This window comes from Syngnathus acus, chromosome 2 (genome assembly GCF_901709675.1).
Source record: "Syngnathus acus chromosome 2, fSynAcu1.2, whole genome shotgun sequence".
Classification (NCBI taxonomy): domain Eukaryota; kingdom Metazoa; phylum Chordata; class Actinopteri; order Syngnathiformes; family Syngnathidae; genus Syngnathus; species Syngnathus acus.
In genome coordinates this window covers 8,046,467-8,329,192 of record NC_051088.1, presented here as the reverse complement: position 1 = coordinate 8,329,192, position 282,726 = coordinate 8,046,467, and the positions used below count along the sequence as shown (strand labels likewise).

The window sequence follows — 282,726 nt, the reverse complement described above, 5'->3', positions numbered from 1 at the left end:
GCCAATTTAACTGCTTTTCAAGCCTTCTTGTTGGAGCTTGTTGCTAATGTATGGCAGAAGATGTTTCGGGAGTCTGTGCAAGGGCCCACAGCAAGACAACAAACTAGCGGAAGTCACATGTTGCAAAAGCGTGCACCCACAGATGTTGGGAAGAAGCTTTCACAACAATCGCTCTTGGCTTTTATTGCGAAAAAGTACCAAACTAATAGAAGGGTGCTTTGACTGATTTACATTGTTTCACACTCAAAATGAGCCACGCAATAGCACGTTCAGTTTTTAAACACAAACATAGATTTGGCTTTCAGTCCAAATAGCGTGTTTGAGAAATTGGACACCAATTAAAGCCAATCATTACCTAACTCAACTTGAATGAATTTCGGAGGGGAAAAACAACCGGAGGATGTACGGACAAGTGTCGGCAACATGTCTGGCACATGTCGCCGTTATTATTGATCTCCATTAGTGTGCTTAAAGGAGCACATCCTTGGAGTCTCACTTAGTCTGAAAGTGCACAAACACACTCCATGTGACCACAATTCTGCACACTTCTCAGCCAATAGCCTATTCGGGTGTTACCATAGCAACATAGCTTCAGCAACACACACGCAAACACAAGCCCAGTGACCCAATGAAGACTCCACCTCACAAATTAGCTTTTATTTTGGAGCACAACAGTGTTTGTGGCCATTTCCACCCATGTTTGTGAACGTGCGGGTTTAATTCCGTTTTGCAACAGCGTGGAGGGATGGGGGGTGGGGGCATGATTGGAGGTGGGGGGCCTTTATGAGCCAGAGGAGGCGACTGTAATTTCCTCCCATCCTCCGCCAGTTCCGCTGAAATAACAGAGTAGAGGAAGCCGAGCTCTCCCGGGAGGAGACGCAAACACACGCATGCACACACAGCTTGCTAATCAGCCGGCCACCCTGGGCTCACCCGCACACACACGCACACACACAGACGTGCACACATAAAAGTGAACAAACACCACATTTAGAGCGAGGGCCATAGTTTTAAAGTTCCGCCGGAAAGTTTCTGTCTTTTATGGACCCAGTTTTGCAGACGAGGCAGCATTTAATACATCCATTAAAGACCGTTCAACACCTGATGATCACATATAAGGCTAAGGAGGAGGGAAAAGCTTGGCAATCAACAGCCTATCAATCACTCAAGTGGGAACACATGACGTTACACATATAATTTCATCACTAACTGTCAAGCGTTTGTGTGCCAACATGACAAAGAGCTCCAGTCCCCGCTGACGCTGCAATTATACTTGCACGAGGCCTGAGCAGGCAGGTGGAACGTCTTCCCACCAGCTGCACCTTTTTTCTTTCTTTTTTTTTTACGAACGCTGCCTATAGCGAAGTGAGATCACTTAAAGTTCAGCTGTCAAACTTTCAAAATAAATGTCTACATGAGGTAATTTGTGTCAGTAGGCAGGCGTATAGTGTGTGAAAGGGAGGGAGAGAGGGATGTGTGTGGCGGAGGGGGCGTCGGGCAGTGCTGGCTGCCATGCCCTGAGGGGAGTCAGAGGGGAGGGGGAGTGACGCCGTAGAGGCCATACAAGCCCCACTGCCTTCCCTCCGCCGTCTCACCCTCGCCGCCCTCGCGTGAAACTGCTGACATTCTTAGCCTGCGTGTGCGTGCAAGTGGGAGTCTGTGTGAGTGTGTGCGTGTGTGTGTCTGTGTGTGTGTTCTTGTGTGTGTGCGTGTGTGTGTGTGCGTGAGTGAGTGTGCGTGTGTGTGTGTCTGTGTGAGTGTGTGTATGTGTGTGTGTCTGTGTGCGTGCATGCACGCTGTGCACGTGGGTGTCCTGAGGCGTCATGGCGGTATTCACACGCCGGGTTAAACTTCAGGCTTCGCCGCCAGACGAGGAAACGAGGACCATAACAACAACAAGCTTCGGGCCTTCGTATCCCCGCTTACGTCAATAGCAACGTTTCACTCCATCACGTCTGCAAATTGAGGTTGAAGAATACGTGCCCAGACAAGCCAAAAAGTCAATCAACGATAACCCTGCGCTTGAGCGTAAACACATGCAAACATGCTGAAATGATCAAATTCCCGGAAAAAAAGAAATCAGACAGCATCTGTTTTCTCGTCCCTTCCCTCCTTCAGGTAACTGGCTGGGGCCGAACTCTGCTTTTGGGTAGAGCTCTTGCGAAAATGTCGCCAGTTTACCTGTATCACTTAAACCCCTCCGTCTTATCTAACGCGCCCTCGCCTTGCGTGTCTGACACACAATAATCAGCGGTAGCCACACTCAGTCGCTCGCTAAGCTTCTTACACCCTTCCCTCAAGATTAGGGCTCGGGGGCACGCCGTGCTGATGAAAACACACACATGCAGACCCACGACTCAGCGCACCTGTGTGAACAGATCTGCCGTGCGTGCCTGTGATCTTGCGCAAAGCCGACACACGCACAGAAAGCCGATGCCTTAATCGGGACACATCTGCGGGGCCTCCGGGTTTGGCGCGCGAGGGCCCCCAGTCAAGGCCCGGGGGCCGGACAGCTTGTCCGCCAGGTGACTGGAGAGTGACCGACAGCAAACGCCAAACGCGCCCGCACGCACAAAGCCCGACAGCTCATTGTCTCTGGATAAATGGCCGTTTGATGCTCGGCGTCTGACTGGCTGGAAGTGCATTCGGTATTCACGCTGAGAGAAAATTACTGTCAAATCTGTCACAGTGTGCCTGTAGGGTCTTCAGCGGAAAGGTTATAAACAAAGGCAGCGCTCCCCAAGCACGCTTACCCATCATGCATCTGTGCGACAACACAAACACGACTATGAAATATCTGTTGCTGCTTTCTGACACAAACTAGATCGTCCGTGGTATTTAGTCGTGTTTATTAGTAACACTCTGATTTCTTTCACAATTCCAAGCTATGTCGTCATACTTTTTGGCACCTTTTTGTGGGTGGAACGAGACACGCGGCTGGCCAACGATTGGTTGACAGAAAGGACATTTTTGGGCTGAATTCTCTACACCCAATCTAGCTGATCTTTGTCAGCCCCAAACAGAGACAAACGAAAACAAAAACGTTGACAGGAGATGAAATATCCTTACCACGGGAGAGGAGATTCGACAACCTGGACAATCACAGATTGGAGGATGCACCTGTAAGATTCCTTTAGACATGAGTGTCTTGAGACTTTTCCCTGCAACACAAACAAATGAGATGCTCCGAGTGAGTAGAAAAGTACGTACCTGAACACACCACAGTAGTCATACATGATAAGTTAACAACCCTACTTTTAATATTCTTTTCGATCGCCAATAAAGACATGTCATGCTATTCATAAGAAAGATTTCTTTTTTTTTCCTTGTGCATGCGCGCCTGGGTGTGGGGTAGAAATATCATCACTTTTCAACCTCACATCTGAAAAAAGTCTGTTCAAAACATTTTGAGTCAACTCAACTTTTTAAACAAGTTTGGGTACCCACTCCCCAAAAAATGAAAAAAATAAAGATTCATGGAAATTATTGAAATAAAAAGTTTATTCAACAGCTGGAATGTTCATATTAGCACTTTTATGAGTAAAATAATCATGAGACCACACCCCCTGATTGGGTATCCCTGCACTACCGTATGTATTTAAAAATCAAACTTGTAGACAGCCATTACACAACAAATCTATTCATGATGACAGTATCCAACAATTTCAAAAAGGCGTAACCTATTTCTGAGATTGGAGTGTAACACTGCAGATTTTGTGCACAGCTAAATATGCACACTTTAGATAAATTCTGTTCATAGAAATAGTACATTTTCAAATCTCCCTTGGTTGATGGTGTTCCCATAAAAGTATTCCAAATATTTTAAGCCACACATCCACTTCAGTATCCAGGCAGCGTTGGGTAAACCCTTTAAAAAAAAAAAAAAAAAATCAAAAACAAAGCCTTTCATAGCCACTAAAGTTGTTTCATTGACAGTTATGCAAATGTTACCATGAGGAAGTACTCACGTCAGCGCTCTTAATTTGTGGGAGTGGGGGCAAAACAATTATTGAAGCGGACCGGCACCCCTAAAGGTGAGCGCACCACGGTTTGGGAATCCCTGCCTAAAACGTGGATGAACGCAAGCAGCTCTAGACTGAACATAATAAAAAGTAGAAAATAATGAAACTGCTTGAATGACACTACCACAATATTTACAAGAGGAAGAAAGTCGGCTAATGTAGTCGTGCTGTTTTCCCACTTCAGCCCCGATAAAGAGCACTGATGTTGACTCTTGCTCTTGTAAAGTGGAAGAACTTTACCTTAACTGCATGTAAGAACTCCACTCAGCGAAACAAAAGTGAGCCTCTTAATGTATCCGCTCCCGTGCGATGATGCCGCGGCTTACCTTTGTGTCGAATACTCCGCTTCCAGTCTTTGGCTGTCTCCCGGCCACTGACAAACTGGAACTCGTTGGGAGTAAGCCACTCGCCCCTATATTTAATGGAGGGTCCTTTGCTGCCTTGACATAGTTTGTTAATGTAAAGCAAAGCCTTGTTTTCCCCGCACTCCACCTCGATGCACGGCTCGCCGTTGTCAAAGAAGGGCTGGAAGTCCGGGATGGAGGAGAACCTCTCCAGCATCAAGTCGTCCGTGGCGTGCTGGAGGTGCTGGTGATGCAGCGTCGAGTCGTGGAGCCCCAAATACGCGCGGTGGTGGGCCAAAATGTGCTCGTAAGGCGGCGGGTGCGGGGTCACCACGGGGATCGCGGCGGCATTTAAAGGGGCCAAGTATTCGGACTGGTTAAAGGCGGCCAGAGCCATGTCGTCGCCGTCCAGGCGCTCCTTCTTGATGGCAGGCATGCTGCTGTTGTGCGCCGCTGCAAGTCGGGAACAAGTGCGGGAAAAGTGGACGTCCGATCCGAGCTACTGAGCGCGCTCGCCGCCTGTGGGTCGGCCCGAGCCGCACTTGGAGACGCGCCGCTTGGTTTTACGCAGGGCGCGCGTATGAGACAGCGGTCTGCTGGAGTTGCCGGATAGATTCCCATTCAGCAGTGTGACGCTCGCAGCGGCGGCAGCGCTCTCCGCCAGCCCCACAGCTTCCTACAGCTTCCAACCTCCCACATGCACCCACACACACTCTCTGCTAATACCTGACATGCTGCGCGCGCCGGGCGCGGACATGATGCTGCATACGGGGATCATTAACGCACGCAGCCCCCCTACCCCCGCCTCTTTTTTTTTTGTAATGATTTATTGCCTTGGCTTAGGCTGGAAATTATTTCTGCGGTGTCACTCGTGTTTCGTTTTTGCACACTAAAGCGTGTATCTGTACATTAAACCAATTCTCTCGATATATATTTAGGAACTTAAAGTTTAGGGGGTTGTTTTTTTCACGCCATCGTGTGTTTGCGTACGCGCGTATGTGCGTGCGTACGAATGTGTGCGTGCGTGTGTGCGTGCTCGTGTGTTTGTGTGTGCGTACGTGTGTGTGTGCGTGTGTGTGCGCGCGCGCGTGTTTGAGTGGAGTCAGGCTGAAGTTCACAGACGCAGACCAAACAAGATTTGCACTCACCGCCGCGTCTCAACTTGGCCCATTTAAACCGCGGAGGCTTGGCAGCAGCCAGCAGCAAAGAGGGGGCCCGCGACAGACGACGCCATTTAGACTCAAATAAAGGACCACGTTTTAGTCGTGAGCATGGGACAAGTTTGATTTACACTTGCATATGGATGTAAATCACCTTCATGACACGATGCATACTCATACATCTGAAAACTGCAATTGGATACTATACCTTCCTTTTTTTTGCAACAACAGCATCCCCCCAAATATAAGATTTCAGTCTGATTTGCTCCATTTTAAATGCAATTATTTTCTAATAATAAGACTGAGTGGACTTTGCTCATCCAAGACATGGATCATGTGTCCAACTGTCTTTATGCAGGTATATAAAGAAAAGCTACTTGTATGTAGATGCCAATTCACAACAATTCTAACCAGTATCCAACCACAGTTTTTAGGGACCAAGCCCACAAACTCATTACATGATGTTACAATAGTAACTTCATCAGGTACTTGGCACAGAACAGCCTCAAGATGACAGCAAAACAAGTTATTTGTCTAAATGATTATGATATGCGTATATAATTGATTATCAGTTATTAGTGTTCTTCCACAGACCATATTAGGTATGGGACAAGAGCTGACTTACATTACAGCTACAATTATGTATGTAAACAAACACTGTGCAGCTCAGCCTCTTGCTCGCGAACATCATGGCTGGTTCATTTTAAATCATTCTTTATGCCTTTTGTTCCCTTACTGTGCTGAACGTGAACAGAACCGTGACCTTAAAACTGATTCATTCCCTGGGATAGATTTTTTATGTCTTTTAAGAATCCAGACATTCAATCCCAGGTACATATTTTTATGTCTTTTACGTCTTTTCATGTGGGATGATAAAGAATGGCGGGCATTAAATGAATTCAAAAAATAAGGTACCTACCTAACTGTGGTGGTGTGGTGGTGACACCCTTGCTTCATACTAATTTCAGCAAGTATTACTCACATAGTTGTCATTGTACTGAGTGCAAAAGTGTTATCGAGCTCAGATGAAACGCAAGTGCGGGACACATGCTTTTTGAATCATCGAGTCCATAATTGAATTGCATGATCAGGCTAAAACGGCCAACTAAAAACATTCCGTTTCATCTGTGTTCCTCAGCCAGTCGTATGTCTCAGGTCAAAAGCAGGTGGAACTGGAGAATAGTTCAGAAGAAACGGATGCTCAGATGTGTACTTGTGCTGCTGGAAGCATGCTGCCTGAACCTGGGAAGCACATTTGGTGAAAGCACCTTCTTGTGCAGGCACGTTGCCCTGAGCTCCTGGAGCTCGTAAGCAGCTCCACATCTGACCCCCATCAGTGGAGAACCACCCAGGTGGATTCCCCACTGACACATGGAATAGCCATTGGAGCAGCAGAGGTGGGGTCCAAAGTGCTGTGTGTCCGGGGCCCATAAATCAGGCCAAACGGCCTCTGACACACACTCACGCACACACAGACTCACGCACACACAGACACACAGACACACACACACACACACACAGGAAGGAGGCACGCCGCACCGCAGGCGGACGAGTTGCTCGGGAGGGCCAGAGACCACAGAGCGGCCAGATCTGGTAGAAGGCCCGCAGCCAGAACCGGGCAGGCATAACCGCTGCAGACATTAACAAAAACACATGCTTGCTAACCACAGCAAAGAAGAAGACGGACAAGTCTCCTTTCGGAACTCGTAGGCTGTGACGTGTCGAGCCAAAGGTGGGAAGAGATCAGAAAGAGACACAAATCAGAGCGCATGCGGCTTTAAGAATGAAAGCAGATATATTTGGAAATAAACAATAATGTCACTTGCCCCATTTATGAGCGCACCGAACAGTAGCACTGACATAAATCGCAACTTGCTGACATTTATGGTGTGTGTGTTTTGAAGCAGTCATTTCTAGGAAGAGGAAGACTTAAAGATGAGAAGCTTTCAGCTTCTATCAAACCAACCTTTACCCAAATGTCAAAGTATCGTCACGGAAACTTTAGTTGAGGAGGCGGCCCTGTCAGGAGAGCCGTGTTGAAAGCAGTCTGAAAAGGGAGCCCCCATGCCCACTCGCGCACACCCACTTCACGTCCTGAGTTGTGACTCATCCTAGAGGGGTTCCCCGAACCTTTACAATGTCAACGCCTCAACTTTCACATCTTCAGCCATCGTTTCAACTCATTGCAGACTTTTCCATCACTCTTTCTGCAGTTTGACATGAGGGGAAAACTTTGCTTAACCTTCACCTCTGTGAGAAGTAAAAATGAAAAAAAAAAAAAATCTCAGCTTTTACAACAGCGTGGAAGGAATACCCAAGGCTGCAACGGTGTTCAGCACAGTGTAAACTCTGCCACGGACAAGTATTTGTCGATCTTTTCGGCAGTGCATTACAACTATTATACTACAATAAGTAGGGCATTTTCCATTGCAGCTCAAATTTGCTGGATTTAGTGTACCAATGCAAGCAGACTGCAACGGCAAATTCTCAATCTACGTACATCTCCATCCAAATCGCATTCTATCTGTTAGCACATCTAGGGTGTTTTGCACTGTGTTAGCATTGTGCTAGTAAACGTTCCTAAGGTTTTAAACACATTTTAAACACACTTTGTGCTTTTCTTTTTGATTTCTGTTTATTTTGACAATAAACCACATCTAGGAGTTTTTTGTGTCTGCCACCTGTTCTCATCAGCACAAATTCTTGTGTCTATCAATCAGCTACCCCAGCCACTCGTGTCTTGTCCAGATAGTCCACATTGTCTCGTCAGTTGACTTGTGTGTACTTCTTTGGTTTCTTTCTGTCTCTGTTGGATTGTTGCTTTTCTTGCTTGTCTCTATTATTGTCTGTAGTCCTGTCCTCTAGTCATGTCAAGTCCTGTCCTAGTGTTTGTCTGGACTTCTGTCAATGATTTTGGTCCATCTTGGCTGTTTGAATTTAAATACAATTTCTGGAGCGCACTCGCCTGGCCTCCCTATGCTTGGGTTCTCAACCAGAAAAAAACATGAAACTCGAAACCTCTTTTTTTTTTTAACAGCTGGGGAGTATTCCAGAAAGCAGGTACAACATACCCTGAGTCTATCCCTGAACTCTGAGTTGACGTACTCTGAGATGGGAGACTGAGTATTCGGTTCCAGAAAAGCTGATCTGAGTTAGTTCAATCAACTCTGAGTATGTTAACTTGGAGTTCCGCGCGTGCACAACCACTATAAGAAGCCATCATCAATGGAGCCCCCGATACCATGAGTCACCATGACAACTGAGGTAAAACAGATCACCTTATTTTACCACGATGGAGTTGGAGGTCCTTATGCAGGCCTACGGTGAGTACGAACATATTTTTCACCGCAAATCTAATACGGCTGCAGCAGCGAAGGAGGCGAAAGACATCATGGGAGGAAATTGCTGCCCGAGTCAATGCCTAAGTTTGAATGTACTATTCCATTGATGTAACATTTAACCATGAGATCGTAGCATAGCCTATATTTATGAATTTAAGTAGGAATGAAATCTGATTTTCATCTAGGTGTCACGTCTCGTCACCGGGTGCTTTATTATGTCTAGGTTACCATGGTTTCTGTTCACGTCGCCCCTCCCCTCCTGTGTTGCCTCACAATCAATGTAGTCACAGTCACCTGCCTCTTGTTACCTGTAGTGTATTTAAGTCCTGTCTGCCCTGCACTCCCTGTCGGATCATTGATGTCCTTTGTCTCTCGTCTCGTCTGTCGTTCTTGTCTTTTTGTTCAGTTCTACTCGTCCCTAGTCGAGCTTCTTGTAGTCTGTCTTTTGAGTTCTCCAATAAACCCTGGTCCAAGCTGCATTTGGTCGCCCTGCTCCATTCGTTCTGTGACACTAGGTGTAATCCAACAGGAGAAAAAATGACTTGGAAGCAGCTCAAAATGAAACATAAAAACATGAGTCAAAAAGGTAAGGCATGTTTTGCTAGGCTGTGATTGTGCCTCACTTTGATTTTAATTTAATTATTTTAAATGGATTTAGACCATTAAACAGTCAATATTTATTTAAACTAAAATATTAATTCAGTGTCTACTTTGAATAATTTAACAAAACTTTAACTTTAACAAAATGTTTTCCAATGTCCTCAATTAATTCTACACTTTGTGGATTAACACTTGACACAAATGAAATGTGTTGCTAGAATATAATTTTATTTTTACCATACAATCACATGGCACGGCTGAGAAAATCCATGCAATTCATTTGATCTGTGTTGCTGAGTTTGTATTTGTTGTGGCGTTTTCTAATGAATTATGGCTGATGATCACTTGTCAGTTGATTTATAACATGGGTGTTGGAAGAGCAATTGGAACGAAAAAAGATTGCATGCGCTCCCATGCAATTATAGTCTCCTATGGAGTGCTTTTTAAAGAACTCTTTAAACAATGATTTCGCCTTAGCAAAATGGTATCATAGGACTAAAGTCTACAAGTGACCATACAAAGAAAAAGTGTCTTGTTTACAGGTCCATTGCGTTTCCTGTTCGTCCGTCGGCGACCCCCTCAGCCGCGGCCCCCGCCTCTGCGCCGCCGTTACTGGCAGCGGCGCGGAGCCGCAACGCTGCCGGCGGGGGAGAGAGGTAATAAATAACCCGGGGAGAGGAGAGGAAAGGAGACCGGCGGAGACCGGCGGGCGGTGCACAGTCTGACCTGACAAATACTCACTGGAAAACCATCAGAGGGCTGGAGCCCACCCCGGGCGCTTGGAGCCACTCCTTCAGACATGAGCTGCAAAATATATAGCTGGCTAGGCCGGAAAAAGACAGAAGCGTCGCCATGCCCCCCGCCCCCGCGCCATCCCCCCCACCCCCGTCTACACACACACCCAGAGACGGGGCGAGAGTAATTAACTATTTAAAGCACTGAATCAATTCTCAACTCTTGAGGAAAAAAAAAAATGCTGATTCGTTTAAATGCAAGTAGCCCAAAACAGATGATAAACTTTTTTTCTTTGTATGAGTTTGGGTTAGACCCATAATTTTATTCTGTATAGTTAACCAACATGCTTTTTTTGTCCCATACCAGAATAAGGTATAATTGCTCATCCTGTGATGCTCTCATTTGTTTTGATTTTATATCTCAGGCAAATATAAACAAAATTGACTTCAAATCTTTTATGTTACAGACTATAAAATACTGTCAAACGTATTCCTTTCAATAATTTAATCTATAAATCTTTTCATCAGTGTTAAGGATAAAATCTTGTGTTATAAGATGTATTTGTAACAATTTCATTGACAAATATTAAATAACGAGCTGTTCTATTGATCCAATGCCGGGACGATCTTGTCATATAAACAACAGACATATTTCCAACAAAACAGCTCTGTAAGTGTCGGAACAGCAAAGTTCTGAATTTGAGAGTTGGCGAACAGGGTAACACTAGACCAGTGATGTGGATGTAAGGGGACGCGGCGATGGAGAGGGTTGGGGAGGGGGGGGTCATGGTGTCGTGCCGGCGCCCTGAGCCTCCCCCGGTGGATCTGAGGGGTCAGGCGGCTGTCTGTGATCCCACACAGCGTCCTTTTCCACACGGGATTTATTTTCTTGCTGGATGGGCAGGCAGGCGGCCCATGAGGATTCTCATTTTAGACCAGCAGTCTGTAGCTGTCAACGCCAGTCGACAGAGGCGAGCGGACACCCGACCCCGGGTATCCTCCCTCAACACCCCCCTTTTGACTCCCTGTTTTTATTCCTTGATCACACATGCACATAGCACATAGCACATGGACCGCCCAAGCACACAAACAGGCACATATTTACGTACATGTATGTACTCAGAGTCTTATTTAATTGTGATGTTGCATCCTACATGATAGTTTATTGAATGTTTACTTTTAAACAGTAATAATGCTACATTATAGTCCATAATAAAGCTGTCCAGTCAGGTCTCTGTAGCTCAAAAAAAAAAAAAATGCAGCACGTCTCCTCCCCTGCGCTGTTAATAATTTGTGCTGTAAAAGATAGCATGCCTCTCTGAGTTTGTGGGAGTTATTGGCACAGTATTCCCCACCATATTTGTGCGAGGCAGTGATAGAAACATAAATTATTCCTTATCTCTTCTACAATCCATTTTTCAAAGGGTTCATCTCATGTTTGAGGGGTAGCATCGGCAACAGCCACAGTCCAGGTAGCGGGCTAATTCAAGAGATGCAAGGTGGTGATTTCAAACCCTAGAATGAGAACATGACCCATTGGTTACAACTGCACATATATGATCTTTAAAGCACTTTGTTACGGCGACAGCTGTTGGGAAAGCGCCATATAAATAAAGATGTAATGTATTGTTTTGTACTAAATGAAGCACATGGAGCATAACAAAACAAAGGTGAACAAATGTTGTGACGTCCTAAAGATCCAAACAGAAAAAAGATTCTTATCAAATCAGTTCTGAGCCACATTGTACTTTGGCAGCAAATTTATTTCGACATGGAAACCCCCTTTTGGTGTGAGAATATAGAAATATTTTCAGCCTAATCGCTGAATTATGATTATGGATCGAGCCAACAAAATTCAAAATGGCCATCATCTCTCATCCTCTTTGAATCGTAATCACGTTTGTAAACAGTTCGATCTTGCTAGTTATCATTCTAGTTTTATCAGCATTGTGTTGTTTCCATAGCACCCGGCAAGCTAAAGTGAAAATGTCTGGCACGCACTGAAGACCAAGGACTTCATCCAAAGGTGGATGAAGTCCTTGTTGAATCACAGGCCACTTTTGCCCAACAAGGCCACTTTGGTGCTTTGCTGAGGTCAAGAGGTTCTCTCTCAGTGGAAAGAACAGGAAAAGGTTTTCAATTGAAAAGTCAAATAATAGCTAAGTCTGGCTGCTCCACAAAACTTGTCCGTAGCAGTACGCAATTTAGATACACACAGTGCGGTCTGATCTGCATAGACAAAATGACAAATGATAAATATCAAACCCTCCGCTTCAGGGCATTAACGTTTCCATGCGAAGAATAAACCCGAGCTCTCTCCTGGCTATTATTGATTTTTTTTTTTCTCTGTGTGATGTGAAACCAGCAATCCGCACTCAGGCTGGCAATAGCTTGAAACGGCAGCCGAGACGTCGATGAGTCGCCAACACATTTCAATTAGCCAGCCGCCCTGGACGATCTCTCCCCTGGGGCAAAGAGCAGGAAGGGTGGGGCGCACTAAGCCCGGGTCCACATATGGTTCTGTGCTCACTCAAATCAATCAGATAAGGCACTGAAGGGCAGTTTATATAGGCTGCAGCCAACTGACTGATCTAGTTGTAGCTTGTGTCTGTCACAGGGCAAACTAGACACTCGTTTATGTGTTGATTGACACAGGCGGCGCAATGGTCACATGGTTAAACGCTCACTAGCTCTTGCAAATTCTTGCTCAAGCACGTCATACCAATATTTCTCCCAAAATTGTAGCACATCCGTGGTAGAAACCTCTAACGTAGAAACACTATTTGCCTTTACAAGACAGAGTTTACCACCATTTTTTGACTTGTTCTTTTGTACGAACAACAATGGTACAGAATGGTGAGAAGAAGTCATCTAGGCATTAATCCGGCTACAGTTGGCGTATCAGAATGATATGGAATCCAAAGAAGTTTAAGAAAAAGAAAAGGCTAGCATAACTGTTATCAGCTGCAAAAAAAAAATATTGTTCAATTTTATTTGGGCAAATGACGTGTGAGACGCATTATACGAAAATTCAGCCAACTCGCTGCTCCTGTATTTGTGCATGTTAAAAGCACAAGCTAGCTTCCTAATTGGCTGTTGTTCCTTAACACGTCTGTCCCGTGGCTCGATCATAAACATGTTTAAAATTTAATGTGGTCAGCCCGACGGGTTGCCGGGCTGATCAGTAAATAGAAATCTCTCTCAATGCAGCCCAAACTACAAGATAATTGCTTGGGCAAATTTTTGTTTTTTAGAAACATTCCACAATTGAGCCTGTAGTGACTTTGATTAGAAAATACTCTTTTCAAAAGAGGAATAGAGGAGGAGGACTTAGAATACATAAACTCTACTGGAGACGTATTTGGGGGAACCTCCAAAAAAATTCCAGCCCATATCAGCCCTTGTTGAATGAAGCGGTTTTGCACTCTGAAGGTTTACCTTCCAATTTCTTCAGCATTCTAGATGGCTAAATGTTAGCGTTAGTAACTTTACAAATTAGCTTTTCGGGTCCCACAAAATTGTATATAACTAGAGTCAGATGTTCTAAGGAGGAAAAACAAACTGTTGTTGACTACCATTTCAGAAGATCTACTTCACTATTGTCAGTGTAATTACTCCTGTGTCAGCCAGCTATCTATTTACTTCACCGTAGGGCAATCGACAAAAAAAACATACACAAAAATGGGAAAATTTTGTGTGTGTGTGATTCTTTTGAATCAATTTGGGACAGTCTTAGCATGTTATGTGTTGTGACATCATCGGCTTTTAAATGCAGCCTCCAAAAGATGCAGTCTCCAAATTGGGACAAAATCCAAACACTTTGTCAATGATTATGGATTTTATTACTTAAATGTTTTGCAATTTCTTGAGTTCAGTGGTGGATGAAATTAATCTGGATTCAAACAGATCCTAAATCTTAAAGGCACAACCACATGATGCCGTCGGCCTTGTTTCATTTTCTGACAGCTTTCACTAACAACAGGTTGGCGCAGCCATCGTGTGTGCATGAGTTGCATGCATGCAAGCATGCGTGTGTGTACGTGCTGCTCATTGCCCATTGAGGGGCCAGGGGGTTTGAGGCTGGAGCCACGGGGACCACAGCGACAACCCGCCGTGCCCCATAGAGCCCTTCTGGCCTTTTGCTCCTCGCCTGGCCGGCAGCCAGGCGAAGAGCAGGCAGACCACAGGCTCCACCCTGTGCACATACACACACCACCTTGGTGGGTCGATACAGCTCTCTTTGCCTTTCATCTGACCATAGCTTTGTAGGAGCCGCACTTCCTGGAGCAAACCCAACACAGCGCCCCCTCCTAGTGTGTTTGTGTGGGTGGGTGGGTGGGTGGACGGATGTGTACTTTCCTCTATATTCCTGTGCTTGTGAATGACAATGTTCGATTCCAGCAGCTCAGAGATGCAAACTGGAAAGATTGTAAAGGCTAACAAGCCAAAAGAAAAATTAATGCTTGTTTTCCAACCCTTCCTTTTCCTCTCCCTGTCACAAAATACCCAGCCTTATTTGGGAATGAAGCTTCATTCTTCATTTTAAATACCTTAAAATGAAAGCTATGGCTTCGCTGACGGTGTAGGGGTGCACTCGTCTGACTTATGTGCAGGCCGTTTAAGATCGATTCCTGTTCATTGGCGGTTTGCATGTGTGTTTGTCTCTATGTGTGCCCTGCAACTGGCTGGTGACCAGTTCAGGGTGTAGTCTGCCTTTCGCCCGATGTCAGCTGGGATATGCTCAAGCAACACCTGCAGCACCTGCACAGGATAAGCGGTATTGAAACTGGATGGATGAATGAAAAATAAAATCTCTCATGTCTCATATTTTTCTTTAGATGTCAAACCCAAATGTTTTCAGTTAACCGCAAAAGTAGCTTTACTGTTCCAATACTTTTGGAGTGAGGTGTACATACAAGACGTGCCTGAAAAGTTTGAGCACTGTTTTCTCCAAAAAGAAATTTTTCAAATCAAGTTTTTGCCCTTGCAAAGGCCCCTGGTGTCAAACGCACTTTCCCAGCCTTCTCGCCCATGCCTTCATGCACTCTTGGGAAGACTCTTCCGGGATCCTCCGCAGCATCATCGTCACGGCCATTTTGAGGTCATCCACATCTTCAAAAAGTGTCTCCTTGATGAGCCCTTTGAGGTTGAGGAAGTGGGAAAAAATCACATGGAGCCAGGTCAGGCATGCAGGCAGGTTGATCCGGGACTGTGTTGTGCAAGGAACTGTCAGAGGCTCAGGGCACTGTGAACTGAAGCAGGAAGGAGCTGCCCTGCTGCAACTCTCATCACTTCTCGCACAATAAACAAAGCCAACGCGACAGGATCGCTTTGTGAAGCTGCTGCTTGATCTTCTGGCCCACAATGAAGGGGAAAACTCGTCATTTGACGTTTGAGTTTCTTTTGTGACACCAGTCCTACAACTTTTATGACACACCTCACAGATGTTCTATCCTGATTGGTTTGGACTTGCAGCACAGCTTTAATTCCCGATCGTTGTATGTTTTACGTATGAGTAGGAATGTGGTACAATGAGCTTGTGGGTTATTGTGTCTAAATAATAAAGCTTGTGGGGTTGATCACTTGTAGTCATTTGGATGATTTCTCTATTGTTGCTTCTGTTAAGCAATATTTAGTGAGAATTCTGTTTTAATTTGGTAGGTTTTTACTTCCATTTTGCTCTCACCCCTGCATACTTGATTGGAAAAACAAATCAGTTGTACAGTTCATTAAGTTTGGATGATGGTGTTTGGACTCTGGAAAGCATTCTTCTGTATATACATAAATGATTTAAATGAAAAATTATCTTGCGAAAGTCCATAAAATGGGAGTTCGACCAGGATAATGGACAAACTCTGAGGTAGAACTGACTCATGGGATTTAATTGACATATCTCCAGAAGTGTAACCTGCATGTAAAAAGTAAACACATGAACCAATCCTAAATTGATCACTCCACAGAAATGGTTTTTTTTAACGTTCAAAAGGGGTACAAGGACATTTGCTCAGTCCAGTAGTGCAACATTAAGCACCGCCGTTTTCAGGTGCGAGTTAAGGACACTTGGCTGTTCCCTGCGGTCAGACGGAGGGAGGAGACGAGTTTAGAGGGTTGGAGGTGGGGAAGGGGTCCAGGAAGGCACTTGGCAGCAAGATGAAGAGATGAAGATCAAACGGGCCAGCGAGAGGGTGATTAATGCAAAAGGAACATGCAGGATGAAAGCAAGGCAATAAATCAGCCGTTGGGCCTCTGTGCTAATTGTAATTGAAATTAATTAGTTTGGAGCATGGTGTACGGAACTGCAACTAGTCCAAAGGATGTGAAGCGTCGGGTATGGCAATTCCTAGTCAAGGTCAATGCATCATCTAGCATATACAGTATAAGTGGAAGCCATCAAATACAAGATGCAGAATAAACTCAAACTTGACATTCACTGAGTATTTGTGGGTGGGAGCAGGTCACTGTTTACTTGGTATGTTTTTTGAAGACTCATTTCTCTTAAAAGGGCAATTTTGAGTATGGAGGAGCTTAACCAGCCAACAAAGACTCTCAGACTGCCTGTGCTTGTTGTGGTCTAACCTGTCACTAAGTCAATGCCTTCGTAGATGCAGAGAGTCATACATTAACTTGCAGTCCATCCCTCATGAGCAAGCAGCAAGCTGCCTATTCATTAACCCAGCAGCTCACCAGCTAATTGGCACATGCATAGACCTGCCTGCGTACGTGCGTTTACCTGAAGTGAAGGGCAGCCAAACAACACGGACCTGAAGATGACGAATAATATTATTTTGGGGTTTTCAACGTTATACGTCAAGTTACTCCTCTTGTATTTTGCTGCATGTCTTCCCATTGAGCTCAGTTCTGCCCGGCATGTTCAAGTCAGAATGTGATACGACGCAAACTTTTCCTCCCTTTAAAAACTCCCTTTCAAAAATAATCACTGAAAAATTTGCAATATAGCAAGGGACATGAAAGATGAATGGTGGCGTAGCAGGGGTTCACTCTATAGCCATAGCTGTCACAAAACAGCATCCTCAGATACGAGGGATACGTGTTGTGTTGAGGACCCAGTGGATTTTTTCACAACTTGACTCTCTGTGGGATTCAGTCCCCAAGTTCAGATCTAATAAATTGCCCCCATGAGACTGCGAATAGCAGCCTTGCTGCAGCAAAATAACATCCGCTGCTGTTCGTACACAAAGAATACCTCGAAAATCGCCTTCATGGAGAACCCTTAGCAAAGTACGGCACACGGCCGCATCTGGCCCGCCCACAGTCTCTGACCAACTCAGTCGTAAAATATATGGTGCTTGTATTTTGAAAATGTTGTCTTTATTTTATGTGCACACGTGTGGAAAAAAATGAATTGACCACCCCTGCTTTAGATTATAGTACTTTATACTACTACCAGCACAGTGGGTGCAAACTATAAATCGCACTCTTATACAGTACATATTGTGATCGGCAAGCATTTCTATGGTGAGAATGACGGGAGGGAAAAAACTGTTTTGAAGTTATCTTTGCCATTTTCATTTGCAGACGGTTCTGAGTTTACAACCATCCCGACATGTGTTTCTAAATTGTAAACAGCGCAATGACATATTAGTGTGTCCTACTCACTGCTATACTCATTGTTTTGCCTTTACTTTTTTGTAATTATGGACTCAAATTGTTTTTCATACAAACAAAAATCCCGATGCTACCACAACGTTGGTATACCTTGGTGTACCTTGACATGCGAGTTTAATTTATTCCTTCACCGAGCTCACGACTTCATTTATTCCTATGCTGAATCAGTTTTTCCCGTTGAAAGTAAATGGTGCTAATCCATTCCAGCTCCCCCAAACCACAATTTTTTTGTGACATGTTTTTAATTAGAAATAGCATTGTATTGAATTAAAACACTAAAAGAAGTTCCAAAAACTGTTTGCCTGAGCTGTATGGGAGGGAGATTGAGGCTAGTGATTGTACTTAGGAACATGGCATGTTCCGTGAACCTCTGGATGGGAGTTTTGGCAATAGCGACTTGCAAGTATATTCATCTTGCAAATAAAGCAAAAAAAAAATTTCAACCAAGTGAGCTGTGGTGCTGGTCTAGGTCCTTCTATAGCTTTGAAGGTTTTGTACAATTTTCTACAAATTTCTGCTGCGGCGTGGGGCCTTTGTCCTAGCTGTCGGGGCTGTTTGCTCGTACACACTCTCTGTTAGGACCTGGGGCTTTTCTCTGATTGCACACTCCCTCCACCGCAAGCACAGCTCCCCTCCCCAACCCCCAACGCCGTCCTTCCCCTCCGTCAGGAATCTATATTTCATAAGCGAGCTGTGGAGCTCCAGCGCCCAATTATCAGCAGATAAGGCGCAGGAAGCCCTGGAGCGCCGGCACGGCTATTTAGACGGGCGGCGGGCGGGATGGGGGAGGGAGGAGGGCGGCAGAGCGAAAAGGCAGGCAGGCAGGGACTCAACCCCCCCAGGGGTGCGTCGCCCTCACCACGCTATTTTTTCCCTCCCTTCCCCCCCCGCCTCTCCCTCATTGACAGACCCCGCCATCCCCTCCATCTCCCCCCACCCCTCACCGCAAACCTCGCTTCCCTCCCCCCATCAGAGGCAGGGTTCAATTAGTGCCGGCGGCGGCAAGCACCCGCAGCCCCGCTAAGCCTGCGAGCTGAAGCGTCTATCAGCACACACCAACAACACGCAAGGCTGACTTCATCCAGCGCGCTTGCGTCACAACTGACTTGCAAAAGCTCTCAAGTGAGCGCAACAAGGCTAGCTATAGATTCGACTTCGTCATTTTTTGCTCTGCGGTTTTATCCCGTGGTTATTTTAATTGAACTTAGATAGAGATGGAGTCTGCAATCATAGCAGGGCGTAATTTAATTGTCGACTATGACCATATGCGGTGCTGAGCCGTCGCCTCATCCCAGCGGGCTTAAAACTTGACGTGCCTCTCACGTTTTCAGAGTCCGATGGAAAAACAAACGGCGAGCAGCGCCGCTGAGCAAGGTCAAGCAGGGGTCAGGCACAGCTCATGGATATACGAGACAGATATCGATTCACGGGGACAGGCCGCAAGCATGCGTACACACACTTTCTTTCCCCTCCTCTTTTTCCTCTGCAGTCACAGGGCAGGCGTCAGCCAATAGATCAGCCAGGGGCAGGAAATGGCCCAGGTCAGAGGGGACAGCAGTACGTGCGTGTGTGCGTGCATGCGTGCGTATGATGAAAAGACTAACAGCCCGCTGAAAGCCGCTCTCAGACAGAGCCGTTCAGGACCTTCTGGCTTTGTCAATTCACCTCGAATCAGCAAAGAAAAATCGCCCCGGCTGAGCACTGATGGTTTCTATTTTACTGCCCCTGCGTGTCTTACATCTCCACACACACGAGTCAGCCACTATCGGCAGGATTTAGTGTTGGCCAGAGCCATGCAAGTCACTGTTTGTGAGTGCATCTATCCGGTAAGATGCTGTGATAACGTAGGAGGGGTGCGCACTCTTGATGCCGTGGCACGGGGATAAGATGGAGGTGAGGCTTTGGCCGGCTCTGGAGGACCGACGGCTCAGCTGGAGTCCTGGACGTACAGCGTCAGCCGGAGCACAGGGCGTCGTGTGTGTGCATGTGCCATGTATGATTGCTGTGCATGACTGAGTCTGTATAGGCCTGTGTGCACGCGCATGTGCCCAAATGTGTGTGCATACCGTATATGTGAGAGAAAGTCAGAGGGCAGTGAAGCGGAGGAGGCCAGGCGACGCTTCCAGGCATAGAAAGCAGGCCATCTCCCACTATGGACGCGTTCAAAGAGGAAAGGGGGGCGGCTGAGGGCTGAAAGAAGTGAAGCGGCCGAGGATTGCAGCCTAGAAGAGTTCATTTGCATGAGATAAGCTTTTCTATTCCGGTCACACCAAATAATAAGTGCATATCACAGCAAGTCTAATGGGGAAGTCATGTAAGTGTTCAACGGTGGTTTTGTAACGCTGAGGAATGGCCAAGGTGACACAATCTGTTTCCAGAAGAGCCGAAACACAGGTTGTTCGGACTTCAAAGCATTAGGGAAGGCTTTGAATGCCACTTTGCTAACTTCACCCGCAGTGTTTAGTATTTATTGGGGGATTTTCGTTTTTCACAGTCCTGCTTTCTTATCTTCTCCAGTGAGGGTATTGCATCAAGTCAAATACCAAACATATGACCTGCAAAAGACGATTCGTGAGTGTGCTCCCCCCATATCGCGGCGCCCCTACAATATCCAAGATTTATGGGGTGCGGTATCATACTTATTGGTCTGTCTCAGAAATCCCTCCCCAAAGCATGGAAATTTCTCATTTATACCAATCATTTTGGGAGTTTTTTTTAATAGTGAATACTGGAACAGCCAGCATGAGGAATTTTATTTTATTGTATTTCATTTTTATCTATCTATATTAGGCGATTGAGAACAAATTACTTTCTGTAATGCTAAGCTGTCTCCAGACAGCAGACTAAATAAGGACAAAATGAAAGCAAAAAAAACAAACAAACAAACAAGGAGAGGAGAGGAGAGCCACAGCCACCACATTCCCCTGCAGCCATTTTTGAACATCGACATGAAGCGATACAATGCGGAAACAAAAGCTGCTGTTGGCCACAGCTCACAAGCAGACAAACACTCTTACTCAATGGGCGGTTCATAATATGGTTGAGTTTCCTACATTTTGTAGGTCCCTGAATGCAGCGTACGCATGAGCGGTTGAGAGCGCCAGTCGCCATGGAAACCAAGGCCAGATTTCAAGGCTAGATTCGAAGGCCGCTTGAGTTTGCAGACTGGCGTGCGGTCGAGGTGCCACAGAAGTTACGTTATGTGGCCTTGAAATTTATCTTTGGAGGACGCAGCTTTGGATTCAGCTACGGACAAGCTTGGAGCTACACTTGGGACGAATGAGCAGGTTTGCTGTTGAATCCTAATAAACTCTCTGGAAAGAAGCAGCATCTCAGGGCCTCTGTCAGGATGCTACAATATTTATAATCATGCTAGCACTGTATTTGATGATGAACTATACAGTGGACATGGAGGGAATATCGACTGGAACTGATTTGGCATCGAAGTCTGATCTTGAGGAGAAAAACTGGTACTTGAGAGACCATGTCTGACACAGTATGCTTGCATCATGCAACCGCCACGTTTTTTGTGCATCTTGGTTGAATTCCACACAGAACAACCTGAAGTTTTTCATGTACTGTATATGTAAGTTTGTTGGTGTGTTTTTTCTTCATTAGTCTCACCAGACAAATAAGCTGAAGACAAACGACAAGCTCAGAGCAAGCGCAAAAGAGTTGGCGAAAGCAAACTTCCCCAGTTGACACTCCAATTCCACGGCGAGAATCCTCCGGCAGCTAACGTCAGACATCTGGTTTAATTTAGCTCGCAGCGCCTTGACGCGTTTCCTGTGCTGCTGCTTCACGCAGGGCCAGCCGGCCACGATGCAGCTCTTCCAACGCCACCAAAGCCGAAACCTGGAGACCATCCATTGCGTGACTTAGAGACCCATGCACAAACACATAACAAACCACATGAAAGACAAATTTGAAAATCACGTCTAGTTTGGCTAAAAAGCTTGACGATCAACATGAGAGGACGATGATGTCATATTTGTGATCTTTTGACTTCGCTCCGAAAGCTAAATGAGAAAACAGCAATGGCAAATAAAGATTTAGAATACCTGACAGTAAATCCAAGCAAATGGAGGATTTCAGGCCAAAATTTGGCATATTCGCAAAACGAGGCCTTGTAGCGCTACAGAAGAGCCCAGCAAGCTCACAGGTCACACACGGGATTATGGGTAGCAAAAGTGGTAACGAGGGTGTCAAAGCATAGAAAGAGCAAAAGCACTGCAATGAAGAGGAAGACACAGTGACAGGAAAGAGTGTTTGAAAAGGATTTCCTGTATTGGAACGACTCCCTCACATGCACAGTACCCAGAACAATCTTTGGGTTGACACAAACCCGCTTAATGATGCACTAAAACACCAAGAAACGTTTTTGGGAAGTCCCATTTTTTAGAATACAAAAATGTCTTGCAGATTGGGACGATTTGAAAGACCACAAGGGAACCATTCAGAAATAGAGACATCCGAAAATCGGGACTTTGATCGCAGGAGGGAAAATGCTCAATTGTGGCCCAATTGTCATTATGTGTGCGCGCGCCACTTTCGTCTTGGTCTGTGTGTTGAATGTGTTGTGTTTCCAGCCACAGTTTTGATACGTCTTCCAGCAAGCGTATGCGCCTCCATTTGCACAAAGTTTAAATTCCAAGAACAAAAGTTCATTTCAAGCATTAAATCACACTTAAGATTTCCATTTCCATACTAGTACACACACACACACCTTATCGTATTTTTAGCGTACTGTTTCCTATCTAGCCGAGGCTCCATTTTTTCCAATCTGTCTGGTGTGAGTGTGAACAAGGACGAATGAAAGTTTAAGGAGGCGGTATCGATTTGTGTGAAGGTCAGGGTCATCGCTATCGAAAAATCAACAAACAGCCGCCAGCACCCTCCTTAGCTAAGCCACTCACCTTTTGACCTGGTCAGCTGTTACCATGGCGAATGACCCTGAACGGCAGGACCTATATTTTTGCCCCATTTCAGCGCTACGCAATGATGGCGGCACAGCCGCCGCTTAAACATCTTAGTGAACACCCGCTATATGCATGCTGAGGGATACAGACTGAACCCAGCTACAAACAGTGATAAAAAAAATAAAAATTACAATTGCCTATATTCATAGTGCGAACCAGGAATGGGTAACTTAAATGATGGAAGGGGCCACAATCTCTCGACATGGACTACTCTTCTTCATCAAATATGACATGAATGTCCTTTTAAAGGCATTGCCTGTTGTGAATCATCACACTGGGCCGTAATGAACATCACCCGTACGTCACCACTATGCAACCGTCCAACTCATCCCCATGAGACCTGTGGCTCACCCACTCTTTCCATCACGCCTGCCTCCAACTCACCCCTTCATCCCTTGCTCCCGCTCATGCCGCTCCCTGCGAGGCGGGCAGGCTGTGCGGTGAGCGAAGCAAGCCTCTGGCAGTGTGTTCCTATCCTGCAGGAGCCCTCAGGTTCCAACCTGTCAATATCTCGGGAAAGAATCTTGGCTCTGCTGTGGCTCAGTTAACTTCCTCACCCACCGCAAACGCAGATGTGGGGGGGAGGGGGGTGGGGGAGGTTCCTGTCCCTCTGCCAGCCCAGAGGCAAGCGCCGTCCGTCACCCTCAGCCTATCGCCGCCGCCCCCTCCGCGGTCCCTCTGCAAACACACTGCGTGCGCGGCCATAAAGGCCAGCATTCTGGCAGCCACAGCGAGCAATATGGCAGCTGAAGGCAGTTTTTCTGCTTGCTGACGTCTTAGATGTTTTGGATGGCGGTCACGTCGAAGCTCGCCGAGGGTAAAAGGGAGGGGGGAGGGGTTGGAGGGAAAAGCTAGTGTCCTCAAAATTAGAGAGAGAGAGAGAGAGAGAGAGAGAGAGAGAGAGAAGGCGAAAATGGAAGACATTTTGAAATGATGTAAGTTGGGTGACAGAAAGTTGGTCTGTCTACTACACGCACATATGCCTCATCCCAACGTGTGACAGCATGTCTGTGTGTGCACGCTCACACACACACACACACACGCACACGCACGCACACACACACACACACACACACACACACACACACACACACACACACACACACACACACACACACAGTTCCTGACTGCGAGGCACCGCGGCTGTCTGCTTGGAGCTCAGGTTACTGCCAACCGGCGGGACAGACTTTATGGAAGCCTGCTCCCACACCCACTCTGCCCGTCCACAAGGCTCCGGAGGAGGTATCGGGTTGCTAGTTCAGCGCCGGACAGGCTTTGTGCTGGCGGCAGCTTGTGATCTTAGTCCTGTGTGCGTGTGTGTGTGTGTGTGTGTGTGTGTGTGTGTGTGTGTGTGTGTGTGTGTGTGTGTGTGTGTGTGTGTGTGTGTGTGTGTGTGTGTGTGTGTGTGCGCGTGTGTGCGTGCGTGTGCATGTGTGTGTGTGTTTTATCTCCCACTCTTTGAGGTTAGCAGCGTACAAAGCTGCCGTCTCCTCCAGGTATGTAGGTGTGATTTACAGTGCAGACGCCTCAGCACACACGCAACCGCTTCCTCCACCACACAACGGCAGGAATATTCCAGCCTGTGCGCTCTCTCTGCCTCTAATAAAGCATGATGAGGATCTTGATGCCGCTTCATCATCTTTGCTTTGAACTCTGGGCTCCACTAATTGATCCGAGTCTGCAGACCTCAGAGCCCTAATATTCCATTAGGATTTCTGTCATATATTCACGCCGGGCCATTCAGCAAGCAATTTATAGACCAGGAGTTGAATTTCTGGGGGAAAATTCACATTTTCACTGTTTTTGTGCTCAGGCCAAGCCCCTAACTAAGGGCTAAAAGATTCATTTCGTGGCATCTCGGTGCCAAGGAACTAAGGTGAAGTGAAGGGAGGCAATCGGCCTGTCTAATAAGACAAATAATACTTTGCTGGCGTCCCGTGGCATCTGTGGACAATTGAAAATTGTTGTAGAGGGGACAGTTTTACCCAACTGACTTTTTTGTATAGGATAGAGACCTGCCAACCACTGTCCAGGGAAGCCTGAAATTAGATTTGCAAATCAGATATCCGCACTAAATTGTAATTGGGCACTGAGACATGCATTGTAAATCCAGCCTGGGCAGTGTAACAAACGGAGCTGCAGGCATGATGGAGGCCCGTGTCAATGTTCATGGCCCCGAGTGTCTCTCTTTGGAGTTGTTGGCCCGGCAGAGTCGGGGAAACTGGGACGACACACAATTGCCAGTTCTTTACATCCTGTGACGGCATGAGGGAGCAGCAGTCCAGACGTGCCACCCAGAGGAAGCTCATTCAAGCCACAGTGATGTCATTCTTTCAGTCACGACCCAAAGCTTGTGAGCGTGACAGAGTGGAACATAAATTTTCTGCTAAATGGAGATTTTCACCCTCAGTCCATGCCAGGGAAGTTGGCATTTCCGCCTTTTTCAGAGGAGAGCTGGTAATCCCGACTTTTAGGTGATACACTGCCCCCTATTGATTGGAAAAGTGTTTGAAATTGTGAGCCTTACAGCTCGCGCTTTCATAATTGAGTAGATTCGAAAGGTTTGAAGCTTCCAAAAGACGTCATCCCAACTGAAATGGTGTTGCAATAATAAAAATGAGGTGAATCTATAATTAAGACAATCTTCTTCTCCAAGCCCACATTTGTCAGAAATTACACGAACACTTTATTAATCTGATTTTTCTGCCTGCATGCTAAAGAGACAAGTGAGCTCTGACATGAAAAGTGACCTATTTGCAGGGAAGGGGCACTCCAAAGGTCAACATTGAGGAGTCCTGCTATATGCAAAGACCTTGCGATGCTTCTCCGACTGGCTGGCTCGCTAGCGTGGCATGGAACGGCACTCATGCATAATGCATGGGGACATCTGCCACCCCTGAATTATAGATCTGTGCCGTCCAAGCATATGGGAAAACCCCAGCGAGCGCTAATGGCCAACTCCCCGTGACAAAATATGGGTTAGAGACACGTGAACGATAGTCGGGTCGTGCAACCTTTCAGTCATGTGACTGCGAGATGGACTGTAAATGTGATTATTTACATGCGAGCCGACACACGTAATATGTATGTGTGTCGGCACTGCTGCGAATCTCCAGTAAATGAGCTCAAGGGATTCCAATGTGTTGGGGACGTACAGTGGATCCTTCCTTGCTAACAGTCCCACAGAAAAGCCACAGTCCTTTCCACGCTGCGTAAAATAGAATATTCCATGTTAGTTCTTCCACACAAGGAACAATCGGCCCTTTTCTTTCTTAACCAAATTGAATTTAGTAAGTTGATGTAGCTTGAAAGGATCCTCCAAAAGCCGTTGCCTAACAAGCAATGGCTGAATCTTTGAGTCTTTCATGCAGGCTTCCTCCACTGAAGTGCAGACTGCTTGAATATTCTATATGGCCCCCTTTAAAGAAGCATGGCGAAATAAAGGGGGGGGGGGGGCATTGTTGCCGTGCATTTTTTTTCTGCAGCCCAGCTGAGCAGGAGGCCCGGTCTAGAGGGGACCACTACGATCACTGCCTTTCACTGCAGGATTATCCTCTTATCAGCGCCGTAAAAGCCTCTCTTAAGAAGCAGTGGTAATTAGCCCATCTTTAATTAACGAGCGCCTGGTTCCAAAGCCACCCACGGCCCACGCCGGCTCCCGTTTGGAAGGCAGTCAGCCCAGCATCAAGACCAGCCGACTTAATCTTGTTTTTGTCTGAGTAAGAAAGAGTCAACGCGTACAAAGAGGGCAAAGTTCATCTTGGGGCGGTCACACCAGACAGAGGCTTCCCCCGTGTTTCAAAAGGGTCTCCTACCAGCCTTGTACGCTCCACATTGCTATGCGGAAGAAGCCCAGAGCATGTGTTGAGCTTCCAGGGTATGGATGGATTAGTGCAGTCAAATGATGCCTGGAACCATGTGAAGACGAGGGCCAAAGGTCAACATAAAGTCTGTGACATGGTGCCAGAGAAAGCCAAAATATTGGGTTAGTCCAAGGAAAACTACCTGTTTTTTAAAGGATGTTTTTTTTTTTGCGATTTAAAACAGCTCCGTGTCATATTAGCCATTGCAAAGCGCACATTATATTCTGCTGAGACAATGGTGAGTCCGGATTTTGTTACCATGATGACATTATTAATTATTATTATCTAGTCGAAATAAAGCAAGTATGAACTATGAAGCGCTCACAAGGTAGCTAGAGCTCTTCTGACCAAATTACTTTTATTGGATTTGTTTTACACAGAGGGTGGCATGGTGGGGCAACGGGTTGCACGTCACCTGCCTGCGTGGGTTTCCTCCGGCTACTCCGGTTTCCTCCTACATTCCAAAGACATGCAAGGGTATTCTGAATTGTCTTTAGGTGCGATTGTGAGTGTGAATGCTTGCTTGTCTATGTTTGCCCTGTGATTGGCTGGCAACCAGTTCACTTTTGCCCAAAGTCAGCTGGCTCCAGCACGCCCGCGACCCTCATGAGGATAAACGGTTTGGATAATGGATAGATGACACATGGACATATTTGAAGTGGAAAAGACTCTGGTGGTATCTGAGTAATTTGTATTGGATTAGCCAGTGTTTCTGTGTCATTTCTGTCATTGACCGAGCCCAATATTTTTATATGTATATTAATTGAAGTTTAGAGCAATCCGTTTTATTTTGGTAAGCGGTTGCTTACTGTTGCCATTTCCGATAGCTTGTAACTTATCGTAAAGAACTTTAATTTGGGTCTTCTATGATGTCATACATTTTGAGTGCATCTATTGGTCCTCTGCTCTAGCCAAGAAGGAGCTCTGAATGAAGCTGCAGATTAGTTTCTTATGCAAGCCTCTAGCTAGCGACATGCCGACTGCCTAGCTGCCATATGCTTCTCACATGTGATTAAAAGGGAGAGTGGTTGACGTCTGTAATGTTTCCATGCTTTGCATTACAGTGGGACTGAGTTTATTTCATACCTATCTAAGAGTTAGCTCCAGTGATCCCACCATTTGCTATTGAGTGATACGCTAAGGATGGAAATTCTTCTTTTATTTTAAAACTTGCTAGGTGACATTAATAAGCCGCCATATGAAGGGCCAAAGCCCACTGTCGCACAAGCTCGTCACGCTGCCTGTCCACGGGATCCACCTGGTCAGTAAACAACACCCGATTCCAACAAATCTGAGTCTTTCTTGCCATTTTGCAGCGAGTCCTGATAATGTCGGTTCATGTACTTTTACAGACAATTTAGAAGGTTTGAAATGGTTACTTATCCACTTTGACATCAAAACAACACCCCTGAACAGATTGTGTTTCGCCAAAGAGGTTCAGCTGTAAGGAATCTTAGCGCTACCTACAGTGGTGGAGGTGTAATTATTTCAACCAGTCAGTGCATCATCCTCCCGTGCATGTATGCTGGAACAATACAAGTAACATAATTTGAGGTATAGTGGCAGCTCATCTAAACTTTGCATATAAACAGATAATGATAGAAACCCCAACACAACATGTCACATTTCATTTCTGCATGACTGGTGCACTAATTGTCGCATGCTAATAGAATCCAAGCGCACAAGGTCACGAGAAGGAGAAAACAGGGACAACGTGATGGCTCAAGACAAAAAAGTGCTAAAGGGAGAGCAGGACGCAGAGCTGGCCCGGACCTGGCACAGACGAGAAGGGGGGCGGGAAGGCGGCCCCAGCATGCATACATTAGCAGTGCTTAGGCGCACTAATTGCTTCTCACTTAGACAAATCTCCTGCAAATCACGACTGCGCCGCCAGCACTGCCCAGGCCCCCCGGGAAGTAGAGACGGCAGGCAGGCGGGCGGGCGGGCGGGAGGACGGAGCGGGAGGCTGTGGGAGGAAGGGGAGGAGGAGGAGGAGGGGGGGGGCGCAGTGGCGAGTGGAGCGTGTGTTGTAGAGGCGCCTCAGAGCAGGATGGAGGAGGAAGAGGAGGAGGGAGGATGCTCCCATGGGAATGAGAGAGAGAGAGAGAGAGAGAGAGAGAGAGAGAGAGAGAGAGAGAGAGAGAGAGAGAGAGAGAGAGAGAGAGAGAGAGAGATCCTACTCTAGTCTTGTCTTTCTCTCTCTATCCTTAGTCAAAGCTAGGTACTACCCTCCCCAAACTTCTTCCACCCGTCCTACAGAAGCCAGCCCCCCCCCTCCATATCCCCCTCCTCTCTGATCTCACCCCTCCTCCCTCTCGCTCTCTCGCCCAACAGAAAAGTGTAGGAAAGATGAAACTCTACAGGGTGGGGGTGAGAGGGGGGTGTTGATGGGGGACGCGGGAGAAAATCAATAAGACAGATGGATAGCCGGATAACAGGGTCCGGCATGCTTCAGCGGTGAGGCAATCCAGAGGGTGCCCACACAACTTCCACACAGACGGCGGCGCAGACAAAAACAGGACGTGGGGAAGAGCGTGGTGATCAGCCTCAGGAAAACGGCGTCATCCGCAACACACACACACACAAGCACGCACACACACACACACAAGCACGCACACACACACACACACACACACACACACACACATGCAATGGAGAGATTTAAGCACTAAAATCAGAAAGTAGAGCTCCACATAGGATGCAATGTCAAAAGGCCTGATACACATGCTTTTACACACGACAAGGACAAAATGGCTAACTTTGTTCTGATGGTCTACAGCACAGGTGTCAAACTCAAGGCCCGGGGGCCAGATACGGCCCGCCACATCATTTTATGTGGCCCGCAAAGACAAATTGTGCATCAAATTCGTGTCATTACTAGAATTGCAAATTGTCTTCACTTTTAATAATATTTCTATTTTTTAAATATCTGACCAGTTTTGACTCGTCTGATTTGAAAACGAGTTATTTGTCAGTTTGTTTTGTAGCTTTTATTGTATATAATATGAGGTGCTCATACAATTATTTGGGTTGACAGTCATAATGGCCGTTCGGAAGAAGCTATGACTACAATGCGGCCCGCCAAAAAAAGGAGTTTGACACCCCTGGTCTACAGGGTGACCAACACCACACAGCACACGACCATGTTGCAAACTGGTTTATTTCCATCCCTTTATTCCACAAAGGTCATTTTTGACTGTGTAGAAAATTTACACACGCACAAAGGTATCAGTATGATTCATCTACTAGTTTTGGTAACATGTCAGGAAATGTGGCAGAAATGTTGATCATTCTTTTCTAAATTAAAACCAGATGATTGCAAATGGGGCGACATGGTGGTGGACTGGTTAGCACGTCCGCTTCACAGTTCAGAGGCTGCAGGTTCGATTCGAACTCCGGCCCTCCCTGTGTGGAGTTTGCCTGTTCTCCCCGTGCCTGCGTGGGTTTTCTCCGGGTACTCTGGTTTCATTCCATATCCCGAAAAATAACATGCATGGCAGGACGATTTACCACTCCAAATTCTCCGTAGACCTAAATGGCTGTGAATGATTGTTTGTTTCTGTCCCTCTGTCCATCTGTCCGTCCCTCACCGCCTCGCTCATTCACTACCAGTGCTATTTACTGTTTCCTCGGTTCTCTTCATGCCATGCAGAGGGTAAGAACAACATTTGAGTCTGGCGCCATCAAGCGACCACAAACCTACAGCGCACCTCAAGGCTACAATGACATAATTTCCCTGCTGCTGACTATGCTGTTTGAACAGAGCTCCGCTTTCCTCCCAATCCCAAAACCATGAACGGTAGACCGAGTGAACACTCAAAATTGTTCGTAGGTGTGATTATGAGTGTAATCTGAGGTGAGGTAGTCTATATAGGTGTAACCATCTTACCGCCCAAAGACCACTGGGATAGGCTCCAGGACGCAAGTGAACATTGTGAGGATAAATGGTTCCGAAAATGAATGAATGAATGGATGGATGGATGCATGGATGGATGGATGGATGGATGGATGGATGGATGGATGGATGGATGGATGGATGGATGGATGGATGGATGGATGGATGCTTGAACAGACAGTATTATGAACAGCAATTTACTTGCATTTAGCCCTTACAATATATATCCATCTGTCCGTCCATCTGTTCGAACTCAGGTTAGGGCTTTGAAGTTGCATTTCAAATTAAACTTATGGTTTAAAACTAGGGTTAAAATTAAAGTCGGTTTTTAAAAATAGGGTTAGGGTTAAAAGGTAACGTTTAATGGTTGTAAATCCTTAGTTGCAGACAAAGCAAATTGGACCAGCAAAGCTTTTGTCTGAAATCCTCAGAACAAGCCGTTTTGGTGTGGTCTCTTTAAATGCAAATAAGATGATTCACTCCCCACTCGCTCCATGTCGCAAGATGTGCGCCTCGATTCCCGGTCAGACATATCTGTAGTTTTCTTGCCCTGCAAACTTTTTAATTGATTAAAACAGTGTTTCCCTGTGCCGTGAGAGATGTTCAGCTGTGCCGTGGGAAATTGTCCAACATTAAATACCGAGCGCATTGTAAACAGGATCGGCAAACCACAGGTCTGTTAGCGCAAGGCCTGGTCAGCCACTTGCTAATCGTGCATGCGTGGAGAATCGGAGAATCGTGACATTTCATGTTGTGGCATCGGCACATACTCAGTTTATGTGTGTGTTGCTGTTAGTGTTGGCTCGTGAGTGAACGATTTGTTCAAAAGAACGATTTTGTTTTCAGTGAACGAGAGTGAACGAATCACTTTCTAAAGTGATTCGTTCTTTTTTCAGTTCAGATGACTTCAACCAGTAGGTGCCGGTAATGCGCATTGAAGCTGGTGCCACCACGCCGTAAATCAAAACGAAGAAGAAAATGACGTAACTTCCCGTTCACGAACGAGTCGTGAATTGCATTTCCCGTTCACCAAATGAACGGAGTGAACGAGTCAGTGAGTGAGTGATTTGCATTTCCAGTTCATCGCGTGAACGGATCAGTGAAGGAACGAATCCTGACTTTCTCGTTCGCGAACGAGTTCATGGGTGAACTGCCTTCCTTCCCGTGCATCAACGGGTCACTCAGTGAATGTGTTGCGTCTCCCTCCTGGCGTGAACTATGTAAGCCAGAATGTCGATTTACGATTTGCCAAGGAAAGAAAGTACCACTCACTGAAACACCACTTCTTTTATGCGCGTTTTCTCCAAGCTAACGGCTAACTTTATTGCATGAAGGGATGCGCCGTTGTGCAACAACGGGGAGATTATGCTTCTCTTTGGGTAATCTTGATTTTATAACACGTGTAGTAGTTTTTAAATAACGTGTATGCATATATAAGCCTAAATATTGTTATCCAATATATCTACTGCAATTTCACATTGAATTGCTGGTTTGAAATTTACTTTCATTATTAGTATTATTTTAATAAACATTTATGTTAAAACTTGTCTGGTGTTTTATTCCTTGTTTTTATATTCGCCAAATAAAACATAAAAATCAGACATTTGGTTAACTGCTTTATATGACAACATGTGTAGGTACACCTCATGGACACTTCAATAGGTACACTACACGAGGTAAAAAAAAAAGAATAAATAAATAAAGGGTTAATTGCACAATAAAAGCATGTACAAGGATTCTCTTGCACCTGGGATCGAACCAAGACCTTACCGAGCAAGAGCCCGTGTCACTAACCAGTCGGCTGTTTCGACATGACAGGCTGTGGTCGAATGCACTGTTTTGTACTAGTGATGTGCATCACAGGCCAATAGGGAAAAAGCTTAAGTGAAATTGAAAAGTGCCACACCCGCCCTCACCCCCACCTCCTGATTGCCTGTTTGAGCTGTGACGTCACTTGGACACTCCATTAAGTAGGCCGCCATTTTCAAGTGTACCTAATAACAGGCCACTTTATTAGGGAAATATCATGGTCAAAGGTGCCAGGTGTCAAGCTCTTGTCCTCAGGGCCGCGTTCCAACATGTTTTCCAAGTGACCCTTGTTAAGCGCACCTGCGTGAAAAGTTTTTGGTCACTTTCACGTTCCGCAGGAGCTAAAACTTTTCACGCAGGTGCGCTTAACGAGGGTCACTTGGAAAACATGTTGGAACGCGGCCCCGAGGACTAGAGCTTGACACCTGTGACCTTTGACCATGATATTTCCCTAATAAAGTGGCCTGTTATTAGGTACACTTGAAAATGCCGGTGTACCTAATGGAGTGTCCTTGTGATTCCCTCGTTAAGTGCACCTGCGTGAAAAGTTTTAGCTCCTGCGGAACGTGAAAGTGACCAAAAACTTTTCACGCAGGTGCGCTTAACGAGGGTCACTTGGAAAACATGTTGGAACGCGGCCCCGAGGACTAGAGCTTGACATCTGTGACCTTTGACCATGATATTTCCCTAATAAAGTGGCCTGTTATTAGGTACACTTGAAAATGCCGGTGTACCTAATGGAGTGTCCTTGTGATTCCCTCGTTAAGTGCACCTGCGTGAAAAGTTTTAGCTCCTGCGGAGCGTGAAAGTGACCAAAAACGTTTCACGCAGGTGCGCTTAACGAGGGTCACTTGGAAAACATGGAACGCGGCCCCGAGGACTAGAGCTTGACACCTGTGACCTTTGACCATGATATTTCCCTAATAAAGTGGCCTGTTATTAGGTACACTTGAAAATGGCGGTGTACCTAATGGAGTGTCCTTGTGATTCCCTCGTTAAGTGCACCTGCGTGAAAAGTTTTAGCTCCTGCGGAGCGTGAAAGTGACCAAAAACTTTTCACGCAGGTGCGCTTAACGAGGGTCACTTGGAAAACATGTTGGAACGCGGCCCCGAGGACTAGAGCTGGACACCTGTGACCTTTGACCATGATATTTCCCTAATAACGTGGCCTGTTATTAGGTACACTTGAAAATGGCGGCGTACCTAATGGAGTGTCCAAGTGACGTCACAGCTCAAACAGCCAATCAGGAGGTGAGGGCGGGTGTGGCACTTTTCACTTTCACTTAAGCTTTTTCCCTATTGGCCTGTGATGCACATCACTAGTACAAAACAGTGCATTTGACCATAGCCTGTCATGTCGAAACAGCCGACTGGTTAGTGACACGGGCTCTTGCTCGGTAAGGTCTTGGTTCGATCCCAGGTGCAAGAGAATCCTTGTACATGCCTTTATTGTGCAATTAACCCTTTATTTATTTATTCTTTTTTTTTTTACCCCGTGTAGTGTACCTATTGAAGTGTCCATGAGGTGTACCTACACATGTTGTCATATAAAGCAGTTAACCAAATGTCAGATTTTTATGTTTTATTTGGCGAATATGAAAACAAGGAATAAAACACCAGACATGTTTTAACATAAATGTTTATTAAAATAATAATAATAATGAAAGTAAATTTCAAACTAGTTTACAATGCGCTCGGTATTTAATGTTGGACAATTTCCCACGGCACAGCTGAACATCTCTCACGGAACACCGCACACTGTTTGGGAAACACTGCCTTAAAGCATCCAAACATCGCATGACAGCTGATGCTGAGCTCCCATCAGGCAATGGTAACATTGTAGTTCAACATCGTCCACTAGAGGGCTGTGTACACCAAATTTTAAATCCATTATCAATGCAGTTAGGTACAGAAGGCATGGTCAAACTTTTACTGTCAAGAGCCACATTTCAGTTTTAAAAGAAATGGTTGGGGTGCGTAATTTGAAGATGAGGTTAAATATAATTTGAATTTTAAAATATGAATGTAAATTATGTACAATAATTTGTTATAAGATACACGTACTAAAAATTCCAATGGCACACGAGTTAGGAACATTAATTAAATCATTTTCCGAACCACTTATCCTCAAGAGGGTCTAGTTTGGGGGACACCCTGATCTGGTTTGCCAGCTAATCGCAGGGCACACAGAGACGTACACCCCTGATCATAGTTGCAGTCACAACTATATAAGAATGCAACACATATGTAAGAATGTATCACATAAGAACAAAGAAAGTGGAACTGAAGGAAAACGGGTTGCAAGTTAGTTTAATGGACAACTATAGCTTCTGTGGCAGCATACTTTACGGTGTGTATGCGTGTGTCTCTGTTCTTTGTTGTCAGCAGAGCATATGCCGCAAGGCCTCGTTGTGTTTCCTCAACAGCTGCTAAATCCATTAAATCTGCAGCCAGCCAGCCACCGGAGGGGAAGGCTTACAGGGAGAGGGGATGCAGGAGCTGTCTGGTAGTGGTAGTGGTGGTGGCGGTGGGGGGTGGGGGGTTAGCTTGGGGATAAACCATCAATTGAAACACCTCCTAGCACCTCCAGGCTGCTCCAGAGCAATGAACATACTGCCAAAAGTTGACGCATCATGCAAAATGTGATGTATTGTGATTTCAATCACATTGGGTTCTTTGGGCAAACAAGTTAAGAAATAATACATTCACTGCAAAACAAAAGTTAGTTAAAGCAAATATAATGTTACTTTAAATGTTTTGCACATTGCTATTTCATTGGTACATCCTTTGTTTCCAACCTTAGTCTGGCACCTCACCTCCAGCAGATTGTTTGTGTTTGCACATTCTGGACCACAGTCATGCTTTTGTTTCAATTCAATAAAGAAAAAGACAATTCAAGCAATTTTCTCTTGTAAGGTGAAAGCACCTGGATGCTAGGGGTAATGGAATGGGTGAAAACAATGAGAAAATGCCAGAGGGTAACAGCTCGGAGCAACTTTTTTTTTGTTTGATTGACTGAAGAAAACTATGAACTTTTCATTTTAGGAACAATAAAGTTAGGTAATAAAATTTCAATTATGAACTATGAACTTAAGTTCTTTTAAAAAAAAATTAACTGAACTTTGAACTAGTTGGTGTAGAAAATGAACTTTCTGAACAGTGCTCACATTCCATGGTCATTTTTTCACTGAAGAAAGTCATGTATTTTTTGGTCTTTTTTTTTTTTTTTTTTTTTACTCCACTCCTTTTGTTCAGGTTAAGGTTTACTATACATTGTCTTTTTTTCCATAGAAAAAGATCCTTACTATACATGCGTGGTCTTTTTTTCATCCTAAAAAAAGCTTTAATATACATGGTCCTTTTTCATTTAAAATAAGTTTTACTATACATGGACTTTTTCCATAAAAAATGCCTTACTATACATGGTCTTTTTTTTTCCAATAAAAAAAGCCTTTCTATACATGGTCTTTTTTTTTTCTTCATAAAAAAGCCTTACAGTACATGGTCTTGTACTGCTCTAGTCTCAATTGTGAATGCTTGTCTATGGTGTATGTGTCCTGGGTCGGCTGACAACCATGCAGTTTCTAACACTCATGAGGATCCACAGTGAGCTGAGCCTATTCCAATTGAATTTGGATGGGAGGCAGGGTATCCATCACCAGTTAGAAATTCTACAATGTAGCTCAAGGGTGCTTAAAAGGGCTAAAAAAAATTCAAATATCTTCTTTTGGTGCCCACAAGAACTTTTCAATGTGGTGGATTTATCAGGCAGCATTGCACGCACACTGTCCTCCATGGCCTCACATTGGAGCTAAATTACAACTTGGAGGTAAAGAGGGAAAAAACAATGGCCAATCCATCTGAGTCAAGAAAGAGCGGACAGCCTCTCGGTGCAGCGGCTAAATGTTTCGGCAATGCCATCTATCACACCTGCGCAGCCATTACACAAACAAGCTAGGGAGGGGGGCTCATTGTGCCTTCGGCAGCCCCCCACTGCCATGCCATGCCTATCCCCAGGTGTGTCAGCAGTATTATTGCAAAATGGTGGCTAACTGACAGGCCGCAGACTGAGTGAGCTGGGGAAATTGTGGAGGGGGAGAAGATGTACAGGCTCTGATTGATTTATGACAAGCGGCCTTTATGAAGCTCCCACAGCAGGTATGACACCCAAAGTATGATGGGAGACTGTGGGACTGAAGGCAACCAATGGCATAGACGGTTAAGCCCCGAAAGGTGTCTGACTCCTTGCACAGCTGCACACTCAAATAAAACCCAATAGAAGTTGATCAACTATTCTGACTCCACACAAAGATAATGCTCAGTTTACAACAGTTGATACATTTTAACATTTGAGTGAGAACTAATTTCATACACCGCTGGTGTACATGGTGCAGGAGCCTCTGTGCACAAACATTCAGGAGGACACTCCGCCTCATTGAACGTGAACTCTCTGCCAGCTGCATGTTTTATGACAAGGCATTAAAGAGGAGCCTGCAAGTCTCGCCCACTGCCAACAAGCCAACCTGCTACGCTTTATTGAACTAAGCCTGTCTGCTTCGTTTGCAGTCTCTTCCCTCCAAAATCAACCAGCAGAAAGAAAGAGGAGAAAGACGAGGAGGAGGAGGAAGAGGAGGAGGAGTGGAAGGAGGAGGAGTGCGTGGGAGTTCGTGAGGTCTGCTGGGTGAGGAATGCACAAAGCGGGCTAGTGACCACACTCGGTTGACATACGGGTGAGGACACAGGCTAGGATGGGAATGCAAGATATTATTTAACGTATGGGAATTGTAGACCAGGTCCCAACACATAGCAGGCATTCTCGCAAACACACGCACAGGTATACACAAGTGAACAATGTTACATGGCAATAGAATGACTGTCATGGCAAATGAAAATGGCTGGGTAGTTATCAAACAAATGTATCTGAGAAGTGAGAAAGAGATCAAATAAGGACAGGAAGAGCAGAAGGGAAGGCAAGAACTGAAGGGCAAAGCTGGAAGCTCCTAAAGAAGGAGTTGCAGGAAGACAAAGAATAGGACCAGCAAAGAAACTTCTGGCTCAATTCTGGGCCAAAAGTTGTTTACTTTTAAGACATGACGTATGTTTCCATGGCTACAATAGAACAGACACAGATTTAAAAGGGAATGGGCTCCAGAGTGCAAGCTAACAATTTAAGTATTTTACCGTCCTGCAACTTCCCCTGTGTAGTTATCACTTTACAGGAAACATCACGTCAAACCTTTACTTGAAATATAAATGCTCATTTCCTCCTAGCAGGGCTGCTGAAATGCACAAACTAGCCCCATTCCAGGAAAAAAGGCACATTATTGTGTTTTAGTGTCCCTGCAATTTGTATTTGTTGAATTACCTTGACTTGCGAGCATCACATTTCCACAGAGGCACTCACTTAACAAAGCGACGGTTTACATAACCACTACGTTCCCGAGTTTGCAAAAGCAGCTGCTCCAATCTTGGTGGGAGACAGTCTAAATAGGCCGACCTGGAAATCAGCAGTGAGCCTCTCTAAAGCGTGTTGTGTTGTTATCTAGCTCAGAAAAACAGCAGAGGCACGTTTCCTCTGTGTCAACACCACGGTTTGAGAAACATGGCGGCTGCAACCTGCTGAAAGAACACAGCGGCCTTTCCGAGTAGCACACTCTGTGGGAAAGACGGCGGGATGATACTGCGGTTCAGACACAACTCGTACATTTTGTCTGTGTGTTTGAGTTGATGTATCCCTGCACGACCGCCGGAGGGGTACACACAGCGTCATTCATGAGAGGGATTTGACTTGACACGAGTCACAGTCGCTCCATCCCCAACGTGGAAGAGGAGGAGGGGAGATGAATTATTCAACCAGCCAGCGCTTGGCCCTGACGTTGTGTTGTCTAATCATGGGGAACTGAGGCGGCGGCGGCGGTAACAGCAAGCAGCACCTCCTCACTGCGAGGACAGAACAGCCAGCCTCCATTTGCTTGAGGAAAGGCATTTCAGAGCAGGAGTACAGTCAGAGCCAAAAAAAGGCTGCCATGGCGGCGGGTAGCATTAGATTGCAGGTTCATCACTCCCCGTCGTGATATCGAGAAAGTTTCTTTCAGCTTAGCACGGCTTAGACGTTGTTATGCCACTGCGGCGTAATATCCAGCTCGCAGATTTGCTACCTGCTGTCGAGAGCTCATTTTCAAAAGCTCAGGCCTTGTGAAGGAAGGCGAAAACGAGACATTCTTGATCCGCATTCCAATAAGTTCCCCACGGAGCAAAGAATTTAATATTCAGATGTTAAATGGGGTATAATCAGAAGAGACTCTGTGAAAGAATCGTCAAGAAACTTCAATTTGTTACGCTCCAAATAGTTTCATTGTACAGTGGTGACTTAATTACTTGACTCTGTTCTGTGACCAAGCTGATAAATGAATTGAAATGTTGTCAATCTGTTCCAGCCCCTCCAACAAAACACCCCTAAAATGTTTTTAATGAACAGAAATACAAAAAACAAATACGTAAACATAATGAAATATAACACACCAGTCATATAGTGGAACTATGCCACACGCACACACACAGTAGGGGTGCCTTAAGGGGTACTATGGCGCCTATAGTGTTTTTTGACTTTAAGTCAACCCCAACATTTCTTTACAGTCATCAGAATCAGATTTATTGACCAAGTTTGTGCATGCCAAACAGGGAATTTGAAATTGGAGAATTAATGTGATTGGCAAACCCTCCTTGTCATCCAAAGTCAGTCATAAGATCCAACTCATAGTAGAAAATATCGATATTGTTGTTACCCTCACTAGTAATATGTCACCAATTCAAATTCGAGTCATAAATTGTGGTGTAACTTAGAAGTTTATTTTAATTCCACAAATTTTTCAAAAAAATTACAAAATACTCAAATGGAGAGAACACAGGACTCACAATTTGTCTTATTCTTTCTACTTTTTGTTTACATTGTGTCATCCCATGGCGACTACTCATATATACAATAAGCTTCAAGATACCAGTATATATAGAAATCTCGGCAGTCAGAACGGACATTCTGCTGCTGCCGCTTTGAAACGAGAAGCTAAACCATTGACAACACTGGACACCAAAGGTTTGGAGACACAAAAACAGGGCGGGAAAGGCAAAGGACGCTTGGGAAAGGACGGGAGGATGAAGAGTGCGTCAGTAAGAGAAGGTCAGAAGACTTTCCGCTTGCAAAACATAAAAATAGTGCTCCGAGGAACTATGACATGGTCATTTAAATGCGAGTACAGTTTCTTCATTTGGCAAAAAGAAAATCATAAAAAACGAATAAGCCACAGTTTTGTTGAAATCCATGACAAGTCAAACAGTCTTCGTGCATCGAGTTGTCAAACTTGAAGCGCACAATAGTGTGAGACACACACGCACGCACACAATCACACACGATCATAAGCACACACACAATCATACGCACACGTACGCTTCCTGATGGTCGCATGTTGGCAGAGCACAGTGAACATGACGGGAGAGGATGCCACCGTTAAAAGTCCTACGGGGCTCCTGTGATGTATAAAATTCACGTAGCATAAAAAAAAGAGACTTCTGGCACTGTCCAAATTGTTGAGAAAAAGGTCATTTTATATTAGTTGATGTATTGGGCTTAAATGACAATGGTGGGAGAGGATAAAAATAAATGTCAGTGCAAATGTCCGTTGTAGTTGTCGTCATGGATGAATTGAAGCTTCAAGTGTTTCAAGTCTCAAGGTCAACATGCCGCGTTGACACATTCTGAAAAAGCTGGTGTGTGTGTGTGTGTGATGAGTGGGTGTGACAGGTTTTGGGTCGGGGCGGGGACCATCACATGGGCTACTTGGGACTAAATCTAACACGGCAATGTCAGACCAAGGTCACAATTCAAATGGCTCAAATCATAAGAAGAAGAATAATGCCATGGTGCTCCCCTCTGAAACAAGGGATAATGCATCAACACAACTGCAGCGGAGGTTGAAACAACTGGTTTGTCCACACCTAGTAATAATAATAATAATTATAATCGTATATGTTTATATATACTATTTACAAATTCCAAAAAAGGAAAAAAAACCTCCATGCGGTCGCTCTTTTTAAAATGATTAAAAAAAAACAACAACAACGTATTAAAATAAATGTTGAATTTAAGATAGCACTTGTTATTTTCCATAAGCGGCCACATTGTTTTTTGGATAAGCACAGTGTGTCTTCTTGTTCTAGCACCTACACAAAGATGTCAGGGAAGCTTGTCATGCAGGAGTCTTCAGAATGTTGTGTCACGTTTACTGGCTATATACCAAAGAAATGTCTTGGGGGGATAAAAATATAAAGCATAGGATCCACTTGGCCTTTTTGCATTCTTCAGCTTCCTGCCAGCTCCCTGAACACGTTACAACTGCTTGTCACTCTCTTTCTTCAGTCGGCTGAAGGACAAAAATAAAAGGCATGAGACGTGTGAGACAGAGTGATTGTGCAGAAAAGAATCTACGATTGCTGCTGGCCTGACCTGTAGTAGTCCTCCTGGCCGGGCAGCGGACCTCCGTGCATGTGATGGTGGCCGTGGAGCCACTGCTGCTCCATGGCCAGCCTCTGGAGCTCGGCCGACTGGGCGTGCATGGCCTGCAGCTGGTGGGCTGCCGACATGGGCGGGGGCAGGTCCCGCGGATACGGAGCTCCTGCGCGCAACAAACATTTCAACATCCTGATTGATGAATTGGCTACATGCGAGCCTTACTTAGGTTTGCAAAATTGCAGGAAATGGTTTTTTTTTTTTTGATGAAAGGTGCATTTGTTTAGTTTTGAAGGAGTTTTTGATTGTACCGTAATGAGGGGTTAAGAGTTGCCTACCGAAGACCGGGTGGCGTAGCATCTCGTGTTCGTGCGGCGGCTGTCCAAGGAGTGGGTTGGGGATGGCGCCGGGCGGGTATGGGAAGCGAGCCAGGTGCGGTCCGGCTGCCAGGGGATCTACGGCCAGGGGGTGGGCCCCCGAACCTGGCGGACACACAAGACATTCACCACCACCTGCTGGGTGTCAGAGCCTTACGTTCAAGGTAACATGGGAATTCAACATACAAAGTCACAAATTGTTAATCATTGCCATTACTTTGTTTTGCCTCTTATTGTTACTGTACAGAAAAGCAGTGCAAAGTGGAGCTAAAACATTCTAGTATGACAACAAAATCATTTCATCAGCTCAAAACATTGTCTTCATCCGTATTTATTTGAAGGCAACTAAAAAATAAATGATTAAACCAATATGTTCCATACAACGCCTTAGGTCTAAGCACTATCATTATCACTGGTCGTGATTTTCAAAGGAAGCATTATGACTGCTTGGAATACGAATTTTTCTCATTTTGTTTGTAAATCACAAACTATGATAATTTGTTTATACTTTTTGAACCGGGCAGACTTTGAAATAAGTCATAATAAAAGAGGCCAATGAAAATATGAGTGATCTAAATTTTATCGGAAACAATGTCAATGTCATGACTATAATAGCCAACATTAAAATACAGTAAATCTTGCTAGAACATGAATTAACCCATGCATTGAGAAGATGTCGTGAGGAATATTTTACATTGCAAATCGGTGTCAAATGAGGAGACCTGGGACCTTTACGGGGATCTAAATTTGACCTCAAAACTCCAAACTCCAGTTGGATGTTTTTGAAGCTTTTGAGGAATGAAATATCTGTTGTGAATTTTGCCGAAGTCATGGAGCTGGAGAACAGCGAGTTGTGCACAAAGTTAATGAAACAGTCAACGGATGAAGTTGTGCATTTAAAGGTTTAGGCCAAAAGAAAAAGCTGAATATACTTTGAGAATGGGGTGTAATGTTTGTGTATAAGCAGGACTTTATTTTACCTTGGTGAAGGGGGTCTTGCTGGTGCAGGTGCAGATGGGAGTGGATGTGCGAGTGCTGGTGGTGGTGCGGCGTGACGTTGAACATCTGGAGCCTGGCGATGGGGTCATTGGCCACGGTGGCCATCCTCTCGGCGTGGAGTCTCTCCGCCGCCAGCCTCTCCGGGTAGCTCATGTCCGGCCGCAGCTGTAGGTTTTGGGCCAGCCGCTCACGCTCCAACGGGTTCAAGCCCGGGTGGAAAGAGGCGAAAGGGTGAGGGCCGGCCATGGGAGGCAACGTGATGGCCCCGTGCCGGGCAAAGTGCTCCATGGGGTTTGTGGAAGGGTGGAGCGTGTCCATTTCGGGAGGTTTGACCTCAAAACCGGGCTTCATCCTTTCCCGCAGCTCCCGCTCGCGAATCTCCCGCTCGCGCATCTCCCGCTCGCGCAACTCGCGCTCCCGCATGGCCGGGTCGGCGTTGTAGAGGCCGGGCATGTGGTAGGCCAGCAGTGGGTCTGCGGGGTTGAGGGACACAAAGAAGGGGTGGTTTCGATTGGTGGGGGACATGACGTGAGGGCGGGCGTATTCGCTCAGGGTGCGCAGGGCAGGGGTGTCGGGCCCGATGTACGGAGGCACGGCTGCAATAGTGGTGGGGGGTCCGTCAAAGGGGGGACGCATGTGGGCGGGCCCGGCCATCTGCGGTTCGCCCATTCTGCTCTCGTGGGCCGAAGAGGAGGCTTTCTGTGAGGCGAGAGCATCCGTGTTTCGAAAGCGTTCGCAAGGAAATGGCCCCAAAGTAAAACAAGCACGCCAACTCACCGCTGCTCGCTCGGCCTCCTTTTCTCGTTCCCGCTCTCTCTCCCGTTCCCTTTCCTTCTCTTTCTCGCGCTCCTTCTCTTCCCGCACTTTCTGCTCTGCTTCTCTCTTGGCCTTCTCCACAGCTTCCTCTCGTTTCTTGGCCAGTTTGGACGAGGCCAAAGGAGTGAAGTAGAAATCGGTCCTAGCGCATGAGTTGTAACCGCGGTCCAGATGCTTGTAGAACCTGTGTTCAAAAACAAAAGGAAATAAAATCAAGATTAGGAGCAGCGACAGAACTAGCCCACCTCAATCCCCGCTGGTCAATCCATAACGTTGATTGTTTTGTTTTGTTCATCAAGTTTACCAAAATACAAATAAACAGCTTTACTTGCATTCAAATAAAATATTCCACTCTGAACGATTGCGTCTATTCGCATTCATTTGCCTGGCTGTTTCAGAAGCACTCAAGGGCAAAAAATACAAAATAACATTCCAACGGAATTTATCTCCCTGCTCCTCTTACATAATTTCTAGCCAGCAGCCAATTGTGGCTCGAAATGACTGAGGTTGAAGAACAGTAAATTCTGAAGACTAACTGCTGTCGCACACGTTCCGAGTCATTGCCAAAGTAAGACGAAAAAATCTGAGCTTGTGCGATGGAACCATATCGTATCAAAATTTGCACTGGAGTGGAGAGGAAAGCATACCGTGCAGACTGGCTGGCATGGCTTGCCGTGTTTACGACGGTGGGCTCGGGGGAAGGACTTCTCTGTGGGGGCGGGGGGCTCTCTGGCTCTTCCGTCTCGTCCAGCGGCTCCTCTTTGATGTGAACGGGCGGGATCCCTGTGCCCAAGCCGCCACAAGCGACGGACGCAGGGAGCGGCATGGAGATGGAGGAGGGTGGGACGGAGGAAGACACAGGTTGCAAGCCCGGCATAGAGTTTGATGAGGAAGCGGAGGGGCCAGTTGGAGGTAGAACTGTGCTGTAAGGATGAGGGGAGAACGGCAGCTGTGGCGGCCCATTGGGGTGCAACGCCCCCACAGAGGGCGGCAGTGGAGGAGCTGAAGAAGGCTGGTGGCTGGATGATGGAGGGAGGCTTTGGGACTGGGTGAGAACCGGAGGCTGCGCTGGGGGAGGCTGAAGCTGCTGCCCCTGAGGCATGAGCTGAAGCGGAGGCGGGTGCGCCGACGGAGGGTGGTGGGTGGATAGCGAGCTGAGGGGCTTGAGGGCGGGAGGCGGAGGCAGGTTGGAAGGCATCTGCGGGAATGGAGGTGCCGACACGTGCGGCGCGTGTTTGTGGGACTGTGGGGTGGGGATCTGGGAGATAGGTGTGGTCGGTGGGGGCTTGATGTGAGGCATTGACATTGGGGCAGGTGGAAGTGGCTGCTCCCGGGGAGGCTGTCCTCCGCTGTGAGAAGACGACTGAGAGGGTGGGGTGTGCGGCCTTGGCTGCGACTGGCCTGAGATTGGCGGGGGCGGGACCTGAGACTGACTGACAGGGAAGCCTTGGGCAGGCAGCGAGTGAGGGTGAGGCATGTGCGGGGGGCCGGGCTGCAGCGGATGCGGCATGGGGCTGTGATGCGAGCCGGGTAATGACGGCGGTGGCACCGGGGGACCTGGAGGCGGGGCTTGAGTCAGCGGTGAATGCGGAGAGGGGAGCCTTTGAGGATGGAGGGAGGCTCCCGACTGGATGAGAGCCATGGGGCCCGCTTGAGGTGGCAGAGAGGCTGAGGCCGCCGTAGGGGAGACCTGTGGGGGCAGTGAAGGGGCCGAGGCTGCGGGAGGAGGCGGCGGCGGTGCAGGGGGAGCAGCTGATGAGGTGCTTGGCTGACACTGGATGACCGGAGGGTGCTGGCTCTGCAAGAGCTGCTGTTGCTGGGCAGAAGAGTCCGAGTCACTCTCATTGTCGCGGGGACTGGGGATGCTCGGAGAAGAGCTACGGTTGTCCTGGTCAATGTCCTTAGGATCGCTGCTGAGCTCCTCATTGATACTGCGTCCATCGGAGCTCTCGCCCTCGCCCTCACCTTCTCCCTCACACTCGGAGGGGGAGTCTGGTCGACTCAGCTCCTGAGGAGGAGGAAATAAAGAATCATGAGCCCCAGAGGTTCATGCACATACGGATGAGACAAACAACTAGCGCAACTCACTTGTGTTTTGGACTTTTTGGCACAGGCCCGCTCGGGTTCCTCTGTGTCCGAAGCTCCCTTCTCTCTCTGCCGTTTGGCACTCTTCATGGGTGAGGGAGCCTCTTCTTTAATCTTCTGTTGGGGCCGCAGATGGACAGGCATGATTAAATATTCAAGAAACAAGTTGAAGGCAGGCTGCTCCGCATTTACCTTGCTGGGCTTCTTCATGGTGTCCGTCTTGCTGTCGGTGCTGTCAGTACTTGCAGCACTGGGCGAAGTACGTCCGCTTGAGCGCAGATCCTCATTGATAGGCGAGGCTCGGCCATCGGGACTGGCTGTTTGCTTCTTACGACCACTACGTAGCGTTGACATCTATTGACAACAAGCGGATCATATGAACCTCATGTCGGAGAGCTAAAATGAATAACACTTTCAGACAAAGCATGTTAAGTTGGCTTAAGATGACGCACCGAGCCTCGGTTCCGTCTGGTCCTCATGCTATGCTTGCCGCTGAGCCCATCCTCTTCCTCTTTGACAGGTTTGAACATAAATGGCGGTGGGTCCACAGGCTTCTCGATGGGAGGCAGCTCTCCGTACTTCTTGAAGTGAATGCGGCAGTCTGTGCACAGCAAGATGTTCTCTCTTCCTCCGTGGTGCCAGTCCTTGGAAGCTGAAGGAGTGGGGGAAAAAAAGAAAACAGCAGCGTGAAGCATAAACAAGACAAAGACGTGACAAATTGTCTGTAATGACAATACTAATGAGATCTGTAAAGCTGCGGCGATGGACTTAGTGGCAACCCTCATTGTGGCAGCGTTAATCTGCGTGCGATCAAACGGGAGCCAGCTGCGAGTCGAGAGGCGATGGATAATGAGGTGGTGAGCGATTGAGCTTTGGCCTCATGTCGGATTTGATCAAATTAGTCTCAACTTCATCTGATGCCCATCTGTCTTACAGCGCGGCGGTAAGCGGTGCGAAGCCGACGCCTTCCCGGCAAGTACCAATAAATGAATGACGGCGGCGGCTTACTTGTCGTGAAGCAGTGGCGGCAGGCGTAGCCCTTCAGCTCCTGTTCACTGTCCTCGCTGTCAAAGTCATCTTCACTGGCTGAACTGAGGTCCACTGGAAGACAAGAGGATAGCACACATTGTATACCTATCACTGGCGCATACAAGGTCTGTGGCCACACACCCGCGTGTGTGCCTGTTAGAGGGTCTAAAATACGTACAAAATTCACTAGAGGGTGGACGGGAAGGCGTATTGACAGGAGTCGAAGCCGTTCGTGTCTTGATGCGCCGAAAAACAGGTTGGCGGCGATGTCTGCGATGGGCTCGACAGCTGGCCGCCTCTGGGGTCTTCTTCCAATAGTAGTAGAAGGTAATCAGCTCACCCTGAAATAAAGCACAAGTAGCGTCAAGATGGCAAACAAAACAAAACAAACAACACTTATGTATGAAGAATACAGAATTGTCAATGTGAGGAACCGCAGCAGTTCAGTCCATGCCGGGATTTGTGGCTGGCTTGGGCATGTTTGTGCCGTGGCCCTGTCTGTCCACGGATTAGCCGAGAAGGTTGAGTGAATGCGAGCATATTAGGATCAGTGCGCTGCTGGCTGCCAGCACTTTGAATGGGAACAAAAGAACATGTCAGGCAGCGCTTTGGAGCTACAAATAGGGAGTGAAATGGCTCCTCGCCCCTTCACTGGAAAAGTCAATTGAACTTTAATCAAACATTCGGCCGGGCCATCTCGCAAGCAAATAAATCCAGCCTGCAGAAAGGTCCGTCAGGAACTCAATACCCAAATGAAACATTAACACTTGCAATCATGGATAATAAAGCACCGCCTGTATATATTAACTGCAGATCGTAAAACAAGCATGTTGCCTGTGCGTCTCGAGCTTTTTTCCCACTTGACTCAAGACGCCCCCTCCCACAATTACAAATTCATGGAGCCGTTGTTTGGTTGCAGGCTGAATTGTAAGTCCACAAATGTTTTTCCATTTGCCATCTAAAATAACAGCAATGTTCCAAAGGTTTAATGCCGACCGAATGAGGAAACATTTGCAATTTGCAAATGCATTGATTCTTGGGTGCATCAATAGCTTGTCTCTCTTAGTATAGCATATTTTATCTATTAAAAACAGGCAGTCAAAAAATGTTTACTATAAGAATGAAGAAAACAAATGCATCTAAATTCCTTTTTTTATGAAATGTGAAAGTCGTGAAATGTACTACTACTACTACTACTACTACTACTACTACTACTACTACTACTACTGAGAGCAAGTTGATGTCTTGTTTACTGTGAGAATGCATTGGGGGGGGAGATTGGTCAGTGGCTGCTCATTAAATGCCGTTCCATGTTATGAGTAGCAGACGCGAGAGAGTGAATTCATGCTTTCTCAACGGCTGCTTTGATTGGCAGAAAATGATTACTCGCTTAGTGGACTTAGGCTAGTTTAATAAGATCTCCCCTCACGGCAGCTGAATTTATACTTAACAATGCCAAGAGGACTTTCTTTTCTCAGGCACGTTGCAAACACTTGCTGCTGCTCTGTTTACAAGAAAGTAGAGGCTCTAAAGTTCTCCTAGCTCAAAGCTACTTTTTGCAAGCTGGATCTGGAATAGATGAATGGATGGAAATGGAAAGACAAGGCTGCTTGAAATGAATGTTGAGCTGTACGACAAAACCTACTTGTCTATTTATCCCTCCTCTTTGGCCAGCATTGCATTTGTGCATGTGGTAACCAAGTAGAAACAAGTTAGCAGTGATTTTCTAGGCTCCTTTAACTTCAGTATGGCCAGCTGCATGGGGCAGACAGGGCTCAGGTGCTAAGTGAGGGAAGGAAGGCAGGCGTCCTGATGTGACATCTGATTGAAATGTGCAGATCAAAAGTGTCGAGCGGCGGCGTGCGCACGCGCCATAACGACTCTTCTCGGCGGTGCCTTTCTGCCTCCTTGCTGGAGGCCGACAGCTACACGGCTTCAACAACAGCTTGGCAAACAAAGGGGCAAGGTCACGCTGCTTCATCATTCACACCGTGTCGAGTACTATTGCACTGGGCATGAACTTGAGCCCTTGAATGGGAATTAACAGCTGGCCAGATTGAAAGGCTGCTGGATACTAAATGTGTGTATGCTAAAATAGTGTAACAGACATCTTTTTCAGGCGACAAAAACATTACATTGGTATATGGGTAAGCGGAAAGAATAGCAATCCAGAGTGGCCTTGGCTTGCTGGGCTATAATTCCCCACGCCCGTCCACTAAATAAGACCAGCACGATACAGAGTGTGCTGCCACTCGGCAGAACATGAAATAGTGACAACATAAGCTCGGCATTATGAGGCCTTTTACAGCGCTTCCCATCTGCAGGAGCTTTCTGGTCGGTGGATTATCCTACATAGAAAGGGCTTACTCGTCTAACACGACACTCAGAGCTTCCATTCCATTCGTTTATTGCCACTTAAAATGGTTGCCTTCAAATAAACAGATGTGTGACATATTTAAGGAGTACGGGATTCAAGTGTGCCAATGTTTCCACTCCGTAAAGACAGGGCTGAGAAACTGAGCAAGGGCTTGGATTGCAAATGGAATAGGAGTGATGGGGATGACTCACACAAAAAGTATTTAAAGAAGCATTTGCATCAAGGGGTGAATCACACCATGTTAAATGACGCTGACATAAAAAAACCCTCTTGTTTTTGACCATTAGACTTGATGAGGTTCCATTCATCTATAGGCTGATTGCCGGTCGCAAGGCCAAGTGGGAATGCTCGAAGGTTCCGAGCGCACGGACACGACTGAGGGCGACGGCTAAATTTGTGCATTTACACCCTCGTCGCTGCTTCGGCTAAGGCCTGAACAGATGGTTTCTGTTTTTCCTGGCAGATTTGTGACAGAGCCACAAAAGGCCCCTGCTTTGACAGGAAGCCAAACGGTTAAGGCCGCTACTGGCAGGAGCACGGGAAGAAAGAGCAAACAGAAAAGCGCACAGGGAGGGGGAGGGCCGCCGAGTGTGTGGGACAGCCGAGAAGGAGGAGGAGTAAAAAGCCAGCAGTGGATAACAATGGATAATCAAGCACACAATCCGACCACAACCTTTTCCAAAACGGCGCTCGGAAAATAAAAAATCTTTGCACTAAATGTCGGGATCTGAGCGCGCAGACAAAACGCCTTCACCACTATTTCTGGATTACGGTGACTGATGGCGAGCTGTGTAAACATCATTAGTGCAGGCGAAACTGGCACTCTTCCTGCTTTACTGACGTGGCACCAAGCACTACAGTTGACTTTGTTTCACCAAGGTGAGAGTCCAAGAAATATTTCCGGATGTGGTAATAGTTGTAGCAGCTAGGTAAACGTGATCTAAAATACTGTATCATGGCAATAAATACATTTTTTATATAGATAGGGGAGGTTTTACTGGACTCCACTTTTAAACCTGCATTTGGTACAAAAAGGGAAGATTGTTAAAATGAGGTACAACAACATTTGTGTGCTTTTTGCCATTTCAGAGAACGGAACTTTGAAATAGTGTGTACCACAAACAACTAAATCAAGCTATAGTTCCACAAATATATATGTGCTTTCTTGTCCGATTAATTGTGGTCGTACCGGGCTATGCCTTACTGCTTCTCTGAACTGAAACCCTATTGATTAATTTGCAGGCCATCTGGGCCGTGACATTATCAGAGCCAATACGTACTATAGAAAAGCGGGTGTGTAGAATGTGCATTAAGAAGTACCAACAGGTGTTTAGGCACTGTATAAGTACTGTTCCTTCTGTTTGTAGCTCAAATTCCCATAGTTGTCATCCCAAAAACACGCTTGGTAGGCCCCCCAAATTGTCCCTAGGTGTGAGTGCGAATGGTTGTTGGTCTCTGTGTGCCCTGCGATTGGCTGGCAACCAGTTCAGGGTGTCCCCCGCCTACTGCCCGATGACTGCTGGGATAGGCTTCAGCACGCCCGCGACCCTCGTGGGGACAAAGCGGTATAGAAAATGGATGGATAGTATCATGATTCAAAAGTGCCTGCAGCACACTCGTACAAATAATTTAACTATTAACTAAAATACTGTAGCCAGGTTTTGTACTTGAGTTTAAGCCTCGTAGTTTTCAGAGGGTATCAAGTGAATAGCAAAAGACCTTGGTTGGCAGAGCAGCGTGCATGTGAAAGGCGGTTAAATAGACAAGCCTTCCCCGCTGTGCGGAGCTTTTCAGCGGGAGAATGACTGAATAAGCTCTGCTTTCATAGGTCAGGGATGCACAAGCTGAAGAATCAGCACTCGTGTTTTTCCTGCTGTAAGCGCTTTTCCCAATGAAAGCAGATTGGATGACAACAAGAGTCTTTTTTTTTTATTTTGCTGCAGGCTTGAGCCTGTTGTGCTGATAAGCCTGTTCCCTAAAAACACAACATGAAGGCGAGTAAAGAACGCAATTATAAAGGGAACTATAGCTGTCTTTCAGGCAGAAAAAGGGGCTTTTGCCTAGCCCCTGCCTGCTTTTGCCTCTTGTCAGTTAATAGAACATCAATACGATCACGGGCGAAAGCTACCAGCCCACAGCCATTCCACTGCCCGGATGAGTTAGATCATTTGCACAACACGGATGTCGTTCTGTGCCACTTGTGACAGCTGCCGCTAACTGGCCCGGGCGTCTGTCGTTTGTAGCTGCTTTAATTAGGGTTTCAACCCAAGTATTTATAAATCAAGCTCATGCCCAAGGTTCTGGCTGCTGATCTAAGGACTTGACAATTAATTTCATTTGACGTTTGAACAGATTGGACGAGGGCAAACATCTGCTTTGAGGTTGAGTCGAGAACAGTTTTTTCCTGTTGGACATTTTGTTAATGACACGACCCCAAGGGCTGCAGTGCTCTCTTTTCTTTGAAGAAATAGCAATTCCACACTTTCTGGCCTACCTGAGCACCAATAAGGTGACGCTCAGAATCTTTTTTTTTTTAATGGTTCACTGTTTAGACCACTGGGGCTCTAAGATTGCAACATAACAGTCAACCAACAGACTCAAGGCTATTACAAAATATAAGAATGAAAGAAATGCAAAGTGACAATTTGGAATTAATATAATAATCTCAAATCGTGTATTGTTGTGTTGAAGCTGTGCAAGTCACAATATTTAATTGACAACCACCTGTCTGAACTCAGGTATTGGTATCTAATTCTCCACATACAATATCCGATCCATCACCTCATTGACTATATTAAAAGAAGGGATTTGTTGAATTCAACAGTTTACATATTTGTTCATGTATAGTAACATGCATACTAAACATGGAACGCTGACATGTCAGTCTTTGGTGATAATGATTCGACATTTGAATGTTTCTATTTGAATTTGTCCACCGAGCTGAACAGCAAACGGAACTTAAATTCATTGATATTGCTGATGTTCCCCTACTCCTGTCATTTTTATCTCCAAAAATGACACTTATTTCGATCTGCTGTTTCTGCATGTTGACTTATTTAAACTTATCTAAACACTGGCATGTTCCCTCTGACGTCCACTCCGGACTGAAGGAAATGGTGGCAGCAAGGCCGGTCAGACGACACACCCACTTCCCCCTCTGGGCCTTTTTGTGATTTTATATGATGCATTCCTGAGTGTTAGTCAGGCCTGGTGTGTTTACACAGCGCCGGGTGCTCTGCCCTCAGCCCAGACTGTTTGAGCCACACTAAACATTCTGCGCCGGCTTGGCTAACAGTGTTTAACAGTAGGAACAGACAGAGTAGCGGACCCCTAAAGCCTCCGAGGGTCTTGATGCTCTGCACTAAAGCTCAATCTTGTCTAAAGTAAAACAACATGATGCAATGTTTTTGTTTTGTCTCGCAGTAACACAAATGTATGTGCGCAAATAGTGGCAACATCCAGAATTACTGTTGGGCTCGTGTTTTAGAGGTAGAAGGAAATAAGAGCTTTCCTACGGGTATTAAATGGCACTCGCTTCGATCAGCATAAGTTCAGTCATAAGCAGTTTGCCTCTGTGTGCGACAAGTCAGGCTGCTCAAAGTCGACCGTGAGCTAACGCCCAGCCTTCTAAGCTTTCACTGCTCGCTGTTACACTACACTGCTCTGTCATTTTCTCCCTTTTTTTTTTCTTTTTTAAATGCGTTTAAAGGGCAGTTTATTTTCCATTTGCACAGGGAAAATTAATCTTCCCCTGCCGTGTGGCGGTGGCAGACCTCGAACCTGGAGGAGGTCTATTACTTCTCCTGCCAAGATGACTCCCCTCCAGGTTTATAGCCAATCAACTGGACCAGGCATGTATTTTAGAAATCATTTAACAAGGTTTCGGTGACAAATTGTATTCATTCAAGAAATCCAAACTGCGCTTTGATAACTAAAAAATGTGGCGTTAAAGCAAAAATGTAAGACTAACAGCAATAAATTCCTATAAATACGTTACATACTTACATATACATTTTCTATGAATAATCTGGCCCATTTTACTGAATTGAAAATGAACTGTGGCTTGAGAGCAAACAAATTTGCCAACCCTAGAAGATCCCACTGAACAGTTCTTGGGGCAAAGATACAACATAGGTATGAGACATAGAGATGGCATTGTCAGTTCCCAGCTGAGAAGAAAATGAACAGTGTAAGAATGCCCCACACTTTTGATTTTGTTCCTCACAGGAACAACAAAGTTTGCCTGACTAGGAGTCTAAAGTTATGAAAAGTAATAATCGCCCCCAACACCAAGTCAAAAGAGTACAAGCTTGGAGCAACATGAGCATTCACATATCATATAGTAAACAAAATCAAGTACTTTAAAGAATAAACCCAAAAGGACAATGTTTGCGTGTGAGAGGCCATGTTTTGTTTTTATCGTAGTCGCACTTATACGTGTTAATTGTGCTCTGCTTTAGATTTGACCCAGTTGTGCCATTATACTGGTGACACAGTCAGTCTGGGATGATTAACACGCTGTAGGTTGAGTGCACACGATTGCGCATCTCCCCAGACAGTGGACAGCAACAAAACTACTTTTTGGATTTGTTGCCTTCAAATAGCTTTTTCATAAGAATGAACTCTTAAGTCCTTAATTCTGGTGAGTCTAATTGGTTATTTGACAAAGTTATGGATACAAGCTACAAATAACACTTAATATATTACGACAAACATTACTGCATAAAAATAATTATAGAAAAAAATGATCATTTAAGAGGAAGTTGGGAAAAAAGAGTACTCGCTTGTGCAGCCATTAGAATTCAATGGAACCTGGAACTACCTGCTTTTAAAGTACCAGTCAGAGGTCTCTAAAATACTGCACTGAAAAAACTCCCCCAATGTAATGTGATTAGATTCCCAATTTAACCCATTAAAGCTTTCCACTTACAGGTGGTACATGTTTGCTCTTTAGCCATGACAAATGCAATAAACGCAGTGACGCATACCACAGCTGCACAACTTGCTAATGCAGATTAATTTCATTTCAAACTTTTAATCTTTTCATGGGGGTGGCGGGTGTATCACATTTTCTACCGTGTCCTTATAAAATATTTTTGGCCAGCACTTTTAATAATTTTTTTATGGTGGGGGCAGTGTTACTTGTTCAATCACCCAGATAGTAACATAAAACTTGGAAAAAGTAAGTTGAAAAAGGAGAAGAAAATAAGTAACTGTACCGTTTCTTTGTTAGGCAGGAGCTCCTTCCGGATCCTGAAGAAGTTTTTGCCGAACTGTCTCAAGCCTTTAATGAAGCGTTTCTGCAAATTTTACAAACAAGACCACTATTAGTATTTATGATTCAACACTGCAAGATGCATTGTTTCATTTCACTCAAAATGTGGCCCAACAACCAGCATATAAATAGAAAGCTTGCAGAAGCGATTTAAATTGTGGTGCCAGAAAACATAGTCGTGTCAGAATAAAAGTCAGGAAATGACAAGTAGGGCAAAAGAGATTATGTGCGGGGCAGATGTAAAACAAGACACAGAGGACATGTTGATCACAAAAGTGAAGTTCAAAGACGACACCAAAACTTCCTCCCCAAAATAAACCTGACACACGACCAGTTCCCCCGCCCCCCTCTTTCTTTTTTTTTTTTTTTTTTAAACATTTGAGATAGACAAACAGACCTTGATGAAATTGACAGATGACAGAAGGCGACACTTAAGATGTTTTGGCAAGGTCTGCAAAGCGAACGTCAGCTGAATAAGAAATGTTTACAAAAAAACAACTGCCCAAATACATCTCTTCTCCTTTAAGAGGCACAAACTGCAAGCCATAAAAAGCAGAGGCTGAAAACATTCATAACCAGTGAAGCAGACAAGCACCAGATTTACTTTCTTGTTCCAGAGGCGAGCCCCCCGTTTCCACCAAGTAACTCCAGCTAAAAGCAGGCAAAAGTCCGGACGGACAAGCGCAAACCTCTAAATCCAGCCGAGGGAAAAGAAAGAATCAAGGGATAAATCCACAACTTGCGATGGTATAGCGCTATTTTCCCCTCTTGTTTTTTTGGTTTACAAGCAAGAAATAGCTTGTCACACTCGCTCTTCCACTACAAAGGGGAAGGCTTTACATGTGATCTTTCTGCAAGAGAGCCTCTGGTTTGCAGCAGGGGGGAAAACCTGGAGTGGAACTGCGTACTGCCAATCTGTGTCGGGAAAAGCCATCATTCCAAGATGTTCAGACTTCACACCATGTCTTGCACACCGCTCACAAATACCCATGCCATTAGATATAGTGTCATTTTACATGATGTTGACGCACATATAGAAGGAAGGCAACAATCCCGAGCAGGATGATATGCGACGTGTGGAGGGCACAGGTCTCGGACATGGAAGGAGGACACAAGCAAGAGGGAAAACCTGACACAGAATTTTCCAAAGTCTTAGCAGTTCATTTTCCATGAAGCGTACTGTATGTTATGTAACCAACACACTGTTTACCGGCTGGCGTGGGGAACAAAAGCCAAGTTTACAAGACATAAAATCTGCTACAAACAACAACATCTCTCTTTTAGGAAAGAATGTCATCATTCATAAAAAGGCAAAAGATAGAGACATCTCTAAGTTGAATGTGTTCATTTCGTTCAAGCAAACAAGCAAGGAGTCTGTACGTGTAGCAAGAAAGGAAAAGGTAAATAACAAAACAGCCCACCCCCCACAAAAAACATTGCAGGACTGAGGTGGAGGCATAATTTGCACCAAACACACTGAAGGTTGGGTATCTGATTAACCAGCAGATGGCGCCATCTCCAACTGACATACTCAGGCCAAGCTTTATTGCCTCCAACCACACCCCGAGGGCTGAGGTTAGCAACACAAAAGTACAACCAACTCGTGCTGACATTTGGCCATTGAGTATGACAAATAAAGGCAAAAGAATATTGACCATTTGTCGACGAAAACCTTAAGGATTTTAAACATGCAATGGCGAAATAGAAAATAGTGACTAAGGAATAGAGAATTCCCTGCGATTTGAATATCCTATCGAAAAGAATTCCTTGATATTTCAATAGCCTACTAGGAATAAGTTTTGATGTATTTCCATGTAACGCCTCCTATAGCCTTGAGGTTCAATTCGGTTTCTATGTCTGTCCTAATTATGTCACCTTAATTATGTTCCCAACTATATAATTTACACAATCTGTCATGGGCTCCCCCCTGCTCCTCTTCACTTCAATTTTCTTTCTCTTGCTGGCTCCCTCCTCCCTCTCTACATGTCGGCTCCACTTTAAGACTCCATTTCAGCTCACTGCTTTCCAGCCCAGCTAATAAATCATCCACCAATCTGCTCCCTGAATCACTCTGCCCCTGCTCCTATTGCTCCAGCCCTCCGTTGCTGGGCAACACAGTACCGGAGGAGGGGTTTGCTGGAGACGGAGAATGAGGGAGAGGAAGAGGGAGGGAGGGGGGTTAAGGCTGGGAGTGCTACCAAATGGCCAGCCGCTGTGCAGAAACAGGTCCGCCCCAAGTTTCCCCTCTCCATTGTGAGGTGGAGAGGGAACATAAAAAAAAACCTCAATAAGTCTTTGTTGCATGTGCGCACTTCCTGGTTTTTAGTTCATTGCTGGAAGTTGCAAAACTGGTTTGGATAACGTGTACATAATCATCACTAAGCTGTATCACGATTGCATTACATTATGACTGCTATTTTGTGAGAACACTATTGCAAGTCCGGCCTTGCCCAACAAAACCCCTTTCATGCATTATGGATCCATTATAGCCGACTTGTTAAACGCCAAGCTTGCTGAGCTGGAAGTGTATAAACCTAGGGAGCCAGGGGGCGATGGTGCACGGCCACCCAAAGCCAAGAAGCACCGCTATTTTTAATATGATTGGCTCTTATATGACAAGAAGTCCCAACATGACCACAATTTTACCCTTTCGTCAAATAAATGCCTTTTAGTTGGTTAAGATATTTCATATGTAGTTTTCAGAGTGAACATTGTTTGTCTCCTTGGTATGGCTCAGATTGTGCACAAGTGGTGGTGGCATGATACCAAAATATTGACTTCAATACTACATGGGCATGAAGTACCTCGATGCCTGTAGTGAAACGATACCATGATAAAAATTCAAAACATCAGTACAAAAGGGACTACTAGCTCACAGCCAAAGTCATTTATGTCCCCTAAAAATCATGAGAGGGTACTGGTACCTATACCGTACATACATGTACACATAGAGCTCCCTCTGTAGACCACACAAAAATCACCTCATTTAAAGTCTGCCTCCCACCTCAGCACTGTTGGCAGCCAGCTCGGGGCATCCATCAGCTGAAGACACAGGCGGAGATAAGCCGTGGCACAATGCGGCTGGCTGAGGAATATAGACCTACAGCCCTACCGCAGTCATAGATCTCTGACACAGCCACAGACTGCTGCAACTGCTATTTTGTTTACATGGCAGCGCCTGTTGTTGGCATTATTGGCAAGCATCAAGTGAGCTTTCATTGTATTTTGCTTACAACAGCAACATTTTGGTGTGATGGCAAAACAAAGGAAATGTTTCAAAACATTAACAACTCCTTCACTCCCAAAGACATATACGTCTTTTCAGACGCTGCACGCACGTTCAATGCCAGGTACTTGCTTGTATTTTTTTCAAGACTTAAAAAAAGGGTCTGACAATGGTGGGTACTGAATGATTTTTCATTATGGCAAGATGTCCATTCCAGCAACAATGCAGGTTGTTTTCTTTGACATGCAATATGCATGACGATGTCAAGGAGCCTTATTCTAGGACATACAAGCAATTGTTATTTTTTTAAATTTTCAAGTACTTCTCTAATAAGCTTGAACGATTCATTGATTCCATTAGTTCCATTTGATAAAACACAATTTGCTAGTAATTGCATAGGCTACAATTTGACTGGTCTGCTGAGTCGCAATGCCTTCTGGCGAGTTTTTAAATTAGAAAGATGTTATGTCACAAGAGGGTTAAAATAGTTTTGGAATTTAGTTCATTTTCAGTTTTGTCTGATTTTGTTTGATTGATTAATTGCTAATTAATACAAATGGATTAATCTATTGAATATTTTGTCAATTAACTGGACGATAATCTCAATACCTCAATTCAAAAACAGGACAATAGTACAGAATTGTTATTTAATTTTTGATTTAGTTCATGTTTAATGTTGATCACTGTTTTCCAAAGTACACTCAAATGTTTTGATTCAATACAAAGATAATCAGTCTGCTTTCATGGAGAATGACAGCAATCAGAGAATACTTACTGTTAAACTGAAATTCTTAGATTTGGACCATTTTAAATCAAAATAGGTATCTAAACCATTAATGGGTTATCCAAATTCATTGTGGATTAATTTAATAATCAATTAGTTTTTAATTAATTGATTAATCATAGCACCTTTAGTTTTAATTGAATTTCAGAGCGGTTCTTTTTATGTTTAATTATTTTTTCCAGAAATACATGCACTTTAGTGCTGAAAGCAGATGTCGCATTTGCGCTGATGGAGCCACCTATCTAATTATCCTAAAGGTTCAAGCCACAACATCTTTTGAACACGCCCATGTCCTGTTTCGATGTCTGGAAGAGATAAAGGCCCTGTTAAGCTTTTGATGCCTCAATTGACTGGGAATACAGTGTGAAAATGGCTGGTGGTAGCCCACCAATTGTCCACGGTGCCTGATAATGTAATTTTTAGTTAGAATAATGGTAGAACATCAATCTATTCAAATCTACTCATGATGACATATACTCTGTGCAGGAATGACGGTCAGATATGTGGAGGTCCAGGATTATGTGTCAGCAGCTGCTGCCTGAGAGAAGTGTGAGGGCAAGGCAAGTCAAAGTGGAGGAGGGGAGGGAGGCTGACAAGTGACCTTGGAGACAGGCCACTGCTATCATTCCAGCGGCACCCGCTGTCACTAGTATTCACATCTCTCATAAGTACAGAGGAGGGGGGTGGGGAGGAAGAGCAGGGAAGGATAACCAAGCTCAACCTGGAGGAGAAGCCATGGAAAAGGAAGGCACGGCCGGTGATAAATAAATGAGGAGATGCCGTGGGCTAAACTGAAATTGACGTGTGTCCCTCGAGCTCACGAGGCTGAAAAGGCACAACTGGTGAGCAGATCGCCAGGACCTACTGGATATCCAACTGCCCTCAAGTTGCTGTATAAATGGCCTGTCTCCATACGACACGCAGATACTACAAGTGCAGGCGATTAGCACCCGATGGAGTGTCAACATTCCTGCGTGTTTCCATCGCAGTTTATCCTGGTGCCTGTCTGCAAGTGTGAAAGCGTAACAAGAACTCCTAACTGGGCCAACATAAGGATGGCTGACTGAAATACCTGCTGTCAGCTTGGCTTTTTAAAAATGTGCCCATCGTGCTCAATTAGGCACAAAAGAATACTGCTTCGCTCGCACTGCATCTGAGCCACGAGACACAAAACTAAAGAAAAGGAGGCCAAGCTTAAAAAAAAAACGGAGAAAAGAGGAGGGACAAGACCCCACAGAAGCAATGCGGTGAATGTGCTTCACTAAAAGAACAAAGAAGGGGGGACTATTTAGGTGCGGCATGTTGTCCCTTTGCTTCCTATCCGCCATTTTCTTATTCCATTCCTTCAACAGCTGTCTCAAAAAGCACATCTAAATTCAAATAGGTGATAGGATTACCAGCTCTGAGCCTGTACCCTTTCCAGCCAGCTACCCTAAAGATTTATTCTGTGGGTGATAAACCGGATGCAGCTGCTCTTAAGGGTGGGAGGAGCTGGGAAGTGCTTTGCCTGATGTCTGGGGACTAGGGCCAAAAGCACCACTTCAACTTGATCTCAACAGCGCCCTCCACAGGCATGAACTGGTCTTTGTCAGCTGCTCAACATGCAATGCAACAATAACATGCAACAGTGAGAACAAGCTGAAGAGACAAGCATCCCTTCAAGAATTCACTTTAAGCATCGCAAGCATGTGTTGCCAAATGGCCGCTGTGCTTCTCTTACCACTTCATCCTCGGACCAGCACTTCTCTATCAACTTTGGCACTGGTTTCTTCACCAGGCGCTGGAGAGCTTTGCCGGCATCATAGCTGCTCTCGTGAAGCTGTGGGAAACAGGTAAAAAAAAAAAAAAAATGTTTTAAAATATGCAATTAAATGTAGCAGACTTTTATTATGAAGAGTGTAAAATTTTAAGACCCTGCTCGCTTACAAATTTATTACATCCTGTCATTATTTTTAATCATCAATTTTTTTTTCTTGATCTAAAAAAAGGTTTCTGGGAGTACCTTTTTCTCCCGAGTTGTTTGCTTTATTTATGGTATTTCCTGTGTCTTTTGCAATTTAAGTCCCAGTGGAAGCATTCCTCTCATCTGTTTGTGTGTGTGTGTGTGTGTGTCTTTTATTGCGTTCCGACATTATTACAGACTACAAAGTATATATCAAAGAATGGAAAGTCTCAGAAACCTCAGCTTGATCATGAAAGGAAAAGCCGAGATGCCAAACAACACAGAGACAAAGGAAGTCGCAATGCAGCTTTGAGCCTGGTGTCACGTTAAATTGACTGAAAAATAGACATTAGTAAGGCTATTCCTTGGAGGAAAAAATATGTACAACTCATTGGAATTGCAAATCCTCAGAGGAAGGTTGACAGACAATGAATGACCAGCCGGCTTCGTTAATGCGCCGGTTTATAGAGTTGGAATACAAATGCCCTGTTTATGACTCCCCTCATCTCCTCCATAGGATTTTATACCTCTAGATTTAAATTCAGAGTGACAGACACATCTCTCATTACAGCTGAGGTGTTAAGAAGCCCCCGAGGGAGAGTTTACTACACGAGGGCTGCTCTACTGGCTCGGGGGCCGTATTATTACCATCACTGGAGCACATCTGCAATGAGTAGACCCGTGGTGATTCAAACTTTACGACGGCCTTTTTCACTACCTACATGAAACCCAGTATTTAGAATGATTGTCCTTACAGTGTTGAGTGCGTTTAATGTAGTGTCATCTCGAGAGGCTGCAAGACATCCATCCTCTGTTGAGCCTCCGTCACACATCCCTGCAAAGGCAGCCATGCTCCTGTGGATGAGGCAAATGGTCAATATGAATGAAGCGTTGCAATGTCCCTTGAGCGACAAATATTGTCTCTCAGGGGCTAGTGAAAATAAATCATAATAAAGTGCAATCAAATGAAATTTGATTTGTGTAACTTAAAAAAATATATAAGAATTTTACATTGTATAATCAAACACCCTCGGGTGACCCTGAGGAATGAGACTCAGGCTCACCTCGCAGCTCTGAGGTACATAAGAAGGTCACAGTCGTTGACCCCCGGCATCCAGACCAGCTCCTCGTTCTCCGTCACGGCCTGGCCACCAGAGGAGGGGAAAGGCTGCAGCTCTGGAAGCTTGGCCTAATTAGGAGAAGAACAGATGGTGTCACACTACAAATAGCAGGCAGGCTTGAAGAAAATATCAGCTTTCCAACCCGTCATCAACATTTCAGTCTGCGTGCCTGATCGAGGGCGGCGGCGTACAAGAGGACGGCGGGCACAATGAGACGCAGATGCGGCAACTTTATTAAGTGGGTCCTTCTGTGCACCAAGCATAATAATATCATTATAATATAACAGAATATTACTACTCTTCAGGAGGCAGATATTACTATAGTATTTTTTTTATTATTTCAAATTGATCGATTGTGTTAAATGATAAAATCACCAAAGCTCAAAACAACTCAAACCATGGCCAAATGATGTATTTTTGTTGAAATGACAAGAATTTGCCACCCCTCCACAAGCATCCCAAGATTTTAAGAGATATTTCTATTAATTTTCTATTTCTTTTGTTTGAATGTATTCATAATCCGAATTTGGAGGAGGAATCTATGTCTAACACTATTTGAAATAATTCTGTTAATTTCAAGCATCTCCTGGGCTCAGCAGACAGTGCCAAGAAATGTTGGTCGGCTCCTACCATCTGGATTTCTGGATTGTCCCGTTTCTGCTGCTTAGTGGGAGGATTTTTTTCTTTTCTCTTTTTTTCCATAGGGAGCAATCGTAATAAACAAAATGTTTTACCTTATTTGCACTCGCAGTCAAATGTCTTACAGGTATATTTTGCACTAAATAGGTTATAGCCTATCACTTACATTGAATGTTGTTGAATAGGCTATGCCGGATATTTTCTATGCCTTTTAATTAGATTCACTGAAAGTATATTTTAGCTGTATAATGCCCGAGATATTAAACTTTTGACATTTTCCAATGGAAAGGTAGCTTACGCACTTTTGTCAGGTGCAATGACTTACTTGGTGACTGGGGCCCACCCGGATTTCCCCCTGAGTGCTGTTGAGCCGCCTGAGGAGACAAAAGAGAGCCGATTGAAACGACATACAGGATCTACTTGGAAGCCTTTCAGTTAGCTGAAAGAACGCAGCATGCATTGTACTTGATGAATAAGTCTGTGCTTTACTGCGAAACTCAAACCACTCTTAAATGTGCCAACACAATGAGAAGGACCACAACACATTTGTAGGCTTGATATTGGGAATGCATCCATAAAACCGAGTCTGGGGTTCGGATGGGGGGGGGGGGTTCTACAAGGGCCTCTGCAACGGCTGCTGGTACAAATGTCGGTAGCCATAGCAACTGCACTTTAATAATAGTGTTCCGAATCTCCAGCTGCAGTGGATTAAAGAAAATGACTAGCTTTTCCTTTTGAAAAGCCTTTTCCTTCGGTTGCCTAGGTAACAGCGCTGATTTTCAGAGAGCCGTGCGCAGGGCAGCCCAGAATGTGTCAGTGTGATTTGCACCCCGAGAAGCTCGCACTCCATCATCGGGGCTTGGCTGAAACATGAGAGGCCTGCTAGTGTCTTTACGGTACTGCTGCATGCAAGCTTTAGATCCAGCAGACAGATTCTTATTTGATCCAAAATTCTTTTCAGCAGGCCTGCTGTTCCTCACAGTGACAAACAGGACAGTGAATTGAACCTGTAAGCGAGACATGCTGTCAGCAGCTTAGGACATTCCTTCTACAGCAATTTCAGGACTGTCTGCTGCTTGGTGTGTGCAAAAATATTTTCTAAATGATTTTTATGACAAACCAGACACTTTACCACCAGATACTTCCGATAGCCTACTGTAGAGCAGCGATTTCTAACAAGTGTGCCCCGGCACATTAGTGTGCTATGAGAGATCATCAGGTGTGCCATGGAAAATTATGCAATGTCAACTATTTTGACAAAAATATAGATATTTTTTTCTTAGATTAAGTGGGGTTTTCATCCACTTATTTTTATTTGATATTTTCAAAACAAATAAAACTGAATGGAAACGCTTGAGAGTTGCAAAAAAAAAAATCTAAAATTCACAAAAACACTTTTTTGTGCTTGGAGGGGGTGGATTTTTCACAAAAGGAAAATGCAAACTTTGGCTCTGGAACCAGGTATTGTGAATAAACAAGAGGAGCAGATACCACATTGCACGTTTTGACCAGATGTTGCATTACACATAAAAATTGTAATCACAAAAAAATAGTGACGGACAATTAAGGTTTAGGCCCTAAATCCGTCAGGGGTGTCAAACTCATTTTTTTCGCGGGCCGCATTGTAGTCATAGCTTCTTTCGGAGGGCCATTATGACTGTCAACCCAAATAAATGTATGAGCACCTCATATTATATACAGTAAAAGCTTCTAAACAAACTGACAACTCGTTTTCAAATCAGACGAGTAAAAACTGGTCAAATATTTAAAAAAGAAGATATTATTAAAAGTGAAGACAATTTGCAATTCTAGTAATGACACAAATTTGATGCACAATTTGTCTTCGCGGGCCACATAAAATGATGTGGCGGGCCGTATCTGGCCCCCGGGCCTTGAGTTTGACACCTGTGGTTTAGGGGAATGAAGAAATTGAAATATTTCTGATTTTTTTTCTTCCTCTTCTTTTTTCCAATCTCTTTTTTATGACGGCTCAGTATGGGGTGAATGCTGGCACAATTGAGTATTCTTCGAAACACTGAAAGGTCAGTCTGTCACGTTTGTTGTCACTCGGGCGAGTTTATTGTTTCAGAGAGACGCTCTCATATGACATCACTCATGGCATAGTCTCATCTCCTTTCAGTATTGGCAAAATGACAACAAATGGAAATGGGCATAAATTGCATGTATGTTTAGCACATTTTCACTAAACTGGCTTAAGAATTCTGAAGCATTTGGATGGAAACATCATTATTGTGTGGCATGTTAGAGCGTTACAAAGTGCACAAAAAATAAAGTGTGAGTTTTTCAGGTAAGGATCGGTTCCGGGCTTTTGGGGGTGATTAAAAGGTGATTGGGGGATAGTAATCCACAACTAGGATGGGGTTCACTGTATTAGTATGGAATTAGATGGCTTGAACTAGCACTGGGTACATCTCCTACACACATTTTTCATTAATTCATAAATTATTAATAGCATTTTTAATTGATTTTTTTTTTTACTTTACAGGTCACATTAGGTGATGCACAAACTGGTTGCATTGTTGAAATAAACAAGATCCAATGGCATTAATTTTTTTCTTAAAATACACTGCATTGAGCCGCAATCTAATAAACTACGTACGTGGAACAAGCTCAGCTGTTAATGACAGGCGTTTCAAATCCAAACATGACATTGTGTGTACGCGTAATCAAGCGCAGCCCCGCCCCCTTGATCAATTTCACCCAATAGCGGCGCGACTGTGTGGCACACTGACATAATTGCAGCGCAGTAAAAACAAGAGAAGAGCCAATTCGAATGGTTTTGACAGGCGCCACGCGTGGATGATGTCGAGCTTTGTGTGCAGCCTGCTGAGCGCCATGAAAACCGATTGTAAACAGGAGCTGCAAAATGGAACTACACTACCCTCCGCGGCATGTTAGACCGTCGCGTAAACGCATGCATGCCCCCCTACCTGCCTGCGCGAGCGAGCGAGCGAGCGAGCAACAAACACGTTATCACAGGTGTGATTCTACGGTAGCGCGAGCAAGAACGCACAATGACAACGAAGCAAACGGACAACAGATTTTCTTTTTCTTTTTTTAAAAGCGGAGTCTACATTAGCAGGGCTGCTGAGAGCTCGAGGAGAGCGCGCACCTACCTCCGCGGGCTGAACAAGTCGTCCATGTCGGACATGGAGCCCTCTTTAGCGGGTGACACTGCGTGTGTGCAACGCTACCACGCTCGCACCTATATGTGCGTGGGAGCTCAAAATGGAGAGGCACGCACTGAGTTTGTGCCGTGACCTCCGCAGCCTGCGAGCGCCAGCACGTACGCACGCACGCACGCAAGCAAGAACGGCGCCGCCAGCTCGCCTCGCTGTTTACGGGGACGCCACTGAGCATGTGCCGCGACCTCGCAGCGGCGGACGGCCAACCAGAGGCGCAGACACGCGTACGCACGAGACGGAAATCGGTGCCCCTCTCCACCCACGAACCCCCAGTCCCCCCACCCCGTGTGCATGCACCATTATAAACACGGGTGCAATTGCGAGGCTGCAGAAGCGCCGCTCGGAATACCAAGCATGTGGAGCAGAGGAAGTGAAGGGAGGGGAGAGAAGATGATTGAGGCAGAACAAGAACGAACAAAGCTCGGAGAGCGGGTGCCTCCAATTGGCAACCCTCACAGAGCGAACAACCGTCGGTGCAACACGTGACAAGCTCCAAAATGTGAATGAATGATACTCGACTGTAATAACAAACACGGACGCCTCTACATTAGCAGCAAGGAGGGCAGTGTCCAGCATGACCAGCAGATGGGGCCATTTTTCTCTACTGAAGAACAACCTCTGTTCACGAACAAAAAGGTTCACAAACAAAATGTTTATGACAGTCACAGCATCCATGCAGACGGCTCAGAAAAGTCTAAAACCTTATTTGCTCCATCTTTGGTTCTTTGCCCCCCTGGAAACATGGCTCCCAAGAAAGTGAAAAAGGATTATGCTCCATTCAGCTCCTCCTAAAAAATTACTGTGCGCACTGTATTTATCCACATAATGGCAGGAGCATTTATTATCCCGACTGCCAGCAAAATGATGTGTTATTTGAAGAAAAGCGTCTGGTTGAGTGAGAGATTTATTTGTACAAATAGTAGACCTGGAGTGGTGTAGTTAGTTCTATATTTTATTTGGGTTTATTGAACATTGTTTCCATGCCCCCCCCCCAGGCCCTGTGTGCAATTTGTGAATGTTACATATTGGAAGTGAAACAACAGCACTGTTTATTTGAAAAAAATAATAAATGCATTTGGACTTCTTTGAATTAGCGTGTGACATTAAATACTCTCCTACTGCTCTATAATCAATCAATCAATCAATCAATAAATAAATAATATATCCATCCATCCATTTTCTGTACCGCTTAGTCCCCACGGGGGTCGCGGGTGCGCTGGAGCCTATCCCAGCGTCATCGGGCAGTAGGCGGGGGACACCCTGAACCGGTTGCCAGCCAATCGCAGGGCACACAGAGACAAACAACCATTCGCACTCGCACTCACACCTAGGGACAATTTGGAGTGCTCAATCAGCCTACCATGTTTTTGGGATGTGGGAGGAAACCGGAGTGCCCGGAGAAAACCCACGCGGGCCCGGGGAGAACATGCAAACTCCACACAGGGAGGTGCGAGGTGGAATCGAACCCGCACCCTCCTAACTGTGAGGCGGACGTGCTACCCAGTGCGCCACCGAGCCACCTACGGATTTGCCACCCAGTGCAGACAAATGACATGGGCCGGGTCAAATTTGATCTTAGTCTATGATCCGGGGAGCTAAGAAATGGATGGCTGTCATTTGGACAGCCCTAATTTAAACCATACCGACTTTTTTCATTGTAACGCCTAGAAGAATTGGAATCGGGAAACTTTTGCAATGGCCAACTCTAGCTGTCATCCATATTTTAATACATAGTGAAGGATTATGAACCTACAAAAATTAGTAAATCATATCTATTCTGCTTCATTGTAGCCATTTGCTATTTCAAGGGTGGTTATTAATAGGGAAAAGGAAAGCTCCTCACCTGGTCTCGGGGTTATATCCAAGGATATAGAAAAAGGAGTCAATACGGGCTTTGAACTCCCTGGCAGCAAAAATGTCGGAGAAATGTGAAATGTTGCATTTCCCCCTGAGGAAAAGCATAGAAACATTATCAGATAACATTGCAGAGGATAGACACTGCATACAGATAGTATATTATGTATATGTAAATATGTATATACGCGCGCACGCACACACGCACACGCACACGCACACACACACACACACACACACACACACACAAAGTGGTGAATACAACAACTATTCAAAATTAAAAAAAAAAAAAATCATAAATTGTCTGAATTGTCTGAACCGTTTTATCCTCAAGGGTTGCAGGTGTGCTGCTGGTGCCTATCCCAGCAGCCAATGGGCAATATGTACTGAACTGGTTTTAATTTTTTTTAAATATCGAAGGAAAAAAATCAAAAACAATCTGCGAATCTGCGTGTGCTGAACCGTGAGTTTGCGGGAGGTCTCGTGTGTTTTAAAGCCTGCCTAATTCAAAGCAAATCAGCCAGTCTTGGGATGTACTGTACCCAAGTAAATAAATTAGCAGTGGAACACCGCGACCAGACTAGCGAAACACTGTGTGCGATGACGTCTTCCTCCTTGCACCAACATCTTGGTACTATTTGTGCAACGACACCCACCCCAGTGTCTGACCACAGACAACACGGGCATAATTGTGAAGATAAGCTGTCTCGCACAGACATCAATCACACACCGCCTCCATGAAGAAAATTAAAGGGCACTGCATCTTTAGAGATCTGCTGCAATAGAGCGTCCCACTGGAATGCCATCCCATTTATATAAAGTGAAATCAAAGAGTGCTCTATGTAGGACAAGTCGCAGCTAATTTGCCCTGAAATCAGTGGTTTCTAGAAGACGTGCACACACAGATGGTTTTACTTAAGGGGGAAAAAAAGAAGTGGGAGGGGGGTGGATGATTGGACAGAATGAACACACAACATCATATTTAAAACCAAGGAATTCATCTTTTCATGAAGGCATTACTTTTCCCATTCAGAATGAAAAGACACAGCTAGTGTCCGTTTGCATTGCTGTGTGTGGAGACAAAGACGCAGAATAACCGGGGTTCATCGTCTGTGTTTATTATTCAGTATGAATGCGTGGACGCTTCGCCAACACGTATTGCAAACTGCATGATATGTGACTGCTTCATACAATGAATACCAAATCCGAAGTCCTAGATTACTTTCTGCCGTCGTTTCACAATGCCAAACCATTGTGATTTATCTTGAACGTTGCCATTGTAATTTGTAGTCATGTTTAGTTCAAAACGCAGTCCAAAGTTGTTTTGGGAATTGCATTTGCGGCAGTTTCAATTTTTTCAGGAGATAACATTGAGTATGCGAGTGGGGCAATCATGCCGAGATACGGGAGCGTTTGCGCGTACCTGAGAGCAGCAGCATGATAAGTGTCCACATAGTCAGAGATGAAGAGCTCTCGACTCCTGACCACTGGGTCTGTGATAACCAGCTCACGTCCGGAGTCTAGGGAAGAAAAAAAAAACATGGAGAATGTTATCTGCTCAGCATGGAGAGGCAAACATGTCACGTATATTTAATTAACATAATCAGCAAAATCTTTCTATATATTGCGAGTTGTAAGTGCATTTAGAGAGGTCAATAATATGCCCCATAATTCAATAAAGCCAATAAAGTTCGTCCCCCTGAAGAAAGGTCATCATATGCAGTCCTTAAATGAGCCCTGGTGCTGAAGACACATCAGCAGTATAGAGACTGACTTTGATGAATGAGCTGAGTTGTTGTGCCATGCTGAGACCACTGTAGTACGACCTTATGACATTAATCCTAATCATCCATCGTCCCCACTGCAAGGACGCAGTGTGGACGGACGGCATAACGCCATGTTGATACGTCTAACCTGCTGTGGATGACTCCAAAATATGAGTTTGGTTGCTGGCGAGCCTTGCCTTTGACCCCGTTTACTCTGAACTATGCTGGTTGGTCCATTTCACCTCAGCTCTGGGACAGTTTAGTATATTTAGAGGTGTTTGCATTCTGGAGGGTAAACTGAGAGCAGCGCAGTCACCGGGGTGACGCTAATAGGATTTGTCAACAGGTGAGCAGCTTGTAAAAAGGTGTTGACATTAGCTTCTTTTTAAAACACTGAGTTGAAATAGAAACGCTCAGAGGGGCAAGTAATACAAACTAGAATGGCTGGTGAGTATAAATTGAACAGGGATTTGAAAAAAGCCACACATTCTTATTATTATTTATATATATACTTATATTATTCTATTAGAGGGGGGTGTTTATTTTTTTAAGATTGTTTGTTTGACCGCTCATGTACAGAGATTAAATCATCTGGCTTTTTGTGCCTAGGGCCTCAGTTGGTCCATCCTTGTCACCCTTTTGTTGAGAATGTTGAAAACAGGGATTGTATTTGCTCCTGGTCAAGTCGATCACAGTGAGAGTGACTGGTGTTGCGGCGCGTGTGTACGCTCAAGGGCCACATGGCACTGCAGGTTATTAACACTTGACAGCACTGTTGTGTGGCCTGAAGGAGTGTTACCAGGGGAACAGTGGAGCACCACTGATTTAGCTCCTCTGCCCAGGACACTGGGCCATGCTTTCTCTTTGAAATATAACCTGCAGCTCCTTCCTGTAACCCTTGGACATCTGGAGAACAGAGGCGCGTGTGTGTGTGTGTGTTGGAGGGATACTAGTGTAACAGTGTGTAGGCTCACCATTCTCATTGTTGCGATCCTGCACCAGGTGCTGGTAGACAGAGTCGGGCACTTCTGATTGGCGATAGTACCATTTCACATTCATCAGCAGATGGTCCCGTTTACTCTGCAACACAGAGAGAGAAAACATTTTGTTTGATCATAGCGTCACCGTCTGACCCTCTGTCAACATTGATGCTGTGGATTGAGTCGGGTTCCCACAGGCTGATGCTGACGTGGCAAGCAGGGAGACTTCAATCAATTGAAAAGGGGTTGCAAGTCATTTAAAGCTTTGCTCAAGGATGATAGGGTGGAAAAGTTATTGTCAGAAGCAAGTGGGCTTCATTTTACCCTCAATGAACAAAGTAATGATTTGTGTGAGCAATTCTTACATCATTTTGTGAATTTAAGACCAATGGACTACCACCTACTGGTCTTGTTATAAAGTGCAGTTGATAAAACTCTTGTACTTCCTTAAAGAACCAGCAGGTGGAGGCACAGCGGTGAGAAGAGCGCCTCACATCATTGCCAGTCAAAAGAAAAGGAGGAGGGAGGGTGGGGAGAAATTGCGGTGAGGCATGAAAAGGGTAAAATACTGTTTCCATTTCATGTTATGATTTTTTTTACTGTTATTATTGTGCCTTCACATAAACTCAAGTGAGCATCACTGTCGTTTTGACGGAACATTTACAGACACTGCTGGGCTGTGACACTATCTGGTGTGCATTAAACAACCACTTATCAGCACCAGAGAAAAGAAGGAAATGAGTGAAATGTGAGTGTCCCCTTTCTGTCTTATCCTATCTGTATGGAGGGGAACATGAGGTCAGAGTTAAGATATTTCGAGTACATTGTTCAGTTATGTCACTGGGGAGGAGGCAGAGCCGAGCAAATCGCCCTCAAGCCCACCTCTGCTTTTCCCATTCCACCCCAACTCCCTCCTTCCCCACTTAATCGTTCTCATTCCAGTCCTCCACTCCATTTTCTTCTCCTCAACCTTGAGCAGGGTGGAGGAAGCGAGCCTGGACGTGTTAAACAGCAGCTGCTGTGCACTCAGTCAGCTGCATTGACTCCTCTGGGTGACTGTCAGTATTCACACATAACCAACCACACACTTGGACTCGACAGAGCGCTACACTAATGGACTGAGACAGAACCTCAGCCGAGTGTGAAGATATCTGCGCAGTGACGTCATGAGCTCCCCCCGTCCAGCAGTTTGCCCACCCACCCGATTTCCTCCGTGTCTATCGACTTTATAGGCATGATTGCCTTTTGGACGTTAGAACGGGCACAGAAAAAACAAGCCGTTATCCAGTGCTTATACATAATGAATACGAGTGTGAACGCTCCCCGTTTGCTTGGTGAACATTTCATTTTATGCCTGAAAAAGCACCAGATGTGGGTACGTAAACAGAAAGGTGCATGTTAAAAAAACAATTTGAAGAGGAGCATTGCAAAGACAAGGGTAAAATGTTTCCCCTTGCCATGAAGTGTCCAAAATAGATATCCAAGATAGCTGTTTGGAAGCTCAGAGTGGCGTTAAGCCCTCTTGGGCAACAGTGGAGGAGAGATGAAGAGGAGAGAGTGCCACATATGGAGTGGATGTGGGAGAGAAGCATGGCTTTCAATTATCACAATACTATAAAGTATGTGGCGATAAAAACGTGGAGTGTAAATTAAAGGGGGTGTTGAACAGCTAAGAGTCCTGATAAAAATATTACTTGGATTGACCCGGATTTTATTGCATCCATTACAGAAAACAGAGAAAAGAAAAAAAGTGCCGCCATGAACTACAAGGAGCGCTTCCCGGTCGACTGCGGAGCAAATCAAAGCTCCGTATGACGACGGCGGCCATCTCGGTACGTCCCGCCAGAGGCTAAACATGGCGCTGCCCTGCCTCCTCCTGAGCCCTCAACCCTGGGAATGCTGCTCACAAGCCGAGGGGCCTAAAAACAAAGCCAGTGCTGAGAGGTAGAAATGAAAAAAGGTAAAGAAAGAGGCGTAGGCGGAGACTTGGATTAAGGTGGGGGGGGGGGGGGGCAGACTTATAAATACAAGTGTCCCTCTGCTTTACTGAAAGTCTCAAGGGTACAAGGCGAGCCCTTCATTGAGTGTGGAGATATAAATCTGAGAGTCATGCTTTAGGCTTGAACACAATGGCGCTCCCCCCTCCCTTTACGGGCTCATCTTGGCCTGTGGCATTCTTGGCCACGCTCAGAAAGCCAGCAAAGGAGGGAGGGATGTAACGCTTACACACAGAAATACTTTGGAAATATTCCCCTAAGACAAATACAAAGTTGATCTTTATGAATAAAGAAGCTGATGGAGGCTTTCATGTGGTGCTCCGAAACAAGACGGTCATTATGCGAGTCAGTTAATTCTCCCTCTTGCTGGCTTCAGTGTGCCTGGCCCCTTGAATCCATCATGGGTGAGCAGTTCTCTTTGTGTGGCTGCATGTGTGTGCAGTCACCGCTATAGCTGGGGCCCCAGTCTACGCACATCACAATGCAAAGCTAAGACGGAAGAAGGAAAATACACGTGTTATTTAAGGGCGTGTCCTAAGAAAAAAAAAGGGGGAGGGGGGGCACAAGAGTGAGATTAATTCCATGTTTCCACTCATAGTCTGAAATCAATAGAGTGCTTTTCATTGCAGAGCCAGCAGAGAGGCTAATACTCTTCCGTGTAGGTCTTTACCTAACATCTGTTCACGGCAGCCTTTCCAATAAAGTTATTGCTGAGCAAGCAAGCGAGGGTGGGAGGGAACATTGTGACGACCTGTAACCTGCAAACCTCGTGCCCGCCATTCCTGCTGCACACTGTCACACGAGCGCTTTGCTTTTAAACAAAACCAGAGCCTCTTGCTCCCACACGCCAGGCCCCCAGTGCACCTCATTAACAGGAAACCTCTGTTTATTTTCTCTGCTTTTCAAACACTCTCTTCTTCCTCTGTTAACTCTGTTAGTGACCCGCCTGCCCGACCGACCGACCGCCCGCCTCCTCCATCGGTGACATCAGCAAGCAGGATCTATGACTTCCTTCAGGAACTGGCAGCCAAAGGTAAAGAAGAAAAGACAGATCTGCAACACATGCAGATAAACGGACAGCAGCCGCTCATCGTTAGCGAGGAATGTCTAGCTGTTCGCTTTAGTTCGAAGCTTAGTGAGGCAGCACCCCCGGGGGCAGGGGTGGGCCGCAGCATAGTCAATCAGTGCTGGTAGCCGTGTGACATTGACAGGCAGAGACTCAAAATGGCACAGAGGACAAGCTTTTGGGGGCGGGTACGTAGGAAGGAGTGTTTTAGCTCCCTTGCCGCAAGGGGAGAGCCAATACGGCCCAAGAACAAAAGGCTGATTGTGGAATTTGGAGGCAGAGATGAGATCAGGGAGGACTAATCTTCCACTCTAACATGATAAGATTAGGGGAGGGGAGGGGGGGCTCACACATGCACTTGTAACAACACACACAAATATGGTGGAAGCCTATTGGAAAGGATTTCCACTTCTTCTTGATTTTACGTCTCGCTCTCCTCTATTTACTCCCTCTTTTTTGTGAGGCAGAGAGATGTGCCAGCACACCAGCACTCAATAAGCATTTCCATCTGGACGACACACACTTCCAAACAGTATTTTATTGTGTGCGTGAACGTAAACCGGAGAGGTAGACGGGATCTGCTGTGCTCATGCAACCTTCAACATCTCGATGATTGACAAAGGAGAGAGGCTTAGAAAGAAATGCCAGCTTGCAGTGAGCGAACACACGCGTGCACGGATACACACACACAAATAACAGGCTTTCAGGATAAGCATCACTTTTCCTCTCCCAAGCCCGCAGTAGACGAAGGCAGGCTGAAACTGCGTGTCAGAGGTAAAAGAAAGCACCTCTAAATCAGGTTGTCAAAGGCAGCAGCAGCAGGATTCCTTGCACCCCCACTCAGTATGGGCTTCACATCGTGCACTCGGCCACTGGGACGAAGGAAGGACAACCGGGCCCTCGAGCGTCTTCAGTACATTTAATAAACACTAAACAAATGCTGATTACAATGTTTGGGAAGGGTAACTGCGCACAGTCTGCTTTGCCTGGCTCGCAAAAAGAGCAAATATAGTCTCGGCGTGTGTGGGAAGGGTAGATGGGGGCGGGGGTGAGTCCCAGCTGTGGTGGCGGTTCTGGCGGAACCTTTGCTCCTAGCCTGCACAGGGGCGCCTCTCCCCCTGCATCCCTTTGGCTTGACCTGTTTGGCTATCGAATGGGTGAGCTCCGCTTTGAACGCGCCGGGCCCATCTGTCAGCACAGCTCCACATTAGATGAATGCTTCAAAGTGGGCAAATTTGCTCTCCCCTTATCTGTGTGTGTGTGTGTGTGTGTTTTGGTTTGTCTTTGAACGGCAGCGCCCATGCCAACCTTACATTCAAAAACAACTATGGAAGGAACAGGCAGGTATGAATCAGTTTCCCACACATCTATAGATACATAGTGTTTTCTTCCATTCCTGCAGCTTGACAGTGTACAGTATAATAAGAATCCCTCGATGCCATGCTAGCTCAAGGCTGCGGGTAGCAAACAAATGACATCACTTGCTAATCTGACAGACTGACTTAATCCTCCTTTCCGCCAAATGGCAGCATTCAGTTCAGTTTTTTTACAGTCGGCATTTTGGAGTTTGTACTTGGAACTTTAGCGAGTCAAATAAACCACGTGGGAGGGGAAACAAAAATGATTTATTAGGAGTTGAAACATCTGTAACATTGTGTAATGTGTGTTGCACATTGGCTTTTTTCTACTTGTAGTCATATTATAGTTTCTATAAATAATGTCTACATAAATATAGACTTTAGAGTCTCACACGTATACGATATCGGAGGTCCGGTTTGAATGTATGGGCCAAAAAGGGGCCCTTTGTGGGCAGGCCCACACACTCTTTTAAAGTGATTTAAAGTGTTTCAAAAAAGTCCCAGAGGGAACGACTATATCCATGGCAAAAAATAATACGAAAACGGATGATGTTGACCATACTACCCTGCCCCCACTGAGCACAGGGGTGAGGACGGAGCTCACTAACCTTGAGTCCAACAAAAATATTTGTCTTTGACTCCAGCAAAATGTTCACGACAAATGTTATTCGACGCAAAGGGAGAGAGGATTTAAAAAACAACACAATCACTCATAATGATGATTATCTTCAGAAGAGCAAGACAAAGCACCGACGAGTGATTTAGTCCTCACACAAAAAGAACAAGGCTATTGACGAGAATGCAGATCCAAGTGAGACTTCAAACGCGGGCTGTGTGAGGACAGATGGAGGCAGTTAGGGGAGCTCATATCTGGTGCTCAGATCATAATACTGACTTTATTTCTCAAGCCCTGCCGCTCAGCCAGACACAGAGTTACAGCCTGCCAGAAAACATTGTCATTTCTGCCTACAGCCTTTCATTTAGAGGCTTCAAAGCAAACTCACTTTGATACCTGCCTTTCTGCATGTATGTGTGCGTGCATGCAAGCCTGGGATCTACAATTGGGACCAGAGACTTGCCTGGTCTCAAGGCAATACCAATGAGTCAGACCCCCACCCGCCACCCCCACGCAAAAAAATAAAAATAAAAAGAGAGGAAGGCCGACATTTTATAAACAACACACGTTTTGGTGCTGCCAAGTGGCTCAACGTGTTTTAGTTTCCTGCAATCCATTGTTTTAGCGTTGCCTAATTAGCATAATAGCATAGCCTGAAAAGCTAATGAGACGTCTCACTTGTACTGTACTGTCTGGACAAATGAGGTGGGGGGAGGGCACAGAGTCACGTCAGGAGGATATGAATATCAGGCTTTGTGTAGATGTGTGTGGACATAATGGACACTTGCCCGGCTGACTAATCCAAACCTCGGGTGTGTGCGTGCGTGCGTGCACGTGTGTTTAGCCTTCTGGGCAGAGCATGGCAGAAAAAGAGTTGTGGGCTGACTGTGAGCAGTAATGGAAGACAGGAAATGAGAAAGCTTGCTGAAGCCTGCGCTAATTGACACCGCCCTACCCGATTTAGCGCACGCACACACATACATGCACGCTATAAACACATACTGTGCACTTAGGTTTCCCACTAAAGCTGCTTGCTACATCAACAAAGGTGCAAATTGCATACAATTTGGAGAATTATCAATTTTCAGCCATTTTCAAATTAGAGTTGCTCAATTCGCCAACCATTTTAGAGCATATTGATGGCTCTTTCAAGAGCCACACTCATAATATTGTCTTCTGTGACAAACCCTTTGTTTCATCCAAAACACCGGTTTCTAACCAAAAACCTTTGTGGACCGCCTTAAATCTATCTGTGCAACTTTGTGCGTGCTCATCAAGCTAATATGAATATTTGTCATTCATCGAATATGCAGCAGTACTTATTTGCGCATGCACGCTCAGATGTCTGTGAAGGAGCAAACGCGCCCAGTTGAATGGTGATGCATGGCTGGCACTTTATGAAGTGAGAGGGAAGGCATGCAAAACAAAAACACATCTTCAAGCCTAAAACCGGACAGACCGCATCTCACGTGGCTTAGAACAGCTAAAGCAGTAGCGATTGTATTGTTTTATCCGGCTTCTGTCGATATCCATCTCTCTGCCTCCCTCCCGATCTGCGCGCCTGAAGGTGACCTTGCCTATCAGTCCGTCTCCGCCGATGACACCTGTCCTTATCAATAATACGTCATGTACGCTGCCAAGCACTGAGCAGTAGGTGGTCCATCACGCATGTTCGCTTTGCGCAATATTATGCAAATACATGCATGCAAATGGACAATCTGCATGCAATGATAACATCAGCATAGATGCAAATTAAGTAGTGCATGTGTGTGTGTGTGTGTACTGTTATGTCCCTACAGCCACGGCACACAAATTCAAACAGCTACTCAGGGCAAATGAAATACTGTCGAGTAGCATGAAAACAACACGCACATGCTCGCGCACGCACACACACACACACACACACACACACACACACACACACACACACACACACACACACACACACACACACGCACGCACAAAGCATTGAGCAGCCTCCTGCTGTGCTGCAACAAGAGATTTATTGTAGACAAGCCAGCTGCAATAACAAGGCACGGCCAGTGCTCAAAAGATGTGAAACACATGATTCTCAGTCTAGACTGACACACAAAAAAAAAAAAACAGTTGCCTTCTTGTCACATCATTATGGGCGTGACATTAGAAATACAATATGTGACCAGCAAAGTGCTAAAATTATCATATTGACTGTTTATTTTCTATTGCAAAAGTCACATGCAAGGAAGAATGACAAATGGGGTGACATCGTTGCAGATAAGGGTGACACCCAAAATGGGCAGTGTAAACGACCGATGTCAAACGAAATCCCACAAGCGGCTCTGTAATAATAGTAAAACTATTCTTGCACTATTTTTCAACTATTAAATCTTTAACGAAATGAAAGACGACCAATGCCACAAAGCTTAGTGCATTGTGGCGAGAAGGGATTGTGATTAATCAATTCCACATTTAACACCAATAATGTGAATTAAATAAACTATTAGCCATTACTATTATCCAGTCAAAAGTAAGTCGGGGAAATATAATCACAACTAGTAGCCTAAAAATTGTCATCAATTTGCATATGTTTGAAATTTTATCTAGAGTTCCCTAATACTGTAAAGTGTTCCGAAAATTGCCGTTGAATGTACTTGAGTGCAGTCACGTTGAAAAGTGTTTCACAAGCTGTCTTTAAATCAAAAATAATACTATGCTTGGTTTGACTTGGATAAAAGTGGCTCACGACTTCATGACCATGGGAGACCAATTGAAATGAAAATCCAGGTGTACGTTATTAGCTTACTTTATATCAGGCTCACTGTATTAAAATAAAAAGTGGGGAAAAGATATATATATACCTTGAGAGAACAATATATAACATAGTTCCGTCAAGAACCAAAGACAAAGAGGTTGAACAACACACTTCAGGCCAGACAATACAAGAAGTGTGCGTAAATCAAAAGGCAGATTTGGAGCACCCATACACAGTGACGATGACTGCATTTGTTTTGTCAGGTAGGGGAGGTAAAGCATTTTAGTGTCAATGGGGGAATTACTCGCCTCAGCTCACTCTGTCAGGGAAGAGAGAGGATGGCTGTTTATCTGCAGTGAGAAGGAGGCAAAAAAAGGGGGGGAAAAAAGAAAGAAAGGAAGGAATGAAAAGACAAGAAGAGCTGTTGCTGTAATGGTGTTTTTCTTTATGTCTGTGTCTGTGTCCACAATGTCAGCGCTGTGTGTTGTATCAGAGGCCGGGTCAGTAATTAGCTGTGAAAGCGTGCTTGAGGCAAGAAAACAGAAGATGAACAAGCATATCAAACACACGGAGACACTTATTATAAGGGGGGAAAAAAACAAAAAAACAGCATCACCTCACATAAAGTGGCTGATGCATGTGCTTTGGAGGGGACTTCCAAGCAGCCGCAAAGGAAGCGTCCATTTACAGCAGTGAGTTGTTCCCTGTCACATCCTGCCTCCCAGCTTTGAAAGGAGACACGGGTTCACCGGATCACGCAGAAGCCTGTAAAGCAACCACCGAGAACCAAACACCAGCCGGATGAAGGATGAAAAAAGAGCTACGAGCTATATGTCGTGCGTGTGTGAACTTAGGTGGCTCATTTCCTTTTTTCAGAGGCTATCCTTGGCTGCTGGCCGATAAGGTGATTTGACATTGCGTGCTAGTAATAGTTTGGCTGCGTAAAAGAAATTTGCCTGCAGAATCCAATGGGGTGGGCGGGGCTATCGACGGCTCTCTGAACATCATTTCCCTGGCAGCCTATACGTTAGCGCTGTCCATGCACGCCCGCCCCCGTGGCAGGTCGGGACCAATGGGGAAGCGGCAGCCAAACAAACAAATCCTCCGAGCCCTCCCGCGGCGATGGGATGGAGGAGAATGCTCAAAATGTGCCGCTTCAGCTGGTGATTGACACAAAGCCTCTTGTTTACCGGCGCTACAGAGATTTGCATACGTTTACCATATCCCTCCCTGTGCCCCCTCTGGTCTCCTCATGCGTAGCCCCCCTCAATCCCCGCATGAAGTGGATATTACCCCACCCTGCTGCTATGATATTGATCAGCCTTCTCCCTCCTTTCTCTCTTCTCTTCATAACCCACTGCATTGATTTCCCCCTCTCCCTCCAAGGCCGCTAGCTAGGAGTGATTACACACGCGGCTCACGCTCACGCACGCCCACACACAAACGCTGCTGCTCAGGCGCGCGTGCACATGCGCGCGACAATCTTTGGTGAGGTATTTGGAGCTGTGCTTTACTCTGGAGGCTATGAAGCTAAGTGGCTGTTGCAGCAGCCTGTGAAAACACAGTTTCTTTTCATTCCAGGTATGCAGCGACTTCAAGCTTAGCATTACATATAAGCATAATAAATACCCTGTTAGCATAGCATGTTGACATGCTGGCATACAGCCAAATGGGCTCTTGTGTTTTTCTTTTTTTTTTTTTATGAAGCTGGTGCTAAAGATGGCTGTGGTGGGACTTGACAGGTGGGCTTCAGACACCTTGTGATTCTTTGCAGAGCCACGCTGAGCAGATACACGCTCCTTATATGGGTGTGCAGTGCAGCACTCACCAACCAGCTCAAACCAAGCATCCAGCCCTCTCCAGTCAAGCTAGTTATGTGGAGCAGCAAACGAGCAAATGTCACAGGCATAAAGGCAAAAGAAAGACAAAGGATTTCAACAGCCTGTGTAAACTGGGTACCCATTGAGGGAGATTTGACATGCTTCAATGACCTAATCTGTGCCAGCAGCCTATTGCAGAGCTAAATAAACTACCCACCAGAAACGGGGGAACGTACTAAAGGGGGAAAAAAAAAAACCAGTCTCTTGGTTGTATGGTTTGGCATAAGGTGGTTTAGCATTCTTACTAAAGACATTTAATTGGTGTTTTAATGACGCTGGAGTACATTCGAAAATGCTCAATTTGTCCTGGGACAATTTTTTCCCCGCATGGTATAATGCATTGCTGCATCTCAACCCACATTAGCACATACAGTAAACATGCGGTTTGCAGTTTTAGCAGTACAACTTAGTGTGGGCAAGATCATCTCTTGCTTGGCATTTTATTACAGCAGCAAAATATTTGCACCTAATTATGGCCAGTTGCTGTTGTAATCCTGACAGCCATTTTACAATGCGCATAGCTATTATTTCCATTCCCTTAAGGATAACACACACCGCTGCCATTAGATTTAATATTAAGGTGCGCACCGGGTAAGTGCTTGAGGTAAGAAAAGTCCATGCAAAACGGGTTGAGCAAAGTCAATGTGTGAGCTGAATCAATAGCGGTCGTCAATGTTTTCCTCCTGTGCCTTTCGCTGTTGAATTAGCACCTTTACTGCTTGTGATGTAACGTCTTAGAGCAGCTCAAAGTGATTATTTTAATTATCTTATCTGACAATAAAAACAATCCATCTCTAATTAAGCTATAGTGCCTCAAACTAAGGGTCTTACAAAGGAAGCGGACACAAATATCATACGAAGCAGACAACAAACACGTCATTTATCAAATTGGTCACACAAAAAAAGTCCAATTCAGCACAGTCAAAAGCGGGGAAAACATAAAACTGTCATCTACAGTCACCACTAGGTTACACAATAAAAACATACAAGCTATGAATACCCATGCAGGGGGCCTGGAATGACAGAACACCCCCTATACAAAAAGCACTAGTAGACCACATCAATCACTTTGGCTACTCCTTTACAATCACATGATATACTAGATAAATCAAGCCAATCAGTAATACCTGATGTAAGGACTTTTAAAGCCTCCATGCCGAGCCACTGCAAGTAAATGGTCCACTCTACTCAAAATGCCTTGAAGCAAAAGATTCATCACGCAGACCAGACAGCAGAAGAGAGGGATAAAAGGGACGTCTGGGGAAGCCATGTGGAATAAGGTCAAGAATGCCATAAGGTATGGAAAGCGCAAACCATGTGAAACCCACAAACCGTTATTCAGCCTACAAACAGGTCATGTAGCTAAACAGATTAAAGCTAACCGAGAGCTCACAGTCAACTTCAGCGAAGTGAAAGACCGATGTCATTGAATAAAAACGAAGCAAATTGACAGCTGTTTGAAAAGGCTATTTTGTGTTGTCATCGAGCAAATTTAACAATAGGCAAAATGCTGCATTTTTACCTCCCTCTGTTCTGTACAAAAGCCGTAAGTGCCTGTTGGAACAAAGGCATCCCTGTCTACAAACAAGCTGTTGAGTACATTCTTTTATGAGCGTGACAGGAACAGAAATGAGTGCAGCTACAGAGAAGATAGCAAAGCTCGTCCCTTTGATGCCAGAAAATGTATTCTCTATCTTACAAAGATTTAATGTTACTTAACAGCAGCAATCAACTGGTACTTGTGTCAAAATCCACCAACATGTTTAGTTCACAATTGGAAAGGCTTTTTTTTTTTATTACAAGAATTTTAATCATGTTTACAAAAATGTACCTGTACAGCTAACAATATTATGATGGCAACCATTTTGTACTTTGATACCCTTGACAACATGTATTTTTTTTTTGGATCAGATTTAACTCGATGGACCGACTCATTCTGAAAATGAGTGAGACTCAAAATGTGCACATATGAGGAGGACATGTGATACTCTTGATGAAGATCATCCACAGGCAGTGAAGCGACCGACGGGCAAACACAATTTAGACTGAACCTTAAAAAGCACACAATCGCAAACACTGCGGGTGAAAATACAACGCCCTCAACTGAGAACATAGAATCCTTTGTATCCAAGGAAATTCCATTCTATATTTGGTGAATCCCCAAAAGAGACGAGTGGCAAATATGAAGGTTGCAGTCTTTGAAATGTTGCCAAGTGTCATGGGTGTCTGTTGAGGATATTGCCGCATTTTATGAACTAAAGAGCCATATTTGAGTGTCAAGCTTCAGGATTCAGCGCTTGTCGTTGCCGGTTTATCGCTTATTGGCCAGCCGCAGCGTATAAATCTTTATGACATATCAGATAAAAGCGTTGCTTGAATACACTGTGTAGACTGTGCGAGGCATGAAAAGGAGACTTTTAAAGAGATTTCAAACGGACTGCTATTACTTTCATGATCAAGGCACCATGTGAGTCAGCTGCTTTAGATCAACAAGCATTCAGAGGTGCCGAGGACACAAAATAGCTGCGAGTCAAGCTGTAGCACATGTATAGAATGTCAAGAGCGTGCTCTGGGGAGCCGCCAGAGATGCTGGTGCTTCGGATGCCGGCCGGCCGGCCTGGTTCACGACTACCAAGTGTGGACATTCCTCAGAGCTCACAGCAATCTCTGAAATTTCCTCTTATCCAGTCTGCCGTTTCCTTCCTTTGCTCTTTCTACGTGTTCTTCAATGGGGGTTGAGAAAAAAGTGTGTGTGTGTGTGGGGGGGGGGGGGGCTAGTCTGAATGCGATACCACAGTAAATCTTTGTTTCCACAGCTCTTGCCACCTTCTCTTCTGTTGTATCTCAGTCTTTTTTATTGGCACGACACACACTGGGCAAGCTGCAAATTACTCTGAGTTGAGCTGAAAACCCGCAGAGGAGGAGGAGATGGGTTGTGAATGCAGAGGAGAGGAAGAGTGGAATGGAGAAATGTGAAGTGGGTGAAGACAAGGACGTGGTGTAAAATTAGCTGACTGTTTTTAGAGCAGAGGCCAATCCAATTAAAGCTTGACCAATCCACGCAAATGTGTTTAGTGTCTGGTTACTACACGCAGCTTTTGGTGGCCATGCAAGGATAAGAGACCATCCAAAGAATACAATAGAATGAAGCCAAAATTTAAAAAAAAAAAAAAAAAAAAGGACAGTAAATTAATTTACAGCTGTATAAGGAATCCGATTGAGAACTCACAAACACGTAGCTATGTCTGTGGTGGAGGAAGATATGACAGCACATGAAAAACGATTTTGGCTCGAGCGTTGCAAAAACACATAAGGGTTATAACGACAGTAAAATTGCTGCTCGGGGTAGGAAAAAAGTCACAAGAAACTAATTTTGGAGTTTGTTTTTGCTGCCTCGGTTGACACGTGCAGAACTCCAAGATGGTGGTTGTGTTCTTGTTTCATACGCATGTACCTTTGTTTGTTAGCACACAAAGAACATCCATCCACATCGGACGTGTCAACAATACATCGTGGGACAGTCACACGTCTGACGTGGAAAGAAGCGGTGCCAATTGTCGTCATCCTATCAACATCTTGACATGTTTACTACTTGATAAATATGCAATGTAAATGATAGGGCTAAAGAAAACTAGAAGGTGCCAGCACAAGCAGGAACCTTCACAACTGAATAATTTAGCAGCGGTGGCTATTGATTCGGCTTTTTAAAAAGCCTTATGAAATGCCCACTGGCCTCAAAGAGACCGACCCCCACTTGGAAGGAAGGCAACACCGCAACCATATTTGGAAAAGGCAATCACCACGCTAATACTCTGAAAATGAGTGCAACTTGTTTCCATAGCAGCACTTAACACAAATGGAGGGCAGTAAGGGTAAAAACAAATTGCGAGAAGATGTAATAAGAACAATGTGTTTTATTCTCAAGCACCTTTTTAATCTACTGTGGCTGAGCTGTGTTGCTCATCTCAACCTTGCCATTTGTATCGCTTTATTTATTCATCACGGTGCTCTTGTGAGCAATCAATCAACAATCTTCTTCCCAAAGAGGCAGAGCCTGTAGCTGTCTAAGCGATACAATACGCGGGTTGCTTCATTGGATGTGGAAAAGGCACCGGGCTTGCAGCATGTGTGTGCTTTGGCACATGATGCCGAGAAACATCGCCTCCGCTAAATGACCCGGTGTTATTACAAGAGCACCATTAATGGCTTCATCTCAATGAAATATCAAGAGGAAAAAGCATGCACAACTGGTGCATTGCTTACCTCACACAGGGGCATTAATCATAAGTGTCATAATGGAGAAAGTCTCGGCTCGTGGAAAATAACATGCTTTGCTCCCAGGGCCTAGTCACAGCTAATAAAAGGGGGACTGTTTGTCAAAGAGTTGATTATAAAGGGAGAAAAAAAAACTTGAAGCGTTAACCTGCCGTAGCCTTTGACAGGTAACGGCTACAACCATTTTTTCATCCAGTTTTCCTTTTGAAGTTAAGCGACAACGAGTGGTCGGTAGCTGTTGCCGTACGCTTGTATTGCTTTAAGGCTGCTGCCGCCGCTGCTCAGCGGAGAACATTAAAGGCAGAATGCTTCAATCAAACAGCTTGCAGCAGGCTCAGCTGGCTGGCCATGTCTACATAGGCGAGATGCCCTTGTCAAAGCTGCTTCCTCTCAGAGAGTGCGGCTACAAGCAGACATTTGAAGACAGCTCTGCATACACACACACACACGAGTGAGAAAGGCAGAAGCTCCAAATGTGAAATGTAGCAGCTCACTTACAGCAGCTGAGTGGACCGGGGAATTAAAAGAGAAGCTTGACGATTCTCGCTCTCTCTCGCACAGAGACGATTGCACTTAATGACTGTGGCGCCCCTTCCTCAAGAGAAGGCAGCGGCTGCTGTTCCACTTGATAAATATTAACAAGAAGTACGACTGATGGCGGTGCTCACTGATCCATAATTGCGTTTCAAAATGTTCAGTGGGCGATGGTGGGAGATAAAAAACAGGGAACGCAGCCCTCGGGAGTGACAAGTGATGCCTGTCAAGTGAATCCCTTGCCATCGTGTCAATGGAAGAGAATATTTGGTGAAAGAAATGCAATGACAATGCGACATTTTGCCTTTCATGCGACATGCATCGCAGGGCACTTCAAACAAAGACAAAATGGATCCGTAAAGGTTGCGATAAGACGACTGCACTGAGTCATACATAGAGGCCGCAGTTTCCAACCTAATTAACAAAAGGACATCATCGCTTCGCTAATCAACAGCGCTTTGAATTCCATTATGGCAACAATTAAATGTTTGCATCTTCATCAAACATGAAGATAAAGATGTAAAAACACAGGATTGTGCAATCATCTGTGCGTAGAGGAAGTGCTTTGCTTTTATAGCCACACAAAACTAATCACAAACACACGGATGTCGCAATTTACTCTGAAAGTTGTCCAATGAAATGACTATTCAAAATGATTTTAGGAATAACTTTTTCAATACCTTACATTTGCTAGGAGATACTTTAAATTGATATCAATCATATCCCATCCTATTAAAAACATTTAATTGTAAACAAAAATAAATTCAATCGAGTCATTGATGATTAATAGTCCAGTTATTCACCAAAGACTAATATAAACAGATAATGTAAGACGGTTATGTACACACGCTTAGAGTGAAACCAATGTGGCCAGTGAGGTCAACTTTCAGGACTAGTTTCAACCAACAGCATGTGGCACAATCTTACGTTTTTTTTTAAATCATTTCTTTATTTACAATCTATATTTGATCAATTTAATGTTCTCAGCCTTCTGGGGTGTTTGGACATGTTCAGACTTGTCATGCTACTAATCTAAAGTGTAGTCGCCTGATTTAATCATGCATATGCACACAGCCCATACGAAGACAATAAGTCAGAACGCTGAACAATGCGACACCTTATCTTCCAGTTGAGCATCCTTCTCCCTCTACCTCAATTGTCTCCTCAGTCTCCATTTCTCTCTCTCAATCTCATCTGTCTCTTCCTACCCCCCCATACACACACCTTCCTCGCTCCTCTTTATCTACCGTCACTCATCTACCTCCTCCCATCCAATGTTCTAGTCATTGTGTCCACGTCCTCAGCACTCATTGACCCCCACCCCCAGCACCTCCTCTGCTTGTATCTAACCTAATTTGCTGTTATTGGCCAAGTCAGCTGCGTTCAATCCTGGCTGCCCCCCCTTGTCCCTTCCCCACATCCTTTCTCCCAGCATCCTTGTACCCCGCCCTCTCTATCTTATGAAGCGATTGCAGTGTTTCTCCCTCCAGGAACAGGGGAAGTATGCCAATGCATACGCCCACACACAGCCTCTCTTCCCCTGTTTAATTACACAAGCATGTTTGGTACAATTGTTGTTACCAGCAATCCAATTTTCACCATCGCAGCGTGGAGGGTCTATGTGTATGTGTGTTGACAGTTACACCATATTTGCACATTCAAAAGTGTTTTGTGCAAAAAAAAAAAAAAAAAAGGCTGTGGTACTTGGGGTTTCTTACTTGAGGGCGTTAATGTGCATTACTGTCCTTGAGGAGATATTGAGTGCTTCTCGTCCTCTATCGCAACACCGTTATTAATCATCAGCAACGTAAAAGGGGGATATTTTTGCTTATTATATTCTCTCAATGGACATTTTAAATTGCACTCAGGTCAGCTAGTTTAGACTGAATAAATAGTGCCTCTGCTGGTTGCAGCCAAGTATTGCACTTGTCTCAAATGCTTCAAGATGCAATTATAACCAATTCCACACATCCAACATTACTATGATGAATTAATGAATTGATCAATTACTAAACCCATCAAATTAAGTTAATATACATTAGGGCTGTAAGTAATTATTATTTTAATAATAGATTATCCGTTAAATATTGTGTCAATTAATCACTGAGTCGTACAAAAAAAATACATGTTTAAATCAAAAAGGACTTCATTTAAAATCAACAGTCCAGAAAAATAACAAATAAATTCAGATAGTTTTAACTTTAAAAAAGGAATCTAAATGATTCATAGATTATCAGAAAATAATGACTGATTAATTTCATAATTATAGTTGCTGCCAATTAATCAATTAATTGTTGCACTTCTAATATGCATAGATAACACGGTATTTCAATTTCTTCTACCTTCCTAATTGATGAATGAGATAAATAAGATGTCCTCCAACTCGAGGCTGCTCTTTCCGTGCAGACATTTTAGTAGGAAGAGCGTAAAATGAGGGCTGTACAAATTGATCAATGTGTCAAAGAGCTTGCTGTTAGCACTGCAGTGGCAGCCGGTGACTAAACAAACAAGGGAAGATGATTGCCCTACGTTGCAGGATTTATATTTGGATATGCTTCTGTTGGCAGTCTGCTCTGCTTGTGTTTAAGTGTGTGAGTAACATGGAATGACAAGCCAGTGAATCATATCAAAGTAGAAAATATCCCCCGAGTGAAAAAGAAAAGGGACAGGCTTCAATCCACAAGACAGCAAGCCAGAGAGTGATGGCTGCTTTCGGCATTTCTACACACTAATTGGATTCACAGGTCATTAGCTAAAATACACGCGTGGGACCGTTCCAGGATTGGATGGAGAGATGTGGAAAGGCAGAGGGCAAGGGATACTGATAAGGTTGTTTAGTTTGGGGGGTAATAAAACGTCCTTCTCCTCGACTGCGCCTTCAAAGCTCAGCCTCGCGCAGAAGGGGTGCGGCCATGTCAATCAATGCTTAGCGCTGCTTGAAAAGAATTGGAAGCCAGAGAGAGATGCGGGAGGAATGACAAGATGGGAAATAAATTGCGTTGATGCCTTTGAGAGCTCATCTCCAAGTAGCTTGCGGTCTACTCTTTTCAATATGTGGTGGCAAAAGGTGGAAATACAAACATTTCAAGTACAACATGTGAGCGAACCCTTGAGAAAATTGTCTGGCCCGCTTTTGTGCTCAGGGGTACATTTTAGCTTTGAAAGTGAGAATGTACAATTACTACTTAAATGATCTAATATTATCCTCCGAAGACTATTTTATTTGGCCGAGTAAACAGAGATTTTTCAAAGCCCTTTTGTAGTCAGCCTTTTGTGATTTGGAGCCAGCGGGGCAGACCTAAAAAAATAAAAAATAAAACACTTTTGGAAAAGCCAGCGTGGCTTCTTGTTGTAGCAAGATATGGTCAGCTCAGACAGATAAATGCATGCAGATGGCTGTTCATTAATTACAGGTGGACATGGGGGGGGGGGTCATGAGACACACATGTAAAGCGAGCCAGAGAGTGAGAGATCCGTCAGCTGGAGGAGTCGTTTTTTTTTCTTCTTTTTCTAGACAATAATTTCTGTCGCGTCTAGGTTTCCGCTGGCACTCTTGGTCAAGGTAGTGAACTGTACCATGGACTTTTGAGGGCCAAACTGCTCTGTGGCCAGGATTAGGGTCTTTAAAGAAAAAGAAAAAAAAAAAAAAAAAACATCCACAAACTGACCTTCAGTCATAAATGTTCACACATAGCACATATGAATACGTAACACACACGGACGCACATCCATAGCAATACGTTTGCAAAGCCGGTGTGTGTGCGTGTGTGAGTGTGTGTGTGTGTGTGTGTGTGTGTGCGTGCGTGCATGTGTGTGTGTGCGTGTGTATGCGCATGGCCTCTCAGCTGACCTCTCATCATCACCCTGGCTTTTGCTAGCCATTATTTGGCTCCCCTGGGGGTGAGCCAACACTAAACAAGGCCTCAATGGTGTGTTGAAACAACCAATCTACTAAAAGACAACTAAAGCTCACCGACAGAAGCAAGTGTACAAGCCGCCGCCGCCGCCTTTGGAGACGGAACGCAGCTTTGTCCGTTACATTGAATGAGAAGGAGTCGTCGGCTGACAAGAAATTGACCAAGCATGATTTTAACAGACAAAGAAGCCACTATTTGGCAAAAGGGTCAAGTGGGCAGTTTAATTGGAAACAAAATTCAATGAGAATTAGAGGTCCCAAATTAATTTAGTCAATACACTGACAAACACTGACGCAAAGTTCAACTGGTTTACACAGTTTGCACAAGTCAACATGCAGCCTCTCCTTGGATTTTGGTAATGACACCACGCTCCAGCACCTCGGAGCCTAAGCGCGAGCACACAAAAACAAGACAGACAGGAGGCAATTAAACTACTCACCAGTTTGAACTCTTGAATGCTACAAATGAAGTAAGGAGTGTTGGGCCGGCGACTCTCAATGTACACACAATCTGTAAGAAAACATACAAGTGTGTTAGCGTGAAGAAGTTCCCATTTCCCGAGGCATTTATACTTTGATGCAGCCAAGCTCAGTCAGAAATTATTTGGAGTGTTGTTACCTCGGTTGAAAAGACATTTTTTTTCCCCCCTCACTGAGGCAAATTCAATTGGAATGCGGGTAATAGGATTAAGGACTTTTGGAGCACTACGAGGTTGCTATTCCAAAGCAAACATTACGCCCAAGGGGAATTATGCCATTGTTCCACTCCATTTATAAATCAGGGCACAATCCTGGAGTTAACCCTGACCTCCACCCCCACCCGCCTAGTGTAACCTGGTTTGGCAAAAGTTTTACATTGTAGATATATCCGGTGGGTCCGCTTTACTTAAAGAAGGGAATCCAATTGCTTTGCCAAATGAAACAACCCTCACAAATGTAAAAAGCAGTTCTATCAAAAAGTGTTGCAAGGAGGTGGGCTAGCGGGCGGGCTTGGTGGTGTAGCCGGGTCATGAACCGCAGCCGCCCCTCCCCTCCATGGAACAAAAACATTCACACCGCAGCCGACAAAATACAGCAAGCCACTTGAGAAAAGAACAGAGAAGAATCAATTGAGGAGGGGGGGCTAATGGCTGCTGCTCCACCTGGTGTAGTCTTTGCACCGCACAAAAATGTGCTCAAGTCAAAAAGCAGATGTCTTTATTATGGATGGGATGTCACTACATATGACTCATAGATTAATTATTTGTTTTCTCAATCTAAATGTTTTGTGCTCCACCACCGTTGAACTGGACAAAAGCTAGTTGCGCTCCACTGCAGGTCTGTATTAATCTACCGCAACATCATCATGTCCTCCTTTAGACATCTTTTCAACAAAATGAGATGTCGTTCCATGATGAATCTAATCCTAATTCATAGCAAGATTCTGACTGTAAACAAAGACAATTTGACTATAGGGCACGCTATTTGTTCCCTGGCCTTAAGATTGCATCCACACACCCATGCGTGAGGCAAAATTTTAATAGGCTACAGTCAGTCACATTGTACTCGTGTCATTAAAACATGCTGCTCCGAGCTCCCTGTCAAAAAAAGGTGTGCGGCAAGCATTTTCTCTGACATGCGATCTCTGTTATTTATATGTTTGTGTCAACTGAGTTATTGATCTGGCTGTGGTTTATCTTACTGCTTGCAAAAGGAAAGGAAGGAGGTGGCAAAAGATATTTAATGGCCTTTACAGCCAAGAGCCCATTTGTAGAGGTGCGCCTGTCTATATATAAGAGCTCTTGTGACATCACTGGCTTTGTTTTCAGGCTGTGCGTGCGTACGTGCATGTGTGTGTGTGTGTGTTTGTAACCCCAGGGTGGGCTTGTTATCTGCTAAGGGGTGAATGAGCTGTTTGGAAGTGGGGGGTGGTGGGGGAGGGGGCAGTTATCGCCCTGGCTGGCTCTGAGCGATGCATTATATCTCTCTCAATGCCGCTGTCGTCTTCCCCCAAAAGCTCTCTCCTTTTGCTCCCATTTCTTCACCATCACAGGAAGTCATTTACAAGATAGCATGAATGAAAATATCCATCAGTACTCCCGTGCGATCTGTGAGTGACACAGTGTCTGAGCATGTTGAGAGAGGCGGCCAAACGAGCAAGATGGAGGGAGGGCGGGAGGGGAGAGACGCAGCGACTCGGAGAGCGGAGAACAAAAGAGACTAATCTGAGTGAGTGACATGTAAGTGAGGAGTCAAATCGGGGGAATTAGGGGTTAGTGTCCCTTCACCCCATCCGCACATTTATTTAGAGGGACCAGATCAGATGTCTCGCGATGAGATCACATCAACAGACACAAACAACAGACACAGAGTGGAGAAGATGGGGAAACTGCCATGGTGGTGGAGTAGTTACGATCTGATTCATTCACAGCGTTTGAGCCCAGTTTGAATGTCAAAAGCGTCTTGTAAATTCATTCCCTCTGCGACCTCCAAAACATGTTTGTCCTATTTCAACATAGATGAAAGAAAAAAAAAAAAGAAGCTTTTTTTCCACACATCTGTGCTATAAGCAGAAAAGGAAGGAAGGGGGCATTGGGTTTGAGCTGTGGTGGGTGGGAGTCTACGCATGAGGGGGAGGGCTTGCTTGGTCTTTCTCTTTAATTTTGGGGGTTGAAGTGTGTGCTGGAGACGGACGGGGGAACCACAGCAGGGACTTTGTAGTCAAGTGCTCAGGAGCCATTCGTTTGGATTCTTTCACTTGCCTCCACCCTACAATAAAACTGCTGACTAGCACACCATTCGACATTAACAAAGTTGTGTTTTTCAAAACGGGGAGATATATAATCACGGGAGAACAGAAAACTGGTCAGTGCTTCTCTAATCACATTGTCACTCCTGCCTGAGATCAGATGTCAGGATATTCGATGCATTATTTGCCGCACATGCAAGAATTTCTTCTGCCTGGCTCATTGTTCAGCCAGGCTTTCGCTTATGGCTGCCAAGCGTGGCTAATCTAAAACACACCTCGTCTCAGCTAAAGAGCTGTGTCCAACTCTCTCTGTTACAGAGCAAATAAGATGCTGTTTAATTTGCTGCAACGTTCCAGGAGAGGGGAAGGGACGGGGAGGGGCGAGACAAGATTAGGTTTCTTGTAGCGAGGCAACACCAACAGAAAAGCTGCAATGAAATAAATAATAATAAAAGACAGGTGTAACAGTAACATGTCAATACTTATTGAACGTATGCAATGAACAACATATTTAGGATTAAAAAATGGTGTTGGGTCTAGTCTGTCCTTTTTCCAGAAGTCAACTGCCTAAATAATTCATCACAATATCAAAAACAGAAGCTGGAGCTTGGCGGTTACCCAGGCTATGATAGCACTTGTGATTTGAAAAGCACCAAATGATATTTGGTCCATTTTCTTCCCGCACATTTGGTCTTGGTTCACATTGTGAGGTCTTAAAGCTCAATTTGGATTTTTGGGCGGAATTTTTGTGTGTGTAAGCATTCACGTTTACATATTCAATGTGACGGTGACATTTGCCTGCAGTGTGAACTTAGCCTTAGCATTGACACTGGCTAGTGTTTCCAAACGCATCGAGTGTGAACACCCTATAAAGATGAGGAATGTTTCGATGCTTAATAGAAAATGGTGTGACAATGGCACATAAAAACAGCACATGGGACAAAAGTGTATCTGGGAATACAATGTCTGCCAACTAATGTTCAAATGTCTATCCCCCTAGAGTGCACTGATCCCAAAATTAAATTGCAAAAGGAATGCAATAAAGGGAACCACAGGGGTGTAAGGGGACCCACAGGCAAAAAAAAAAAAAAAATCCAGTGAGGAAGACAGACTGATGAGGAAGACTATGCAGGAAGGTTTCCTGGAAAAAAAGAAAAAAAATTACAGCTTCCAAATGTTAGATTTAGTGTACATAAGGAGAGCAGTGTCTGTTGTTGCCATGGTGAATCACCTGCTTTAGTAATAAATAATATGGGTCTGGCTGTGCTGTAGCAAATTCACATTCAGCCATTTGAACCAAGTTGATCTCTGTTAAGAAACGCTTTATCTTCTCTGCTGTCTTGTATTCACGCTGTTCTTTAAATTGTATTCATTCATATTGTGCAAAGTGGCGGTTAAAAACTGAAAAGAGTATTACAGTTAAAATATTAATTAAAGAAAATACTGTTCCAATTTATATAAACCGCTTGTACAATCTTTTATTTGCCCTGTTCATCACGTTAATGGAGATTAAAGTGGTGCCCAAGGGTGAGTAAAATAAATAAACAAATCAATCAATCAATCAATCAATCAATCAATCAATCAATCAATCAATCAATCAATCAATCTCATCGTTGATTTGTGGTTGTCAGCAACACCATGAATCAAAATCTTCACCGAAACACCGAGCATGTTTTTGTTCACATGACAAATATTTCGTCTGGACAGCAGGCAGAAACCCAGCAAAAAGGATGTGTTTCTAAACTCCATGGCTGCCACTTCCTGCTGGGTTAGCCCAACGGGGTGGCTTGGCACGTAATGAAGGCCTGGCCTGGAGGGGCACAGACACTTGATTTCTCAACTCTCTCCCTCAGCACCTGCCCAACAGTTCTGCCTTGTCCGGACTGGAAAAGCAGTGGGAAATACCTAGCAGGCCAAATTGTCAGCCCCCTTGCCTACAGCTGACTGAGCTCCTTAGGGAGAACAGAGGCTCTTTGACACCCCCCCCCCCCCCTTTTTCCGCTCAGCAAACCCACACTTTCTCATTTAGCGGGCGGCAGGTGGTTGAGTTTCACTAAAAAGCTCTTCCCCCCCCCGCCCCCCGAGTCTACAGCATGGGGAGACGTGGGAGAGAAGACCAAGCTTTTAAAAATAGATCTATGTAGTTTAGGGACAAGCTACACACTGTTTTGTTTCAATACAAGATGACTTGAAGGGCTTGGCCCCCTTGTTAGCCCGACTGAAAAAAGAAAAAGCGAGCTAATCAACAGCTTGACTCGAGATGTGCTGCGCATATCTGGCTCGAAGCCCAAACGGTGTCCTAGCTACTGAAAAAGTGGCCCTTCACATACTGAACCACACACTACTGGCTTTTCAAGAGGAATCCATACTCAGGAGTAAATATTTTATCGATTGTTTGGTCAGCACTATAAAAAGATCCAAATATCTTGTTTCTGTTAGAATTACATTGCGCAATGTCCAATTAGGGTACAACAAAACAATAACAATGGAATGTTGCCATTTTAGGTCTATTAAATTCAAAAAAAATTTTTACATACATACATGAAGTGATTAAGATGATGTTGATAAATTACAAGTCGTGAAACAAAAACGACTCCACTCACATAATCTTCATGTCTTACATTCCTAATAGATGTAACTCATTGGTGGCACATGCTGTTCGTTACCGCTAACAGTTGGTCCTGAGTAGAAGCGAGAAAAGGAGGGGTAGGAAGGGAAGGGAGGCCTGCTTATACAGCACCGTGTGTCAAACACACTCGTGGCGCACAGCTTAATGTGTGTGCACATGACACATGGAGCGACACACACGGAGACAGACACTCCTGACTTGCATAGCAGTTGCGGCAAAAAGCGCCAGCTGTCCGTCCACCTCAACAACTCGCCGAAACAGCCGCGTACACACACAAGGTGCTTTGCTTCTGGTGAGCTTGCAATCTCACTGACACAAACAAAGGTGCTGCTACTACACTAATCTGACTCTCTCTGGGGGGATTTTCCAAAATCAAATCCATTGTCTTCATCCGAGCCAAAGCAAGTCCACCTAGCACCGCTGTGGCAGCCATGTTGTGTGACATACACGCGAGGGGGAGGAAGAAGTGCCGAATGAGATGGGGAGGGCAGGTGGTTTCCATTAGTGCTCGCCATTTTTAACAAAGCGGCCGAAAGGGAGTGAGTTTGGAAGGAAGGAGGCATGCTATGGCGGCCTGCCACCTGCAGCACCAAACAGTTCCGCTATACGTGTGTGTTTGTGTGTGTGTGTCACCACACCAGGCGGGTGTGTGTCAGAGATAGGACAGCACCAGTGTGACCGTTTCAAAAGAAACGCATTGTCCATACTATGTGATGTCGGGTACTTGTGAATTTTCACAACTGGTCATTAGCTTTCTGTGTGCTTTTTTTGTTTTTGCACCTGTGTGCCTCTGTGTACTACAGTACTGTATCACTAATCTCCCTCATGGCTGTTTCTATAATCTCCAGAGAGGATCAATAAACTGATTTTTTTTTTTTTTGCAGCTGCTGGAGGTGCCTATAGGAGATGGGGCTAAGCCACAGGGCACAGATTGATTAGGTCTGTCTGCTTGCACAGAATGGGACTTGGATACAACCAGCACAGGACACCTCCTCGTGCACACCTCCATCGTTTTAAACTGCGGCTAACACCTAGCGGCAGACCGCACATCTTCCACCCTTTAACATGCAGTCAGCTCTAAGCCGCCCGAACCCATCTCACAGGGATAGAGAGGCTAAGCTGTGCTGGTGGCTGGAGATTGGGACTATTTGGGACTAAAACTATTTCAATACGAGCTCACCTTATGCGATGACACAAATGTGTACTTGTAGGCCCAGTGATAAGGAAGCAATTAAAACCCCATTTGGGGTTGTTTCGTGTATAGCCATTTTTGTTTTGTTCCTCTCATCCAAGTCCCTCTCCTACCCGGGTAGGAGGCGGTGCAAATCCCTCACCAAGGGTGGTCAGTTTTACATATTGTGTGTCACTAGACGGCTATAAAGGGATTTAACATTTAGTGAAGCATAATCCATCGCAGGCTTTGTGCCTGCCTAAGCTGCGCACATCAAATCTGATTGCAAGAAGGCTGCTAGCGAGCAGGAGGAGGAAAACACACTGCACTCACACACGGGGCTTATCACTTGAACAATAAGCAAAGGAGACAGCAGGAGGTCAGTTACCGAGGTGGAAGATCTTCTGTGTTGACAATAGGTGGTAAATTGCATACTAGTGTAGCGGCTCATCCCTGATCGAACACAGCCGAGCAACTGGAGTGTGGAGGAGCCAGGGGAGGGAGGGAGGGAGTGAGGGGAGGGGGCAAGGTTGTGACAACCAGGCAGCTCTCGACCTGTCAAACTAATTGAAGAAGAAGAAGACAGGAAACATAAATATTCCCCATCAAGCGGGCACCGGCTCCGCTGTTCGCTCAGATGTGGAAATATAAATATTCGTCAGGGCTAATCCACTGAGACGCTCGACTTTGTTTATGTGCCTTTTGAATGTTTCATTGATGTGACTGACTGCTTACGGTTTTTTTCTTTGTCAATCTCCTTTACCCGCCCCCACCATCCACATGGTTGAATTATGAGACAAAGCCTTGGTGCGCTGTCTATTAAACGTGTGTGTGGGGGGGGGGGGGGGGGGGGGGGGGCTTCGGTGGAGCCTGTGCCGATTATTAGACAGAGACGAGAAAAGAGAGCAATGGCCGGATTTGGTTTCAGCGAGTGTGCTTGCTGGTTTAAGGATCTGTATTGATAACAGAGGAGAGAGCATTCAGCTAACAGTCATCAGGGCGGGCCGTTTTACAGCATTAGTGTCATCCCTTTTGCAGCTCATGGGCGGACTGTGCGATTGCGCGGCAACGTGATAACGAGGACTGTCTAACACAAGGCTTTAAGTTGCTTTATCTTTCTGTTTAATATACAAACAACCCACCACTTGACCTTTTGCTTGCAGTTAAATAGGCACGACACAACAGATATGAGACAAGGGAAATTTCTAGCACAACAAACACGTGAGCGAGCAACTGCTTCAACAGGAACATTAAGGGAGACTTTTAACTGGTTGGTGATTTTGCCCAATCTATTCAACATTAAAACACCTTTTGGTCTGGGGAGAGGAAGGCAGACTTTCCAGTGAGTTCAATCACGTTTGTATAAAGTCATTATTGTGACCGCCGCCACTATCACATCTATTGAAGTACCACTTTGCTTTATTGACTCAGCCTGAGACAAAAAGCACAGAGAGGGTCAACTTGGAATTGATTGCATGATGCACTGGCCTTTAGCCTGAGGTAGTCGTTGCAATCTGGAAGGAGCAAATTGTAAAGGGCACACATTTATTAGTTGGTTTTTCCAAAGCGAGTGTATCAACAACAATGGGGGGGGGGTAGTCGAAAGAAACCACAGCGCATTGTTACTCGGGGTGTGTGAGATGATCTTTCTAATGGGACTTTGATGAATGGGGACTGACTGGGCTTACTGCATTTGCCCGGCTGTTAATTAGATTAGACGGGACAAGGACTTACCTCCTGGTCTGTAAACAACATCGTCTTCCGTGATGAAGGACGTGATTTCTCCGTTCTCTGTGCGCTCGTAGCGGGACTTCTTCTTGGGCATCTTCTTCTTGCCCTTCTTGCCGGCCTCCTCGGCCGTGCCGCTGCCTCCGCCCGTGCTGCCGTTGTCGTTGTCCTCGTCCTCGCTGTGTTCGCTCTCTGCATAGTTCTTGGCGCCGCCCTCCAGCGTGCAACTGCGCCTGGGCCTGGAGCTCTCGCTCTCGCCCCGTTCCCCGTCTTGCCGGCGGGACTTCCCGGACTCCCTCTTGTCCCTGTCCCGATCTCTGTCTCTGTCCCGCTCTTTCTCCCGCTCCTTTTCTTTGTCAGCCGTCATGATCCGCCACGTGCCTTCCTCAGTCCTCTCACGGCTGGGCCTCCGTGAAAGGTAGACTGTGAGCCTGGGCTTCAGTCTTCTGAATTTACTGGTCAAATCCAGGGAAAATTTGGCCACACCAACAACCCCAGTGTTTCAGAAAAGCTGGAGAGAAAGGGGGGGGGTGGGGGGGAGGAGGTAGAAGAAAACAAGAGTGAGCATCATCTTTGCTGGACAGAGGTTAATAGTTTGTTCATGGGCAATACAAGATTGCTCCAAGAGGCTGGGCGGCTGGGGAGGCTAGCAACGGTAATTGTTGGCAGCATCCTCCGCAATCATTAACACTTATGAGAGCAGCTTTATCAAACGGCCAGAACCTTCTAGCTTCCTGCTAAACCACTTGCCGTCTCTCGACAAGGCATTACGATGTGTACACAGTAAAAGGATGTTGAAAAGAAAGTCAGAACATATTAAATGGAGGTCATGGCTGAATAACTAAAACAAAACACGGAGGATGAGGCTAGCAGCCAATAAATGTGTCAGGGGTGCTTTTCAGTATAAACAGCACAAGAGCGAACGGCATGGAGCTCACTGACAGTTTGCTGGCCAGCTTCTCTGCAAACCATCTGTAATGACACCGGACCGACTCTTGTTTGCTATGTACGTGTGTGTACTCTACTGGACCGCGCCTCCATCCAAGTCCTTCGCCACAAGCACCGCTGTGTTAATGTCAAATGACAGGTCTGGAGGGAAGAATGCAGCAATCGAGCGGGTAAGGATATGGGGCATTTCCAGCTATTCCAAAAATGTCCTTTTTGGTAGCATAATGAAAGCCTCCGAGTGGGCAAAGTTGAAGAAGCCCGTTGTGCGCACAAAATTCTTACTACACTCGAAAGCAGCATCAACACTTAACGCCCGCGTTGCCCTGGCTAACTCCACAGCAACAAATTACCAGGAAATAGTCATTACATTGCCACGCGGATAAGGCAAGCTGTGTTACCATGGCTGAGGTAGCAGAGTGGAGTCGGGAACGGCAGCAATCTGTGAGGAAGCCAGCATTTACGGCAGGACTTACAAAATGTGAAACATACGCACACACACAGTACATACACAAGAGAGGTGTTTGGTGACGACCATGCTCCTAAGCAGCGGGTGCTGTCACTTTGTGAGCAGACACCAACTGACAGGGCAGCTGCTCCTGTTGTCGGCTCGCTCGCAAACACCGAGCTTGATTAAACCGCAGCCTCGTCACAGCCCCATTAATCACCTAATGATGAGTTACCACGGCGACCGCTGGGCTGCCAAGCCTGTTGTACGCACGGGGGACACATTAATGCGCCCACGATATTCAAGAGCTCGGGAGAGTTCCGTGCGTGTGCGAGGCACCTTCGAAACTACCCCTGGGCCCCCCTGAAGTGTCCATATCCAGAAGCTTGTCTTGTGAGGTGTGAGGAACATGAAAACACTGATGACTGCTGTATTTGATAGCACAGCTCTAATCCTGGAGGCCGTCAGAATCAGCGCGTGAGCTAAGCACCTCTTCTCTCTAATTAGAAACATAAGCCTCTTTCTATGAAACCGACAACGGAACGATTTGAAGGCTAGGTCATTCCACTTTGAAGTTGCGGACTCACTAAATATCTTTACAATCTAGTTTTCATCTGGATTGACTTTGAAACAATCCAAGTTTTACGGAGCTCATGGCATCCTCGATGAAGGAAAACTGTTTAGTTCGCAGTATTTCGAAAGGTGCTTTAAAAGCATTGCTCATCAGAAGCTGGAGTGTGAAGTCGCTCAAAAAGAGCAGTTTGAAGCAGGCCGCGGCCGAGGTGAGTCGCTCTCAAGTCGTACGGTTGAAAGAGCAGGAGGGAGACACGGAGCAAACGGTGACGCCGGGCGAGGAAGCTCTATGCCCACTCGCCGAGAAACAAAGTGCTTTGTGGGAAGCGGCGGCGTGGAGGGGGGGGCAGGTGAGTCTTGGAGCTATTACACATCAATCACGGGGCCGGGACCCTTTGAAAGATACCAGCTGTCTTAATGGAAAAGAGGGGCGGGGGGGGGGGGGGGGGGGGGGGTTAAGAGAGGGTCCCCTCCCCAGCCAACGATGCCTAATCCACCATTTACATTAGTGCAATAAAGTCAAGGGGGTAGCAGCCAGCCGGGCACGGGCTCAAATACATTTCTCTCTTCCCCGATTCTTTTCAGATGTGACCTTTGCCCTGAGACAGTCTGCGGCTCGATTAAAACATCACCCCCCCCACACACACACACAATGGCCACACATGAGGTTCCTGTTACAAAACACTGCCACCCATCCTCCAGCTTCTCCCGCCCGCCTGCGCATCCTTGAAACAAAGCCATGTTTTATTCATTTACTCGCTGTCATTAACTCATTTTGATGATATCTTTACCAAAGCCTGTCTAAGCCTGAGCAATATTGTCAGCGCTCGTTTTTAGCTTGAGTAACCTTTTAGAGAAATGTAAAAATGGTTGCAATGCACTTGGTTGCGGGAGCAAATGTCTACCATCCTTCTGGAATATTCATTTGCACAACTATGAAGTAGCAAAATGTGATTGGCAAGGATTTAGGGGCAGCTTTGCAAAGGGATAGAACACAATACTCCCGTGAATAGAGATTAGAGAGGAACAATGCTAGCGTGAAGATACTCGGGGGTTATTAACAATGGGGGTAGCTCCAATTAATCCCGATCAACCGAGCAGATCCTCGGCAGTGAGCGGATCCTGGCTGGAATGTTGTGGAAATGCAGCGGGTTTTTGTCAGCTCCAATCCATTACTCAGTGAGTGCGATATAATCTGAGCCGTCATCCGAGCCACCGAGAGACAAGCGCACAATAAAAGGCTCAGCTGGAGGTACAGTGTAGGGCACTTCACCGGGGATTCATTGTGGGCCTTGCACTCAGCGCCTTTGTCTTACCTTGTGTAATCACATCTCGCTTTATTCTCAAGAGGCCCTTGTTTTAGTTTGCTACGAAATTTGCCTGCGATTGTTCAGCCTAATTTTCATGGATCGACACGAGGCGTGGAGCATTATAACAACGCACATGGCATCGGCTATGGAAGCGTCTCGAAGCAGCAATTTTGCCTCCCTCTTACGCTGACATCAGAACATTCAATGAGAGATTCTCCAAACCTTTTCAAAAATTCTTTTAAATGGCTCCCCATAAGCACCCTAATCAGTGCTACGGCCACTTTTCAAAATGTTATTCTTCTGCGTATCTCTAAATGTTTCATCACACAGAAAAAAAGAAAGCGAAACTCAATCGTGGTGATAAATGAAATAGTGATGAAAAAAGTAACCTCTTACGAGAGGAAACGAAGCAAAGAAGGAGTCTACCTGTACAACGATTAATACGAGACTATTCATAAAGCGCGCCTTATCTGTGTGTGTGTGAAATGTGATACATGTGTTGCAATATATTAGAGAAGTAACTGCAGTCGAGTGCTTTCCACCTCACGTTGATAAGGATCAGACTGTGTGCACCACAGGGTTTAAGCTGCTCTTCCATCTCTCCAAGAAGACTAAACCCTTTTCTACTTACTGGGGTGTGTGTGCGTGTGTTTGCCACGAGTTCGCCAATGGAGAGTGGCTGGCACAATGGTGCTGTCCCAAGATGTCCATTATGCCAGCAGCCCCAATCGTGGTTGTCGCTTTTTCATGCGTGAGGCCAGTCAAGTAGCTCAGGGAGTTTTCATGAGGAATCATATTTTCAGGAGGCTCCGGAGGGAAATGCCAAGGTTGCAGGCATGCTAACCACTCCCCCTTTTTTCTCAATGAGACACTCTCGAGAGCAGTGAAGGGCCTCTCTGCCAGGGCCATTGATAAGAGAAAAGCGGAGAATGTGAGGCATGTGGTGGCGAGTGGCGTTATCATGAATGTGACTCTTAATTGAGTTTCTCTCTGGTTCTTTGGGATGGCCGTTCGGCAAGGACGTTTCTTTTTCAAAGACGTAACGAGGGTCGTGCGATGTACAGTGATACAGGGGACACATGCAAAATGTGCTTAACTCATTCACAGCCAACCCAGTTAATATCTTTGACGTCTATAACCGTCAATCGCACTGAATGAGTTAAGTGTAGTGAATCAAACAGTGGACATAAATATGTACAGTACCATAAATAAACACAAGTGTAATCTGGAATATTGCTCAAGGTGGAATAGAAAATGTCAATGTGAAATTTAATCAATCAGGTGGAGGTGAAAAAGTATTTTGGTTTTGTTGTCTGTCAGTGGAGGTTTTAATATTGCAACACTCACACACAAGCCACTTCTTGATATTGAGCAATCAAACAGCCCAGCTTTTCTCTCTCCGATCCGATTGTCTTTTTAATGATCTTATCCATGAGTTCAAGTACAACTGGTCGCCTAAATGGGCGTGGTGAGGAGGGGAAGGAATGTATTCATGAGGCTGCCCTACATCCTCCAGCTAGCACCCAGAGTGACGTGACAGATGAGACAGCTCGGAGGCTTGAGACTGGCAGCACTGAAGGGTGTCTTGGCTAATATCGCCTAGAAACAAAATTAGTAGGTCAGTGCATTAAAGCATTCCCAAACAGATATTAGCGAGCTACAATGAGGGGAAATTTTGCACACAATCGTTGAGCAGATGGTTGGGAGTGGCCGAGGGACAAACGCCCTATTCAGCAGCACCATAGGATGATATTACCTCTAATTAGAGAAGTCTGTTTTCAGAACCCAACCGACCGTAACCCTTTCAAAACAATACAAGAAAAGATCCATCTTCCAAACATGTTCATTGGCTGATAGCCTTTATGTTAGCGCAACAGCATTGTCGCAACCAGAGATATGACTCACAAATCACGGCGGACGAGACACAGCAAGACGCTGTCAGCCAACCTTCCCGGTTTGACAGTTTGCTTGCGCAATGAAAAGAATGGCTCCCTAAAGCAGTGGGTGGGGGGAGCGCAATATTCACTGGGTTCAGCTTCGACACCCACCATCTCAGCCGTGGTGGCCGCTGATCCCCGACAATGAGGAGTGTGCCCTCTGAAATGCTCATGAGGAGAAAATCATGAATCTCCTCATTGTGACCGCAGCGTGCAAATAGTCCCCATTTATAAAGCCCGGCTATCAACTCGGTGGCGAGGTATACTCTCTTTTTCCGGATGTGCTTTTACTTCCTCATTGCACACACATAAAAAAAAAATAGTCTGGGAAGTGGCCAAGAGTGATGAAAACACTGCTGGAACAAGCAGGATCTGAGCTCAGTGCTTCATATCCTTTGAGGAGAGCTCATAAAACATGTAGCCTTCACGACTGGGCCTCTTACAGGAGCAGTGCCGTTTTAGTACTAAGCCACAAAGACACAGGCCACCTACATACATATAGGTAGGCTAGTTCATTTAAAAAAAAAAATGTTTGAAGGAGGCACGGCATGCGTGATTTACAACCTGCAGCGCAAGCGAATGTTTAGCTCTTCACTTGAAAACACACAGAAGCTGTAACAGGCAATTATTTTTCTAAAACATGACCAGAGGGAGCCAAGAACAATCAGCTTCGCAGTGCAACACTACAGCGTGCAGATCATCGACAGATTAGACTCGAGCCCTTTGAGTGCGATATTGAGACTCAGTTGATCTGATGGCACATGTCTTGTTTCTCTCCGAGCACACACACACACACGAGGCATGTTTATGGTTAAGATTACTCATTACATCCTCTACTGTACACAGTCCAACGAGGCTACAACACAGCTGACTTCAGTCCTGACGCTTTCAAAAAGTGGCGGCAGAGCATGAGAGAGGCTGTGAATAAGCCTCAGATATTTCTGGAATGTTAATGTTGGGCTTTGACCACAGCAGTCTTTTCTTCTGGCTTCTCTTTCTCTCACTGGACCATAAATGACAGCTAATAAATGACAGCGAAAACGTTCAGTAACCTTGAACATTTTCGCAAAGATTTTCAGTCCTGCCTTAGCGCTGAAGCAATTTACACAACATTCGATGTACAAAATACTTTGGAACCTCTGAATTTGAATGCCCCCACCCCAAGCCCTTCTATCGCTGCCAGTGCTGAAATAAATTATCTATTTACATTTTTTATTTATGGGGTGCTTTCAAAATCAGAACAATTCGGAGGTTGATTAGTGACTCGAATTGAACGTCAGAGCTTCAACTGTAATGTCGAGCTAGTGTCATGTTTAGCGCACGTCACGGCTACGCTTATGGACAGAAAATGTGCTTCAACTACTTCTGCCATCTCCGAGGGCAAAAGCTACGGTCAATGTTCAAACAGTTTCCTCGCTGCATCTGCAAGCGTACAAAAAGCCACAGAGAGCACATTCACTACAGTGGCGCATTCATCTTTGTTGACACACGTTTCAATCTTAAAATGTGTAGGCCATTGACGCACATAGACACGCACGCGCAAACATGACTGTATTTGCAGTGCGGGGTCAGCCTGTGCGTTGGGCTCGTAAATGGCCGGAGTGTAATGCACCTTGACCTTCTGTCTTTCTTTCAGATGCACCTAACGTACATTGCTGTCGCTCCTCATATATCACAGGGGCAAATGGCGCCCTTCACCCTGCTCCCTCCTGAAAAGCTGAGGGGGGGGTGTTCAATTGACAGGCCCACCGCTTTCCTCACTGAGCACAAGAGGGGAGGGGTAGTTCAGTGAGGGCAAAAGCTGCAATGAATAATTATGCCTCATAATATGACCCGCTCTTATTTCCTTACCATCAAATGATAATTAATGTGAGGGACAAGGGGGCACTAAAGAGTCTGCCTTTCGCTTTCTCAAACAAAGGGTCCAAACCCTTCCTTTCTGCTCGCTATCAAAGCCAACACAGTTTATCTCTCTAAAAACATGCTCTTAGCTTATTTATGATGCCGGTGGTTCTGCTGGAGCGAAAGAAAGCACGACGTTCTTCTTCAGTCAGCAAAACTGGCTGGATCACTTTACGCAGCAGTTCCCCGCTTCCATCTCCTCGCTTGCTACTCAGCAGGGCAAACCAAGCACGAGTAGGAAATGCCTCCTAATTGATGTGTCCGTGGAAATCTGAGCAGCTGGAAACACAAGCAACAGGACACGGGCCTGCCTTGATATCATTTTTGTTTCCTTTAAATATGTGTGCGGACAATCGGTGATGAGCCAATCCTGATCTAAAACGTTTTCACACTAAGAGCTTTACTGATCTTGGCGCTCATTTGTGCAGGCTGAAAAGGGGCTGCTGGTATCCAGGAATGGGAAGTGCTTCAAGAACTGCGTCATGTTTACCCAGCTATTTCCTACACGGATATCTAAGATGTTAATGCACACCACTCACAGGGCTGGTTGGAAGCTGCATGGAAGCTTCAGTGAAATGGAATAAGAGCCGCGGTGTGACCCAAAAGAGGGAAACATGAAAGGTGAAAGTAGTTGCAATCGTGCAATGAGTAAACAGGAAGGCTGAATCCAGACAAGCCCGAGCCCCGTTAACCTTCATCGTGATCCAGTCCAAAGATGCTAAAAGATTACACACCACCATAACAACCTCTTACCAATGATGAACTCCATTTTTATGGAAAAATAAACAACGTGAGACAAAAGCCCAGAGGGCGAGCGGTGCAAACGGCGCAAATCCAAGGAAGTGAAGGGCAAATGCTGTTCCACCTCTAGTTCAAGTGACATGTGCCATAACAGTATCCGTGTATATTAACCTGTGCGAGACACACACACACACACACGTACACAAAGGGCATGTATTTCATGGAGGATTCAAGAATGAAACACACACACTAATAACCTTGAGCTGGAGTATCTACTAATGCTGTGGCCTTATGGGAAAGTATGGGCTCTAAATAGACGGTCCATTTCTCAGCACTAGTATGTAATAGCTCTATTTCAGCCCCCCAATGTTGTCATTAATTATTTATCCTAGCAGAGTGGCAGATCACGCCAAGGTGAGAACCATTACAAAATCCAAATCATGAGTCTACCCTTCACGCCGCACACAACAATGGGCTGTTTTTAAAAGGGCTTATCTACAAGTGTTCCTTTAATCAGCACACGGTAGAACTGTAGAAATCCCTCAACGACCCGGTCCCAGAGGAATACCTTTCTGTGAAGCCTTATCAGGAAAGGGATCTCCTTCAGCAACAACATACGAGCGTTTGAGGATGAAAAGCCCGGCTGGTACTACAACTCCTCCCTCGTTATGATGTCCCCTCCAATGATCTCTGAACAAAGGCCCCCGTTTGGACGAGGAGTTACTATGTTGTGTATCCTATTGCTTTCAATCCTCTTTGTTAGCTTTGTTATGCTAGCAAGATAAGCCTCTGTGGTGGGGTGGCGGGGTGCACCGGAGCAAGTGGTGTATTGCGCGAACACCAAGAGGCGGGGTGGGGGCCTGGGGGGACCGTGGCCAGTCCAGATCCCCAGGACACAGGTGTCCGGTCTCGCCATGACTCACACTAACCCTGAGAAGCGCATGTTTGCAAACTGCACTCCTCATGAGTGGGTGTTAACATGATCTTTAGACTTGTTCCGAAAAACTGGAGTAAAATAACAGACCTCTACTCATTTGCCCGACTAATCAATTGCTAGTCCTGCATAGATAAGCACACTGGAGTCTGTCGAATGGGTATTTTCAAAAAACTGTCAAGTCATTCACATTTCCTGTTTATAATAACTGCCAGCAAGCAGCACCATTGTGCCTTTTTCTTGTTGAACTAATCAGCTGATGAGTCAAGCTGGTTGGATGCAGCTATTGTTATTCAGCCTTAGTTCACACCCCGCAGTGGAATCTCACGCCAGATCAGGGTTTTATCACTTCAAACTGTCCCATGTCAAGATGAAGTCAAGTGTGGCGCTTGGTGGAACATGGCCACACATCACTGCCCCAACGCTAGACGTTGGCCTTCAGAAAGGCATGTGGGCAAACTGGCCTGCTTCAGAGCTGGTCTTTGTCTAGCAAATGTAGTCATTCCACACGGTCATAGTCGTGTTACTGTTGGCCGGCTTTGTCATTTATGCAACTAGAGTCGCTCACTAAATCAAATCTGGAAAAACACTTCAAGTTGTATTGTCTAAAGGTGAGAACAGTCAACCCCCACGCTTTCGCACTTGAGGAAACGCAAATTCTCCCATTCGCATTTTTTTGTGTCAGAACGTAACCCACATTTATCAGCACTTCCCCTTCCCCTACCAGGGACTCACAATCTTCTATCTGAAGTTACAGTTGTTAAACACGACTCTCAGCTAGCTAGCAAACACAAGTCTATCTCGATCTTCTCACAGTTAACACACGCGCCAGCAACAGCAATGAGTTCATAAAACACACTTGAACAATGAGCACTCAAATGAACAGAACAGCATATGGTTCCCTAAAGCCTCTCCTCCTACAGTAAGATAAAACATCAACACACAAAGGAACCGAGTTGCTGCAATATATATTTATCTCTAAATAGTCCATTCCACCTCTCGCCAAACGCAATTTTGTTGCATTGTTTATACTGGTAGCCCGGTACTTGGAGAACAAGAATTTAAAAACCAGCTTCCTCTAGAATGTAGATTGTTTTCATTTTTTTCTAACATGCTACTTGAAGTGAGGAAGTGGAGACTGTGGGAGGCCATGACTTCACTCCATGGAAAAAGCAATGCAGAGACTGGTGAGAGAATGTGTCATTTGCTCTATGATGGTTCTGGGATTGAACTATTTTTGAAAACATTGCCATTTCATGTGTGATTATTTTTTTCAAGATTATCTTCACCTGTATATTGTAACAATCACAATCAGTAATTGAATCTGCATTACAATAAAGAGTATCATCATTGTTTTGGTCTTACGGCTTATGCTAGAATAAAGGCAAATGAACCATGAATTAATATGAAGGGCGGTTTAACTACTTTGATGAGAGTTGTTGACACTTTGACAAGCAGTCTTTTAAGCGTTTGTGACGAAGACTTGAAATTTTACCAAACAAGAGTGGTGTAAACGTAATTCAGTATGTCACATAATCAGTCAATCAGATTCCAACAATAATGCTAACAAATCTGTTTCATGAAACAATATGTAAACATGTCGACTGCACTTGTTAAACACTGAACTCATCCAGCCACTATGTCAATAAATGAAGAAAATATAAAAAAAAATGAAAAAGCCAACTAAAATGAAGCTGTTTTCATTTCTTTCAAGTTGCAGCCTGCAATTGTATTAGATCGCAATGTCAATTTGAATTTGATTAATTGCTCAGCCCTCTCCTGTACAGTACAGCAAGGTTTAAAAACTAAGTGTTAAAAGTGTTTAAGGAGTATTTGTTTACAGGCTAAACGTTTAATATTGGTAATTATTAACTATCTCCCACAACAAATGGCATCATCTTGGCGGCGGTGGTGGTGGTGGTGTGGGGGGGGGGGGGGGGGGGGGGGGGTCATTTATTTGCAGAAATCACAGCCTGGCTCTGTCTCTATCCCCAAGTAATAGGGGAGGGTGGGGGACTTCATTATATTCAGAAGCTTGTAAATGTGCTGCAAGCATGGGCAAAAACAAAACAAAAAGATTGTTAAAAAAAAAACGATAGAAAAGATGTAAGATCCCTAGATAAATGCATAAACATGAACAGAAACGAAAGACAGCAAATGCCTCTGGAGAGCAGATGAGTGGCAGAGTATTAGCCAGACACAGCGTCATTGTCTACTGTTTAGACTGGAGAGGTCATGCTCCAATAAGCACAATCAAACCATGTGAGCATCTGTTGCCTTTAACTCTCCCCTCTCTTTGTTTTATGGCGCACGGTCACAGTGAATGATTTACTCAAGCGCTCCCATTTTCCGCGTGTGGTTTACATGTTTTAAACGCGCATGTCTAGGCAAAGCTTGGCTATTTCCTTTTTCAAAAGCTATAGCCACCAACGGAAACACGCTGGTGGTATCGACATAGTGATTTCAAATCTTTTCACTTCTTGTTTACATATTTGGATTGTGCAGTCACCGCTTCCTGAAAATTGCTCACCCCCTCCCCCAAAACGCACTCTCGCTCTCTCTGCTTGACAATCAACCCAATTAGATGAGCTTGTGAATGAACGCTAGCAATGCTGTAAGCACTCTTGCATACACACACACACATCAAGAAAAGCCATTAGCCTGTCTTTTTAGCATTAGAAGAAAAAAACATTCGATGATTTGCCGGTTCAGAGAGAGATCAGCCCCTGACATGCAGCCTGGGGCAGCTCAGAGTGTCTACCTCATTATTTTTGCAGGAACAAGGCCACTGGTGATCCCTGTAAGGTGCTCTCATTATGACCGGGTCCACGGAACAGACTGCTATATGCCTTAATCATTCATTATTAGTGGTTAGAATATTGGCAGCCATCCAATTGATACAGTTCCATGACTCTAGCAAATCATTACTTTGAGATAGCGTTAACTGTTTTGCACCATTTCAGTTTAATTTGGGCAGCTAAAAGCACTAACTGACGTCCTGATATGAAGAAGTTGAGCATGATTGTTTATAGCGGTTATGCAGCATAATTGCCGGTTAATTGTTATTGTTAGCACTACAGTGTCCAATTAGCCAGTTAGTAGGAATGTGTAACAAAAACAAACCAAATCAAACTAACATTTAAAAATTTACCGCCCTTGAATATATTGCACCACATGTATTGAGATACCATTTTTTTAACTTCACGGAGATTTAAAATAAGCGTTACCTCACCCTGCTTAATGTAAACAAAAGTGCCTTAAAATAGCATTTGTCGCTTATGTGTTAAGTCTTATTTCCTTTTGCCTGTCATTTTGCTTAAGTGGAAAATAGAGGTAGTTCGGATGGAGTCTATCACTCCCACACAGCAACTGAATGTTGGATTTTTTGCGGGTACAAGTTGACAAGTGCAAATGAGTGACAAAGCCATTCATTGCGGCTTTGAGAAGAGTCTTCCAGATGTGATAGTCTGAAATGCTCCAGCACTTCCTCCATAAATAGAAAGGAGGCTGCCGTCGTGTTTTCCAATTTACGTTGCCAGGGTGACAAATGAAAAGCAAAATCACCCTCACGCCTAATCAAATGAGTGAGTGACAACAAGTCAATCTTTTCTCAGTGTGGTCAAGCAATATATTTGTAACGGGTAACGGGTAGTGTGTGTGTGTGTGTGTGTGTGTGTGTGTGTGTGTGTGTGTGTGTGTGTGTGTGTGTGTGTGTGTGTGTACGCACGTGTATCACGACTAAGGCAATGAGAGACTCACAGCAGTATGCGGATAATGTGCCAATAATCTGGCTCGGCGCAGCTGTTAAGTCCACCGCCAATAAAGACGGGTATCAAAAGAACCTTTTCGAAGGAGAGGTTAAATTACCAGTCCAGCAGACAAAGTCTAGACTGCGCACTTCAAACAAACACACTCCGTCCTGGAACGGCTACAAGCTAGTAAAGACAAAACTGTAATTGGACATTGATCTGTTGAAATCTTGGGATGAATAACTCATTTTAAGAGCAGCCAGGAGAAAGTGTGGGCCATTCAGAGAGTTTTGTAATGATGGAAGAAATGACATCTCGTAATATGAGATTGAGAGCAAATGTGTGTGCGTGCTCTGAAAGGCTACATCCATTTTGTTTCCATCCCTAAGAGGTTACTTGTCATTTCCAAAAGACATCGCTAAATGAAAACAGCAATTAGCTTGCTTTTGATTATCTCCTTTTAAAAAAAAAGTCCCCCTTCCCTCAAGACAAAATAGAGCGACATCATTTCTATCAGCTTGGTTAAACACAAGCAAGATCAATGGCTAAATGTATCAGCAAATATTACCATTCGTTGCCTGGCGAGTAATCATTACGGGATGGCACAGATGCATTATTCATGGACTAATGTATAATTCAGAGTTAACAGCAGATTCTATGCATAAATAAAGCGGTGATACATTTAAACGCATTAAATGTTTACTCGCTAAAATAGGATACGGATGCTCAGCGTGGACGCTTGCTTCCTCGCTGCGCTTACTTGATGATCATATTTTGTAACAATTGCTCACGAATCAGGAGGTAGGTACAGGAAAGTGGAGAGTGTGGATAGGAAAAACATGTTTGTCGGAGAACCTCCCGAAGGGCGACTGCATGCTTCTTTGAGGGATTAAATTGCGGACAATTGAGAGCGCTCCATAAAAACACACATTAAAGTCTTAACGATAGCTGCTTTAGTGCCCTGACAATGAATATGCTGTTGCTTTATCTCTCATGATTGTAAAGTCAAGCCTGAGTGTTGACACCACAGAGCTGCTGTCAGATGGGATGTCAATAGGCAGGGACAAGGAGGCTCCGTACGACGGTGTTCAGGTAGCGCAGGTAGCCCCGTGGGGATCGCCATTCCACTTTATGACCGCGTACTGGCTTTAACAGAGCCAGATGTCTCTCTCTCGCTCCTTCTCGCTCGCTCGCTCCCACACACACACACACACACACACACACACTTAACATGTGTGAAAGTGCCCTCCGATGAGCTGAGCTGCTTCAAGGATGTGCACACACAGAGGGGAGGAAAGAAGATAGGACCTGTTTTCAATTATGCCAATTTCTCACTCATTCGTGGCTCAGGGGGTTTATGTTAATTAAACATATCGGCCTTTCCACTGTGCATACAACAAATTAGATGGAATTTTTTATGAACAATCAAAGCACAACGCCACTTCTTCATCATGCTCGAGTTCTGTATTCACCCGGCAGAAAGTAATGCCTCCTTAGCGCCCTTTCATGTGTGCTCCATCAAATATATGGCAAGTATGGACTTGGCTCACTGGAGAACCGCAACCTGCGAGGATTTACCATTGTGGTTTCAGTTCTTGCCAAAATAACTGTGGTTAGTATTTGCTTCACAACAGAGCAGCTCTATGTTGCAGCAAAACACTACTCACATCCGTAAAAAGGCTTTACATTAACTCGCCAGCCCAGTTGAAATGGATCGTTCACATGTATAGCCAATGAATAAGAATGCTAGTTCAGCATTGACGTAAGTGGCAATTGTTATTTTTATTATCAATTATATCATGCACTGATGCACACCTTAACTGGACCCGTCTTTGGAGCTGCTATCGCTTTCAAATGTTTGTAACTGTCACGTAAACAAACGACCAAAATGACAGCAATTCTTCATCTGTTTTGTTCAGTTCCAAACAGTGGCGTGTAAAAGCCCTGAGTCCCTCATACAAGCATGTCTGGCTGCTTGTAGGGGGATGGCAATGATGGCAACAATGGCATGGAAGCCAAGGCTTCTCATTGATTTTCTGCCTCTCTTTATGACGAGGCAGCTCGCGCAAATCCTGCATTGTTGAGGTCAAAAGTGGGAGGGTGACAGGGGGTTATGTGTGTGTGTGTGTGTGTGTGTGTGTGTGTGTGTGTGTGTGTGTGTGTGTGTGTGTAAAACCAAGCAGCATTCACACAGCCAAACAGACGGTAGTAATTAAGAGATATTTATCTAACCAGTATATTACAAATGGTTTTAATTGTTCTGTTTTTTCCCCCGTGAGGCAAAGCATTTTTTTTCTCATTCACATCAACGACTACTGTAACAATTGGGTCATTTATATGTAATTGAAATATAGCCATCCAAGGTATTAACAAAATGAAGAAAAAAAATGTAGATCCCAGAGGACCTTGGATATTAGAAAGAAAATGAGAGGCATGTCACCATTGCATCATTTACAACTCTTTCCTCCAATTCTTTGTGTATTACATCATTCGCGTTGAGAAAAAAAAAATGAAGACAACCTCTAGATATTTTTCTTCTTCTTCTTGTACCTGCCAGCAGCTGCCATCGTCCTGTCACAGGAAGGAAAAAGGGCCAGCGAACACAGTGTGGTGCAATCCCAGCAGGGCCATTGTGTGAACACATTCAATAATATTTTTCCAGTTCTCTGTCAAACATTCATCTGCCTCTAAGCGGCCCGTCTCCCCCTCTTTCTCTCCTGTCCATGCTCGGAAACAGCCTCTTTGATACAGATGTCAGATTCCTCAGAGGTGACATTCAAACATGTGCCAGTGTGTGAGTCGAATGTTTACCAGCTCCCTGCTATAAGTGCTGTTTGTGCAGAGCTGACTCACTCTGCTACTTCACCTCCCTTACTTTACACGAACACCCACCGCACCGAGAGGATTCGGACCGGGATCAAAGGGCACACCAGTGCTACATTTCAAACATAACATTAGAAAGTAATATAAGCGCTATAATGGTGTGGTTTTGCTCCTGCTATATTCTTAACAGGGAAGACCACTTCCTGTTTCAACCTGTCTGCAAATTGTAAGGAGGGAATGCATCTGCTCTATGAGCCCATTCACACAACTATGAACAGAACAGAAGGGAGCCAATCTCCTGATTAAACATTTCATTTGCTCACCTACAGAAGTGTGAATAGTTAAATAAAGCACAAGAGTGTTTGGAAAACACTCATTCAAGTATAAAGTTTTTTTTTTTTTGCAGCAAAAACAAATTGAGAGGCGGAGCAAAATTTTTTAATTGGGATTGGATAAAACAGGAACAAAGCGATCTGTGGTAACATCGTATCACTTGTGATACGGCCACTGTGCGTAAATTCTGAATAAATCAGATAATCCCAGCTATCGTGTCGAGTAGTTGCGCCATATTGACGATATGGAAAGAAAGTCTGATGAAACAATGTCAATGTGACGCGGTTCTAAGTCAGCCTCAGTCGAATGTTTAACCAGAACTGCACCTGGTGTTTATACAATGCCACACAGCTACATTCCTCTACGACTTTTATAACACAGGCTGCCCTTTACTAGTCAGACCGTTTTTGAGCGCTTAAACGTCCTTTACATTCAAATAACATGTCGTTATCTACAAAGCGAGCCCACACTGCCTCTCCTAACACCAGGAGATTAATCACATCTGAATCATTAAACGAGAGGTCGCTCGTCTTCATCGGTAGTGTGTGTGTGTGGGGGGGGGGGGGATACAAGAAGCCAGGCAGGCACGTTAGAGATTAGCGTCTCATAATTAGCAATGCAACATCTGAGTTGGGCGAAACATTCGACGAGGGGGGAAGAAATTGTTTTTACAATGGCAGCGAGTGGAGGCAATCACTACCCAGCTTGTTTTGAGTTCTTTCTTCTTTGTGCTTATGTGGCCACAAGCCCTGCTTGCGGCTACGGCATCTGACTGCTGTCACATGAATCCTCACTATGACCAATTTTGACTCCACTGCGTTCACACACAAACTTCTCGTTCTCATAGACTGGAAAACATTAGATAAGCTTCCTTTCAGACAAATAATTTGGTCTGCTTTCAAATCCTCATCTGCCCCCCTTAATACACACATCCCACCAACTAAGCGCCCACCCCCCAGCAACAGGCACAACCCCTCTTCTTTTCACCCCCACAGTGAGAGCTGCATGTGCTGGGGCCAGAGTTCATAGCCTCCGGGGTGCTGAAGGGGGAAGTCAAGTTAATCTGGTGGCCCTTCAACAGTTTTCAAATGGTACACACCATTTACAGACACAGTCCTTTCCCTCCCATAACAGTCACCAACTTTCTATTATGACAGTTGCAATCCCACAGCTAAATCGGTTAAACTTGGGGAAATCCCGCTCTAGTATTGGAACAGTGGAAAGAGATACTTACTTGTGGTTTCCCCCCCCTTGCAAAAGCATCCTCTGATCAGAACAGCAGCCAAGTTTTACAACAACTGAAACCAACTTTCATTTTACTCACAACAGATCAGGTCACACACGCACTCGCTGCACCCGTAATAAAGACAACAACTTAGGTGCGCAATTTAAATGCCACCTGGATTTAGTCATCAGATAGTTCTCATTCCACACACACGCTGGCGGCCCACCTCCTTCCTTCCCTAACACACACACACACACACACACACACACACACACACACACACACACACACACACAACCAACGTTCAACTACTCACCCGCCAGTCTGCTGATTCTTGAAGAGTCTCGGTGCAAACAAGTTCTTTAAATCCTCGCCCGGGATGACCCAACCAACTCGCCGCACCAAATCCAGACACACGCACAAAGCAGACTTTTTTTTTTTTTTTTTTTATCCCTTACATTAATAAACCCCCACTGGCCGCAAGCAAAGGGAGCTGAGGCGAGCGGCACTTGTTTCAACAAAAGGCAGCTTCACCTCGCTCCTAGGTCCGAAGGCAACGAGGCGAGCTGGGCTGAGACGAGCGAGAGCGGGGTTCGGCGGCACCTCCTCCCCCCCAGCCCGGTTCGAAGTATTCCTACTCGCTCTTTCATCGACGACGAGAAGGGGGCGGGGGGGAACAAAAAGTAACCCGTAGCTGCTGGTTGCTTGGGGGGCGAGAGGAAAGCGGTGAGTTCGCCGTTTACAGGCTCCGCTTCCTTTTTTTTCCACACACACTCTCACATGCACACACGCCCCCCCCCTCCTTCTCCCTCCTCTTGTGCTTCACTTCTTTATGCGCGCGTGTGCACACACACACAGTCCTTATACTCACCCCCCCCCCCCCCTTCCTCCCCCCTCAGCTGTTCAACAGACGCATACACATGGCTGACCTAGTCTTCGCTTAGACACAATCACCTTTCAACTCAACACGAGACACAAAAAGAGAGTGGAGCGGATTTAAAATAATTCTCATGGGCAAGACGGTGGTAAGTGGTGGGTTGATTGAGGGGTTTTAGGCACCGCGCATGCGCGTTTGCATAAATGGCAAGTACGGTGGCCCACAAGCGAAGGTTTGTGGAGGTCACGCCTGTGTTTTACGCCAGGAATTTGTATGGCAGCACTATTGAATTCAAATTCATTTGTCTCAAATATTGAAACCAAGAAATGTAGCCGGCCCATACACGTTAGTGAGTCAAGAGTTTTCATTGTTAATTTTACGTTTCAAAGTTGAAACGGATATTCGTGGTATCAAAAACTGTAGGATTTTTTTTTTTAAATCTTGCGAACTGAGATACCCTCTGCATCTCTTGAATGCAATTAATTCAGGCAGGCTGGACCCACAGGCTGGTTCACTCTGTAGTTGGTCCTGGGCCACATGTGGCTCGCGGGACGCAAAGTGAATAGCTTTGCTGTATGGAGTAACAAAATCATCACAGAACATGCCCGGGGGAAAAAAATATGTTTAGCCTTTATTGTTCCACCATGGGATGTTTTTAATGCTGCTGTAATGTTTGACAAACTTCCAGGCAATCATATTGTGAAATCACACCACCAGAAGATAAAGAGTGATAGATACACTGTGAGTTGTAAACTCCTGATTTGGTTAGTAGATCAAGAAGCTACAGAAGCCACTAAAGGAGAAAAAAATATATAGATATTAAATATTTTGATCAAAGGCTCTAAATTAACCATAGGTGTGGAGGTGAGTGACAATAAATGTTTGCATATCCACTATGTGCCCTGCAATTAACTTGTGATTAATTCAGGGTTCCCCTTTCACTCACACAAAGTCAGCTGGGATAGGCTCTACTTACGTGTGACCCTCGTGAGGATGAGCAGAAAATGGTTGGATGAGATCATCTTGAAACAATATTTTGTCATCATGCATAAGCTGATGTTGATTGACTAGACAATGGCCAAATAAAGGCACGCACAGGTAATGTTCAAAATTGTATTTTTAATTCTATTTTGCATTTCACTAAGGAGTGAATTATGTGGTCCGCTATGTAGAAATAAGATAAAGAAGACTAGGGAGTAGGGAATGAGTGAACGATTGTGAACACAGCGCTCGTCAACACTCTGATCACATCACCTCTCAATTTGACACCACTCAAACCAAAATATGTTGAAACCAAATCGTGGAGCAGATTTAAAATAATAACCAAGGGCAAGACAATGGCAGTTTGATTGATGGCGCAAGAGGAGGGGGACGACATTGGCACCGTACATGCATGTTTGCATAGGCTGGTCAACGAGATCTGCTTTGCGGGATTTGAAGTGAAACACTTCAGAAATATATTTTTTCATATAGACGATATACGGTCAATTTAAGTACAATGAATAAATACATAAATAAATCCCCGGCTGACCTGGCCTATCAGTTTGTTTTAAAAATAAAATGTGCACAAATGTTCCCCCACCCCTGTTTGAGTGGGAAGATACGCCGGCAGCGAGAAGCAAATGGATGCTGTTCAGGCTTGGAGAGCTCATTTGCATTTTGGGATAATGAATTAATTAGTTACCCTGCCCATTAAAAAATGGGCAGGGAGAATCACGTGATTAGTCCATTTACAATATTACAAATGGTCCCATTGTAACAATTACAGAGCGTCAAATGTATTCACGGGGATTTTAGTGCTAAAATGACAATTTGCTTTGTCTCCACAAAAACAGCTCAATCCAATCCAGCCCTACCCAAGTGTTGGTAAAACAGCAGGGCTGCGCTAAGTTATGAAACAACAGCAGTATTTCCATTTCATTGAGCAGGTGGTTTGACACATTTTCATTGTCTAAAACACGATATTGGATCACTGTCAGAATCCAATTAACCAAAGCAAATAGTCAGCGCGATGGGCTCTTTTTGCACAGAAGCCAAACATGAGCAGGAGAGACAGGCAGTGGGGATCAATAGAAATTGAGTTGAAGGTGGTGTGTTCTCATGTGTGCGTGTGTGAGTGGATGTGTGTGCATTGGGGGGGGATCCTTCATTGTCCTACAAAGCATGTGTGCCGTCTCCTTTTCAATAGAGGCAAGGGGGCGGGGGTGGTGATGGTTTCTCCTATATGCAACCTCTTCCAGCTCTACCCGCCGCTCTGGTGGTAAGTCATACTTCCCTTCTACATTCTACATATTTCATTCATTTGGAAAAACACCACTTACGGTTCTCAAATGAAACAGGCCATGTTTTGTTTAACAGAGATCAAGCGCTTTTGGAACTTGTAGTCGAGCCAATGCAATTGAACACCTCCTGTACATACATTTGGAAAATGTCCTCTCATCTATCCATCCTTTCTGTGCACCACTTTCCCAGGTTAGGGTTGCAGGCAACGCGGCCTGTCCCAGGTGACTTAGTGTCAAAAACGGACTCCACCTTGGACTGGTCTAGAGTCAAGCACAGGACAAATGTGAAGACAGAAAAGGTTTACACTCAACCCACGCTGTCTGCATGGAGTCAGGTGAATGAACCCGTCACAATCATGACACAAACGTATTTCATTTCAGTAATAATAATGCTGTTGACAGTTGTTCTTTTTTTCACCTATTTTAAATAAGAAAGATTATTAAATTAATTAAAGCTCAAATTTAAATAAAACCAAAATTTAAAAAAAATTTATCAATTTAATTAAAGCTAAAAATTAAATAAGAGGGAAAGAAAATCTGGTAGCTTTGGTCAAATTTGACCATTTCTTTTGCTTTGCACTCTTTGAGTCACTTCCTAACAAAGAACCACACGTTCTCTATGCTTCTCTGTTGGGCTCAATTCCATAGTTGAATCACTGCAAGCACAGACAGGATGTTGTTACACAATGACACACCATCTAATAAAATCTCTCTCTTCACAGCAGCACTTACACTAAGCTAATCTAAAGCGCGACGCTACCCAACATTGGGTGGTGCCGGCTCATCTTTACATTGGCCCGGGAGAGGAGAAGGAGCGGCAAAAAATCCTACGACACGGCTTTGCTGAGCAAAGCTGGATATGGGCTGACGGGCGCCAGTGCCCCTCCCGTGGTGGATGAGATCCCATTATCGGGCCCACGAGAACTCCACCTCCAGGATTTCACAGCTCCTCTGTTTATCACAAGGCTCTGTCAAGTTGGGCACCATTAACCGATAATGAAAGGAGACAACCGGTGCAGTTACAAGCGAAGCAGTCCCACATTCTACAGGCCTAAGCATGTATCTGAGAAGCTGACTGTGTCTATTCATTTCTATTCAATTTTCAAACAATCCATCACAATCCCTTTTTGCCTCCCATGAGCACCTCCTCCTACACTACTTTCGATCCAGGCGGCACCAAAAAATGCTCAACATGATTACATCATGTTTTTAACATTTGGTTGCTCCACAATTCTCCAAATTGAGCTGGTGCCTGTATCGCCATATCACCGTTGATAAAACATATTGGAACATAAGCTATCGATAAGATACCGTCATATCTCCGTTGATGAAACATATTGAAACATGAGCTACTCTGATTTATTCAGTTACTGATCAAAGTCCAAAAATGCATTCCCCTCCGACCTCGGTTACATTACTTCATAGTAAGCTGTCCCCACTTGCACTCATTAAAAATAAATACTTAACAAAAGCTGTGGCGGGCACAATCAACACACACAGGCACACGCACTGTTTGCTTTAGCCTGATCGCACAACAACCCACTCAGAGGCAAAGCAAGACCTCAGAAACACAAATAAGTGAGCCCGTAGTCGAAACAAGAGGGGGGGGGGGGAAAAAAACAGACATGGATGAGTGAGCCAAGCTTGAGAGAAACCTCAGAGGCCCCGGCCTCTTAAGTACTCCTATCTTGTAACTTCATTTAATACATTCACCAGGGATGAGCCGACAAGTTAGGGAGGTGGGGGGGGTTGCTTTGCCTAAAAAGGAACAGACTTGTAAACTGAGCGCAAGGTTTGCTTTATGGCGGAAGGTGGTGCACTTGAGGAGGACTTTAACACATGACTAAATCTTTGCAGTGTAACAATGACGCCGGAACATAATACGTATGCGAGGGCAATTTCACTATTGGACAGAGTGACTTGCTTACATTAGAAAGTTAAAGAGAACTGTTCCAGATGGAGCTTTTAAAGCAGACTATCTCAACCGCACATATTCTACCCATAAAGAACAAAGGCCGTGTGACTGCTTCAACTTACGGTTTTCAATCCGTCCTCGGCAAGCATTTTTAAAAAGGCCCTGTTAGTCCTTGTGGATCGAGAATTAAATGAGGAAAATAGGATCTTACGCCACTAATTAAAACACTGATCGCCTCAGGGTAGTTGAGAAAAGGGGAAGCAGTTAAAACAAAAAAACGCTTTCCAATCTCCTTGAAACTCAAGGAAATTACACAACTAACTATGGCAGTGTCGTGGGCATGGATATGTGAGTATGTCCTAGTGGTCTTATCGAGGGGGAGACAAAAGACTGAGCGATAATCAAGATGTCCACTGGAAGGCATCCGGAGAGACAGCGTATAACCATGACAGAACGTTAATTTACGAGCATTAGCAGTGAAATGGCAAGTAAAGCCAAGGAACGGTATTTCCCTTCAGGCGATCAGCGCCAGGTCTCGGCTCACACACGTATCTTGTTTACAAAGCTATTCACACTCCCATTTGGCAGCCTTGCAAACACTAAGGGAAAGAAAGACACTCGCAGGATACATATGTCTCGTCTGTGCCGAGTTACTCACGAGAGGGAAAGTCGATCACAAGAGCCATTTTGGTGAATGTGAATGATGGTAAGTCTTATTCCATACGGATGCAGTTCAGAAGAGGGACGACTCACGTTTGTACTTTTTTTCCCTCCTACGTCGCCAGTCGTAAACATCATCTTACATGGACACGACAGTCAACCTAACATAACAAAACACAAATGAAAACTGTGCTTTACATTGAAATATTTTACTATCGGCGAATTGTTATTGTTTTGGAAAAAAAATCAACTGCCGTAAATGCTATAAGAATATGCCATGGGTGTTCTGGAACGTATGATTTACGTATCCCCCCGCAATGGTGGTGGGATATAGTGTACTACATATTGAAATGTTTTGGATCAAAGTTTGTGGGACAGTTGTGGTTTAAACTATCAATTTAGGCAATTCTCAACATTTCGGGAGAGTGTTTTTTTTTTTTTTTTACATTCACACCAACAAGGGAGCGGCCAATACCGCAAAAAAAGGGGATCACTTCCTTTAGCGAATTTCAACACAATAACTAAATATAGAGTGCACATAAAAGCTAGTTAGGCTACACACCGTTGTTCGAATGCTGGGTTTTTGTACTATTAATAAAAGACCAACTAAATAATAATAACTAAATGCTTTTAGAATCTGCATTGCAATACTGTACCCACGTAAAACACCATAACATCAAATAACTTGAAGATGAATACTTTATAAAACCTTTCAGATACTTTTGTTCACAGAGCGTCTTTACACATCCTGCTTTTTCCACAGGCTTTCTATGTTCTCACATGGACAGTCCGTGTGTCTGATTCTGCAAGCAACACTGGACCCCATTCATTGGAATAAAAAGGAGCAGTTCAGGTCACCAAGTCTACACACACAACAGTCTGTAAGGAATGGACTGTGTATTTCAGAGAGCGAGCGAGAGAGAGAGAGAGAGAAATCCTTTTGTGGACTATATAAAACAACCAAACAATACATGGGCCTGACACTTAACCAGGAGTGGATTAGTGCTGGCTGAAACGGTGTTGGGGTGTCACGTGAGCGGAGCAATCTAGTGCAAGATCAGGGAAGCAACAAAGAAAAAGGGCGGTTGTGTAGTGTGCTTCCTGCATGGTGCAAGCTCATCCTGCTCAGTTTGCTAGTGAGCCTCTCTATACTGCCACCCTATGGACAAAGAGTACACCTGCAGCCTAGTGTCAGCGCAAAGAAAAAGAAAGAGAATGGAAAAAAAGGGCAGGGGTGTGTAGAGATTACCTACCAATCACAACATTACGACCACTTGTCCAATATGAGATCCCATCCAACTACTCTCCCTTCGCAAAGATAATGTTTATCTTTGATTGACACTGGCAGAAGAATGTTCCACGAATTTTGTTTTGTGGTCGGCGTTTGCAATGAAAGATGTCTTACGACTTGGCTACAAAACTATATTACGAGCTTTCAGTATCACGTAGGACAGTTCTACACCACCAAATAGTTCAACTACAATAATTGACATTTAGCCAAATTAAACCCTTTTTAACCATTTTAATCAGAAATGAACATTACTCTGTCTATAAAGCCAAAACATCTGTTAGATATATTGTGCTTGCTTGCTTGCTTGCTTGCTTGCTTGCTTGCTTGCTTCCTTCCATCCATCCATCCATCCATCCATCCATCCATCCATCCATCCATCCATCCATCCATCCATCCATCCATCCATCCATCCATCCATCCATCCATCGGGGGTCACGGGCGTGCTGGAACCTATCCCAGCGGTCATCGGGCAGTAGGCGGGGGACACCCTGAACTGGTTGCCAGCCAATCGCAGGGCACACAGAGACAAACAACCATACACACTCACAATCACACCTAAGGACAATTTCGAGTCGTTTTTAGAATGTGGGCGTGAACCCACGCAGGCACGATGAGAACATGCAATCTCATAATGTTCTTGCTGGTCAAAGTGTAACAGTATACTTGAATGACTCCCAAGCCAACAGTACTTATTTCAAAATCAATTATTCCATGCCAGTCATACTCAGCTGCTCATAGCATGTGATTCGGCTCTAGAGTTTACAGATAGTGGTAAGTGGAATATGCACGGCTTTTATAGGTTAGAGGAACAGGATTTCAAATCATTCAAGACCCTTTTACTAGCTCATGTGACACCCCCCTCCCACCCCCCCACCACCACCACCACCATCTGGCATGACAAATAACAGACAGAAGTAATCTGGAAGGCGAGCGTGCAGTCAGTGTGTCAGCAAGGAGAAACTAATGTGTTATTCGGAGTGACGGCACAAAGGCAGCTCTCTTTGAAGCCCGCGTTACCAGATAAAACTATTTTTCGCAGGAGCGATCATGTAAAATTTGTCTGAGCAGACAGTTTGGATATCAGTGCCGAGGTCAAGAGGAGCCACTTAGCTGTGCTTTGGCCCTCCAACCCCTGCAGTGTTCAAAATAACCACTCCGCTGTGGGAGAACAAACCCCCTCACCCAAAAAAAATTGCCAGGCAGCAGCTCTGCGAGAAAAGACAAATCTATTCCCTCGGGAGTGCTTTTTTCCAAGCTGCAAAACAGAGGGAAGGGTGAAAGGTATGACATTGCAAAGCTTGTTCATTAGCCAGACTACAGTGAACCCCAAGCTTATTTGTAGTCCACCATTAACCCATTTTATTTTCTGTGGAACAGTCAGCTATTTGCTAGAACTTTACTTATTTGCTGCTCTCACATAATTCTGTGCTAGTACTTAACACACCAAGAAATGTAGAAAACCAAGAAAGTTAATGATTAAGTGTTCATCTTTAGTCTTGAAATGTGTTTTCAAATTCAAAGCACATTATGTTCACCATCATTTGTGATAAGCCTCCTTTTATGACTTACACTTTGGACTAAATAAATGCATCTATGCATTATACACACACAAACACGCACACACACACACACACACACACACACACACACACACACACACTAGAGATATCCTGCAGGTATGTTTTAACATTATGTGGTGAAGCGGAAACTGCAAATTGCTTGTGCGGATGAACATATTTTGCATAATGCATGAAGAATCTAACATTTACTGTGTGTTTGTGTGTGTGCGTGCGCAAGAAAGGGGGAAAGAGAGTTTGAGAGAGATAGATGGGGAAGATAGAGTAACAGTGTTGAGGCACGCAGTAACCTAACATGCTGCATGCTAACAGTCAATGTAATAGGAGCAGCGGGGAATAGACAGAAGAGGCTTGGCGCAGCGTGAGCTCCTTAAATCAGCACACAGAATATAGAGGACGGATGGAGGAGAAAGATGGATGCCACGGGAAGTGAGGGAGAGTCTCATGAACACATCAGCAGCAGGAGGGCAAGAACTAAACTCATTAAGTCGCTCGCTACTTGGCTATGCTCGAGTCCAGTGTTTAACATTTAACGAGCGAACATTAAATAAATCTTACCACTGAAGAAAAGTGCCACAAGTGTAAGGAGTTTGTCCATATTAGTGTTGTCACAAATGAATCATTTTGTAGTCGATTATCCCATTGATTACTCGGGGAATCGGTATCAGTAGAGGTGCTTTTCGAGTATGTGTTAAGCCAACCAAATAAGCATTATTATTTTTTTGGTTTGATTATTTTTAAATGGCCAGGGCAAGAACGAAATATCACTGGACATAAAACCTTAACATGAAATGCTCATGACAAAGACACCCGCTGTGAGTGACAGGGCCTGGCACAGTGTGTGTAAGGCTATGAAATATGAGTTAATCCATTCAGACACAAAGCTTGAGCCAGTACATTTCCATTGATCGTGAAGGCAGCAGCAGAAGTGGCAGGGAGAAAATAAGAGATGATGATGATGATGACGGGGAGTAACATGGATGAGAGCATCAAGGACAGGTAGAGAAAGGTAACAAAAGGTCCACCGGGCAAGAATAGGAACATTTCTTTGGGGAGGCGCAGTGTTAGTCAGCGCTCTAGCGTGTCATGAGGTGTTGTTGACTAACCTTGACTGCATTCACCTCCAAGCTCACCGGCTCTCAACAAGTATTGACAAAACGACAATCTGCAAGAGAAACACTGACGGGAAACGGACACACAGAGGACAGGGGGAGGGACAGGCGGGAAAATACATGAATGATGCAAAAAATGGCACAAACCAGGTGCCAACGGCTCGTTGTACGAGGAGGGCGGCCATTTTTGGAAGCACACTGCATGGACACGGACGTGCAAATCATAAATAAGAGAAATCACGGTTAACATCATCGAGGAAGACAATTTATTCAGAACCGGTGATCATTTCCCACGACTCAATAAGTGCACATCTCGGCATTCAGCCGCTACAAACAGAATGAAAACACACACATGCACGCACACCCCTGAACACCCCCTCACTATTATCCCTTGAGCCCTCTCTTCTGCGCCTCACTCGACAAGAGCTTGGAAATAAAAACATCACAGCACTGCCTGCCTCGCAGCACCTGTTCAATAACGTTGACATTTCACATTCGGCATCCGCAAGCTGAGACGTTGTCTGCATTCAAACCAAAGACACGCATCAATCTGCAACATTTCAATGCATGCAGTTTCACATTGCACAGACAGAAGACACATCTGCGTGGAAGGATGCACAGTAATTGTCTCGATTAACCCTCTCATCGAACTGCCGATCATTAAGATGCATGCATTGAGAAATCCTGCGTTATGATAATAACCTGCCATCAATGCTCTGCAAATCAACCGATTCCCTCCAATGGAAGACAAGCAACCCCAATATTTATATAGTAACTATTTTCACCTGTGCTCATGAATATTAGTAGATTCATGCTTGACATTTTATCTTTGCTGTGGTTCCTCTTATCCAATTATTTATTGACTGCAAAGCTTGACGAAAACAAGGCCGAAATCCCTGGATATTTGCAAGTGCAAAATGCTCCTGCTTGATATTATTCATGCTCTACTTCTGATGCAACACGTCTCCTGAAATACACTCCCAACGAATAGTCCTCTCGCTTTTAAATTTGCAAGTATGCCTGGGAATAAAAAAAAAAATCACGCTTCTCTCTGCAATCTCTGCAGCACATGCCAAGTGTGAATTGGACTGATATTTGACAGAGCCGAAGAGAAAAAAAACAACACAAGTACGAACAACCATGAGAAGCATTTCGGATGTTGGCACTGACTCGAAATGGGCATGCAATTTGCAAATTGACGAATCACAGACAATCAAAACTAGAGACACACATATCAAATAAAAAAAAAAGAAATTGTGAGAGACTAACATCTATTTCAATGCCAGTGGTAGGGGGAGTTGGAGTAGCGTGGATGGGCAAGTAGTTCAACTTCACATCGATGACATCATCTTTAGGCAGCAAAATAGTTAAAACACTATCAATAGGGCCTCTGCTGGTACACTTCATTTTACATTACCCTTAAAAACAAAAGGCTCACTGATAACTTGATCATCCCTGACATTTAACAAAATCTGATTCTTGTGAGAAAAAGAAATACTTTAAGGGCATACGGCCTTGTTCAGTGTCATCAAAGTGATCTTGTTTCATCCTAGTTGCCAAAACCAATGGGCTGAAAATGGACCCACAATAGATCATCTTTCAAGACAAGGTGTTAAAACACAGATGAGCTATGCTAGCTTTTGGCAAACATTCACAGCCTCTTTTGCCACACATTCACGGCCTCTTTTGCCACTGACCATGTTTTTTGTTGACTCCACTTAGTTGAGCTAGAAGCTAATTTGTTACTTAGCTACTTTTCCATCTAACCATTCCACGTATGTGCCCACAGTGGCCTGTGATTGAATTAGCCACTTAATGAATTATTAAGTGACTGTTGTTCACTCTGCGGTCATGAAACGTCAGAATTTGATGAAGTGGTAAAGTTGAGCCGGCCAGAAAATGGATGGCCGCTTAAAAGGCTACTTTCTTTGCTTTCAGGTAACTAATGTTATTGTTAAATGGATGCTTGACAATGTCAACTATCATTGAGAATACTTCTAGCCGGAAGCTTTTTTTTCTCCCTCATACGTCTACTTTAAATGCATCACAAGACTGTTGTACTTCTATTCCTGTTGTGATAATTACTACCTGAAGGGGAAAGAAGAAATTTGCCTCCATGGTGCCAAGGTTTGATGGTCACCAGGTGCAACCTAACTTGGACGGCTGAGCAGAGACATCTGTTTGATGGCATTAAAAACGCCAGCGCCCTGCCATAACTACAGATTAAACGGTAGTAAATCCGAGGATTAGAACCGTATATGAATAGTCCACATTGATTTTGCAACCCTTTGGCAACACTGGGATTTCCACTGTGACAGACATCATGGCCATCAAACACTACAGGACCAAGACTTTATTGATCCCACAGCGGGGAAATTCACAGCTTATGACAACCAACAATAATATATTAGGTTACGCAAAGATCAAACATGATCAACATAAACCAGATGAGACGTTAGCTACAAAAACTATCAAGCTAAACATTGGCAACAAAATGTCAGATGTAATGTTACAGGACTCTTTGGTTTCTGAGCTGTTAAGGGTACTAAAATCGGTTTGTGACGAACATTGCTACCGCTTTTTAATCTTGTTTAGAGGCAGGGCAAGCAACACCATTCCTACAACAAACAACTCATCCCACAAGTCGTAAAAGAGTCAGTGAAAAGAATGTCAATGGCCTTAGACATATGTACATCTCAATATTCTAGGACGTACGTAAGAATAACTTTGGGGCTGTGAGTTGATGAGGATTATATGTGAGCACTTTGAGGGTGACGGGCATGATGAAAATGATAAACTGGCCTTTCCCTCTTTAGCTGTGTGATGGTCTCGGTCTTTGAATTTCAAAGCTGGAGCACAAGCACAAACGCACACAGACACACACACACCCATGCTGCGATTCACTCTGCTGCAGGGAGACCTTTTTGACACGACAATCCCAAAATCCCGTGCTGAAATCCTCCCTCCCCCTTGACCACCACAGCCCTTAGGAAGGAAGCTGGCTCACATCACAAGAGCAGCATCCATTACTTCAGCTGGCCTCACACTTTAAAAATGTATTACTGGCTGTCTTCGAGGGCTGCCAAGAGAGACTAGGATACTATTTGCCATTAGTCGGCGAGGGCTACCAAAAAAGACTAGGATACTATTTGCGATTAGTCGACTATACATATCGCACCCGAAAGCTACCGCTCTTATGTAACCAACATTATCTTACATCTTGAATTAAAAATAAAGATTCAACAATTCAACTTTGCAGCTTGTACAAGCATTCCTGACATGTTTATAAATGACAGTGACGGTCACTTGTTAAGGTGCAGCCTTAAACTGAAATGAAAGGCTTTAAAATATCACAAGATGGCACCAGAGCCCCGAATAGTAGGCAAGTAGCAATTTGTGTCAAGAATGTCAATGTCAATCTCGATAAATAACCCAAGAGCTTTGGATGTAGGCAAGTTTTAAGCTAGGGGTTGTTACGGCGAACATTCCGAGTCTTTGCCTTTTAAAAAGCTGAAACATTTACAAACCATTTTAAGGGTAAAATTGTAAGATGAGTTTAAAATGACAAAGTGTTTGTACATGTGAGCAGAGGTGCCAGAATTGATTAATTGTAAAATAATTGAGTGTCAAATTAGTCAACTATTTTGATATTCGATTAGTAGTCACTTTATAATAATAACGATACTAAACATTCTTTCGGAGCTTAATTGATCCTGTTTTTTTCCCCCATACTGTTCACGGCAAGTTGTCATTAACCAAGTCAAGTGACGGAACAGCGTTGTTCAACAAACTACAGTTTACATGCTACTCTAAAGTCCAGTCGGACTCACCCAATAATTCAATACGCCATGTAAACATATCGACTGTCTGAGCCTACAATGTGCCAAAATCAATGGCCAGAAAGTGTGGCTCTCTATTACTGTATTGAACTATTTTAAATACAGTCAGTGCCTTAGAATAGACTGTGAATGCATCACATCCAAACATGTCATCAGCGAGAAGCAAAGCCAATGCAATATTCAATACAGAATACACAACAAGCTTCAGGAATTGAAAACGTCCACCAAGCCCACGGTCTAAATTAGGGTAACATCTGATTTTAACCTTCCTGACAATGACACCATTGTCCTCACGGCAAGCAGCAGTGCTGCCGTTGAGTCATTCTTGCGTTTGTATTACCATATTAACGTGCACACTGTGCCGCGCTAGTGTGCCTCTGTTAAATATGCATGCTTGAAGGACTGAAGACAAAACATTGCGGCGCAGACGGGTGGAGGAATATCCATATCGTAATAACATCACAGCACATTAGCTTCGGCCGCATGCAGAGAGATTTGATTTTGAATAATACGCTGTGATTTATGCAATCGGGCAAAATCACGTTTGACATTTTTATGTGCTGGGAGGAATCCGTAAAGAGACTTTAATGAGGTTATTAAAATAAGTGAGCATACAAAGCCACAGCCAATGAAACAATAAGACGTAAAAATCAATAAACGCATCATCAGTAGTGTATCTTGATTCAAAATGAGCACTTTCATTTGAATATGTTGAATGCAGACTCATTTGCATACATCTCAGTAAGCGTCCCTAATAAGGGTCCTCCATATCTTAATAGCAATTTATCGAGTCCCTTGGCTGCAGTGTGCTTAGAATGCCAATCATTCATTCGTACCCGTAACAGCCAAAACATCATGTTTAACAGCGTACACATTGCCGACATGGATTTGCAGACGTCTACGTTGATAGTGCTTTCAACTGCTGTTAATTAACCTTTTGTACTTTTTAAACAGAAACCACATACACATATAGAACTCAATAGCAGAACTGAGGAAGAGGGGGCTTGCTGAAGGTTGCTGTCGTAATGGATTGCATTATATTGAACAGATATTAAATTGTGTCCGCCTCCTCAGGCTTCAATCATTAGCCCCCCCCGTCTATTTCTCAATCGTGACTGTCATTTGAGAGCAGGCTGATTGTGTTAGAAAGTAGCTGATTGCGATGATGAGCACAGTGCTGCTGATGAGAAGAAGATGGGCGATAGAGTGGCGATAATATGCCATATACAGACACAACAGTGACGTAAGGATGTTCAAACACTCTTTATTATTTCCAAATGAATAATCTGTGATCTCATCTGTAGTCCAACAGTAGTCCTTGGACAATGTCATGCGAGCATATGAATCAAATTTTAATGAGGCTGTTCTCTCTCTGATGTTTGGACTATCACTATCCTTACTAGTGTTGACAAGGATGAATGGAATTGATATTATGATTCAAAGCCCTCCTTCATCAGATTAAGACTATATATTGTTTCTGCCATGTACATGCTTACACAATATTTGGCCTGTGTCTGCATTTAACCCTTCAGGTACACACGGTACATACAGACAAAAAAAACCAGCCACACCTATGAGCAGTTTACACCCTTATATGAACCTAATGTGTATATTTTGAGAATTTGGGAGGAAGCAGGCATTGTTTTTGCTTTGGATTGAGAGATGCGCCTTGCTGGATGGTGGCGGCAAACTCAACTCACTTCAGTTTAGCATATAGTCATTTTTTTTTTTAAATTGATATAAGAGGCCCTGGGCTGTTTTCAGTGTTATAAGGGCTATTTGAACACAAATGGTGGTGCCAAAATGTGGACAGACAATATAACAATACTCACAGGCATTCTTTATCCTCTACAAAAAAAGACCAATAATAATGCAACTTAATGAGAGCATTGATGACTTGATTTCAAATCATCTCATCTCCTCATGCTTTTCATTACTATACATACATATATACTATACATATATATGTATATATAAAGAAATATAGCCTACCGAGCAACTGAAAGAAAGCATGTTTTTTTTTTCAAGTTGCAGGCTTAGTGATTTGAAAATTGTATTCTACTACATAATGATGTTGATTTGAATGTAATTGTTCAAATCAGTCCTACCATATTTACAATCACAAAATTCTATTTATGATGAGACAACATTTTTCAAGACTTAAAATATGGATTTCAGATATTTTAAAGCCAACTCAGGCTTTGTTTTTACATTCATGGCAGACAGAGATTAACGGTAACCCTTAATGATTTGAGATGTGAGTGTATTGCGTTACAAGTGTGGTCATGGAACAAATAAAGTCATGAGCCAAGGCGCCACTGCAATTACTCCATGGGAACAAAAAGCTTGGATGTTCCAAATGGGAAATGCAGAGAGCAAAACTAAGAGTGCTGCTGCAGGTTTATGCTTGAGACCATTGAGAAGTAGTGGCCCTCAGCGGCTATCCAAATCCTCGAGGCAACATGACGCCACTTATCTCTGCATACAAAGACACATTTGGCTGTCGTACCTATTGGACTGGAATTCCGGTGACACGGAGCCAGCTTGAGTGGCCGAGAAATGAACCTTGTTATGCGTCCTGACACCGGGGCCACGCACCCAGGCAAATAAAAACATGACTCTCACTTACTGCCCGCCTGTGACCGTAGGCCCATACATCAGCATTAGAAAAGGGTCTCGGCAGCCTCAAGGTCAGCTCAATTTCCTCCCACTGTTATGAAGTATCAGAATCACAGCAAGAGAGGGCGGCCGCACATGTGTAAGGAAATGATTTAGAGAGGACGGGGTGCGAAAGGAAGAGAGGTGATTTGTAATACAAAAAGAGGAGCTGTGACGAATCACTCGGTGAGAACTATGCCGCCTCTTGTACAATAAAAGTGTGCCGCTGTGGGCATTAGGGAGAAAATGTTTAAAGACTACTTGCGCATTCTATTCATGGCATCTTTGTTGTTGTTGTAAACGAGTCAAAAGCCTTGCTAATTGCTCAAGTGTAGCCAGTTAAACTATAAAGCGATCAAACCGTCGACATAATTCTTTGAGCGAATGTGAATACAATGCTTAAAATTCACTGTAATCACATTGGAAGCGACCTAATGTATTTTTTTCCCTCCTCTGATGAGACCTGGGTCCATTTACCGCATGCCCAAGCAATTTGATAAATTACACAGAAGAATAAAAAGGGATTGTGTGTGTGTGTGTGTGTGTTTGCCACCTGTCATCCTTGGCTGCCTCACTGGCGGAGGTTTGACATCTTCAGCTAAGAGCCAGGGGAAATAACAGCAAATTCACTTATTGGCACCACCTCATCTATTGCTCATACATGGGGGGTTGGGGGGTCCTTGAGGTGCTATAAAATGGTGCTGTGTTCTGTCACTGAAAGTGTATGTGCAGGGGTAAACACGATGCATGTTGAAATCCATCACTGGCTTTGATGGGGGCACCGTCTGTAATTTCAAGTCAACTCTGACCCTATCGGGGGGGGGGGGGGGGGGTAGTCCCACAATTGGCTTTCTTTTCTTTTTTTAATGTGCTGACAGCACAACCAGGTTTGATGTATGTGGGTGGTCCCACTTGGAGGATATGCGCTATGACATGAATACTTGGCGGCATGGATGCGTGTTTGCCCAGTTGCATATGTGTTTTTTGGAGAGCGCCTGTGGGAGTGTTGCCGAGCAGGAGATCTACTGCTTTAATGGCCTCACTCCATCTCAGTTTGAGGTACTGCAGAACAATCCAGGGACGAGCGCAGCAGCTGAGAGTGACTCCAGGCTGCCTCGCAGACAGAGAAAATGTCAGGGTAATAGCAGGTGTGATATCGTTGCAGCCCAAATCCCTTTCAAGACGAGATATGGAATAACGCGTGCGAGGAGATTATTCGGACAAAGTTGCCAAAGTTGGTGACGTGGGGCCAACCCCAATTCATGCCCTTTTTATCCAAACGTGTGTCAGCAGACTCTCTTTCATCATCAATGTTTGTCCATTATTTTTATTATTATTATTATTTATTTACTTTTTTGTATGCTATTGCTTTTTTTGCTGGAAAAGTCAAGAAATTCATTCAGAATGTAACCAACCCAGTGACAGAGTCATCTATTTTTGTTCACTGCTTTGAATTCATTGGTGGGTTACACAAACTCTAGCATCACAGTAAGTTTGCAAAAAAAAAAAAAAACCTCAAAAGCAGTTTATGACTGTCTGCACATTGTACCTCCATATTTCTGAGCAGCTTTACTTTTCACTTTGTTTGGTATGCCGGAAACATAACTCACAAAATAAGTCAAAGAAATATGCAGTGCTCACACTAGTATTTCTGTCATCAATGCAAATTAGGACAAAATATCGTCGTCAACGAGACTTTATCACAAAGACAAGACGCACCAAAATTTTGATTCAAATACACCCGAGTGGCATAATAAATCACACATGAAAATTTGCAAGAATGACTCTTGTAGCAATCCAACATCTTCATAAAAGCTACAAAAACGACAGAAAGAAGCACGGTGCTACTGTGGAACGACCAGAGCAGAATAGGGCAAAACAAACAACACCTGTAAACGTTATGAATAAAATGATTTGGAAATGAGGGAAAAAAAACATCCCCACAAACTGCTGGCAAAAATGTTAAGATCAGAATGAGGTGAATATGTTAAAATCCGTATCGTACAGACTTAAGCCTGAAGTTGTGGTTATGGTGCCGTGTTGTTGTCGTGGGGTATTCAGCCATGATTAAATGGTCTAAAAAAGCAAACAAAACACTCCAAGGTGGAATGAATAAGAGAGACGGCTACTTGCACAACAAATAAATCCACCAGCCTTGTATGAGTGAGGCCTTTTGAATAAAAAGCAGCGGTGTGCATTGGGAGAGCAGCTGATAATGGCTGGGTAATAACTAGCGGTGAGTGGAGCGGTGCTGGAGGATAAAAAGAGGCAGTGGGGGCAAAGACTCCTGTGCGCTGTCCAATTACAAAAAGCTCTCTTTGCTCGGCCATCTCACCACTAGCTCGCCCGACCCGTCTCCATCTCTTCTCTTTCTCTGCACCTGACATTGCAGGTGTCCTGACACCAACCTCTCATCACCGTATTGAAACTCACAGCAGCCCCTTAAGGACAGTGAGGCAAAATTGTCATGCTCAGTCTTGCCACGGGAAGATACTCTTAAATTGTACTCAACTTGGTTGTTTGGCAATATAGTCCACTTTATTTTTAGCATTGCTTCTATACTTGTGTCATTTTTTTCATTTTCCGGCGCCACCGGGTGAGGTATTCAACGGCCTGAACATTGGTACTTGTCTATGTAAAAAGGATGTCGGCAACTAAAATCCCCCCCCCCCCGAAAACTCAGAGTTAATGCTGTTTTTTTTTACGACTACATTTATCACATCTTTATGATGCCCATTATTTATGGGTGGGGACTACTTTTTTCATATACGAGTCTGACTGTCATGAAAGAAGGGAGGAGGCAAGCATTGTAAATGCAAATGCTTTGTCTCCTTCTGTTCTCTAATCGTCACCAAAATTCATATGCACAGCTCTACTCATGTCCACTCTGACCTTTATGCCACCAAGCGCTCAACTGAGAGAAGAATGGCGGCGAGGAAGCGTCGATGAGAGCCCACGGTCATGTGTGCAATCGGGCACGGTTTTAAAACGGTTAAACTGTTAAAAATCAGTACGTATGTTCACTGCTTTACAGTACTCAGACAAAGACTCTTTTTCACACACAACCCTGACTACATTCTGAAGTCAGCCAATCACAAGCATGCCCCGGCTGCCCTTGACTACACTCTCTAAGCTCCCTCCACAGTACATGTCAAAACCCTCAGCACAGATTTTCTTTGCTCCCCGCGCTCTGGCTTTTGCTCGCAAATTTTTACCCTGTCTTCAGGCTCTGAAATATTTAGCAGGCCCATCTGAATACACCTTCAGGCACAGAGTTGGTCGGGGGCTGCCTACCTCTCCATGTAAAGAGCGATGACAGAGAGAGTGTGTGAGCGGGACTGAAGGTTGGCGTAATAGCTCATCAACATTATTAAATCATCCCCCCCCCCACCCCAGTAGTCCCTGAGCGGTCTTGGCTTGTTTTATTTCTCTGTCAAGGTTGGGTGGCCTCAGCTCCAAAGGTTTAGACTTTAGCTGCTCGCCTAGCTGGTGCAGTGCTAAGCAGGCGTCAGGGGAGTTTCTCCTCAATTAAGCAAAGGTAAAGCAATGCTGCTGACTGTGGCAGCGCTATGAATGCATTAGTCTTCCTGTCACCACAGGCTACGTACGACATGAAGGCGCAGGAACATGACAGACAGCGGGTTTCTTGAAACAACACCCACTTGCACCAGGATTGGATGAATAAAGCACCGAGGTCGTACAATTTGGAATTCATCAAATTTTTCAGGAAGAAAAAATGCGCCATCTACGATTGTACAAAAGGCACAAGATGTCAGTGCCTCGTGTGAGACCTTGATTCAGCAAGCATCAATAGATTAGCATGCATGTTTTGCTTGGGGGAGGAGGGAGAATGTGAGACAAGGTGAAATATAGTAGAATACAGTACTCGAAAACTGTGTTTAACTTCATTTTACTTAATACTTGCTTCAAAATTAGAATGAAAACCTACTTGCAGTTCGCTATTCACAAATTCACCTATTTGTTCCTCTTGCGGTACCTGTCCTAAGCATTTTGCTGAAAAACTCACCTATCTGCGGTTTAATGCTCTTGCTGTAATGTCCCAAAGGGCCACAAGAGGGCAGTGATGCTGTGGCTAATTGGAAACATTTGAGTTGTTCATCATAGTTTATTGTACTTAGTAATTGGTGTCAAGAAATCATGTTGAAGAAATAAACCTTGACTGATAGACTAACATCTTTGAAAGTCAGGGAGGAGCAAAGTTCAGCTTGGGAAGTTACGAAGCTCATTTGTATCATCTATGTGTGCATGTGCATTTTTGGTGTATTTCTTTTGGGATCAAATCATGTCATATTTTTTATAGTAGCTCAAAAACCATCACTACGGTTCATTTTATAGCTATAATTTCAACTATTGATAGAAGCAATTATATTTTCCTCAATTCTTGGCAGCGCTTGATTTTTTGTATTTATATGTTGGCAACAGTTTGACCCTGAAAAGGATTGCGTTTGCCCTTACAGGTTCCGCTGCTGAAAACTCGAGATACTGCAATTACAGTGCATCAGGAGAATCAATACAAACGTTACTCCAGTTAGGTTAATGAGTTTTTGTCGGCTGCATTGAGTGGGTGACCCTGAAGAAGGGTGACTCCTTGCAGTGTTAATTCAAGCAGAAAGGAATGATGAGAAAGTCAACATGACATCCCGGTGAACCTCGTCAGAGAAGTTGATTTCTGCTTTGTTTTTGTTTGTCCAACTTATGAAAGATTTCAGTTTTAATAATTTATGAACACTCATTAACCTATCATCGCTGTAGGTGAGCATTTGCGAAAATAATTATACTACCCACATTTTAAGGCTGCAACTAATGATTATTTAAATAATTGATTAATCTGTCGATTTTTTTTTACCAATTAAGCGATGAATATAAGATTTGGTTAATAACTTAAAAACAGGACATTAAGTCAAATTGAAAGCATGGAAATTGCACAAAGAACATAATTATGATTCAGTTACTGAAGTCTATAACTTGTCAGAAGATATGCAAGAAAAATTTTATCAGTGTTTTCCAAACTATAAGCTAAGTTTGATTTTATTCAATCAGTCTGCTTTCATGGGAGACTAAAGAAATTGGATTAATACTATATTGAGAAGCTAAAAATCCCAAGAATCTGAACAAATGTAATTTAAAAAATATCTAAACAATACATCATCAAAAGTATAGTTGTCAATTAATCATTGCACCTTAACTGCATCCCATTTATTCTACCACTAAACTTCAAAATAACAACCATGTTAATTTGCAAATGTGAAAAAAAAGATACATTAACAATGAATGTCAATTACTTTCTATCATCTCAGCAAAAACATCTTTACTGAGCCAGAAACCAACAATCATCCTGCTCTCTTAAAATGAGGACCAAGAAGAAAATAAGTGAAAAATGTCAAGAGCAGCAATAATGTCTTCCTTCACCAGTTTTTATGGGAGTAAATATAGTGTTGCTGTACTAGCGTGTAGAAAAGGACTGACTGACAGTTTTACTCTCCGCCAACTGTCCACTGCCGCTTTCCCGGATGAAACACGTCAATGTAAAGACACATGAATGCAGCAGCCTATCCTCCATTTTCTCCTCCTCCTCCTCCCTTCACAGAGGCAGGCCGAGTGGCGCAGTAAATACAGATGCAGTGTGCTGTGGAGTTCTATGGAACGTTGTCAGTCTTTTATCTACCATGAGAGCGTCGGCTAGTGCCGAAAATCAAAACGTTCGGGCGTGAGGAAAAAGCTTGCATTCGCTTTAATAAATTACCGGCGAGAGTAGAGAAGGGGGCAGTAAGCTCTGCTCTTCATTGGTCTGGGCAGGCCTGGGGTGGCAAAATCAAATTGGGGTGGGTGCCCCCTCAGGTACGGCCTGGTAGTATGCCACGCACGTATCCACAAAAGTCCAATGTGTGCGGGTACAAAAAAAAAAAAAAAAAAACCTCACTGGGTGCTCAACAGGAAGCGCTGGATCATGTCGAAGTCGGCACCTGCCACTGGAGCTGCCAAGGTCAATCAATTATGCCTCCGTTAATGTTGTCAGACAACAAAAGGGAGCTCTGAAGTGACACAAAGAGCCGCTCTGTTTCAGAAATTCAAGAATACAAATATCATTCCTTGGCAAGGTGGCGCATATGTGAGGGCTTTTCTCCTCTTTATGTAGATAGATGATAAATAATGTAAAAATAGGCTTTGAGCGTTGATTCTTGGCGCGGTTACCTCCTAATTGTGCCATTCGTAGAGCGCTCGCTCGCATGTGTGTGAGTTTGAGAGAAAAGGATAAGGCGGGCTGCTGCTGCTTTAGAAATTGACAGCTTTTTGTTCTGATCCCACAGCTGTCACTAGAAAAAGACGGCGAGAATGAGAGCGAGAGGGAGGCTGTCACTGGCGGCTCATATAAGCATAAAAGCCCTGTTAAACACACACGCCCCTTGACACTGCAGCAGAAGTCGAACAACGGGGTTGGGCTCGAGGTGCCCCATGAGGACACTGCTTAGATGCACATTAGAGCGAGGATGCAGATGGGGGTAAATCACAAAATACCTGGTCAGTGTTTAGAATCCCGCTGCGCCGATGGGGCCGCTAACACTATTACCGTTACCTTGCTTCTAATCCCATTATGAGCGCTGCGTGTCCTCGTCAATCAGCCATTTTCATTTGAGCCTTCTTTATCACCGTTACCGCTGCAGTAATTGGGGTGGCACTCTGGAGAGCCAGTGCAGGCTTCCTCCATGTGGGAGGTCAAGAGGAACACAATTGGTTGACAATGATTGCGCTCCGTCTGATTAGGCCGTGGGCTGCCGATGAATATGTTGCTGTGCTTCGACTAAAACCTCCAAAGGGCAGTGGCGCTCACAATAAAAAAAACAGAGCAGCTGTAACGTAGCAAAGAAAGACGAGGAATTGATTGCGCTGTGAAACGTGTTTGATACAGACATGACAGCAAGCCATGTATTTGAAGATGGGATTAAGAAATATTTACAGCAAGATCCCATCAAAACAGTAAAAACGACAAGACACAGCCACATCTCAAAAGGTTTAACTGCTAAATGAGTGATCGAACAGCTAAGACTAGACAGTGACTGACAACACAGAATTCAACAATACATAATAAAAGAGGGTAACCTCCACATGACTCGACTGACCAATGTCAGTTGCCCTACATTCGCATAATAATAGATTTATGGCAGTTGTTCTTTTTAACACAGTATTTGTGCTGCTTAGAGTGTCTATACAGCACACGTGTTTTGATTAGCGGTATCAAAAAGTATCAGTTAATCAACAACAAATTAATGATCAATTTAATCGTCAAGTATTTTCATCATCGAGTAATCGTTTAGAGCCATTTTTAACCAAATTTCCTGACTTCAGTCTCTCAAAAGTAATACGTGATTTCTATAGTCTTTCATCAAAGCAAACTGATTATCTTTTGTGTTTAATCAAAATAATACATTTTCAAACATCTGCTAGTATTATAGAAAACAACGACCATCAGCCCTTCTTGCAGAAATAATTGGTTAATAAGCAGTAAGCAGGGAAATGTTTTTATACACATAAAACTGTATCAGATTAATGGAATAATGGCTAGAATAATCCGTTTTAAAAATATTCAATACTTAATTTTGATTCAAAAATACATCGGTCGATCACTTTAATGTTCAGAGATATACTCGCCATATCTCCTACACTCATTCACAAATGCTGTTAAATATGGGAGGCAAGAGCAGATTTTTCATTCATCATTTCATTTCATCAACATTATCTAGCTATTATAAAATGTGAAAGTCAACATATGGAAAAACGGGAGGTAATCCGGGGAAAGGGACCATCTGCCACGGGCTCATCGAGTAGAAATCATTATTATTTTAAACGGACGCATTGTTACAATGTTGCAAATACCGAGCAAAAAGAGGGTCAATTGCGCTTAAAAGAGACAGACGCGCATTGATAAGTAACACACAAAATGGCTCCCTCTAGTCCCCGCGCAGAGACGTCAGCTCTTTTCCTCATCAGTGATTGCGGTGTTTACACAGAAACTCAAGTGCACTCCTGGCTGAAAAAATGAAGGGAGTGAGCGGATGAAGAAGCACGGGAAAGGTTATGGAGAGACGCACGGGGAGGGAGCTGTAGTGAGAGCGAGACGATGACGGGCGTGAAGGATAACCCCGTGGAAGAAGGCAGGGAGACATTCACTTATTTGCGGCGGCTTTAACAGTCTTGATCCTCAATAAAGAGGTGAAGCTGATTAGGTTTATATCAAACGGCCGCTTGTAATGGCGCGCCTGTCGCTGAAAGCACAAATCACAGTCGAGTCAGGTTTCGCTTCCTTTCCATTTGCAAAGCCGGACGGCGCATTCGTCCCTTGTCTTTGCCGCTCTCTTTTATTCAACACCGCACACAGAGGCTTGTAAAGCACCAGCCTGTCAGTGTGACAGATGCAGACACGACCGCTGACCTAAATCACTCTTTTCCACCACATTAACCCTCATGCCCCATCCACCTTTCACACAGAACACAGAGCGGCGGCAGCAGCAGCAGCAGCAGCAGCAGCAGCGGCGGTGGCGACAACACAACAAACATTACAATAGCATCCTTACGTGCACACTGCATGCTGAATGTGCCGTTTGACAATACGCCATTTGCACTGTCCTTCTACATTTAGGTATTCCGCAAAGTAGGCGAAGACTATAAGTCAATGCCAATTTGTGAGTGTGCTTGTGTGTAACCTTTCTTCAACAATTTAGAAATAAATAAATAAATAAATGTTGTCTCTCAGTAGTTATTTGTGGCTGTGGCCCTGGAATGGCACCAATATAGTAGAATATCTCGACTGAGAGACTGTCATTTTTATGTCGAGGAGACATTAACTTTAACGGAGATTCTGGAGACACTTTGCCACATGTGAATGTTTTTGCTCTGCTGATTGGCTATTAAAAAGATCAAGCGAACAAAAACAAAGGTCTTGCCAGTTGCTATTTTTGCAGGTTGGGAAGGTGACGTGTTTTGCCAACACTTCTCATGTTTTTTTTGTTTTAAATCAAATAAGGCATCTTTACTTCAGTAAGATGAGTTTGAAATGATAGGAGTGTTTTGTAAATGTATATTTACAGTTTAAACTGCGTAACATTTTGGGAAGGTGTCATTATATTTTCCAATGTAATTTCTATTCTATTAATGGCGTTAGGTTTCTTTCAGGTTTCCACCACAATAAGTTGGGGGTTACTGTATCATCATTATGTTGGTTGAGAAACAAGGAAAACAACGTAGTATGACAGCTTTTCGCGTCACAAATCGATTTCAAAGGAAATACGTAGCCTGTTACGTCATACGCACTACGTTCCAAGTATGACACAATAAAATGTTACACTGTTGTACAAATATGTCTTGCAAAATGCAAGACCAGCAGTAATGCGAACACATGCCGCCTACCTGTGTGAATTCCAGCGGAATACTGCCAGCATAGCATGTCACGAAAATCCAGGCGGCACACAAATGCTGTGAGCAGCAAGTCATGACAACATTGCAATTTAACAGGGCGCTTTGTATGTTTCTGGCGATGACATGACATCAGTGTCGCATCACGGCTGTCCAATTTATCACTCCAGCTTTGATCTTCTTCCAGACAAAGTCTGAACTGTTTTACACAGAAAAGTCACATTCATTTCACTCAAGTTACACATAGTCTATTGATTGAGTTTGCATCTGATGAGTCATTACATGTGATAAAGATTGCAGCCACACTCAAAGTCACAAGGTGTACTAGATGGAGGACTCGATGCAAGTATACAAACTTCCCATTCTAAAAACTTGCCGAGGCATGCGGCCTGACCGTGACAGATCTGTTGTCCAATTTGAGGGATTCTGCCATGAAATTTCAAGAGTAGCCACTAATTTCTACCACGATTACGAATGTCATTCATTGAACGCTTTTGCAATGTTGCGGAAATAACAGCCGATTAAAAATGCCAGGTCAAGTCACAACAAAAATTATGTTTTTGAATACAAAGCGACACCTAGCCAGCCACCGCTAAGCTGTACCAATATAGCATCTACATACATATTATGTTTTACAATAATACTAAGTAGTATTTACAATTCAATCTTTACCAACAGCTGAAAAAGTGAAGTGTCGAGAGTCTCCGTCACTATAATGCACACATGCAATAATGAATACAGCAAAGAGCTTCTCAAATATCCACCCTCTCATTTACCTCTTTGTATTATAATATAGCTACAGCGGCCAGTGCAATCTGCTTCTTCCTTAACAATCGTACCATGTATTTTTTACCTATTGAAAAAAATCTAAAATTATCACTCAACCCTAAAACAAACTAGCATCTTTGAAACACAGAAATGCACACACACACACACACACACACAAAACTAGAATGTACAACAGCTTTAGTGTGAACGCTCACCACCAAGATACCCATCACACAATCAGACGATATACAGGCTATTGATTTTTTTTTAACTGGCGACAAAAAACTTGTCCATGGTGAAGGCAACACGTTTATAATCAATAATACATAAAGTCGCCAATTTTGATCAAATTCAATTATCCTTCATTAAAGATGCAGAGAGAAAGGCAAAGTATACGGCCGGCCGGCTGGCTGGCGCGCAGGGGTAGAAGAAGGCAAGGGGAGGACGAGCGTAAATGATTCATGGTTTGATATCTTTGCTGTATAATACGCTCCTCCGGGGAGCTGCTGGGCTTCTTCGGCAGCCGCACAACTGCCTCCCTTGCTCACGCTCTACCTTGGCGCCACCACTCGAGATTTTGTGTTTTGCCTACCATGAAAGGCGGCCGAGCAAATACAGTACAAGTAAGCTACTTGATTCCACACCGTTTGACTAAATATCATGGGGAGCGCCACGGAGATGCACCGAGACAGGAAATAGAAATAGACTTCTAGGGAGAAAATTCCGCAGATACAAGCCATGCTCTGAAGGGGAATAAGGGCGCATCCGGCTCCTTCGCCAGCTGATCACCCCCACTCACCCGCCAAGAGACAGAGGGGGGGGGGTAAAAATGAAGAATTAAGGGTGTAACGTGTTGGGCTAATCATAACATAGACAGTTTAGTGCCATCTTGCATAATTAAATGCTTTGCACTAACCACCTAATGCATACTAATTTGGAACGATCCACTCGAGGAGTTGGCAGACCATGAAGCTCCTTACAAAGGAGGTGCTCGTTTCTCCTCCAGTCCCTGCCAGTGTGTGTTTGAGTCACACACACACACACACACACACACACACACACACACACACACACACACACACACACACACACACACACACACACACACACACACACACACACACACACACACACACACACACACACACACACACACACACACACACACACACACACACACACACACACACACACACACACACACACACACACGACACACACGGGCATTTGAAGGGAGGCTAAGGCGCTAAAGGGCAGGTGGTGGACTCGGGAAAAGGTCAAGCATTATTACAACACGACTAAATAAGCAGGCCGCTCACCGCCCGGAGCGTCGCCATGGCTGAGGCTACAAGTAGACACCTAAACGCAGCACTGCCTTCCTGTCTCTATAACGGAGATTCACAATTCAATGCTCGCCTTTATCCGTCCAGCGGCAAAGACAGCTGACATGACGACTGTCATATCCTACTTGGATTTTTATCCTGTTGGTTTTATTGCTCTCTTCCTCCCCTGCATTGCACACATGCATGCACAAGGGAGGGAGGGCGGGAGGGATGGAGGGGTGGAGGGAGCTTTAAAGCACATTAATATTAATTGCAGCACTAGCGGAGGAGATAACACAGACACGATGCCCCAGCGAGGCAGTCCTTGCCCATCACCCCCTTTATTTTTTTTGTTCACTGCACCTCTCTGCAAAATGATGAGCATTTCATCTCTGAATCACTTTCATATTAGCAGGGGCTGACCCGTGGCGTCGAAAGGAATATTTGTTTGTGTGTAGCTACTTTAAGTGAGCGTGTGTGTCTACGTATGTGTGTGTGTGCTGCGCGCTGAGTGATAAAAAGTCAGCGAGATGAATTATTATGTTAGCGGCTCCATCAACAGCGGTAGAAATGTGCTTCAAATAACAGAGTGCTTCAAGCAAGCTGCTTTTATCTCCCCTACTACTCCTGGTTTGGCTACCTTTTATGTTCTCAGCACCGAGAGCACTTTTCATTCAGCTATGAGCTCTGCTAAATATGGATTCAATCTGCTGTTGGGGAACAGAATTGGACTGGGACTATTTAACAGTGTTGCAATATCTTTATTGCTACAGTATCTATGTTAGATATTGATAGTTGCCATCTGGCAGCTTTGCGTGGTTATGCGCTTAATGACGAGTACTTACTACTGTGATGCAAATCTCCACATGCTCGTCGTGATGACAGAAGTGTTGCTAAATCATATGATAAAACACGTAAAATCTTAGGACTTTTGGTCTCATTGATTACCACCTAAATTGTATACCTGGACAATGTAAGATACTTTTGTAGCCGTGGCGCCTTTAGATACGAGTTTCCCAATTTACAAATGTCTCAAGTTAATGGGCGTTTTTTGGATGATCTTTCTGCTCGATTAAGGGGAAAATTTTGAATGGTGGCTGTGGCCTTAATTCAACTCACGGAACAAGCAGCAGTTTAGCAGACAGTAAAAACAAAAAAGGTGAAACTCTCTTTAACCCCCCCCCCCCCAACCAGTTGAAGTTTACTGTCAAACAAAACAAACCAGGGAGCACATTGTTTATTCAAAACAACCACACACTTGATGCTAACACACAATAAAAACACTATGGACAGACTACAATCAATATTTGAACATAAATAGTGCATCAAGACATTTATATATAGTAAGTAGTACAATATAGTAAGTACTATACACACAGGATTCTTCATCTTATCTATCAACCAAAATCACTCCATTTTAGTCAGTTGTGAAAGTCTTCTTTGTTCGTCTCTTCACGCTTGAATTTCTTTCCCCCTGGTGGTCAAGTTAGGCACACCACAAGACATGGCAATATATTAATTGTAATGCAGTCTGTTTACATTGTTTTTAATTAAGTTGCTACAAGTTTTATGAAATACAATATCATAGAGGGCTATTTTCCTTAAATTAAATCACCCCAAATAAAACAAAGACCGAAAAAAATCTGCGAATATGCAACTCCAAGTAGGCAGGTATTGACTGTAGTAGTTTTAAGTTGGAATTATCACAATTCACCACTATATGGCAGACGTAGCTAAGTTGTCCTTATACTGTAACGTGAGGAGCCTAAAAACCTTTAGCGGACTTGGGATGACATGTAGACCAAACAGTACCTCAATAATATTCCAATTTTGTATATATTGATATGTTTTGTCCATTAACGTACCTCTGGTTCGGAAGTGCGTGGTCTTCTGTGGGTCAACAGTGTCACGACTGAAAAATTGTGCTTCGTTCCAGTATGTAAATTGCTGCCTTAGGCAATCAATATACCAAACACTATAATATAAAAACACAATCTAATTTTAAGTGCATCTTATAAAACTTAACTGAAAAATATATGATTCACAGGTTATTTATTATTTTTTGCACCACATACTGTATCACTTCAAACATACTACTTTGAGAACGTAACTTACTACTTTTGCATTAATCGAGGCTTTGGCGCCACCTTGTGGCATTTTAGGGCGTTAAAGAAAGAGCACAAATATATGCCAAGTATCACAGATATGCAGTTGTATACTAGTTGTACAATGTCAATGAAAGCATTCTTCTTTTTCAGTGAGGATAGGCTTTAAGAGAAAATTATGTGAATAGTGAGGTAAAATAGGCTTATTGATTTCATTTTGCTCACTATAATCTTGTTGCAAAATTTCTATCTTTCACCACGCCGTCCACACAAGTACATCCTCTTTTCAACAGCCCCAAACAAAGGAGGGAGGGGGGAGATAATGATTTCTATTTCTACTACGCCAAATGCAAAATGTCCTCTCACCGGCGACACTCTTTAGAGCCTGAGAGTCATTCTGTCGTCGCCATGGTTCAATTCAAGCCTGTGAACATTAGATGGACTTAATGATGTAGACTAGTGTGCAGTGTGGTCACGCTGCATCGTTCTTACAAACATCACGCAGCGGACAACAGGCATAGGAATCACAAGAGCTGACGCTCGATTATAAAAGGAGTCATTTCAGTGCCCGGTCTGATTTACAATCTGATTATGAATTGTGTCGATTCCAATGTAAAACACATGTGGTGGCGTTTCATGCACTGTCTTGGCAGCACAGCTTTGCGAGCCTTTTTCAATTCCCCCCCAAAGACTCATCAATGGCCCATTACCAAGTCAAATCAGGTGCTGCTGCAGAGCTGTGCAGAGAACAAGGACTGCAAGCAAACACACACGCTCAAACCACAGGATTCACTCGTGATACCGGCAAGGTTTTCTTCGGGCCTCAGCACAGGATCACACATCGCGTGAGGAGAAATTGCTGCTGGCCAATTACCTGAAAGAGCTTTATGGCTCGGAAGAAGCAGAAGGAGACATGTGCAAACGCATTTCTCGGACGCTCTTCTTAAGCTGCCGACCAGATTGCTGTCTCCTGGGGCCTCTAGTCACACATTATCGTTTTTCATTTCACATGCCACAAACAATTAAAGCACGCCTTTCAATCCTCATTGCCCCTGAGCTCCCTTACTGCTAATTAGCTTACAAATACAATATACTCGGAATCTAAGAGCAAACCGTGACCTCTACCACTCTGAGTTTATTTATCTACAATCAACTCCCAAAGAAAGGCTCGCATTTTTATCTCGCCGCAACAGAAAGTACAAGGTGGCCGAGGCCGAGGTAACATAAGCAGCCGCACTCCAAAGGTAGAGTAAAGCCATCAGACAAAAGAGACGGAAATAGAGGACGTGTTCTTTTTTGTGTTGTTTTTTTCCTCTGTCTCTTGTCATCTTTTTTACAGCAGCACGGGCGAGACAAATAAAACTCTAGGGAGTCAAAAGTCGTCTTGTTTTATGTTCGGAATTTCACAAGCTCTCAGTTTGTTAATGGAAACGCTCGAGTGTTAAATACAGAGCCTAACATGGAAGGGAAAAGAAGCAAGTCTGCTTGGTGCTCAGGGGGAGACCCTGTGCCCAGTGGTGGGGGACTCTCATCCCCTGCGACTCCAAGCCGTGCGATCACATAGAGGACTGAGATTTAAACCGCAGCCACCAGTCTTGCTTTTGGCATGTATTCTATTGAGCCACCATCTTCTGAGCAACACTGGCTTTGTGCAGAGCGGAATGTTTGCTTTGCGGCTCGAACCTCTCCGACAGTTCAGTCACACGCGTGAAATCTGCAAAGACGTCAATTTCAGGAAAAGTCTGCGCGACAGCAGGTGCTAATCATTTCTAAAAAACCAAGAGCTGATCGAGACGGACCCTGTGGGGGAGTCCAGCTGGGATGGTTCCAAATGAGCCAAGCATTTAATCAAGTTCGTTCAAGTTAGAGGCAAATAATGAGCTGTTGGAACTGCAGTGCAGTGTTTACACCACAACCTGACCAAGTTCACAGGCAAGATGGAAATGTGAGCATGTCGGTGTGTTACATTTCAAAGATTCCCCCTTTCAACTCTATAGATGTTGGTATAAATACACTATTTCCAAATACAATTAATATAGAAATAATCTTGAGGATACTGATGAGTCGACACGTAGCTACTTGGCAATTTGCGCACGCCACAATCATAACAACGAACACGACGATTATTTTCCAAATAGGAAACGCAGAGAAATGTCCACCCCAAGTTTGTAAATATGTCTATTTTCTTCCATCCAGTAGTTCTCTGAAATAGGTCAGCACAATATTGGAAAACATGTCATATGCAATATGGATGTTGAATATTGCGATACGGGTATTCTTGAAATACAGTATTTAACACGTACCTAAAGAAATGCCATTGAAAGAAATACTCCGCTAGCTTTTAGACACTGTGCACCCCACACTTCAAAATTATGACACAAACAAGGGATGGGCAAGTAGTATCTGTATCAGGACAATACCGGACTTATTTCAAAGTATCGAGGTTTGCGAAGGGTGCCGATACTAGTCAACGGCGCTGTCTCGTGGCATTTTTTTCCTCCTGACGATTGTAGTTGTTTAGATTTTATCTTTCAACACGTTTTTCTTGTGATGAATAGTTTAAGTGAAAATCTATTTTAACATCATCTGATGTGAAAAAAGTGCGATACATTTTTCAACAGTTATTCAACCTCTTTTCCAACTTCATAGTGTCATAGTTAACAATTGAACCTGTAGTATTTTGCATTTCAATTTATTTTGAACAAAGACTAAATCTCAGGGAGGTTTCAGTTTTATTTTTCATTTTTCATTTATCACAAATTAATCCAAAATAAGACTGAGCTATTTGTGTTTCATTTGAACAGTACACCATTTATTGCAGAACGACTGCTCCGCCTTTTGTCAGATGTGAACAATCAGTTCTTTATTTGAAATGATCTGACATCAGTTTAATAGCAATGTTATGTCTCAGAAGTACTGGTATACATTTTTTGGTATCTGTTTCAGTGAGTACTAAGAGTTGAGGTATGAGCCTGAAAAAAGTGGTATCAAACATCACTAAATTAAACAATAGAAGATGTTCTAGACATATTTACTATATCGCCCTATGATGCAAATGCTAATATCACACAGCATCGTCTGAAGTGACGTACATAATCCGAACAAAAATGGATCCCTCCTGCATTACCAACCAACCAGCACTTCATATTTTCTGCATTTGACAAATAAGACAATGAGCCTCCTGGTGTGCTACACCTCAAGCTAAGCAACTGTGAATCCTCCTTTTGTTTTGTTTTTTTGAGTGCCTGGAAACCTGTCTGGCTGAGTGCTGGTGAGGGAGAAAGATGAAGAGCTTCACCTTTTGCTGTCTTCTATTTGTCCGTTTGTCCCCGGGGGCTTTTGGGCTGCCTGCGACAACAAAGAGGGGGAAAAGGCGACAAGGGGAGAATATCGCAGCCAGCCAGAGGGAAAGGGAAAAAAAAAAAAAAACAATGGAGGAAAGCTGCAGGTAAATAGTGTGTGGGAGCTCGAGCAAGCTCTGTTTTCCAACAATCAATCATGACCCACTCCTCCTCCACAACATGTGCCTGCACTACAAGCGCTACATCAGATCATATTACAGCTACTTTGTTGCCCTCTAAATTCAGAGCGCTTTGGCTTACATGGAGGCAGCGCTACAAAACCAACACGATGTGCTTCAAAGCATGCAACGTGGCGACACTGACAGAAGCCCAAACAAAAGCGAGCAAAGCGAGATTTAACCTGACTTTCAACTCGCAAGATGATCACACAACGCGGCGAGAGCTTTGGGGCGGCTGATGGTGACAGGAGTAATTTGCTACTCCGCTGATTTGAAAAAGGTGTGCTCCAAGATGACACTAGGAACAACTTTATTGTCATTTTGAAGAGGATCCACGGAATCGATAACAAGAGATCAATGTTGTCTCTCCCACTCTCAATATATTGCACATAAGCTACAGTAATCATCATCTAGCTCACCGATTTCCTGTGCAGGACTGCCGACACCTCCTGGCAACAGAAGAGCTTCTCTCTGTGCATCAGTGCACAGCTCACAACCACGATTTCACACATATTACAGGAGGGGGGGTAGAAAATACCTGAGGCGAGCCAAAGCCAGATAGACAGCGCTGGAAGCATGCAGCTAGAGGAGCATCTTCATTAGCAAGAGGCGAGCCGCTCATCCTCTCAGTTAATTAGGGCTTGTGCCGCTTCATTCCGGGGCTGGGGAGAGGATGTTGGAGGCTTCATTGCCTTTTATTTCCCAGCCTAACGCCCAGGCTGCTTCTGTCGCTTTATTAACAGGAAATATCTTGCAGATTTACAGCTCTGCGGAAAAGATAAATTTCAATAATTACTAGAAACTCGTCAAGAGGGACACAGCGCTCTCTTTTTGATTTCACATTAGTATTTTCTTCAAACCTCTCTAGCAGCAGCAGCTCCGAGGATCTCATTTCCATAAAGGTGCCGCTTTAATGATTGCATATTATATTAAAATGTACACTGATTTGCCACAGTCACACTTAGCGCTGCAAACACTTTGTGACCAATCAGCACCCTGGAGGGCTCAGCAAATACTGAGAATGTCACATTTACATTCCACACCATTACTTCAGCAATTCTGCTGTCACTAAACAAAACAGATGAGCACCGGCAGAGGAACTGGCTGGACCGTCGGAATATGAATGAACACTATGCAAATTAATGGGAGAAATTGTGCGCCGAAAGAAGGGATTACGAGAGAAGTCCTTTTATTAGCTGTACAAGTGCACGCGTACGCTGGCCCGATGCCTAGAATGAGATTGTATCAGCAGTGAAGGTTGCTCGCCGGGGTAAGGGCGGAAAGGCATACAATACAAATTACACCTTTAAAAAGGCACCGAAAATTTTGCTCAGCGGTTCAATCGATACGTGCGGCTTATAGCCTTCCTGTCTCCTCATCTTGCTTGCTAATGTTTCTTTCACAAGGCCAGCCCACTGCTGGTGACATTATAGCTACAGCACTCTCACAAGTCCCTGATGGATGGGTGAAAATGGCTGGCGTAGAACACAATTAGTACGCTCCATATGGCTGCTAGTGGAGGAGGAGCCGCGGGATCCCACGAGAGGCGCTTTCTTTTGTTACCTGCACTGATCAAACCGTTGTCATAATAATAGAGCCCTTCAAATTGGACTCGCTTAATTTTCAGGGGGGGGGGGATAAAAGCAGCAACTACAACACATCCTTATATTGTGAAATGACCCTTGGCGAATACATTAAGCAACCTCAGCTGAGAGTTTAATCAATAGCTCCATCATCCTGATGAATGGCTCATATTTGATAATGGGGAGATTTAACGTGACAGTAGCGTAGGTCATTTCAGCTCTCGGTCACGTCGATTGGTTACAACTTGTTATTTTTTTTGTGCCCAACTGATAAGAGAGCAGCAAAAGCTTCAGAGGAAAAAAAACCCCCAAAACAATTAAAAGATGAAGCGAGCTGCAGGCGCTCTGCACGTCTGGCCTGGCAAACATTTTGTTGCCGGAGAGATGCAGACAACTTATAGTGAGTTGGACTGAACAACAGCTTGAGGCAACAGATTTATTACAAATTGATCTATTTGATAGCATTGCTGTGCTTCACTTGTTCATTCGCTTTCTCTCTCTCTCTCTCCCTGCCCGGGTGGAAGTGCTACATTGGCAAATCTAAACCCAATCCTCAAAACTCATTTTCTCTGTGACGGCTGCTGGAACTGCGGCGCAGAGACACCACGTTCATCCTTAAACCCAGTCGATCCGGCCTTAAGTACCAGCATACTAAACTGGGGGCTTGGGGCGCTCAATAGCCGGGTCGAGACGGCAAAGGTGTGAGCAAGGACAGCGCATACCCGAGGCAAGCCACAAAGAGGAGAGTGGACAGTGCCGTGGGGGAGGGCGAGGGCAGCGGGTGGTTATTTCCTTCGAGCCACATAAGCTGGGAACTCAGCATTGGCTTGTGTGGCGTCTCCATGAAATCCGAAGTCAGAGCTCCGTAAGCACACTGGGCCTTCTGCGCAGTCGCAACGAAGCAGAATAAAATAAATAAAATAAAAACACTGCTGTGTTGTTTGCATATATGTATTTGGATCAAACAATAACAGATAGTCTGCTTTCAACAGAAATCTGAGAGGCTGAAATCTGAAGAATTGGACAATTTTCAGTTCAGCAATGGCTCTCAATGACTAAATTAATAAAATGGTTGCCACATTATCTGATCATTAATTGTCGATTAATCGATGAATGCAACTCACGACTTTGTAAACAAGTGCAAGTCCGACGGTTTAAGAAATAATGTCAGGCAATGTCTTTCTCAAAGCGTGTGGCAAATTTTTAGACATCAAGTACCTCAATAATTAGTGTCCTCAATTCCCAAACGCTTATTGAGTGTTGTTAAAAGGAAAGGTGATGTAACACAGTGGTATCGCCATCATAAAGCAAGTATTGATGAATAACATTGTCAACTGTCTGACACGTTTTAGATGTTGCTGACTGTTTAGTTTTTTATTGTGTTATTTTCATATTCTTTTTTAGTATTTTTTTAAATGAGTGATTTTATACCCTTGGCGTTTTTATTTGTTTACATGTTATGTCATCTTCGGCTTTGGCCAGTAGAATTGTTCTTAAATGACTCCATAAATAAAGTTGGACTGGAGTGGAAACATCAAACGTACTCACCCATTTATCTGGTGATGAATATGCACACAGGTAGATTCTGTTCGTCTTTTGATTTTCTTTACTTTGCTAAATTGGACTCAGCAGCCTGGATGGAGATGCGTGTACAGATGAGAATGAGCGCTTCATTTTGCTCATTATCATGAGAGACCAAGCGAAGAGGCCGCTGAATTCCTTAATTGGAGAGACACCAGCAGCAAAGCGGCGCACTCAAAATCCAATCAAATTCGACTTTTGCGTTCTTTGTTAAGTCATCCAAGTACACTGCCTTTGTCCTTACATAATATGTTCAAACTTCTATTCGACGGTTGTCGTTGCGAGTCACTTTTTGTGGCGGCATCACAAAACATGAAAACATGCTTTATGTGGTCAATTTCATGAAGTCTCTTGTGATGTCACAGATGACAACGATCGATACATCAGATTTCTGAGGCATATTTTTCCCAAATCGCCCACCTAAAAGCCAATCAAATTTTACGCTTCCACTCAACTAAAGCAGGTCACTGCTCGATTATTATAACAAACAGGGCAGAGTTAACATTCGTGTTCATACGGGGTCAAACATATCAATGGCGACCTTACAGGGACAAAAAAAAGGACAAAAGCTCCCCTTGTGCTGGTGCTCAGCAAGGCAAACAGAGCAGGTGATGAAGCCTTATGTGCCAATATAGATTGCAGCTGAAAACTACTGCTGCCGTCAATCGAAACAATGAGAGCAGAGAGAAAAGCGCACCGATCTATTGTAACGCCAGCCTTAAATCACCTCCATCTCTCAACTGCGCCACAGCAAGAAAGTGTGCCGAGAGAAAAAAAAGGCCTTTTGTCTTGCCCAAGGAGTAAACGTGTGTCGCTGCCAGGGAAGGGGAAAAGGGATTCGTCGGGAAAGATGTCAAAATATTCGAGCTAGAAAGTATGTCTATGCAAAGTGGGCAGCTGCGCAGTAAAATACTGGTATGCATTGTTTGTGTTTCTGCACTACTAGCGCCATGCCGTGTCATTAGATGAGGCAATCGCTTACCTAATAAGTACTGACACCCACACGACGGCAAAGCGCTCCTCCTGATCCTCATCATCTTACCCCCCACCCACCCTTTTCCCCATTTCCTCAGGGGCAAGCCAGCTGATCCTACACCATTTCATTTTCTTCCCTGACTGCGATGGCAAATGGCTGACTGGTTGTTTTTTTTTAATCACGGTAGTTTAATTGCGCTACTGTTTGCCTTTGCTTCACGGATTCTATAAAACCGTCTGTCATCTGCGTGAATACGTTGAATAAATACTGAGACGGTGTCAACTCGGTGATACTGTTGTGAAGGCAAATGTTAGCCAACGCTTCATTTGGACTTTCCACAATCACTCATGTGGATTAAGCGCAAAAGAAATACGCTCACACAATGCACTTGAGCAAAAATTGTTGTATGCGAGTTTGAACAGGACAAAGTCAAAGCTCATCTCTGCAGTACGAGGCTAATAAGAGTCTTAAAAACAACACAAAAAGACTACTGTAGTACCTCAACTTTATTGTAGAAAGGCATGTATTTGAAATGAGCGAGGCCTTTGTTTGTCAATTAAGTTTTGGAATGGGAACAGAACGTACAACTACCTCACGTAAGCAGTTTATACTCACGTTTGTTCTACAGCCAAGCCCAGCATATCCGGCGTTCTATTTCACAGCTTCGCCTGATGGTATTTTTTTATTTTGGGACCTCCATCTTCCTGCCTGATACCTTTGAAGAATGAATTCCCTCTGTTGCTGCGGAAGCTCTCAGCTTGTGTTTGTGCAGGAAAAGACTCCTAGAACACATTTGGAGTTAATCAGAGGCACTGGAAATGTTGGCAGGTGCATGCCGACTCCCATTTAAACGCGAGTCTGCGATCGGTTCATTCTGAGCACAGCCAGCTACCCAGTTCGAAGAGGGTGTGCACACTTGTGCAACTACATTATCTCCATTGTTTATTTTAACTTCCCCTCTCAAAAAGATTTATACCATATTCTAATCGAATAAGATGCATAGTGAGAGTGTGTGTGCGTCATAACATACAGTGTACTGTTTGTGGATACACATATTGGTGACACAAAAGGGTTGGACTGGACCAACCGTTGTGGCACTGCAGAGCTGGGCCTCAATCAAACTCGGCTGAGATATGAGACAGCTTTTATGAGCGGCGAAGGGAAACTGACAAAGAAGACACAACACATCCAGTATCTCGCCTCCACCGACTTGTTGGGATAAGCCGGGAGAAAATGGGCTGCTAGTGATGGTTGGAGTGACAGGGAAGGGGTGTGTTGTTCCTGCCTTCTATCTGCCAGTGTGGCTTGCATGTGTCAATCCAAAATCTTAAAACAACACATGCCAGGCTTTTGCTACGGCCAATTACTGAGCTCTTGGCACAGGTAGCAAGAAGCACCTTCAAAACAAAAACAAAAAGAAACAAGAAGTGTGAGCCACTTGTGGGTACTGACAAACAATAAACATGCAGTATTAAAAAAACTGTGGAACTTTCTTCACAACATGCAGCAAGGAGACGCCAAGTGTTTCCACTTGAGTCGCTTTGGGACGCTTTAGAACTGCTATAATTTTGAACAGTCTATTGTAGAGTTGCTACAAACGATTATTTCAATAACCGCGTAATCTGGTTGATTCTTGCCAATGAATCGTTTTTTTAAAAAACATGTTTCAGTTGACATTCCTTAATAAAATACAGGAGACAGTTTCAAATTGACAAGGCAAAAAAATAAAGTCCCTTTCTGGTCATAACGTAAGAAAAATTAGAAAACGATCGTTTTTGTCCAAGTATAAAAAAAATCTTATGATGCAACGCAAAGATAACCAATCTGTTTTCATGAAGGACTGCAGAAATCGGATACGGCTGTGAAGCTAAAATTTCAAGCATTTAAACAATTTCAAATTTAAACGATGACTTGATTATCAAAAATAACAATTAAATTGATAATCAACGAGTTGTCAGTTAATCGAATAATCGTTGCATCTCTAGTCTTCTGTAAACATTGTTTTGCATCACTTGAATGGAAGATGCGTCATAAATTCCTTTTGTTTTGATTTGGAATAAATGTTTTCCATTGTATGTGTAGCTTTGAAAATCCCCAAAACACAATCATGAGGAGTTTTGAGCTTCACTCTTCACTGCAATTGTTCTGAAGACGTCTGAAGACAGTCGACAGCGTCGATTTTCACGAGCAAACGTTTCACTCTGCTACCAGCATAATTTCAAAGTGTAAACAAAACGCCCACAGAAGCCACTATATCAGCTAGTCACTTTGCTTTGAAACACAATAGCCTTGCAGAAAATGCAATATCTGTTTTACAATACAGGCTTGGCCACACCAATGCCTTTATTACACCACCTCGCGCAGAGCCTGACAGAGCTCGGAGACTGCAGCCAGGCATTATAATGGCCAATCATCTTGGCCATTCATGGGAGGCAAAGAAAATATCCAGTGACGGCATGCGGGTGAAAAACAGCAAGAGGCAATCCGAACGCAGCGTGTCAATGTTGAATTGCCGAGTGTGTGTAATGACAAATCATCCTACAAATAGTCTGAGTGCCAGACTGTAGTGAAAATGGATTTTTTTTCCCCCACCTTTACATTTTTCTGTCCTACATATTATTGCTCACGGGGAGCTGGTGTTCCTCTAACACACATTAGCCATTAAAGGGAAATAAGTGAGGCTATTTCTCTTACGATTAATCTGCAAGCGCTGGGCTACATTAACATTCAGTGGACGGGGTGTGTCACTTGTCATTTTTACCACTGCTGTGCTTGAGCTCAATTTGAAACACTATAAAACACCCTGACCTCCTTTAACCCACGAACTAGTCAAATAATGGGGATTGGCTGCAGTTCTGTATAAAAAAAAAATACCACTATAATAGAGCTGTGAATAACCTAAAAAATTACAGTCAAATGTGTCACGCAACTGCTTTATTAATTCCTTCAGACATTAACCATTTATGGCCACAAGCCTGGGCAAGTGTCTTGAGATGTTAGCCGTATAGCCTATTGGAAAATAGCCCAACATCGGGTTGTTTAAGTGCATTAAACATAATGTAGTGTTGAGGATAGCGGTGATTTAGCAAGCAATGCTTTTAAGCTTTCAGGTAATTCAATTTCATGTAAGCGTGGACTAACAGCGTAGCAATCTGACAAGCAGCGAGACCAAGAATCCGGTGTCACTGCAAAGATGAAGGAAGGGCTGTGTCTCTGGAAATAAATAAGCGAGTTGTCAGCAATCTATGAAGGTAAATCACACGCATTACCAGGGGGGCTCAGTATATTCGCCATGCTTACGATCAGTTCGCTTCCTGTTTTTGCAACATAATAAAAAATTTAAAAAATCAGAAGCGTGACATCTGTGGAGGCTTTGTCCATCATGGAGTGGTGTTTACAAGGCAAAATACAAACTAAGGAAACAAAAAAAAAAGGATCGAGTGTGCTGCCAAAGTGACGAGACGGCCATAGTATTACTAAAATTGATTGGCAAACTTTAGACATTGATACTTGAGTCAATTGAAGAACGGTATTTGCAGTAGCGTACCACAAAGGAAATCAGTAGGGCTGTGTTCAACTATGGAGGTTTGCTTCCACTGTATCAAGCCTAGTCACAACACAATTCAACCAAAGGAAGCAATGTTGCTCACAGAGAAGGGCTTATTTTGGAATCCAACCAAGATATGACTGAGATGTAATATTCCCAATGCTGTCCTTGAGCTGAATAACAATAACACATCTGAAGTTGATTATTTTTGAAAGAGACAAGAAGAAGCCTTTTGTGCACACATCTGATTTAAACATGAAAAGGTCGCTTAGTCTAATCTGGCACTATGCCTTGTCTTATCGATGCCCTTAATATCCTTCCAAACATTCGACGCAAATCACACGAACTACTAAATATATACAGCTGCAAGATTATACTTTTGACATTAACAATAGTATCACCATATTTGTTAGCGGGTGAGCCAGCTGACTTGGAGCAAGACAACCTATCTGAGGCAGAAATAGACAACCAACCATCCACACACATTTACACCACCGGACCCTTTAACATCTTCATATGCATGTTTATGGAAGGTGGGGATAGAAGAAGATACAACTTTTTCAAACCTGGGACAAGGCAGAAATGCTAACCATGTCACCAAACTTCAAAACTAATTCAAATAGTTGATGTAAGGTTCATTGAAGACTCACTTTACATGATTTGGGGAATGGGAAGGAAGCCGCACACAAAATTGAAGAGGTCACACAGACTCCAAACAGGAAGGCCAGAGCAGAGGTTCAATCCTTGAACCTCAGAGATGTGAGGAAAGTCGTGTTATCGTGCAGACCACCATGCTTCCCTTTCATGATTATGATAGCTTCATGCTGGCATGAAGTTCACAAACCTGAACTTGTAAAAAGAACATTAAAGTTCTTACTTCTTAAGTTAGTCATCACTGTTTGCCAAAAGACAAAGACTTCTAATTGTTGACAAGCAACCTTAAGTTGCACCTGTGCATGTTTATTTTTTCTATACCTTCTCACACCAAACTCAACAACAATAAAAGCAGCCCTGATCTAAAAGCTTGCATGCAGTTAAAACAAGTGTGACACACTCCAATCAAGCAGCATTTGGCAGCTAACATTTCCATGAGCTAATTGACAATAGCTCAATGGGCTCCGGCTACTCCATGAAACACATTTGCACGCGCGCGCGCGCACGTACGCACACGCGAACACGCACTACACAGGATCATTTCAAATGGGAAGCGCTCTCTTGTGCTGCACGCTCGCTCTTCCAGTACATGTTGAAAACACAAATGCTGATCAAACAAGAGCCGTGAACTTGCAGACGCTCAACGGTGTGGAACGAGCCGTTCGCACCCAGACAGTACACCGCTCCTGACTGGCATTCCCGACCAGTACTAGCGACTGCTGCTAAACGGCTAGCCGCGTTAGCTCACTGATCAGCCCGGTCTTCATGCTAACAGGGATATTAGCCGAGCGGCTAGCTAGTTTACATTTCCAAACAAACCACATTGCAGCGCATCATTTGGCACATTCTGCACAGGAACACTCATCGGAAGCAAAAGAAGGAGGCTCACAGGGTGCGCTCACGGCACTTACCTTGGAGAGCTTGAGCTACAACATCTGTGATTTGTTTGATGAGAGGCTGCAACAACAAACAATAGCGGTGAGAAAAGCAAAGCGGAGCTGCAGCGGGGGCAATTAGCCAACGTTAGTTAGCCAAGTGGTCGCCACTACAGACAACCGCAGTGCCACCTTGTGTGTCTTTTTCTCGCCTTGCACGTGAACGCACCACGTTTGGGGCAACGCTGTCATAAATGATGGAGTTGGGATTCAAAGAGGGAGTAATGGTAGCCGGGATGCTCGGACTGGTGTGTGTGAAAGGCACTCAGCGTGACAGCATCCTTCTTCATGTTGGGGTGAGAACAGTCGGGGGCTCTCAAAGTTCAGCCGGTAAAATGTCGTCACCCACTGGTCGAAAAGGAGAATACCACAACACACCACGAGGAAGGGCCTCGACTTACGACGGAGTCCCGTTTCTGCGGCGTAACCGGATTTTAAACGTAAATCGGAACTAACCCACACCTCTGTTATTTTCATAATAAAATGTCGTTACGTGTTGTTTTTATTCCTTGTGCTTGGAGTTGAAACATTCCAAGGCCTGTGCTCGAAATGTAAATGTACTGTGATATGTGATCACTAGATGGCGTACGTTCCAAACGCTGCATCAACAGATTCGCACTTTGAGAATTTGATCTTATAACAAATGCAAATTCTTATCCATTGTGTTTGTGCCCACAATGAAACCTAAATTCAATTCATTCATTCAGCCTCCGTACCGCTCATCCTCATGAGGGTTGCGGGCATGCTGGATCCTATCCCAGTAGTCTTAATTTCGTCTGAACCAAAGAGGAAGATTGACATAAGGTTCAAGAAAGTGAAAAGCCACAGCTGACGATCGCCCCCCATGGTGCCATACCTCTTGAGAATAGACTTTTATTTATCCTGTTGAAGCTTACTATTAAGGCTCAGCCTTCAGAGGCACAAATGGCATCCCCGCGAGGGAGTACTGTGCTCATGTTTCTGCCTCCCAGTGGTACTCAGATTACATCAAACTTGTCACACTGACTGACATGAGAAGCCACAAGAGAGGAGATGCACAAGTTAAAACATTTTACTTTTATCTGCTGTGAAGAACTAGGATGTAGGCTAGTCGTTAGTCAACCAGCAGAATTACCGACCATCAGTGTACAAAAATATCGGTAATTTGAAAAACTAAAAAGGAGCCACATAAATTACCATTTCAAACTATATTTTTATTATATATTTCTGCCAACGCTTACAGCAACACAAGACTTTTGTCAGATGACACACATTGCACACTTAATACCCTTTTCTAATTCTCGACAGTACAGTAAGTTACAGTAGCTCAAACACTCAGTAGAGCACCAAGATTCACTACAACTCACAAGAAGCTACACAGAGGCTTCAGACACAGATAGACACTGAAGGATTGTTATTTTTCAGGAGCTAAAGCATACTTTGAGGAGGCGCTTGATGCTTCACCGTGCCACAGATCTCAGCGGTGGACACGGCAAGCGACTTTGCGTGGCATTTCAGTATCATAATTATGAGCGATGAACACAGAGGCCTGAGGTTGAAGGTGCATCTTAGATGGGGTGTCTGTAGTTCTTGCCGGCAAAACGGGCCTTGTCGCCGAGCTCCTCTTCAATCCTGAACGAGGGTGAGGACATTGTCAGAATGGCCGAAAACCCCGCTTCCCCGATCCCCACCACAACCATGGATTTTCAGGTGGACTTACCTGAGCAGCTGGTTGTACTTGGCCAGACGCTCAGATCGGCAAGGTGCGCCTGTCTTGATCTGGAAACATCCAAAGTTGGACATTAAAAACTCGGATTCATCATTTCTGTGCTCTGAAATGCCCTTATACGCCACACGATGGTGCCAAAGCTAAGTTCAACCCAAATTCTTAGTACAGTCTCAGTAGCTTGTCATGTAAGGTCATGTACAATTGGAGTGTATATTTTTCAAAATCAAGTTAAGCCATTTAATTTGTTTGTGGGATCTTTACATTTCAACTATTAGTAAAGGCTGCAGTACCTGTCCAGTGCAGAGACCGACGACAAGGTCCGCGATGAAGGTGTCTTCGGTCTCTCCAGAGCGATGGCTGACCATCACACCCCAGCCATTGCTCTGGGCCAACTTGCAGCTGCCACACAAAAACACACACACACACAACATGAGCTTTGTTTCCAGCAACAAGATCGGACTTGACTGCAGTGCAAACACGTACGCCTGCAGAGACTCAGTGACTGAGCCAATCTGGTTGACTTTGAGCAGCAGGCAGTTGCAGGACTTTTGGGCCACACCCTGGGCAATGCGCTTAGGGTTGGTGACGGTGAGGTCGTCGCCCACCACCTGGATGTCGGTGCTGGCTGTGAATTTGGACCAAGCTTCCCAGTCATCCTGATCAAAGGGGTCCTCGATGGACTCGACTGTGAAGGGTCAGGAGGCAATGATTAATACAGGGGGTGGGAAAACTTGGGGGATCAAGAGCTATGTTGGATTTTGGAAATGTCTCTCCTAGATCAAGTTTTAGGAGGACAAAATACAGTGCCTATGTAAATTATACATTTCTTGTATTAAAAGAGTCGATATTAGTTTAAATTTAATATTTATAATAAATCCATGTATCCATTAATTGAATCAACAAAGTTTGCAGGAGTGCTGGTCCCATCGCAGCTGTCTTAAGGCAGTGGGCGGGGTTCACCCAGTAAAATTCACACTGATATTCTAATTTTATTGTCTTGAAATTAGCTACTTCAACATATATATTTTACAGTTTTATTTACAAGTTGATCAATTATCAATTGATACATTTCAATGAACACGTTAAAGGGGGAAAAAAAACAATTCACGCATTTTTTATGTCCCGAACCCAATTTGTTTTGGCTATGTAGATGGCTCAGTTACCCGGGTCAGGGCACACGAGTCAAATATACTCTTATTGTTTAATTTGCTGTGTTTGTTGTCATTTCCTGAAAATGGTCAAAACGGACTTAGACGATTAAGTAATGTGACCAACAATGCGAGAAATGCATTATAAAAGCCATTCTTTGTCTGACCCTTTTGTAGCATCACAAATCTTTTGGACCTGGCTGGCATTAGAGCAAGAACACAAATGGCTATCACCCACCGGGGTAGTCCTTAACGAAGCTCCTGTAGAGGTCAGCCAGCTTGTCGGAGGAGATGTAGCGGCTAGGGTCATCAGGAGACTTGAAATCCAGGTCGTACTTGCCCGCCTTGTAAAACTCGGAGGCGGCCACGTCCATGCCGATGACAATCTTGTCAGTGTAGCCGGCCTTGGCGATGGCATTCTTGAGCAGATCCAGAGCTTTCAAATAAAAATGAAAAACACAAGAGTTCAAGCCTGATACAGATTTACAAATTTGCAGACAAATGACCAACAACTGTTTTTGGTGCTTGCCATTTTAACACATGGAGTAACAGGCAGACAACAAATGCACTCCAGTCGAGGTCTTTATTTAGCGACCATAAGTCAGCGGAGGAGTGACATAATAAACCAAATAGCTCCCTGCAGGCCACTTTTGAATGCTTTGTAATTGACGCTTTCCTCTCACCTTCCTTGTTCTCCAGGATATTGGGTGCGAAGCCGCCCTCGTCCCCTACATTGGTGGCGTCCTTGCCATATTTCTCCTTGATGACGTTCTTCAGGTTATGGTAGACTTCAGCCCCTATGCGCATGGCCTCCTTGAAGCTGCTGGCGCCCACGGGCAGGATCATGAACTCCTGCATGGCCAACTTGTTGCCGGCGTGGGAGCCGCCGTTGATGACGTTGAAGGCCTAAAGGGAAACCCAACGAAGACATGACTTGGAGCAGAATACAGTTTGTGACTTGGCTCAATAAAGTTTAGGAAAAACTGGCTCAGACGATGTCAAACTGAGTATTTTTCCCTCTCTTGATTAAGTAATTTATCTCACAGGCACAGGGAGGATGACTTGTTGGTTTCCAGCCAGGTCAGCAATGTGGCGGTAGAGCGGCACCCCTTTCTCAGCTGCACCAGCCTTGCACACAGCCAGGGACACGCCCAAGATGGCATTAGCACCAAATTTAGCTGAGGGAAGATAGAAACACATACAATTTAATTGTTTTCTCTTCAGCAGGCTTGGGTCTACGGGGTAGAGGAGCTGCGCATCTTACACTTATTTTCTGTTCCATCCATGTCCAGCATCAGCTTGTCAATCTTCTCCTGGTCCGTAACGTTCACAGCCTGGATTATGAATAAACACATTAAAGAGAAGTCTACCCCAAAATTTTCTTTGTAATGATATGTTTCGTGGAGCCCAACACAGTGTTCTGATTGATGTTTTGTTTGTGGAATATGAATTAAACGGGAAAGATTCACCCGCTTTATCCATTTTATGGGCGGCCATTTTGCCACTTGCTGTCGACTGTAAATGACAGCACAGTTGCCAAGTCTCAGGTTACAACCAATCATGGCTCAGCTTCAGAAAACTGGTGATCAGAAAACTGGTGAACCGTAATTAGTTGAGACCTGGCAAGTCATTTTCAGTCGACAGTAAGTGGCAAAATGGTCACCCTCTGAGATGGATAAAAGCAGATGGATTTTGCCTGTTGACTTCATATTCTGCAAACACCCTGCGATGGATGAAAGCAGGTGGATTTTGTCTGTTTGATTCATATTCCGCAAACACAATATTGATCCGAATTTTTAGGCGAGAGGCAGCACATACGCCTTATTAAAAAACGAATGTAAAAATAATGTAAAACAACTTTTAATGTAGATTTCCATTCAAAAACATGTTAATTCCAAGTCAATATTAAGCAACATACACAAATAGGTGAGTCACAGCATTTCATGGTTAAAACCAATTTGTTAATCCATCTGTTACTAAACGGCTAACTCATGCATCCACTAAGACTTGTCGGTGCATTTAAGGAATTATTATTGAGGATGTGATGTGCGGTAGGTAGTATGAGTCAGACAATAAATGGTCCTACCTTGTTATTAACCAGTGCAGGTGCAATTATTTTATTGATATTGTCAACAGCTTTTGAGACACCTGCAAAGGACAAGCAGACCATAACTGACCCAGGCTGAGGAAGACCATGCAGAGCATGGGAGGAAGATCACCTCGGCACATGCTCATATAAGGACATTGCAGTAGTTTTGACAAAGAAAACAAAGAAGCTAACCCCAGTAAAACCTCAGCAATTAATGACATAGTATATGCATGAATGACGCGGAACTCTATAGTCTTGAAAATCCGATCCATTTCCTAATATGACATCACTTATAGGCACAATGATGTATTCCTGAGTTACTGGGTATTCGACCTATGCTGCGCAATTTCCTTATAGAAGCCATTTTATGTGGAAGCAAGTTGCGTCACCTTACTGACAAGGATAGATTGCAGGTATTGCCAAATTCAATGTCACCAAAAGTGCAATACCATAACCTTTTGCGGTTTCCTTCCACTATTGGCATTTGTGTCGCAAGGTCTATTGTGTTGAAATGGATAACCTTCTACAATGCAGTTTCTAATAATCTATGAACATCCGTTAGTTCCTGCCAAGATTAGTTTCACGTGGAAATTCCATTCTTCATGCTTCTGCGCTTTGCAATATGTTAGTTACAGCCTTTATTCCACACTTTTGTTTACCTGGTTACACAATGCAGGGCCCAAGAATTCATTAACATATTTTACTGCTCTTTTGACTCCTAACAAGAGGAAGACGGAAATAAAAGTGGTCATAAGATACGAATGTGAAAATTGTGAGAAAGGAGTGAAATCAACAGGTGGTCTAAATGTTTTTTTTTTTTTTTTTTTTTACCTTTGCCCATGTAGCGAGTTTTGTCATTGTCACGGAGCTCCAGAGCCTCGTAGATTCCTGTGGAAGCACCGCTGGGCACTGCAGCTCTGAAAAGACCTGGGCAGTCCAGAGAATATTTGTTTTCATGACTTAAAAAGTGCTGCGTCATGCCCAAAAGGAGTGCCTGGAAATTAATGTGAAGTCCAAACATACGTTATTTATGAGAGGCATTTCAAAGTACAATGCAAAAGTGATTTTTGTCGGTGAGACTCAACAAGGTGCCAATCCCCTCTGCGGAGACAAAAGGACCATGTGAAGGGAGAATTGTGTTTCTGGCTGTGCTGCATTGCGCTATTATGTAACAGGGCCAGCCGGGGGATCAACTGAGCATCTGTGAAAGCATGTCAATCTATTGAGTTTGCCCAGTAGACCAACATGAGTGGACTTTAATGCTTGGAGAGGAGGGGGTAGGGCAGCCATGTGAGCCAACAGCGCAACTTTGGGAAACAATGGGTGTATTTCTTTAATCGAGCTGGTCCTTTACAGCTTAGCATAGCTGCTGAAATGCAATCACAACTGCAACATACACGATAGGGAGGTTGCTTACGTAAGCGGCTCGTATGATAGACATGCCGTCATCTAAGATGCCTGAATGGCTGCCTTGAAAGGGAATCCCCTAATGGAGCAAAAAGGGAAGGGAGCCGTTTACAGTAAACGGGGAGCACTCCGCAGCCGTTCATTCCAAATGAGAAGGGAAACAAAGCGGCGAGCCATGTATTGAGGGCCTTCCATGTCAGTGGTCATTCAGGTTGCCTCATTGACATTCCATGGACTTTTCATGGAGTCGAGTCTTTTGTTTCAACCTTCAATGTGGTTTAGCAACCAAATACAAGGTAGCACCCACTCAGCATTATCATCATGTCCACTCAGCTGCAATAACAATCATTTATACAAGATGGCTGCAGTGAACCAAATATTCACTTCAACATTTGGCTCATGCATCCAAGCCACTGTAACTGTGCTCTAAGACAGGAATCATGACAGTGACACGGAACTGTGAGGCCATGGTGATACTATTACATGAGCTATTTTCACATGCTCAACATTGAGCTCACCAAGAGGATCTGGAACTGGTAAGTGGGAAGGGTAAGAGCTAGAAACAATTTTTTCCAAACTGCAAAGAAACTATTAAGCGGATCAGGTTTTTGTCCGATGCAAATCATAGGTAGGTATTTGCTATTTGTCATTACAAGCACACACACAATTATAATTTCTCAACGTGCACCACATTTATTTACTGTGAAGATTGTGTCACACGTTTCTATTTTATTACTCTCCTGATAACAATTGTTCCTTTTCATATCATATTTTATGCTAATGGTCAGAATAAAGGGAAAGTTTCCTTTAATCAATTAGTTCTTTGTTGCATGACTCATGTAGTAGATGATTTATGTACATAGATTTGGCAATCTTCAATTTCATAAAATGTATTTTTCCAATACATCGATTATCACATCGACCACTGTGGCTATAAGATGTGACTACAAAAACAGAAAGCAAAAAATGTCAGGGAAGGCCTTCTAAAACATCTGAACTTCAGTTTGAGGTCAGTCAAATGGCGTTTTAAATGGTGTTAGACACCCGTTTAACACAAGTTTGAATATGGTTGGTTAATTCTAAAATTTAAACACGACTTTCGACGTTACTGCAGGTAGATACTTAGACGATACGACAATGCAACATAAACCGTTTCGAGTGTGCAGTACCTTTCTTGGTGTACAGGTCAACCTCCACGGTGGGGTTGCCACGGGAGTCAAAAATTTCACGAGCTAGAATCTTCAGGACAGACATGGTTGCGTTGGATCTGCAGACACAACAACAGGTTGAGAGGTCAGCACAATCTTGTCTGGTCATCTATCTCATAGTAATAAATACAAATCACATTTGAAAAGCCAAAACAATGTTTTGCCTATCCTATTCGATACGTTACCATGGGCTATGCGTGTCAGCACTGAGAGAAGTCTGCTCAGAGAAGCAGATGTACGAATCACAGTGAGGTGTGGCTTGACTAAATACATATGCTTAGTCTGGATGCCAAAAAGATTGCAAAATTTTGCGAAATTCTATGAGGATAAAAAAAATTACGCAATAAGCACAAAACCTCAACATCAATAGTATCTTTAAATTGATTAGGTAGCCTAGCCAGAGTCACGATTTTATCTTACTTTCCTCATGTTAACCCCCATGTTTCTTACATAAATAATGGCAGTCACAGATCCAGACTTTTTGACCCAAGGGTTCACTGTGCCAATATTGATTTATCAAACTGTCTCTGCCCACTCTGAATGCATGAGGGGATGCTAATGCAGCGTTCCCTTGCAGCGCTCTCTTTTTATGCTTTTTATCAACTACAAACCAGAAGTTTAGAAAATACACTAGAATTTGTTAAAAGTAATAAAATAGGCCCCCTGTGTTGATATCCAGAAACATCAATTGTGCAGCCATTCTTTTTCTTCAATCATTTTTTTTACTGACAGAATTATTAAACAACTGAATCATCTCTCTTCACTCTAACCAGAGCAAAGACAAAAGATCAAAATCTCTAACAAACAGTGAAAAAAATAGTTCTGTTTCATTCTGGCGATGAGTACAAATCAAAGAGAGAACGCCTTTTTACTTGTCAAATACATTCAAGACTTTGCCTAATACTGTATAGTCATTATCATGACATTGCACCATTAGATAAGGTGTTGTCCCAATCGTTTCCTCAAGTTTGCATAATTTTGGGATTACTGCATGATCATTGCAGGAAGCATAACAAAATGGCAGCACAAAATGGTAGCCGCAAATAAACCATCATGCATTGGATTTATGTGCAATGCAGCATTCATACCATCTTGTTTGGAGTGCACAAATAAATGCTCGATATGAATCTTTCTTGGGCTAAAAGAGCAATTGTATTTGAATTCGCGAGGAAGGTGCTTTTAAAAGTCGCAAAATAAACGTGACACCCAAATATCGAGCGTGCGTGTCTTTTCTGAAGTTTTCACTGTATGATCTGTGGAAAGAAGCCTCAAACATACAGTAATTCGCTAGTCAGTAATACGATTTTAAAATGATTCTGGTCGACACGCCCCCCAGCCAGTTTGTATGCGGCAAGCAACTGGTGTCGCTACTAAAAATGTCCGAAACGCTGTCATGTTTTGCATTCAGACGTTCCGCAACATACTAAAGAGACTGCGGGAAGTTTGCAACATGACACCCGTTCCTGATGCCCACCGCAGTTCTCAAAAAAAAAAAAAAAAAAAATGTGGGGGGTTGGGGGGGTCCTTGCCAGCTGATGCCGTCGTTTTAAAAATAGTCACCGGAATACAAACTACTCCACCACGGTGCCCACCGAGGAGCATAAACTGAATCCAGACACGGTCCTCGACACGACATACAATGGTCAAGGGCAACACTTAAAAGTGTGCTTTGACGATGATGGAAAACGCAATACCGTTCGCGGTAATACACAATGAAAAGAAATGGTACAATAGAAAAATGTCAATCTGATAGTTGAATCAAAAGGGCTGTCGCAAACACCAAATGACGTCGTCAAGAGGATTTTGAAGTTACCTTTCAGGCCTAACTGTGTGCAAGGACGGTGCTGTCTGTGGCTGTGTCGTGCAGGAAAGCAGACAAGGGGAAGGCGTTCGTGACGTGCCAGACTCGATGATAAGTGGACCGCATCGACGCAGAACTGAGCCGCGGAGCCACGCCATTGGCTGGAGCCACGTCACGCGGGACACGACTGCGAGGTGGGGCGCACGTTCGCCATGGATGGAATCAGGAAGATGCGCATGTAACGAACGTGCGAGGATACGGACCTAAATTTATCTGCGTAGATTTCTCTTGTAGCGCCAAATCTTACATTGACGGGACTGCCATATTGGATGTGTAATCGGCGTATATTACCACTTTCACATTTCTCCAACGAGTCAAACCCTAATTTAGTAAAGTATCTTGGGTTGTGGGAGACATTGTCCAAATTCAACACAGTCACAATGTGAAACTTTCCAGCTCGTTCATGAGATTTTGAGCACTATTTTCATCATGCCCCGATTTTTCATGACAAAATAAAAAACTAAATCCTATTTACCTAATTTGTATAACTTGCTGTAACTACATTGCTCTGACAGTTGTGAGGTGCTTAGTGAACTTTACACATTCCATGTCAATTTCAGAAATTTCAGAATTTCAAAGATACATTTTATCATGCCCTAAATTCTCAAAACGATTTAATTTTTTTCGCAATGCCAACATTTTCATAACAATCATGGATTGTTACATAAGCAACCTCCCTCTCGTGTATGTTGCAGTTGTGATTGAATTTTCATAACAATCATGGATTGTTACATAAGTAACCTCCCTATCGTGTACATTGCAGTTGTCATTGAATTTTAGTATACACATTGCGTCACAAAGAACATAAGTGTATAAATACGCCTCCAGAGCGTGCCTGCTGGGTCAGAGGCCTGTTCTAATGACCGCCACACCCTCCAATGAAACATGGGAAGTGTAGTTTTTTTTTTTTCTTTTTTTCAAGCTAGAGGAGCTACGTGTAGAGAGGCGACGCAGGATGGGGACGTGCAGTGAGGCAGTGGCGTTTTTTTGGGGGGGGGGGGGCTCTTGGCGCAATCGTTGATCACGTGTCTTTTGTGGTCACGCTTGAGGGGCATTGACACTTCCTTTCCCACGAAGTGACTGGCGTTTTGGAAAATACACACTATGCACTGTGCTAACTGCCTCCAAAAACAACCCGGATGAAAACCAATGAAACCGCTCTCGTATGTTTACATAAATCTATCTGGAACATCCATTCATTGTTTTAAGCTGTCAAAAATTGTGGGATGGATGGGAGGAGTTAAAATGTCTGCACCCATTCAGGAATGTTGGCATAGAAAATAACAATGAAGAAAAAAGTGAATTAACGAATGCGAAAACAATTCGTAAGATTTTTTCTTAATGAGCTTGACATAGTTAAGCGGAAATGCGGAGAGAGATCGTGAATACGATTAATCTCTTAATTTGGCCACTTTATAATTGTGAATGTTTGGGGACTTGGGTAAGGGTAATCGTCCGAATGGTGATATTCAGAAGTGGAAATTGTTTGAATCGCCTCATTAAAGTGAAGTATATTGGAAGTACAAGTTAAATTTGGAAAATGTCTATAGTTTTTCCACTCATACGCCTGCAAGCTTTTTGACTGCAGTAGTTGTCATCCTGGACTTTTTGTGTAACTGCGCCATCTGCAGTCCAATTGTTCGTGGTGACGCAACCATTGAAAAGAGAAACCCCAACTTGTTAGGGGGTGATATTGAGCATTCCTTTAAAACTGTGGTTCTCAAACATTTTGAGCTCCTTAGAAAAGAGATATATTTCCTAATCGTAATACCGATTCAGCCTAACCAGCATCTGTACCACTCACTAAATGCCATACGAATGAATAGCTTGCCAATTTCCTGAGAAAAAAAAGCATATACGTAGTTACAATAACAAATAAATATTTATTTGGCGAAAAGAAAGACAGAAATCCAGGATACAAGCGGCCGAAATGAGTTTCCTCCGCAGGGTGTCCGGGCTCTCCCTTAGAGATAAGATGAGAAGCTCAATCATCCGGGAGAGACTCAAAGTAGAGCCGCTGCTCCTCCACGTTGAGAGGAGCCAGATGAGGTGGCTCGGGCATCTCATCAGGATGCCTCCTGGACGCCTCCCTGGGGAGGTGTTCCGGGCATGTCCCACCGGTAGGAGACCCCGGGGACGACCCAGGACGCGCTGGCGAGACTATGTCTCTCAGTTGGCCTGGGAACGCCTTGGGATCCCCCGGGATGAGCTGGACGAAGTGGCTGGGGAGAGGGAAGTCTGGGAGTCCCTCCTAAAGCTGCTGCCCCCGCGACCCAACCCCGGATAAGCGGAAGAAGATGGATGGATGGATGGATGGATGGAAAGTTGTGATAATATTAGAATAAAGTCATGCTTGGCTAGTAACATAAATACCCTGAGATTGTTTTGCTCTTTCATTTATGAGATTGTATCACAAAGTAAATCCTGGACATTTGTGATGCCGGTAGAAGAGAAATGGACAGCTCTGAATCAGCCCAGTGGTGGCAGAGGTGCTACTTTTGCCATCAATCTGCAAGATGGTCAGGATCATCTTCAGTGGTGTGAAACAGTCGGTCATCACCATAAAGCAGCATGGGCGTGTGAGTGGACAATCAAGACTCAGCTGTCTCATGCTGACGAAAGGTTCTGTGCATACATTTCTACAGACAGAGTGAGGCAAGCTGCTTAGAGGTGGCAGAAGATGTTTTGCCATTTGGCACCCTCAGTCCGTTGCATATTTACATTTCTGGTGCCCAACAACAAGTAAGGCTCCTATGCTCTGATTTGACCTGCTAGCTCTCAACAACGCACACTCGCAAAAGAAGAATGGACGGATACACCTAAACTGTAATTAGGCAGGGAACCTGCGTCCATACTTGGAAAATCACTGCTCAGAATGCTCATTGAAGTAATGTATAGCAAAAATCTCTTGCATCTCATGTCTTTGTCTTTCGGGGCATTTCCAACGCACGCTCTCGTCACAGTCCATCTTTTTGGATTGAATTGGGACAAAATAATAGGTAAATTGATTTTGTCAATATAATAAAACAAAAATGTCAACTTTTTTCCTGATAGCTTTAACAAAATTCTATTTAATCAAGTAACATTAACACAACATCACAAATAATTCATTGTAACTCGTAACACAATGGTTTTCTAATAGATTATTTTATTATTAACAAATAGTTTTATTTTTTTCATTCTATTTGACCTGATCTACAATCAATTCCTTTGTTTTTAAACCAAAATTGATCTTTAAATTTTACCCATGTTCTTTGGACGATAAATCTTATACAGAACCGGAAAACAACTGGATTCAATCAGAGGCCACAAGCTTCCAGTGCAATATTGAGGGTCTTAACTCAAGGTGCGCTCTTTGATCATTTTGTAATTCAATCGTCTCTTTCCACACATACAAATACACGCACACACTTAGACACATGTGCGGGCCATATGAAGCCTCTTGGAATTTGTTTTTGTTGTAGTAATACTTTTATTTGAATCTTTTAGAGTAGGGTAGTGTAAAGGTTACCAACACAGGAAAATGATCAATTGATTTTAGAGTGTTAAGAAGATTACAAGATCTTTTTATGTTATACAGGGCTGAGAACTTTTTTTCTTCCTACTCATTTTTGGACTGCTGGGTGTTAGTTATGCTTCTAAAGTTTCAGCAAGCTTCCAGCTTAGCTCCAGCCATCCTGTGTGGCGTTTTGTCTGGAATCCCCGGGTTTGCTGGAGGACAATGGCTCCCTCAAAAACATGCACATTAGTGTCACCCAAAATGTTAAATTGTTCTTTGTTGTGAAAGTAATTATGAATTTGTTTGTCTATGAGGGCAAACAGGGTGAGTGACAACCGATCTTGGGTGTTGCCTGCCTCTCACCTAAAACCACTGATGAGTAACAGGATCCACTTTGCATCTCATTTCCCCCCAAAAACCCCAAATGCAGATGTAATAGTCTCATTTCATTAAATACACATTTGATTTGAATATTTTCATAACAAATTATATGTATATTAAATATTAGCTGTGAATTTGCGGCTGCCAAACTGCAAATAAACATCATCTGGTTAGGAGGCACGTAATCCTGAGTAGCGCTGATGGAAAATTGTGCCCACCTCTTTAGCATTGAAGTTGCCCTTTCATTGCCCTTGCTACTACTTGTGGAAACGTGTTGCGTATGTTTGTTGTATTGGATTCGCGTCTGCTGTGTTTCAGCTTCCAACATTGTTGTCTGAATGTAAATTTTGTTGTCTTGGCAATAGAATTTTGGGGAGGATCAGCTACAAACATTGGGTAACTCATTTTGGTTACTGGAATGTAACATCTTACATCAAGTCCTTCTTGGCTAAGTGCAGAAACTTCTCGTGGTTTTACTGCTTGCCCCATAAACTTGTTTCCTGAAGTTAGCCATTAAAACTCTTGCCATATGGTTACATGTCGATTTTTACACTCTCACTCATTTAAAGCACTCACCAATGTTCCCAGCTTGTGTTTTGCGAGGCTAATTAACATGAAAAAAAAACAATTGTGTCCAAACAGTAAAAGAACATTTCTTACTCAGCACACTCATAAGTCTGGCATCTGAGGCAAGGGTATTGGACATGCTCTAACTAGCATGCTATCACACTGCTTGCTGCCAGCTCTCCTGTATGTGTGTGTGTGTGTGCATATTTATTAGCTCGTGTTGTCATTTTAAGTCAACTGGAAACTTCAAAAAGAACTGCAGGAGTATGCACCAAGTGACGTGATGCATGAACGGACTTGCATCCATAGTTGCTTTTACAAACATCCTTTGCCAAACACAAATTGTGTCTGTTTAATTTATTGGGGCATTGAGCTACTTTAACAATGTTATTTCATTAATCATTTAGTGATCATCTTTGCATTCATACATTTAAAAAAAAAAAAAAGCATCTAAGTGAGACAAGTGTTGATCACTCATCGTTTTGAGCTGCTTCGAGTGCCATAAGTTGAATGTTGCGTCTGCTTTCCAGCTACAAACAAATGGTTGTGAAGTTTACTTTACAGCAAGCAACAGTTTGGCATTGCAAACGAGACAAGCAAATGAATAGTATCTATCTGGGAGTGTTATCCCGCTTAAATGAGCTTATATTTGAATACAAATGGTGCAGCAACACATGTAAACAGACAATCTGAAAATACAAGTGTATATATATTTTATCCTTTAATGGCATTTCCATTCATTACGGGGGGGAGATGGTGTGACGTAAGCGTGCTTTGAGTCCTGACTATACTCACCGAACAAATTAAACTCATATCTCAACACACATCTAGATTTGCTGATTGGCAGTGGGACACGGTATGTATGAAGAAGGAATTGACTCAGACAAGTTAGACAACAATACAATTATGTTTGCATAAAAGGCAATTCTCAAAAAACAGGTGCTGAAACATTTCAATAGATTTTGTTAATGAACCCCTTTAACTTCTAATCTCAACACTTTGAATGAAAGGATGAACTTTTTATAACAATTTAATTGCTGAGTCTGGTATCTCTTTTATTATAATGAATTGCTTTCCTAGATTATGAAAGTTTTGTTCGCCCCTTTTGATCTTTATTGACAATAAGCGGTTCGGAGAATGAATGAATAATTCTTAGAGTTATCATGCATATTATGACAAGATTATTCAACTCTTACTGCGCGCAGTGCAGTCACTGGGGGGCCTACCTCTGGGCGTTTTCTGCTGTGATTCAAACACATCCCTTTCATCCTCTCACTTGAAAAGTGGAGCGCAGTTCCGTTCGAGGTGTCACAGTCGTGCGCACTAAACAATTCCAGACGGAGTCATGCGCGGAGACTGCGTGTTGCTCGCTGTTTTTTGGGTCGGTCTCAGCGCAGGGCTCCCTAACGATGCCATACACTGGACATACGCAGGTAAGCTTTTGTACACTTGGCACTTTAGCGCAAAGGTGAAGGAGGGGGCGGCGGGTGGAGTCGCAGGTTACATTTCACGTACGGCTAAAACTGATGCGTGAAATCTGAAAGATCAGACGCTTTGGAGTGGGTGGATTTGATGATGATGATAATAATAATAATAATAATAATAATCATCATCATCATCATGATAACAATAATTGCAGTTTGTTTATATACCACTTAAACTCCTAAAACAACAAAAAACATATTTCTTTGTGATAAATGATTAAACACAGTAACAACCATAATAATAATAATAATAGTAATAATGATGATGATAATAATAATAAGAATAATACGAAGAAGAACAACAACAACAATGGTTCCTCGGACACAGAATATACACAGCAACTAAATGGTTAATCATTTATTACACTGTTGAGAAACAATGATGAGTTGCAACAACATCAAGTTGGGCAAGTCCTGTCTGTGACTCCTTTAATCAACAATTGGGGGGGGGGGGGGGGAGGAACGGAACAAACGTCCCATAAGTATGCATGAAGAGTCACTTTGCGATGAATCCTTTGTTGATTTGGCAAACTGCGGAAATCACAAATATTATGCCCCCTACTCCATCCCCCAAAGATTTAAAATACTTCCCAGGTGTCATAAAAACATTTCTGTGGAATGTTTGCCAAAAGAGCGGCGTCATTCCAGCCTGGACTCAAGTTGACTGGAGTCACTTTTTTTATTGTTTGTGACTGGAAAAAAAGGTAAATTAATGTCATATATAAAATAATTTGCTCTCTACAATATTGTACTTTTTATAAACATGCAGTAGCATCAATTATTATTATTATTATTATTATTATTATTATTATTATTATTATTATTATTATTATTTAAACCTTCTCACACATTGCTGTGGTATGTGTGGAATTGTGAGGCAAGAGATTATTTATAGTACTGTATTCCTCAGCAAAATCTGGAAATAATGAACACTATGAATACTTTCCGAATGTACTTTAGATAAAGTAAATTGAGGCATAAACACCCTTTTTTTGCTGATTTTATGTACAATATATATGAAGCGCCATATTTAACCATACCACATGAAAAAAAAGTAGTCTTGTGAATCATTCCAGATGTAAAGTGGCAACTTTGTGACATAACAGAAAATGCCCATAACATTTGATTTTCACACAGAGGGAGCTTTGGACCAGATGCACTGGGCAACTAAGTACCCCGCATGTGGGGGCAAGAAACAGTCCCCGATTGATATCCAAAGGCGCAGCGTGAGACACAATCCAGATATCTTGCAGCTGGAGTTGAGTGGATATGATGCTCAGAGAGGGACTTTTCTCATGTCCAACAATGGACACTCAGGTAAGTAAGTAGCACAGAATATCGAAAATGCTCTTAAAGGAAAGCAACGCTTTTCTGTCAATGTTTTCAACAGCTGTAAATATCGTATTGCCCATTCAATGAATGGATGGAACCTGACTGGAAGTTAGTGGTGTGGTTAAAAAGTTTGGACTACCCACATGTTTGCATGTTGTTTCCCAACAGTCCAAATTGACCTGTCGCCCACCATGAAGATCACAAAGGGCATGCCAGGAAAATACACAGCCGTTCAGATGCATCTGCACTGGGGTGGCTTGGACCTGGAGGCCAGCGGAGCGGAGCACACCATCGACGGAATTCGCTACATGGCAGAGGTAGACCAAATAAAACGTTCAGATGCGGCTTACCTCCATCGAGAGATGCGATAGGCGGACACCGGTGTTGTACAGCACACGCTCTAGTGGTGACAGTGCTGTGATGTGAAAGGCAAACATCCTGCAGGCTGCAAAAACATCAATTTGTCAAAGTGACAGTGCCTATGTATCAGTGGTGGACAAAGTAAGACGGGCTGGGTTTGTTCATCCGGCTCACCGTCAAAGGGAAAAAAAGGGTCTCATCATTCATACCATTAAAAAAAACTGTCAATGTGTTGTATAATACTTACAAAAATTTTTACATTGTATTTTTAAACATTGAATGAATTATTAATAACATAAGGGTGAATTATTGTATGAATTATATGAACTATATTTCATACAGTGTACTCAAACGGATGGTTATTTTTGTGTCTGTTCTTCCTTGTCTTTCAGCTCCATGTTGTCCACTACAATTCAGACAAGTACAAGAGCTTTATGGAGGCCAGAGATAAACCAGACGGGTTGGCTGTACTCGCATTTTTCTACGAAGTATATAAGTATTCTTTTGCTTCTTTGACTGGCCATTTGCACATGAACACATCTCAGTCCTGCCATGGTTCTTATTGCTGACAATGAGATAGTGACATATTTAAAAAAGCTCATGTGAGATAACATATACCTAATAAGATTTCAAGTAGTTGAAGAGAGATCGTTAACCGAAGAATGCGCTCACGTGTCTTTTGCTATGGCGACACAGCCTTTATCATCCCTTGCGAGTTCCAACTGACCCAGGCTGAGGAGGGGTTGGTAATAATTAGAAAAATTATAGTAGAGAACCAAGGCAAGTTGATAATGGCAGTGTTTTTAAAATAGGCAGATTTCATCTTGACTCTCTTGTTGAAAAGGTCACGGTTCATGCGCACACACAGTTTATGGACATGCAGATTACAAGCAGTGCTGTAAAGCAACTTTTATTGCTATGTTTCTGCAAAATCTATTTCTTCCCAGGATGGTCATTTTGAGAACACCTACTACAGTGACTTCATCTCCAACCTTGGCAAAATCAAGTATGCAGGTGAGTATCATCAGGAATGCATGGATGTCCTCACACGAGACGTGTTTGAGTCTCATGTGTACTAAATGACCTGTGGCAGGTCAGTCCATGACCATTTCCAGCTTGGATGTGCGCTCCATGCTCCCTGAGAACCTCAGCCATTTCTTCAGATATCAGGGCTCCCTCACCACACCGCCCTGCTACGAGAGCATCCTCTGGACCGTGTTCGATACACCCATCACTCTTTCGCATAACCAGGTAGGCTCAACGGCAGATTTGAATGTAATCTTTTAGAATCTTTTCAATCCAGCTTCAATCCAGAGTCGCGGGGTGCCTCCCTTTCCATTTTTGTTGCATTCAGATCAGGAAGCTGGAGAGCACACTAATGGACATGGACAACAAGACCCTGTGGAACGACTACCGCATCGCTCAGCCTCTCAATGACCGAGTGGTGGAGTCGTCGTTCCTTCCTCGACTTGGGAAAGGATGTGCGTAGTTTATGTACCGTATACTTGAGCACTCGGTCATTCAAAAAGAGATGAGACAAATGGTTGCCGTGTCCTTTCATTTCACCAGCCTTCTGCCGACAAGACGAAATCGAATCCAAGCTGCTGAAAATTGAAGGCCTGATAACATCTCTTGGAAGAACCGTGTACTCAGGTGAGTGACGTCTTGGCAAACTAGAAGGCTGAATCCAAATTCAAGCACTCTTGTTAACTCTTCACTGCTGTACGGCTTAGGTGGGCGACATGACTCACAGCCAACCAAAAATGGTGAGCTCATGTATTTCCTGTTCACAGCACAGAAAGTGACTTACTGTATAAATGTATCATTTCAGTCATGATACTTTTGAGGCTTTTTGTTTTATTTGCTGGTGTGCCCTGAGATTCTTCTAATACCTCCATAACCATTGAGAAATTTACCCTTAGAAATGTTACAGGTGTCTGGTTGCTTATAGTTTTTTTTTATTTGTCTTCATTAGAACGTCAAGCTTCATTTCCTCTGGTGCTGAACTTCCCTCAAGAGAATTCTGGTAGTTACACCAGGGTTCACCTCGATCATCCGATGGATCTCGACTCGTTCACCATCTGTATGCACGTCGTACCCGAAACGGAGGGCGCGCACAACCTCATCTCCTACGCCAGCGACGGAGTCCACAATGAGCTGATGATCTCCGTCAGCGAGGACAGAGATGCCAAGGAGATGGGCCTGTGGATCGGCAACGAGTTTGTTAACCTGCCGTACAACATCAAATCCCAAGACTGGGTCAACTACTGCATCACCTGGACGTCCGACAGTGGCGGAGTGACGCTGTGGGTCAACGGAATGGTCGGAGAGCGACGCTACCTAAAAAGTGGTCACACCATCATCTCCGGCGGGGTCTTCATCCTGGGCAACAACCAGGACGGGTTGCTGGGCATCTCCAACACAGACTCCTTTGCGGGAAAGTTGACCGACGTGAACGTCTGGGACTATGTGCTGACCACGGCAAATATTCGGGACCAGATGTCATGTGTGGGGGACGGTGTGGCACAGGGAAATGTGTTGAGTTGGGGTACCACCAAATTGAGCTTGTATGGGGGGGTCCAGCTGGGCAGTCAGCACAGATGCTCCTGAAACACTGTCATGCTGCAGTTTAATCTTTCAAACGCATCGTACTGTAGCCTATAAAACCTAAAAAGTGGCTTAGTGTGAAACTCCTCACTTCCACTGAAAACCCAGACGAAGCATAGCTCCTCATACAAATTTATCTCTCAAATGAAATGTATAACTTCAATGTACTTCCTTCACATCATTTTATTTTTATTGGACTATAGAGATGGGGGTTTTAGTGACATTTTAGGGCATTGTTCAAAAAAAGTGCAACACATAAGACACAACTCCATTTTGTTTCTCTCCTGGGGCTTGACGCATATATAGAGGCTGAGAAAATAATCTACAACTATATTGTGGAATATCAAATAAAATTCTGAAGGTGTTAACCGGGGCTACAGATTTCTGACGGGGCTATTCATCTGAGTTTTTTTGTTGTTGCAAATAACAGCAGATATGATCAGGCAGAGGACATAAATGGTGACTTGGGGGCTTTGAATGCTTCACTAATAGTATAAAATGTACTTCAATACGAGGCGTGGCAATCACAAAGAAACGAGACTGTGGCAGCCGCATTCGTGACTCAAAAGCAATGGCAAGGCGTGACGGGAGTGTGTGATACACAGAATTCTGCAAAAGAAGCAAATGAGAGAGGAAAATGAAGGAGATTGGTGCAGAATAGTAATGAGGTGACAAAAGCAGTCAGACATGCTGCCAGTTTCTTTATTGTCACTCCTCGTATTAAACGTCAACGAGAGCTTCATTCATACATTCATCATCTTTCTTTTGGGAATAAAGTTTCATACTAAATGTCTATTTATGCCTCTAGTAGTGTGGTCATTTTTTCTACAAAAGACTGCTGTAACATTTGTTAAAAATACAACTAGAGGAACATGCAGTGTGATGCAATTCCCATACCCCCCTAAAGCGAGGACTTTCTCTCATGTGAAAGATCTATTGGTGTCTTCAAAAGGCTGTGACCTTCTCGACTTCCTGCGGCTTTTCTTTGCTCCCTTTCAGTGACGCACTGCCATCGCCCAGTTTGATCTCCACTCTGTTCCTCTTGGCAAACATCTGGCAGATCTCAAGAAAGGTCTTGTTCTTGGTCTCGGGGACAACCAGCCAGATGTAGATCAGCGTGGCCAGACAAATAAAGGAAAAAATGACAAAGCTGTAGGGGCCAAGGCCTCTCTGAGGGGAAAAGGACACGAATCCTTTTTAAAGATGCAAAGGAAGTAAAGATGAACGAAACATGCATTTCCAAAGAAATTTATCAACCACCACCTGAAATGACGTCATGAAATAAAATACCTTTCTGCGCTTGAGTACCACCAGTAGGATACATGCGCCCTCTAGTGTTCCATGGAATAAACTACTGCAACGCATATTCAGTTGCGTTGAACTTTTAAGGTGAGTATATTTGGATTTGAATACAATTCGGTGCACTACATTTGAAATGAATCACGGATAGCGTGTTCAGGTGCTCCTGTTTAAAATTGCCCAATGTTTCAACCCCATGGCTTTAAATAATATTTAAAAAATTACTAAAACGTTTGCCTCGATTTTTAGGACCACTTGGGTCAAATATGTTAAATAAAAAGTTCGACAAACACTATTCTAGAGCATTCTAGACATTTAAAACATTGGCTATGCCTGCAATTACAATTGGCAGTATGTTATTAACAGTATGTTATTAACCGGGTGTGGTGAGAGAGGGTGAGACTCAAGTGGTGCAACTGACCTCCATAAAAGGGAATAGCAGGCCAACAGTGAAGTTTGACAGCCAGTGGACAGAGCCCGCCACCATGAAGGCAGCGGGCCTGGCTGACTGCCGAAACATCTCAGTAGTCACCACATAAGGGATAGGACCTGCCAATGTCAAAGGGGGGGACATTTGAGACAGATGACCAGTCACGTAGAAAGTGCAAAAGTCTCTAGCTGCACTCACTGGGTCCAATAGCATGACCACTGATGTAGATGATAACACACGTGATGCTGACGTAGGGCATCCACGTCACACTTTCCTGTTGGCACAAGTTTTGTTATGTAAGTTTTCAAAATGAAATCCATCACACTATCTGAACTCACTGCAAGGGCAATGTTTAAAAGAGCATTTTAACATTCATGGTACAAAGGTAAAATATAGGATGGGGAAATTATTTTTGAAGGTATTGGTAGGGAGTCAAATTTTCATCACTCTGGGTGATGCAAATTTGAGGTTCCACTTTAAAAAATAAAAATAAGAAAATCATCTACGGTTGGAAATGTGGGCATCACAACAAGTCATTCTTACAATGAGCACTTGAGGGCAGCAAAGCAACATAAAATAAAGTGATTGAGCTTGTCCGGGCCAACCTGGAAGGTGAGCGCCACCGTAAGGAGGATACATGCGCCGCAGCAAATCCCAAAACCACAGAGGAGTAGGAGGCGTCGTCCTGAGGCTTCCACAATGAAGACCTAGCGTTACAAATTCCCAATTAATCATTTTTTTAGAACTACAACTATCGGCTAAAATGAGAGGACCTACAGCCGCGATGGTCATGAAGACATTTACGGCACCTGTTCCCACTGTGACATACTGGATGTCATTCTTTGTGACTCCTGCGCTGGCATATATGCTGTCTGCATAATAGTAGATCTAGAAGAGTCAGAAAGGTTTTGTCCAATCAGATTTCAGCGCCATGTAAACGTAATCTGCCCAATACCTTCAGACTCCATGGGTGAAGTGGCTTTCTTATTTTAGCCAATTAAATTTTAGATTCACCACTGCAAAGCAACAAGGATTCTCTTAACTATGTGTGACTTCGTCTGTGCTGAAAATTCAAAGAACAACCGGATAGAAGCTTCCCCAAATTCACCTTGCGTGGATAAAAAAGCAGGTCTCACCGCATTCACCCCTGACAGCTGCTGCCCCATGTTCATGACGATGATGGAGACCATCTGCCAGCGAAGGGAGCGCTGGCCAAGCAGGGACAGCACGGACAAACGACCCTCCACCCTCTCCGACTGGTCTTCCAGACACATCTCTGAAAGTTCTGCAGTCACATCGTCCATGCCACGCAGTCTCTGCAACGCTAAGGGAAGATAGAGTCTGAACCCTTGTCATGTCAAAACCGGCTTCCCATTTGCAAGTCACCTTTCTTTGCGGTCGCCTCATCGCCTTTCTGGATGAGTGTGTACCTAGGGCTCTCCGGGAAGAAGGGCAGCAGGATGAGCTCAATCACAGCAGGAATGCCAGTAATGCCCAGCAGGAGGGTCCAACCTGAACAAACACAGGAAGTATGTTAGTTTTGACACAGGTTACTTGTAGAATTAAGAAAGATGTGAGAGCCATGAGACAGAAACACTCGAGCGAATGTTCAGTATATTTTGACACAGCAATTGTATTTGGTACTATGTGTGGCGGTGTCAACCTTTGCTGTTGCCTAGTAGGTTTCTGATTCCCAGCACTTGGGCACAGAGGATGCCAATGGTAATGAAAAGCTGCGGTACGATTCCTATGGCTCCTCTCAGGTTTTTGGGAGCGAGTTCGCCCAGATACATGGGCACCACGTTGGATGAAAGACCTGCGGCAAAAGGGCATGACACTCCAGATGCATTGGAAACCTGTGGACTTCATCGTTTTCAACATGTCAGACCTGCGCAGATGCCCACTATGAACCGAGCCACGATAATGATCTCATAAGATTTGGCCAGCTCACTGACTCCCATCATCAACGCGGGCACGATGGAGAAGATGTTGTTGAAGAGGAGGGCGCCCTTTCTGTCAGGCCACATAAATATTGTTTGCACTACTGTGCGATGCAGTACAGGTGGCATGCGCACTTACGAGACACAACATTAGGTACCCCTGCAGTCTTGTAATTAGAGCAAATACGAAAGGTGACCTTTGTAAGCATATTATCTTCATAAGGTCTTTTGTACTGGATCTCATTACATTGTACAGGTGCTTTAGCGTGTCATGCATGATTACCTTCCTAATTTGTTGACCAGCGGTGCCACCATGAGAGAGCCAAAGAAGCCTCCCAGCGGGTACATAGACACGGACAGAGACCATAGCACAGTCAGCAGGTTCTCCTCCATTGGTTCAGCATAACGCTCGAGGAAGGTGACGTTGTAAAAGTGCTGCATGAACTAAAGCGGGAACCAAAACAGAACACATGACCTGAATCCAGCATCATTGAAGTGTGCGCGCGTGCGTTTCTTGGAAGGTTACCGGAGCTGGAGAATTGATGACAGCAACATTGTATCCATACTGGAAGGATGAGCCAAATGTAGATATGAGTGTGGCCAGTGCCAGGACCACAGTTAATCTCTACAAAAGCCATACAGTAGGAATGTTCTTATCCAGATTACAATCTGGAGTTCTTTTGGATGAATGGCATGTGTGACACTCACCCCTTTCTTCTTTGCACATTCCTCAGCGTCCATCGTGGCCATTTGTCAATCAATAAGAAAAAGTGTACTTTGGTAAACTGCACTTGTGGTTTCTGCCCTTTGAACATGTCATCGTGGCGGCTAAGAGCAGATATTTTTTTATTGCTTTTATGTTGCTGACAGTGCTCACTCACTTACTGTGGGTTAAACAACTGTTGCGCAATAGGCTGGAGGCACACCTATTACACAAACAACAATTGTAACAGAACCTAGGCACAGCCGGATCGGCGCCTAAATTACACGGTCGTGTGTTTGTTTTTCATTTCCATTAAGAATGCTTATTGCTAAATACTACAAAATAGAAAATAATGACAAAATTATAATTTACTTCTACTGATCATTAATATCATGAATATTCTATTTATATTCTTATACATATATACATATATAATCAGCATCATAAAAACATTTATAGTTGCTTATTGGCTGAGAGAGAGACCTTTCTAAGTAATTTTTTTTAACCACTCCTGGCCTCCGCCACCCCAAAAAAATCTAATTTCATGGGGCTGGCCAACTCTGCTAAAGTCACCCACATCCTTAATTGAACATTCATTGGTAAAAGTATTTGGCAAAAGAAGTTTGGTGTTATGAGGTAAACTTAAGATGGCTGTAGGGTGCTCATCTCATTTGGAAAAAAAAAGCATGCCTTGACATTTCTAATACTATAAATAGTATCACAGTGTGCGCCTCTTTTAGTTTTAATGAATTACATGGGCAGCAAGCCAACTGACTAAAATCCCCTCATAAGGTGTCTGCACACGATGGAGCCTTCAATGTCAGCCAAGACTCAAAGCTGACACAATGGACCCAACACAAAACATGATTGTGGCCCTGAAGGACAAAAAAAAAAAAGGATCCTCATCAGCATTTAACCGTAGTCGCCACTTCTCCATTTTTTTTGGGTATGCTATTGGTGAACCTTTTTTTTTTTAATGTGGCCAAATATATTGGAGAAATTGCAGCCTTCAATATTTTGAGGAGCGCTGCAATTAAGAGACGAGATGAGCCCATAAACACAAGCAGAATAATTAAAGGCTCTTCCACAAAACGGCGGAAGGTATAATTCATAAAAGAGAATCAAAGTTTTGTGTTCAAGAAACATTTGAGAGTAAATATTTTTTTAAATAGGTGTATAAAATATGTATCATGCCTCACTCAGTAAAGGTTGAGAAACTCTGTAACCAATAATGCTTTGCAGGATTAGGAAGTGACCCATTTTGGGGTCAGAGGAGAAGTGAGCCTCCACAGTAATAAAAGGCTCAGATTTTAAGGAGGAAGGATGACATGTGATGATGGGTCACATACATCCTGACAACAGCAATCATATTAATAACTGTGACACATCAAGTACAATGATTTTGTAACACATCGTAAGGCAAGAACAAAGAAACAAACACATCACTGCCAGTGACATCAAGCCAACTACTATCTTGCGTCAGATTGTGTTCCTCTTTGGAGGAATCTAACTTTTTTTCATCTCAATACTTATTGTTTGGCAAGACAAAGGAACGGTGATTATAGCGTGACAACATTGAATGAGTTTATTGGTGCAGCTTTCTTTCAAAGTATATAATGATTCAATTAAAAAATGGCGACAGTGCCTTGAATATAGCCAAGAACATTCACATATTTTTCGTCTCCACAAATACTTGATTAAACTGATTATGAATCGATCCATACAAACTCGAAAAATTGAGTCGTGATAAAATCATTCATCTTGGAGAAACATCAACTTAAATGTAAGATGCTTTTTTTCTCACCACACGCCTGTGAAGTAAGTCCACCTTCTGTACAACTGAGCATCACCTGTCAGTGTGGTCGCCACTCGTGAACTCTATCTCTTTCTGATTTGAGACGGGAAGTTCAGGCGGCAGCCCGCGACTGTCATCTTGCGCTTTCTGCCGCTCCGATGAGCCCGCACGGCAGCAGCAGAGAGAAGCGAAGAGGCGCATCCGGACGGGTGCGGTGAAAAACACAAACATGATGCAGTTGGCTGCTCCCTGCGACGTGTTACCAATGCCCTGTTGTGCCACCACAGAAGACAGACAACAAGAAAAATCTTATAAACACGCAACCGAGCATAAGATTGTGTTTGACAACCAAATGATTGAAATGTCATGTCCACTCACATGTAGCATGACCAGCACAGGGTTCTGGCCCGCTGGGGATCCGGCCAGCAACAGAATAAAGCGGATAGTACTCCAAATGCGCAACATGATGAAGATGAGAGGGATGAGAGTCAGCTTCATGTCCGCCATGGTGGAGAAGGAGTACGATGGCGTCCTATTGGCCAAGAGGGGACGGTACTCAGAAAGGGCTGCATGCTGTGTGTGGTACCAAAGAATACAAGACAGCAGGAAATTAATGACTTTTTGGAAACCAGTAACTAGTTTTGTCACAATAGCAAAACTTTAACTACAATACTATACCAGCGTAAAGTACCACGATACTGAAACAATACCATAGCAAAAATCTAATTCAGTAAAAATGGCGAAATCATAGATGACAAAACATGAAACTTCAGAATCCCAAAATTTTCAGGAATGCAAAATGGTGAATGGTGGTGGATATTAAATTAAAGTAATATTACACACATAAACAAATTATATAGTTTGGTTGAACATACCGGCGCTTAAACTAATTGTAAATTGTGGATGTTGAGTCTCCCTTTGCAAGTATACCATGATCCAGCCCCTATGAGTAACACTACATCGTCAACTTTCTCCTTGGGTCCTCACCGCTGTGTGAATGTGTCTCTTGATAAGGATGTAGAGGACAGGGAGGGTGAGGTAAGCCAAGAATTCCCAAATCTTTCCACTCAGCAGCATCCATAGGACACGATCAGGGATGTGGATTCTGACCCAGCACCAGCCAACTGACACCTCTGACGCTGTGTAGCCAATCTTGTTGAGGCACACGCCTGCAATTGTGATGGCCAGAGGAACGCCCCAGCTAGACAACACAAAAGAGTTCAAAACAGAAGTGTTAGAGAATGACATCACACGCAGAAAATTGTTTTTCATTTTTAAATGCCATGTGGGTTCAATGGCCAACGACACGCAACACCACGGAAAAGACTATCGTAACGTTTGCTTCATACATACTATAGTGTACTGTGTGGTAGTCAGTACGTCAAATATAACTCAAGGATATTTTGTCTCGACCAGCTAAGAATATACATTTTCATGCCAGAATGACATGTTTTTAATAGTCCATTGCCAAGGGGCAGGCTGTGTGTGCTGCTTATACAAGGGGATGAATAGCTCTGTTGTGACACCCCAATTGCAACGGCCTGCCGAAGAATTTGCAAAAACAAAAGTCGAATATTCACCGCAGATGTTGTGGTGAGAGTACCATGCGGTGACCATGTGATTTTGAATCTCATAATTGTTGACTTATTTTATATACTACCAAATAGTTGCTTCCTCTTCCTAAAGTATATTAATAAACAGCACATAAATGAGCAATTTAAGTACTCACTGTTGCACATTGCAGCATGATTAAACGTGTAATGAAAGAAGCTTCCTATGATTGTCAGTTGGTACTATTTATGTTGTAATGTTCATTACAGCATCCTAGATTGAAAGAGAACAGTACTGCCCTTGACATTGTGTTTTTTTTTCTTCTTCCCTGTGGAAAGAGCTAAATAAGTGGTCGATAACGTATGGCCACTTACAGCCTGCTCCATTGTTTAATTAAGTTTACAATACCAAGAGTCCTGGAATATTTGTTGCATTAGCATATTTGGTTTTAACTGATTCCTTAACTTGTACAGTGTTTATTTTTCTTAACTTTATCTAATTAAATAATTGGTTGATTGTGTTATTGTAAATAATAAGTTATTTTTAATTGAATAAGTCGAACATTTACATTTATTCTATAAAATAATAAGTTTACCAAGAATGATTCAATTCTATATGACAAAATATACACATTTGAAGAAATTCTTGCAAAATTAAAATCAACCATTTACCAGTTTTTTATTTTGTTGTTGTTGACTTTCTACTCCTTACTTGATCAAAACGTTGTCACCTTTTATGGATGACTACAATGTAATAAAATGTAAAAAAAAAAAAAAAAAGTAATTGTGATTTTAGCGAACATGTATTTTTTGTTTGTTTTAAAACCCATTTGAACTCTTTTGTTCAAAGTTAGCAAAACTATGGGAACATGTTTTCATGGGATTCCGTGATTTTTGTTTTGTCTTTCTTATAAAAGTCCCCTTCTATCGACATATATATATATCTAAAATAAATAAAGGAAACAAATGACAAGTTGTTTTCTTCATTAATTTCATAAACCTGTTTTAGTTTACAGATTGTAGTTTATGTATCCCGAGATGCCTCGGGGCGTCTTAAAGAGACAGTAGCAATTTATTCTCTTAGCTACCTGACCAGGTGGAAGACCAGCACCAGACTGTCTGCAGCTCTCCGACTGGACTGGACGATGAGCACATACAAGTAGACTGCGATGGCCACCGTCCAGAAAAAGGAGCTGGTGTTGGCGAAGGTGGATATCGCTCCTTGAGCGACGCAGTCCGGCGAGTCGGAGTCGAACACTTTCCACACTCCGTAGGCATACGAGAGCGCGGAGAGACAGTCGGCCACCGAGAGGAAGAGAAGCAGTTTGCGCGGAGTGGTCCTCAAATCCGCCAAACTAATGTAAGTGACGATAATGAGCGACGAGCCCACAAATGACATGGCGCATGAACACAACACAACCACCTGCTCAGACAAGTACACAACCGTGTGGTTGTGTGCTGCCATCGTCTTCTTTCTCGTTTTGTCTTCACTACACGCGGTGCATGTTTGCAACACAACGCGCTGCCTTCACTCAATGCGTCCGTTTCCCTTGAAGACTAGAGGAAAAACAAACAAAAAAACAGTGCGTTTTCCTTTTCCCCCACCCACTGCAACTTCTTCCTTCTTCTCTTCTTCCTCTTGTAGCTGAGGTCACAGTCAGCCGGTCAGTGGCACACTGCAGGCTATTTTCAGAATTGGATTTAAAACGATTACGTACTAATAATCCCAAAACTAATTCCCCTGCAGAGTGTGGAAAATCACAAATGCCACGTAATCTTCCCCCCCCCCCCCCCCCATCCAAATACTGTGCAAAAAAATGCAATCTTTTCTGTGCGAGAAAAAGTTGGTCGGACGTTCAATGTTTGATATTCGTTCTCAGTGCCTATTTAGGGAATCGTACCAGGCAATTAGTGAGTGGTGTGGTACATTGATTTTACGAGTTTCATTTCATTCATTTAATGACCGTGCTTGCAACTCATAACAGTTTTATCTCCAATTCCAGCAATTTCGCCATTGAGACAATGAGAAACCTCTTGGCATTACTTTTTGGTGTGGTTGCGCCCGTCTGATTTACGAACCTGCCGATATGATTGTCTCCTAAAATGTTGGACATTATTCTGTGAAGAGACGATCGAAGCGATTGGTGAATCGGACCTTGAGCGATTCCATTTGAACAGTCCGTCAAAGAGAAACAACTTCTGTTTGTGGACACAATACATTAGAGAGAATAAAAGACATCAGAGGGGAATAAGACAATCTCCAATAACATTTTTTAAATCAGTGTACATGACCGCGCAAGCAGCTCTGACTGGGAATTTGCACTACCCTGTGGCTACTTGCCATATTTTTGTTGCAGACAAATTTCTGCCTTGCACTTAAACTCATCTATATTGACAATGAGTGGTGTGAATATTTGCTTTGCACGTTGACTTACAATTTTATAGAGTTAGGGTTAGCCTAGAGGCAATAATGTTTTCTATATGCCTCTACCAATGTATATGACAAGAAACACTTAAATGCTCTTTCTTCCATTAGATGTCAAAAGGTGCAATGAACGTGATCAATCTGTTACCAGTGGAATAGGTAATTCCTGAGACTTGATCAACTTTGTGTTCAATTAGACAGACCCAGATTTCATAGCGAGTCAATTGTTTAAATAGATTGGGACAAGATCAAGAAGGGTAGTGTGTACCCAAGTAAAACGGACACCTCGGCTAAATAAAGGTTGAGAAAGTGATTAATAGAACTTTTACCAAATAGTTCCCTGGAAAACACAACTTTGTACAAAGCTATCGAGTAGAGGCCTCCTTGGAATTCAGGTATTGCTGCAGGCCGACGAGACTACAAATCATTCCTTAACTTTGCAGCACTGCAGTTTCTTTTTGCCTTTCTTTCCAGGGACAAACATCTGTGCTGTCGTAGAAGAGTTGCCCTAGGCCAACCACCAGTCATATAGACAACCACTCAGTTTTACGATAGTTGGAATGATAACATTGCTATAGTTTGATTTTTTTTTTTTCCTACCCTTAATCAGCCCATTATTCTCTTGTTGGTCTTCTGTTAAAAAAACAAAAACAGACCTTTATAGAGGAGAGTGTGTATTATTGTACAACAGTTATTCAGGTGCACTGAAATAAACAAAACAGCTGATGTGAATTTTTTGTTTTTCATTTTATTTTATTCATCAAGTTATAACAATAGAATAAATAACCACACTGGAACAATCACAGTTAATGGGTATTGTGTTTAATTAACATTTTCGGGACTGTGTCAATTATATCGAAGGATTATTCATTTTGTAAACGCTAATTTTAACATACAGCTCTTGAATTGGATCTTATTAGATTTAGCAACCGGACAAATTGTTTTGACTCCTTAGTAAATCAGCACAAATTTATAAATCAAAGCGACTGAATTTACATGAAATTATTGTGAAAATCAATTTCAGGCAGGCAGACATAAAACACACATCAGCAAATAGCCATTTTAAATTCATGCTTCTTTTAGCCATCAGATGGCAGCAGAAGACTTTTTTTTTCTTCACAAACTACAACGCATGTCTTCATGTGACAACTTAGTCCATAATGGGATGGTCGATACAAAGCAGCTTAAGGTTCCCCCCTCCATTAGTCAATGTCATTGCTGAGGACTCTTATTGCAAAGAATTTCTGCGGCAGTATACTTGCTGATTGCTTCGTTCTCACTCCTCACAACAACCAGCTAAGACACTGCCAGAGAAACACCCACAGCAGCCAGCAGTCTGCCTCCTTCTGCCAACTGGTCCTTGCTGTCACCATTCTCCTCGAGAGTGGCATGAAAGCTGGCACTTTTTTTTTTTTTTACTCTGATGAGCTCTCGAAGTAGAAGATGATCAGTGCTCTCTGTGAAAACAGACACAATGCAGGTAGGCATACCTTTTTCTAAAAAAAAAATCAATGATGATAAAATGCACCATTGTGGCATGGATAAGTGATGAGTTTACACATGGGTGCTCAAGTGATCAATAGCCTATTCCCAAATTGATTCTTGACCCCCCCCCCCTTTTTTTCCTCTTCTTGCCTGGTGTGCCTGTGCAGCATCACTTTAAGTTTGCACAACTTGAGCAAGCAACTCCCCCCCCTCCTTCTAAGTCCAAGAATAGATTTTGTGTCATGACTCATGATTTTGCATCAAAACGCTCCGATTGATTCACCTCAATTTGTAGCGGTGTGTTCAGATTGCTGCTCTCCTCATGTAAAGCAAATGCTTGAGTGTTGTTCAGCAAAGAGGTATCAGTTAAAAGTCTCCCCGCGATCTCTGCAGTGCTATTTTTGTCCGCCGGACTGTTCTATATGGTCTTCTCCCCGAGGACTCCGCTTGCTGACAGGACGTGGACACGAAAGAGCGCTCTGCGGTCGTCAGCTGTAAGGACAATGAGAGGGAGGAGGAAGGCAGATCGGGCTTGAATCTGCTATCATATGATCCATCTCTGGTTGTGTAACTGGAAAGTCATTTGACTGGTGCTCGGACAATTCTCACCTCGTCTTGCACAACAATTACAAGAAACAATTACGCAAGGTGTTGGTCATGTATGACCGAATTAAAACCGACCTGTTTTATCACCATAAAGCAGGTTGGTATTAATCCTATCTAATTATCTAATTCAAACATCCAAACTAATGTTAATGTAGTCATAAGATGCCAAAGACAGCTTGGCATGTAGTCCTCTGTTGTTATTGCATAAAATCTGGACCTCCCACAGACCTTTCCGTCTGTTTTCTAATCTTCAGCCCACCTGTAACAGTCATGGCTCTTTAATAGAGGACAAGACTCTACTAGTGCTTTTGATTTGCATTTACCAAGAACTAATGGAGGATCCTTAAATTTTGGATGAGCTTTTGGTAAGATACGTATGTGACCCAGATTTGACCCAAAAAAATCAGAATATAGGCAAAAAATATCTGATCTGGGGTGCATTTGCCTGCAGCGCTTCAAAAACAAGACATGTTATTTTTTTGCTATCTCTTCTTGCAACTGGCCAATTTTCAGAGTACATCCTACTTGCCTCTCTGCTGCTGTCACCAAACTACAACACTCCATGGCACACCAAAATGGCCGTCAAACAAGGCAACTCTGAGTATTGTGGAGGAACGTAGCGTTTAGCCTTGCAAGCTCGTCCGAATACCGCTAGTCTTAAAAGATTCACACCAGTGGGGGCTGACGTCAAGGAATTAGGGTAATGGCGTGAAGTGAAGCTCCATTTTCATCACAAAAATCTACTGTCTAAAGGTGAATTATATTCATAATTAAACCTGCATCTCCACACAGTTCTGACATTGACGTCAGTGTTGTAACACTATGGCACAAAGAAGAATGATACAAGCATGTGAAAATATTTTACCACAATTTAAAACTAGTAGCATGGCGAAATAATGCATGTTTATCTTCAAAAACAATAAAAACACAAGTTAAATAGAAACATTCATTCATTCATCTTCTGAACCGCTTATCCTCGCGTGGGTCCACGAGCGTGCTGGAGCCTTTCCCAGTAGTCTTAAATGGAAAATTCTTCATTTATTTTTAGCCTTGCTATGATGTTCTGTCTCAAGCTAATTATCACGTTGACTGCCATTGACAGCTATAGATGTCAAACATCCATTTTAACTGGGTTGGCAGCGAATTAGTGAATTAGGAAGGTAGGCGCTGTTGTGGGTTTGGGCTTGGACTCAGTAGAGAGAGTGCTGGAGGAAAGGACGCTCTCTAAGATGAGGACCATACTGACCAACAAGAGCCATCTTCTCCCATTAGAGGAGCTACGGAAGCTCCAGGTTCCGCTCACTGGGGGCTCCACAAATAGATCAGGTTGGATCTTCTAGGAGGAATGGGAGCGTATGACCTCCCAATATTGTCTAACAGTGCCCTGACTTTTATCTTTTGCATTCAATTTATATGTTATTTATTGTTTATTAGTGTCTTTAGCTATTTCTTCAATGTAAGCAACAACCTAATGAATAATTTCCCTTGGGATCAAGAAAGTAATCATCTATCTATTACAGCATGCTGTGCTATCGACGTTAAAGAGAAACATGCACAAGACTCTTACTAAGTACAGCTACATTCAGCATAATGGGTGAGTTGTACCTTTAATCATATAGTTGTATTTGTATCTCTGCAGGTATGTCCTTACATGAAATTGGTTTGTGCACTGTGCTGAAAAAATATCAATGACGTCACTAATGAATCAACTTCGACTTTCATTACATTAGCTAATGATTAGCATTGATCACAAAAAGTAAAGTGACAGTGTTAGAGTGCTCCTGTGATATTCACCTAAAGTTTCTATTTCCTTATTTATTGTAGCAAACAGGTAACACAAGGGGGACATTTAAGAAATATGTCGAAATAAGCGAGGCCTTACAAGACATTCATGGCCTGTCATTCAGCCTATATTGTTTATAAAAACCAAAAAGTGGTCAGGGTTTCTTGGCGGGTCATTATGCCATAACCCTCTTTGTATTTGTGCCACTCGTGTTTGTGACAATTAAGTACTGCTCGGTGCCACAGCTCAGTGCTTCATAGTCACAGTTCGCATCAGCGGAGCTTCAGCTTTCCCTTCCCAAACATTCATTCATTCATAAACAATGACAAGCCATAATATGTTCATTAAGTAACACTGATTGTCGCACAACAATGGCACCGGTCGGAAGGATATATCAAACAGCAAATTAAATTTTAGTCCTTGAAAGCAGGAAGTGTGGGACAGCATAATCCTAATGAGTAACTTTGACAAGCACAAAGCTGTGATGGCTTGACAGCTTTGGGGTGAGAATTTCTTTAACCGCACATCCTGCCAGGCATTTTCTAGGCAGTGTTCTGCAGTACTGGTCCGTAGGGACATTGGCCCCCGTGGCTCACTCAGTTACAAAGCATCAGAAAACATTTCATTATTGGGCTGCTCCGACTAAGACCAGACTGTCTCTGACTGACATGAATCAAAATTGAATGGTTGCGCTAACGTACCTTTTAGTTGTTGTGATGAGAAGTTTAGCGGCATGTACGCAGTTAGGCAATTCAAGGAGACAGATGCAGAATCTGCCGTTAGCTAGTTCACTTTTAATAGTACCACAATTTCAAATAGTTGGTGGTCATTTGTAATGGAAGTGAAAAATATACATGTACAGAGCTCGCCTTGGTAGTTGTTCAAAACCAGCTACTTTCTATGTTAAAGACCTAGGATTAAAGGCCACCTGTAAAAAAAACATTAATAAACACTACAAAGGGAACAGCGCCATCTATAGTGGTGGAGGAGGCCAACCATTTGGCTTCTGTGCGTCCACTCTTGGAATGAGAAAAACAACAGTTGTCTCATTGCCTTGATGGGCAAAAACTTACTTCAGCTCCATAAGACCCTCCTCACGTTTTTACCAAGAAATATTTGCACTATAATTATATTTATGATTACCGTATTTTCCGGACTATAAGGCGCACCTAAAAACCTCAGATTTTCTCAAAAGCCGACAATGCGCCTTATAGTCCAGTGCGCCTTATATATGGACCAAATCCCGGCCCGCGTCTAAATTTAAATTGGCTTAAAGCATTGTGTCATAAAATCAATCATAAGTGGCCCGCTGAAGACTATGAATCATGAATCAAAAAGACTATGGAGCATTATTTTGTGATTATAAAGTAATTTGTTGCGTCTGAAGTTGAAATAAAAAAGATGAAATGGAGAATGATTTGATTTGGAATCTTTTATCTTTTTTATTTCAACTTCAGGCGCAGCAAATTACTTTATAATCAGAAAATAATGATCCATGGTCTTTTTGATTCATGATTCATAGTCTTCAGTGGGCCACTTATGATTGATTTCATGACACAATGCTTTGGGCCAGTTTAAATTTAGGAATTTGGTCCATATATAAGGCGCACCGGACTATAAGGCGCACTGTCGGCTTTTGAGAAAATGTTAGGTTTTTAGGTGCGCCTTATAGTCCGGAAAATACGGTACATCTAATAAAAAATTCATTCAACTTTCATAAAATTGTTAATTTGTTATTATTTTAATCTTTAACTTTTCTGGTAGTGCAATTGACAACAGATTCTCATTTGCAATATCAACCTATCTGCAAAGGATATAGTAAAGGATATAGTTACATATTTAAAAGTTCATTCACAATGGTAATGGTTCGTGGAATGTCAGTGCGAATGGTCTCAGAAAATGAATGCATTAATGATGCGCCTTATAGTCCGGTGCGCCTTATATATGGACAAAGTTTTAAAATGGGCCATTTATTGAAGGTGCGCCTTATAGTCCGGTGCGCCTTATAGTCCGGAAAATACGGTAATTGCTCTCTGTCGTGTCAACGACTTAATCTCATCAAGACTCCCGAGAGTCTGACATGTTTATACTTCTTGTCGGCAGTGTAACGGGATGCAGATTACATTGGCATTTCAAACGTGTACTAGGACAACTCATTCATCCAATTGAATATCTTACTTGAGCTACATAGCGTGAGCTAACTGCATGTATACCTAGTCAGTGATGTCCTGGTCAAGGTTACCCCCCCCCCCCCCCTCCATGTAGTCTGATCCCGCAGAAGATTTCACCGCAATGCACGCATTTCCTGAAAAAGTCAATTGTGTGCTCCCGATTAAGGTGTCAGAATACACAGTGCACTGCAGTTAGCTGCATATGCACTCAAAGTCCACAAGCTGACATCCACCTCTCAAAGTCCCCTACAATGACCACGAATCAACGCAAGAGGAGATTTGGGATGCAGACAGTGTGACGCTTTCGACAATATTCTGCTTGTGAGTTGTACGAGTTGTACTTATCATATGGACGAAAACTAAAACGTAGCAAATATTTGGCACTTTATGCTAAAGCTAACTCCGACACTGTACTTTCTGTTCCTTGGTTGTTTCATTGTTGGCTAACAACATTTATGCTCCCTCATCCAATTGCATTCCACACATCTAATCACCTTATAGCTAACAATGACATCAATATTTACTGCAGTGCCATGTTCTGGTGCAATACCACACTCACGATTCACACAGCTTAGCGTGTCACGTGCAGTGTATTAATTTTTTCTGACTGGTTGAAGGCTTGGTTTTGGTTTCCTGACCACACTTTTATTGTTTGATTGTGAAGGCAAGTCTCCATAAGTTAGTTTCATTCATATTTATTGACCTGCGTCACAATTCATTCTGTTAATTATTGTCATCTTCACAAAGAGCACTAACCCCGAACACTAGAGGTTGTTGGCTCAACATTTTTTTTTTTTTTACTTCAGAAACCGGACTAGCGCACATCGAGTCTAATCGCTAAGCGTCTGCGATTATGTGCAGAAATATGGACCCTTTGACCTCAAGTGTTCTGACTTCAGGCATCGATGTAGTAGTGAGTCCAAAGTAGACATTTTGAAATAGGGTGCATTCTGGTTCTCTGCTAGGTCCAGTGACACAAGTGGAACATCAGTCAGAAATGAGACATGGCTAACAAACAACAGCAACGGTGGATGACGAAGGTCACCGCAATAAGGGCAGCAAGAAAAATGACCACTGCAGTAAAGTGGAGACTGTGGAGCGTCACAGATGAGGCCTGGCTGCAGCGTAAGCAAACTGGCTTTTTTGGGTCATTTATCTTCAAAATGTTGCAGCAATGCCCAATCTGCTGAAGCTGTGAGTGACCAGTGGTCACAGTATGGACTCAGCACGTTAGAAACCATTTAGTACTAGAAATCGTAACTGCTTTTGAAAATGTATCAGTGGCAAATAGAACCATGACAAAAGGTGCTTGAACAGCAAAGTAACCTAGAGACGTTTCCAAGGTGTCATCTTAGCGTCAAGACGCTGATGCAGTAGCACAGGTCAAGAGTTCAACGCAGCGCTCAACTTACATGTACTTTGCTGAAGCAAATTAAAGGGAGGACTTTTAGCGTCCCATTTCCCAATTCGGATCACGGAGCGTTTCGCTTGTGTTCTTTGCTCCTTTTAGCAGTAACGTTTACTAACCCGGGCATTCACATGAGGGCTGTAACATTATATGTCGGGCACTTTAAATCACTCACCCAAGGCAGTAAAACAGCTCCCCAGTCCACCTTTGGTACCAGTCGGCCGTTGTCCACAGGTGTTGTGCAGGCTTTGACCGAAAGCCACCTGCGTCTCTCTGCTCTCTGTCTCTTTTGCACTTGGTCACTGCAACAAGTCAAGGCATGTTCCTGCACAGCAGCCGGCCGGGTGCACGAGGCTGCTCCTAGACCAGAAGGGGAGGAGCAGAGCTGTGAGGGTGGGGGGGGTTAGTCCAAAAGCCCCAGCATGACTCAGCCTGCTTGACTTGGTTGGTTTGTATGCAGAGATTGAACCTTTTTCTTGTTGCACAAGACAATAAGATGATTGATAGCCCGTCGTTCATGTCATAACAAAAGATATGATGGTGGATGACGTGTTACACAAAGACTGCATAATGAACTTTGGACGGGTAGAGGCCAGAAAACTGAATTCTTGTTTGCCTATGATAATCGACCTTTTTGTCTTTATAATTTTTTGGACTCGCAGGAAACAAAAACACTTTTTGGTGTTATTCTTGATTTGTAAAATTACCATTGTAAAAGTAAATATACTTGAAAAAAAAAAAACATTTCATTAGCCTAATAGCATAACTGCCTAGATAATTTAATTGATAACATTTTTGGTGTTTCTTTTCTTGTTTTTCTAAAATATTAAAAAGTGACTTGGGCAGTTATGCTTCTAGGATAATTTCTTTGTTGTTATTCATATCAATTATTATTTTGCACCATTGACAGCATTGAATTGCCTATATTGAGAAAGTGAATAATTTTGGATGTAGAACATTTTTGACAAATTAAAAAATCTAACTTTTAAAAATCAATTTTTTATTTATTTTGATTAATTTCTTATCTCTTGTCTTTTATTCACTATCTCTTAACAATGTGCTTCTTGTTTCCAGCTAAAACCAGATCAGTCAATAAAATGGTCTTTAAATCGTAAACTTTTTACACTTAAATATAATTTGGGGCTGACTGTATATTTAAAAGCTTTTCTAGTGCATGGAATCATATTTGATAACCCAAACTGACATGGACATCGTACCAACTGTAAGGCAGTCGAGCCTTGTTTGTTATACTTGCTATTCTAAAATTTGATTAATTTAATCTTACTCTTTTTTGTAATTAAAAAGTTACTAAAGTATTTTACGAGTGACCAATAAAATATTAATTGGGTCATTGTATTAAAATTTATTTGCATTCTTAATAGCTACCTCTTTCACTTTAACATACTGCTAAATGAATTGCTCATTAAAGCTGTAATAAGGCGGTATGGTAATTCATTACATCGCATCATACAATACAGGAATTTTAGACGAGGCCCACGATTGCAATTAAAGCTTACTCACTGACAGATATGGATTACGCGGATGTATCCGAATGTGCCTCGCATGCTTTTTTTTTTCTTTCCTACTGACACACAAAACCTCGATCAGATTTGCAGATTCATCAGCGTCCATGAGGGCTAATTATGCAGTGCCGCTCTGCTGCTTGGGTACTACTCGCCCCCCCCCCCCCTCCTCAAAGGAAGGGTGAAGCCAGTTCATCACTGCTGTAGTGGAAGTTGATCACTAGGCAGATTCCAGTTGCAGCAGCAAGAACCAGCTCAGCAAAACTCACCTGCTACAATATGCTCTCAATCTGGCTGCCTGAGCATCCTGCAAGCGGCCGAGCGCACCTTTCTCTCCACTGCATCAGGCAGCAGACTGATGACCTTATCAATGGGAGAGCCAAGTCTCTGATCTTGTGCCCAGAAAGCACTTTTAAACTGTGCACCGTGGTTTGTCTTTTCCATGCTGACAGCAAATGGAATAGAGGCTGGGGGAAAAAAAGGATGCAGTTGTCTGCAGACCACTGCTTTCATTTATTGGAGCCAGTGATGCAGCCCTGCACTGCAATGCACTGGCGGACGTCTGACTTCTGTCGCACGCTTGCTTCGAAACGCTTTGCACTCGGGTAAAATACGGATGAGCATTCCGGCAACTCTTTCTTGCTGTTGTTATTATTTATTTATTGTATTTGATGGGACAGTGCGTGGGGGTGGGGGCAAGGAGAGGAACCTGGAGCACAGCAAGTTCAAAGCTTGGTGCATTGATTACATCATAGCAACTGAAGAGCTGGAATGGGACAATGCACCATCCCAAGGTGCGCGTGTGTGTTGGGGGTGGGGGCTGGGGGGAGTTTGGTGTGTGTGGGGGTGTAAATCTCTTCTCCAAACTCAGGCAAGGTCCCATTTAGAGTGAGGTAGTCCACCTGCAGTGCGTGCGTGCGTGGTGTGTGCGCGTGTGTGTCAGCACTGCAGGAAGTCAGCTGATGCTGTAGGGCATTGCAGGATTGCTGCACTGCTGCTCTCTCCCTCCTCTCTTCACTCAGGCATATTGCTCAAGGAGGTGGATGGTGATGAGTGCATGTGCTGCATACTTTTTCAGCAAGGGAGGGGGGAGAAGGTGAATGGAGGCGAATTGTAGGCTTGCAATGCATGCCGGTAAGGCGCTGTGCTGGGCTACTTTACCTCTGAGAGACACTAGAAAGTAGAGATGGGGGTGGAGGGGGGGGAGCAAGGAATATCAGGTGAGTGCGGCAGATTTCCTTTGCAGACATCTCTGCTGGAAGTATGCGCAGGGGAAACTGCAGATGTTCCTAGATGATGTCAGGCACCAGATGTGGCGTTGGGCCATTTTTTTTTTTTAAATAGTCCTAAAATCCTCCCTACCTCCCCCACCCCTCCCTTCCTCAGTCATGTCATCCTGCTGCAGTCAGCAGACGTCCCCTTGGAGGTGTGTGTTTCACAAAGAGCCGCCTGACCACTCTTTCCAAGGTCTTAGCACAATTACCCGATGTGAACTCAAAGTGGAGTTGACCGGCATTCTGAGCTGGCAGGACCCACTCCAAAAAAGTGGAATGTTACAAGTTTTGATTTACGGGAAGTGTCATACGTGACCACACAGGGTATCTCGGAGGACAGCTTGTCGAGTGTGGCCTTTATATTTCTCTAGTCAAAGCCATTAGATAAAAAAATGAATACTTTTTCCAACATGCAACATGAGCTGTCCTTGCAGAAAAGTAGCGTTAAACTTCATGACTGCACCACTGCACCCCGTCCCATGCAGGATTTTGTAGGCTCACTCTCTGATTGGCATGCATTCTGTTTAGCAGTGCAAACCGTCAAATCTAAACCTTCAAAAAGTAGAGAACATAAATTGTTCTCTTCTAAACGGCAGAACTATCATATTTAGCGTCTCACTGCTTTCTTCTTTTTTCTTTTTTCTAAAGCGAGCCCTCTCAGCAGACACTCTGGTTGCTATTTCAAGCCGGTACCGTGTGTCAAATATTGATAGAAGAAAAGACTAGTCCAGCTGGCTGGCTGACTTCAGCCTGGTGGTGCAGAGGCGGAAAGTGATGAGATGGTAGGCATGCACATACTGTATACTTTTATCAGCTGCTGCAAGGCCGGTTTTGAAAGTGTACAATGGAGGAGGAGAGGCGAGTAGACCGCAAATGAGAGGCTTGAAATGCGTACCTGCAGACGATCGTCGGTCGGGCTGCATCAGCGGTGACGGAGCAGGAAAACTTCAGCGAGCCTCTTGGTGTGATGATGTGCCTTCATGGTGCTGCAAAGTTGACTGCAGCATTACCTCCTGTACAAAATGACATTGTTTGCACTCTCTCTCTCTCCTTCCCTCCTCCTCCTGTGAGCACCCCCACCTCCCTCCCTCTCCTCTGCACGCTTGCTGGCAGCCTAAAGTGCACAGCTCAGCAGTGTTCCCCTACTGCCGCAGCAGATCCTGCATGAGCTCTGCGTATCCAAGCGGGATGGGACTTTTAAAGGGGACCGCAACCTCCAGGGTCAACCTCTCCTCTCTCTCTCGCTCTCTCTCCCTCCCTCCCTCCATCCTCTTGGTCCTCCCCTGCAAACACTTTTGGCTCTTGGCGGTAGTTAAGATAGTCACCTGAAACAAGGCTTCTTCCATCCCATAAGAGAGAGTACACTCAAACCTCACCACGGAGACTATGCCCTTTTGTATCCTTGAATGCTTTCATTAAAAAAAAATAAAAATCACCCATGACTGTGCATAGTGGGACTAACTTTTTTAATGCAGAACTGAAGTGCTACAAGCAGCAATCTTAAAAGTGGATTAAATAAATCCAATTCCACAATCAAAGAATTTATCCAACATTACATTATGCCGTTCCTGATGGAACTCTGTGACACCCCGTCTCCCTGCCAAAAAATGTATCCACGGCCCATTTTTGTCCCCAACCTAAGTTTGGGAAACACTGATGTAAGGAAGGAATGAACTCCATCTATCCATCCATTTTCTTATCCTGTCCAAGGTCACAGATTAGTTGGGGTTTGTACACATTCTACTAGTTGCCAGACAATCCCAAGGCACACACAGATATGAATATATGTTTGAACAATAATTACTATTTATAGATCCATCGGTACCTGTATGCTAGAAAGCGACGCATTTGTGGGTTGGGGTTGTGGGGAGGGCAATCATTGCCAAAAGGCATCATGCACATATTCCCCTTAATTTGTTTCCTTTGTCCTTTTTGAAGACAATTTACTTCTTTCTTGTTTTTGTGGTTAAATACAAAGATAATACACAAAGCTTATTTTCTATGTAAAGCCTCAAAACCTAATAATGGGTCACAATTTTTCCATGGCAATGCTTTGATAGCACAGTGTGAGGAGAAGAGTCACCAACTGTCATTTTTCTCATGCTAGTCTTCTTCACTTGTTTTCAGCCACATTGCTTGGTGGGCGGCGGATTTAACATGTATGTTTTGGGAATTAGGGAGGAAATAAGAGAAAAACGCACACAAGCACTTTTGAAGTGGAAAAGGAATGGCGCTAATGCAAGTCAAGCAGGAATTGCGCTAGGGCAAAGCAAGAAAAGTTGACAGTAATTGTAAAAAAAAAAAAAAAAAGGATGGAACTCATCTGGACTCACAGTGTACATGCTCCCCAGTGCCTTTGTTGTGCATTATAAATGATGTGAATAATGACATCTCAACTTCGTATTAACCCTCTCTCAGCTCTCAACTGAATTTATAGAGCACTTTAAAACAACAATTGCTGCATACAAAGTGCTGTGCAAGGAATAAAAAATAGTCAATAACAGATGGGTAAAACAATAAAATACATGAAAACAATAACCGTCATAAAACACTAAAACAATGCTGAGTCTCATGGTGGTTAACTTTTTTCCTCCTTGTATGACCTTTAAGAGTACATCGCACGTGGTTGGAACTCTTGAGCCACACTCGAGAGATTCTCATCTCTAACACGCTTGTGTCGATGGTTTGACTCTGCAATGGCTTAAGCTTAAATTCAATACCACTTTATCTTAGTAGTCACCGATACCTAGTATCGATACCACTAGCACTTTTGATACATGAAATTTCCCTCCAAAACATTGACAGATTTGATCAAACAGACCCTAAATATTTGAAAATAATGACAATTTCTCTATTCCTTTAATTTCTAAATTCCACTTCCTCATCGTAAAATGGCCACAAGAGGGTGGCCGATATTGGTGTCGGCCACCGTCACAAGTACCTTGATGTATATACTGATACTATGAGGACCCTGTCTTTATTTTGCATTCTTCTTTTATTTTTCCATTTGAGACAATGCTCCAAGACAGAATCCAACCGGCGAGCAATGCACTACAGTCCAAACGTTTATCTTTAACCAAGTTGTCTGTGCACACTGTCTAACGTGATAAGTGTAAGATCGTTGAGCTTGAACTATTCTCTCTGTTCTTCTGACAGAGCACATCCAGCGTTTCGAAGATCAGTGTGTATGAGCCATCCGCTTTTGCTGCAGCAGTGCAGCACTTTGTTCTACTCACTGCAGGAGGACATGACTTTGAGCAGCCCTGGGCCAGACTTGAAACCGCTGAATGCAAAAAAAAAAAGGAGCAGCTTTTCTCTTTTATTTTTCATATTCCCCACTGTGGTTTGCACTTGACTGTTTTACCAGCACCACTCTTTTCTGACTTGATAAACTGCTGATTGCTGAATCATGGTAAAACTCACCAGTTATTTGTGATCAGCCCCATGCTACTTGCCACACTGTCCTGATTAGTTGCTGTCAGTAGGTTAGCAAAATCTGCAGTAACGCATTCATGTGAGAAAATAGCCCGTAGCCTATGCATGTTAGCATGCAGTGCTGTTGTACTGCATGAATCCGCAGAGCCCTCTCCTCCGTACAACGACACCTGCAGGAAAAATGCCTCCAACAGCAACTTTTTTCATACCACCAGCAGCATTCTCAGCAATAGCGTGAAGAAACGACCATATCCTGTGTTGGGTTACAGCAATGAAGTTTCACGAGATGGCAGAAGCTACATAACATTTGTCTACTGAATTTATCTTTTATCATGTTTTAGCTCAAGGTATAGAGAAACTGTTATATGTACCTTGCAAACCTAACCATAGAACCGCTAAAGTCAAACAGCCGCCGAGGTTGTATAATATTTGGGGAACAATCTTCCTCCAATTGCACTAAACGTTAAGGTTACCCGCCACTGTATTGTAGGCATGACAGAATGAAAAGAAGACATGACCAAAAAAAAAAAAAAAAGCTTTACTTGGTTGTTTGATTTAACACCTTGATAGGTGGGCAAGCACACCAGAGACTCAACTCTTTTGTATACAATTCATTAAACAGTCAACTCTCCATATGTCACCTGTAAAGCAAGGTCCTTTGTATATTGCCCAAGATTGCAGCAATTTGGTCAAGACAGCATTGCATCACTGAAAAGCCAAGCAACTGACACTGCATGCAATCATTCACAATCGCTGCATGCACTTTTCCCAGCCAGGAAGGGGCGCTTAATCGATGTCTGAAGCGGAGGCAGTGAGCATGTCTGCTTTCCCCTCCTACGTTGTAGGAGGGCCTTGAGATTATCACCGAGCTCAGCACATTGCTGCACTAAAACATTGACTTTTTCATCTGGAGATGGGCTCAGGGAGGAGTCATTCGAGAAGCCAATCAGATGATTTCAAAGTTGCTCAGAATCGCATTTCTTCTCATTCAGAAATCCCTTGGTAAAGTTTTAAATGTGTTTGGAATTAAAAAGACTACATAAACCTCAATTCATCCACATAGAAACATTCGATCAGGCTATACGCTTCTTAATGGATTCAAACCTTTACAATGTATTCCTGGAAACCCACTTGATGGCAGTATGTCCTAGTTGTTCCTATGGAGAATCTGAACCAATTTAAGCGCTGTCTTTTACACAGCGGACCAACCTATTAGTTCTCTGTCACAGTAAGAACCTTGTACACAATGAGTTACATTTTTCACGTGTTTACAACCCTGGAGTATGGCAGTTATTTTAAATCTCATGATTTGAAGGTCACCTGTAAAGCACCATACTTAGCATTCTCCACAGATCTGTGCATGAAGTCAGCACTTCAACCAAGGGTCTCGGCTTCATCTTATTGGCATCTTCTGTTTGATAAACTGCATCGCATGAAAATGACCTGCGATGCATATTCCTGAGCAGCAGTGTTTCAGCAAAAAAGGCAAATTGAAGTTCTGTAGGTGTGACAGGCTTGTTTGATGATGAATTACTGCTCACGAGTCCTCTTCAGTCAAACATCCAGTCAGGCATAACATGCGACAGAATTACCAAATTTAAATGTATCATACTATAGACAAAAGAAAATGTAACGCTTCACTCTTAAGTCGCCCAAAAAATAAAATGCAATGGCCTGTCTGTCCTATAAGTTGTCCTAGTAATAATGAGGTGAAGCCTCATAAGGGAGCGAACCACTTCAGTCAACTGATTGGAGAAAGGATTCATTTCTCGAAGCTTCATGTGCACACAAAACCACATGCTGGCCAAGTGTACATTAACAAGCAGCTGTATTTTAACCACATAATGTGAGATTATAAATATTTTAATTTACTGAATTCTCAATATATTAACATTTAAACATGTATTTTTCCCTTTTCAAGCTCTTTTCTGTGAATTTGGTTTTGATGATTAAAAAATACTATTATTACCAAAGCAGCCAACAGGGCTATAGCAACTACTCTTCAGAATAAACTCCAAATTAAGCATTATTTTTGTAATATTTCAATTAGCATTATACCAAAATGTAAGGTAGTATTAAAAAACAAGCATCTGCCGCAGAACCCTGGAAATATTGGATTGTATATATATATACTATATAATATATATATATATATATATATATATAAACACCCAAAAAATATATATATATATGTAAATATATATATATATATATATAAACACAACAAAATATTTTTATATATATATAAACACAACAAAATATATGAAAACCAAAACAGCTTGTAAAACGTTGATGGTTGAGCGCGACTGATTGTATGGTTTAACATTAAAAAAATAAAAACGTGGACATTTTTGTTGCAAAAGTTGCCCTCCAATTGTGGAATGACCCATATTAAACTAGCCATCCCCGCGAAGGCGGCACCGCTGTAGCTGTGCTCTCTCATAGGCGATGCGCTAAACTGACGACTCTGACTTGGACTGCAACGGAGACGGACGGACGGGGAGGTCCTAATGAGCACAGCAGCAGCTGGGAGCACTTCACCACGTGACCCGAGATATGTTAGCTAGCAGCCGTCGTCACTTCATCTAATTCATGTCGTCCGGACTCGGATGGGCAAAGGTAAGCCGACACGGAAACACAACTCAACAACACCCGAACGCTAACCCGGCACACGGCGTCGCTTCCGTTCAGCCGACAGCAAGGGCTGTTTTGAAAATACAGACAAAAAGAAAAAACAACGCCTTACAACGAGCTGTTCTTACTAGTCTTGCGGTAGCTGCACGAGCGTCTCGGTCGCTCATGTTGGTGTCCCATTTACACCATTCCAGTTTAAACGCTAGAATGCATTTTCACGAGCTTTTTGATTTTGTTGTTGTTGTTGCAATTCTTGGTAATACGTTTTGCGGTGTTTGTGTGTGTGTGTGTGTGGGGGGGGGGGGGGGGTCAAATATGTAGGTCAAGACGGCGCATTAGAATGATCAGCTCATGTATTGGCTAGCATGACAAGTTTGCTCATTGCACGTTTTTGCTAGCTTGTATAAGACCGCAATCAGTAGACGAGGTGTGTCAAACGTTTCAATTTTCAAACCTAAATGACAAATTTCCCCTTCAATGTTACGATCATCTATACTGGTGTGTTACGATCATCTATACTGGTGTGTCTTAAAAACATCCTGCTGCACTTGCTTCATTCGGAGAAAGTGAGAGTTGAGATGACTCAATGCTGCTTCACCATGACAACGTGCCTGCTCACAGTCCCCTGAGCATCTGACGGTTCCTGGTGGAGAAAAAACCCCTCGTAGGAGTGACCTTCCTACTCACCCAACATCGATATGTGATTTTCGTTCCCGTTCCCCCCGAGCGCAGCTGGGTCCATTTTGAAGACATGGTTGTCGTCAACATGGTCCTGACCATCGAGTTGCTGGAAAGAATATGTGCAGGACTGAATTTAGTTTCTATTTAATCACTGGACCCCTAATGTTTCTGAAATAGACAATGTCATTAAAAGAGCACATACTATGGAAAAATTTACTTTGTTTGTATACCGTTCCAGGTGAGTCTCTGGAGTGCCTGCCCACCTATCTAATGTGTAATGAAACGACAAGGTAAATCAAATTATCCTATTTCTAGAAATGTAGCTGTAAGCGAGTTGTTCTGCCTGTTGTTGTTGTCACCTAACAGTGAGTTCACATAAATCGTCTTCCCTGATAGTTTGGCAACTTTGCTGGCCAAAGTTCCAGAACAACAGAATCACTGACACGGCAAAGTCAAAATGTCAGCAGAACTGCTGTGTTAGCCCAAATCAATGTAAGGTAATGATGCTGACCATATTATCTTCTGATAGTGATGTTATGACGGAGATTGACTGAGTCTGAGTTGTCTCCATTGGATCAGGGATACTTGTTTGGCGGCTTCTTGTGCCACAGTGTTGCGTATAATGCGGTGAATTGGTGCTAATGCAATGGAATCTTTTTGGCACTTGTATGTGAGATAATAGCCTTAGCTTCCTATAAACGACACACTTGAATACTCTGTGAAATTGTACGGAGGGGGGGGGGGGGGGGGGTCGTATTGGTGTGGTGTCCATGCGATTCAAAAATGCTTCCATGGTTTTTAGGATTAGGTCGCTTGTTTGTTTTTCACACTCTGGGTTTTGCTCACGCTAGTAGAAGCACGTACAGTCATGAAATGTCGTTGGGGTAATTTCGCAAAAAACAAATTGGACATCACACAATCTAATATGTAGTAAATCTTTTGACGTAACATTTTCCTATTTCAAAAACAGAAGTGCGCCAAAAGGCATCCAAAGCGGCGGCAACTTCGACACCTAGTCATTGAAATGCGTAGGAGTGCCATTTTGTCTGTTTTCATTTTCATTCATGATATTGTGTGCTTAATCAGCAGACACCCATGTATCAAAGTCAACTTGTTAGTGACCCGAAATAACCACAGCGCATATGATGATGATGATGATAGAACGGTGGGCGTTTTTAACCTTGCAGAACAAACCAACATGTTAGATGCGCGTCTCATGCGCTCGGGAGATGGAAAACTCACCTGTAATCAAGCGCACTTTGTGCGGCAGGTTTAAATTAGTGTTGTAGCCCGTGCTCGCTCTCAACTCCTCCGCTCTGCTCCCAGTGACTTAGCAAATTGCATTTCATCAAATGACGATTAAATTGTCATCTATATAATGGGCAAAGTGGCTCCCAATTACACAAATATTGCTGTACGTAATGATTGTTTTAATAATCGATGAATCTGTCCATTATTTTATCAGTTAATCAGATTTATAAAGTGTTTTAAACTGCTCAATTCCAATTTGGATGACTTTGCAAATCCAAAGCCTTACGTACTCTGCAGGCAAACAAAATGACATTCTGATTGGCCCAGACCATATTGTGCTTTAGAATCCAGAGCAGTGTTTCCTTGGCTTAGCAAATCTATCCCGCTGTTTTTCTTGCATCTTAATCAGTCCCAAACTCGACCAACCAGGGGCCCTGGATCATCAACCAGCACAGGCGTATTTTTCAACGGGCTTGTTTATGTTTAAGGTATTTACTTGTTCTGTTGGGGCTGTTTACTTGTTTGTTGTAACGTGGTGCTTTACCAAGGGATGAGAAATAGTGAAGTGCGAGCCCCAGCCGTGTGCAAATGAACATGTTTGAATCTTTCTGAATGCTGGACAAGGCATTCAAAGACAGATTGTTTACATTCAAATGCTGGCCACCCGTTGCTTGCTTTTTCATGCCCCCTGTTTTCCAATCATTGAGGAGACATGACCCACTTAAATGGTTGTTTACTTGCATTAGAAGATGGGCTAAAGCCCTCCTCAATGAACTCTTGTCTACAATTCAATTAGAGGCCTTCCCAGCAGCACATTTGCCAATTGTGCAATCACTTGCCCAAAAATCATAAATGATGCATGATTAGCAAGCCAAACCAGACCAGCCTCACTCGCGTTTAAAATTCCATACAAAAAAAATAGATTAGTTTGATCACGTTGTAGGCGACTATTGTGTCAGATGTACAGACTTAAGTCTCAAGTTGGTAGTCCACATGGCGGTGGTGTTAAAACATTGCTGCAGATGTGCGCAGGGTCACTGTCCTTAATTGTGTGTGCCAGTAAATCGATAAAGCTTTCAGACACCAATTTACTTTCAGAAAACAATGGAAGATTACTTCCACATTGGTTCTCAGAAAAGCTTAATGAGATTATTTTGACAAAAAATATTGAAATGGTGATGAGGCAATAAGTTGCTTATGCTTTGTTGTGAACTTGACCAGTCAGACGCAAACAAATTGCATCGACGCCCAATTGCTGAACATCATCCAGGGTAATTGGAATTAGTAAACTAACATTGCATAAAGATTGCTTATTTTGCAGCATGGAAAAAAGATTTCAATGAATAATAAAAATAAAAATTCTAGGTACATGTTAAATATCACGATATCGATTATCGCTATATTCAATGACGATCGCACATCACAATTTTCTACTGTTGTGCAGCGGCATCCCTACTAGAAACTGGTTAGATTTAACTTGCTTCTCTTTCCCTCCCCCCCCCCCCCCCCCCCCTCTTCACCCCAGCTTCCCAAACCACATCTTGACCTTCTGAAACCAGAGACAGAGGAGCAAAGACCTGCTACTTGGGTTTCAGGAGTCGACCGGAGCTTGACTACCCCCCCCAGTGGACTTTGAGGAGGGGGGAGTAGGAAGAAGGCGAGGCCGCTGCCGTTAATGCTCAGAGTATGGGGCAAAAAGTCCCAGGTGGTATAAAAACCATTGATATGCGAGATCCAGCATTCAGCCCACTGAAGCTGGAGTTACAGGCCCTAAATCACACCAAGCCTTCTCGACTGGACCTGCTGCTGGACATGCCGCCCGCCGGCGCGGACGTCCAGGTCAAGCACTCCTGGAACAATGACGACCGCTCGCTCAACATCTTTGTCAAGGACGATAACAAGCTGGTCTTCCACAGGCACCCCGTGGCGCAAAGCACGGACGCCATCCGGGGCCGCGTTGGCTATACGCGGGGACTGCACGTTTGGGAAATCAGCTGGGCCATGCGTCAGAGGGGCACGCACGCGGTGGTCGGCGTGGCCACGAGCGCCGCGCCACTCCACTCGGTGGGCTACACGGCGCTGGTGGGAAGTAACAGCGAGTCTTGGGGTTGGGACCTGTGCAGGAGTAAACTCTACCACGACAGCAATCATTCCGGAAAGACGTACCCTTCCTTCCTCGAGCCGGATGACACCTTCCTCATACCGGACTCCCTCTTAGTTGTCTTGGACATGGACGAGGGGACGCTGGGTTACATCGTGGATGGCCATTACCTGGGGGTGGCCTTCCGAGGACTTAAAGGCAGGAAGCTGTACCCGGTGGTGAGCGCTGTGTGGGGACACTGTGAAATACGAATGCGGTACATCAACGGACTTGACCGTAAGTACAAGCTGCTGGCGTTTACGCTCAATTTGCTCTGTCTTCAGCTTTTATACAATCCATTTGCATCTCAGAGATGGTCACATTTTTGCTACATGTCCCATTCGCATGTTTGCTTTTACATAGTCATGTCGACTGAACAAAAAATATTGGCATGCTGATTGCAAGAGTGTCGCCTATAAAAGGGTCCTCTACCATAAATGTTCCCCTAAGATGTTTCTGAGAACATGCTGACTTCTTGCATGATTGTTTAAGCTCCCACATTTGGAGGCATGTATTTCCCACCAAAATGTGGGTGAACACCAAATGGTACCGCTGCTGCACAGACTTTGGGGGGGTCTAGTCAAGTGTTATGCAGTGTTTAGATGTCAGCCATTCACTAAAGTTGACCCCATTTGCCATTGTTGTTACATTCGTGTTTTGATTAAGTTGTCAGATCCATCACATTCTCAAACAAGCCCCCCCCCCCCCCCCCCCCCACCCACACTTCTTTCCTCAGCTGAACCTCTGACTCTGATGGACCTGTGTCGCCGCTCGGTGCGTGTGGCTCTTGGGAGGGAGCGTCTGAGTGAAATTCCAAGGCTGCCCTTGCCGGCCTTTCTCAAGAACTACCTGCTCTACCAATGACGACACTTTCAAGTTCAATAGTAACTATACCACCCCTCCCCTTGTCCCTCTCTTATTTCTCTCTTGTGCTTCTCTGGGATCCTTCTTTGGTCAAACTTGTCTGACAGCATTTCCGAGGCCTGTTAGACAGACTTGGGCTCACAGATGTTTCAATAAGTATGCTGTTGTGATAGTGGCTGGACTTTTTTTTTTGGAGGGTCTTCTCCTGTTTTAATGGCTTGTCCAGTTGTACTCTTAACTTAAAAGAAATCAGGAATCACTGAGTTTCTATGCACATGCTGATAGGACAAACTATGCCTTGACAGTCAAGCCAATAGTGGTCAGTGTCTCATGTAAAACTCAAGACTGTCTGTCTTGGTAATATTTTAATATTTTGATTGCAATAAAATTAAACTTGTGCTAAGGCGCAGTTGCGCAATAGCCACAAGGTGGCAGCATTTATGCGTGTCATGCAAATATGAGCACGAGATGAGCTGCAGGTCGTCCATGTCCCTGAGGATATTAAAAATGGAGGATGAAAGCAGTTTTCTTTTTTTTTTTTTTTAAGTGATGATTTTTAGATAGACAACCGAAGTGAGATGCTGACCACACCAGTGAGGCTAATGTAGTGCGGCATTGACCCGGTATTTCCTGCTCACACGCAAGGCATCTGACTAGAACTACTAACTAAATCAGCAGAAATCTTCTGAACTATGTCACTGTGATCATTCATCGCATGTATCTGCAAGAAATGATTCTTTTTGTGATTGCATTGTTTTTAAAGTTTCTTTAATCTGTTTCTTAGTGCAATTTTGACTTCTGTCATTCCCACATTCACAGTCACAGGTTAGTGCACAAAGTAAAAACCAGCTCATTGAGAAGTGTGAATGGAAGCGGCACATATCGAGGCACATGTTTGTGCGTCAACACAACTGTATACAACTTATAGCACCATGATTGACAAATCAGAACGACAATCCACAATGTGCTGCTCTGATGTCATCAAGGTTCTGCGCTGCCATCATTGTCAAATGGCACGTGGTACTTCATATCACGCCTGTTGATTCTGGTGTATCTAAACGTGTCGTGCAGCTCTCTGATCTTCAGTCAGCACTCCATGTGCCACAGCTGTTTTCCTTACTGCTTGCATTTTATTTGTACTTGTAGATGTGTTTATGTAGCTATTAAAGATTATTTCCTGTTGATCCGTGCATTGATTTATTTGTTCAAATTCTAAATTTTATAAATACCAAGAATTATGACCTTAGGAATATGATAGTGAAATACTGAAAAAAGTGTTAATATTATTGTGGTACTTGAATCACAACAGACATAATTATACAAAACTGCCTCAAAATGTCCCTGTTGCAGTGAAACACCATGTGCTAAAACAAATTCTAAATTAAATGTATTTGGATGCGCGTTGTGCTAAAGAAGAGGTGGAGATATTGAGACGAGAAATAGTATGAGCTATTCGAGGTGTGAAATTTAAGGTTGTGCCTTTCACTCTTGTATCAGTTTTACACATACAGAGATTGAGTGAGTCGAATTCCCATAACGGTTTAATGATTATATGAGGTTTATTAAATCCTGAATTGAAATTACATTGCACTTGATAACAGGCGGAAAAGTCATTACGATTAGACAAAGTATCCCATCAGCCATTGTAAATACTACAGCTTCATCTTTCATTTGGTGTCAGTAGCGCCGATGTTTGTGACTCAAGACCAAACAACTTTACTCAGTCACTGCAGTGCTGAGAGTATTTTCCTTAAATATACAAATACCATTTAGCTGACCAACTTTGTTTTCAACTGACCTTCCTGTTGTGTTCTATTTGAAATTTTACTGCGCTTCACCTGTGTGTCACATGTCCACTTGAGTCCAAACCAGCCAACATTCTTTGTTGTTGTTCTCCCAGTAGAAAAGAACATGTTGTTTTTCTTGCCCCAATATCTCCTGTTATTTCCAGTTCTTATCACAGCTAGAGGCGGCTAACTGCTGGTAGATAAACATCTGACTGGTAAACATTGGGATGTGCTATTGCAGCAAGCGATCGCATATTATGCAACTGAATTAGCATAATGACGTGGGCTTTGCTTTTTTCCCCTCAACAGTGGAACTTAAATTGCGTCCTTCAAAAAAAAAAGTAAACAACCATTGTTGCACTTTGGAGGTATTTCTGTGATGTGATGTATTAAATACTTAGACACCTTCCTTACATTTATTCTGATAGAAACGCTTTCTTATTTTGTTTTCAAGTACTGTATTGTTTTCAGGTCCTTATGAAGTATTACAGAATTGTCCATCATTACATTTTAAGACCCTATTGAGTGTTGTGAGGAGCTGGGGCCTTTTAAGTTTTTCGATTTGGTGTCACTTGGTGACATCAACGTTTTTGGTACCAAATTATGCATTTTATTCTGTTCCTGACCTCACTTTGAAAATTTTCACAAGTGTCTAACTGAGGACCCTGGTCTAAGCTCATTTGAAAATATAGACGTCATTGTTAAAATTACTGCCAGAGTTTTTTTTTTTTATGGTGTACCGCAACTAAAGGGCACCAACGTGAACTAGTAACACTAGCTCACAGTTCTGTGGTTCAGGGATCAAATCTCAACTCTTGCGTTCCTGTGTGGAGTTTGCATGTTGTCCCTGTGTTTGCATGGATTCTGTACAGGTACTTTGGCTTTATTTCACATTCTAAAAACATGTAGGTTAACTAAAAACCTGTTCCACAGGGTTCAATTTTGGAATGTCGGACAAAGACACCCCTGTGACAGTTTCGCTTTCACCAAAGGTGCTTCTACTCAAACTGCAGGTAAATGAGCTTGTTTTCTATCTGGACCTGGATTTACAGTCTCTAATGTGGGAGAAAGCTGGAGCACCAATAGAAGAACCATTGCTAATTTGTGGACAAACAACGATGTATTCAACATCACCATATGCAGTCATTATATTAACCACTCGCTGTGTCAATTTCACATCAGGTCCAAACACGATTGACCTCGTCCTCTTTTTGTACCTCCGTTATTTAGCCAAAATAAAGCACGACTTGAAAAGGTCACAGACGCAGTGTCCAGAGCACGTGTGCTCACGTCACAGACAACGCCCTCATCCGGCCCACCGTCGTCATCATGGGCGACACCTCCTCAGCCGGTTTGCCTCTGACTGACAGCTCCGCCCAGCCCGTTTCATAGCGAGCCAACACTGCGCACGTGCAAAAGCCGAAGGCTCTGTGCACCGAAGCCGTCCGTCTTTGCATTAGAGAGCTTATTCAGGAACATCAATATTAGTATGGTGGCTGTTTGAAAAGAAAAGACCAAAAAGAAGAAGTAGGAAGATGGCCCAGAAAGACACACTTCTGCATCTTTTTGCTGGAGGGTAAGTCAGCGTAATAACATATCTTCTAAACGGGCTAATTCGAAACGTCTCTCGACGTGTTGTTTTTTCTTTTTTAACGGTAGGATACAATTTCACAGAAGCGAAGAGTTTCTGGCCGCATACCGGACCGTTAGCCGGGGTGCTAACTGTTAGCACTAGCTAGCTCGCGTTAGCTTTTCATTATCATTCAGAGCTAACGTTTCCTCTGTGTTTCTCCATACATTATTTCTATATTCTCCATACAGACTGACTACCTTACGAATAATATCCATATGTTCTAAACTCTTTACACGGAGTTCAGAAACCTTGTCTTGGTCACCCGGCAACATCATAACACGTTCATAGCTCACGATAGATACATCATCGCGGAGATTAGCTAGCTAAGCTTGGCACGATTTACATCTGTACGGTGTCACGTTCGGAGCTGATAATGTTGCGATTTGGGCTTGAAATGCCACATGAAAGAGATCTGCCTTTCTAAGGTTGAAGTTTAGCAGACGGTTTCTTGGCACGACGGCGGATCGCACGGGTTGGAGACTGCTGTTATGTAACGAGAGGCAGATTGCCAGAATGTTTAGATTCCTGCACGTCTATGGATAGCAGGAACATTATCGGGATAATTGTTGCCAGTAGCGCAACGGAAACCCCACCAAATAAATCGCCGAGGTGACTAGAAGCGACACGATGATGTTAAGGCCAGGTTTTGACTAAGCTTGGTTAGTTAAAATGACGCCATTTTACCCTTGAAAAGTCACGACAACTTTGGCAGCGTGTGTAATTACAACATTCGACACGTAAGGATGATCCAAATTGTTAAAGACTCCATCATAACATAGACTCTCTGAAATCAATGTCATCTCATCTCAATTTACCCGGTGTTAAAAAGGGTTCTCTGTTTTGTTGCCTGAATCTGTTGGATGAAGTGCAACGTGTTGAGCAGTTGATTATTTTGCTTGCCACTATAAACTGCGGGCCTGAGCGCAGACTCATTATTTGGAGTAAATGAATGTCATTTCTGGGCTGAATAACACCGCAGCACACCTGATGTCCTCAGATGCAGCACAGCGGTTGGGAATCAATGACTTTCATACACAAAACAACCATATATCACTTTGCACTCACATCAAGAGTGAAGAATTCCTTCAAGTTCCAGAAGAGGCTTCATGTAGGTAGCTTCTTTCGGCTTTAGATGTCATTGTCATAAGTGTGACAGATTTGTTCAATGTAGGAAAGTGACACAGATCAAAGATGGCTCTCTATAAGCTGTTATGAGCACATTACACAGTAAAATGTTACCTCTCCTGTGGCACATAGGAGACACGGCTGTAAAGTATGGGAATATAATGCATTTCTTGTAACATAGAGAAAGGTGTCACCAAAGGGAAAGCAGAAGTGCCAAGTTAACCTTCGGACAGCCACTAAAAGTGCTGTGGTCTTGGCAGAAATGCTCATAGGTCGCGTGTCAAAAATATTTTGGTCTCAGGGGAGGGGGGGGGGGGTCAACTGCAGGGTACTTCAAAGATAGCAACGGAGTGGTGTCAATTTTTTCCTTATATGTTTTTGCAGGTGTAGCGGTACAGTGGGAGCCATCGTGACCTGCCCCTTGGAGGTGTTAAAGACACGACTGCAGTCTTCCGGACTTACCCTCCGACCCGTCTTCCAAGTCCAGCTTGGCACCCTTAGTGGGACCGGGGTCATCCGACCAGGCACTGTTACGCCTGGGCTGTTTCAAGTCTTACGGTAAAATGTTGTCAGCAGTCCATGCTGCACTGTAGTCTGTGATGAGAACACTTTGTTCCTACGCATGTATAGGCGGTACAATTTATCTCCGAAGACTGCGGAAGGCCCCAGAATATCATAATAAATGCCTCCTTGTATTCTTATGTACGGTCAACACGATGACTTTTTCTAGGAGCTGTTATATCAGAACTTAAATGCAGTTTTTTTCCTTACCGGGTAAAAACTGCGGCATAGTCTGCTGTTAATCCTGTCCTTCATAAAGCAGGATTAAGTACACTGTGTTCCTGCTCTTGCTCGGTCTTCCTAAACAGCTGCATGCTGTGACAGGGCCCAGCATTTTCGACCAGACACCGCAATAGCGGCAGTTTCCTCCCCCCATATCCATATTCATCGGGCACTCGGATACTATAGTATATGTATGGTATTTTTTTTTAAATATAATGTTGCCTCAGGGAACAGGTCAAACACTACAAGGGAATTTCTTTAATGGGGTGCTGTTGCGGCAGTGTTAAATTACACCCAAATGACGAGGACTGCAACTGGTCTGGTATGCTGTCAACTGAGGCTCTAAATGTTGAGGCCCAAGACACCCAGATAATAAAATAGTGTAAATGCAACACACTTTAGTGTGCCAGTTCCAGTCTCAGGCGCTTTTACTTCCAATGTGTTTTTCACTGTTGCGTCTTCTCTGTCTTTGTGCTGTCTTTGTAATGGCAGACAGTGTTTTACAGTGTACCAGATAAGACATACAGTAGTATACGTAAACAACCGGCTGCCAGTGACTTTGACCTCAAAAACAATCCGTTTCATTTTGACCTGGCTCTTGTTGGAAAGCAGCTGTTTCCTAAGTGAGAGGGCAATTCACAGGGCTAATGCGCATTTTGGAGACAGGGCGTATGTTACAGAAGTGCAGAAATGCAGACTGACACCTCCCAGCCGTCTGACTTATGAAGGTCACAGAACCTTAAAGGGTTTGTGTGTAGCAAATAAGCCAATTGAATGTGACTTGTGGTGTGTCTAGATCTGTCTCAAGGCAGTACTTCTGATGCAAGACTTCGTCAGCATAAGAGGATGTTAGAATAGCCATTCTATTAATAGAATAGGGGTCCACTGCATGACTGCTTGTTTATTTTTTTGTTTTTTTCCCCCCCCCCAGATCAATCCTCGAGAAAGAGGGGCCGAGATCTCTTTTCCGTGGTCTGGGGCCAAATCTTGTTGGTGTAGCTCCCTCACGGTAAAGAAAGCGCTGCACTACATATTTGAGTTTCTTCCATATTAAGCCAACTCTCACCATGTTTACATAATAGTCTTTTGTCGCACAAAGTCGAACTATGTGGCAATGATGTGAGGCCTGCCAGTTAGTGTACAAGTCACTGATTACCCACTCTAACATGTCCTTGTACTCAAAAACAAAAGCCAAAACAGCCGAAAGGTTGATTGCACATATGGACAGAAAGCTGTTGTCATAGCGTCACTTTCCATGTTCTTATCGGCAGTTAGCCACCAATATCCTTCTTACAAGGCCTCACATGATTGTATAATATAATTTGGGTGTGCTTACTTCTTTCCAAATATTTGCACAGTCAAACTAAAGCGTTGATACTGACAAAGGTGCTTCAATGGCAAAACATTTTCTTTGATTGTTTGGCAAACACTGTCTTCAGTGTCAATTGAGTTGCTACTCGTCACTTTATATCGACTCCGGTTTCTGTATTTATTCATAGAACTTGTGTCATCATTTTATTTATTCATCTGTTTGCCCTCCAAACTCTATCTTGGCTGGTAATCACACTAACACTTATTCCACATTGCCGCCACTTTTTTTTCTACATTTATCTAATTTCTCACACTGCTGCTGCTCTATATATGATGTGTGCCTTGGCACTGTGTGTTGTCTTGCTGAGTGTAGTTTTTTTATTAGTTTATTTTTTTTATTATTATTATACAAGGAGTTTCACATCTTTTTTTCTGCATCATGACACTTAAGGCTTTCTATTCTATTGTTTATTCTATTCTAATAGATTGCATACATTTTCGCTTTAAGTGTGTCAACAAGCAAACCCATCCCCCCGAGTATTGTACCGTTATCACAAATGTCTTACTTAAACTAAATGTTGATTGGACTTTGAGACTCCTGACTGAATACACTCATGGGGTCACATTCGCCGCACTGGCTAATGAATAGCGGTGTCAGTCATTTATGTAATGCTACCACTATGCTAGTCTGTGTGCCAACTTGGACATGCTCCCATTCAGAGCAGCTCTTTTGGCCATCGAGGCTCTCTGCTTATTCAGCCCATTCTGGTGCAGTGTCAGTCTGTTCCCGAAGTGAGGTGCAGGGACCCCACTGTCATTCCCTCTACAATCACTCGTGTCATGAACCCTCGAGTTATAGACCCACATTTGCGCATTAGGCATTTTGAGAACGGATTCTCTGTTCATGTGCAAATTCTTCTGACACTTTCTGTGGCTATGAGTTCTCACCAGCTTGTTCCCTTTTTTTTTTTTTTCTCAGAGCCATTTACTTTGCTGCATATTCTAAATCCAAAGAGCTTTTCAATGGGATGCTGGTTCCCAATAGTGGTGCTGTACACATGTCCTCTGCTGGTATCGCAGGTGAGCCCTTTCGCATAATGTCATACATAAAAGCAGTGGCATGTGATCCAGCGGCCAGTAAATGTTTTGGTGGTCTTCAAGATTAAAAGGCAAACTACATTTCGCAAATTCTCAAGTGTTCATTCCTTTCTGTCTTAGAATGATTTAGAAAAAAAACATGTTGTTTGTTCCTCAGCTTTTGTGACAAACTCCCTGATGAATCCCGTCTGGATGGTCAAGACCAGGATGCAGCTAGAGAAAAAGTGAGTATGGCCTTAAGTGCACCTGCCCTCTGTACCCATGCGTGAAGCTTCTAGATTGGCATAGAGTGGACCAGTGATTGTAGTGGCGGCATTTGAGATCCACAGCACACCACAACCAGACTCGAATGGACCACCATCTAAAAAAAATGACAGTTGCTACACAGTATTTGGATGGCTAGGCAGGGTCTTTTTTAACATAAATTGGCTGTTAACCTGCAACCTTGCGACGCACCTCATAGGTGATTAAGATTTCGAAACCAGTGGTTGACCATTAGCCACTCATTAAGACTAGCTGTCGAACTCTGCACCCTGTTTCATTTGTGTTCAGACATATTTTGCAGTGTGCAGTGGGCCTTAGTGTGTACTCTATGTGAGATCAACATGTGTGTCAAAGGAAATGACCCAGTTTGGCTTAATTGGGCTAATATTTTTCCCACGTAATTTATTTTTGTTCAATTATCTTTGGCAGCGACGTATAGTGAGTCAGAACAATGACATGCTGTTGCTTGACAGAACAAATAACCCGTGTATCCAGATTAATACATTTATTCAATGCAAAAAGTTTAGTGCAGTAAATTTATGAGTACATTGAGCTGATACCATAAATACTTTGTATATGTACAAATTAGATATATTTGTTGTAACATGTAGTGTCCCATGAGATTTTTTTTTGCAATATTACATAGCTTGTTTCAGTGACCTTTAGGGAATCGCTGGAGGAGAGTATTTGAAGGCAGGAAGTCTGTGTGTAGAATGTTGTTTGCAATACAAACGCTGACCGCATGACAGCACTTTGCTGTCCTTGAGCCTTTCACTACGTGACTCTGAGCTTGTGATCTATGTCCGTAAATACACAGCTCTGACGCATTGGCAGAAGTCTATATTTACACTTGGATTGGGGGGGGGGCGGGGTACGGGGGGTGCAAGGTCACAGCAGAATGTATGTATTTATTTACTTGTGTTTAATGGTGATTTTTCTTTGGGGGGGGGGCGCGAAACACTGACGGCTCATTATCCATTTAACTCTAAACTTAAACAGTGACAGCTCCGTAATGAATGATAAACTGAAGATTAATATTGGAAGAGCTCTTTTGCAAAAACAGGAAGCAAATCTTTTTTATTGAACATGTTTTATGGTGTGTATTTTAACAATGGCACACCACTAAACCAAAGTGCCATGAAAAGGATATAAACTCAAGTCATGATCAAAATGTACTCGCGTGTGTATTTATTTAGATTTGAGTGTGAAATGTGGGCCCATTTGGTTGAACACAAAGCAATCATGCTGTTGTATGAAGAGCAATAGGTTATGCGGGTTGATTGTAACTTCTGCCATCTAGTGGACGAGTATTTAATGATGCTGGGATGGATAGGTGGACAATTATGTTTTGTAAAATGAGATGGGGCGGGGGTGAAATGGAATCTGTCATGACACCAAATTTCTGCGGCCTAGTGGTTGGGAATCAGTGCTTTACTGCGTTCCCATTCCATGTCCCAAATATTTTGATAAAACAATCCATTGATTAATCAAAGTACACTTGTTTGACTTTTCAGAGCCAGAGGAGAGAAAAAGATGAATGCCTTGCAATGCGCCCGCCACGTTTACAAAACGGAGGGCGTTCGGGGCTTCTACCGCGGCCTGACGGCATCCTACGCCGGAATCTCCGAGACCATGATCTGCTTCCTCATCTATGAGACGCTCAAGAAGCGGCTCGCCGACCACCAGCTGGCCTCCCCGAACAGCGAAAATGAGAAAAGAGCGTCTGACTTCCTGCGCTTGATGATGGCAGCTGCTTTCTCAAAGGGCTGCGCGTCCTGCATAGCCTACCCACATGGTAAGCAAGCACACGTACTAAGCAGGCCTCCTGTCGCAACTATTTCCAGCAGCAAATCGCCTCAATATCATTTGTCGTTTTTCTTCACAGAGGTGATTCGGACAAGACTGCGTGAGGAAGGCAGCAAGTACAAGTATTTCTTTCAGACCGGGAGGTTAATAGCTTTGGAAGAAGGCTACGCTGCTTTTTATAGAGGACTCATTCCACAGCTAATTAAGCAAATCCCCAACACGGCCATCGTCCTGTCTACATATGAACTCATTGTCCATTTACTGGGAGAGTCCAAGTGAAAAAAAGGGATATTTTCTTTTCGGCAAATGTTGAATGCCACATCATGGCTGGACACACTTTAAAAGTTTGAATTGCAGCACGTTCATGTAAGTGTGGTGCCTGAGAGACTGCTATTTTGGACCTGAAGCGACTTGATCTGTTATCTCTAGAACACATTGTTTATCAGAAGAGAGCAACAAGTTGCTAACCTGTGTGGGGGGGGGAAAAAGGCCATCCTCTCTGATTACTTGTGTTAAGTTAACTAAATTATTTTGTGTTTTCTTATTTCAGGTCAATTTCCTTTACATTATCAGTGATAAGAGAATTTGCTTACATGAGAATAGAGGTTGGCTCATGTAGTTATGAAGGGAAATGATTCAGCTATCAGTGCTATTTGTAGCGCTGTTGGACACCTTCCAATAAACACCATTTTGGGACAATACAGTACGCTTGTCAAGTTAAATTTATAGAGAACCGTGTCATATTTTTCTTTAATAGATATATATCTTTAAATACATTTACTTGCTAACCTCTTCATTTTTTGTGAAAAAAGGATGGTTACATTTTATTTCGAATAAGGCAACGGTTGATGCTCATTTGACAAGTGAGTCAATAAAATGCATCGAGACAATGACAATGTGTTTTTTGGAGTGATCGAGACTTTAAAATGTGTACCATACAAAGGCGTCATTAAGATGATATAACTTTGACCAGACACATTTTCTTTTTGAATTTTTGATAAATTATGACTATTTGCTTTTAACAAAATGCTGTTATCAATCCTGTCATTTCTACGTATGTTGTTTGGAGATCTATAAACTGTGGGGTTGATATGAAAGACGCCTCTGTGGTCATAATGATTTCCAAATGGTTTCCTATTTAGAGCGTTACAAGTTCTAACTTGGAAATTGTAAGAAAGGACAGTTACTGTAAAACCTCCAATTGGTAATAATACAATATCCAAATGAAAACCAGTCATACGACGGTAACTGTCATTTGTTACCGCGTGATTAACGCGCTGTAAACGGAAATAAGGGGCGCGTTTGGAAATTTCGCCCGAACGCTATTCTGCGAGTGGGCGTGTTTGGAGGGAGAGTGCGCTTTACACCCCTTAATTTCCGAACGCACCGGTGTGTTGTGTACTTCGGGGTACACTGTGTCACTCAGCTTTTGCTGCACTATGAATTTCCTAACAGCAATCGAGCAACACGCTAAATTTACAAACGGTCAAACTTGAACCACTGCGCACTCCGAGTAAATTTCCAAACGCCCAAGAAAACAGCAGCTTGGGTTGTCAGACAGCGTGACTATTTTAAAACCTTTCAATGATTTGCCCTTTAGGAAAAATGTATTTATAAATGTGCATATGAGTTTTGCTAGCAATAAATCATTTCACACACTGAGTGATATCAGGATGTGACAAACCAAGCCGTGAAACGATACTGAGAGTAGAAAGACAACAGGGAGCCAGCTCCACGGGCGGACCAGTTCTAGCATTCCCCAAAGTCCTTGAATTACAAAATATTCTTTAAGTTGCGTACATTTTAGTGCTGACATCATTTTCACATATAGACGTATTATATCACTGCCAATGCTCAGCTTGCTGGAGTCTCTTTAAATTTTAACAATTTAAAAAATTCTTTCAAACTTTAAAAGTGTTTTGAACTAAGAGACTGCGGTGTAATGCTGACCCCTAGCGGCTGCCTTGAGAAACGTCAACACCCGGTCAGGTTGGATAAACTCTACTCTTGACCCAACACATTTCCGATATGGACGTCAGATTATTTTGACTGTCTCACTTTCGACATTACTGTAACTGGCGTCGCTTTTATGAGCAGGAAATGTCTATCGCTTGTGGACATTCCCGCGGTATAGTACGAGGCATTAGGTTAAAGCTCCCCACTTGGTCAGCATTAGTTCACTTCGCTTGCTAAGCTAGCACATGCTGCGTGTTTGTAGCGTCTTTCAGCACTCAGCCGTCGGCCGGGCACCGCTCCGACCCCGCTGTTGGATGGAAGGGGGAGGGGAAACTATGCTAACATTCCTCCACATTCTGCTAACAGGTAAGTTTATTGGGGTGCTTGTCGAGGCTCAGATTGACTAACGTGCTGTTAGCCCAGGCTGTTTGTGTCTGAAGTTGCGCAATGTTGTGGCCTGCAGCTGCCTCTCATCGTTGAGGAATTTAACTTGACACCACTGTTTTGCGTAAATTAACAATTACTTCCGTTGTTTGGATATGATTCTTGTTGGGTGTAGTTCTTTTAAATTCAACAACGCAGTTGACATTGTTGTTCACGTGATGATAATTTAGTTTCTCATTTCATCAAGGTTTGTTAGGTGTTCTGCGGGACAAAGTCACCGCCTTGGGTAAGCCAGGATTTGGAACTCCCATCATTCATAGCTAAGCAGCGTGGTCCTTGTAAATGTTGTTTCTGGTCCTCAGATCGTATCAGACTTGTGGATGGGGAAAACAAATGTTCCGGCCGCGTCGAGATTCTCCGACACAACCAATGGGGTACGGTGTGCGACCACGGCTGGGACCTCCGCGAGGCGGACGTGGTGTGCCTGGAGCTGTCCTGCGGCTTGGCAGAGTCAGCCGTCCACGGGGCGGCTTTTGGTGCGGGCAGTGGAGAGATCTGGCTGCGGCATGTTCAGTGCACGGGGCACGAGTCCAGTTTGACCCGCTGTGCCGTTGTCCTCCACAGTCACCACCACTGCACCCATGAAAATGATGCAGGGGTGAAATGCTCAGGTGGGACGATCTTAATTTAAACACGGGTGCCACCGCTGCCTTGCCTGCTTCAAAAAGTCAAACTTGCATATTATACAAATTCGTAATAGTAACTATCTTCAAAGTTCTATAAAATAAATAAATAGAATACAACGGTACTATTTTGAGCTGATTGTTTCACGTTTTGAATTTAACTGCTGAAATAATTTCTATGTACAACATGCTCATTTCTTGAAATGCACCTGTGTATGTAGATGTGTAAATATAATTATACGAATAAATAAAGTACATTTTACAATGTAAGAATACAAACATTATAACAGTCTTTAACTACTTACAACACTTGTTTAGCAACCATTCACATTGCTTTGTCATGCCCTGTATACTGTCTACTTATATTATAATTCATCTTTTTGTTGGCATTTTAGTCAGTCGCAGTCTCTCACCCGGAACAATTCCGAGCGTTATCGCAATTTCCCCCAATAAAATGTTCTCGAGTGAAAGGTACTAAGTTTAGTGACTCCCCTCTGTTTTCCACACAGGTACCCTTTTCATGCCCATCCTCTCCCTGTCGTCACCTCACAATGTGTTCTCGTCTGGGGAGGCGGCTCGGTTCAGCTGTAGTGTCCTGCCGGGTCATCACGTCCGTGACTTCCACCTGTACAGACATGGCCTGTCCACGCCAGTGGTGACGCAGAGGGCGGAGATGAGTCAGTCACGGGTGGAGATAACGCTGCCCAACATCAAGACGTTCCAGCAGGGCAGCTATAGCTGTTGTTACAGGGTCAGCGGCAGCTCACCTTCTCAGATGCTCAGCTCTCCACCAAGCAACTCTGTCAACATCACCGTGGGTAAGTCACAGTCTGCAGGTGTTAGTCTTGGCCAATGAAAACATCAAATCAAACATAAGAGGGTTCTACATGAGATACAGACAAGCTCTTAACATCTTTGGTGTGATCACAGTGGAACTCCTGACCCCCCAGCACTGGTACAACACGTCCTCTGAGGCCCCGGCTGGTTCCGTCATCAAGGGCCACAGTTTTAACATCACATGCTCCACACCGCAGCCGTACCCCGGAGGCTCCTTTCAGCTGCGACTCATCCGCCCCAATGGAACAGTGCGCCAGTCTCTGCCGGCCCTCGGCCCCTCCGTCACTTTTTCCTTCGCCGTTGCCCAGAGCTCAAATGAGGGTTACTACTACTGTCTGTATCGGGTCCAGCTTGGAGGACGCACCTTTGTCTCCAGAGAGAGCCAAGCCCTGCCCATATCTATAAGAGGTCAGCCCCCGCACATTTTTACCTCACTAAATCTGGCCCTCTTTGTTCGGGCACCCCGGTCTGAAGACACTTTAGGATAAGGTACAACATACAGACGAGACCTAGACAGTTGACAGATAAATATTTATGAACAAATTTACACCCTAATGTGGTGATTATAGTAAAGCTATTTGTGGAATTGTGCAGTCTAGCAATTTTAATGCTATGGGGACAAATACATTTTGTATTTTCTGCAGCCAGCCTCAGCGTTTGCTGTCAGTTCTTGTTCCCTAATACTTATATTGAGCACTAAATTGGATGTTCTTGTGTCACTGACAAAAATTTCTCCCACTTTCAGACCCAGATCCAGTTCTGAGTCCAGTGATGATCAGCTGGCTTGTGTCTGGCCTGACATTTGTCATCGCTGTCATCGTAATTATCGTTATGGCCAAGGTGTTGTGCAACAAGGAGAGAAATCCCTCTGAGCTGGAGCGAGAGACCAGATCCTGTAAGTGGTCCACAAAACATTTTACCTCCAAAAATATTTTGCTCTCCAAGTATCACAATTTTGACCAACATTAAAATACAGACACGCTTGGATGAAAGTCTAACAACATGTTTCCATCTACAGGTGTGGAAAACACTTATGTTGCCTTATCAATTAACAAGCTATGATTGTACGACGATGGATTCATGTGGCACCGGAGAGCCAGTTGGCTTGCTCAGCAATCACTCCTGCAACCACTTCATGGTCTGGATAGTACAAGCTCTCTTCTATGTTTGAAGTTTCGGATTACTGTGTCTTTCTGTATTACCAGCATATTTCCTAGCAATTTAAACACTTGGGCCTTGAGCTTTGAAGGACATATATGATGGAAAATTGACTTGTATGCAATTAGTAATGGCTGGACTGCCTCTCCACCCATCAAGTGTGAAATTAAACAACCAAGCAATTCTTTTGATACTTGCCTATTATTATTGTGACATTTTGGAAGTTTGTGCAGTTCCGTCATGATTCCAATCGTGCAGCATCATCCTGCAGCACCCATACCAACCAGCCACGTCACATTACAAACACTTGGATAATTAGAATGGTTACTTTAGACTGACATTGTCAGATGTGATTATGATTGTGGTCGTAGTTTACATCACAAGATGTTTGAATGTTTGGGTCACCTCAGTTCATTCCATGAATCAAACTTCTCATTATGAGGCGGTATATTTGTACCAATTAAATCGAGTAAATTACCTCTTAGTTTTATTCGTCACCAAAAATAAGGATCATTATACAGTAGTGTGCAAGAATGTTATGGTTGGCTGGTATACAGTAACTGAATTTTAACTACAGTTTACAGCTGATGGTCTAAGCAAAAGTGTAGTTGCCTAATTAGTTTGTTTGGTTTAACACCAAGCAAGCAAAATGCTTTAATCTTTTGTACAAAAACTGTCAGGTGAATCGGTTGGTAAAATGGAAAACAGGGTTTCGTTTTACTTTTGAGCGGTTGGACACAGCAGTTCTCCAGTGTTATGATTTTGTCCATGCTTTCCCTTCATATTTATCTAAGCCTTGCGCCATGCGCCCCAGAGAGGACTGAAATACAGCCATTGTGTTCAAAGTTAATGTTCGGCCTCAATTCAGCATTAACGCACATGTGTTTTGAGCTGCTTCTACTAGCTCGTGGCAAAATGTGACTAACACTAACAGACTTCTAAGGACAAACTCCACTAATTTATTGTGTACCTGGTTCTTCAGAGCAATGATTTATGTAGAGAATGCTTCTGTATTGTTAACCCATTACATTGTCATTTTATTTACATTGCTGCATATCAACATTTAAATGTCAATGATTTATGTAGAGAATGCTTTTGTATTTTTAAACCATTATGTTGTCATTTTATTTACATTGCTGCATATCAACGTTTAAATGTCACGGTTGATTAAAGTGTTTGAGTTGACTATGTCCCACTTAACACCCAACTTGGACTTTATTTATTCAATTTTTAATGTTATTCTTTTGTCAGCAGATAAAACAGTGTGATTAGAATAGTAGAAAAATAATCCATCCATGAGTACAAATATCTGTAGGTATGGATTCGCATTAAAACAACATGCAACTTGTAACAAAACCACTGAGGCACTTTTGTTTAGCAGCTAAACTGATGAAGCAAACATCTAAACTTTAGCTCATCTGTTCCACTGTCTTTTAAATCTAATAAGCAACAATGAACAGTAGTGCTGACCTCTTCTTGGTCACAAGCCGCTAAAAGGGCATTAAACAAAAATAAAACACTGTGATAAAATATGTCATTTGAACTACACCAGCCCTATAAACTGGGCATAGTTTTGCTTAAATCATTCTATTTTCCTAGTGTAATCGTTTGTCTCCATGTTGGCAAAGACGAGGTAGAGGAAGACTGCTGCCACGAGGAAGAACAGCAACTGGACCCAGACTGGGATGAAGCGGGATGACTTAGGTTCTTTGGGAATGTCTTCATGAGATTTCTTGGGTGTTCCTTCGGTGGCTCTCAGCCTGGCGCTTGTGTACGGCGACGACGCAGTGTCGTATGTGTAGCGTCTAAAGACCAACAGGAGGTTTGTCACACACTTGCCAGTAACTTCATGTTCACAAAGACCTCATAAAGTCAAAAGCCTGTGTCTTATCTGATTTGACACTGAGTCAATTTACATAATATAGGACCTAGCGGCAACACATTGCATCTATATATAGATATAGCTAATATCAGAGTTGGACAAATATAATTGCTAACATTTTTCAACAAAGTACTCACTCGTGTTGAACTTCCCTCTCAGTCCACCCTGGTCTGGCACTCGTGTAAAGTCGACTACTGTAGAAAAACAGTGCACACTAAGTAGTCAAATCAAAATGATTAAAAAAAACATGAAATTGGGTCAAAATACACAAAGGATGGAAAATTCTACCACACTTAAAACAGCTAGTGTTACTGCTCACCCTGCCCCCTGTCCTGCAGAGCAACTTTGGTTACGATAAGTAGGGGCAGGTCGAGGGCATTGCATCTTGTCGAGTAGCTAGCCCAGAGACTGAAGTCAAGCGAAAAGCTAGCTCTTATAAAAATCATGTAGAAGCATTTGTATTTTCACTCGAGGAGTAAGCATTTCATCACTAAGCAATTTAACTTAAATTTTTGTTAATGTCCCCTTTAAGATGAACTTTACAGCAAACAATGTGCAATATAACTTACTAGTCTTCTGGCAAATGACTTCTGACCTACAACAGCACAAACAATTGTAGTCAAGAAATATTGATTATAAACAGAAATAAAAAGTAGCACAACCAGTTAGGAAAATATTTTGGAGATCAAATATGCATGCCTTACTTACAGGTGGACTGTAAACATATGTAACTTCCTCCTCTGAAATCGGAATGAAAAATGACACGTTACAAGCGATGCAACTTACAGATGGACCAAAAAGCATCCTGTTTGACATGGTAATTTTCTTGTGCATTCCAATACCCAAGTCGATGGAAGTTGTATTATTGAGCTACAAAATGGGGTAACTACATCCAGAGGGTCTATGTTTGGAGTAGAAAGTAATGCTTCATCCCCTCGAGCTCTTGAGGTCATATGTAGAGTTGCACAGGTGAGGCATATGGCGACCTCTGCAAAATATTTGCGCCTTGGAAACATGTACCCCGTGTCAAAAGTTTCCAACGTGTCGATCAATCACTTCGTTTCCAACACACAAATGTTGACCAATCTTTATTCACATTGAGCGCAATGCACTAAAATAACGTAAATAATAATCGTCCTAACAAATTTAGTCGATGACTTCGCCCATAGTTTGTGGGTGGGGCATGTTGCGTGTCAAGATTGGGCCACACCAAATTTCTGCAACTGCCGCTGAAATGGCTGGGTTAGCCTACTATGCGGTTGAACACAATTACTTCCAGTCCCCGTAAAGCTGTTCCATAAAGGTGATATGAATATGCAACATTTTTTGGTGGCAGAAAATGACAGGTTAAAAGTGTTGACCAGATGTTTTCTGTTGTGCGTGTTTTACCTTCTTCTCTGTAGTAGGTTTTGTCCGATTTTTTCGGATAAACTCGTTTCTTTTTGGCCATCGCTTCTCTAATTTTTTTCTCGTACAGACTTCGGGTGGAGTCTTGAATATAAGAGAGGCATATTATGAGCGAGAATAACAATACAGCAGAGAAGATGACCCCGTTGAAAACATGATACTGTCACACGCGTGTGGTTCACTGCTCACCGACGACAGGACCATGCTTGATCCCGTATTCGTCAAGAAGGTATCGGAGCTCGTCTGTTGACTTGCTGCTCAATGTATACATAATGCGTCTGTAATTTACAGTCTTACGTGTAGTGTAATATCTGATAGTCTCGATTGCTAAAAATAAAAAAGCTTGGCTGCTCTCGCAAAACTGGGGCGCTCCTTTATTTTGCTGCTTTTCGTCCGAGCGCTTTTCAGTCCAACGCTGCACCCCTCGGATATTTTTCACCCTGATTAAAAAAAATAAAACAAACTGAACAATCGCATCTCGTGAGCGTTTATGCTGCTCCCCAATTTTAAATCGTATTTCCATTCACACCTCAACGGGAGTAAAGGTTCTTTGAAATCCGCCCGTCGTTTTTGCTCCAGTCATAAAATCAACCGTACCTCCTGAGTGTTAACGTCAGCGTTTTGCCCCGCCCCCTTTGTTAAACGGTCCTCTCTAAACGCAGCGTCGCCATGTGGCTTCTTGTGGTAATCATCAAGTGTTGGTTATTGACCTCTGGGGTAATCGACGCAGGGATGGACAATTTAAATGCAGCAATGTAAATACAGGACATAACCAGATGTATGACAAGAATGCATTTTTTACTCTTTTTTTTTTTTTTCCACAAAAAAACCCCCAACTCACTCAAAAAGTTTTATGTTCAGATACTGTTTGTTGAATGCTGAATTGAGGGCAGAGGCACAAAAGTTACACCATTAAGCAATAACCAATAATATACAGTCAATGCTGGTATTGAGGCACATTTTGAAGAATGTTTTTAATTAATTAATAGGTAAAAATAAAGTGCGGGTGATTCCAAGTACATCTCAGTCTACAGCTCACTGCGCAGTAGGTAATGCTTTGGCTTCAGGTCGACCTCGACAGGGAAATGGTCACTCACCCCTAGGGCCTAAAGTTTAAACACAAAGAGCTGTTGAAACATTTCATAAACAGGCACCTCTAAGTCATTCAAATATCATAGAAAAGTTCCATTACAGGTTGTTTATCATTCATTCAAATACTGCATTCAACATGACATATTTACACTGTTCTCAAAATTTAAATCGTTCAGATCATTCAAGTCACCTTGGGAATGACCCAAATATTTCTACTTACCAAAAATTCAACACAATACCCACAAAAAATCCCTCAATACATAAAGTTGCTGTTGTGAAACATGTTTGAAACACATTTACCTCCTCCTCTGTCAGATGGAAAGCCTCTTTAAAATTGAACGGCTGAGCAGAGCCAGGCACTATGGTGGAAATAATGTCACGTCCATGGACGATGATCCTGAATTGGGGATTAAAATAGATCCAAATCAAATCCTAAATCATCTTGCCATTGCTGGTCAGTACTTGACTAAGACAGTGTGTGCCACCAATTTCCCACCTGTCGTACGCACAGTGCGTCTTCTCCCGGACCGTCGTGTCCTGCTCGTCTCCGATCAGCCACTGAAATTTTGGGTCGCTTCTCAGGCGAACAGCTCGCCAGCCCTTGATGGTGACATAGCCGCAGGCGGCGTTCAGGTCGCCCAAGATCATCACATTCTGGCTCGGTGGAAAGTTTCACATCATTAAGTACATGGACTGCCAGGCAAGTGGGATGTAGATTTAGGAATTAAAAAAAAAAGCACCTCCGTTTTCCACTTTCTGTAGATTTCCTTGAACACATTATACAACTCATCCATCTCCTTCATGGCACTTTTGGGACTTGTGTGCTGGCCAATGAAGACGAGATCCTTCGTGACTACAACATAAATACTGTGATTGCCATCATGTGACGATGATTCTCTATTAGTTATTGAACAAAATAATAAAGCATGTTTCATGGACGCTGTAATAAATCAATTACTGAATATCTAATATAAGGTCACAAATTCCATAAATTAACAGCATTAGTCATTACCAAAAAAGTTCATGTTATCGATGAATTTTCAAATGTACTGTTACAAATAAAACAACGAAAACAGCCACTAACTTTATTGTGAATTAATTAATGTCAAATGATAGTTACTTGTATTCCTAATGAGAAAATATTCTTTTAGTGGTTGAATTCCATTCTTGTTTGATTAGTCCAATTTGGGTATAAAAATATGAATTTAGTTTGAAATAACTCATTCCTGTTCAAAATACAGAGAGCTCCCTGAAATGAAAACAGAAGCATGGAAGCACTTCATGTTAACAGACCGTTATGTATTTGCTAAGTACTGTACACTGCTTTGTCTATAAGTGATGTAAAACATTCTACCAACTGTATATTATGGTATAATGCATGTTTTTTCATTACTCTGGGTCTGACTGCCAGCTTTCTTTTTCAGTCCATCTCCACAATCTCATTCCACTTCCTTGGCCCGCCACAGTGAAGAAAGACAGCACCCCAAAAAACAAGGTAAATGTAATCATCATCACTTCATGACATTAGTCCTTGCTGTATATTACAGTGGTGCCTTTAAAACGTTCCAGAAAACCCCACCACCACGAACAAGGGAATATTTTCTTTCTTTCTAAAAAAAAAAAAAAAAAAAAAAAGTAATAAATTATCACAACTAAATGTAATGTAATTGGCAGTTTGTGGAGCATGATTAATTCAATGCAGCACTTTCTGGTGTAGTTTGGCCACTAGGAGGTAGTGTAGTACATTCCTACTGACAAATGATTAATTTCATAACTACTGTAAGTCAGTAAACTGCTGTAATATTACTAATATTACTCACAGAGGATGTGTGAGTGTTGTAAAGTCTGGTTCCAATAGCTGTTCCTTAATGAGTTATTATGCAACAATAAAGATAGTACTACTAATTAGCCTGGAGGGGGGTGGGATTGTTTACTTTCTGCCAAACTGCTGCTTGATATGAAATGAGCTTTTGCTCGCATGGCAAAGCAAAAAAATCCCAGAAAAACCCATTAGTTGGGTCACCCGTATCTCAAGGCACCACTGTACCAGTGTTTTTATTTCTAAGCTTCTTCCATTTCAAACTCATGTTGTGCATTGTAGCGTAGGACTGTGTCGTGTCTGAATCTTACGAGTGGTCGGGGAGTGAAAGCGAACGATGAAAGGCTCTCTGGAGAAGACGTTTGTGTCATTAGTGCCCTGCGCCTCTAATTTAGCATACTGATACTGCTCCTTCACTTTCAGCACATTGTTTCTGTGGAGATGATGAGGGGCGTCAAACGGTGTCATCAGATTGACCTTTTACCCTGCCAACTGTTTTTACCTGTAAATGTAGACGTACTGTTCTTTGTAGGTCTTCCTTCCCAGCCTCTCACTTTCTACGTAGGAATATGAGTTGGATTCGTCAAATCTGTGGGAAGTCAGCAGTGTGTAATTCTGCATGAATTTTGTTAGAAACTGCTTGTCTTCTTTAAAAGTCTTTCAGTCTGACAAACCTGTTAAGATCTTTCACCAAAGTTTGTATTGCTCGTCCTTTTGAGTCACGGACCTCCTGAATGAGACTCAAGTCGCATCGGGAAAGAATCTTGGGAAGAAAACAATCAGACAAAAATCCTCTGTGCAGTTTTGTGACAATGTTGCTCGGATGTGTACCTTCAGTAGAATCCCCATAACCTTCTTGTTGTTGGCCTTAGATTCTCCAAAGCTTTGAACATTAAAAGCGCAGATCTTCAGGGAAAAAGCCACATTGAACGTACACAGCCACAGCGCACAGAGCAGACTCGCAGTCCTCATCTCGATTATTGCCCTGTAAATGAAAGAAAATTTTGCGTGATGCCCTCCTCACTGGCCCAGTGAATCCTCTTACCTCCACTTTGAGCAAAGTCCAGCCAGGGTGGGATGCGTGACAGGGAACGTGCAGGTAAACTGCACATTTGTGTGCTGGATGTGCTGTGTCAGTGCTGGATGATAATAGAGCTTTATCTGGAACTGTTAAAAGCCCCTCCATACAATCAACAATGACCACAAACACAATTCACCTTTGAGTGTGTTGTCTCTTTTAAAAAAAAAAGTCGGTTTGAGTGCAATTAGACAATAGATTCTGTGTTTCACGGGAGCTGCTGTCCACACTTGACGAGAGCAATCTAAATAATTTCTGAGCTGGAATATTTTAGTACATGTCTGACAGGGAAAAAGTGGTAAACTGATCCGATCTCACAATTTAAAATAGAGGATCATTATGGTTATTAATATTGTTATAGTCATCATTTTAGTAGGATGATGATCATCATTATTTCATATACATATTTAACAGTAATAATAAAACGCGAATAGTAGTAGAGATGGCAGTAATCTATTAAAACAAAAAGTAAGAGATTGCTTTTATTGTAAAAAATATATATTTATTATCACTTACATTTGCATTTCTAGAAAATATCAACAACTAACACAAAAACCTTTAAATGTTAGACATTTGAAAAGTGAAGGACGACGATCCTCCAACTGTGACATGGTCACACTGGCCTAAAACAGCCTGAATTTTTGGGGGAGACCATTTGCAAGAAATAATTCTCTATTCGTTTCCCCATGTCAAAATAGAATTCTTCTAGTTTCTCCCCGAAAAGTGGACGCCACGGCTGCATTATGGCAAATCCGGTCACAACCCACAGCAGCAGGAGCAGCAGCAGCAACAGCAGCGGAACGAGGAGCAAGCACGGACTCCATCGGGCTACGCGCCACATCTGCACAAAGAGGCAAGAAATGCTTCAGCTCTCAGCAGGTATTCTGGATACACATGTGGAAAATTATTTACAAACTTTTCAAGAGATACCATTATTTTCACCCAGGCCTGTCTTGTGTTTTCTTTCCATAAAAATAATTATTTCAAAGCGCAATTCAATTTGGTTTTCATAGTTAATTTTCATTATATTTTTATTCATTATTACATCTGTCAGATTCAAGCTATTTCTGTGACCACAGTTGGAGTTTTCTTTCCGAGGGGCAGGGTAAACCTTGGATTGGATGGCAGCCAAATAATAGCAAGGCACATAAACAAGCAGGCATTCAAACCCTTTTGAGTGATAAAAACTAAAGGCCATAATACCCAGGCCACGGTTCATTGTTTAAGTCAAGTCAAATTTATTCAAATAGCCCTTAATCTCACACACACACAGAGAACAACACACACGCGCGCGGACGGACACACACACACACACACACACACACACACACACACACACACACACACACACACACACACACACACACACACGCACACAGAGCTTACGGCTTTTTTGTGGTGGTGGCCAAGTTGCCCAAGTTCTTCCCTGCACTGCGACAGTTGATTCTGACTTGACAGAAATTCTTCCTCCATGGTATGCAGCTCAGTCTGCAGGGCCTTGCACTGTGCGATCATTCACATTGACAAACAATTTAGAGCAATTTAGAGTCTTTGAAATATCTAATATTCTGCACATCATGTATCATCTTTAACCCTTGAAATGAATGGAAATGCTATGAATGTGTCCCCCCCACCCCAAAAAAACCCCCAAAAAACAAAAATGGTTGTAATGTATCACTGGTGTCCAAACAAGCGAAAGGTACATTATTATTACTATTGCTCAAAGAGTTATAAGATTGCCAATAGGACTGACACTATGCATATTCCTATCGGTGGCATTTTCCATTAAATATTAGCATTAAGCTAGTAGACTTGAATATTTTAAAAATCAAACGTGGCCCTTCAGCGCCAACCTTTGCCCGACCCCGTCATGTCATCCTCCATGAAGTCGCCTGACAACTAACGAACACACAAGGCTCTTAGACATCTAGCACTGATTCAAAAGAACCTGTCCTTGTCCTAGTCACCTCCTTCTCTTTGAGGCGGAGTTCCTGCTGAGTGCAATGAAGCTTCTCCTCGACGTCGCAGTCCCCTTTTGGAGATGTCTCTCTTTCTTCTGGTGCGCTCTGAATGCTCACGTCCCGTCTCTCGACGCTGCCGTCTAAAACCAGAGCAATAATACAGAGCAATAATCGTATGAATACATTTGCCACTTCTGTCTGTTTCCCTCTGAGCAGATTAAAGCCATGTGTGTTTTGGGTGGGCTTACCACTTAAATTTGGCTTTTGGTCCTTCACAAATTGTTGATATTCCTCCTGGAGGCTTTTATGGAACAGCAGCTCATTCTTCTGTTGTCTCAGTGACACCAGCTCTTCAGTCAATGTGGCTTCTCTGGCCCTGGACAGCTGCGAGCACACCCGCACTTGACAGTTAAAATGTCGGACCACTCATACAGCAGATACGAAGGCGTATGTGTGCCAACCTCGAGCTGTACTTCCTGCTCTCGTGTTCGTTCACTGCTGACTTCCAGCTCCTGCCTAAGTTTTTGACTTGTGAGAGTCAGCTCCTTGTAAAGGTTCTGCAGCCTCAGGACGTCCGATTTTGCAGTAATCAGCGCTTCCTGGTGACACATTGGTTTGGAAAAACAGGGTGCTATTAGTACCAGCAAGCGGCCCACCACACGTCTTTGGAATGTGGGAGGAAAACCGGAGAACCCAGAGGAAATCCACACAGGGAGAACATGCAAACTCCACACAGGAAGACAAGAGCCACAATTGAAGCCTGAACCCCTGAACTCTGAGGCAAATGTGAATTGGAAACTATTAGAATATAATGGACTCGCTAAAATCTGTAACTAATCCAATACAAAATATAAACTCCATTTTCATTCCTTCTTTACCCTCCCACGTGAAAAAGACGTAAATACACGTACCTGGGATTGAATGTCTGGATTCTTCAAAGACATAAGTGTGACAATTTTGCTGAGTTCCTCCTCTTTCCCCTGGGTGACCTTCTCAATCGCTTCTTCAAACGTTATGTTCTGCTTCTTTATTTCGAGCCCCAGTTTATTTGACACCTCCTTGGGAAACCTCTGCAACGATACACATGCTTTGTCAAATCCACTGATGCGCTGAAAGTGTGTGTATGCGTGTGTGTGTGCATGTGTGTGTGTGAGTGTGTCCGTGTGTGCAATTTTCTGATTTAAATCGTAACAAAATAATTCACCATTACTTTTTGTATTATTTATAATAAACTCAATTGACCAAAAGATGTTAGATGCTTACATTATTATTTAATTATTTACAGTATGTAGATCATTTATTTATTGACATAAATTACTAACAACACAAATTATACATTTTAATTAACCAAATTTAGGGAAAAAAAGAGGCTACATTATTCCAACAAATATTTTCAGACTCTTGATAATAAGTGCTTGGACAGGGATCTGTACTAGTATATTAGCTTCTTAATCTTTTCTTCATTTTATTGAATGCTTGGCTGGATAATCTTTGCTTATAATGTGTTCATTGTTCAAATGTTACCGACCTGTTACCCGTTGACAACAGTTTGGATTGAGAAATCCAGTTTTCAAAGTTGACCAAATCAAATTTGACCGATATAATATAATAGATTGTGGTCAACTTAGTTACCACTGTCAAAAGCTCGACAATGTTCTGGTGCTTTTTTTTTTTTACCTCAAGGCAAGCTTGAAGCTGTGTCTCCAGAAGCTTAATCTTGTTTCTCAGCACATCCTCATTGCCGTGAGCCTGCGGGTTTAGAAAGGAAACGACTAGCTGTAATGCTGCAGCTTGAAATGAAATGGGTCATGTGGAAGGATGACATTTCATGACCAAATACATAAAGGCCATTTTTTAAGTCAAATGAAAATTCTTCCATTTCAATCAATGGATAGTCAAAGTTAAGGCAAGTCAGAGTACATTTAAATGGACTGCTATCTGATTCAGTTGATCTACATTTTTTTATCAAACAAAGCCACCCAAAAGCACCCCCCCTCCCCCCCACCCCCCCTGTGTAACATTAACAACTTGCGCTCATCGGTAGAGACAAGAGTTGAGGCAGGAAACCACAGAGCTAGTCGGCCTTCCTGAGGTGACAGGCATTCCTCCGCTGCGTAGGAATGGTCGCACTTACCTTCCGTAATGTGCTCAAGGTCTTCTGCAGCTGTGTGCAACACTGCTGCAGCATTTCCACTTTCTTCTTGATGGCCATCTCCCTCAACAGGCCCTCCTTGATAGAGGAACGGTGTCAGACGAGGTTAGAGTCGTGAAGCCATCTTGATAGTGTCATGAAATACAGCGGATGCAAAAAGTCTACACACCCCGATTCAAATACTTGCTTTTTGTAGTCTCATAAAAACATTAGTAACTTTGTTAGTTTAAGTCCTAAACATGTTTAAGTCCTTCCGTTTACACCTTTAACAACCAAATATAGTGGGGGCAAAAACTGAGCTCACCTCCATGTAGTTCTGTAACTGCAGAATATCCTGGAAAATATAAATTATGATGTATACATTTGTTATGATGTATTACTGTGTCGGTAAAAATAGGAAAATATTGTTTGTAAACTCACTGATTCTTCGATGGTCACAAGGCCTGATCTGCATAAGTGGAAAAACAATTTATTTTTTATTTTTTGGGGGATGGATGGATGGATGAGTGAATGGATGAAACTTCCCTCCATCCATGCCTTTTCTTTTTGACATTTTTTTTTTCTACTAAAAACAAACCAAAAATTGTCACTTGTTTTTCCGCTGAGTTTGTTTACTCTAAAGTCACATTCGATCTCGGGAGGTTTTACGAGATTTCCCTTCCGACGTGCAGTAATGGGGTCTCTCATAGTTTGAATGGCAAGAATGGCAAAAAAAAAAAACCTGACGATCTGAAATAAAACCATTTAGACCATACAGACCGCCAAGGCTAAAGGAAAACTAAATACTTTTTGTTATTTCATTGCACTGTAAGTTTTGTAGAGCGGAATCAAAGGGATGACACTCACTCTGTCTGGACACAAGATTCTCTCATCCTTTTGTGGGAAGTGTGTGCATCTTGGTAAACGATAAAAAAAATCAAATGTAATCAGAAAGCAACACTGCAAATACTTCAATACAAACAGTACTGTAGAATCACTCATCCACCCACCATTGTTGACACGGTCCATTTCATGTGCGCTCTTTTTCACCTTGATCACTTCTGTGGAGGTTTCATCGTGCACCATCATCTTCATTATCATCTGGGGAAGCAAGAAGAGGATGTGAGTGCCTCACTTTCACTTCACATCATTACATTGGGTGATATTTATCAATATATTGATACAAGACATCATAGTGTCACATTTGAAAACACACATCTGTACTTTCTACGATATACGTACGTACATCTTTGTCAAACAAGGCTGATTACTTTTTTCAACATTCGTGGATGACAACACGAGTCTAAAGGTACTGCAGCAGAAAAACAGAGACAATCGACATGGAGGATCGTGAACCCAGTTGCATTACAAATGATGACGCAACAGATTTGCAGAAGATATTCCCCATCCATGCCTCATTATAGATCATTTTTGTACATTGACTGTGACTCTTGTCTTGAGCCTAAACAACATACGCTTCTGATTCTCTGTCAAGTCTCTAAAATATGTATTTTTCCAGTGGTTATTGTCAGCCAAATTAGGATTTTGGAACTTAGTACGAGGACATGTAGTTTCAATGGGTTAAACATAATAATATTTTGGTTGTTTTTGACCATTTCAGATTTCGTCCTTTTTTCCTATTAAGTACAGGAGGTTACTCACTATTTGTACTTCAACCAGCATCATTCATTTTGACACGACTTGTCGTTAAGGACTTTTGGCACTTGTCGTGTCAAGTGATGAAAGGGAAACACTCACGCGGTCGTCCGTGTCCGGGCGCCCCACCGTCACTGAGGCTGCTCTGTAGGCTAATCCAATCTGACGTGTTCCACGGAGAGCAAAAGGATGAAGAATAGCAGGTGGAGATGCTCGAGAACCAAGAGTCTCTTCGGGTGATGGGCAACAGAGGCAGCGATCTCCTCTTCATGAACTCCACTTGTCTCTTGTTCTTCAGTGTGAGTTTAAGCAGCGCTGTGTCGTAGTCTCTCGTTGGAATCCGGCATGACGTCACGTTCGTGCGTCTTCGTAGCTGCTCATGTTTCTCTGCTCTGATCTTCTCTTTGCGATCAAAGTCTCTCACGGGGGATGATACTTGGAGTCCGCGGAGATAAAGCACGTCCATAACCCGGGTCAGCAAACCCACTGCCTACACGCACACACACAAACATACGTTACGCGTACACATCACGAAGAGACGTTTTTTTTTTTTTTTTTAACTTTCTCTTTTTTAGTGTTTAATCGATATCATTGAAATCCATCTAGTATCATACAAATAATGTTCCCCCCAGTCTTATACATACGCAATAAACCCTTATTGTAGTACACTACAGCGCTGCACTAGTTACACTACGAGGCCCAACCTGTATGCATGTGTATTTTGCTTGTAGCATCTTGGATCAAAATGCTCAGGAGTAACAAGTAGTTCCTCCTATAGTAGGACAAAGTTTCTGTACCAGCGTGTAGAAAAATCATACGTAATGCATAGTACAAATGTATGTATGTTTGTAACACAAAAGTTGCACACTAACAAAGTAACACAAAATATTGCTGTATAGTTCCACAAAAAATAATAGCAGGTTTTGGACAATTTTAGGGGATGCACTTTATGTTACCAAGGCTCTAAGAAATTAGCATCTGTTTGGCTCTGTGTTTGTGTTTATTCAATATGGCTACTGAATATGTAAAGTAACCCACAAGCACTGTACATGTGTATATTGTAAATGCAGCGCCACAAAACTATTTTATTTAGCGTAAATACACCAAATGATGACCAATGATGCAGCAATTAGAAGCCTACCTACCACGCCATCTCATCCAGACTGGAAAAGACTTCATGCAGCTATTTAGAAATCATCCTTTCCCTACCCCCCAAGTCTTTAAATTGAGGTTCAGGCTGTCTCGTCCTTCTCACATAACTCTTTCTACTGAGCACAATTTTTCAGGAAGTGAAGAGGACCACCACGTCATATGTTCCTCTATCTCAACAGCCACTCATGCCAAACTGATGCATTACCAGGGTGGGCCCAAAGATTAGCTACAGATAGACCAACCCCATTATTTGAGGGAGAGAGACTTTCATTAGTTTTCTTTTGCTGCAAAACTAAGCATTCTCTTCTGTCCACCACCTCACTCCATTCACTCTTTCATAACTTTTGTTTTTACTTTTTTCATGACACTGATCCAAAGCTTCAGATTCAAATACTATGCACAACCTACTGCATATGTTTTTGGATCCTGTGTTCACATTTTAAACTCTGAAAGCTTTTTGTTGTTATTTTAAGTTGCAAGAAAAGTTAAAGACAAAACAGGTAAACAACAAATGTAAGCCCTTGCATATTTCTGAGGTCAAATCTGAGGGACTGGTTTAACATTTTGTCGATGTAATGATGTGTTTTTGGACCTTACAAACCTGTCAATGTCAAACATCTTGCAAATAGCACCATCTAGCGGTAATTGTATGTAGGTGTAGGTTGTGTTTGATCTCGCGAGATGTCGTTGGGAGTTCTCGTTTTGTCCGCCATTGTTGCTGCTCTTTGCAGAAGGGCACGAAGAGACCGAAACACGGTGCCCGGTGTCGCGGACAACTAGGCTATCCATTCATCCAGCATGCTGTCCAGGCTTGTTATCGTTTCAGGTATGAACTCGTGGAGAATTTGAAGGTCACGCAGAATGGCTGCGTTCTGCGACGAAGAATAAGTGCAAATTGTGGGAAAAGCTGAAGGGTAAATTGAAGGCCGCGAGTTGAATGAGTGACAAGCTAGTACCAGCTAACGTCCCATGCCAGGATGACTTCTAAATACGTGTAACGCCAAGCATACATATTCGGGACATAGATATTTGACAAACTGTCGGCGGTGTTTATTTTTGCTTTGCTTTTCAGCAGACGACACAATAGGTTGCGTGATAGCGCAATGCTTCACCGCAAATGTCACCTTTCTTGACAGCTAGTATGGGGACTGCCTCCTTTACTTGGTCTGTTTACCCATATTAATCCTAACGAGTATCTTCTTTATGCTCTCCTAGGACATTTATGTGCGTTTATCATTTTTAAGTATTCGGCCATGAGTTTGGTTAAAGTATACCTCGTGGCACACACGGCACTTTGTAGTAAATGTTCATGTCTTTCACAGTTGTATCTCCTTAGAAAAGGACTTGCAATCTGTCGAATTGAATGAAAATTGAATTGTCGAAGCATTAACTCAACCTCTACACTTATGGGCTGACCGATCGATTGGGGAGCCAGCCACCAATTATAGCGAATAAAACATGTTCTTTTGGTCACTTTCAACTGTAAAGATGAGTTACAGACAGAACATTTCACTGTTTGACAATACTTTGTCCTTTAGTATTTATCTTGACACCGCAGACTGTAAAATCCCTCACTTTTATTCTCCCCTGATTTTTTGTGCGGTGGGTTTTTGAACGTTATTGTCTTATGTTGTAATAGAAAAATTGAGGGGTAAAAAAAAAAAAATCTTAAAGCTGTTTGTTATTGAGAGTACATGTTTGCCTCAAAGGTTCAAACAGTAAATTTGTGTAAACTGTATCATCTTACAGGTTTTGGTGTCATTTTGTAGTGTCTTACCTGGTGAAGACATAGAGTAACTAATGTTTTGTTGTCTTGTTTGTAGCTAATGCCCTGAAAGGCAGCTGCCCCCTCGGAGCTGGGTATGTGTGTAAAACGGCATCAACAGCAGCAAACCTTAACAGATAATTTTACATTATTTCTACCCCTTTTCTTACTCTTATTTTGTTTTTTGTTTGCTTCTCCATGTAGCCTGGTCCAGGCGTCTCGCTCCCTGCATTCATCGTCCCAGAGTCTGGCCCCAGTTCCCCCTCTGCCGGAGAAGGGAGGCAAAGTCCGTCATGGCATCATCCCAGAGGAGCTTTTCCAGCTCTTGTACCCAAAAACTGGAGTGACGGGTCAGTTGTCTTCAAATGGAAGCATTACAGTGGACCCCTGCTCATTGCGGGGGATAGTGACTCGTCCAACCCACAAATGGCACAAATATTTGTATAATTGCCGCACATTGAATTGCAGAAAAAAAGACACACTGGTGCATATTTTACAAACATGCTGATAAACCTCCAATATACAAAAAAGGGTTTTAGTCTCCACTAGATATTCCGACGGCAGGTTCCTATCTGGGATTGAAAGTATCGCCTGTCTTCTAGGACCCTACATGCTGGGCACCGGCCTCATTGTCTACCTGCTCTCCAAGGAAATCTACGTCATCAATCATGAGACATTTGCAGCTGCTTCCATTGGCGCCGTCATCATCTACGGCGTCAAGAAATTCGGCCCGTCTGTTGCAGCTTTCGCCGACAAACTCAACGAGGTCGGTGGACATCATGATTTGGAGCGCCTCATGCAAATGTGGAGGGAGTCCTGTTTTAAATAAAGCTGCAAGATTTCGGCATCGTTGTACATGATTCGTAAAAAGTCCCGAAATTTTAGTAGGATCATAAAAGTGCACTTTAACCTTTGCTGGTGAAGTAAACTAGAATGTTTCTAAACGTTTCAATGCTTATGGGTAATTTTCAGTACTTTATGTTGAACTTTTGGTTCATTGAGAAAATTTCCCCTGAAAGCCCAGATTATTTGTTGGTAATCTCGGTCTCTGATATCTTTTGATTCTAGGAGAAAGTGGCCAAAGCTCAGGAGGTGAAGGATTTAGCTATGTCCAGCCTGACCCAGGCCATCGAGGAGGAGAAGAAGGAACAGTGGCGAGTCGAGGGCCGAGGGATGCTCTTTAACACTAAGAGGGTAAATTAACAATTGTTGTCCATGTGGGCTTTAATTGAACTTGGGGCACAGAAGAGGGTGTTTCCCAGTCTGCCGTGGAAACAAATCTAACCTCAGATCAAGCATCCTTTTCCTACAGTGCTTTGAGCCTAGCTCACCTGACCTTGGACTGGTCGCCAGCCAATCAACAGATTCTTGCAGACAAACAGCCATTCACACTCGCGTTCATAAATGTGAATAATTTAGCCTTCCATGGACCTACCTCAATATGTGACAAGCAGTTTAGGGTGTACTCCGCTACACAAATCAGCAGGGTTAGGTTCCTGCCTGCAACACTCCTGTTTGGATAATGGATCGTGACCCTCCGGTTTGGATGTGGGATAGATCGATGGACGGTTTGTGACCTGGCCTTCATTGAGACTTTTTGTCAACCTCTGCTGGTTATAAACAGAATGTCCATAAATGAAGTGAATGGAATTGATCACATTAAAGACTTTTGCAACTGCACCAAAATAATAATATCTTTTAGTCATGCTTGACTAGAAGATTCTTCTTAGCTTGGGTCGTCTAATCAACGCTTGTGTAGTTACAGTGTCGCTTTCTGATCAGAACAATGTAGCCATGCTGTTGGAGACCAACCACAGAGAGCGGCTACACATGGTGACCAATGAGGTAAAGAAGCGCCTGGACTTCCAGGTCGCCCTGCAGGATCTCCAGCGTCGCATGGCTCAGGAGCACATGGTCAACTGGGTGGAGAAGAACGTCGTCAGCAGCATCACGCCTCAGCAGGTAGGCTTCCCTCTCATCTGGATTTTGCCAACTTTATCATAATAAACATGTAACGTTTCCCATTTAGTGTTGATGGTAGTGATTCATCTTCCTTCCCTCCATAAAAATCTGCCGAGTGCCATGCTGAACTATGCTTGTTGGTTGCGTTTCAGGAGAAGGAGAGTATCGCCAAGTGCATCACAGACCTGAAGGCTCTGGCCAAGAACACTCAGGCCAAAGCTGTCGTCTAAACTTTCAGGTCTCCTGCGCGACTTGAACCTCCAACTCATTGTTCCAAGACGAGACGGGCATATTTGTTTCTTTTACAGAATAAACTAATTGCCCCTTAAAGTCGTTCTCTGTCACTCTTATGGGTGTGTACAGTATTTCCACATCAGCTGATAGTCAAATAAATGCTTGTCTTTACGCAACCTCAGTGGTCTGATTGTTGCTTTTTTGGTTACTTTCTTTTTGCCCTGTTCAAAGCCCTTGCACTGATTTTGTGGCCACATTATATTGCCACTTCACCAAATTATTATGCAACAATGAGTGTTTTCTAATGTCTTGGCAACCGTCGAACCTTTGCAAGGCAGCAACAGGTATTTGGAAACCTTTGGACTCATAACAAACACTTTCAATAGCTTTCCACCTCTGACAAGGGCCAAGCCTGCTGATCTTTGATCACAATGCGTCAAGCAGGAAGTGATGGGAGTAGTTTGCGTTTACGCTGTGTAAGGAAGAAACGTTCGCCACTCATGGAATAATGCCACTGGAGCAAAGCTGACAGGTAATGTGACTTCAAAGCTTACATGTTGGAATTTCCATTTCGTCTAGTTGATGTCTTTTAATGTTGCGTTTGTGTCCTGTAGATTTGTGGCTCAAAAACAAATTGGTAACTTTTGATGCATTTGATAATCGTATACTAATGCTTTTACTTTATGCTGTACCCAATAGTTTGAAAGATTTCTTTTCAATCAATGTAGGTTTGACCTTGCGTTTTATTTTCCTTTCAGCTCGTGGCATTAGGGGCTTGCCACATTTGACCTTATGTAATAAATGTATAAATTATATAATCGCTTGTGCTTATTTTCTGTTTGGATATGGCTAAAGTCGTATACTGTATGTTGTAACTCGTTCACTGGATTGAAAATACTCGTGTTGTCATTTGTTTTAACATCTCCAAATAAGTAAACTCAGCCATTCATCGAAGAGTTCATAATCAACTCGACTGCTTATTTAGTGTACTTGTGATATGTAATACAATCCATCATGTTCTGACGCACTATGAATAATATCAAATGTGTTCCCTCTCCAGGTTTGGCGTGAGAGTGCTGTTCAAGAATTTACCACAAAAGTTAAAAAGATAGAAAATGTTGGGAAACTCTCGCCCCTATTCTTATACTCCGAGGTCAGTGTCATTTTCATGCCATATGTTAATTCGCATGATTTCATTTAAAGAATAGATGAATAGATTGATGGGAATATGATGCAAAAAATATGAGGCAACGAGTTCAGTGCCTGCCCACGTATCAACTGTTCTAAGTATTTTGGTTAAAAACTGACAGAATTATCTTCCTATCGATGAAGATTTGTGCAAGCTGTTCCATGCTTCTGCCCCATGGTTATAACTGTGCGACTAATCAACATAACCACCCCCACACTAAAATTCTCAACTACTGACACAACGTGCTTAGTCGGTGGTAGTTGAGGCATTATGTCAAAGGTAAGCAGAGCTGCAGTGTTAGCACAGATTATCATTAACCAACAGTGCTACAGCATTAGCTTGTGATAACTGGTACGTATGACCACACCGGAACACATTCAAATTTCACTTTCAAATGTTGAGTCTGCAGAAACAGAAAAAAAGAATAAACTATATTAAAATGTGGAATGGTCCAATGTATTTTAGTGCCCTGGTAATGAAATTCAATGGAATATCTTTGAACGCTTGCATTAAGTGGGTGGGGGGAGGGCTATAGTTATGTTAGCATATTAGGATTAACTTTCTGTAAAAAAGATATTTGCATGAGTGCGTAGGGAGAAAAGGGATGTTTGTGTTGGTACAGTAGTTGAGGGTCACTGTATTTTTCCTTCAAAACACACACCAAACAACAGTGTACTGCACATGTACATAGTATTAAACAAAAAACACCTTAAAATTGTGTTGCAGGGGTTTCTCACCAGAAGAGCTCCCTCAGTCGAGGTGGGCTTTCCAACAAGATGATTCCAGAGGATCCTCACCTCAGAGCTCGCAGAGAAACTTGCCCAGACTGACTTCCAAATCCATATACAGTATGTTGACACATGACAAAACACCATTTCAACTACTCTCCAAAATACTTCATATCTAAACTCAGATCCACCTATTAGTATGCTCTTTGTCCTTACTGTACTACAAAACAAAACAGCGCACTATTAGAATGACAGTAACATTTTTCAACCACGTGCATCTTGTAACTTCGCCATTTGGCATCAAGTGCGGCGAAAGGAGTACTCGGAGGTGCTGAGCAAGCAGGCAGACAACTTTAACGTCAGAGTGGAGGTAAAGTCTGTGACGTGCGCCCCAATGCGGGGCTCGGCCTCTGCCTCACGCTCTGACCCCCTCGCAGCACCTGCTCACCTGCGAGCTGGACGGCCAGCAGCTGACCACTGTGGACGACTGCGTGGCCAAGATCAAGCGACTGAACGCCAAAGGTCGCCTGTGGCCTCAAGACATGGTCATGGAGGTGCAAGGAGGCTACCTGTTGCTCCTTGACAGAGAGAACAAAGTTAGTAACACCCATGTCAGTCGACTTTGGGCACCCGCAACGGTTTCATTCCAAACCATGTATGCAAATGATATTCTTTTAATACTGTTTTTACCGTACATCCAAATGAGTCTGCTACAGATGGTCATGAATGCGATTTCCTGAAGTCTAATTAATTTGCTACTACAGTTCGTCATCCAGCCTAAAGCAAAGTGCAGCAGGATGATAGAACTATTAAGACCAACAAAAAAATCTGAGAGTTCATCCTTTCTACGCTAGTTTTCAGAGCATGTTTTCATGTTTACCTTGGCAGTCCACAAAAATGATTATCACCCTGGTCTTTGTCTTAAAGTCAGAGCTGGAGGTTGTACCGCTGATCAACATCCAGCACACCGACGCTGTGTTAGACAGCTGCGCTTACGACTCGCTGCTATTGGTCACCGCCAGGGAACGCAGCAAGCGCAATCCCCAGGTCTTCATTTTCCAGTGTGAGGAGACTGCAGTGAGTCCTCGTCCAACACTGTTGTTGTCGTCCCCTCAACTCAATGAACTTTGCAGATGCGTGCTTCACTTTATTTGTATCCTTGCAACCATCAGGCACCATGTGCATTCATTGACCTTGCTCTGCTTGCCAAGGGAGCTAAACATACATTCAAGACTTTTGGATCATGGAGATTCTTTTGAAACTCAGGACTCATGTGTACCCATTGTCTAGTGATGTCATTGAAAGGTGAGTTTTGATGTTGATTATAAGCTAAAGTATCTGTTTCATTTCTTAACAGGCAGACCTCCTCAAGAGTGACCTAGATAAGTTTGTCCAAAAGGGAAACGGTCCTGTGGCGCCACCCAGAGAGCAGCCACTCATCCGGTACAATGGATACAAATCCAGATACAAAGTCCAAATGCAAATGATGCTAGCTTGATTTACTCCTTGCTGTTTTGCAGGAGTAACTTCGGTCTGCAAGCTCCTGAGAGCTTCCGGCAGGCCTACCCTCGTGCTGTGCCAGACAGAAGCTCACCGCTGGAGCGGCCTATCCCGCAGTGGGCTGACAGAGAACCTGGTAAAGTAGTGGAGTTGTAATTAGTTTGTTTATCTCAGTGTATTGCGAGATAACAACATCTGAAGTGGGTTACCAGTCTGCTCTATCATTTTGATGTAGCCGCTGTCATTTCAGAAGATTGTGCTTCTTAAAGCTAGAACCTTCTTGAATGTTGGGCTGCAGAGCAACTCAGCATTTAAGAGTAACATTAATGTGATGGCAGACATTTTGGTAGCTTGTGCCTAATGTGGTGGCTGCTGAGTGTGAATGTTCCCTGCAAATATAGTTGTACTCTTTCATGCCTCAGGAAGTTTTCATCAGCCTGCACCTCGTGTTGCGCAGCGAGAAAGAACCCCACCCCCGCCAATGTGGGCCCACAAAGAACCTGGTAAGCAGACTTAAAGGACCCTTATGAAATTCTGCTTTCAGAAAAATTCTAATGATTAAAATGTTCTTAATTCAAAGACATTCCTCCTCTCCCTTATTTTAACCCCCCACAAGGGGAAGCCGGGTACCAGAGTGATCTCGGTGGATCCCGCAACACTCCAGATGTTGCCGATCAGACAGATGTTGAGAGGAACACGGTGAGAGGGAGATTCTGTTGTGGTCACATGTTTACATATACTCATCATGGGCATATATTTGTAGTTGTGTTTGGTGCTACACTGCATGCACCACATCCACAGATATGGACACTTTAATTGAAAAGAGACAAATTCAGCACATACTATATAGACAAACAAGCAACCACACTCACATCTATGGAAAAGTCAATCTTTGATCAACCTAGCAAGCATGTTTTTGGAATGTCGGGAGGCAGAAGTCTGAAGACTTGAACCTCAGAACTGTGAGGAAGATGTTGGTCCAGACTGAACGAAATAATCATTTAAGATAGTGTAGTCGAACACCATCCATGCCCATGATGAGTATGTCAACTTTTGAGCACCCTGAAGCGTCGTAGCTGTGCAAGCATTTCACCGTTCCATTCCCGCAGGAGATTTTAAACCATGTTTTGAACGATCTGGAGATCTTCTTGGGCAAGGTGCTCACTGTGGGGACTGCGACTCCCTCGCAGATTGACAAAAGCAAAAAGAAAGGCGTGTTTATCAAGAAGAAGAACCACGACAGCCCAGGTAAAGTCCGTTCAGTTTTCTTGACCCATAAAATGGATTGTGCATGCAACTCGACCCGTTCCTTTGCCTCCAGCTGCCCAACTGCCTCCTCCTCGGGAATTTATCTCCTGTCTTCAGAAAATCAAATATGGACTCAATCTGTTGGTAAGTAAGCAGCTTTGCCCCGGCTTGACTGCACTGCACACGTGTGCGCATGTATGTGTGACTGCATGCGTGTGCTGTTTCGACAGGGCCAGCTGGATGGCACACTGGTCAACACCACCGCCTCGGACTACATTCACTTTTTCTTCAGCAGTTTAGCAACAGTGAGCGAGTCACCTTAATACATCACCACATGTACATTTCATCACTCTGGACCTAAGTAGAAATATGGAAATGAATGTATGAAAATGCATAGCTATGTTTTCAAATATCAAGAGTTCATTTAAAAACCTTCAGAAAAATAGTCAAGTCAAGTCAAGTTTATTTGTATAGCCCTAAATCACAAGCAGTCTCAAAGGGCTTCACATAGACAAAAATTGACAATTATTCTCAAATAAATACTCAAGCTGAGAGAGGAAAACTCTACTAAAGCAATTTTGTTTGGATGAAGAAATTAAACTATACTGTACCCACTGCTCGAAAGATTGCCTTTGTTCCCTGCACAGATTCTGCCTCACTACAATTCCCAACTGCCCCGAGTCGCGGTTTCCCCCCTGCTGACGGAGTCGTCCCTGCGCCTGCTCAGACAGGTGGTCAACCCGGAGGAGGACCAGCTCTGGAGGTCTATGGGAGACAGCTGGAACATCCCCAGGTAGCGACACAGCAGTGACGCAAGTAATCAAAGTGATGAGAAGCGAGAGCTGTGGCTTGCTTTGCTGTAGAAGAACGTCCTTGTAAGGAACGAGGAGATTTTTGTTACTGACCTGGACAAAAATGTTCTCTTGGATATTTTTCTTCTTTAAAGTATGGCAAGCTCTTTCCTAACAGAGTCCCCTGTAGAGAGGTATGTTATCTCGGGACACACCCTGAGGTGAGGTGTGAACTGCTGATATGGGAGGGAAAAGTTGACGCAGTGACGTTGTTTGCATGACACATGGAAAATATTGCATTTCGCTTCTGAGGTCACCCGCAGGTTCAGGGATGGATGCCATGGAAACACAATAACAAAAAAAAAAATGGCCCTGCTATTCCCCATGAGCTCTTTCCATCCAAGTCTTGACACCAACACTCGTCTAATGTGACATGGATGGATTTTTTTCCTTCTGCGTTCTCTTTGCTGCTCTAAACCCAAACTCTATTCGGTCCTCCTCACAGGTCTCGATGGCCCGATGATGACATCCCGCCTTACATCCCAGAGTTCTATGACGGCTGGCGGCCATCTGCTCCCCCACACAAGGCCGCCCAACTACCTTATCAGAACGGCCAATTGAGCAGGAGCAGCAACCAGCACGTACTACCGGGACGACGCGACGGCAACACAGAGGAAGGTCGCGACCGCATGCATGTCATCTATGACTTCATGGCTCGCAACAACAGGGAGCTCACTGTTATGAAGGGCGAAGTGGTTGAGGTGAGATGATGTTGACTCTGGCTGGTTGACACAGAGCCAGATATTGTCAGTGATTCTAAACACAGCTTTGCAATGTATTACACCACTTCTGCACTCAAAATGTTTGAGCACACCCAATTTGAGTGCTGTATGCTTGGACTTTCCCAAGGTGGTTCAAAGGTCCAAGCAATGGTGGCTTGTGCGTAACAACCATGCAGAGGAAGGCTACGTTCCTCAGAATGTTCTGGAGCCTTTGAGCAGTGGCTTGGCCATGGAGGTAATGGTACACTCATGTGGCACTGTAGAGGAGAGATTGCCAATTTCTGTGGTTTGATTCACTTGGCACAGCGGCCACCTCGCGGCCCCCCAACACTCGACATAATCTCGTCACCTGCAGAGGTGAGAGCCTGGCTGCAGTACAGAGGCTTCTCCAAAATGTGAGTGGTACGATCCCGAGTAGGCCTTTGCGGTTTTCCGCACGCATGACAATGTCTCACGCTTTTTTTGGAGCAGCACCGTGGCCAGCCTCGGCGTGCTGACTGGTAAAATGCTGCTGCAGATGGGCAAGGATGAGATGAGGACTGTGTGTCCGGAAGAAGGAGCCAAGGTCTTCTTCCAACTTCAAGCTATTAAATCATCTATCGCGGTGAGTGGCGGACATAGAGATTTACACAAACTTGCACAGATGCACTTATTGTATCCTTTCTTATTGCTGCAGCTTGCCAGTGAACCATCAGACCTGTATGATGCCCGCTACTAAGCACACTTTTTTTTTTTTCCTCAATCTTCATCCACTGATCAGCATCTGAAATTTGGTCGAATCATTTAGCGTTATGAATCCTATATCTTATGTGAGGTATGTTTTGGTTAAGTGTATGCATTAATCCAGTGTTTCCCAACCAGTGTGCCGCGGCACACTGGTGTGCCGTGAGAGATGTTCAGCTGTGCCGTGGGAAATTGTCCAACATTAAATACCGAGCGCATTGTAAATAGGATCGCCAAACCACAGGTTAGTTAGCGCAAGGCCTGGTCAGCCAAACCACAGGTCAGTTAGCGCAAGGCCTGGTCAGCCACTTGCTAATCGTGCATGCGTGGCAAATCGGAGAATCTTGAGATTTCATGTTGTGGCATCGGCACATACTCAGTTTATGTGTGTAATGCTGTTAGTGTTGGCTCGTGAGTGAACGATTCGTTCAAAAGAACGATTTGTTTTTCAGTGAACGAGAGTGAACGAATCACTTCCTAAAGTGATTCGTTCTTTTTTCAGTTCATATGACTTCAACCAGTAGGTGCCGGTAATGCGCATTGAAGCTGGTGCCACCTCGCCGTAAATCAAAACGAAGAAGAAAATGACGTCACTTCCCGTTCACGAACGAGTCGTGAATTGCATTTCCCGTTCACCAACTGAACGAGCTGTGAGTGAACGAGTCAGTGAGTGAGCGAGTGATTTGCATTTCCAGTTCATTGCGAGAACGGATCAGTGAGGGAACAAATCCTGACTTTCCCGTTCGCAAACGAGTTAATGGTGAACTGCCTTCCCGTGCATCAACGGATCAGTCAGTGAACGTGTTGCGTCTCCCTCCTGGCATGAACTATGTAAGCCAGAATGTCGATTTACGATTTGCCAAGGAAAGAAAGAACCACTCACTGAAACACCACTTCTTTTATGCGCGTTTTCTCCAAGCTAACGGCTAACTTTATTGCATGAAGGGATGCGCCGTTATGCAACAACGGGGAGATTATGCTTCTCTTTGGGTAATCTTAATTTTATAACACTTGTAGTAGTTTTTAAATAACGTGTATGCATATGTACGCCTAAATATTGTTATCCAATATATCTACTGCAATTTCACATTGGATTGCTGGTTTGAAATTTACTTTTATTATTATCATTTTAATAAACATTTATGTTAAAACTTGTCTGGTGTTTTATTCCTTGTTTTTTATATTCGCCAATTAAAACATAAAAATCAGACATTTGGTTAACTGCTTTATATGACGTGTAGGTACACCTCATGGACACTTCAATAGGTACACTACACGAGGTAAAAAAAAAAAAATGAATAAATAACTAAAGGGTTAATTGCACACTAAAAGCACAACTTTGCACTTACTCACACCTGGGATCAAACCAAGTTCTTACCTAGCAAGAGCCCGTGTCACTATCCATTCGGCTATTTCGACTTGGAAGACCGAGGTCGTCTGCAATTCTTTGAACTAGTGATGTGCATTCCAATTAAGAATCTTTAGAATCGGTTCACTCAAAATATTTGTTCAAAAGAATCGTTCACCGAATCGTTCACTACACTTTCTTATTTATTTATTCTTTTTTTTACCTTGTGAAGTGTACCTATTGTAGTGTCCATGAGGTGTACCTAATCACAGGCCACTTCAATAGGGAAAAAGCTTAAGTGAAAGCGAAAAGTGCCACACCCGCCCTCACCCCCACCTCCTGATTGGCTGTTTGATCTGTGATGTCACTCGGACACTCCATTAGGTACACCGCCATTTTCAAGTGTACCTAATAACAGGCCACTTTATTAGGGAAATATCAGGGTCAAAGGTCACAGGTGTCAAGCTCTAGTCCTCGGGGCCGCGTTCCAACATGTTTTCCAAGTGACCCTCGTTAAGCGCACCTGCGTGAAAAGTTTTTGGTCACTTTCATGTTCCGCAGGAGCTAAAACTTTTCACGCAGGTGCACTTAACGAGGGAATCACATGGACACTTCATTAGGTACACCGCCATTTTCAAGTGTACCTAATAACAGGCCACTTTATTAGGGAAATATCATGGTCAAAGGTCACAGGTGTCAAGCTCTAGTCCTCGGGCCGCGTTCCAACATGTTTTCCAAGTGACCCTCGTTAAGCGCACCTGCGTGAAAAGTTTTTGGTCACTTTCATGTTCCGCAGGAGCTAAAACTTTTCACGCAGGTGCACTTAACGAGGGAATCACACAGACACTTCATTAGGTACACCGCCATTTTCAAGTGTACCTAATAACAGGCCACTTTATTAGGGAAATATCATGGTCGAAGGTCACAGGTGTCAAGCGCTGGTCCTCGGGGCCGCGTTCCAACATGTTTTCCAAGTGACCCTCGTTAAGCGCACCTGCGTGAAAAGTTTTTGGTCACTTTCATGTTCCGCAGGAGCTAAAACTTTTCACGCAGGTGCACTTAACGAGGGAATCACACGGACACTTCATTAGGTACACCGCCATTTTCAAGTGTACCTAATAACAGGCCACTTTATTAGGGAAATATCATGGTCAAAGGTCACAGGTGTCAAGCTCTAGTCCTCGGGGCCGCATTCCAACATGTTTTCCAAGATTCACCTCGTGTATTTCCCTAATAAAGTGGCCAGTTATTAGGTACACTTGAAAATGGCGGTGTACCTAATGAAGTGTCCGTGTGATTCCCTCGTTAAATGCACCTGCGTGAAAAGTTTTAGCTCCTGCGGAACATGAAAGTGACCAAAAACTTTTCACGCAGGTGCGCTTAACGAGGGTCACTTGGAAAACATGTTGGAACGCGGCCCCGAGGACTAGAGCTTGACACCTGTGACCTTTGACCATGATATTTCCCTAATAAAGTGGCCTGTTATTAGGTACACTTGAAAATGGCGGTGTACCTAATGGAGTGTCCGAGTGACGTCACAGATCAAACAGCCAATCAGGAGGTGGGGGTGAGGGCGGGTGTGGCACTTTTCACTTTCACTTAAGCTTTTTCCCTATTGAAGTGGCCTGTGATTAGGTACACCTCATGGACACTACAATAGGTACACTTCACAAGGTAAAAAAAAGAATAAATAAATAAGAAAGTGTAGTGAACGATTCGGTGAACGATTCTTTTGAACAAATATTTTGAGTGAACCGATTCTAAAGATTCAGGTCTTAACTGGAATGCACATCACTAGTTCAAAGAATTGCAGACAACCACAGGCTTCCAGGTCGAAATAACCGAATGGATAATGACACGGGCTCTTGCTCAGTAAGAACTTGGTTCGATCCCAGGTGTGAATAAGTACAAAGTTGTTCTTTAGTGTGCAATTAACCCTTTGTCTACTTATTCTTATTTATTTTATCTCGTGGAGTGTACCTCTTGAAGTGTCCATGAGGTGTACCTACACATGTCATATAAAGCAGTTAACCAAATGTCTAATTTTTATGTTTTAATTGGCGAATATAAAAACAAGGAATAAAACACCAGACAAGTTTTAACATAAATGTTTATTAAAATGATAATAATAAAAGTAAATTTCAAACCAGCAATCCAATGTGAAATTGCAGTAGATATATTGGATAACAATATTTAGGCGTATATATGCATACACGTTATTTAAAAACTACTACAAGTGTTATAAAATCAAGATTACCCAAAGAGAAGCATAATCTCCCCGTTGTTGCATAACGGCGCATCCCTTCATGCAATAAAGTTAGCCGTTAGCTTGGAGAAAAAGTGCATAAAAGAAGTGGTGTTTCAGTGAGTGGTTCTTTCTTTCTTTGGCAAATCGCAAATCTACATTCTGGTTTACATAGTTCAGGCCAGGAGGGAGACGCAACACGTTCACTGACTGATCCGTTGATGCACGGGAAGGAAGGCAGTTTACCCATGAACTCGTTCGCGAACGGGAAAGTCAGGATTCGTTCCCTCACTGATCCGTTCACGCGATGAACTGGAAATGCAAATCACTCACTCACTGACTGGTTCACTCACAGATCCGTTCAGTTGGGGAACGGGAAAAGCAATTCACAACTCGTTCGTGAACTCGAAGTTACGTCATTTTCCTCTTCGTTTTGATTTACGGCGTGGTGGCACCAGCTTCAATGCGCATTACCGACATCTACTGGTTGAAGTCATATGAACTGAAAAAAGAACGAATCACTTTAGGAGCCCAAATGGCTTGGATATTTCACCAACGTAAAATACACAGTCAAGTCGAGACACCTCGACTCAGCCGCTGTCAGAACAGCAGAGCGTCTTTAAAAGTGACTTTGTTTTTAATGTCGCAAGATTTTATAGAGCTAGTCTAAAACAGTAAACAAAGCCATATTGATTCTTTTGGATTTTGATCACAATCACTTTCAATAGTTTATTGCTTACACTGTCTAAAACCTTTTTTCAAAAACTGTCACTTTCATTTACAAAAGAAATACAATTTAAAGAATATTTAGTATTTATTTTTATTCAATTATTCGACTCTCCATACATATATAGGAATAGAACTTTACGTCTTTTGTTGTAATATAACTGATTTTAATATAGCTGGTGTAACACTTAACAGATTTTTGTTGGTAGTGTGCCTCAAGATTTTTTCCAATGAAAAGGTGTGCCGTGAATGAAAAAAGGTTGGGAAACACTGCATTAATCTAGTTAGAAGTTTAAAAAGCAAAAAAAGTGATCTGAAAAACAAAAAAACAATGTTGCCACATGAATTTATTAACACCAAGACATTTATTCGAAGGCAAGTCAATAAAGTTGCAAATTGAGAAATGAGTTTAAGTTTCATCTGCTGGGTATAACCGTTTCGCAATGCTTGAAATCCATCTTTTCGCCATTCCCGAACAGTAGAATCATCGTTTTGGATGCATGTTGAACGCAAATAGAACATTTTTGAAGACGCAGAACATTTTCACTTTTTTTTTTAGCCTTTACTCTTTCTTGTTGCCCCATTTGGCTATCTTGTTGTTGACAGGGGTCTTTATGAATCTACTGGACTTCATGTAGGCTGCAATCTTGTCGAGTGCCTGCAATGGCGATAGACAAAAAGTGATTCACTGTCACCGTGAATCAAAAAGAAATCTAGAGAGGGCTTTTTCCCTCACCTCGAAACGATCCAGAAGGTCTCTGAGGTTCTTGAAGTCATCCAGGCAGCTGGCATGAAACATCCTGTGTTGATCCAACAACTCATACATGATGAAGTCCACAAAAGTAATCTGCAAAAAAAAGTGTCATTTTCACCATTCCAATCAAGACCCCCTTTTTGTCGAGCAAACAGTCTAAACACCTTGTCACCAGCAAACCACTTCCGACCTCCCAGGAAATTGGAAAACTGCTTGAGTACACCCGGCAGCGCCTCAAGGTACCCTGGCTTCATCTTGTCCTGAAATCATTAGAGGAGATTTAGACCTACGGGACTTGTGTCACATCCACTTGCAAAGTGATACTCACAAAATCGGTGTAACACAACCTCACAAAGCCATTCCGAAAGTCCATGGCCTGGTTCTCCAAAATGTCCACACGGACCATCTCATCCTCAGTCTCTCCACCTGCAATCACATTTTGGACACTTATGTAACTGACTAAAGACTGACATTGTGATAGTACCTCCTAACTAGCGCCAAGCATTTTTAGATGGGAGAAAAGGATGATAATAATAATAATATAATAGTGCTGTGCCATCATTGTCTCAATTATTAAACTTTAGATCTCAATTTTACAGTAGTCTCTAAAAAGGGAAATAACAAACTCGGATAAAAATCAACATGAACTGTCCTCTTTTGAGTCCAGATTATTTTTAATAATTAACTTAATCTTAACAGTTTCCAAGTGATTGACCGGTGATGCTCGGTGCCGTAGGACAGGTTGGGCTGAACCACCCTGATATGGGGAAAACTGGGGTTTTAAGAGATCCAACTGGAATAGCCAACTGTATAGAAAATTCATTTTGTGAATTTAAATTTTCCTGAAATATTTATGCAATTCCAAAAGTAGCATTCATGAAAAATCCTTTAAAAATATGAAATATTTAAAAATCTCACATACCCTCTGGATTAACCCAAACCCCCCCCACACACACACACCCATTGAGAATCACTGTACTAGTGAATGGATCAATGTTACTTAAAAACAATACCTGTATAGTTAATAAAAAGTTAATGTTTGACAATAGAAGGGATAGGATTTGAAAAAAATGGGAAGGCTGACCAATGCCCTAAACAAATTGTATTCACCCTCAAAGATTCCTCTGTACCATAAGTGCCCCGTTATAGTCACATATGAAACTTACACAAATTGTTCTTTCTAGCGATGTATCTCATGATGGCATTGCTCTGCACAATTTTCTTGGTGCCGTCCTCCAAGTAGGGTAACTGCAATGAAGCGTCCATCGTAAAAGGTTTCGGTCATGAGCATGCTGTCAGACATCACTCACATTGGGAAAGTCCATTCCAAGTTTGGGTTTTACATCAAACCAGCAACTCTTGTCATAGTTGGGAGCTGCATGCGTAGAAAGTTGACGATACAAGTTATTTGGATGAACACGACAGCCTACGGTGGATTTTGGTCGTGTGCCGCATTACCTTCACCGCAGGAAAAGAGCTTGTCCTCATATGACGTCCCAGTGTACTCAAGCAGCAGGCGGATGGGCTGGGCCAGCTGGACAGCAATCACAAGGATGGGTTTGTTTGATTCAGTTGTTTCAAAACACTTAAGTGGCCTGTTGTGTCTTGAATTTACAGGTGTGCGCTGAGAATGAATCTTTGTACTCCAGGTATTTGTTGAGGCAATATTCATAATGGTTACGATGACACTTAAAGCCTGTCCTTTAGCAGTTTGCTGAATGAAAGGATTAGATGAACTAGACTCCAACATGCAGTTATTGTATTTCCTAATCCTGCACATAGGATTTGAAACGAACCATGCTTTTCTTTTGTGTTTTCACCCCATTGAGTTGGAACTTGACACACAGCGAAATTGACAAGGTGGGGCACTTATTGGACTGCATTTTCATCTATAGACTTTCCCCCCCCCACTATTTTCACCCAAAATGATTCACATCTATTTAAAAAAACAATCTGCTAGGATATTGTATAATAAACACGTCTTTCGTATCTGCGATTGGCTGCAACCCCCTACCGCCCAGATTGCTGGGATAGACTCCAGTATGGCTGCGACGATACTCGTGAAGCCAAAGCGGTACGGAAAATGAATAAATTAATGTTTTATCGCGGTACAGTATAATTAAGCTGGTTGGCTGGGAAAAATCATGTGGTACGTTTCTACCTTAAGGATAGACATGTGACCAACGAAATGCTTCATGTGACTTTATGAATGGAAGCAGCGCTGGATTATGGAAAACTATTCAACTCTTAACGCATGAATCTACTCACAGCGAATGTTTTAGAAGGGAAAGCGATTGGAATACATTCATAATCATTATACTTCATCATAATCGTTCCACTTTGCATACAAGCAAATTATTCTAATTAGCAATACTTTCGTGGTCCTCTGAATAGAGTACCCGACATTCTTTGAAACTCGAATTAATTATTTAAAAAAAAAAAAAACTTCATTGTGTGCACTTTGAGCCCATGAAAACTAAAGCAATTTAATGAGGCAATACGTTAAAACAATTGCACGTTTATGTACACATTTTTGAGAACGCATTCCGAGGGAATTGTGTGCAGGTTGGCCGAGGACCGTCCGTCACGCAAGTTAGCTTTAGCCTGAGCTACAGAAACTACGTGATTTCATTGTATTGACACGCAAGTCTATTCACAAGCCATTTTGCTAACATCTGCAGAATCATTCTTACACTTTAAGCTGTTATGAAAATATTATGAAATGAAAAATGCTTTGCAGGCTGCAGAACTCACCCCACGAATATCCCAGTAAGCAAGTTTCATGGTATTTAGTTTTGGTTTTAAGTTTTGCCTTGTGCCTTGTATTGCTTGAGAGTTGCTGTGAGTCGAAACAGCCCAGACGGGTTCGCTGGTTTTGTACTGCGATAGGCAGTCGGCAGAAATAAGGTGGGCGGGGTTTAGTGTTGGCTCGTGAGTGAACGATTCGTTCAAAAGAACGGATTTATTTCAGTGAACGAGAGTGAACGAATCACTTCCTAAAGTGATTCGTTCTTTTTTCAGTTCATATGACTTCAACCAGTAGATGTCGTAATGCGCATTGAAGCTGGTGCCACCTCGCCGTAAATCAAAACGAAGAAGAAAATGACAACTTTTCGTGCACGAACGAGTCGTGAATTGCATTTCCCGTTCACCAACTAAACGGATCTGTGAGTGAACGAGTCAGAGAGTGAGTGATTTGCATTTCCAGTTCATCGCAAGAACGGATCAGTGAGGGAATGAATCCTGACTTTCCCGTTCGCGAACGAGTTAATGGTGAACTGCCTTCCCGTGCATCAACGGATCAGTCAGTGAACGTGTGGAGTCTCCTGGCGTGAACTATGTAAGCCAGAATGTAGATTTGCGATTTGCCAAAGAAAGAAAGAACCACTCACTGAAACACCACTTCTTTTATGCATGTTTTCTCCAAGCTAATGGCTAACTTTAGTGCAGTGGTTCCCAAACTTTTGCAGGCTGGCGCCCCCTTTGGCTTCCCAGTGAATTCCTAGCGCCCCCCCCCCAAGGACCGGCATTTATATAAATAAAGAATACATTTATATAAATAAATAAATAATACATTTATAATATCATTACCATTACGTTGAATTAGTGGGAGCACTGAGTTTGTTTCTCAGAAACGAGCCGGTCCCATCTAGACGTAATCGGAGACAATGACACCCGAAGTGATTTAAGGTTTGTCTTTTATTGCAGGATGCTTGGTCTCCATGTGTTGAAGCAGTTTTGAATGCTTCACTGCCTGGTTAGTTAGCCTGTCGCCACATATTAGCTTTGCGGGCTCGACTGGGGAAACATGTCACGTGACCGGGACGAGTGTCTTGACCTGAATTAATTGATCGTCGATAAAAAAAAAAAATTCTGTGCGGCTTGGCGGCCCGGTACCAAGTGACCCACGGACCGGTACCGGTCCGCGGCCCGGTGGTTGGGGACCACTGCCCTAACCAGCTCAACACAACACAACACGGCGCGTTCTGGCGAGTCCCCAATTTCATGTTGACTTGAACTCAAGATGATGTTGACCGCCAGAATGCGGTTTTTATTATAAGATAAAATTCTGAACATTACAAGCTTGAAATTACAAACCTGAGCTTTTGCTTTTGTAGTCTATGCTGTCGGATCTGACTGGGCCAGAGCGGCGTGTTGTGTACAAATCGACTGCCGTCCCCCTACCGCCCCCCTACCGCCCCTTTCTTCCTCACCGCCCCCCCAGATCTTTCCACCGCCCCCAGGGGGGCGGTACCGCCCACTTTGGGAACCACTGCTTTAGTGCATGAAGGGATGCGCCGTTATGCAACATAACGTAAAGTATGTTTTCACAAAATTCTATACTTACGTAAAATACAATATGTGTCATCGTTTTGGCGATTGATTTGACCCACATGCAGGGAAACCAACTCAGAAGTTCAGAATGAGTGATGAGTGTTTATTGGAGGAGATGTGGTGGAGGTAGAGCGGGAGGATCTGAGCCAGGAGTGGGAGCAGCAACGGCGGAGCGTGTGGAGTTCAGCCAGATGGGGTGGATCTTGGCGGTGAGCCATGGAGGGAATCTGTGAGCGAAATACACAAGACTTGGTCAGAGGATTCGACGTGCCTGTGGCGGAGATCTTACTGCAGACCGGAGGATCAGGAGAACGTGGCGTCGATGAGCAAGAGGATATCGAGGAGCTAGAGCAGACATGGGCACTACTACGGCCCGCGGGCCACATCCGGCCCACGGGGCCGTTTAATCCGGCCCGCCAAACCTGAATAAATTGTATTATAAATTTTTTTGGGGGTCATTTTCCCTGCAATTACTATGTTTCCCCAGTAGATGGGGAAGCGCCCGCCGGCGCATTTACTCCCGGGAGCCGTGTCAGAAAGCTCGGTGCACACTCACAAGTGCGTGTGCGTACTCAGTAGTACGTAGTAATTTCATCTATTGGTGCCGAATTTCGAGTGTAGGCTGTGACGTCAATATTCTCGTAATTCGCGCGCTGAGTTTTCAGATACAGTTTTACGCTAATGCCACCCACAAACCTTCCCCTGGAATCCTTCCATTAAAATGAGTGGTCCGAAGAAAAGAAAGGTGGACACTGAGTGCCGAATGTTAAAAAAGAGTGGACAATTTGGCTCGACCTACGTGTGTGAGAAGACGTTCAGCCACATGAACGTCAACAAAGCCCGTCACAGATGTAGGTTAACGGACCGACACCTCGGCTCTATCCTAAGAACAACAAATTTTACTCCAGACTATGATGCACTAGCAAAAAAGGGAAACCAACAATACTATTGATTTCTTTATTATTTATTGAGATGTATTCTTTCACTGATTCTTCAAGATGATGTATTTGGTCAGAATGTTTGCCGTTGGATGTGATTTCGCCTCATTAGATAAACATATTTCATAAATCTGACCTGCAGGCGCTGAAGTAATGGAAAATGTTATTCATCATAACAGTGTCGTATTTAATAAGAATCACTGATAGTTTTTTGGTGAAATATTTTTTTAATGCTGTTAATAAATGCATTTGTTTTCAAAAAGCTTTTTTTAATATCCATGCTTTAGTATCTACTAAAAGTAAAACCCTTTTATGCAATGACCTTTACATGTCATTTATATTACTTCACACAAACACTACATCCATCTGCTCCTGGTTCGGCCCCCCGGTCAAAATTTAGAACCCAATTCGGCCCGCAAGTCAAAAAGTTTGCCCATCCCTGAGCTAGAGGCACAACCGTGGAGGTGATCACAACAGGTCGGACACTCGGGCGATGAGCGGTTGACAGCACGCTCCTTAAGAGCCCTCTTTAATGAGCCTGATGAGCTGCACCTGAGCCCTCCGCCACACTGCTCACGGTTGCTCCCTGTGGAAAAAAGAAGTACACCACCCCGGACCCTGACAATATGTGCCTTAGCTTACTAAAATTGCCGAAATGCATATTTCTGAGCGTGTATGTGAAATACCTTCAGCTGATGTAAACATGCCGGCGTGTAGCAAGGCAGAGGCCAAAGCGTCTGCGTCTCCGTGACGACATGTCAGTCGTTTCATCCCAGTCCTCGGATTCACTGTCCCCGGCCGGCCCAGCGACCTCTGAGGGGACAACGGCCATGTTGTCCGGGTTGGCGTCGGCGTGCTGCTGGTGGTGCTGACAGACGTGATGGTGACGCTAGTGCCGATGATGATGGTGATGTCGACTGTTGCCATAGTGACAGTTGGCGCGACAATGTTTCTTATCTGGAAGACAACGGCACAGTGTGACAAGGAGACCGACAGATACTCCACCCAGAAACACCAGAGCTACCTTTCTAGTTTCAAGTCAAGTTTATTTATATAGCCATAAATCACAAACAGGCTTAAAGGGCTTTTGTACTTTTATCTTTTTACTTTCCTAGTTTGATCTATTTTATTTACTTTTATACTTTCTTCTATTCTATTTATTTACTTTTCTAATTTTATCTATTTTATCTTTTTACTTTTCTATTTTTATCTATTTACTTATCTATTTACTTATCAATTTTATCTATTTATTTACTTTTTATTTTCATCTATTTTATCTATTCACTTTTCTATTTTTATCTATCTAATCAATTTACTTTTCTATTTTTATCTATTTTATCCATTTATTTTTCTATTTTTATCTCTTATCTATTTACTTAACTATTTTATCTATTTACTTATCCATTTTATCTATTTACTTTTTTCATCTATTTTATCTATTTACTTTTTTCATCTATTTTATCTATTTACTTTTCTGTTTTTGTCTATTTAATCCATTTACTTTTCTATTTTTATCTTTTATCCATTTACTTTTCTATTTTTATCTATTTACCTATCTATTTTATCTACTTATGTATCTATTTTATAGATTTACTTATCTATTTTATCTATATACTTATCTATTTTATCCATTCGCTTTTCTATTTACTTATTCATTTTTATCTATTTACCTCTCTATTTTTATCTATTTACTTATCTATTTTATCATTTGTATCTATTTATTTATCTATCCATTTTTATCTATTTTCTTATTTACTTCTATATACTTATCTATTTTATCTATTTACTTATCTGTTTTTATCTATTTAACTTATCTATTTACTTCAAGGCACATCCAAGGCGGTCCCGCCGTCGTCCAGTAGCTTCCAAGGCAGTCCCGCCGTCGTCCAGGCGCATCCAAGGCGATCTCGGCATCATCCAGGCGTTTCCAAGGCGATCCCGGCGTCGTCCAGGCGCATCCAAGGCGGTCCCAGCGTCGTCCAGGCACATCTAGGCGCATCCAAGGCCGTCTCGGCGTCGTCCAGGCACATCCAACACGGTCCCGGCGTCGGTCAGGGTGGTCCCGGCGTCATCCAGGCGCCTCCAAGGTGGTCCCGGTGTCGCCCAGGTACATCCAAGGCGGTCTCGAGGTCGTCCAAGAACATCCAAGGCGGTACCTGCGTCGTCCAAGCTCAACCAAATCGGTCCCGGCTTCATCAAAGGGCATCCAACGCGGTCCAAGCGTCGTCCAGGCACTTCTAAGGCGGTCCAGGCTTCGTCCAGGCGCATAGAAGGCTATCCAGGAATCGTCCAAGCGCATCAAACGCGCATACAAGGCTTTCCCGGCGTCGTCCAAGGCGCATCCAAGGCGGTCCCGGCGTCGTCCAGGCGCATCCAACGCGGTCCCGACGTCGTCCAAGAACATCCAAGGCGGTACCTGCGTCGTCCAAGCTCAACCAAGTCGGTCCCGGCTTCATCAAAGGGCATCCAATGCGGTCCAAGCATCGTCCAGGCACATCTAAGGCGGTCCAGGCTTTGTCATGGCGCATAGAAGGCTGTCCAAGAATCGTCCAAGCGCATCAAACGCACATCCAAGGCTTTCCCGGCGTCGTCCAAGGCGGATCCAAGGCGGTCCCGGCGTCGTCCAGGCGCATCTAACGCGATCCCAGCATAATCTCGGGACATTCAAGTTGGTCCCGACGTCATCAGAGTACAGCTAAGGCGGCCCCGGCGTTGTCCAGGCGCATCCAAGGCGGTCACGGCATCGTCCAGGCGCATCCAAGGCGCATCCAAGGAAGTCCTGGCATTGTCCAGAAGCCCAAGGCGGTCCCGGCGTCGTCCAGGTGCATCCAAGGCAGTCCCACCGCCGTCCAGGCGCCCAAGGCGGTCCCGGCGTTGTCCAGGCGCATCCAAGGTGGTCCCGCCGCATCCAAGGCAGTCCTGGCATCATCCGAGCGCATCCAAGGGGGTCCCGGCGTTATCCAGGCGCATCCGAGGCGCATCAAAGGCGGTCCCGGCGTCATCCAGATGCATTTAAGACGCATCCAAGGCAGTCTGGGTGTTGTCCAGGCGCATACGAGGTGCATCCAAGGTAGTCCGGGCGTCCTCCAGGCACCCAAGGCAGTCCAGGCGTCGTCCAAGCGCATCCAAGGTGCATCCAAGGCGGTCCTGGCGTCGTCCAGGCGCATCTAAGGTGGTCCCGGCTTCGTCCAGGCACATCCAAGGCGGTCCCAGCATCGTCCAGGCGCAGCAAAGGCGCAGCAAAGGCGCAGCAAAGGTCCATCCAAGGCGGTCCCGGCGCATCCAAGGCGGTCCCGGCGTCGTCCAGGCGCATCCAAAGCGCATCCAAGGCGGTCGCGTCGTCGTCCAGGTGCATCCAAGGCGCTCCTGGCATTGACCAGGCGCATCCAAGGCAGTCCTGGTTTTGTCCAGATTTTCATGAATTCATCAACATGCAGACCAGACAGCCAAGCACTCAGTTCTCCATCCAGGTGCATTCCAGAAAGGCAATCATAGCTTCATCCAGGTGCAGGCGGGCGGGCGGGCAGGCAGGCAGGCAGGCAGGCAGGCAGGCAGGCAGGCAGGCAGGCAGGCAGGCAGGCAGGCAGGCAGGCAGGCAGGCAGGCAGGCAGGCAGGCAGGCAGGAAGGCTTGGCGTCATCTAGGCGCTTTCGAGGCAGTCCTGGCGTCGTCCAGGCGCATCTGAGGCAGTCCTGGCTTCGTCCAGGTGCATCCGAGGCAGTCCAGGCTTCGTCCAGGCGCAGGTCTTCCGGGTTAGAGCAACGCTGGCGTCTGGACTGTTGACTGCCGCTTCTACCCCGAACCGTGTCCGCTATTTGTTTGTCCCCTGTCTGTTTCGTGTTTCCCGTTTTAAGTGTGCCCGTTTTTTTTCTTTTGTTTTTCTCGCCTTTTCTCCTGCCCACCGCGTATCTCTGGAGCTCTGCTCGCACCTCTCCGATCCCGCTCCCTCTGACTACGAGCTACGCTAGCCAGCTAGCCAACCCACCACCGGACCCTCCTACCTCCCGGCTCTGAGCCTGTAGCTGCTTGCTCTTGGCTCGGCAAACGGCTCCAACCCATCTTGCTGGCCACTTGGCCGGCGTCCTCGGGGGGAGCACCCGCTCGCTGCGAGCTCGCCGGTCGTGGCTCGGCTGGGTGCCGCCATGGGGCGTGCTGTTTGCACGGGTACAGTCGGGATTGACCAACACCACCACCCACTCCACCAACATCACGACTCGGTCCACTGCTGCTTCCATGCATTTCACTGCCTACCAACTTCTAGTTAACCAGCTACTAGCTATTTCTACCATTTTACCTGGATTATTCCCAGCTGCTGTCACGTCTCATCTCCTGCATGAACTATCACTTCTGCTACTCCGGGCTTCCATTCCACTAACTTCTCGTCCATTTGTCTACACTGCTGCTGATCTTCATCATTTCAACAATAATCACCGTCTCCCTGCTGCTGCTGCCTCAGCTGCCAGCAAGGCTGGGATCCTCCGCCGTCGCCGCTACATCCACCGTAGCTCCGGACTATCTTTTAACCGACATTTCCCTGATGGCTCACCCATCCCCTCTTTCTGGACTAACTCTCGCCCCCCCGTCACCCCCACCTTCCGTACTGTCAACTTCAACAATCTCCGCTCCCCCACCCCCGCTCCTTCATCCATCTCCCTCGCACTGCTGAACTGTCGCTCCCTCTCCAACAAATCACTAGTTATTTTCGAACTACTATTGGACAATAATTTGGATCTGCTCCTTCTCTGTGAAACATGGCAACAGCCCCTGGACTATTTTACTCTCAACCAAGCCACTCCGTCTAACTACTGCTACATCGCCAAACCCCGCCTCTCTGGGCGAGGAGGTGGTATTGCTGTCCTCCATAAGCGGTCCCTATCCATCACTGAATTGGACCTCAACCTCCCATCTATTTCATCCTTTGAATATCTCGCTTTTTCCCTCCCCTCCCCAACTCTACTACTGCTGTTCTTATCTACCGCCACCCCAAGTCACATCCGTCTTTTCTTTCTGAACTTTCTGAACTTCTCACCATCGTATCCTCAGTCTCCTATCGCCTCCTACTAATCGGTGACTTTAACATCCACATCGACCAGCCAACTGCTCCACTGACGTCTGACTTTATCTCCCTTCTGGACTGCTTTCATCTCACCCAGAACATCAACTTCCCCACCCACATCAAAGGCCACACCCTGGATATAGTATGCTCCTCCTTTCCACTCACATCCAACCCCCGTCCTCTCACCTTTCCACTGTCAGATCATCTCTGCATCCTCTTCTCCGCCCCTCTACCCTCGCCTCATAAATCCACAAAACGCACCATCTCCTACCGCAACATCAAGACTGTAAACCCAATCACGCTTTGCCAGCTCTTATCCTCTGCTCTTCCCTCCGACCCCACTTCTTCCTCCCCTGATGACCTTGCCACCACGCTCAACAACATCCTTTCTGACTCCCTTGATTCCCTAGCCCCCTGGAAAACTTCCTCTGTTACATTCACTAACTCTGCCCCTTGGTACACACCGGAACTCCGCACCATGAAGCAAACTGGCCGTCAACTCGAACGCCTCTATAAAAGAACCCGCCTCACCGTCCATGCCGAAACCTTTAAACAACACATCTCCTCTTATCGTGATGCTCTTCTTGCTGCCAAATCTGCTTACTTCTCATCTCTCATTAATAACACCAACCGAAACCCCCGCATACTGTTCTCCACCGTCAACAAATTGCTCCAGCCACCCGTCACCAAGCCGCCCTCCTCACCCGCCCTCTGTAACTCCTTCCTTGCCAACTTTAACAACAAAATCGCCCAAATCAACAGTTCTCTGACCGACACCATCAATAACTCCTCCTCCCCCACCTCTCCTGTCCTCCTGCCCCCCCTTCCTGACCTCCCGCCCTTCCCCTCTCTCACTGCCTTCTCCCTTGTCGACTCCTCCACTATCCTAGACATCATTACCTCATCCAAGACAACCATCTGCTCTCTCGACCCTCCTCCAACGACCTTAATTAAGGCCTGCCTCCCTGTCCTCCTCCCCCACCTCACCACCCTTTTTAATCAGTCTCTATCCCTTGGCCACTTTCCCACTGTCTGTAAACTTGCAGCCATCACCCCCATCCTCAAAAAGCCCACCTTGGACCCACTCAACCTCTCCAACTACCGTCCCATGTCCAACCTTTCATTCCTTTCCAAAACCCTCGAACGCATTGTCTCCGCCCAACTCCACACCCATCTCCAGTCCAACAACCTCTATGAACCCTTCCAGTCCGGATTCCGCCCACTTCACAGCACTGAAACAGCTCTAGTTAAAGTCACCAACGATCTCCTCATTTCTGCAGACTCTGGTGCCCTCAACATCCTACTACTACTTGACCTTAGCGCAGCCTTTGACACTGTGAACCATTCCATCCTCCTCCAAAGGCTGCGCCAACTAGGTGTTGAGGGCACTGCACTCGACTGGCTCACCTCCTACCTCACCAACAGAAACCAGTTCATCTCTCTCTCTGGTCACACATCCATCCTCTCCCCAGTTACACAAGGGGTCCCCCAAGGCTCAGTTCTTGGCCCCCTCCTATTCATCTGTTACCTCTTTCCCCTTGGTACTGTCATCCGCAAACTCAATCTGGACTTCCACTGCTACGCTGATGACACCCAGATCTATATACGTACGACACCAACCCGTAACCCTTCCCTCACCCATTTTGAAACCTGCATTTCTACAATAAACGCATGGCTGACCCACAACTTTCTCAAACTCAACAGTGACAAAACAGAGCTCCTCCTCATAGGCACTAAATCCTCCCTTAATAAAACTGGATCCATCACACTCACCATTGACTCCTCAAACATCACTCCCTCCCCTCTGGCACGCAACCTTGGCGTTATTTTTGACCCCACACTGTCCTTTCAACCTCATGTTAGCTCAGTTGTCAAGACCTCCAACTTCCACCTCCGACGCATCGCCAAAATCCGGCACTGCCTTTCTCGCCCTGCCGCTGAATCTCTCATCCACGCCTTCATCTCATCCCGGCTTGACTACTGCAACTCCCTTCTCACTGGAATCACTGCTCACTCACTCCATAGACTTCAACTAGTCCAAAACTCTGCTGCCCTCCTCCTTACCCACACCCGGTCCCGTGAACACATCACTCCTGTTCTCCACTCTCTTCACTGGCTCCCCATTAAGGAGCGTATCATTTTCAAGATACTCCTCCTCACCTTCAAAGCCCTTCACCACCTGGCTCCCACTTACCTATCCGACCTCCTTGTCCCCTACTGCCCCAACCGTCCCCTCCGATCCTCCAATACTTCACGTCTGACAGTCCCAAAATCTAAACTCAAATCTTTCGGTGACAGAGCCTTCTCCTGCACATCACCTCGACTCTGGAACTCTCTCCCTCAGTCTGTCTGTGACTCACCCACACTCCCCATATTTAAGTCCCGTTTAAAAACTTACCTCTTCTCCCAAGCTCATGACCTCCCCTACCCATAACTGGTTTCCTCTTCTTAATTTTATCCGATTGTTTCTTCCCCGTCCCCCTCCCCTCATGTATGTCTTTGCCTTGTTCCCTGTAAGCGTCTTTGGGTTTTTGAAAAGCGCTATACAAATTTAATGAATTATTATTATTATTATTCGAGGCAGTCCTGGCTTCGTCCGCAGGCTGGCTGGCATGCGGGCGGGCGGGCAGGCAGGCAGGCGTCGTCCAAGCGCATCCAAGTCCTGGCCTCATCCAGGTGCATCCGAGGCAGTTCTGGCGTCGTCCAGGCGCGTCCAAGGTGCATCCAAGGCGGTCCTGGCATCGTCCAGGCGCACCCAAGGCGGTCCCGGTGTCGTCCAGGCGCATCCAAGACGGTCCCGGCGTCTTCCAGGTGCAACCAAGGCGGTCCCGGCGTTGTCCAGGATTATCCAAAGTGGCCCCGGCGTCGTCCAGGCGCAATTAAGGCGGTCCCGGCGTCGTCCAGGCGCATCCAAGGTGGTCCCAACGTTGTCCAGGTGCACCTAAAGCGGTTCCAGCGTCGTCCAGGCGCATCCAAGGCGGTCCCGGCGTTGTCCAGGCACACCCAAGGCGATCCCGGCGTCGTCCAGGGGCATCCAAGGCGGTCTCGACGTTGTCCAGGCGCATCCATGGTGGTCCTGGCACATCCAGGGCAGTGCTAACCTCTTCCAGGCGCATCCAAGGCAGTCCCGACGTCTTCATCATCTTCTTCCGCTTATCCAGGGTCGGGTTGCGGGGGCAGCAGCTTTAGAAGGAACTCCCTGACTTCCCTCTCCCCAGCCACTTCATTCATTCATCCCGGGGGATCCCAAGGCGTTCCCAGGCCAGCTGAGAGACACAGTCTCTCCAGCGCATCCTGGGTCGTCCACGGGGTCTCTTACCAGTGGGAAATTCCTGTAACACCTCCCCAGGGAGGTGTCCAGGAGGCATCCTGATGAGATGCCCGAGCCCCCTCATCTGGCTCCTCTCAACGTGGAGGAGCAGCGGTTCTACTCCCAGTCTCTCCCGGATGACCAAGATTCTAACCTTATCTCTAAGGGAGAGCCCGGACACCCTGTGGAGGAAACTCATTTCGGCAGCTTGTATCCTAAATATCGTTCTTTCGCTCACGACCCATAGCTTGTGACCAGGGTAGGAGCGTAGATTGACTAGTAAATTGAGAGCTATGCCTTTTGGTTCAGCTCTCTCTTCACCACGACGGACCGGTACAGAATCCGCATTACTGCCGATGCTGCTTTGAGCCGCCTGTCGATCTCGCGCTCCATCCTGCCCTCACTCGTGAACAAGAACCCAAGATATTTCAACTCCTCCACTTGGGGCAGGATCTCATCCCTGATCCGGAGAGGGCATTCCACCCTTTTCCGACCGATGAGCATGGACTCAAATATGGAGGTGCTGACCCTCATCCCAACCGCTTCACACTTGGCTGCGAATCGCCAACAAGAAGCCAACAGCACCACGTCGTCTGCAAAAAGCAGAGACGCAATGCTGAGGTCCCCAAACCGGACACCCTCAACGCCTCGGCTACGCCTAGAAATTCTGTCCATAAAAGTTATGAATAGAATTGGTGAAGAAGGGCAGCCTTGGCGGAGTCCCGCCCTCACTGGGAACGAATCAGACTTACTGCCGAAAATGCGGACCAAACTCTGGCATCGGTGATACAGGGACCGAACCGCCCTTATCAGTTGGCTTGGCACCCTATACTCCCGAAGCACCCCCCGAAGAACCTCCTGAGGGACACGGTCCAATGCCTTCTCCAAGTCCACAAAACACATGTGGACTGGTTGACAAACTCCCATGCCCCCTCGAGGATCCTGCCGAACGTGTAGAGCTGGTCCACTGTTCCACGGCCAGAACGAAAGCCACACTGCTCCTCCTGAATCCGAAGTTCGACCTCTCGACGGACCCTCCTCTCCAGCACCCCTGAATAGACCTTACCAGGGAGGCTGAGGACTGTGATTCCCCTGTAATTGGAACACACCCTCAGATTCCCCTTCTTAAAGAGGAGAATCACCACCCCAGTCTGCCAATTCAGAGGCACCGACCCCGATGTCCACGCAATGTTGCAGAGGTGTGTCAGCCATGACAGCCCCACAACATCCAGAGCCTTTAAAAACTTTGGGCGGATCTCATCCACCGCTGGGGCCTTTCCCCCGAGGAGTTTTTCAACTACCTCCGTGACGTCAACCTCAGAGATTGGAGAGTCCGCCTCAAAGTCTCCAGGCCCTGCTTCCACAATGGAAGGCGTGTCGGTGGAATTGAAGAGGTCTTTAAAGTATCCGCCCCACCGACTAACGACATCCCGAGTCGAGGGCAGCAGCACGCCATCTCCACTGTAAACAGTGTTGACGGCGCACTGCTTCCCCTTCCTGAGACGCCGGATGGTGGACCGGAATTTCCTCAAAGCCGTCCAGAAGTCGTTCTCCATGGCCTTGCCAAACTTATCCCACGCCCGGGTTTTTGCCTCAGCAACCGCCCAAGCCATCCAGTACCTCTCAGCTGCCTCCGGAGTCCCGCAGGCCAAAACGGCCCAATAAGACCCCTTCAGCTTGACAGGGGATTCTGCCAGACGTTCCTTGCAGACCCTCAGAGTACATTTGGGCCTGCCAGGTCGGACCTGCATCTTTACCCACCATCGGAGCCAACCCACCACAAGGTGGTGATCAGTTGACAGCTCCGCTTCTCTCTTCACCCGAGTGTCCAAAACATGCGGCCGCAAATCCGATGACACCACTAAAAAGTCGATCATCGATCTGCGGCCTAAGGTGTCCTGGTGCCAAGTGCACACATGGACACCCTTATGTTTGATCATGGTGTTCATAATTGACAATCCGTGTCGAGGACAGGAGTCCAATAATACAACACCACTCGGGTTCAAATCGGGGAGGCCGTTCCTCTCAATCACGCCCTTCCAGGTCTAACTGTCATAGCCCACGTGAGCATTGAAGTCACCCAGTAGAACAATGGAGTCCCCAGAAGGAGCGCTCTCCAGCACTTCTTCGAAGGAATTCAAAAAAGGGTGGGTACTCTGAGCTGCTGTTTGGTGCATAGACACAAACACCAGTCAGGACCCGTCCCGCCACCCGAAGGCGGAGGGAGGCTACCCTATCGTTCACCGGGGTGAACCCCAACGTGCAGGCGCCCAGTCGGGGGGCAATAAGTCTACCCACCCCTGCTCGACGCCTCTCACCGTGGGCAACTCCAGAGTGAAAGAGAATCCAGCCCCTCCGGAGAGGGCTTGCACCGGAACCCATACTGTGTGTGGAGGCAAGTCGGACTATGTGTAGTCGGAACTTTTCTGCCTCGCACACCAGCTCGGGCTCCTTTCAAGCCAGAGAGGTGACATTCCATGTCCCAAGAGCCAGCTTCTGCAGCCGGCGATCAGACCACACAGGTGCCTGCCTTAGGCCGCCGCCCAGCTTACGTTGCACCCGACCCTTTGGCCCCTCCCACAGGTGGTGAGCCCATGGGAAGGGGGACCCACGTTTCCTTTTTCGGGTCATGCCCGGCCGGGCCCTATGGATGAAGGCCCGGCCACCAGACGCTCAACTTCAAGCCCCACCTCAAGACCTGGCTCCAGGGGGGGCCCGGTGATGCGCGTCCCGGCGAGGGAAATCTAAGTCCATTTATATTTTTCAACATAAGGGTTTTTTTGAGCCGTGCTTTGTGTGGCCCCTCACCGAGGACCCTTTTGCCATGGGAGACCCTACCGGGGGCATGTAGCCCCAGACAACATGGCTCCTAGGATCATTGGGACACAAAAAACCCTCCATCACAGTATTGTGACAACTCACGGAGGTCCCGACGTTGTCCAGGCACAACTAAAGCAGCCCCGGCGTCTTCGAGGCGCACCCCTTTGGGACCACTTTTGGTCCCGGCGTCGTCCAGAAACATCCACAGCGCATTCAAGGCGCATCCAAGGCTGGCCAGGTGCTGTCCAGGCTCATCCAAGAGGGTCCTGGCGTCATCCAGGGTTAGTCGTCCGGCGTCGTCCAGCAGCAAAAAGGCGGTCCCGGGGTCGTCTAGGCGCATCCAAGGCGGTCCCGGCATCATCCAGGCGCATCCAAGGAGCATTAAAGCCGGTCCTGCCGTCATCCAGACGCATTTAAGGTGAATCCAAGGCGGTTCCAGCGCTTCCAAGGCAGTCCCGGCGTCGTCCAGGTGCATCCAAGGCGCATCCAAGGCGCATCCAAGGCAGTCCCGGCATCGTCCAGGAACATCCAAGGCAGTCCCGGCGTTGTCCAGGTGCATCCAAGGCGCATCCAAGGCGCATCCAAGGCGCATCCAAGGCGGTCCCGGCGTCGTCCAGGCGCAAACGGGGCGGTCCCAATGTGGTTCAGTTGCATCCAAGGCGCATCCAAGGCAGTGCAGGCGTGGTCCAGGCCCATCCAAAGCGGTCCCGGCGTCGTCCAGGAGCATGCAAGGAGCATCCAAGGCAGTCCTGGCGTCATCCAGGCGCATCGAAGGCGGTCCTAGCGTTGTCCAGGTGCATCCAAAGTGCATCCAAGGCAGTCCCAGCGTTGTCCAGGTGCATCCAAGGCGCATCCAAGGCGCATCCAAGGCGCATCCAAGGCGGTCCCGGCGTCGTCCAGGCGCAAACGGGGCGGTCCCAATGTGGTTCAGTTGCATCCAAGGCGCATCCAAGGCAGTGCAGGCGTGGTCCAGGCACATCCAAGGCGGTCCCGACGTTCTCCAGGTGCATCCAAGGCGCATCTAAGGCGGTCCCGGCGTCGTCCAGGCGCAAACGGGACGGTCCCTGTGTGGTCCAGTTGCATCCAAGGCGCATCCAAGGCGGTCCAGGTGTCGTCCAGGCAAAAACAAGGCAGTCCCAGCTTCCAAGCGAATCCAGGGCGGTCCCAGCGTCGTCCAGGCGCATCCAAGGCAGTCCCGGCGTCGTCCAGGCGCAAACAAGGCTGTCTCAGCGTCCAGGCGCATGCAAGGCGGTCCCGACATGGTCCAGGCGCATCCAAAGGGGTCCCGGTGTCGTCCTGGAACATGCAAGTTGCATCCAAGGCAGTCCTGGCGTCGTCCAGGCGCAACCAAGGCAATCCCAGCGTTGTCCAGGTGCATCCAAAGCGCATCTAAGGCGCATCCAAGGCAATCTTGGCGTCATCCAGGAGGATCCAAGGCAGTCCGGCGTCGTCCAAGTGCATCCAAGGTACATTGCAGCCTGGTCATCCTGGAATAGGGACTTTCCCATCTGTGGTCTCTTCTCAAGGTTTCTCATTTCCCCTAGCTGGAGTTTTGAGTTTTTCCTTGCCCTTTTGGGAGTTTAAGATCAGGGGATGTTTGAGAATATTTGCCATTTTTCACATGTCCTGAGTGTTGTTAGTCACCTAAATGTTGAACAGAGGCTGTGATTTACCGAAGTCAAATTCCTTGTTTGGCACGCTCAAACATGGCGAATAAAAGACTCTTGAATCTTGAATCCAAGGCGATCGCGGCGTCGTCCAGGCGCATGCAAGGCGGACACTGCATCATCCAGGCGCATCCAAGGCAGTCCTGGCGTCGTCCAGGAGCATCCAAGGCGGTCCCGCCGTAGTCCAGGCGCATCCAAGGCGGTCCCGGCATCGTCCAGGTGCATCCAAGTCACATCCAAGGTGGTCCCGGCCTCGTCCAGGCGCAAACAAGGCGGTTCCAGCGTCCAGGCGCAAACAAGGCGGTTCCAGCGTCAAGGCACATGCAAGGCGGTTCCGGCATCGTCCTGGAGCATCCAAGGCGCATCCAAGGCGCATCCAAGGTGTTTCCAAGCTGCAACCAAGGTGCAACCAAGGCGGTTCCGCCGTCGTCCAGGCGCATCCAAGGCGGTCCCGGCTTCGCCCAGGTGCATTCAAGGCAGTCCCGTCGTCAACCAGGTGCATCCAAGGCCGTCCAGGTGTCGTCCAGGCGCATCCAGGGCACATTGAAGGTGCATCCAAGGCAGTCCCGGCGTTGTCCAGGCGCATCCAAGGCGGTCCAGGTGAATCCAAGGCAGTCCCGGCGTCAACCAGGCGCATCCAAGGCGGTTCCGGCATAAACCAGGCGCATCCGAAGCGGTCCCGGCTTCGTCCAGGCGCATCCAAGGCCCTTCCAAGGCGGTCCCGGCGTTGTCCAGGCACATCCAAAACGGTCCCGGTGTCGTCCAGGTACAGCAAAGGTAGTTCTGGCGTCATGCAGGCGCATACAAGGCGGTCCAGGCGTCATCCAGTGGTATCCAGGGTGGTCCCGATGTCGTGTAAGCGCATCCAAGGTTTATCCAACGTTTATCCAAGGCGCATCCAAGGCGGTCCCGGCATCATCCAGGCGCATCCAAGTCTAAGATATTTCGTCTTCTTTATATGATTCGGTCCTGGCATCGTCCAGGAGCATCTAAGGTGATCCTGGCGTTGTCCAGGAGTATACAAGGCTCATCCAAGGCAGTCCCAGCGTCGTCCAGGTGCATCCAAGGCGGTCTCAGCGTCGTCGAGGTGCATTCAAGGCGATCACGGCGTCGTCCAGGCACAAACAAGGCGGTCCCAGCGTCCAGGCGAATCCAAGGCGGTCCCGGCGTTGTCCAGGCGCATCCAAGGCAGTCCCGGCGTCGTCCAGGCGCAAACAAGGCGGTCCCAGCATCCAGGCGCATGCAAGGTGGTCCCGGCGTCGTCCAGGCGCATCCAAAGCGGTCCCGGCGTCGTCCAGGAGCATGAGAGGAGCATCCAAGGCAGTCCCGGTGTCATCCAGGCGCATCCAAGGCGGTCCCAGCGTTGTCCAGGCGCATCCAAAGCGCATCCAAGGCGCATCCAAGGCAGTCCCCGCATTGTCCAGGCGCATCCAAGGCGGTCCTAGCGTCGTCCAGGTGAATCTAAGGCGCATCCAAGGAGGTCCCGGCATCGTCCAGGCGCATCCAAGGCAGTCCTGGCGTTGTCCAGATGCAGACAAGGCGGTCCTAGCGTCCAGGCGCATGCAAGGCTGTCCCGGCGTCGTCCAGGCGCATCCAAAGCGGTCCCAACGTCATTCAGGAACATGCAGGTTGCATCCAAGGCAGTCCAGGCGCCATCCAGGCGCATCCAAGGTAGTCCCAGCGTCGTCCAGTTGCATCCAAAGCGCATCTAAGGCAATCTCGGCGTCGTCCAGGCGCATCCAAGGCGGTCCTGGCGTCGTCCAGGTGCATTCAAGGCGCATCCAAGGCAGTCCCACCGTCGTCCAGATGCATCCAAGGCGGTCCAGGCACATCCAAAGCAGTCTCGGCGTCAACCAGGCGCATCCACAGCGGTCATCACGTCATCCAAGCGCATCCAAGGCGGTCCCGGCGTCGTACAGGCGCATTCAAGACGCATCCAAGGTGCCGTCAGGGCGCAAACACATCCAAGAGGGTCCTGGCGTCATCCAGGGCCCCAAAGCTGTTCTGGCGTCGTCCAGCAGCAACCAAGGCGGTCCCGACGTCGTCTAGGCGCATCCAAGGCGGTCCGGGCATCATACAGGCGCATCCAAGGAGCATCAAAGCCGGTCCTGCTGTCATCCAGATGCATTTAAGGTGAATCCAAGGCGGATCCAGCGCTTCCAAGAAAGTCCCAGCGCCATCCACGCGCACCCAAGACGGTCGTGGCATTGTCCAGACGCATTCAAGGTGGTTCAGCGTGGTTCAGGCGCACCCAAGGTAGTTCCGGCGTCATCCAAGCGCATTCAAAGCGCATCCAAGGCAGTCCCGGCGTCGTCCAGGCGCACCCAAGGCAGTCAGGGCGTCGTCCAGGCGCAAACGGGGCGGTCCCAGTGTGGTCCAGTTGCATCCAAGGCGCATCCAAGGCGGTCCCGGCGTCGTCCAGGCGCCAACGAGGCGGTCCCAGCGTCGTCCAGGCGCATCCAAGGCGGTCACGGCGTTGTGCAGGCGCATCCAAGGTGGTCCTGGCGTCATCCAAGGCGCATCCAAGGCGCATCCAAGGCAGTCCCGCTGTCGTTCAGGCGCATCCAAGGTGGTCCAGGCACATCCAAAGCAGTCCCGGCGTCAACCAGGCGCATCCATAGCGGTCATCACGTCATCCAAGCGCATCCAAAGCGGTCCCGGCGTCGTCCAGGCGCATTCAAGACGCATCCAAGGTGCCGTCACGGCGCAAACTAGGCGGTCCCAGTGTCCAGGCGCATGCAAGGCTGTCCCAGCATCGTCAAGGCGCATCCAAGGCGGTGCCGGCGTCAACCAGGCGCGTCCAAGGCTGTCCCAGCGTCAACCAGGCGCATCCAAGGCGGTCTTGGCGTCGTCCAGGCATATCCAAGGCAGTCCCGATGTCGTCCAAGCGCAAATGAGGTTTATCCAAGGTTTATCCAAGGTGCATCCAAGGCGCATCCAAGGCAGTCCTGGCGTCGTCCAGGCGCATGCAAGTCGGTCCCGGCGTCGTCCAGGAGCACCAAAGGTGGTCCTGGCGTCGTCCAGGCGCATCCAAGGCACATCCAAGGCAGTCCCGGCATCGTCGAGGCGCACCCAAAGCAGTCCCATCGTCATCCAGGTGCATCCAAGGCAGTCCCAGCGTCGTCCAGGCGCAAACGGGGCGGTCCCAGTGTGGTCCAGTTGCATCCAAGGCGCATCCAAGGCGGTCCCGGCGTCGTCCAGGCGCCAACGAGGCGGTCCCAGCGTCGTCCAGGCGCATCCAAGGCGGTCACGGCGTTGTGCAGGCGCATCCAAGGCGGTCTAGGCGAATCCAAGGCAGTCCCGGCGTCAAGCAGGCGCATACAAGGAGGTTCCGGCGTCATCCAGGCGCATCCGAAACGGTCCCGGCTTCGTCCAGGCGCATCCAAGGCCCTTCCAAGGCGGTCCCGGCGTTGTCCAGGCACATCCAAAACGGTCCCAGTGTGGTCCAGGTACATCCAAGGTAGTCCTGGCGTCATGCAGGCGCATCCAAGGCAGTCCCAGCGTCGTCCAGGCGCATCCAAGGGGTCCAGGCTAATCCAAGGCAGACCCGGCGTCAACCAGGCGCATCCAAGAGGGTTCCGGCGTCATCCAGGCGCGTCCAAGGCGCGTCCAAGGCGCGTCCAAGGCGGTCCTGGCGTCGTCCAGGAGCATCAAAGGCGCATCCAAGGCGCATCCAAGGCGGTCCCGGCGTCGTCCAGGCACATCCAAGGTGGGCCTGGCGTCATGCAGGCGCATCCAGAGCGCATCCAAGGCGCATCCAAAGCAGTCCCGGCGTTGTTCAGGCGCAATCAAGGCTGTCCTGGCGTTGTCCAGGTGCATCCTAGTCGCATCCAAGGCGCAAACAAGGCGTTTCAAGCGTCCAGGCACATGCAAGGCGATCCCGGCATCATCCGGCGCATCGAAGGCGGTCCCGGCGTCGTCCAGGAGCACCCAAGGTGGTCCTGGCGTCGTCCAGGCGCATCCAAGGCACATCCAAGGCAGTCCCGGCATCATCCAGGCGCACCCAAAGTAGTCCCAGTGTCATCCAGGTGAATCCAAGGCAGTCCCAGCGTCGTCCAGGTGTATCCAAAGCGCATCCAAGGCGCATCCAAGGCAGTCCCGGCATCGTCCAGGCGCATCCAAGAGGGTTCCGGCGTTGTCCAGGTGCATCCAAGGCGCATCTAAGGCGGTCCCGGCGTCGTCCAGGCGCAAACGGGACGGTCCCTGTGTGGTCCAGTTGCATCCAAGGCGCATCCAAGGCGGTCCAGGTGTCGTCCAGGCAAAAACAAGGCGGTCCCAGTGTGGTCCAGGTACATCCAAGGTAGTCCTGGCGTCATGCAGGCGCATCCAAGGCAGTCCCAGCGTCGTCCAGGCGCATCCAAGGGGGTCCCAGGCTAATCCAAGGCAGACCCGGCGTCAACCAGGCGCATCCAAGAGGGTTCCGGCGTCATCCAGGCGCGTCCAAGGCGCGTCCAAGGCGCGTCCAAGGCGGTCCTGGCGTCGTCCAGGCGCATCAAAGGCGCATCCAAGGCGGTCCCGGCGTCGTCCAGGCACATCCAAGGTGGGTCTGGCGTCATGCAGGCGCATCCAGAGCGCATCCAAGGCACATCCAAAGCAGTCCCGGCGTCGTCCAGGCGCATCCAAGGCACATTGAAGGCGCATCCAAGGCAGTCCCGGCGTTGTCCAGGCGAATCCAAGGCAGTCCCGGCGTTGTCCAGACGCGGTCCAGGCGAATCCAAGGCAGTCCCGGCGTCATTCAGGCGCATCCAAGGCGGTTCCGGCGTAATCCAGGCGCATCCGAAGCGGTCCCGGCTTCGTCCAGGCGCATCCAAGGCCCTTCCAAGGCGGTCCCGGCGTTGTCCAGGCACATCCAAAACGGTCCCGGTGTCGTCCAGGTGCATCCAAAGCGCATCTAAGGCGCATCCAAGGCAATCTTGGCGTCATCCAGGAGGATCCAAGGTAGTCCGGCGTCGTCCAAGTGCATCCAAGGTACATTGCAGCCTGGTCATCCTGGAAGAGGGACTTTCCCATCTGTGGTCTCTTCTCAAGGTTTCTCATTTCCCCTAGCTGGAGTTTTGAGTTTTTCCTTGCCCTTTTGGGAGTTTAAGATCAGGGGATGTTTGAGAATATTTGCCATTTTTCACATGTCCTGAGTGTTGTTAGTCACCTAAATTTTGAACAGAGGCTGTGATTTACCGAAGTCAAATTCTTTGTTTGGCACGCTCAAACATGGCGAATAAAAGACTCTTGAATCTTGAATCCAAGGCGATCCCGGCGTCGTCCAGGCGCATGCAAGGCGGACACTGCATCATCCAGGCGCATCCAAGGCAGTCCTGGCGTCGCCCAGGTGCATCCAAGGCAGTCCTGACGTCAACCAGGTGCATCCAAGGCGGTCCAGGCGTCGTCCAGGCGCATCCAAGGCACATTGAAGGCGCATCCAAGGCAGTCCCGGCGTTGTCCAGACGCGGTCCAGGCGAATCCAAGGCAGTCCCGGCGTCATTCAGGCGCATCCAAGGAGGTTCCGGCGTCATCCAGGCGCATCCTAAGCGGTCCCGACTTCTTCCAGGTGCATCCAAGGCGGTCCCGGCGTTGTCCAGGCAAATCCAAAGCGGTCCCGGTGTCGTCCAGGTACATCCAAGGTAGTCCTGGCATCATGCAGGCGCAACCAAAGCGCATCCAAGGTGGTCCCGCTGTCGTCCAGGCGCATCCAAGGCGATCCCGGCGTCGTCCAGGCGCATGCAAGGCAGTCCTGGCGTCGTCCAGGAGCATCCAAGGCGGTCCCGCCGTAGTCCAGGCGCATCCAAGGCGGTCCCGGCATCGTCCAGGTGCATCCAAGTCACATCCAAGTCACATCCAAGGTGGTCCCGGCCTCGTCCAGGCGCAAACAAGGCGGTTCCAGCGTCAAGGCACATGCAAGGTGGTCCCGGCGTCGTCCCGGAGCATCCAAGGCGCATCCAAGGTGTTTCCAAGGTGCAACCAAGGCGGTTCCGCCGTCGTCCAGGCGCATCCAAGGCGCATCCAAGGCGCATCCAAGGCGCATCCAAGGCGCATCCAAGGCGCATCCAAGGCGGTCCCGGCGTCGCCCAGGTGCATCCAAGGCAGTCCTGACGTCAACCAGGTGCATCCAAGGCGGTCCAGGCGTCGTCCAGGCGCATCCAAGGCACATTGAAGGCGCATCCAAGGCAGTCCCGGCGAATCCAAGGCAGTCCCGGCGTCATTCAGGCGCATCCAAGGAGGTTCCGGCGTCATCCAGGCGCATCCTAAGCGGTCCCGACTTCTTCCAGGTGCATCCAAGGCGGTCCCGGCGTTGTCCAGGCAAATCCAAAGCGGTCCCGGTGTCGTCCAGGTACATCCAAGGTAGTCCTGGCATCATGCAGGCGCAACCAAAGCGCATCCAAGGTGGTCCCGCTGTCGTCCAGGCGCATCCAAGGCGGTTCCGGCGTCGTCCAGGCGCATCCTAGACGGTCCCGGCGTTGTCCAGGAGTATCCAAGGCTCATCCAATCTCGGCGTCATCCAGGAGGATCCAAGGCAGTCCGGCGTCGTCCAAGTGCATCCAAGGTACATCCAAGGCGATCCTGGCGTCGACCAGGCGCATGCAAGGCGGACACTGCATCATCCAGGCGCATCCAAGGCAGTCCTGGCGTCGTCCAGGAGCATCCAAGGCGGTCCCACCGTCGTCCAGGCGCATCCAAGGCAGTCCCAGCATCGTCCAGGTGCATCCAAGTTGCATCCAAGGTGGTCCCGGCCTCGTCCAGGCGCAAACAAGGCAGTTCCAGCGTCAAGGCACATGCAAGGCAGTTCCGGCGTCGTCCTGGAGCATCCAAGGTGCATCCAAGGCGCATCCAAGGTGTTTCCAAGCTGCAACCAAGGTGCAACCAAGGCGGTTCCGCCGTCGTCCAGGCGCATCCAAGGCGGTCCCGGCTTCGCCCAGGTGCATCCAAGGCAGTCCCGTCGTCAACCAGGTGCATCCAAGGCGGTCCAGGTGTCGTCCAGGCGCATCCAGGGCACATTGAAGGTGCATCCAAGGCAGTCCCGGCGTTGTCCAGGCGCATCCAAGGCGGTCCAGGTGAATCCAAGGCAGTCCCGGCGTCAACCAGGCGCATCCAAGGCGGTTCCGGCGAGGTCCAGGAGCATGAGAGGAGCATCCAAGGCAGTCCCGGCGTCATCCAGGCGCATCCAAGGCGGTCCCAGCGTTGTCCAGGCGCATCCAAAGCGCATCCAAGGCACATCCAAGGCGGTCCCGACGTTGTCCAGGTGCATCCAAGGCGCATCTAAGGCGGTCCCGGCGTCGTCCAGGCGCAAACGGGACGGTCCCTGTGTGGTCCAGTTGCATCCAAGGCGGTCCAGGTGTCGTCCAGGCAAAAACAAGGCGGTCCCAGCTTCCAAGCGAATCCAGGGCGGTCCTAGCGTCGTCCAGGCGCATGCAAGGCGGTCCCGGCGTGGTCCAGGCGCATCCAAAGGGGTCCCGGTGTCGTCCTGGAACATGCAAGTTGCATCCAAGGCAGTCCTGGCGTCGTCCAGGCGCAACCAAGGCGATCCCAGCGTCGTCCAGGTGCATCCAAAGCGCATCTAAGGCGCATCCAAGGCAATCTTGGCGTCATCCAGGAGGATCCAAGGCAGTCCGGCGTCGTCCAAGTGCATCCAAGGTACATTGCAGCCTGGTCATCCTGGAAGAGGGACTTTCCCATCTGTGGTCAGGTGCATCCAAGTCACATCCAAGGTGGTCCCGGCCTCGTCCAGGCGCAAACAAGGCGGTTCCAGCGTCAAGGCACATGCAAGGTGGTCCCGGCGTCGTCCCGGAGCATCCAAGGCAATCTTGGCGTCATCCAGGAGGATCCAAGGCAGTCCGGCGTCGTCCAAGTGCATCCAAGGTACATTGCAGCCTGGTCATCCTGGAATAGGGACTTTCCCATCTGTGGTCTCTTCTCAAGGTTTCTCATTTCCCCTAGCTGGAGTTTTGAGTCTTTCCTTGCCCTTTTGGGAGTTTAAGATCAGGGGATGTTTGAGAATATTTGCCATTTTTCACGTCCTGAGTGTTGTTAGTCACCTAAATGTTGAACAGAGGCTGTGATTTACCGAAGTCAAATTCCTTGTTTGGCACGCTCAAACATGGCGAATAAAAGACTCTTGAATCTTGAATCCAAGGCGATCCCGGCGTCGTCCAGGCGCATGCAAGGCAGTCCTGGCGTCGTCCTGGAGCATCCAAGGCGGTCCCGCCGTAGTCCAGGCGCATCCAAGGCGGTCCCGGCATCGTCCAGGTGCATCCAAGTCACATCCAAGGTGGTCCCGGCCTCGTCCAGGCGCAAACAAGGCGGTTCCAGCGTCAAGGCACATGCAAGGTGGTCCCGGCGTCGTCCCGGAGCATCCAAGGCGCATCCAAGGTGTTTCCAAGGTGCAACCAAGGCGGTTCCGCCGTCGTCCAGGCGCATCCAAGGCGCATCCAAGGCGCATCCAAGGCGCATCCAAGGCGGTCCCGGCGTCGCCCAGGTGCATCCAAGGCAGTCCTGACGTCAACCAGGTGCATCCAAGGCGGTCCAGGCGTCGTCCAGGCGCATCCAAGGCACATTGAAGGCGCATCCAAGGCAGTCCCGGCGTTGTCCAGACGCGGTCCAGGCGAATCCAAGGCAGTCCCGGCGTCATTCAGGCGCATCCAAGGCGGTTCCGGCGTAATCCAGGCGCATCCGAAGCGGTCCCGGCTTCGTCCAGGCGCATCCAAGGCCCTTCCAAGGCGGTCCCGGCGTTGTCCAGGCACATCCAAAACGGTCCCGGTGTCGTCCAGGTACATCCAAGGTAGTCCTGGCATCATGCAGGCGCATACAAAGCGCATCCAAGGTGGTCCCGCTGTCGTCCAGGCGCATCCAAGTCAGTCCCGGCGTCAACCAGGCACATCCAAGGCGGTCCAGGCGTCATCCAGTGGTATCCAGGGTGGTGCCGATGTCGTGTAAGCGCATCCAAGGTTTAGCCAACGTTTATCCAAGGCGCACCCAAAGCAGTCCCATCGTCATCCAGGTGCATCCAAGGCAGTCCCAGCGTCGTCCAGGCGCAAACGGGGCGGTCCCAGTGTGGTCCAGTTGCATCCAAGGCGGTCCCGGCGTCGTCCAGGCGCCAACGAGGCGGTCCCAGCGTCGTCCAGGCGCATCCAAGGCGGTCACGGCGTTGTGCAGGCGCATCCAAGGCGGTCTAGGCGAATCCAAGGCAGTCCCGGCGTCAAGCAGGCGCATACAAGGAGGTTCCGCCGTCATCCAGGCGCATCCGAAACGGTTCCGGCTTCGTCCAGGCGCATCCAAGGCCCTTCCAAGGCGGTCCCGGCGTTGTCCAGGCACATCCAAAGCGGTCCCAGTGTGGTCCAGGTACATCCAAGGTAGTCCTGGCGTCATGCAGGCGCATCCAAAGCGGTCGCGCTGTCGTCCAGGCGCATCCAAGGCGGTCCCGGTGTCGTCCAGGCGCACCCAAGGTGCATCCAAGGCGCCGTCCAGGTGCAAACAAGGTCACAGCATCCAGGCACATGCAAGGCCATCCCGATGTTGTCCAGGCGCATCCTAGATGGTCCCGGCGTCGTCCAGGCGCATTCAAGTCAGTCCCGGCGTCAACCAGGCGCATCCAATGCGGTCCAGGCGTCATCCAGGCGCATCCAAGTCGGTCCTGGCGTCGTCCAAGAGCATCTAAGGTGGACCTGGCGTTGTCCAGGAGTATCCAAGGCTCATCCATGGCAGTCCCAGCATCATCCAGGTGCATCCAAGGCGGTCTCAGCGTCGTCCAGGTGCATCCAAGGCGGTCTCAGCGTCGTTGAGGTACATCCAAGGCGGTCACGGCGTCGTCCAGACACAAACAAGGCAGTCCCAGTGTCCAGGCGAATCCAAGGCGGTCCCGGCGTCGTCCAGGCGCATCCAAGGCGGTCCCAGCATCCAGCCGCATGCAAGGTGGTCCCGGCGTCGTCCAGGCCCATCCAAAGCGGTCCCGGCGTCGTCCAGGAGCATGCAAGGCGCATCCAAGGCAGTCCTGGCGTCATCCAGGCGCATCGAAGGCGGTCCTAGCGTTGTCCAGGTGCATCCAAAGTGCATCCAAGGCACATCCAAGGCGCATCCAAGGCAGTCCCAGCGTCGTCCAGGCGCATCCAAGGGGGTCCAGGGGTTGTCCAGGTGCATCCAAGGCGCATCTAAGGCGGTCCCGGCGTCGTCCAGGCGCAAACGGGACGGTCCCTGTGTGGTCCAGTTGCATCCAAGGCGCATCCAAGGCGGTCCAGGTGTCGTCCAGGCAAAAACAAGGCAGTCCCAGCTTCCAAGCGAATCCAGGGCCGTCCTAGCGTCGTCCAGGCGCATCCAAGGCAGTCCCGGCGTCGTCCAGGCGCAAACAAGGCTGTCCCAGCCTCCAGGCGCATGCAAGGCGGTCCCGGCGTGGTCCAGGCGAATCCAAAGGGGTCCCGGTGTCGTCCTGGAACATGCAAGTTGCATCCAAGGCAGTCCTGGCGTCGTCCAGGCGCAACCAAGGCGATCCCAGCGTCGTCCAGGTGCATCCAAAGCGCATCTAAGGCGCATCCAAGGCAATCTTGGCGTCATCCAGGAGGATCCAAGGCAGTCCGGCGTCGTCCAAGTGCATCCAAGGTACATTGCAGCCTGGTCATCCTGGAAGAGGGACTTTCCCATCTGTGGTCAGGTGCATCCAAGTCACATCCAAGGTGGTCCCGGCCTCGTCCAGGCGCAAACAAGGCGGTTCCAGCGTCAAGGCACATGCAAGGTGGTCCCGGCGTCGTCCCGGAGCATCCAAGGCGCATCCAAGGTGTTTCCAAGGTGCAACCAAGGCGGTTCCGCCGTCGTCCAGGCGCATCCAAGGCGCATCCAAGGCGCATCCAAGGCGGTCCCGGCGTCGCCCAGGTGCATCCAAGGCAGTCCTGACGTCAACCAGGTGCATCCAAGGCGGTCCAGGCGTCGTCCAGGCGCATCCAAGGCACATTGAAGGCGCATCCAAGGCAGTCCCGGCGTTGTCCAGACGCGGTCCAGGTGAATCCAAGGCAGTCCCGGCGTCATTCAGGCGCATCCAAGGAGGTTCCGGCGTCATCCAGGCGCATCCTAAGCGGTCCCGACTTCTTCCAGGTGCATCCAAGGCGGTCCCGGCGTTGTCCAGGCAAATCCAAAGCGGTCCCGGTGTCATCCAGGTACATCCAAGGTAGTCCTGGCATCATGCAGGCGCAACCAAAGCGCATCCAAGGTGGTCCCGCTGTCGTCCAGGCGCATCCAAGGCGGTTCCGGCGTCGTCCAGGCGCATCCTAGACGGTCCCGGCGTTGTCCAGGAGTATCCAAGGCTCATCCATCTCGGCGTCATCCAGGATGATCCAAGGCAGTCCGGCGTCGTCCAAGTGCATCCAAGGTACATCCAAGGCGATCCTGGCGTCGACCAGGCGCATGCAAGGCGGACACTGCATCATCCAGGCGCATCCAAGACAGTCCTGGCGTCGTCCAGGAGCATCCAAGGCGGTCCCACCGTCGTCCAGGCGCATCCAAGGCAGTCCCAGCATCGTCCAGGTGCATCCAAGTCGCATCCAAGGTGGTCCCGGCCTCGTCCAGGCGCAAACAAGGCAGTTCCAGCGTCAAGGCACATGCAAGGCGGTTCCGGCGTCGTCCTGGAGCATCCAAGGCGCATCCAAGGCGCATCCAAGGTGTTTCCAAGCTGCAACCAAGGTGCAACCAAGGCGGTTCCGCCGTCGTCCAGGCGCATCCAAGGCGGTCCCCGGCTTCGCCCAGGTGCATCCAAGGCAGTCCCGTCGTCAACCAGGTGCATCCAAGGCGGTCCAGGTGTCGTCCAGGCGCATCCAGGGCACATTGAAGGTGCATCCAAGGCAGTCCCGGCGTTGTCCAGGCGCATCCAAGGCGGTCCAGGTGAATCCAAGGCAGTCCCGGCGTCAACCAGGCGCATCCAAGGCGGTTCCCGCGACGTCCAGGAGCATGAGAGGAGTATCCAAGGCAGTCCCGGCGTCATCCAGGCGCATCCAAGGCGGTCCCAGCGTTGTCCAGGCGCATCCAAGGCACATCCAAGGCGGTCCCGACGTTGTCCAGGTGCATCCAAGGCGCATCTAAGGCGGTCCCGGCGTCGTCCAGGCGCAAACGGGACGGTCCCTGTGTGGTCCAGTTGCATCCAAGGCGGTCCAGGTGTCGTCCAGGCAAAAACAAGGCGGTCCCAGCTTCCAAGCGAATCCAGGGCGGTCCTAGCGTCGTCCAGGCGCATCCAAGGCAGTCCCGGCGTCGTCCAGGCGCAAACAAGGCTGTCCCAGCCTCCAGGCGCATGCAAGGCGGTCCCGGCGTGGTCCAGGCGCATCCAAAGGGGTCCCGGTGTCGTCCTGGAACATGCAAGTTGCATCCAAGGCAGTCCTGGCGTCGTCCAGGCGCAACCAAGGCGATCCCAGCGTTGTCCAGGTGCATCCAAAGCGCATCTAAGGCGCATCCAAGGCAATCTTGGCGTCATCCAGGAGGATCCAAGGCAGTCCGGCGTCGTCCAAGTGCATCCAAGGTACATTGCAGCCTGGTCATCCTGGAAGAGGGACTTTCCCATCTGTGGTCAGGTGCATCCAAGTCACATCCAAGGTGGTCCCGGCCTCGTCCAGGCGCAAACAAGGCGGTTCCAGCGTCAAGGCACATGCAAGGTGGTCCCGGCGTCGTCCCGGAGCATCCAAGGCAATCTTGGCGTCATCCAGGAGGATCCAAGGCAGTCCGGCGTCGTCCAAGTGCATCCAAGGTACATTGCAGCCTGGTCATCCTGGAATAGGGACTTTCCCATCTGTGGTCTCTTCTCAAGGTTTCTCATTTCCCCTAGCTGGAGTTTTGAGTTTTTCCTTGCCCTTTTGGGAGTTTAAGATCAGGGGATGTTTGAGAATATTTGCCATTTTTCACATGTCCTGAGTGTTGTTAGTCACCTAAATGTTGAACAGAGGCTGTGATTTACCGAAGTCAAATTCCTTGTTTGGCACGCTCAAACATGGCGAATAAAAGACTCTTGAATCTTGAATCCAAGGCGATCCCGGCGTCGTCCAGGCGCATGCAAGGCAGTCCTGG

The 282,726-nt window shown here is 44.8% G+C and overlaps 15 protein-coding genes and 3 long non-coding RNA genes across 35 annotated transcripts in view; 8 read left to right on the top strand and 10 right to left on the bottom strand.

Annotated features, from left to right (window-relative positions):
- The window catches only part of samd11 (sterile alpha motif domain containing 11), a 45,525-nt gene extending 40,402 nt beyond the window's left edge, over positions 1–5,123 (bottom strand). The window contains exons 1-2 of one of the 2 annotated variants that reach the window (XM_037272593.1): positions 4,349–5,123; positions 3,070–3,161 (exon numbers count right to left, since the gene is read on the bottom strand). In XM_037272593.1, the coding sequence (XP_037128488.1) occupies positions 3,070–3,161; positions 4,349–4,802 (546 nt within the window). In that variant the 5' untranslated portion in view covers positions 4,803–5,123. The remainder of the gene's footprint in view (positions 1–3,069; positions 3,162–4,348) is intronic. The other variant, XM_037272601.1, reaches the window with a different exon arrangement.
- A 34,077-nt stretch (positions 5,124–39,200) lies between these two features.
- rerea (arginine-glutamic acid dipeptide (RE) repeats a) lies at positions 39,201–155,769 on the bottom strand. 7 transcript variants are annotated; one of them, XM_037272553.1, is made up of 22 exons: positions 113,218–113,694; positions 95,988–96,492; positions 88,166–88,236; positions 69,347–69,452; positions 68,030–68,126; positions 66,596–66,700; positions 61,872–61,920; positions 60,851–60,975; positions 60,542–60,641; positions 59,565–59,663; positions 53,779–53,859; positions 46,361–46,523; positions 46,162–46,254; positions 45,606–45,805; positions 45,346–45,507; positions 45,157–45,270; positions 43,716–45,076; positions 43,030–43,252; positions 42,234–42,951; positions 41,215–41,388; positions 40,874–41,042; positions 39,201–40,790 (listed from the first exon to the last, which is right to left on the bottom strand). In XM_037272553.1, exons 2-22 carry the CDS (start codon positions 96,346–96,348, stop codon positions 40,757–40,759), a joined length of 4,605 nt encoding a protein of 1,534 aa, XP_037128448.1. In that variant the 5' UTR covers positions 96,349–96,492; positions 113,218–113,694; the 3' UTR covers positions 39,201–40,756. The 7 variants fall into 7 exon arrangements, with proteins under 7 accessions (XP_037128448.1, XP_037128456.1, XP_037128440.1 ...); XM_037272561.1 differs by having other exon boundaries at positions 41,215–41,358; positions 113,218–113,692; XM_037272545.1 differs by lacking the exon at positions 113,218–113,694 and adding an exon at positions 155,509–155,769 and having other exon boundaries at positions 41,215–41,358; positions 42,234–43,252.
- A 935-nt stretch (positions 155,770–156,704) lies between these two features.
- On the bottom strand, positions 156,705–165,062 carry eno1a (enolase 1a, (alpha)). 2 transcript variants are annotated; one of them, XM_037277129.1, is made up of 12 exons: positions 164,906–165,062; positions 163,054–163,151; positions 161,309–161,404; positions 161,137–161,195; positions 159,653–159,722; positions 159,433–159,566; positions 159,072–159,294; positions 158,627–158,824; positions 157,724–157,925; positions 157,531–157,639; positions 157,232–157,290; positions 156,705–157,143 (listed from the first exon to the last, which is right to left on the bottom strand). In XM_037277129.1, the coding sequence occupies exons 1-12, from the start codon at positions 165,049–165,051 to the stop codon at positions 157,080–157,082; spliced, it is 1,458 nt and encodes a 485-aa protein (XP_037133024.1). In that variant the 5' UTR covers positions 165,052–165,062; the 3' UTR covers positions 156,705–157,079. The 2 variants fall into 2 exon arrangements, with proteins under 2 accessions (XP_037133024.1, XP_037133016.1); XM_037277121.1 differs by lacking the exon at positions 161,137–161,195 and adding an exon at positions 160,475–160,536.
- A 5,608-nt stretch (positions 165,063–170,670) lies between these two features.
- Positions 170,671–175,978, top strand: ca6 (carbonic anhydrase VI). Its single transcript, XM_037273701.1, has 10 exons — positions 170,671–170,833; positions 172,022–172,201; positions 172,385–172,533; positions 172,969–173,064; positions 173,524–173,590; positions 173,670–173,827; positions 173,931–174,057; positions 174,146–174,229; positions 174,310–174,342; positions 174,552–175,978. Exons 1-10 carry the CDS (start codon positions 170,746–170,748, stop codon positions 175,184–175,186), a joined length of 1,617 nt encoding a protein of 538 aa, XP_037129596.1. The 5' UTR covers positions 170,671–170,745; the 3' UTR covers positions 175,187–175,978.
- LOC119135798 (solute carrier family 2, facilitated glucose transporter member 5-like) lies at positions 175,469–180,469 on the bottom strand. Of its 2 annotated transcripts, XM_037273717.1 has the most exons (12): positions 179,561–180,469; positions 179,379–179,477; positions 179,136–179,296; positions 178,801–178,925; positions 178,576–178,728; positions 178,299–178,424; positions 178,049–178,236; positions 177,690–177,800; positions 177,518–177,619; positions 177,111–177,186; positions 176,904–177,031; positions 175,469–176,353 (listed from the first exon to the last, which is right to left on the bottom strand). In XM_037273717.1, exons 1-12 carry the CDS (start codon positions 179,600–179,602, stop codon positions 176,129–176,131), a joined length of 1,536 nt encoding a protein of 511 aa, XP_037129612.1. In that variant the 5' UTR covers positions 179,603–180,469; the 3' UTR covers positions 175,469–176,128. The 2 variants fall into 2 exon arrangements, with proteins under 2 accessions (XP_037129612.1, XP_037129622.1); XM_037273727.1 differs by lacking the exons at positions 178,801–178,925; positions 179,379–179,477; positions 179,561–180,469 and having other exon boundaries at positions 179,136–179,204.
- Positions 180,470–181,120: 651 nt separating this feature from the next.
- gpr157 (G protein-coupled receptor 157) lies at positions 181,121–184,660 on the bottom strand. The gene is made up of 4 exons (XM_037273740.1): positions 183,989–184,660; positions 182,338–182,551; positions 181,729–181,923; positions 181,121–181,620 (listed from the first exon to the last, which is right to left on the bottom strand). Exons 1-4 carry the CDS (start codon positions 184,363–184,365, stop codon positions 181,402–181,404), a joined length of 1,005 nt encoding a protein of 334 aa, XP_037129635.1. The 5' UTR covers positions 184,366–184,660; the 3' UTR covers positions 181,121–181,401.
- Positions 184,152–198,877, top strand: LOC119135814. Its single transcript, XR_005100614.1, has 4 exons — positions 184,152–184,260; positions 186,622–186,805; positions 188,937–189,010; positions 198,732–198,877. It is a non-coding gene; the product is annotated as an uncharacterized LOC119135814 (long non-coding RNA).
- LOC119135816 lies at positions 186,131–196,903 on the bottom strand. Its single transcript, XR_005100615.1, has 4 exons — positions 196,471–196,903; positions 192,954–193,138; positions 187,094–187,302; positions 186,131–186,782 (listed from the first exon to the last, which is right to left on the bottom strand). It is a non-coding gene; the product is annotated as an uncharacterized LOC119135816 (long non-coding RNA).
- A 2,561-nt stretch (positions 198,878–201,438) lies between the features above and the next one.
- On the top strand, positions 201,439–207,764 carry spsb1 (splA/ryanodine receptor domain and SOCS box containing 1). Of its 3 annotated transcripts, XM_037241735.1 has the most exons (5): positions 201,439–201,629; positions 202,564–202,615; positions 202,722–202,822; positions 205,102–205,953; positions 206,453–207,764. In XM_037241735.1, exons 4-5 carry the CDS (start codon positions 205,263–205,265, stop codon positions 206,578–206,580), a joined length of 819 nt encoding a protein of 272 aa, XP_037097630.1. In that variant the 5' UTR covers positions 201,439–201,629; positions 202,564–202,615; positions 202,722–202,822; positions 205,102–205,262; the 3' UTR covers positions 206,581–207,764. The 3 variants fall into 3 exon arrangements, with proteins under 3 accessions (XP_037097630.1, XP_037097622.1, XP_037097614.1); XM_037241727.1 differs by lacking the exon at positions 202,722–202,822; XM_037241719.1 differs by lacking the exons at positions 202,564–202,615; positions 202,722–202,822.
- Positions 207,765–209,732: 1,968 nt separating this feature from the next.
- On the top strand, positions 209,733–217,090 carry slc25a33 (solute carrier family 25 member 33). Its single transcript, XM_037241706.1, has 7 exons — positions 209,733–209,943; positions 211,510–211,683; positions 212,840–212,917; positions 214,199–214,299; positions 214,475–214,541; positions 216,096–216,376; positions 216,467–217,090. Exons 1-7 carry the CDS (start codon positions 209,903–209,905, stop codon positions 216,664–216,666), a joined length of 942 nt encoding a protein of 313 aa, XP_037097601.1. The 5' UTR covers positions 209,733–209,902; the 3' UTR covers positions 216,667–217,090.
- Positions 217,091–218,336: 1,246 nt separating this feature from the next.
- On the top strand, positions 218,337–221,596 carry si:ch211-150o23.3. 2 transcript variants are annotated; one of them, XM_037246479.1, is made up of 7 exons: positions 218,337–218,709; positions 218,975–219,013; positions 219,090–219,398; positions 219,920–220,228; positions 220,341–220,655; positions 220,993–221,142; positions 221,266–221,596. In XM_037246479.1, the coding sequence occupies exons 1-7, from the start codon at positions 218,589–218,591 to the stop codon at positions 221,307–221,309; spliced, it is 1,287 nt and encodes a 428-aa protein (XP_037102374.1). In that variant the 5' UTR covers positions 218,337–218,588; the 3' UTR covers positions 221,310–221,596. The 2 variants fall into 2 exon arrangements, with proteins under 2 accessions (XP_037102374.1, XP_037102375.1); XM_037246480.1 differs by lacking the exon at positions 218,975–219,013.
- Positions 221,597–222,333: 737 nt separating this feature from the next.
- Positions 222,334–225,281, bottom strand: LOC119119837. 2 transcript variants are annotated; one of them, XR_005097402.1, is made up of 7 exons: positions 224,884–225,281; positions 224,677–224,778; positions 223,996–224,027; positions 223,857–223,882; positions 223,425–223,481; positions 222,880–223,210; positions 222,334–222,846 (listed from the first exon to the last, which is right to left on the bottom strand). XR_005097402.1 is itself a non-coding variant. In XM_037246487.1 (6 exons), exons 1-6 carry the CDS (start codon positions 225,215–225,217, stop codon positions 222,988–222,990), a joined length of 774 nt encoding a protein of 257 aa, XP_037102382.1. In that variant the 5' UTR covers positions 225,218–225,281; the 3' UTR covers positions 222,334–222,987. The 2 variants fall into 2 exon arrangements, 1 of the variants encoding a protein (XP_037102382.1); XM_037246487.1 differs by having other exon boundaries at positions 222,334–223,210.
- Positions 224,242–229,493, top strand: LOC119119840. Its single transcript, XR_005097403.1, has 3 exons — positions 224,242–224,590; positions 227,211–227,281; positions 229,382–229,493. It is a non-coding gene; the product is annotated as an uncharacterized LOC119119840 (long non-coding RNA).
- On the bottom strand, positions 225,646–228,877 carry dnase1l1l (deoxyribonuclease I-like 1-like). 3 transcript variants are annotated; one of them, XM_037246486.1, is made up of 9 exons: positions 228,651–228,874; positions 228,437–228,488; positions 228,280–228,368; positions 228,108–228,194; positions 227,917–228,038; positions 226,527–226,639; positions 226,283–226,440; positions 226,087–226,183; positions 225,646–225,800 (listed from the first exon to the last, which is right to left on the bottom strand). In XM_037246486.1, exons 2-9 carry the CDS (start codon positions 228,452–228,454, stop codon positions 225,723–225,725), a joined length of 762 nt encoding a protein of 253 aa, XP_037102381.1. In that variant the 5' UTR covers positions 228,455–228,488; positions 228,651–228,874; the 3' UTR covers positions 225,646–225,722. The 3 variants fall into 3 exon arrangements, with proteins under 3 accessions (XP_037102381.1, XP_037102380.1, XP_037102379.1); XM_037246485.1 differs by having other exon boundaries at positions 228,126–228,194; positions 228,437–228,877; XM_037246484.1 differs by having other exon boundaries at positions 228,437–228,875.
- LOC119119835 (TRAF3-interacting JNK-activating modulator) lies at positions 229,140–235,774 on the bottom strand. 2 transcript variants are annotated; one of them, XM_037246482.1, is made up of 14 exons: positions 235,573–235,774; positions 234,534–234,921; positions 233,786–233,876; positions 233,643–233,691; positions 233,217–233,244; positions 233,101–233,130; positions 232,779–232,874; positions 232,322–232,393; positions 231,556–231,714; positions 231,106–231,243; positions 230,893–231,028; positions 230,651–230,784; positions 230,070–230,186; positions 229,140–229,524 (listed from the first exon to the last, which is right to left on the bottom strand). In XM_037246482.1, exons 3-14 carry the CDS (start codon positions 233,874–233,876, stop codon positions 229,297–229,299), a joined length of 1,278 nt encoding a protein of 425 aa, XP_037102377.1. In that variant the 5' UTR covers positions 234,534–234,921; positions 235,573–235,774; the 3' UTR covers positions 229,140–229,296. The 2 variants fall into 2 exon arrangements, with proteins under 2 accessions (XP_037102377.1, XP_037102376.1); XM_037246481.1 differs by having other exon boundaries at positions 235,577–235,774.
- A 487-nt stretch (positions 235,775–236,261) lies between these two features.
- Positions 236,262–239,720, top strand: atp5pb (ATP synthase peripheral stalk-membrane subunit b). Its single transcript, XM_037246488.1, has 7 exons — positions 236,262–236,409; positions 237,407–237,443; positions 237,553–237,698; positions 237,951–238,114; positions 238,417–238,542; positions 239,131–239,310; positions 239,463–239,720. Exons 1-7 carry the CDS (start codon positions 236,382–236,384, stop codon positions 239,538–239,540), a joined length of 759 nt encoding a protein of 252 aa, XP_037102383.1. The 5' UTR covers positions 236,262–236,381; the 3' UTR covers positions 239,541–239,720.
- A 129-nt stretch (positions 239,721–239,849) lies between these two features.
- On the top strand, positions 239,850–246,616 carry eps8l3b (EPS8-like 3b). Of its 2 annotated transcripts, none has more exons than XM_037246478.1 (20): positions 239,850–240,076; positions 240,159–240,181; positions 240,605–240,697; positions 241,460–241,581; positions 241,767–241,831; positions 241,899–242,057; positions 242,389–242,538; positions 242,819–242,904; positions 242,982–243,097; positions 243,384–243,464; positions 243,578–243,660; positions 244,071–244,209; positions 244,283–244,353; positions 244,440–244,514; positions 244,857–245,002; positions 245,506–245,761; positions 245,910–246,017; positions 246,089–246,177; positions 246,254–246,386; positions 246,459–246,616. In XM_037246478.1, the coding sequence occupies exons 3-20, from the start codon at positions 240,660–240,662 to the stop codon at positions 246,498–246,500; spliced, it is 1,959 nt and encodes a 652-aa protein (XP_037102373.1). In that variant the 5' UTR covers positions 239,850–240,076; positions 240,159–240,181; positions 240,605–240,659; the 3' UTR covers positions 246,501–246,616. The 2 variants fall into 2 exon arrangements, with proteins under 2 accessions (XP_037102373.1, XP_037102372.1); XM_037246477.1 differs by having other exon boundaries at positions 243,542–243,660.
- A 4,537-nt stretch (positions 246,617–251,153) lies between these two features.
- Positions 251,154–254,492, bottom strand: LOC119119839 (glutathione S-transferase Mu 3-like). The gene is made up of 8 exons (XM_037246489.1): positions 254,333–254,492; positions 253,037–253,112; positions 252,889–252,953; positions 252,745–252,826; positions 251,907–252,004; positions 251,743–251,838; positions 251,561–251,671; positions 251,154–251,482 (listed from the first exon to the last, which is right to left on the bottom strand). Exons 1-8 carry the CDS (start codon positions 254,360–254,362, stop codon positions 251,387–251,389), a joined length of 654 nt encoding a protein of 217 aa, XP_037102384.1. The 5' UTR covers positions 254,363–254,492; the 3' UTR covers positions 251,154–251,386.
- Positions 254,493–282,726: the final 28,234 nt, after the last annotated feature.

Excerpts from the sequence above, each read along its gene's own strand:
- eps8l3b (XM_037246477.1), top strand. The coding sequence starts at position 240,660 with ATGTTGGGAAACTCTCGCCCCTATTCTTATACTCCGAG. Across the intron at positions 242,058-242,388 it reads TCCTTGACAGAGAGAACAAA|TCAGAGCTGGAGGTTGTACC; the intron begins GTTAGTAACACC and ends TTTGTCTTAAAG. Across the intron at positions 244,515-244,856 it reads TCTTCAGCAGTTTAGCAACA|ATTCTGCCTCACTACAATTC; the intron begins GTGAGCGAGTCA and ends TTCCCTGCACAG.
- LOC119119835 (XM_037246482.1), bottom strand. The coding sequence starts at position 233,876 with ATGATAATGAAGATGATGGTGCACGATGAAACCTCCACAGAAGTGATC. Across the intron at positions 231,244-231,555 it reads ATCCAGACATTCAATCCCAG|GAAGCGCTGATTACTGCAAA; the intron begins GTACGTGTATTT and ends ATGTGTCACCAG. Across the intron at positions 229,525-230,069 it reads GCCACCACCACAAAAAAGCC|ATGTGGCGCGTAGCCCGATG; the intron begins GTAAGCTCTGTG and ends CTCTTTGTGCAG.
- atp5pb (XM_037246488.1), top strand. The coding sequence starts at position 236,382 with ATGCTGTCCAGGCTTGTTATCGTTTCAG. Across the intron at positions 238,115-238,416 it reads TCGCCGACAAACTCAACGAG|GAGAAAGTGGCCAAAGCTCA; the intron begins GTCGGTGGACAT and ends TTTTGATTCTAG. Across the intron at positions 238,543-239,130 it reads TGCTCTTTAACACTAAGAGG|AACAATGTAGCCATGCTGTT; the intron begins GTAAATTAACAA and ends CTTTCTGATCAG.
- LOC119119837 (XM_037246487.1), bottom strand. The coding sequence starts at position 225,217 with ATGGAAATACGATTTAAAATTGGGGAGCAGCATAAACGCTCACGAGAT. Across the intron at positions 224,779-224,883 it reads CAAGCATGGTCCTGTCGTCG|ACTCCACCCGAAGTCTGTAC; the intron begins GTGAGCAGTGAA and ends CTTATATTCAAG. Across the intron at positions 223,211-223,424 it reads GAGAGGGAAGTTCAACACGA|ACGCTACACATACGACACTG; the intron begins GTGAGTACTTTG and ends GTTGGTCTTTAG.
- LOC119135798 (XM_037273717.1), bottom strand. The coding sequence starts at position 179,602 with ATGGCCACGATGGACGCTGAGGAATGTGCAAAGAAGAAAGGG. Across the intron at positions 179,297-179,378 it reads TCATCAATTCTCCAGCTCCG|TTCATGCAGCACTTTTACAA; the intron begins GTAACCTTCCAA and ends TTCCCGCTTTAG. Across the intron at positions 177,032-177,110 it reads TGGTCATGCTATTGGACCCA|GTCCTATCCCTTATGTGGTG; the intron begins GTGAGTGCAGCT and ends TGACATTGGCAG.
- slc25a33 (XM_037241706.1), top strand. The coding sequence starts at position 209,903 with ATGGCCCAGAAAGACACACTTCTGCATCTTTTTGCTGGAGG. Across the intron at positions 209,944-211,509 it reads CTGCATCTTTTTGCTGGAGG|GTGTAGCGGTACAGTGGGAG; the intron begins GTAAGTCAGCGT and ends ATGTTTTTGCAG. Across the intron at positions 214,300-214,474 it reads GTCCTCTGCTGGTATCGCAG|CTTTTGTGACAAACTCCCTG; the intron begins GTGAGCCCTTTC and ends TTTGTTCCTCAG.
- dnase1l1l (XM_037246484.1), bottom strand. The coding sequence starts at position 228,577 with ATGAGGACTGCGAGTCTGCTCTGTGCGCTGTGGCTGTGTACGTTCAAT. Across the intron at positions 228,369-228,436 it reads TTATGGGGATTCTACTGAAG|ATTCTTTCCCGATGCGACTT; the intron begins GTACACATCCGA and ends TTTCTTCCCAAG. Across the intron at positions 225,801-226,086 it reads TCCATCTGACAGAGGAGGAG|GCCCTAGGGGTGAGTGACCA; the intron begins GTAAATGTGTTT and ends TTTAAACTTTAG.
- eno1a (XM_037277121.1), bottom strand. The coding sequence starts at position 165,051 with ATGGCGTGGCTCCGCGGCTCAGTTCTGCGTCGATGCGGTCCACTTATC. Across the intron at positions 157,291-157,530 it reads TCGGTCTCTGCACTGGACAG|ATCAAGACAGGCGCACCTTG; the intron begins GTACTGCAGCCT and ends GGATGTTTCCAG. Across the intron at positions 157,144-157,231 it reads AAGTACAACCAGCTGCTCAG|GATTGAAGAGGAGCTCGGCG; the intron begins GTAAGTCCACCT and ends ACCCTCGTTCAG.
- LOC119119839 (XM_037246489.1), bottom strand. The coding sequence starts at position 254,362 with ATGAAACTTGCTTACTGGGATATTCGTGGG. Across the intron at positions 252,954-253,036 it reads GCTCTTTTCCTGCGGTGAAG|CTCCCAACTATGACAAGAGT; the intron begins GTAATGCGGCAC and ends CTACGCATGCAG. Across the intron at positions 251,672-251,742 it reads AGTGGTTTGCTGGTGACAAG|ATTACTTTTGTGGACTTCAT; the intron begins GTGTTTAGACTG and ends TTTTTTTTGCAG.
- ca6 (XM_037273701.1), top strand. The coding sequence starts at position 170,746 with ATGCGCGGAGACTGCGTGTTGCTCGCTGTTTTTTGGGTCGGTCTCAGC. Across the intron at positions 173,828-173,930 it reads TCACTCTTTCGCATAACCAG|ATCAGGAAGCTGGAGAGCAC; the intron begins GTAGGCTCAACG and ends TGTTGCATTCAG. Across the intron at positions 174,058-174,145 it reads TCCTCGACTTGGGAAAGGAT|CCTTCTGCCGACAAGACGAA; the intron begins GTGCGTAGTTTA and ends TCATTTCACCAG.
- gpr157 (XM_037273740.1), bottom strand. The coding sequence starts at position 184,365 with ATGGCAGCACACAACCACACGGTTGTGTACTTGTCTGAGCAGGTGGTT. Across the intron at positions 182,552-183,988 it reads CTGGTCTTCCACCTGGTCAG|CTGGGGCGTTCCTCTGGCCA; the intron begins GTAGCTAAGAGA and ends TGTGTTGTCTAG. Across the intron at positions 181,924-182,337 it reads AGAGACACATTCACACAGCG|CATGCAGCCCTTTCTGAGTA; the intron begins GTGAGGACCCAA and ends TACCACACACAG.
- spsb1 (XM_037241719.1), top strand. The coding sequence starts at position 205,263 with ATGGGGCAAAAAGTCCCAGGTGGTATAAAAACCATTGATATGCGAGAT. Across the intron at positions 205,954-206,452 it reads GTACATCAACGGACTTGACC|CTGAACCTCTGACTCTGATG; the intron begins GTAAGTACAAGC and ends TTCTTTCCTCAG.
- si:ch211-150o23.3 (XM_037246479.1), top strand. The coding sequence starts at position 218,589 with ATGCTGCGTGTTTGTAGCGTCTTTCAGCACTCAGCCGTCGGCCGGGCA. Across the intron at positions 220,229-220,340 it reads CTCTGTCAACATCACCGTGG|TGGAACTCCTGACCCCCCAG; the intron begins GTAAGTCACAGT and ends GTGTGATCACAG. Across the intron at positions 220,656-220,992 it reads CCTGCCCATATCTATAAGAG|ACCCAGATCCAGTTCTGAGT; the intron begins GTCAGCCCCCGC and ends TCCCACTTTCAG.
- rerea (XM_037272545.1), bottom strand. The coding sequence starts at position 96,348 with ATGACGGCTGACAAAGAAAAGGAGCGGGAGAAAGAGCGGGACAGAGAC. Across the intron at positions 60,976-61,871 it reads GGGTGGGCCCCAGTCACCAA|GCCAAGCTTCCAGAGCTGCA; the intron begins GTAAGTCATTGC and ends TCTCCTAATTAG. Across the intron at positions 43,253-43,715 it reads CATGCCAGCCAGTCTGCACG|GTTCTACAAGCATCTGGACC; the intron begins GTATGCTTTCCT and ends TTTTGAACACAG.